This window comes from Xenopus tropicalis, chromosome 2, assembly GCF_000004195.4.
Source record: "Xenopus tropicalis strain Nigerian chromosome 2, UCB_Xtro_10.0, whole genome shotgun sequence".
Lineage (NCBI taxonomy): Eukaryota > Metazoa > Chordata > Amphibia > Anura > Pipidae > Xenopus > Xenopus tropicalis.
In genome coordinates this window covers 53457839-53729122 of record NC_030678.2, presented here as the reverse complement: position 1 = coordinate 53729122, position 271284 = coordinate 53457839, and the positions used below count along the sequence as shown (strand labels likewise).

Genomic DNA, 271284 nt, shown 5'->3' with positions numbered 1-271284 from the left:
GCTTGGCGAGATTGCCAAGCGAGCGAATCTGCACCCGATATCCCCATCTACGGGTGGGCGATATCGGGGAGCGTATAGTAAATAATTGAATTATGTTGGCGGCATAGGGCAATTGGTTTGGGGACCGCATCAACGAGCCAATGCGGTCCCTGATCCGACTGAATTTTCTAACCTGGCCGATTGATATCTGGCCAATTTCAGGACAGATATCGGTTGGCCAGGCCCCTCGTTTCTGCCCCTACACGGGCAGATAAGCTGCCGAATTGGTCCAAGGGACCGATATCGGCAGCTACAATCTGCCCGTGTATGGGGACCTTAAGCCAAGAGTGGTCTATTATCGCTCTCGACCGGAGCAGTCAACCTAGCGCTAAGTTTGGAGCAGTCCCTGACTGGGATTCAAAATAGGCCCTGGCATTTCAAGTACACAGAGGCCCAAACAGCCTCCCACCAGCCCAATAAATAGTGACTGTGTATGGCATCTTACAGCAGGCCCTCTGGCATTTACCAGAACTCACAGATTGACAGTTTGGGCTTGGTTCTGGAAAATTGTGGGCATGACTTATTGCAGGTACCCAGTAATGTAACTGGGTATGCACACAATGCCCCACTAATGTCACTGGGTGCTCATTTTACAGGTTCTTCTTTGGAGCAGAATGCTTACTTATGTCTTAATTTAGAAAAATAATCAAAATAGGGGGGTTGCAATATTGCGGCGTGGGGGGGCCTAAAATGGGTAACTCCTGGGAAAATTAAGGGAGTTGGCAGCTCTTCATGACATGAGGGTTGGTTGAATTGTTTTGGTAATGAAATGCACAGTCATGACAGGTGCAACTCAATACAAAACTCTCTGGGGCACATTTACTAATCCACGAACGTCCGAAAAGCGTCCGAATGCGTTTTTTTTCGTAATGATCGGTATTTTGAGATTTTTTCGTAAATTGTTGCGACTTTTTTGTAGCCATTACGACTTGCTCGTAAATTGTCGCAACTTTTTCGTAGCCATTACGACTTGCTCGTAAATTGTTGTGACTTTTTCGTAGCCATTACTACTTGCTCGTAAATTGTAGCGACTTTTTCTTAGCCTTCGTGCCGAGTACGAAAGTTTCGGATTCATTCAAGCTTCGTTATCGTGACTTTCCTTGGGCCAGGTTGGAGCTGCAGAGTGCCATTGAGTCCTATGGGAGGCTTCCAAAATCATGCAAAGTCGCAAAGGTTTGCCTGCCGTTTACGAGCGCTCAATACGAAAAAGTCGCAACAATATACGAGCAAGTCGTAATGGCTATGAAAAAGTCACGACAATTTACGAGCAAATCGTAATGGCTGCGAAAAAGTCGTGACAATTTACGAGCAAATCGTAATGGCTACGAAAAAGTCGCAACAATTTACGAGCAAATCGTAATGGCTACGAAAAAGTCGCGACAGTTTACAAAAAATCGCAAAATGTTTGTTTCCAATCCGATTTTTTCCCATTCGGGATTCGGATTCGTGAATTAGTAAATCAGCCCCTTTGAGTGTTTTTTTCAGGGAGCTCCATTTGTCACCTCTTGGTATGTGTCAGCCATGGAGCTTTTCTTTCAAAAACATTACTGGTAATAAAAGGTGGAAGGTACACTTGCAAATGGCAGAGTACAGCTTTTTTTCCTCTAGAATACAGTGGTGGACAAAACGCCCCATGTGCCAGTAGCCTTATATTTACTAACATAAGCTTAAACTGTTCAGAAGAAATTAAATAAAAAAGCACCAACATATTCCACAGTGCTTTACAAAAGAAGGGTGCATACAAGATCAATAGAAGGGATCAATACAAGGAATAAAGATGTCCTGGCTTATGTGAACGAGTCCTGATTGTAGCTTGAACGGGAAAAAGACACATTTACAATATTCATTTATTAGGAAGATAGATAAAATAATCTGCCATGTATGGTCATGTGACACAAGTGGTGGAGAAAAGCAGTGGTGCCATAAGTGGTACAGGTATGGGATCACTTATCTGGAAACCCGTTATCCAGAAAGTTCAGAATCATGGAAAGGCCATCTCACATAGACTCCATTATAAGCAAATAATTCTAATTTTTTAAAATGATTTTCTTTTTCTCTGTAATTAGAAACCAGTACCTTGTACTTGATCCCAACTAAGATATAATTAATAAAACATCTCCCCCTATACAGATTAAGAGGGGAACTCGTCAAGGGTGTCCTCTATCGCCATTACTTTTTGCACAATGGAACCTTTGGCACAAATGATTAGATCAAATGTAGATATCTTGGGATACACTAAAGGCACCAAAGAATACAAGATTATCTTATATGCAGATGATATATGCATGACGATATCTAACCCCCTGATGGGTCTCCCTAATCTGATCCAAATCCTAGACCAATTCCACCACATCTCAGGATTAAAGGTTAATATTTTTAAAACAGAAGCACTACCAATTAACATCCCCGCCCCACAAAAGAAACTATTAGAACTTAACTTTCCTTTCCAATGGAAACAAAAATCAGTAACATACCTTGGAGTTAATATAACTAAGACATATGAGCCGTTATATGCAGCAAAATACCCCCCTATTTTTAAACAACTACATGGGAGAATTGCTGACTGAACTAGATTACAGATCTCTCTGTTTGGACAAATAGCAACAATCCGAATGATTGTTTTACCCAAACTCCTATATTTATTTAGGGCCCTCCCTATTCCAATTTACGCCAAAGAAATTCATGCATTCCAAAGAGACACCATTAATTTCATCTGGAACAACAAAAGACACCGGATAAACAAGGATACCCTATTCAGAACCTACACCCACTTTCTCACATACTACAGAACAGCAAGACTTACCCAACTCACTCAATGGCATGCACAACCAAATACAGTCCCCTGGGTCGACTTTGAGAATGCTTCCATCTCCCCCCTACAAACATCAGCAATTTTTTGGGCAACCACACAAAGCATACAATCACATCACATATCAAATCCCATTATTGTACACCACCTAAAGCTCTGGACCCTGCTGAAACCCAAAATCTTAAAACATCAAACAAATAGCAATCTACAACCCTTGGTAGGGAACCCAGACTTTATACCTGGATTAATAGCAAAAAAATTTCTCCTGGTGGTCAAAAAATAACTTTAATACACTGGCAGACCTCATTACTCCCAGAGGACTGAAGTCTCTAGAATATCTCAAAGAAAACAATAATATTCCCTCTTCAGAATTCTATTGATACACGCAAATTCATCACTTCTACCTCTCACAAAAACCAAATCACCCAACTTCAGAGATATCTGGTTTTAAACTACGATGCAAGTCTCCCACACGTCTCTCAGGATCAATAACCCAGAGCCCCCTGATAGCTCATGTAAATACATGAGAGAATGGGATACAGATCTACACTCCTCACTTCCCTACCAAAAATAGGTAAATATATGGCAAGCTACAAAGAAAATTTCCCCAAATATAAGCATCAAAGAAACATCATACAAACTTCTTTCTAGATGGTATAAGTTTAACCCAGCTTTTTCTCCATTATGCTTTCGGGGCTGTAAAACACAAGAAAATTACTTCCACTCTTGGTGGCTTTGCCCAATATTGCTTTGAATTGGCTAGCCCCGCATTTATCTATCTCCCAACTTAAATCCCGTGTAGAATATATACAAACTATGCATTACCTTGCAGCTACCCTATCAGATTTGCCGGAACATCACCAAGAAATCTGGGAACCCTGGACTACTTTCAGAACCCAAGAACTTCGATACCAACTTATAAACAACACAAATGACTCTCCCTGACCTTCACAGGAGCGCCCCTACCTTCTCTTAGGACACTACATATGAACTACGACCACTGATATTACTCAACGACTAGCATTAGAGAGCATTGCAACCCATGTCACCAATGTTGTTACTAATCAATGTATAAATATAAAATTGATAAATAAAGAGATTATAAAAAAAAGATATAATTAATCTATATTGGAGGCAAAACCATCCTATTAGGTTTATTCAATATTTAAATGATTTTTAGCAGACTTAATTTTCAGAGATCCAAATTACAAAAAGATCCCTTATCCGGAAAACCCTAGGTCCCGAGCATTCTGCATAAGAGGTCCTGTACCTTTACATGAGAGCTGCCTGGCTGCAACTTTGAAATTATGTATACAGTATTTTCTGGCTCTTTGGCCTTTTTCTATCCATGCTTCCTTGTTTTAACAGCATGCCTTCAATTAACCCAAGCAGCCCAGAGCACAAGCTGCTCTTAAAGGGTACCTATCACAAAAAATGTGCTTCTGACACAAGAGATGTGGGCTAATAGCCTGCACTCCAGATGGAAGAAACAGTAATATTTCTTTAATCATTATCCCCCCTCCCACCCTATACACCTACTCCTGGTGCTGGCAGCCATGTTGGGACACACTGTGCATAATGAGCCACTGTCTTGGTATGCTCAATATGGCCATGACATGAGAACTGGGTGGCAGCCATACACATATTAAATAAGCTTGTATACTCAATCAATATCTGCATGTGTGTACCTGAGATGGCCGCCTGCTCCAGGAGCATGCTCCAGGAATGGAGGGAAAAAGTGTTCAGTGGGGGACTATTAAATATACGCAAACCAAGACTTTTCTGTCCAAGTTTTTTTTTTTTCTATATATATTCTTGTGAATAAAAAATGCTGGTGCAGTTTTTGCCACTTGAATTGCAAAATTGATAAATCTGCCTTTAAGTCTGAGGTGTCAATAATTTTGTTAGTGTAATTTTTTGTATGTTCTGAAAGGATAAGTTACGTTGGACTACTCTTTCTTTGCCAACTCCTCTTTGTTATCCTTATGGCCCCCTTAATATGTGACTGCGCGCTTGCCTTAAAGTGGACCTGTCACCCAGACATGAAAATCTGTATAATAAAAGTCCTGTCCAAATTAAACATGAAACCCAAATTCATTTTTATATTAACACATCCAAACCCATTATAAAGGCATTTCAAAATCACAGCTGTCAATCATATATTGCTTGCCCCACCTCTATGCCTTAGGCATAGAGGCGGGGCAGACAATAACTTTAGCTTTCCGTTCAGCACTTCCTAGATGTCACTGCACATCTCACTTCTCCCCTCCCTCCTCCTCCTCATCTAACTGTGTAGCCAGTGCATGGGCCTGGGCATCAGGTCCCCCATTCTATCACATAAACAAGATTTTGGCATGATACAAAGCTTGCCTTAATAACAGTGTCCACAAAATGGTGCCTGCCTGCTTGCTTTGATTGAGCAATTCCAAGACGGAAGGAAACAAGATTTACATTATTTATATAGCGTAAGTAAAGTTTATTTTGCTCAACTAACAATATAGAAAATAATTTGGACTTATTTCTTAGGGTGACAGGTCCGCTTTAAAGAGATACTGACACCAGAAAGTAAATCTTTTTTTACATCAATCATAACATTGTCTTTCCAAGAACTTTATAATTTTGCCATAAAAATATTTGCCTGATGCATTTTCATTACCTGTCTGATCCCCTGTGTTCCTCTATGAGGGGGCGGCCATATTTGTCCATTAGCATTAGAAGCTATAACTGACACGTTGGGAAGGGTCAGGTTGTAAAAACAGTCAGGTTCAGGAACTTCAAGTAACAATTACTTACACAACCAAACATTCAGCGAAAAACCGTCAACACGACCTATAGATAGCTTTTTATGTATATTCATATTTTGCAAAGTAGTTTTTTTGTGTCAGTATCACTTTAATGCTGTATTACAGAATCCATATATTTATGCTCTTCTTTACTCAGCAATATAAGAGGTTGCTGAACATGTTAAAAAAAGGATAGTGGAATAGACTATCTGGTCTATTTATAATACAATTTACATCCCGGTCATTACCCGTAGCAACCACCAAAGTGGAGTCTTTCCACTTGGAATCTCCAACACATTAATGCTACATACAGACTCCACCAGGAGACTCAACTCTCAACCACACAATTCAGTGGAATAACAGAAGAAGCAAAAAGAAAAAATACTGAGACCACATATAAAGCTCACCATACACAGGCCAAATTGTCTTGAAACTCAGTCACAGCTAGTTGCTGCATGTTATGATCTTTATATGTTCTGAAGTATCTGGGCAACCCTTCTTAACTAGCATCTCCTTACTGCTAAGTTTCAAACTGTCTCTGGAAGCAACATCTGCAGAAGAACCATTCAGCAGAAGCATAGTTTTTATTTTTTAATGAGTGCTCAACCATACAAGCAAAATATTAGCATATGCAATGTAATGCATTTGTGAGTAGTGTAAAGAACTATACCATTGTACCCTGCTCAGTTCTCTGAATTGTGCTTTAAACAAACAAGTCTGGATTTGCTAGATACCAGAACTGCTACCTGTCTGAATTAATAAGACCAGCTGTAAAGTTTGGACAGGGAGTAATAGTGGACTGAGAATGTTTATGGTTTGGGTCCTTGGTTACAGTAAAGCAAACCTAAATGAAACAGCATATACAGGTATAGGACCCATTATCCAGAATGCTCGGGACCAAGGGTATTCTGGATAAGGGGTCTTTCCGTAATTTGGATCTCCATACCTTAAGTCTACTAAAAAATTAATAAAACATTAATTAAACCCAATAGGGTTGTTTTGCATCCAATAAGGATTATTTATATCTTAGTTGGGATGAATTACAAGGTTCTGTTTTATTTCTACATAAAAAAAGGAAATCAGTTTTAAAATTCTGAATTATTTGCTTATAATGGAGTGTATGGGAGACGGGCTTTCCATAATTCTGAGCTTTCTGTATAACGGGTTTCCGGATAAGGGGTCCGATACCTGTATTTACATTCTTGACCATTCCTCACTTCTTTATTTGCTCTTTCCTGTTTCAGTATATAAGTACCATGCAAAAAGTAAAGTCTATGTCTATGTCTAGTGTACATGCTCAGTTAGTTATACTTTGGGGCACATTTACTAATCCACGAATCCGAATCCCGAATGGGAAAAAATCGAATTGGAAACGAACATTCTGCAACTTTTTCGTATTTTTTGTGATTTTTTCGTCACCGTCGCGACTTTTCCGTGAATTGTCGTGACTTTTTCGTATTGAACGCTCGTAAATGGTGGCAAACCTTTACGAATTTGCATGATTTTGGAAGCCTCCCATAGGACTCAATGGTACTCTGCAGCTCCAACCTGGCCCAAGGAAAGTCACAATACTGAAGCTTGTACGATTATTTCGCGACGGCGCCGAAAAAGTCGCAACAATACGTGAAAAAATCATGAAGGCGACGAAAAAGTCGCGAAAAAACGATCATAATGGAAAAAACGCATTCAGACGCTTTTCGGATGTTCGTGGATTAGTAAATGTGCCCCTATGAGTCAGCTTCCTGCTGATTTTACTCTTATACATGGAGTTTTAGCTCAGTAGTCTTGTTCATGGAGTGTAGCTTAATGATCTGTTGTATGGAATTTAGCTCAGTTGTCTGGGTCATCAAATGTAGTTCAATGGTCTGGTGAATGGAGTGCTGCTCATTATTTTGTGGTATGGAGTGCAACTTATTGGTCTGGTTGAGTGAGTGCAGCTCAGTAGTCCACTTTAGTCAGTGTAGCTCAATGGTCTGGGTCAGTGAATGTAGCTTAATGGTCAGGTTTATGGAGTGTAGCTCAGTGGTCTGTTTTATGGAGTGTAGTTTTATATTCTATTGTATGGTGTGCAGCTTCATAGACTGGCGTGTGGAGTGTAGCTCAGTGGTCTGTTTTAGGGACTGTTGCACAATGGTCTGGTTAAGCGTGTTAAGCTCAGTGATTAGCAAATGTAATTCAGTGGTCTGGTTCAGTGCATGTAGCTCAATTGTTTAGGGGATGTAGTGCAGTTCAATTGTCTGATTCAGTAAGTTTAGCTCAATGGTAATGTTCACTGACTATAGCTGAATGGCTCTGGTTCAGCTAGTGTAGCTCAGAGGTCTGGCACAGAAAAGTTTACCTCAGTGGTCTTGGCCAGTGAGTTTAGCAGTGGTCTTGGTCAACGAGTGTAACACAATGGACTCAATGAGTGTAGCTTAATGGTCTGAGTCAGGGAGTGTAGCACAATCGTCTGGTAAATGGGGTGCTGCTCAGTGATTTTGGTCTGGGTCAGTGAGATTAGCTCAGTGGTATAGTGTATGGAGTGCAACTCAGTGGCCTGGGGTGTTGAGTGCAGTTCAATGCTTTGGTTCAGTAAGTATAGCTATGTTGTCCTGTGCGTGTAGATCACTGGTCTGGATTAGCAAGTGTTGATAAATGGTCTTGGAAAGAAGAATTCGGCTCAGTCGTCTGGTTCAGATGAATTTCGCTCAATAGTTTAGGCCAGTTAGTTTAGCTCAATGATCTTGGTCAACGAGTGTAACATAATAGACTTGGTCGACGAGTGTAACATAATGGACTCGGTCAACGAGTGTAACATAATGGACTCGGTCAACGAGTGTAACATAATGGACTGTAGCTCAATGGTCTGGTTCAGTGAGTGTATCTCAGTGGTCTTCTTCAGTAGGTGTATCTTAATGGTCTGGGATAGAAAAATTTAGCTCAATGATCTGGGATAGAAGAATTTAGCTCAATGGCTCGAACAACGAGTCTAGCTTAATTGTCTGGGTTATGGAGTGTAGGTCAATGGTTTTGTTCGGTGAATATAGCTCAATGGTGAAGTTGAGCAAGAGTAGCTAAATGGTCTTGGTCAGCATGTGTAGCTCAATTGTTTAGGTCATCAAGTATGGTTCAGTTGTCTGGCGTATGGAGTGCATCTCAATGGCCTTGTTCAGTAAGTGTAGCTCAGTTGTCCGGTTTGTTGATTGTAGCTGAATGTACTGGGTCAGCGAGTTAAGCTCAGTGGTCTCGTTCAGTGAGTGTCTAGATCAGGAAGTGCAGATACGTGGCCTGGTTCAGTAACTGTAGCTCAGTGGTCTCACTCATGGAGTTTAGCTCAATCATCTGTTTCAGTGAATACAGCTCAATCGTTTGGTGTATGGAGTGCAGCTCAGTGTTCTGGGTTATGGAATGCAGCTCAATGGCCTGATTCAATGAGTGTAGCTCATTTGTCTGGTTCAGTGAATGTAGCTAAATGGTTTGGGTCAGCGAGTGTAGCTCAGTGGTCTGGTTCAATGAGGGTAGTTCAGTGGTCTGGATAAGTGAGTTTAGCTTAATGTCCTGGATCAGTGAGTGTAGCTCAGTGGTCTGTTTCAATGAGTATAAATCAATTGCCTGATTCAGTAGGTGCAGCTTGATCAGTTTGTTCAGTGAATGAATCTTATTGGTTTGGGTCAGTGAGTGTAGCTCAATGGTCTGTTTTTTTGTGTGTAGCTCAATGGTCTGGGTTAGTAAGGGTAGCTAAATGGTGTGGGTCAGCGAGTCTAGCTCAGTGGTCCTGTTCATGGAATGTTGCTCAGTGGTCTAGGGTATGGAGTGCAGCTTAATGGTCTGGTTCATTAAGAACAGTTTGATGATTTGTTTTCGTGAGTGTAGCTCAATGATCTGGGACATTGAGTGTAGCTGAACTGTCTGGTGTATAGTGTGCACTTCAATGGTCTGGGGCATGTAATGCAGCTTTGTAGTCTGGTTCAGTGAGTGTAGCTAAATGGCCTGGTGTCACGGTCGGTATCCCTAAACTCAGAACAGGCTCCAAGGGTCCGGTCTTGGCTCACTCTTCTGCCTATAACAGCCGCCTTTCACGTCGGGAGGAGCCCTTCGCTACTCGGATGCCACCAGGACTTATTGTGAGAAACCCAAGGAGAGAGTTCTGAGCAGGCACGAGAACCAATCGTATGACAGGCAGATGGGAAACACCTCGGACAGGACAGGCCGGAGTCAGCAACGGTCAGGCAGCGCAGCACAGAATCAGAATCCAAGAGAATAGTCAGGCAGGCAGAGGTCGGTTCAGGCAGCAGACAAGAAAGGTCAAAAACGGGCAAAGGTCAATTCAGGCAGCAAGCAAGAGAGGTCAGATACAGGCAAGGTCAGGAACACGGCAGAACAGCAGATAATCACACCCAGGAAGTAACCAAAGGAAAACCTACGTTGGGCAACGAATACCATTTAGTGAGCGCTTCAAATATTTGAATTTGGCGCCGAAAATGACGTCACGCGCACGCCGGCGACAAAACGCGAGTGCATCAGGAGTGCGCATGCGCATAAACGGCAGAGGGAGGCGCGCGCACACACCTAGAAGACGATGGCGGGCGTCCCCACCGCCCCACTAGACCACCAGGTATTGTTACACCTGGTTCAGTGAGTGCACCTCAAGAGTTTGGTTCAGTGAGTGTGGTTCAGTGGTCTTGGTCAGTGAGTGTAGCTTACTTTTAGTAAGTGAAGCTGATTGGTCTGGTTTATGAAGTGCAGCTCAATAGTCTGGGTAAACTAGTGTTTCTCAATGGTTTGGGTAAGCAAGTTTAGCTCAATGGTCTGGTTAAGTAATGTAGCTCAATTGTCAGAAGTGTTAAGCTCAATGGTCTAGGTCAGTGCTGTCCAACTGGCGGCCCGTGGCCCCCCACCTGTCTGGCTGCTTTGATGGCTTACCTTTGTGTAAACTTTAAATGGTATCAGTACTGAGATTAACTGCTCCCCCTGCATGGTTCTCACCTCAGATTCAGGCTGTAATCCCAATGCATTGTTTAAAAATGTAATCCACTGTGTTGTTCACTTTTTAATCTCTGCATTATTCACCCCCTGCAGTGTTCACACCTCAGGCTCAGGCTGTAATCACCCACATTGTTCCCCTGTTCAGACCTCAGACTGTAGGAGCAGTAGTAACCCACAAATAAACCCTGCACACTATAAAAAGAACATATACTGAGGTGGTACTGCAATTAAAAAGTTTTTTAATATATAGTTATTGTGCAGACTGTAGGAGCAGTGCCAGCATTGTGTCACTGTATGCTGCCTGTGTGTGCCATACACACAGGCAGCATAGGACAGGCAGAGTAAGGCATACACAGGCAGGGTAGGGAAGGCAGAGTATGGCACACACAGGCAGGGTAGGGAAGGCAGAGTATGGCACACACAGGCAGAGTATGGCACACACAGGCAGGGTAGGGAAGGCAGAGCATGGCACACACAGGCAGGGTAGGGAAGGCAGAGTATGGCACACACAGGCAGGGTAGGGAAGGCAGAGTATGGCATACACAGGCAGGGTAGTCAAGGCAGAGTATAGCACACACAGGCAGGGAAGGGAAGGCAGAGTATGGTACAGGCAGGGTATGGCACACACAGGCAGGGTAGGGATGGCAGAGTATGGCACATGAAGGGTATGGCACACACAGGCAGGGTATGGCACACACAGGCAGGGTAGGGAAGGCAGAGTATGGCAGGTTTTTGCTGTAATACAACCATTAATATGGCTATGGTCATGCGATAACATGGGTGTGGTTTCAAGTGGGTGTGGTTTTAAAAAGGGGAGTGGTCAAAACTAGCTTCCATTATCAGCCCTCCACTACAGAGGCCGGAAAAATTCCGGCCCTCGGTACCACAGAAGTTGGACAGCACTGGTCTAGGTCATTGAGTATAACTCAATAGTTTGGGTACCGAGTGTATTTCTATAGTCTGGTTCAGCGAGTGTAGCTCATTCTTCTGGGGTAGTGGGTATAGGTCATTGGTCTAGCTAATGAAGCGGATTGCACTGCTCTGTATCATAGAGTATAGCTCAGTGGTTTGGTGTATGGAGTGCTCATTGCTTTGGGGTATAGAATACAGCTCATTTGTCTCATTGGTTCATTGCGTATAGCTAAATGGTTTTGTTTATGGAGTTTATCTTAATGGTCTGATGTATGGAGTCTAGCGCAATGGTCTGGTTTAGTGAGTTTAAATCAATGGTCTGGTACAGTGATTGTCATGTGGTTTAGGTAGTGCACCTCAGTGATCTGGTTTCTGGGAGTACAGCTCAATGATCTGGTTCAGGGAGTGCAGCATAATGGTTTGGTTTAGTAAATGTAGTTTATTGGCTTAGTTCATACAGTCAAGCTCAATGGTCTGGTTCATAGTGTGTAGCTCAATGGTCTGGTTCTCTGAATAGAACAGTGGTTCTCAACCTTCCCAATGCCGCGACCCTTTAATACAGTTCCTCATGTTGTGGTGACCCCCAACCATAGAGGAGCAGTGTCTTGGTTCCTAAGACCATCAGAAATATGTGTTTTCCAATGGTCTAAGGCGACCCCTGTGAAAGGGACGTTCAACCCCAAAAGAGGTCCCAACCCACAGGTTGAGAACCACTGGAATAGAGCTCAAGGGTTTGGTTCAGTGACTGAAGTTCAATGGTCTATGTCAGCGAGTGTAGCTGGATGGTCTGGTGTATGGGGTGCAGCTCAATGTTCTGGTCTTCTTCAGTGAATTTACCTCAATAATCTGGGTCAGTGGATGTAGCTCAGTCTGCAAATGTAGGTCATTGGTGTAGTTCATGGAGTGCTGCTCAGTGGTGTTGTTCATGGATTGTAGCTCATTAGTCTTGTGTTTGAATTTGACCTTAGTGGTCTGGTATATGGAGTTTAGCTCAGTGGTCTATTTCAGTGAGTATAGCTCAGTGGTCTGGTTTAGCACGTGTAGGTCAGTGTTCTAGGTAAGCATGTGTATCTTAATGGTCTGGTGTATGGAGTATAGTTCAGTGGTCTGGTTTACGGAGTGTAACTGAATGGTCTGCTTCAGTGAGTGTAACTCAGTGGTCTGGTTTACTGAGTGTATCACAAAGGTCTGGGTCAGCAAGTTTATCTGAATAGTCTGGAGACTTTAGCTCAAAGGTCTGGTTCTGTCAGTTTAGCTTAATTATCTCAATCAGCGAGCGTAGCTGAGTGTTGCGAGTCTAGCTCAATGATATGGGTCGGTGAATGTAGCTCAATAGTCTGGGTCAGAGTTTAGTTCAGTGTTCTAAGTCAGCAGATGTAGCTCAGTGGTCTGGTTCATGGAGTGCAGCTCAGTGTTCTGGTGTATGAAGTGTACCTGAGTGATCTATTTAAAGGAGAAGGAAAGTCTAAAAACAACATGAGCTCAATAACTTAGCCTTAATACAGTCATAAACATATTTCCTGAACTCACCATTCTGTTGCTTAATCTGGCTCTGACATGGAAAAGTCTTGCCAGTAAATGCAGTACCTGGTGTGACTAGTTCCCATCCTCAGAAAGGACCGTCCCTCTAGTGGACAGGAAATAGACGGTTCATATAACAGTGAGCTAGTTCCTATCCCTAGAAAGGACCTAAATTCCTCTAGTGGTGAGCTACCAGAACAGGATAGGAATTAGTCCATTCTATACTGACAAAGCTAAATGCCATCCAGTACAAGGACCTTCAAAGTAAGGTCCCAAATAAGGATAGAATCTAGTCTATTCTAATAGAGCTGGCTATTTCCCATCCTTGTAAAGGCCCACACAATATATGAATCTTTTGGTATGTTAAATAGATAGAAACTAATTTGCAACTCACTAAATTAAATATTTTTTGAGATATTACTTAGTTATTCTTATATAAGATGTGTAAAATCCATCATCCTGTGTTCAGCTGTGTTATTGCTACTTCATATGAGGTCCAGTACAGGGATAGAAACTAGTCAATTCATATATGAACAAGCTAATTCCTATCCTGTCTAAGGACCTTCCCTAACAGTAAAGGGACCATCTGAATTAGGCAAATACCTGACAGGTCCAGTAAAGGGATAAGAACTAGTCCCTTTATATATGAACAAGCTAATTCCTATCCTGTCTAAGGACCTTCTCTAACTTAGTACAGGGACAATCTGTAATAGGCAAATACCTGACAGGTCCAGTATAGGGATAGAAACGAGTCCATTAAAGCATGAATCAGATACTGCCTTCCAGTTAAGTGACCACCTTAACCTTATTAATGCTATTTTTTACATTTAACACCAGTTAAATGTTTTCTGTGATGCAGTAAAAGCTTACTGCTGATAAGTTGCTATGGTAACTGTACCTGGGAAAACTTAATGTCTTTTTTTACATAACTATTGCATCAAAAACATAAATAAATGCTAAATATGGCATAATGAATGGTGTCTGTATAAACAATGCTATGGTAACTGTACTTGGGCAAACTTAATGTCTTTTACAGACGTATAGATTAGATACATGAATATGATACATTTATTTGTGTTCTCACAAACTAAAGCTTAAACAAGATTTCTACTTTATTTTAACAGATTAAAAAAAGTGTGGTGAAAATACTTTTTCTCTGTTTGTGAAAAATGAATTGCACACATATTACGGAACTACAGCTCTCTAGTCCTCTGAAAGTCTTTAGCCAGGACTTACAATACAATCAACTAAGGTTGTGCATAGTTTATTTCTAGCCAAGTAAATAAAGTTATGTATTCAATCCTAAAAAGTGGACAAAAAAATGTACTTCGAACAAAAAAGTAATTTTATTTTAAATTTTATTAAGACATAAAACAAGCAGGATCAGACAACAAATCTAGGACACAATAAATAAAACCAAAGCTTTTCTTTAACGACTAGAACTTCCATTCCAAAACAATAGGAAAATGCACCAAACGATAGAGACAAAAGGAGTCGGGATGTGAGGATTCCAACAGCAGCTGTAAAATAGGAGAAAAAAGAATCAATTAACACATTCTTATCTAAATAAATTGAAAAAACTGATGCCACTGAACAATTACTAAAATTAAATAGTTCTGTGAATTAAAGGAGATTTCAACCACCCTTGATATTAAGTCCCCATCTGCCCCCCCCCCCCCCTCAGTGGGGGGTCATTGTGCCTCTGAAAGTTGGTGGGTGATTCTGCCCACAGTCTTACGCCTGAATCCTCCTCCCTCCAGAAATAGTGACCGGAAAAGCAGAGTGAGTGCAGAGGAGCTCCCAGCCGCCATCTTCTTAATCTTCTTGAATGGAGTGGCGTTCTGACGCATGCGCAGTTGTAGCAAATTTCTGGGTTTAAAAAATACGCATTCGCCGAAAGAGACAGGACGTGCCGAAGAGGAGAAAGAAGACAAAAACATGGCGGCTGGGAGCACCGCTGCACTCACTCTGCTTTTCCGGTCACTGTTTCTGGAGGGAGGAGGATTCAGGCGTAAGACTGTGCAGGGGGGTGGCAGGGAGGGGGACAAACTGAGGGGGGGGCAGATGGGGACTTAACATCAAGGGGGTTGAATTCTCCTTTAAGTTATAATAAAAAGGGATGAGAAGCCATAGCCCACTACAGGAGGACAAGAGATTTCTCAAGACTGGCACAGTGACCCCCCCCCTCCCCCCACTAAGGGGCAGAATGACCCACCAACATTCAGAGGCACAATGACCCCCCCCCCCCACTTTACCCCACTGAGATTCAGTCACGGTGATCCCCCCTTACCCCACAGACATTAAGAGACACAGTGACCCCCCACTCATCCCACCGATTCAGAGGCACAGTAACCCCCCCAACTCCACAGAGGCACAGTGATACACCCACCCCATAGCCCATAGAAAAACAGAGGCACAGTGATACCCCCCCCATAGGCCAAAGAAAATCAGAGTTACAGTGATAACCCCCCCCCCCCCCCCCAGAAAATCAGACACACAGTGATTCCCCCCCCCCCCCAAGGCCCACAGAAAATCAGAGGCACAGTGATCCCCCCACCCCATAGGTCAAAAGAAAATCAGAGGCACAGAGATACCACCCCCCCAGCAAATCAGAGGCACAGTGATCCCCCCCACCAAGGCCCACAGAAAATCAGAGGCACAGTGATACCCCCCCATAGCCCAAAGAAAAACAGAGGCACAGTGATACCAACCCCTTAGGCCAAAGAAAATCAGAGGTACAGTGATACCCCCCCCCCAGAAAATCAGACGCACAGTGATCCCCCCCAAGGCCCCCAGAAAATCGGGGCACAGTGATCCCCCCTCCCAGCAAATCAGCGGCACAGTGATTCCCCCCCCCAAGGCCCACAGAAAATCAGAGGCGCAGTGATCCCCCACCCCAAAGCCCACAGAAAATCAGAGGCACAGTGATACCCCCAACTCCACAGAGGCACAGTGATACACCCACCCCATAGCCCATAGAAAAACAGAGGCACAGTGATACCCCCCCATAGGCCAAAGAAAATCAGAGTTACAGTGATAAACCCCCCCCCCCAGAAAATCAGACACACAGTGATTCCCCCCCCCCAAGGCCCACAGAAAATCAGAGGCACAGTGATCCCCCCACCCCATAGGTCAAAAGAAAATCAGAGGCACAGAGATACCACCCCTCCCAGCAAATCAGCGGCACAGTGATCCCCCACCCCAAAGCCCACAGAAAATCAGAGGCACAGTGATACCCCCCAAAAAAAATCAGAGGCACATTGATCCCCCCACCCCAAGGCCCACAGAAAATCAGAGGCACAGTGATCCCCCCACCCCAAAGCCCATAGAAAATCAGAGGCACAATGATCCCCCCACCCCAAGGCCAAAAGAAAATCCGAGGCACAGTGATCCCCCACCCCATAAGCCTAAAGGAAATCCGAGGCACAGTTATACCCCCCCAAGCAAATCATAGGCACAGTGATTCCCCCACCCCATAGACCAAGAGAAAATCCAAGGCACAGTGATACCCCCCCCCAGAAAATCCAAGGCACAGTGATCCCCCCCCCCCAGAAAATCGGAGGCACAGTGATCCCCCCCCAAAACAAAAATAAAATCTGAGGCACAGTGATGCCCCCCCCAGAAAATCCAAGGCACAGTGATTCCCCCCCCAGAAAATCAGAGGCACAGTGATCCCCCCCCAAAACCAAAAGAAAATCTGAGGCACAGTGATGCCCCCCCAGCAAATCAGAGGCACAGTGACCCCCCCATAGAGCAAAAGAAAATCCGAGGTAGTGATTCCCTCCCCCCAGCAAATCAGAGGCACAGTGACCCCACCCCCAAGCAAATCAGAGGCACAGTGATCCCCCCCCAAGCAAATCAGAGGCACAGTGATCCCCCCCCAAGCAAATCAGAGGCACAGTGATCCCCCCCCCAAGCAAATCAGAGGCACAGTGATCCCCCCCCCCCAAGCAAATCAGAGGCACAGTGATCCCCCCCCCAAGCAAATCAGAGGCACAGTGATCCCCCCCCCAAGCAAATCAGAGGCACAGTGATCCCCCCCCCCCAAGCAAATCAGAGGCACAGTGATCCCCCCCCCCAAGCAAATCAGAGGCACAGTGATCCCCCCCCCCAAGCAAATCAGAGGCACAGTGATCCCCCCCCCAAGCAAATCAGAGGCACAGTGATCCCCCCCCCAAGCAAATCAGAGGCACAGTGATCCCCCCCCCCAAGCAAATCAGAGGCACAGTGATCCCCCCCCAAGCAAATCAGAGGCACAGTGATCCCCCCCCCCAAGCAAATCAGAGGCACAGTGATCCCCCCCCAAGCAAATCAGAGGCACAGTGATCACCCCCAAAGCAAATCAGAGGCACAGTGATCCCCCCCCCCAAAGCAAATCAGAGGCACAGTGATCCCCCCACAGAAAATCAGAGGCACAGTGATCCCCCCCCCAAGCAAATCAGAGGCACAGTGATCCCCCCCCCAAAGAAAATCAGAGGCACAGTGAGATACAAATATCCAGTGACTCTGTAACTGCCCCAAAATCTAGAGTAAAGGTTACAGTCTGTACTAAACTTACATTACAAGTTTTCAGCCATTAAAAGTTGCAGTTGCAGTTGTGAAATGATCGCTGCCAGTAGAAGCCATTAACAGGTCTGCATGTTTGAATGTCCCACACAATAATGGGGCATGCCCAATGGAGAGTCACATGGTATTACCACATGACCGTGACGTCACGAAGGTCCTTTCTGGGGATAGGAAATAGCCTGCTCCTACCCTCTGCAGCTTCCTGTCTCACTGAACACAGATTGTAATTGACAAAGACATGCCCACTGCACAGCAGAATGCTCGTTTTTTTTCCTTTCAAGATCTGCAGTCCCTGAAGAAATGCGTGACCCCATTAGCCCCGCCCACTTCTTTCTATTGTCCAATCGGAGTACTCCTGTGTTTTTTCTGGTCCTGCACAGTCCCTCTGCCTCCATTTTCTGTGCTGAAATCGAGCAGGAGCAGAAAGACTTTGTGCCAACTTGAAACTGCATTACAGAGTAAGTAATATGCTATTTACTGTCTTATATTACTGCTTTGTAATTGATTTATTATGATTAGTTTCAGGCAAAATGAATAGGACTGTAATCTTTTTAACTTCTGCACAGTTCTCATTCTGCAATATTTTTTATGCTGATCACATATAGTAGTAATTCTGGCTATTAGATTAGTGCATGAGGGGGGCAATGCTCTGTGTGTAGGTCACTCTCAAGGGGCAATGTTTAGATTTTCTGGCCAAGCCTGTAGTGTATATATACTGGGCAATGTTTGTGGGCAATGCTCTGTGTGCTGATCGATCTCAGGGGCAATGTTTAGATTTTCTGGCCAAGCCTGTAGTGTGTATATACTGGGCAATGCTCTGTGTGCTGGTCATTCTTAAGCTGGCCATACACGCACCGATAATATCGTACAAAACCTCATTTCGTACGATATTCGGTGCGTGTATGGCAAGCGGCGAGTCGACCGATATCGCAGGAGGCTGCTGATATCGGTCGACTCACCGATCGGGCCAGTTAAAAGATTTTGATCGGGCGCCATAGAAGGCGGCTGACCAAAATCTCCCTTCAGCGCTGAATCTGTAGAAGGAGGAAGAAATCCTATTGTTTCTACCTCCTTATCTGCCGTTTCAGCCCTGAACGGTTTGTGGCTGATTGTACGATCTTTCGTGCAACCGATGGTCTCACAAAAGATCGCAAATCGCCACGTGTGTGGCCACCTTTAGGGGCAATGTTTAGATTTTCTGGCCAAGCCTGTAGTGTTTATATACTGGGCAGTGTTTGTGGGCAATGCTCTGTGTGCTGGTCACTCTCAGGGGCAATGTTTAGATTTTCTGGCCAAGCCTGTAGTGCAGGGATCCCCAACCTTTTATACCCATGAGCCACATTCAAATGAAAAAGTGTTGGGGAGCAACACAAGCATGGAAAAAAATTCTTAGGGTGTGCAAATAAGCTATAATTGGTTATATGGTAGAAGGCTCTGTTTGGCTTTACACTGGGTTTTTATGCAAACAAAACTTGCCTCAAAGTCAGGAATTCAAAAATAAGCCCCTGCTTTTTGGCCACTGGGAGCAACATCCAAGGGGCTGGAGAGCAACATGTTGCTCATGAGCCACTGGTTGGGGACCACTGCTGTAGTGTATATATACTGGGCAGTGTTTGTGGGCAATGCTCTGTGTGCAGGTCACTTTCAAGGGGCAATGTTTAGATTTTCTGGCCAAGCCTTTAGTGTGTATATACTGGGCAGTGTTTGTGGGCAATGCTCTGTGTGCAGGTCACTCTCAAGGGGCAATGTTTAGATTTTCTGGCCAAGCCTGTAGTGTGTATATACTGGGCAATGTTTGTGGGCAATGCTCTGTGTGCTGATCGATCTCAGGGGCAATGTTTAGATTTTCTGTCCAAGCCTGTAGTGCAGGGATCCCCAACCTTTTATACCCATGAGCCACATTCAAATGAAAAAGTGTTGGGGAGCAACACAAGCATGGAAAAAAATTCTTAGGGTGTGCAAATAAGCTATAATTGGTTATATGGTAGCAGGCTCTGTTTGGCTTTACACTGGGTTTTTATGCAAACAAAACTTGCCTCAAAGTCAGGAATTCAAAAATAAGCCCCTGCTTTTTGGCCACTGGGAGCAACATCCAAGGGGCTGGAGAGCAACATGTTGCTCATGAGCCACTGGTTGGGGACCACTGCTGTAGTGTATATATACTGGGCAATGTTTGTGGGCAATGATCTGTGTGCAGGTCACTCTCAGGGGCAATGTTTAGATTTTCTGGCCAAGCCTGTAGTTTGTATATACTGGGCAATGTTTGTGGGCACTGCTTTGTGTGCTGGTCACTCTCAGGGGCAATGTTTTGATTTTCTGGGTAATCCTGTAGTGTGTATATACTGGGCAATGTTTGTTGTCACTCTTAGGGGCAATGTTTAGATTTTTCTGGCCAAGCCTTTAGTGTGTATATACTGGGCAATGCTTTGTGTGCAGGTCTCTCTCAGGGGCAATGTTTAGATTTTATGGTCAACACATTTTTGCTATTTTTAAAAGTTTTATAAATAGCCTACCTATGATTGTGGTGTTATGCCATTTCTACACAGATAAACTACATTATCCTGTTATGATGATGAGGCAGCATAAGCAGTCAGGTTCCCTATTTGTAGTTCATTTACTTTACTTTTATAATTGTATGTAAAACACATGCTTACTTTTCAGTCAATTATTGGGGCATATAAAGTATGTGTTAGACACTTTACAATCAGCTTTATTCATTTTGAAATGGTTAACCTTCAGTTGTAGTCCACATCTTTTGAGTTTGTTTGTGTTTGAAGCACACCTCTGCTTTTGCCTAACCAAAAAGATGTGGATTGTGATTAATCATCACATTGAATCACATTGCTGTCTTATCATCATAACAGGATAATGTAGTTTATCTGTGTAGAAATGGCATAACACCACAATCATAGGTAGGCTATTTATAAAACTTTTAAAAATAGCAAAAATGTGTTGACCATAAAATCTAAACATTGCCCCTGAGAGTGACCAGCACACAGAGCATTGCCCACAAACATTGCCCAGTATATCCACACTACAGGCATGGCCAGAAAAATCTAAACATTGCCCCTAAAGGTGGCCACACACGTGGCGATCTAAGATCGTCAGACCCGCCACTAACCTTCAGGGCTGAAACGGCAGATAAGGAGGTAGAAACAATAGGATTTCTACCTCCTTCTGCCGATTCAGCCCTGACGGCAGATTTTGCTCAGGCGCCTTCTATGGTGCCCGATCAAAATCTTTTGACCTGGCCGACCGGCGAGTCGACATACCGGTCGACTCGCCGACTTCCCATACACGCACCGAATATCGTACGAAACGAGGTTTCGTATGATATTATCGGTGCGTGTATGGCCAGCTTTCATTTGGAGTTCATTTGGAAATGGTTAACCTTCAGTTGTAGTATGTATTGTCTTTACTATTCAGAAAGAGTCAATAATCCTTTTGTTGTGTTCACAAAGGCCAGACAGTCTTCAATGTGATTATTAATCACAATCTACATCTTTTTGGTTAGGAAAAAGCAGAGGTGTGCTTCAAAGACAAACAAACCAAGGGCTCTGGCACACGGGGAGATTAGTCGTAGCGGGGCGATTTCGGGAAATCGCCGAAAAAGACTTGCGAGTCTTTTTCGGCGATTTGCGCGAAATCGCGCCGCCGCGTGTGCCATCCCGCCGGCGACTTAAATGTTCGCCGGTGGGATGGCAGGGGAAGGCAACTTGGGGAGATTAGTCGCCTGCGAACAGGGAGTTTTGCCGCGGGCGACTAATCTCCCCGTGTGCCAGAGCCCTAAAAAGATGTGGACTACAACTGAAGGTTAACCATTTCAAAATGAATAAAGCTGATTGTAAAGTATCTAACACATACTTAAAAAAAAATTGAACTGAAAAGTATGCATGTGTTTTATATACAATTATAAAAGTAAAGTAACTACAAATAGGGAACCTGACTGTCTTTGGCTGACTGTGTGCTTCTATTTTCCATTTTTTACCATATTCTCGTTTCTCATACACTATTACCATAGCAACCATAACCATAATTTTATGAAAAATTGAACACCAATCAATATATAATGTAACCTATTGATAACGCTTATACTTCTATATCAGAGGTCTCTAACCTTTCTTACTTGTGAGCCACAGTCAAATGTAAAAAGACATGGAGAGCAACACAAGCATCACAAAACTTCATGAAGACTAATGGTACAGGAATTGATGAATATTGCCCAGCATTTTTCTGAAAATTAGCCCTGTGTGTGTTATTATTTTTAGATAAGGAGTCACTTATTCAAAAATAATGTGATAAATGCATCTTTATAGTAATGGTAGTACTGCAAACACCTTATTACATGATGAGCATTGTTAATAACACTTTTTACCAATTCTGTTTCAACAGATCCCTGATAAAATGCCGTATTGCATCGTGAAAGGGTGTCCTCACCGAACTGGGCAAAAACTGAAATATCCTGATGTGGTTCTACATCCATTCCCACGTGATATTCATCTAATTAAAAAATGGTTAATGCAAACCGGCCAACATAACCAAGGTATTGATACCTTATCCGAAAGGATTTTTCAAGGTACCAAAAACAATGCTTTCAGGATGTGTTCTACACATTTCACACCTGACTCTTACATGATGAGGGGTTCTAGAAGACTTCTATCACCAAAAGCGGTTCCCACCGTTTTTGCAAGTATACCAACTCCAGCTATTATTAATGTTCCATTGGAAACAACTCTGCCTTCCCAAAAAAGGAGAAGAGTCGATGACGAGGAAGCATCCACCTCCACACGACTGGTCAGAATTGTGTCACATCTTATCACTGTAGCAACACAAACTGAATCTTATACCAAGACTTGCTCAACAATGACATCAAGAAGGGTGTTTTCTCGCCAAGCAACAATGCAAACAACTGGAAATGGAGGAAAAGTAGTTTCTACACAAACGGAAGATATATATCAAGCTGATGTTATGCAAGTTAGAAAGGATCATACAGTTTGTTTTTATTCTGATTTATTATCTGCATCTCCCATTTCACCTGCCTTACAATCTCTGGAGAACCCAGAAACACCATTGAAAGGTCGGGGTTCACTCATTAAACACCCATCCTCAATATTTTCATCACCTACAGTAGCAGAACCTAGAGATACTACTTTTGAAATATCGGAACCATCATCTTCTGAAAATTCAAAAGAAGAACAAGAAACTACGGAAAGTGGGCAATCCAAGTATTTGAGAGCGAGAAAATTTATAATCTTTGAGGACAATTTAGATGCCCTACTACATCTTGTCAGATGCCAGCATGCAGTTAAACCACCATGTCAGGCACCTATAGTAGAAATTAAAAAAAGTACTGACGGAAGCTTACTCAAGGTTCAGTTGTGTTGTATAAATGGACATACTTCTTTGAAATGGTTTTCACAGCCCGTGGTGGATGAAACATCTATTGGAAATGTAGCTCTGGCTAATGCGATCATTCTCAGTGGTTCAACATATAGAAAAGTGAGAGATATGTTCACCATTCTCAATGTACCCTTTTATTCCCACACCAGCTTTTACTGCTATCAACGAAAATTTGTTTATCCAGCAATAGATATACAGTGGAAAAAAGAACAGGCTGCTATAAAGGAATCCTTATCAGGACAATCCGTCACCTTAGCAGGCGACGGACAATATGATAGTCCTAGACATGCAGCCAAATACTGTACTTATTCAATGATGGACCTCATGTCCAAAAAAATTGTCCATTTTGAAATTGACCAGGTCGGTCCTGGCAAAAATGCAAACAAACTGGAACCATTAAACTTTGAGAAAGCATTGAACTGGTTGATCCATGAAAACTTCGATGTTAAAATAGTTGCTACAGACAGGCACAGCGTGATCAAAAATATCATGTCAAGTAAATTTGAAAATATAGACCACCAATTTGATGTGTGGCATCTATGCAAGAGCATACATAAGAAATTATTGGCAGCAAGCAAAAAAAGGAATTGCAGTGACATTGCATCCTGGATCACTCCCATTACAAATCATCTGTGGTGGTCGTCTCAAACCTGCAAGCAAAATGTAAATGTTCTGATCGACAAATGGAAATCATTACTATTCCATATTGCCAACAAGCACACTTTTAAATCCCTACAATACTATCAAAAATGCCAGCATCAACGGCTGACTGCTGCACAAAAAAAACATACTAGATGGATTGGTTCAAATCATCCTGCTTACAACAGTCTCAAACTTATTGTTAATGACACTTTACGTGATATTCGTAAAATTGAGAAATTCTGTCATACCAGTGACTTAGAAAATTTCCACAGTAAAGTACTGAAATACAAGCCCAAAAGGTTAAGTTTCAAAATGGATGGGATGATTGCAAGAACAGCACTAGGGGCTTTGTCACACAACAGAAATGTCCACAGACAACAGGCTGTTGTCACATCTGCCAAAAAATCAACATTGCCTGTAGGAAAAAAAAGATTTAAAATTGTTTTTCCAAAGCAAAAAGAACAATGGGTAGCCAAACCAATGTATGAGGAAGTATTGGATGAACACCTTTTTGAGATAATGTCAGACTCAATAAAAATTTTGACTGGTGAGATCAGCCATGAATGGCTTTCTATGTCACAAAGGATGCCCAAAAATATTGCCACTTATGAAAGACCAGAAAAAACTGAAGTCATTGACCAACATTCGTCATGCTTTGCAAGACCCTGACATATGTCAAACTTAATAAAAAATAGCACAGAACTAGCAAAGTGCACAGAAATGTACTGTATTACTTTCTTTGTAATGTAAATAAGAAATAAAGTCATGAAACAAAGATTTTTAACAATTTTTTTTTTATATAACCATCATGTGTTGGTTATTACACAGTAGTCCGATACATTCAAACAACTGAAAAAACATTTTTTGCCAAAGTAAACTATTTTGTTTCAAAATAAAACTATTGACAAATGTTGAAATGGTGGTTTGCTTTTCTTTTTACAACTGTAATCAATACAATTTTACTATTTAATTTACATTGTACAGGTATGGGACCTGTTATCTAGAATGGTCGGGCTACAGAGTACGTATATTTCTGAAAATCAGAATTTTCATACCGTTATATATACTATAAAAACAGTTATTCATTTATTAACCCTTTAAGTGCCAGCCGAATTCGTCATTTCAGTTCCCCCCAGTGCCAGACGTTTTTTAAGCATTTTGTACTCATTCATTTTAACAATGTTTTTTGGTAGGAAAACCTCCATGAAACTAGGGAAATTATATATAGTTTTTTTCGTCACTAATTGGGCTTCAACATACATACCAAATTTTATAACTTTTCTGGAGATATGATGTGTATTTTGGGTGAAATATGTAAAAAAAAAAAAAAAAAAAGAAAAATTTCTGTATATTTTGAGTTTTTTTTCCATAGAAAAGTTAATTTTACACACTTTTTTTTGTTGTTTGTAAAAGCCCTGATTCTCCCAAGTCCAACGATACCAAATATGTGGTGGTACCCCACAGTTCCTGTCCAGAAGTAACCCCCAAACTAAAGCAATACTTTGTACAATATCACACCAGAACAAAGTGGAAAAGCGCTTGTAACAGTTGATGCAGCATAACTTATATGTAAATCTAAAATATCCCCTCATGTTTGCACCTAGAAACCTGAAGGTCTGTAGTTTCTAAAGATACCAATGTAGTTTTCACTCAAAAGCCAAATACCTTTTGTCAGTGCATTGTGAAATTTGGAGCTTTTTTTGACATTTTTTTTTTTTTTTCTAAAATGTAAACTTGGATGCATGATCAAATGTGGATTTGACAAAAAAAATCTCATAAAAATTTTCTAACAAAGGCAAATTTGAAAGACAAACTTCTGAATAAAACGATACCCCATATCTATGGGTGCACATAAAGACGTGGCCACCAAATGCCCCAAAACAGGGGCAATGCATAAGGGCAATTTCAGTTGAAATTTTGGGGGCTGCGCTTTATGTGCACTTACTGCAGTTTTTCAGTGTTAACCTCCCTACCTGTGAAATAACCCCCACAAACTATATATTTCTGAAATGTGGAAAACCTCCCCAAAATCTCCATGGCAACTACCAAAAACTTACTAAACATCAATCTGCTAGTTCCCCTGAATAAAACAATACCCCATATGAATGGGTGCACATAAAGACGTGGCCATTAAATGCCCCAAAACAGGGGCAATGCATAATAATGGGGCTGCAATTTATGTGCACATCTCAAAGCTTTTCAGACAAAATTGCCCCTTACCTGTGAAAAAACCCATATGAACTATACATTGATTAAAAATAGACAATTTCAGCTATTTAGAGACACTATTCTTGGTTTTCTACAGGCAAAATTGTGGATGCAGTTCCCTATACAAGCTGGACTTTAGTCTGAAAAAAAATATAAAGTTAGATTTCTCCCCAAAATCTCAATGACAACTATCAAAAACTTGCTCAATATCAATTAGCAAGTTACCCTGAATAAAATTACACCCCATATGTCTGGTTGCACATAAGTACATGGCCGCCAAACCTGAAAATGCATAATATTGGGGCTGCACTCTATGCACCCCTTTTTTTTTTTTGCTTGCTTGTTTTGACTTTGCCTGCTGATTGCTAGATTTGCAGTTGTCAGTATATTTCTGGCACAATGGCCAAACGGTTTTACAGATACATTACATTTTTTTGTGCTTGTAGTACAAATTGAATATCTACTGTATGTTCTGGTTAGGTTACACAAGTTGCAGTGGCTCTCTAAATATAAAAACTTTGTGTAATACTGGTGTGCCACTGGTGACTGCTGCACGGCACGTAAGTAAGTCGCCGGTGGGATGGCAGGTGAAGGCAACTATGGGAGATTAGTCGCCCGCGAACAGGGAGATTTGTCACGGGCGACTAATCTCCCGTGTGTCAGAGCCCTTAGAAGTTGCACTAAAGGTTAGGAATTTAGGTGCCAACAATAAAGCTTGGGGCATTAGCATCAGAGATAAAATTAAATGCACCATTACGTGCTGTGCAGCAGTCACCAGTGGCACACCAGTATTACACAAAGTTTTTATATTTAGAGAGCCACTGCAACTTGTGTAACCTAACCAGAACATACAGTAGATATTCAATTTGTACTACAAGCACAAAAAACTGTAATGTATCTGTCATGTATCTGTAAAACCGTTTGGCCATTGTGCCAGAAATATACTGACAACTGCAAATCTAGCAATCAGCAGGCAAAGTCAAAACAAGCAAGCAAAAAAAAAAAAAAAGCAAGCAAGACAACACTTGTAAAAAAAACTCACTGTAACCTTTTGATAAACTCAAGCCAGCAAGAGATGACCAGGAGTTAAGGCTCATGCCACACGTGGCGTAGGGCTGATTTTTTCGGCAAGCGGAAAAACGTTTGCCGAAAATTCCGCCCTACGCCTGCTACTTGTGCCTGCACCCGAATGAATGGAATACGCTCGGGTGCAGGCACATGTAGCCGATATACGCATGAAAACGCGAGACTTTGCATTCTCTCGCGTTTTCATGCGTATATCGGCTACATGTGCCTGCACCCGAGCGTATTCCATTCATTCGGGTGCAGACACAAGTAGCAGGCGTAGGGCTGAATTTTCGGCAAGCGTTTTTCCGCTTGCTGAAAAAATCAGCCCTATGCCATGTGTGGCATCAGCCTACCCTTGGCAATAGAAACTACCAGAACAATCTGAACTTAGCACCTCTGGACCTTTCTAGAACAACTGAAATCAAATGAAGTTAAAATGGAATAAAACCACTAAAAGCAATCAAAGAACAATAATTGCAATGAAATCGGTGGTCAGAGCCCTGGATCCACCAATGTCACTGCAAAAGCAACCTTTTTTGGGGCACTAAACACACAAAGAACAATGCAAAGATAAAACACAATAAAATCAGTAAAATCCAATAAAACCACCTAAACCAACAAAAGAACAATAATTGCAATGAAATCGGTGGTCAGAGCCCTGGATCCACCAACGTCACTGCAAAAGCAACCTATTTGGGGGCACTAAACCACAATAAAGAACAATGCAAAGATAAAACACCATAAAATCAGTAAAATCCAATAAAACCACCTAAACCAACAAAAGAACAATAATTGTAATGAAATTGGTGGCCAGAGCCCTGGATCCACCAACGTCACTGCAAAAGCAACCTTTTTTGGGGCACTAAATACACAATAAAGAACAATGCAAAGATAAAACACAATAAATTCAGTAAAATCCAATAAAATCACCCAAACCAACAGAAGAACAATTATTGCAATGAAATCAGTGGCCAGAGCCAGAGTTACAATACAATAAAATAATTAAAAAACAGAAATCAATTATGAAAATGCCAAAAAAACACTAAAATGCAACCAAATAAATCAGATAATGATAAAGCAAGATCAGAAATAAAGTTTTAGTAAAAAAAAAGACTGCCAAAGAAAGCAAAGAAAGAAAGTAAAGAAAAGAAAGAAAGAAAAAAAAAAAAAAGTGTAAGTGTATGTGTGTGCTTGGGAAAGTTGTAAATAAGTGTGTATGTGTGCAAAAGTGTAATAATGACAAAGATAGAAGAAAAAATGGAAAAAAAATTTTTTTAGACAGTTGAGATAGAAATAAGCAAAATAAACAGTGGTAGAGAGTTGTAGTTCAGCTTACACAGTGCAGGCAGGCGATCAGGGGCGACCAATCTGGCAGGAAGGCAGCAGGGGAGATCCATCAGGTCCAAAGTGCGCAGCAGGAGTGAGGAGCCGACAGTAGGCGGCGACTTTTAAAGGGACAGCAGTGGACACATCATCACCACGTGCCCACTGCTGTCATTGGCTGGGGGACCGATCGGGGGACTGGATCGGTAAGTATGTCTTTCATTGCTCGTTGCCTAGGGGGTTGTGCAGGGTTTACAAGCGCTGCACTGCTTTAAAAGCGAGCGCAGTGCTTGTAAACCCGATAGTGCTGTAGGACGTAGATTCTACGTCCTGTGGCACTTAGGTCCTTTGCTATCCAGGACGTAGAATCTATGTCCTATGGCACTAAAAGGGTTAAACATAATAGACTGGTTCTGCTTCTAATAAGGATTCATCCTAACATAGTTTTGATCAAGTGCAAGCGCCGTAGCGCAAAAGATTTTAAACATTTTTGATTATATGGATAAAATGGTGTATATTGGAGATGGTCTTTGTGAGTTTTTTGTGTTACAGCTAAGGAATCACATATCATTGCTGTTTACTCATTTTGAAAGTATTTACATACACATAATTATAACAGGTTATCAATGTAACAAAAAGTATTTATTTTTCCCGATACTTTAGCAATATCAACATAGTATTAATGCCTTTGTATAGAGGTATGGGATCCATTATCTGGAAAGCTGTTATCCGGGAAGCTCAGACGAACGCAAAGGCCATCTTCCATAGACACCATTTTATCCATATAATCAAAAATTTTAGCAATCATTTTTCGCTTCTGCTTGATCAAAACTGTGTTATGATGAATCCTTATTGGAAGCAGAACCAGTCTATTATGTTTAATAAATCTTTACCTGTTTTTATAGTGTATATAAGGTATGAAGATTCAGATTTTCAGAAATATACGTTATCAGGAAAACTGTAGCCTGAACATTCAGGATATCAGGTCCCATACCCGTAATTAAAAAAAAAAACTGTATCTCTTCAACATACACTCATGTTACTAAAAACATTAATAAAGTGCACAACTTTTATTATAAATTAACTGTAATGAAATAAACATGTAGAAAACAATTAGTCAGTGTCATAAGCCATATCTTCTGCAAAATAGTCACATGCGCTTAGAAAACCGGTATATTTTCCATTTGGATCTGGAAACTTGCTTCTTATTTCACGAACCACACAGGATGGTATTGGCTTTCTGTTGAGAAATCCTAAGAAGGTGTATATCCAAATGGTGAATGCTGTATAGGCTAATTTACGAAGCGACCTGAAAAATAAAAATCTAATTTGTTATATATGCAGTATAATACACAACAATTACATTTAGAAAGAGTATTAGGAAAATAAAGTATACACTAATTATGTAGAAAAATGCCATATCAGGGTTTTCATTACATTTTACAGGTGAAACATTTGATCCACTGAGTGCGGTGGTGGGGGGGAATGATAGATTCCTTTGTATCTTTGAGCTTTCATTTTATTATGAAAAAAGTGCCGCACTACCTCATATAACCATCACAACGTGGCTCCTTTGTGATTTTGAATCTTGACATTCTGAAACCCCAGTCGAGTCTTTCATGATTGATAACTTCAATCTCAAAATCTGGGTTGTCTGTTATGCAAAACTCATCTTCTGGTATCCTTTCATATATTTTTGGAACTTCGTAACAGCAGATACTTTCCATTCCAGTAGGCATGGGAATGCATAGGCCACACTGGCACCAATTAGTATTTTCAACTCTGGTGGGATTATTAAGAAGGCTTCCAGTTGCAGCTGTTGCTTGAGAGACATCTTCATTTTCTTCTTTTTCAGACTGCTCTTCGCTAGACTCCTGGTCTTCAACTTCCGCATTTTTTGGGTTTTTAGATTAGATCAAACATAATTAAAAGTAAGATTATTTATTAAACATATAATTTCATATAGAACTGTTTAAACCACTTACATCTCTAATAATAAGTGTGGTGTGCAAATATGGCTCCGTGACAGAAAAGCGTGCCAGTCAGTACTGCTTACGTCACCGGGGTTACGAAGAGGCGCAGGTGCATTAGAAGCAAGGTGCAGGGGGAAGTGACGTAAGCAGTTTTAAAATGTCGGCGCCAAAGAATGAAGACAGGAGATTCTTCTGCGGGATGGTGCGCCTATCCAGAGGCAGCAGGTCAGTTGGTAATGCGGCGGTTCAGGAGGGGGGCTGATGCCCTAAACAACTATATCTATATAATTTTTTCACTTTCCTTCTCCTTTAAAGGTGGCCACACACGTGGCGATCTGCGATCTGCGTGTGCCATACTTTGACTGTGTGTGCCATTCTTGGCTGGTTTGTGCCATACTTGGCCTGTGTATGCCATACTCTGCCTGCCCTACCCTGCCTGTGTGTACCATACTCTGCCTGCCCTACACTGCCTGTGTGTGCCATACTCTGCCTGCCCTATGCTGCATCTGTGTGCCATACTCTGCCTGCCCTATGCTGCCTGTGTGTGCCATACTCTGCTTGCCCTATGCTGCCTGTGTGTATGGCACACACAGGCAGCATACAGTGACACAATGCTGGCACTGCTCCTACATTCTGCACAATAACTATATATTAAAAAACTTTTTAATTGCAGTACCACCTCAGTATATGTTCTTTTTGTAGTGTGCACAGATTATTTGTGGGTTTCTACTGAAGGTCTGAGGTGTGAACAGGGGAACAATGTGGGTGATTACAGTCTGAGCCTGAGGTGTGAACACTGCAGTGGGTGAACAATGCAGAGATTAAAAGGTGTGAACAACACAGGAGATACATATTTAAACAATACAGCCTGATTACAGCCTGAATCTGAGGTGAGAACCATGCAGGGGGGGCAGTTAATCACAGTACTGATACCATTTAAATTTTACACAAGAGTAAGCCATCAAAGCAGCCAGACAGGTGGGGGGCCACACAGAGGGGGGTTGCGGGCCGCCAGTTGGACAGCACTGGTCTGGTGTATAGAGTGCAGCTCAATGGTCTACTGCATGGCGAATAACTCAATAGCATGGCTTAGGGCTGTGGTTCAGTAAGTGTTGCTCAGCGGTCTGGTCCGGTGAGTATAGCTCAATGGTCTGGTTTAGCAAGTGTAGCTCAATGCTCGGTTCAGTGTATGTTGCTCAATTGTCTAGGTTATCAAGTGTAGTTCAATTTTCTGGTGAATAAAGTGCAGCGCATATCTGCTTCAGTGAGTGCAGCTAAATGGTCTAGGGTATGTAGTGCAGCTCAATTGTCTGATTTATTGAAATTAGCTCAGTGGTCTGGTTCACTGAGTGTAGCGAAATGGTCTGGGCCATGAAGTGTAGCTCAACAGTCTGGGTCAGCGAGTCTAGGTCAATGGTATGAGTCAGTGAGTGTAGCTCAATGGTCTAGTTCAGCGAGTATACAGTGGCTTGTAAAAGTATTCGGCCCCCTTGAACTTTTCCACATTTTGTCACATTACAGCCACAAACATGAATCAATTTTATTGGAATTCCATGTGAAAGACCAATACAAAGTGGTGTACATGTGAGAAGTGGAAGGAAAATCATACATGATTCCAAACATTTTTTACAAATAAATAACTGCAAAGTGGGGTGTGCGTAATTATTCAGCCCCCTTTGGTCTGAGTGCAGTCAGTTGCCCATAGACATTCCCTGATGAGTGCTAATGACTAAATAGAGTGCACCTGTGTGTAATCTAATGTCAGTACAAATACAGCTGCTCTGTGACGGCCTCAGAGGTTGTCTAAGAGAATATTGGGAGCAACAACACCATGAAGTCCAAAGAACACACCAGACAGGTCAAGGATAAAGTTATAGAGAAATTTAAAGCAGGCTTAGGCTACAAAAAGATTTCCAAAGCCTTGAACATCCCACGGAGCACTGTTCAAGCGATCATTCAGAAATGGAAGGAGTATGGCACAACTGTAAACGTACCAAGACAAGGCCGTCCACCTAAACTCACAGGCCGAACAAGGAGAGCGCTGATCAGAAATGCAGCCAAGAGGCCCATGGTGACTCTGGACGAGCTGCAGAGATCTACAGCTCAGGTGGGGGAATCTGTCCATAGGACAACTATTAGTCGTGCACTGCACAAAGTTGGCCTTTATGGAAGAGTGGCAAGAAGAAAGCCATTGTTAACAGAAAACCATAAGAACTCCCGTTTGCAGTTTGCCACAAGCCATGTGGGGGACAAAGCAAACATGTGGAAGAAGGTGCTCTGGTCAGATGAGACCAAAATGGAACTTTTTGGCCAAAATGCAAAACGCTATGTGTGGCGGAAAACTAACACTGCACATCACTCTGAACACACCATCCCCACTGTCAAATATGGTGGTGGCAGCATCATGCTCTGGGGGTGCTTCTCTTCAGCAGGGACAGGGAAGCTGGTCAGAGTTGATGGGAAGATGGATGGAGCCAAATACAAGGCAATCTTGGAAGAAAACCTCTTGGAGTCTGCAAAAGACTTGAGACTGGGGCGGAGGTTCACCTTCCAGCAGGACAACGACCCTAAACATAAAGCCAGGGCAACAATGGAATGGTTTAAAACAAAACATATCCGTGTGTTAGAATGGCCCAGTCAAAGTCCAGATCTAAATCCAATAGAGAATCTGTGGCAAGATCTGAAAACTGCTGTTCACAAACTCTGTCCATCTAATCTGACTGAGCTGGAGCTGTTTTGCAAAGAAGAATGGGCAAGGATTTCAGTCTCTAGATGTGCAAAGCTGGTAGAGACATACCCTAAAAGACTGGCAGCTGTAATTGCAGCAAAAGGTGGTTCTACAAAGTATTGACTCAGGGGGCTGAATAATTACGCCCACTTTGCAGTTATTTATTTGTAAAAAATGTTTGGAATCATGTATGATTTTCGTTCCACTTCTCACGTGTACACCACTTTGTATTGGTCTTTCACGTGGAATTCCAATAAAATTGATTCATGTTTGTGGCTGTAATGTGACAAAATGTGGAAAAGTTCAAGGGGGCCGAATACTTTTGCAAGCCACTGTAGCTCATTGGTCTGATTCAGTGTGTTTTGCTCAATAGTCTGGATTAGCAAGTAGGGCTCAATAGTCTGGGACAGAAGAATTTAGTTCAATAGTCTGGGTTAGTTTATTTAGATCAATAGTTACAAGGGTAACTTAATTGACTCAAGCCTAGGTCAGTGGTCTGATTCAGTAGTCTAGGTCAGCTTAATGATCGATTGTAGCTCATGGAGTGTAGCTCAATGGTCTGAGTCTGTTAGTGTTGCTCAATGGTCGGGGTCTGTTAGTGTTGCTCAATGGACTTGTTTATGGAGAATATCTCAATTTTCTGGTTCATGGAGTGCAGCTAATTTGTCTGCTGGATGGAGTGAAGCTCAGTGGTCTAATGCAGTGGTTCCCAACCTTTTTTGCACCACGGACCGGTTTCAAGCAATCCAATTTTTCCAAGGACCGGGGATGGGGGGGTGCAGCGCAACTAGTGCTAGTTAAATTTTATATTATGCACTTTACTATTAATATTATTATTACATACAGCTTAATAAAGTACTTTGGTCCTTGTCGTAATCAGTAGAAATCTTCGTGGGCTTCGCATAGCTATTGTCATGGCTGTGTAACGCATCAGGGAGTTGGGATCACAAGTAATTGGGAGCAGAGGTGGCCCGGTTCAGCACAGCCCACGGCCCGGCACCAGTCCCCGGACCGGTGGTTGGGGACCCCTGGTCTAATGTATGGATTGTTGCTCACTGATATGTTTTAAGGATTGTGTCTCTATGTAGTGTAGCTTAATGGTCTGGTTTATGCTGTGTAGCTCCGTAATCCGGTTTATGGGGTGCAGCTCAATGATTTGGTTTAGTGAATTTAGCTCAATGATCTGGCACTTTGAGTGCAGTTTAAGGGTTTAGTTCAGTTAGTGTAGCTTAGTGGTCTAGATTAGCAAATGTAATTCAGTGGTCTGGTTCAGTGCATGTAGCTCAATTGTTTAGGGGATGTAGTGCAGCTTAATTGTCTGATTCAGTGAGTTTAGCTCAATGGTCATGTTCACTGAGTGTAGCTCAATGGTTTGGATCAGCAATTGTAACTTAGTGGTATGGGTCAATGAGTGTAGCTTAATTATCTGGGTTAGTGAGTTTAGCTCAGTGGTCTGTGTCAGCAGGTTTAGCTCAATGGTTTGGGTCAGTGAGTGTAGCTCAATAGTGTGGGTGATGGAATGTAGCTCAATGGCCTTGGTAAGCAAGTTTAGCTCAGTGGTCTGGGTCAACAAGTATAGCAGCTTAGTTGATAGTCAATGGTCTGGTTGATTAAGTGTAGCTCAATGTTCTAGTGTATGAAAATGAGATTAATAGTCTGGCTTAGTGAGTGTAATTCAATGGTCTTCTTTAGTGAGTGATGTTCAGTGCTGTGGGTCAGCGAGTTTACCCCAGTGTCTGGGTCGACGATTGTAGCTTAATGGTCCGGTTCAGAAAGTTTAGGTCAGTGGACTGGGTCAGCGAGTGTAACTCAATGGTGTGGTTCATGGAGTGTAGCTCAATTATCAGGTGTATGGCGTGTAGCATGTTTATCTGGGAGTGTAGCTCAGTGGTCTGGTTCATGCATTGTGGCTTAATAGTAATGGCCTGGTTTTTGGAGTGTAACTCAGTTTTGCTCAATACTATATAGCTCAGTGGTCTGGCTCATCAAGTGTAATTGGTCTGGGTCAGCGAGTGTTGCTCAATGGTCTGGGTCAGTGTAGCACAACGGTCCTAGTTAGTGATTGTAAATCAGTGGTCTGGTGAATGAAGTGTAGCTCTATGATCTAATCTATAGAGAATAGCTTAATGGTCTGGTTCAATGAGTATAGCTCAATGGTGTGGATCATTTAGTGTAGGTCAATGATCTGGATCAGCTTGTGTCTGGGTCAGTGTAGCTTATTGATCTGGTATATGAGGTGCAGCTCAGTGTTCTGATATATGGAGTTCAGCTTAGTGGTCTGGTTTAGTTAGTGCAGCTAAATATTATGGGTCATCAAGTCAAGCTCAATGTTCTGCTTCAGTAGTCTAGGTCTGTGAGTATTAACTGATCTGGTGTATGGAATGTAGCTCAATGGTCTAGTATGCAGTTTAGCTCCTTTGTCTCATTCAGTGAGTTTAGGTAAATGGTCATGTTCAGTTAGTGTCGGTGAATAGTTTGGGTCAGCAAGTGTAGCAAGTGATGCTGGTTTAAAGGCTTAATGATCAAGCAACCAGGAGTTGCTTGTAACAGGCTTATAAAGCCTGTTAATTGTCAGATTGCAAACACCTGGGCTTACTAAGGGGGGAGGAGGTGAGCATGATCGCAAATATCATGAAAATGTTTAGGAAAAAATCATATTAGTCATGATAATATCGTATTGGCGATCCGAAAGTAACAAAATTTTCGTATCCGAATGATCGTAAACGGCGGGAAAACCTTTCTGACTTTGATCCTTCAGTGCATGATTTTGGAAGCCTCCCATAGGACTCAATGGCACTCTGCAGCTCCAACCTGGCCCAAGGAAAGTCACAATACCGAAGCTTGAATGAATCCGAAACTTTCGTACTCGGCGTGACAAACCGATTTTGTCACACAAATTTTGATGCAAAGTACGAAAAAGTCGCAGAAAATACGCACAGTACGAAAAATAGTCAATGGTCAGGTTGAGTGAGTGCAGCTCAATGGCCTCAGTCAGCGAGAGTAGCACAGTGTTCTAAGATACAAGAGTTTGGCTCAATGGTCTGGTTTAGTGAGTTTAACTCAATGGTGTGGGTCATCGATTGTAGCTCAGTTCTCTGGGTCAGAGAGTGTAGCTCAATGCTCTGGGTCAGCGAGTGTATCTCGAAGGTTTGGGTCAGTTCATGTAGTTCGGTGGTCTGGTCTATTGAGAGCAGCTCTATGGTGTAGTGTATGGAGAAGAGCTCAATGGTCTGGTCTATAGAGTGTATCTTAATTGCCGTGCCGAGTTCAGTGAGTGTAGCTCAATAGTCTGGGTCAGCAAATGTAGCTCAGTGGTCCCAGTCAGTAAGTGTAGCTCAATGGACTGTTGTACGTAGTGCAGCTCAATTGCCTAGTGCATGGAGATTAGCTCAGTCGTCTAGTTTAGTGAGCGTAACCCATTGGTCTTCTTTAGAAAGTGCAGCTCAATATTCTGGGTCAGCAAGTGTAGCTCAGTGAATTGTCTGATGTATGGAGTACAGTGCAATGGTCAGTGGTCTAGGTCAATGAGTTTAGCTCAGTGGTCTGGGTCAGTGTGTGTAGCTCAATGTTGTGGGTCATGAATCTAGCTCAGTAGTCTGGTTCAGGGAGTGTTGCTCAGTGATCTGGTTCATGGAGCGTTGCTCAGTGGTCTGGTTCATGGAGCGTTGCTCAGTGGTCTGGTTCATGGAGCGTTGCTCAGTGGTCTGGTTCATGGAGCGTTGCTCAGTGGTCTGGTTCATGGAGTGTTGCTCAGTGGTCTGGTAGCTAAATGGTTTAGGTCAGCGAGTGTACCTTAGTTGTCCAGGTCAGAAAGTTTAGCTCAAAGACCTTGTGGATGGAATGCAGCTCTATGGTCTAGTGCCGTGATCCCCAACATGTTGCTCACCAACCCCTTGGATGTTGCTCCCAGTGGCCTCAAAGCAGGTGCTTGTTTTTGAATTTCTTGCTTGGAAGCAAGTGTTGATTGTATAAGACCCAGTGTAAAGCCAAACAGCGCCTTCTGTAGGCTGCCAGTCTACACAGGGGCTATCAAATAGCCAATAATAGCTCTTATTGGCACCTCCAGGAAATTTTTCCATGCTTGTGTTGCTCCATCAGGGCAGTCAGTGGTGAGCCTGGGACTGCTGCCACCTGAGACAGCAGCCCCGATGCCACCCCTCTCTCCTACTCCAAGCTTACAACTTCAAAGTCAAATGTCAAAGTGGATCCAGAACACTATTGCATTCTGGCTTACATGGTGGAGGGCCGATAATGGAAGACAGCTTTGACCATTCAGCCTTTTTTAAACCACACCCAAGAGCTTTTAAGACAGGGGTCTCAAACTCACGGCCCTCGGTACAGTATTTTGTGGCCCGCACAAACGCCTTCTCAAAAGCAATGAATGGATCGCGATTTTTATTGCGATTCAAGGGATAATGCAAGGCACAGCGGGCGGGAGCTGCTGATTGCGGAAATGACGTTATGCCATCATAACAGTTATTATGGGAAGACGTTCTGTGTGCACAATTAGCTGCTAAGGAGCTAATTGTGCACACAGAACGTCTTCCCATAATAACTGTTATGATGGCATAATGTAATTTCCACAATCAGCAGCTCCCGCCCGCCGTGCCTTGCATTATCCCTTGAAAGCCAATTTTTTTGTGAAATCCCTTATGCGGCCCAGCCTCATCCTGACTTTGCCTCCTGCGGCCCCCAGGTAAATTGAGTTTGAGCCCCCTGCTTTAAGACCATACCCACATTAATGGTGGTAGCACAGCAAAAACTCAAATGGTTGGTGTAAGTGTAACACCCTTCATTCATATGTGAAAGAATTATATTACCCATACCCATAAATCCATATGCCGCCTCCTCCTCTCCTGTAGATAGCACAGCAACCCCCAGCATATAATTACACACCTTAGGGACCATATAATGGCTATTTCCAAATGCTAACAAACTTCCAGAACCAACCCCTGCCAGGTTCACCACCCACAGGCAGCACAGGGCAAGCAAGGTATGGCTCACTCAGGCAGCATAGGGAAGGCAGAGTATGGCACACACAGGCAGCATAGGGAAAGCAGAGTATGGCACACACAGGCAGCATATGGAACAACACAGGCAGGGTAGAACATGCAGAGTACTGCCTGTGTGTGCCATACTCTCCCTGCCCTACCCTGCCTGTATGTGCCATACTCTGCCTGCCCTATGCTGCCTGCATGTGCCAAACTCTCCCTGCCCTACCCTGCCTATGTGTGCCATACTATGCCAGCCCAGTGTATGGCACACACAAGCAGCATAGGGAAGGCAGTATATACAGTGACACAATGCTGGTACTGCTCCTACAGCAGTATGTGAACAGGTGAACAATGTGGGGGGGTTACAGTTTGAGCCTGAGGTGTGAACAATACAGGGGGTGAACAATGTAGGGATTAAAAACAATGGGATTACATGTTTAAACAATACAGGGGGTTTACAACCTGTATCTGAGGTGTGACCTATGCAGGGGGGCAGTTAATCTCAGTACTTATACCATTTAAATCTTACACAAAGCTAAGCAGTCACAGCAGCCAGACAGAGGGGGGCCACGGGCCGCCAGTTGGACAGCCCTTCTTTAATGCATTTGGAGTGAGAAAAAAAAATTAATTCCAAATTTACCATTATCTAATTTTTTCACAAAACTGCTGTTAAAATTTGCCATGACATAACATTTGCCAGAAAAAAAATGCTAACTGAAAAAAAACGTGGGGCACATAAAAAAAAGTTGTGTGACAGAAGTGAGAAAATTGCATTGCTGTTGGAGTGAGAAAAAAGTTGCCTCCTGTTGCATAGCCCTGGTATAGACAGCACATATATTCAACTAGAAAGGGAAGTTTTAGAACAAACTTCATGTTGGTTTGAAAAACGTGAAGCCACTGAATGAAATCTGAACTATTGTTGGCTTGGTTATATAGTAAAAACCACTGTGCAAAGTTTGGGGACCCTGGTTTTAAGTGTCTGAATGGCAGCAATTTAAATTTCCCCACTGAAGATCAACGAGTGACATCTGATTGGCAGTTGGTGGCTCTGCCCACTTTTTCTAACCTGGAAATGCAGTTACCCAGTGACGACACACGTGGTGATTTTCGATCTTTTGTGCGACCATCGATCAGGGCTGAATCGTCAGATATGGAGGTAGACAATAGGATTTCTACCTCCTTTTGCCGATTCAGCTCTGCAGGTAGATTTTGATCAGACACCTTCAATGGCGCCCGATCAAAATCTTTTAACCCGCCCGATCAGTGAGTCAGCCACTATCCGCAGCCTTTTTGCGATATCAGTCGCCATACACGCACCAAATATCGTACAATCATCGGTGCGTGTATGGCCAGCTTAACTCTGCAAAGTTTAGGGACCCTAGGATTGATAGTTGAAGAACGGCAGCAGTTTAAATGTAAACTAATAAAAGTCAATAGGTAAATTGTGATTGGTGGGTGTGCCTACTTTTTCTAACCTTGAGTTGAAGTCACCCAGTTACAAACAGTGGGCACCCTGGCATAAATAGTGTGAGAATGGCAGCATTTTAAATTTAAACCAATAAAAATTCAATGGATGAAATCTGATTGGCTGAAAAAGCCCACTTTTCCTATTTTTGAACTGCAGTCCCCCAAAAATTGTGGGACTGACAGCATTTTACACTTCACCATTAAAAGTAAATAGGTGAAATGTGATTGGCTGTTGGTGGCTTGGCTCATTTTTTCTAACTTTGAATGGCAAATACCCAGTGACTAACTTTGGAAAAATGAACAACCTTGGAATTAATACTTAAATAATGGCATCAGTTTAAATATAACCCTGAATATGTCGTCAGCCAGTGACCGACTGGGAACCCTGACATAAATAGTATGAGAAAGGCAGCCTTTTAAATGTAAAGCAAAATAAATCAATAGGTGAAGTATGATTGGCTGTTGGTGGCTCCACCCAATTTTTAAAACCTAAAAATGCAGTCCCCTAGTGACCCTGGTGTTAATACTGTAAGAATGGCAGCAGGTTGAAGTTTGAGGACCCCCTGTGCTACAGCAAATCAGCTTTCCCTCTGCTCTGTCACTCACACATTTCTGTCACTGGTGCAGACCACAAAGCCAAAGATTGTGGGGGATGGGACGATGCTTCAATAATTGGCTATAACTTTGCAATGGTGCAAAAAAATGTTTAGAACCTATAAATTGTCAAAATGTTTTTCTAGACTTTATATCTTTAATTTTACAAAAATCTTTTTTATGATTGTTCCCCTTTAATATATTCAAATCAATCCATGTTTATGTCCAGGTTTTACATGGTTCAAGGATTCACAATAGAATTAGCCTGTGTGAAACCAGAAAAGCACAGAATATGTTTCCATAAAAGTCCTCACGACAGCACCTCACTCCAAAATGCTAATAGATAGCCGCACTTGTGCACGGAATACAAAATAAAACACAACCAGCACCAAGGGTCTTATAGTTCAAAACAATCTCAAGTGTATTGCTGGTTGTGTTTTATTATATTATATATATTTTTTTGTATTTATATATTATCTTTATAAGGAAAATGTCACGTCCAATATGCCACATTCACTTCAATTCCAATTCCCACTAAGAAGCGTTTACCTAATACCTTTTGTGAAATAGACTAATGGGCTGTGCCCCACTGGGCATTTGGATTTTTAGTAACCTGAAATCAAATCACCATACCCATAGCCTAGATTGGATATAATATATATATTATATTAACTGGTTTAGAGTGCGGACACACAGCTTGACTTTGTGTGTATATATATATATATATTATTTATATACACACAAAGTCAAGCTGTGCGTCCGCACTCTAAACCAGTTAATATAGATATAGAGAGAGATTTTTTATTTATTTTATTTTATTTATTTATTTATTTTCTTTGTGTCTCTCCATACATCACATTAATCTCAGGTTCACAGCAAAAACTGAAGAAAACAAAACTAAGTATCTTTGGAATTCAGTCATACCAAGAGAAATGTTTAACTACTGTATCAGAAATGAATACTATACTACTACTTTTAAAAATTAAATATAGCTGTATTTCTTAAGATATAGTTATATAACATTAAGATGAATCATTTACTGCTGTAAACATCAGTAAAACACTGCGTTCAGGTTCCTCAGTTTTAGTGTTTTGCAGGGTGAAAGACCTAGTACTTTGCAGTGTGATGAATGCCATTGTCTCTTACAAGGGTGCAGTTTTGCATCCAGACAGAAAAAATAATGTTTTCACTGATTGTTGCCACCAAAGATTTGGTGCTGGGCAGCATGAGTTTCTGCTTTCTGGAAGTTTGGCTTCTTTCAACAATGAGAGGCTATCATTGGGTTTTCTCAGAAAAGTTCCACTCTGATTCCCTTTTGCTTGAATGTAGAGATTCCTTACTCGTGGATAGGATTTCCCGAAGCTCCTTGTTTTCTAGCTGAACAGAAACAAAAAAGAAATGCATTTCAGAAAACGTATTCCAAACGCCGCCTCAGGAGTCCTAGCAGCCTGAGGCGGGCAAATTGTTGCCGCCCCCCTCGCGCTTGCTTGTTTCGCGTTGGGGGCGAGGGGGGTGCGCATCGCTAGTGCAGAGAGCACTAGAAGAGCCAAAATTCCGCTTTAGAAATCAGAATTTCGGCTAAGTTATCGGGAGCGCCTTTTTGTTAAAATAACAATGAAACATTTTTAGTCTTACCTCTAGCTGAGCTAGTTTCTCTTGAATATTATATGCCTTGTCTTCATCCAGCTGAATTGCATCTCTCATGATATCCCCCATTACACATATTCTATCTATCTGACATTCTAGATCCTGCAACAAAAAAGAAAACCCAAGTAATAATTTCCTAAAAAAGATACACATTATAGATACACATTATATATCTATAACAGTCTATACCTTATATAATATAAATATTTAATGTATAGATACAATACAGATATAGATAGCACTTATAGATTAATGTATGGATTATGTTAGAGATAAAATGTACAGATGATGTAAAGGTTTGATTTTTAATGATGCTGAAAATCTCAAATATTTAAATAGACTGGGAAATACATTTTTACTGTTATTGTTTCATTTTATAACTTATTTTTCTATCAAGGTGCTCTCCTATTCATATACCATTTTCAAGCAAACCACTCCCTGGTTGCTAAGGTACTTTGAACCCTAGCAACCAGATAACTGCTAAAATTCCAAACTGAAGAGTTGCTGAACAAAAAGTGAAATCATTAAAAATACACAATAAAAAAAATAAGACCAATTGCAAATTGTCTCAGAATATTACTCTGCATCCTACTAAATGTTAACACAAAGGTGACCAACCCTTTAAATGATGCATTTTGAATTTAATTTTTTTTGTGTGAAGTATTAAGAAGTCAGATGAAGTGGTGGGGAACCACAGAGAGCCTTAAACATTCCTATCTACAGCACCAATACTATCAATCTTGTCATGTCAGTAATTACAAAACTCCCTAACAATAATATGTGCACCAGTGTTGCAGTAGGGGCTGTTTCAAGAGCACGAAGGGCATTTTTTTTTAAGGAACCCTAAACTATGGCATTAAAACACCTGAAAGAGACCCCCACTGAATAACACTGGAATTGCCTGATAACCACTTGTGCAAAAAATGTTCTTGCAAGAAAACCTTAGCAACTCAAAATATAAACTGAAAATAAAGTAGTCTTATGGGCCAATGTCCTTCTACAAGCTAGAACATAATTATAAAATGTATATATTCTCAACTATACAGGGTGAGGGTGAGATAACTTACAGAAGAAAAAGTCTTATGGGCTTCTAATACTGGTTCAGTGGGAGCTGGTTTTTTATTTGCAACCAGTTGCAGCATCTGCTTTCTGTACTTGCTCATGATTAGCTCCAGTGCATACTGATGCTCTTCCAAGGACACCCATAATTCTTAAATAAAAAAAAAACAAAAAAACAATATATCAACATATTAAAGGTCATACAATTTCTTTGTATTTAAACTGTTAAAATACAATTAGAAGGATAGGTCTAATTAACAAAATAAGTATTTAGAGTACAAAATCATTTCCACTTGGAATTAGCAATACATATATGGGACCTGTTATCCAAAATGCTCAGGACCTGGGGTTTTTCAGATAAGGGATCTTTCTGTAATATGGATCACCATGCCTTATGTCTACTAAAAGAAATCCTTTAAATGTGAAATAAGCCCTATAGGATTGTTTTGCCTCCAAAAAAGATTAAAGGAGAACTAAAGCCTACCTAAAGAAGTAGGGCAGAAATGTTGCATATTATGTTTCAGGCTTCTGTACCAGCCCAAGGCAACCGCAGCCTTTTAGCAGGGAAGATCTGTGCTAACAAAATGCCCCCAGTAGCTCCCCATCTTTTCTTCCGATTCCCTGCACATGCTCTGTGCTGCTGTATATTACGGAGCTTAGGGACAGACTCAAAATATAAATAGAATATAAATGTAACAGTATAAGGCTGATTAGTAATTCATTCACATTACATGACAGATCAGGGCAATTGCATTAGAATGGAATAATCAGCCCTGTAGCATCAGTTTATATGACAGACAATCCTCATTTTCTGCTTGATATTTTGCAACGACCCCTAAGCTTAGCTGCTCAGAGCCCACTGAGCATGTGCGCTGACAGTTCTAAAAGAATCCAAGATGGGAAGCTCCTGTGACAACTGTAAAGACCTATATCATTACTACTATAGAGATGCTGAAACTTTAAGCCAGTGCAGTCAGTTTATTATACAAAATATGGCATTTCTAGCCATATTCATTTTTAGGGTTTAGTTCTCATTTGATTAAAGCTTAGCTAGGATCAAGTACAAGCTGCTGTTTTACTAGAGAAAAAGGAAAAAAAACATTGTGAATTATTTTCTGAATAACGAATCCTTGTACCTTTACTATTTTATATTAATTTGTTTTCTTTACTTTAACTAAAATATTTTACCTTTATATCTATACACTTTTGCATCAGATTAAAAAAATAAAAGAATAAAAGAAGTTATCAGTCAACTTGGTGTTACTTTAGGTTCCAAAATATGCAGGAATTTAGGTAAATTAAAAAAAAAAACCAACTTGTAACTTTATAAGTTAATAGCTTTCATTAATGATCACATTTTTTATAACAAGTTAATATATTAGGCAAACAAATCAAAGATTAATGTACATCTTCTTCTGGTGATTCTTAATAAAGGCTGTTACCTTTGTTTTCCTGTTGTAAATCTCTGATTTGTGTGTTTTCTTGGCACAGCAGTACATGTGGTTTCAATTTTGATGCATCTTTTATATCTGCCAATTCTTCTTGGTACTAAAGGAAAAAAAATGTTACCATTCTAGCAACACTAGAGATTTTATACGGAAGACATTAAAAAAATAAATAAATAACAAAAACTAAATAATAAACTTTTTTTAGATTTGTCTATATGCCAAAATGTGCCACAAAAATGTAGCTAGCTATTGAACTAAATGTGAATTCCACTGTGCACCTCTGCATGTGTATGACAGATTAACAAGTAGGAACACGTTTGAAAAGAAAAAACTGTGTGGAGTGGTAGCAGGGAGGGAGGCCAGTTGAGGGATAGGGGTTCAGGTCTCCTTTAATCTAGCAGTCATGATGTAACTAAAAATAAGTGAGAGGGAGGGAATAGACAAAGACTTAAAGAATTTATTAAAGGGGACCTTCCAAATTTATTTCTATCATGTTAGTTGAGCAAAATAAACTTTACCACTATATAAATATTGTTTCCTTCAGTCTTTGAATAACACAATTACAGTAAGTAGGCAGGTGCCATTTTGTAGACACTGTTAGTAAGGCAAGCTTTGCATTATGACAAAATCTTGTTTGTGTGATATAATGGAGGATGACATGCCCAGGCCCATGCAGTGCCTACACAATCCAAATATAGAGGAGAGCACCATAAAGCAGATTTCTGCTAAAATGCTATTTATTTCAGACCAAAAAACACAACATGTTTCGGGCAGTGTGACGCCCTTTATCAATATTTGGATTGTATTGAATGGCTCAGCGGTGTGCCTTGCGAGGATTGATGCATCAAGCCTGATCTAAGGGCTGTGCGGTTGAATACCTATTTGTTGCAGTGCCTACACAATTAGATGATGAGGAGGGAGGGGGAAAGTGAGGAGTGCAGTGACATTTAGGAAGCGCTAAATAGAAAGTTAAAGTTTTTGTCTGCCCCGTCGGTAGGGCAGGCAACATATGATTGACAGCTGGGAATTTTAAATGCTTTTATAATAGGTGTAGATATGTTAATAAGAAAGGAATTTTGGTTACATGTTTAATTTGAAAAGGAATTTTATTTTACAGCTTTTTATGTCTTGATTTTTATGTGCCACTTATTCAGTGATCACCACCACGTTACTGTACACATGTGTATGCGGGGGATAACTGCCTGTGTTTCACAAAGGCAGCAAAAGGTAGTGTGAAAAGTTTAAAACGTAACTATGTCTATTTAGATTTAAAATCTGAGCACTGCATATGGCAGACTCTAAAGGTAGCCATACACAGGCCAATTGTAGCTGCCAATATCGGTCCCTTGGACCGATTCGGCAGCTTATCAGCCTGTGTAGGGGCAGGAAACGAGGGGCATGCCCGACCGATATCTGGCCTGAAATTGGCCAGATAGCGATCGGGCAGGTTAAAAGATTTTGCTCCCTGGAGCCAAACGATCGTATTAGCCTACATTTTGCCCAATATTGCCCACCCTTAAGACGTCTTTTAGAATGACTGACCCACAACTGCGATTTATGCAAAGCAACACATTTATTTGTATAAAATAATCCCAATTTTCCAATCAACCGCATGAAGTCACAAAACTGGTAGGTTCAAAGAAGTATGTACTACTTCCAAATAAATAAATGAAAAGAAATGGTTAGATGTGGATAGTGTTTGTTTAGGTAACTGGAAGCCGTGTGGCCTTGGACAACTGTAATATAATTTGCAATTCCGTATAACAATATTTAACCATGCATACTTGCCAGTAAATGCTATAATGTAAAGTTATTGACTGCTAGCTGCATAATATGTGCATATCTAGTACATTTTTAATATTTACAAATTCCATTATTAAATAATACCCTTACCTTTTCTGGCATAGCTGTTCCAACTTCTTTCATGGCTTCAACACGCTTATGGAGGGCGCTGGACTGATCAATTAGGGATTCTGCAGCATTGTCATGATCCTTTAGTCTCTCCAGTAGAGTCTTCGCGTCTTGTAAAATCTTGTCTATTGTACATGTCATTGCTACAGAGCTAATATAGAAAACAGGCTGCTGTAACTGAGGATCTTGTGAAGTGAAATCCAATAAATGACCAGCAAACATGCATACAATTTTAAAATGTATGCTTATTTGGAGCACTGCTAATCTGACCACATTAATAGATAATATAATGTAGAACATTTATTTACATTGATTTCAACGTCCAGTATACCTCCTTGTGAACATCAGTCGAATAAATAGGGTCTGTGGTAAATATATTTTTGGGCTTTTGTTTTCATTAGGAAACGTGTATTTTTTCTTTTAATCTTTCTTGCACTAAAGGTCCCCATACACCGGCCGATTATAAGGGACCGATATCGGCAGGGACCGATATTGGCAGCTTATCGGCCCGTGTAGGGGCAGAACCTGAAATTGGCCAGATATCGATCGGGCAGGTTAGAAAATCCAGTCGGATCGGCGACCGCATCGGCTCATTGATGCCGTCCCCGAACTGACTGCCCCATTGCCGCGTGTACAATTCGATCATTTGGCCCCAGGGCCAAACGATCGAATTCGCCTACATGCCTCCCCGATATCACCCACCCGTAGGTGGGGATATCGGGTGAACATCCGCGAGCGAGCGGATCTGCCCGTGTACTGCCAGCTTAATAAGTCACATTCTACATCCTGGTTAGTCTAAGCACAATCAAAACAAATCAGCAGCCCACTTAAGCCATCTATAGAATGAGCTGCTACAAATCTAAACACCTAACAAGTTATATCTAAGGAAAAGGGATGTCTGTTTACACAGAGGGCTTCTAACTAGACTTCCCATTTGTTTTCATTGTGCTCAGACAAACCAGCTAGTAGAATTACTTTTAATGTTAGTGTTTGTCATTTATTGCAAAAAAAAAGACAACAAGCAAAAAGTACTAATTGAGCTAATGATGAAAAGGTGGTATACTGTCTGTTCCTGCAGTCCCCTGTGGGGAATCTTTCTTGCATTCTACTGTCGAGGGATGCTAAAATTCTTACTTTGGTGGAGGGGTTTTAGGGCTCATATTAAGTTCCACCGCAAAAGAGCACAGATATACGCATTACATTCTTCCCTATCCTGCTGACCACAAGCTGTGGTCCACTTGCTTTTAGGGCTTACATGTACCTGTGTGAGTACAGCAAGACAGGAAAGAAGGGAATGCATTTATCTGTGCTCCTCTGCGGTGGAACTCAGTATGGGACCTAAAACCCCACCACCAAAGTAAGATTTTTAGCATATAGTATATGATTACCAGCCCCATCAAGGCAAATTGCTTCGGATAATCTTAACCAGTTGATGCATGTCACAGAGTTGCACAACTCTCTGCTTCTGTCTGAATTCTAAAATTAAGCTTTTGGTGGAACTTTGGAGCAGGCTAAACAGAAAGAATTGGACCTCATTTCGTATGATAATATTGGTGCATGTATGGCCAGCTTAAGTAATTCATTGTTGTTTCTGCGCACTAGAACTTGTACCTATGCCAGGTACAAGCCCAATAGCTGCCACTGGAGTCTCTACTCCCAATATGAGTCTCTACTTCCAAAAAGACTTTAGTTTACTAGTGACTTCTGGCAATATGGTCACCGCAAGAGCTTCTCCTCTTAATATTTAACCTACAGTAAATTTTTTGACCCTTCTCAGAGCTCACACCTGCGCCAGGGAATAAAAAAGCAAAAATCAACACCTTTCTGGTTACATTTGGTACCTGCCACCATCAAAACCTCTAGGATCAGGTAAAATTAAAGGAGACATATCCTATAAAAATGATGAATGTACCAGGGAATTATACTCCTCTAGATATAGAAGGATTGTGCTTAAAAAGTTGTGTTTCTGACTGATTTTTTGAGAAATTCCACAAAACCCCCACTAGCCCCGCCCATCTGTGCCACTTCCTGCTGGCTGAATTCTCTGGATGAGCTGGGGAGCCGGCGGCCCTCCGTACCCTGCACTGTAGGATAGGAACCAATCAGCAGCTAGGCTGACCTGATAGGGAACTGAAGCCTGTCTGTGCTTGTGTGAGTGCAGGGCTGTGATTGGCTCTCCCCCTCCTACTGTGTATCTGGCAGGGACCGTTAGGACACGCCCACTCTCCATTTCACACTGGAGGGAGAAGTGAGAGGATCTATAGGGAGCTCCAATAAAGGGGCCATTTTTACAGAGAGAATTTATTTTTAGCACAAAGTGAAACCAGCACCGGATATTATTCATAATTGCCTACAAAATTAGCGTTGCTCCCCATTTATCCAATATGTCTCCTTTAAGTAACCTTTTTTGTTTTTTATACTCAGAGTTCTATTGTGTCTTGTAAACAAAGGCCAGATTTTTCACAGTTTAGGGACAAAACTATGGCTAATTTAGGAGAAGACAATGGTGAAATTGAGCAAAAGTCATCTTTAGTTTATGGGCTTTCTTTTGTGGAGTCATTAGAGGGTCCCAGTTTCTTTTGTGCAAACAATGAGCAGATTTTTCACTATTCAAGGATAGAACAAATGCTAATTTAGGAGAAGATGAATGAAATTGCAGTGTCAGTTCTGCAGCAGAAAGTTCTAGGGCTCCAAAAGGTGTTGGTGAAGACCGGGCTGACAGAGAAGTTGTACCAAGCCAGCTGTTACCCATGGTTACCCATAAGCCTGAAAAGGAATAAAACTTCTGGGATCAGTTAAGCCAGAAAGCATTTTTTTTCTAGGCTTCAAAAGAACAAATTAGGGTAAAACTATATTTCTTTTAACATGAAGGCAGGCCCTAGAATCTGCCGCATGTGGTACCAGCCTTAAAGGAGAAGGAAAGGTAAAAACTAAGTAAGCTTTATCAGAAAGGTCTATGTAAATACAGCCATAAACACTCAGAAAAGCTGCACTGAGTCCTCTATCAAAAGAAACACAGCATTTCTTGTCTCTTTTTTTGTAAAAGGCTTGAAAAGTAAAAATTAGGGTAAAACTATATTTCTTTTAATATGAAGGCAGGCCAAGAATCCACCCCATGTGTTACCAGCCTTAAAGGAGAAGGAAAGGTAAAAACTAAGTAATCTTTATCATAAAGTAATGCTGCACTAAGTCCTCTATCAAAAGAATAACATGACGTTCCAGTGTCTGATCTATTGGCATTAAAATGCCAAAATGACTTTCCTTCTCCTTTAAAGGAACATGAACATCAAAATGTAACACTTTTTATACATTTATAATACATTTGTACGGCAACTGTAAACAAGATATTTCTTGACAGGAATAGTCCTGTTTTGAATGATAAAGGTTATTATTTTATAGGTCTGTAGAGTCATGAATGAAATTTGAACTTTGCTTATCACCAGTTAAGTACTAATAAAAGCACTGTATCCTAAACAGCTTCTTTTTTCAGCAAATGTGGATATCTCAGCCCTACCGGAACCTGAATGACTACCTCCACTACAACCAAAACCTTATTCATAATTACATTACAACTTGTGAAGCAAAATTTAATTATCTATATATATATATCCTAGCTGTATTGTTTTGCCATAAAGCACACTGACATTGCTGTTTGAGAAGGTAAAACACTTTCCTATCTAATACCAACTAAAGTTTTGCCTTTAAATCGTCAAACTACTGCCCAGTCTCCACTAAAGGTTACTAATTTCAGACAAATAAATACAATATAATGAATGGGGCCCTTTAATGGAATGTAGAACTTGTACTTTCTCAGTGGTGTTTATCAACCAGTATTGCCACACAGCTGCTGGTAAAATAGATCAAAATAAGTACAGCCTGGAGAGAGAGACAATCAAGGAGTTATGGTTCTTAGAAGGACAACTCTACCTTTATTAAGCATGCATTACACATCACAATCCAGATGATGTCACCCTAACTCTTTAGCTGTAGAAGGCTGCCCTGCCCGCTCTGTTATTGGTCACTGTGCCCTCAAGCCCCGCCCTGTCACTACCATTGCCCGCCTGGAAGTCAATAAAACGACGCTGGTTTGGTTGAGAGTTCACAAACATCACCATTGTTTGAGATATAAAATCTGAGACCTTGGTCTTTGTCTAAGCAAGCACAGGTACACGCAAGCAGGGCTGGAAGCTAAAAAGGATAAATTGAAAAAAAGTGTGCGTTAATATAAGGCAAAAGTCCGCTTGTTACTGGAAGGATAAGTATTACTATATGGATTTTAACAACCTAAGGCAAAAACAGAAGACGAATTCAACCTGCCAACCTGGAAATTGTCCAGGTGATAAAAAAACAACCCTTAACCCGCCAAAGCACAAAACCCACTACCAGAGTCTGTCAGTAACAAATACATTGTGTTAACTCAAAATTGCGGAGGCAAAATCTGAAAACACAGATAAACTCACCCAATTGCGCCGCCATACGCAGCACGCACTTTACGTAAGAACCAAACATGGCTCTATCGCGAGAACTTGTAATCCTGGATGGGGAAGCGGTTCTGCGCATGTGCGGATCCGGCTTCTCCGGTTTGCTATGCGCATGCGTTACAAGCTAATGCGAATGATGGTGCCTGAATTTTGCAATTTGGAAATAGTAGAAACATGTTATAAAGGGCTTTAAAACGGCTAGACCTATATATTATTGTTTCTGGAATCAGTGTGGTTTTAGGCCTATGTTACTTGGGGGCTTGCATTTATGGAGTTAATGTAGCGTTGAAAGTGCTTCTGTCTGCCTATACTTGCTGGTGATAAAGAATGGAATTGCCAGCCCCATGAGGAGAATGCTGCTGAGGGAAGGGAGACCTGTGCCGCGCCACCAAAATCTAGTAACTCCCGAACAAATAGGGGGGGTTGACAGCTCTGTATGTATACTGTATATCGATTAAAATATAGGAAAGAGGGTATTTTCAGAAAAGGTGGCAACCGTGATGGTAATCAAGGTCTCATAAGGACCAGAGAGGTTTATTATCACTTTTGACCAGAGCTGTCAACCTAGAAATGGCTGTTTGGAGCAGAGCCAGACTGGGATTCAAAGTAAGTCTCAGCAATTCAAGTACACAGGGGCCCAAATAGCATTTTACAGCAGCCCCTCTGATATTTGCCAGAATCAGCAGATTCAGTCTGGGTCTGGATCAAGGGGGAAATTCCAGAAAATTGTGGGCATGGCTTATTGCAGGTACACGGTCATGTCACTGGGTATGCGCACAATGCCCCACAGCTGTCAATAGGTGCTTATTGTATATGTTAACGTTCTTTTTTGGAGCAGAATGCTCACTGCACAGTTTTAATAAACAAAATAAGGGGACTGCCATATTGTGGCGGAAGGGTGCTTAAACGGTTAACTCCTGTGAAACTTAACGGAGTTCGCAGCTCTTCGTGTTACTAGTGTTTGAGTTTTTTTTCAGGTAGCTCAATTTGTCACCTATTGGTACGCATCAGTCACGGAGCTTTCCTTTTAAAATACATTACTGGTAATGACAGATGGAAGGTACACTTTCAAATGGCAGACTGCAGCTTTTTTCCTTTAAAATGCAGTGGTGGACAAAACGCCCCATGTGCATAAGCTTAAACTGTTCTGAAGAAATGGAATGATAAAGCACCAACATATTCCACAGTGCTATACAATAGAAGGGTGAATACATGAAACATACCAATATTGATCAATACAGGGGATAAAGATGTCATGGCTTATGTTAATGAGTCCTGCTTTTAGCTTGGTCAGGGACAAAAAAACAAAAACCTTTACAATATTCATTTATTAGAAAGATAGAGAAACTAATCTGCCATGTATGGCCATCTGACAAGTGAAGTAGTTTATGAGAGCTGCCTGACTGACACTTTGAATGTATGTATATAGTATTCTCTGGCTCTTTTTTTTAAATATTCTTGGAAATAAAAAATGCTGGTACAATTTTTGCCACTTGGATTTGAAAATTGATTAACCTGCCTTTAAATTTGGGGTGTCAATAATTTTGTTGGTGGAATTTTTTTTATGGTCTGAAAGGAATTGTTAAGTTGGACTACTCCAGTTATCCTTATGCCCCCTTAATATGTGACTGCACGCTTGCCTTAATACTGTATTACAGAATCAATATATTTATGATTGCTTTTCATTACTCAACAATATTAGAGGCTGCTGAACATGTGAAAAAGAGGATAGTGTAATGGACCACAGATAGAACTCCCTGTACACAGGCCAAATTGTCACAGCTAAGTTAATAGCTTATCAGCTCATGTACAGGCCAAAGTTACGGCCTTCCCAACCAGGTATCAAATGAGCTGGCAAAAAAAAAATCCATATTGTGATGCTGTCCACTCCTGATGGTTCTACATTTACTGTATTTCTAATGTGATTTAAAAGTTGTCCTGGGGGTCAAATTATTGAATCAACCTGAGGGATCCACAGCTTGCACTGTTATTTAAAAAAAAATGATTAAAGCTGGCCATACAATAAATTATTCTTTCTTGTCACTCAGTATGTGGCCAAAATAGTGGCTATGATTAGGGCACAGAAATTTATCAGGCAAGGTCCACATTGTGCCATGAATGGCTGTAGCCTTATGCCTTTATGCAGTCATGCAAATAACATCCTTGTATTTCACAACAGTTGCTGCATGAGTATTTTGATCTTTACATGGTCACAAGTATTCAGGAAAGCCTTCTTAAGTAGCATTTCCTTACTGCTAAGTTCTAAATTGACACTGCAGAAGAACAAGTAATCAGAAACATAGTTTGTTTTTTTTGTTTTCTGCGTATACTTGTAGCGCTTTATCAATAAATGTATACATACATACATGTCAAGTCAGGCCACTGGTGAGTGATCAGCAGGTTGGAGCCTATGTGCTGAGTAACCTGGGGAACTCCCTTTAATGGCTTGATAGTGAGTGAAAGGCATAGTGAGCTTAAAAAATTGATTTAATGAGCAAATAACGGAAGTAACAAAACAGACGGCAATACAGAACAAAAACCAGAGTTCAAATACAGGCCTGTGGTCAAGCAAAGAAAAACAGAGCCCACCAGGAATCATGGAGTAACAGGCTAAATCAGGCTCAGGAGCAACGATGATCAAGCAACTGGGAGTTGCAAGGAGCAGGTTTATAAAGGCCCCTGATTGCTAGACCAACAACACATGCGATTAACAAGATGGGTGGAGACAAGAGGGAAGCAGGTAGAGATGCTTGATGTACATCAGGGCAACTGACCAAACACTACTCAAAGAAAATCTATGCATAATGGGCATCAAACTGTTCAGTAGATGCCTGGTGTTCATATTTAGAATGTTTTATGTTTATATGTTACGAAATGTGGTATGATGGGGTAAAATGCAAACTTTGTGCACATAATGCACATACCGGATGATTATATTACAGCAGCCAGTGTTTCAGGAATGAAAAATCATTTGCAGTAGTTTCATTTTGGTGCTTTTGTACGCCACATAGTTTGCTACATCTGTGCATATTGGGCATCAAACTGTTCAGTAGGCCCCTGACATTCATATTTTCATATTTAGAATTTTTATATTGATTTGTTATGAAATGTGGGTAATCTAATGGGGCAAAATGCAAACTTTGTGACAATGTTTTAGAAATTTCATAAAAACTGTTATGTTTAGCATACCTATGTAGTTTTCAGTAGAAAGATGTATTTACCCATTTTTGGTATGGTAGTTTGCAGTAGAAATATGTATTTACCAATTTTTGGTACGGTAGTTTGCAGTAGAAAGATGTATTTACCCATTTTTGTTTTGTCTGAATGTGTACTTTCAGAAAAGATATGGTTTTCTAGGGTCTCTGTACTGTTTGTGGGGTCTTATGGCACATAATAAGCATACCAGGTGCTTATATTGCTGTGGCCAGAGCATCAGACGTGAAAATTCATATGCACTATTTCCCACTTTTACCACATATATTTCTAATACCAAAAAATATACTGCCTCATTTATATGCCATAAAATATGCATGCACTTACTGCCTTTTGGGGTCTCTAAATTCCAGATACTTAGGTAATCCTACACACAATGGGCATCAAACTGTTCAGTGGTTTCATATTTAGGATGTTTTTTTCTTGATACCTAATGCTATGTAGGAGATAAGGTGCTTGAAAGTGGAAGATTTAAGGCAATTTTCATACATTTTGGGAATGTATTGTGTCTCCATAGTTGAAATAGGAAGACATAAGTGCCGCTATGTGATTTAATGATTTTTTTTAAATGTCAGGTGCAGCCAATCCCCAGAGACCTCCAAGCAGAGGTTCCTTACACTTTAATCGCAAAGTCCATACACTTTAATCGCTTACCTTGTACCCCGGGCTGGTGCCCCTGTTAGGAGAAAACCACACCAGCCCGGGGTAGCTGGAGCGAGCGCTTCCTTCTTCTGTCTGTGTCAAAATCCCTGGGCCCGAAAGAACAAGGAAGCGGAAACGCTCGCAGGTACCCGGGGCTGGTGCGGTTTTCTCCTAACAGGGGCACCAGCCCAAGGTAAAAGGTAAGTGATTAAAGTCACTTGGGGTGCCTAACATTTTGGCACCCCCAAGTGACTTAGCCTTTCCTTCTCCTTTAATCTGTGAGGTTCCCGTAAACATATTAGTGCTAACATATTTTGCAGTGCTGTATATGTATTTTTTCTTTCTGTTTCCTGCACAAGATTGACAAATTACAATTTCCATCCTTTCAAGTACAATGTATTATCATTGTTTGGTAAGAACCTTGAACAAAATAATTTTGGGACTTAGTTCTTTTTATAAATATATTTTCAGTCTAAAAACATATACAGAGTTGGTCAGTTGTTCCTAAATATAACATCATAAAACTGACAGGTTGAATGCAGACCACACCATAGGGTTAGGATTTTCGGTCATGGCTTCTTACAGTAACCAGTGTTGCATATAATGAACATTTAATAACACAGCATTTAATTAATCTTGTATCTATGGAAACACAGTTTTCAGAACTTCTGCCAATAGCTGATGGACTTGGTAATACTTTGTATGCATTCAGGCTCAAGATATCTGGACATGTATTGAACAGTAGGTAACTAGGCTTATACAGTATTTGTGTATCCTTGACCTAAGGTGATCGCAGCTTATCTGAGTAAACCACCCTACATGATAAGGTTTAGAAAGTGATCTGTTGATCCATACTCTTATCTGCAATGTGTCTGCTTTATAGTAAATAATTTGCACTTTGGCTCATGTGGCCTCTTGACTTCCACTTTGTGTCACTGGTTTGCTTAGCAAATTAAGATCATTCATTTTACTTTTTTGTTTTGTTTTTTAAAAAAGCACTAAAGCAAAGTTGATCGTTTTAATACAGTAACAAAACCTTTTTGTTTTGCTCACTTTGATAATATATTTGAATGTGATTTCTTAGAAATAAGTTAGCATCTTACAGTCATGAATGTACAGTAAAATTATAACACTGAATACTGGGCTGGTCCATGTCCTTACAACTTTAAAATTATACAACTCTAAAAACCTGTGAGAAAGGAATGGTATGCCAAGCAGCATCTCACTGGAAATGCCTCCTACATATTCACATTAACCCATGGCAGCTGGCAAAGCAGCACTTGAAAACCACACACAACCCTTTTACCTGTACTTGTTAATATATGCACAAGAATGTACTGGATTTACAGCCATCACCTTTTGCTGCTTGACAAAATTTTCCTTCAACACCTGGGGACCAGAAGCATGCAGAGTTGAAGCCTTCCAGAAGGGTTCCCATGAAATGTCTGGTTAGAAAATCAGAATAATTCATTCATTAGTCCTCTTTTTTCTTAACACAGTACTTTTTATCTTGAGACTGAAGAGCCTTCATACATGGACAACTGTTATCCTCATGTGTTTCCTAACATATCTCTGTAGGTTTGCCATACAAAGCTGAGGAATTCCTATTCATGGAGGCTTAACAAAATCAATTAAGGTGTGCTACACGGTGGACAACCGGCTAATTGTAGCTGAACCCTTTGCCCGGGTAAAACAGTATGAAAGGTGAAAAATGAAAAAACAACAGCACTCCGGTTGTGTTAAAAAAAAAAGTGACTTTTACTCAAGTGCACAAGGCAACGTTTCGGGCTTCAACCCAGCCCTTTATCAAGCCTGGCAGGGGCAGGGCTGGGTTGAGGCCCGAAACATTGCCTTGTGCACTTGAGTAAAAGTCACTTTTTTTCAATACAACCGGAGTGCTGCTGTTTTTTCATTTTTCACCTTTTATTCATGGAGACTTGGCACCTTCATCATTGCTGAGCTAATAACAGTGGGGATCAAATGGGAAATAACTTTCATATGACTGTTGGGATATGCATATATAATGTGGTCTAATGAGGTGCCACCTCAAATCATCATGTGCCAATTTAGGAATATATATGTTGCAGTGTCAGCACTCAGCACATCATGTAGAGTAAGGGCACTCGGAGCAGATTGTCAGCCTGCTGAGAAGCGCAGGCTGACAATCTACTCCTATGTTTAAAAAGTCTTTTAGTTGTGCCTGCACCCGGAAGCATTGAATCCAACCCGGGTGCCGGCACACGCAGCCAATATCCACTAACAAATGCGAGACTTAGCATTTGTTGGAGAATGTTGGCTGCATGTGCCTGCACCCGGGCGGACTCAATGCTTCCGGGTGCAGGCACAATCAAAAGACTATTTTAGAGACAGGGGTAGATTGTCAGCCTGCACAACTAAGCGCAGGAAAACTTCAAAGCAGAGTTTCATACAGTGTGAAAAAAAGAGAAAACCAATTAAATGAAAACTTTCTAAACATTTTTTTTCTACATTTTATTACAAAGCTATTACTCAGTGTGAGGAGAGGAACACAAATTATAGTGCAATTGATCTAGCCATTGGCCAAGTAATTTAATGCAATAAGTGCAGAGTCCAACAAAAGAGCACAGATTACAGTCCAAAACACTCTAAACTGGGCATTTAAGAGATGAAAAATATGTTAACATAGCTTATCTACAGTAAAATATTCTAATCCTATTCTGTCACGTGCTGCAGGGGCAGTCACATGAAGAATGAAAGAGTCTTTCATTAGTAAACTGACATTTTGTGCTGTAGCTGTTTCTTCCAGATATACCTCTTTATATGACTATGTCTCTTCCTGTAGTTGTGTATGATCCCCCAGGTACATTAATACATATTATTTGTGTAGTGTAGGATCCCCAAGGTACATATTATTTGTGTAGTGTAGGATCCCCCAGATACATCCTAAATTAATATGTTATTCAACTAATGATTTTAAAAGAATGCAACATGTACACTAGTAAATGATCCATAATGAGTAAAAGGATGGTAAGATGAATGAATAGCTTAATGCACAAATTCATTAATCATGTTAATTAACCAAGTCTGCCAAACCAGGAAGATACACCAATGACACAGCACAGTTTTTGTTTATGTATCTGGGCAATATATTCTTCTTTTTACATAAACTTCCACTGGACAAAGGCCAGAGACAGAGGGAGAGAGAAAGAAAAAGAGAGAAAGAATAAAGAATGCACTCCTACTTCTCAGCCCCATTATAGCATCCTTTAAATTCATCTGTGTAGTAACAGATTATTAGCGTCTACCATTCAGATGATGGTAAGTAATTGCCAAAAAATGAACTGAAATCTACTGGAAATATATTTAATATTTCATATCTTACCCATATGATAGCACAACAATATGAAAACATTTATGGTCAGGATTGAAGAGAAAAAGTATTTTGTAATTGCACTTTTTGTATATCATAATTTTACATTTGGTTTCATGGTTTCTCCCTGTTTACCACATGGTTTCCATTATATGGGATCTCTTATCCCAAAACCCGATATCCAAAAATCTCCAAATTAAAAGGAGGTCCTTTCCCATAGAATTTATTTTAAGTAAATAATTCTAGTTTTTTAAAATTCACTGTAATAATAAAACAGTAAGCAAATATCTAATAGCCAGACCACTACTTCCTCTTCTCTAACCTGTTACCGGTCAGTAACCAATCAGTGACTTGAGGGAGGGGGCATATGGGACATATTTCGACAAAATGTCGAAATGCAGAATTTTGCTGCAAATCCATGCCTGCTTAAAAAAGAACATTGTGCACAACACCTAGCTTAATTACAGAATCCATGTGTTTACCCCATTCTATGTGTAAATAAATAAACAATGTCAGAAAGTATTGTTAAACAGATATTACAATCACAAATGATAGAAGAACAGAGCCGCAAATCCAACTATGATTGTTTGATATTTATTGAGTGCAACATTTTCAAAAAACGTTGGCATCAAAAGCTTTCAAGTTCATGTAGAAGTCAAGGATTAAGGCAAAATTTAAGAGATTTTTTTACATTTGAATTTTCAAATCTTTCAAAATTTTTTGACAATTTGTAGACCTTTTGGCAGTAATCAGTAGAACACATATTTGATGCATTCGAGTTGTATTCATGGTTTTATTCAATACAGTTTGTTATATTTACATTTTTTAATAAATAATTAAACATTCATGTTTTGGAAAATGTATTTGAGTTTATTTGAATTGAAACAAAAAGTTTGCATTTTTTTCACAATTTGAGAAAAAATGCAGTGTAAAAACGCAAATGTGAATATATTTGAGAATATTCTTAAAGAGGAACAATCATGACAAAAGTTTTTATAATATTGAAAATATAAAGTCTAGACAAACATTTTGACAGTTTATAGCTTAAAAAAATTTTGCACAGTTAAAAAGTTATAGCTGATTATTGAAGCAGCCTCCAATCCTCCTCCCTCCAGAATCTCTGGCTCCCTGGTCTGCGTCAGTGATGCAGAAATGTGTGAGTGACAGAGCTGAGTGAAAGCTGATTTGCTGTGGCATTTCATGAGGTCACACCCCTTAATAGCAAACAAGTGCAAAGGGGAAGTTAAGGAATGGAGCCGGACTGGGTGCTGATGAAGCTGCATTTGTGCATATAACAGTAAAGCAGTTTATTCTTGGTCTTCTTTTTTATCCACATATACAAAGCAATTTAGGCTCTTTTGCATGTGAGTTTTGTGCTGCTCACAAGAAGGCTTAGATTAGCTGCCAGTCACCCTCCTGCAATTTACACATGCAGATACAAATCTTAATTCAATAGCCAAATACAGGTGTAACAAAATAAAATAGACTTCCTCCATACCAGTGACAGTGACACACCAACTGCAGCAATATTACAGACTTCTGCACAAGCAACTGTGTGTGTACAGGCACATAGACTCCTGTATGTTGGATTCACAGACACCTCTCTATGTCTCTCAGTCTGAGCTCTCCTGTAGACCAACTAGCCAGGCTTTCAGGCTTCTTGATTAGTCTAATCAGGCCCACCTGGTCAGTCTGTAGCATTTACTCTGCTCTTGTCCATGTACTCTTAAGAAATAGCCATATATTCTGCTATCGATGAGCTTGCATACATATAAAGAGTGACTACAATGTTATTGCACAAACAGTAGCGCAAGTTACTGTTCCTACAACATTTATTTATAATTTATACAAAGGGCAAATTGTAGTTTTATGGGAATGTGCAAGTAGGTGCCCAAAAGTTATTGTTTAACTACAATTCCCACATGACCTGCCAGCTCACTTGGCATGTATGCTTCAAATTGCTGGGCCTTTGTGCTAAATAACTTGATTGCTGCTGCTCAAAAAAAAAAACAAGTGATATGTGGCTTCTCTCATGTTTTTCTCATAAATAACCAAGAAATAATGTTCTATGTGTGTTTTGGTGACTCAGGTGAGGGAAAGTGTCAGACAATGTAAGAGGAAATTGGGTTAAATTTTTAGACCTACTTCAAAATCTTTTCCAGGTTTTCTATCAGATAGGAAAGATTGGCAGGTGGGGGTTAAACTAAAGATGTCACTCAAGAATGGTTGAACCACTCCCACTCTGCTCAGAACACAAGCTGCCTGTCACAACTGAGGCAAGTTAAGCAGATTCCAATTCATGATAGTTCCCCTTTAAGAACAATGAATAGCTGGTATTTATTAAAGAAAGAATCTGCAAAAAGTTACCAGAAAAAAACTCGGCAAGTAAAAGCTGTCATTCTGTGGCTACTAAAGCAAATAAAGTGCTGTCTTGTATAAAAAAGGGCATTGACTCAAGGGATGAGAACATAATTTTGCCCCTTTATAGGTCCCTGGTAAGGCCTCACCTTGAGTATGCGGTGCAGTTTTGGGCTCCAGTCCTTAAGAAGGATATTAATGAGCTGGAGAAAGTGCAGAGATGTGCAACTAAACTGGTTAAGGGGATGGAAGATTTAAACTATGAGGTTAGACTGTCGAGGTTGAGGTTGTTTTCTCTGGAAAAGAGGCGCTTGCGAGGGGACATGATTACTCTGTACAAGTACATTAGAGGGGATTATAGGCAGTTGGGGGATGTTCTTTTTTCCCATAAAAACAATCAACGCACCAGAGGTCACCCCTATAGATTAGAGGAACGGAGCTTCCATTTGAAGCAGCGTAGGTGGTTTTTCACGGTGAGGGCAGTGAGGTTGTGGAATGCCCTTCCTAGTGATGTGGTAATGGCAGATTCTGTTAATGCCTTTAAGAGGGGCCTGGATGAGTTCTTGATCAATCAGAATATCCAAGGCTATTGTGATACTAATATCTACAGTTAGTACTAGTGGTTGTATTTATAGTTTATGTATGTGAGTGTATAGATTGGTAGGTGTGGGTTGTGTGTGCTGGGTTTACTTGGATGGGTTGAACTTGATGGACACTGGTCTTTTTTCAACCCTATGTAACTATGTAACTATGTAAGATTCAATAGAAGTCAATGAGAATTGTCTCTAACTAATTTATTTATTTTCCCAGTTTTTTACCCTCATTGAAAATGAATCGAACAACATGATTCTTGCCAGCATGCGCCAGGGAATATTCTGTTGCGTTCCTCTCTTTAATAAGCTAACATTTCGTGGGTATTTTTTTCACATCCACATTTTTTCACAAACTCAAATTTTCAGAAATCTGCCCCTAAATTTCATTAAGTCAAATTTGATTCAAATAGATTGATTTGTTTTTAATTATGAAAGTTGACATGATGCTAGCAATTTTCTTACTTTCCCAAGTGCCCTCAGCACATTTTTGATGCAAGAAACTTCAAAGTGTAGGTGCAGCTCACTTCAAGGAAAAGCACAAGTTGGCTACTGCAATTGCAGGCATAAAAAGCCCCAAGGGTGTGATTTTGGTCTCCAATCTGAATAAAAAAATGATTCAGACACATACAACAAGATTAATCAAGGAAATTACACATTACTTGACTGAAAGCAAAGGTTTGAGATGTTTGACTTGTTAACCTTGAAAAAGCTGGCCATATGCAGGGCAACTCATACAGTATTCTCATTGATCTGCCTTTATGCTGAATGGACAGATACCATATGAAGGGCTGTACCATGTATGTACTTTTGCATTGTTCTGTCAGATGACATTTTCCATACAACCATAATCCTTGATTCACAAGGAAAAACCTTAACAACAATCAACTGGCCATACTGTTTTTTTCATAAAGAAAGAGAGCAACTTTCCAATATACATTCATTAAACATTTAAATGGCTTTTAATTTATTTGTAAATGTAGTTGCTATTGCAAGTAGTATCTGTTTATTCCTTTATTCTTTCTAGAGTCATATCTCGTCTTGGTCAGTAAGCTTACAACAATGCATCAGGAGTCAGAGGCAGGAATGCAGAATATAAAGAGACTGACAGACACTGTTAACCCTTTTTTCAAGAAACATTGAAAATAAGTAATTAATGCATACTGTAAAATTGTTTAGAATTACATTTTCATTATACAAAAAACAGCATTTTGGTGGAGGACCCCTTTAAAGACTTGCATCATACACTTGAAGAGGACAAATGTACTTGTATCTGAAGGTCCTGCAACCCACAGTCATGGGACCAATCAGTGACTGGCTGCAGGTAGAGTTTAACAATTTGATCAGCTACCATGGGTTACTGCCTATGGCCAAAGTTGTCCAGTGTTGACATGGAGTCTTAAGACAGCTGTCCTTGATGTTATATAATAAAATGTTTTTGCACAAGTCTATGAACCAATAGCAATAAATTAAAGGTTTAATTTTAAACAGCTAATCCATAAATGCTACCTGCTGATTTTGTGGGCTACTATATCAATGGCAAACATTGCATCTTTTATCATATTACCTTCACACTGCATACTATAGGACCATAATCCATCTGTATATTTCAATTTCCTTTACTCCTGTCCAATTAAAATGCCAAAGATGTATGGTCACTATGAAATGAACATCACAGTGCTCAGAAGTGTTATGGCTAGTGAAGATCTCTAAAATAAAAGGCCTGGTTAGTTCTTTTATATTCTTGTATAATTCTATTAAAACTGCCAGAAACATTGCAGTGGATCTCAATTGTCCAGTAGCTTGTTAAAACCTGTCCCTGTGTTTAACATTCATTTGTCAAGGACTCTTATTAATGAGCCAACGGGGTGGTTTATGTTTCATTAATGAGACACGATAAGAGCTAATTATGGAGATGGAATAAACAAAACTTGCTGGGATCAAGCAGGGATGGGACGGTTCTTGAGAAATAAACCATCTGCTTCTTAAATGATTTCCTTTAACTGTTTGAAAACCAAAGTTTCTTTTAGCCCTTTGACCCTCAAAAATCCCAGGAAATGTTTTTTATCAATAAAGAAAACATCCACATAATCTATTTTTCTGACACACTTTCTTTCCTTAAAAACCATTTTTAACAGTCAATGACAATGGCAGTACTAATGTAGATTCCTTGCATTAATTAAATTAAACAGAAACATTTCTGTGACCAGGGAAATATAATAGTTCCCTAATGGTGACCTTGTGTTGTACAATTGCCTGGCAATGATCCAGGTAATGATGGAATGATGTAATTTTGGTGAATTACCAAAGCCAAGCAAGAGGAAACACGGAGTGGAAATTGTGGATTATTGATTTACATGGGTTGGGGATGCTTTGGAATGGGTTGGGTGGGCTGACTGGGCTGATTATAATTGTGTGCAGGGTACTAAATAGATAATTATTTGTTACTGGACAATAAAAAAAAATTGAATGCTCTTTGCTAAAAACAGCAACCCAAATTATAGTGGGTGTATATTTTATTTTAAAAATGGGTTTTCTTGTAGTATTTGAGACATAAGTGATTTGTCTGAGTGCATTGTTAACCTAATTTTTTTCTTCCTTGATGCAAAAAGCATAATCTATTGCTATTAATCAGTTGCCTCCAGCAAATTGCTGAGTTATGTTGGAATGAGCCGGTTACGATAGGTCAAATCCGTCATGGACTGACAGCATGAATTTGCTATTTGTAGCTAAAAAAGAAAATTGAAGGTGAACTAAACCCTAAAAATGAATATGGCTAGAAACGCCATATTTTATATACTAAACTGACTGCACTAGCCAAAGGCAAGTAGTATATATATAGATCTATAGTACTAATGATATAGATTACATTTGTCACAGGAGCTTCTCATCTTGGGTTCTGTTGGAACTGCCCGGGACAGTGCACATGCTCAGTGGGCTCTGAGTAACTGTTGAAAAGGGGTTGTTGCAAATTATCAAGCTGAAAATGAGGCAGCCTGTCATATAAACTAAATTATTAAATTCTGATGCTAATTGCACTGGTTTCAGAGCTGACATGTTATGTAAATCCCAATGAATTACTAATCAGCCTTATACTTTTAAATTGATATACTATATATTCAGTATATTGTGTGTTGGTTCCTAAGCTCAGTAACTGACAGCAGCTCAGAAAAAAAGACGGGGAGCTACTGGGGGCATATTTGAAAGCATAGATCATACCTGCTGAAGGATTATGGTTGCTTAGGGCTGGAACAGAAGCCACATAATGTACAACATTTCTAGCCTACTTGTTTAGTTAAGCTTTAATTCTCCTTTAAGATCTGAAACCCACAAATTAATATTAGAAGAACTATAAAAAAAATTTAAGAAAACAGATTTATTAAAGCTTTGCAAATTGTTGATGAAATGACAGTCACCAGTTAGTTATTAGATATAAATTTAAGTGTTAGATATGCCTTCAATGAATATTTATTTTTAACAAAAAATATTAGCCAATCCATTAAACTGTGATTGGCTGAGAGCAAAGTTGTGATTTAACCCTTACCTTTAAACTTCGGTTGCAGTCAGTTCCCGCCAGCCAACTTCAAAATATTCTTTACTTTAATTTTCATTCCATGCCTATTGTTTTGGAGAGAAATCAGTAAGTCCGATTTTTTTTGTGGTCACACAAGTATACGTACAGTAATTGCATGAAAAAATGGCATTTATTAAAATAAAATTATACAGTAACAGTATTAGTGTGCACCAAACTCCTCCATACGTCATGTTCCCACCTATAATTTGTTGGGTTGGGTAGAGAAGATATTCTGCAACAGTGAATTCCTTATGCTAGAGTCCTGTGCGGAACCAGTTTTTAAGACATGACCTTGATCCGCAATCTGAATTTTTCACTCATTTGACCTACAACCTGAACCAACATGCAACTGCCTTATCTGTAACCCTATCCATGAACCCACTGACCACCATTAAATAGGAGGTGCTGTTGCTGCACATTAGAAGTGACATCATCAGAATTGGGCGGGGTAGAGAAAACATTTAAAAAAAGGAGTAAAATACAGATAGTATAGGTAATACAAGATAAATATGGATAAAACCTACAACCTGACCTGTGATATCCAGACCTACAGCCCACTGACCCGCATTTACACCCGCTTCTCAAAAAACCTACCTGCAACCCGCAGGGTTTCATGTTCTTAAAATTCCACAGTTATGTTACGTGGTTATTTGGCCTCTGATCTTCCTGTTCTCCTTCATGTCCAAGGTACTTCTGTGTTCCATGTGGTTACATGGTGAGAGTTCAAGTGGTACAGCAAGAAGGTAATAGTGTGCCAAGGGGATAAAATGAAAATTGGTAAGGGGTGGAGGCTCCTTATTTTAAATGTTTTTTATTTTGACATTGGTTTTCTCAGTACAATAGCTGAATGCTATTTGCTGAATGTACACATGTGTGTACGTAGAAACATAAATTTAGTGGCATAAAGTTATATAAGTAGTATTAAACTATTGCAAAATATCTTCTCAGAACATTGGTGGGGGCAGAAGTATGGGGCACACTAATATTGTGATTGTATTGTTTGGCATTTTTTGTGATACTGGTCTCACAACATTTTGGTGCTGCTTAGAGACAAATCAGTAGGGTAAAAGTGCCATTCATAAGCTCATTAAAGTCACTTGTGTCCAAAGCTGCTCTTTGCACTTCTGTATAGTTGCAGAGTACCTATGCCTAAAGAATTGTTTGCTGATGTAATTTTGAAATGGTGACATGCTGACAATTAAATTTTGTCTTTGAAATGGCTCCCTATTCATGTCGAAGTACATAGGCTGCAACTGTGTCAGGTGCATCTCCCCCTCACAACTGCAATTATTCTGAAATTGTGGGGAAAACACCACATTGTAGGTTAAAACATGGTACCTAAAATAGCACTTTGCACTTGTGGTCGGAAGTGATCCCTCTAGTTTTTCGTGCATGTGTTGGGGGATACAATAAATGCATTAAATGGGCAGATTTGTACTACTGAGGAATAAGCAATGAAGGTAGAATGTGCTTTCATATCTGTGAAATTATCTATGATATTTTATGATGGTAAAGATATTATTTTTATTATTTTTGCAGTACAGGTGTGGTATCCTAAGAGAGAACCCCAGACCAGACCAGAGCATTTTGAATAACAGGCCCCATACCTGTATTTCATAAGGGATACTAACAATGTTGTTGACATATCTTGAAATTGTCTCTATCAGGAATTATCCTGATATTTTCTTTGAAGTTATTTTTTTTTCCAGTTTGAAAAGCTTTGCAATATTTTCAAAGTAATGGATATAAAGTACATGTAACTTTTAACCTTTACCCTCTAGCACTCACTTTGGTGTGCTGTTTCATGTTTATGCTATGATTTTTGTAAAATAGCAGATTTTAGTATCCCCCTTAAGCTGCCTCCTTCTGGTTCTGAAGAGTGATCTGTTACTCTGGCATTTCTCCTTTCTAAAATATGCCTTCCTACATACTGCAATTTGTTCTGTAACATTTTTGTCATATTTCCCTTGTACTGTCCTCTAAGAAGTACATATTATCAACAAATATATAATTCATATATAAAATGCATGTACCCCTATGGGAACAAGCTTAGAGTTTTACCAGGAGTTTCAATATTTTTAACTGCATGGAAATATACTTGCATTCTTTAAAAACATACCGTCATCAGTTTTTTATCCTCCTATTTAATTTGTTTTCAAAGGCTCATTTACTCCACCTCCCCAACCAAACACACACACATTTTTTGCTGAAAAATAATACAGGGAAACATTCAAATAGTCAAATGTGTAGTGTCATCTATACATTAAGGTAGAAGGAGGTGGTAAAGGGTAGGCCACCGTGTAAGCTAATATATTTACAGCTATAGTCATTATATGCAAATAGTTGTTTGAAAAGCACATCAGCCATCTTGATTTAAGAGTGATCAACACACCATGTTGCCTATACTTAAAGGAAACACTACAAGGTCCTGCATAGTGGCATGCTCCTTAGAGGCTGAGATAGGAAAATTCCAAATGCCCATGTTCCCCATTCTCTTTAGTTTTATTAGGGTTTGTCCACATTACAACTGTGAAACTATAAATACTAGAAACCCTTCCTACTAAAGAACATCACTGCTTTTTCTAAAAATCTTTTTAAGCGTTGGCTGATTTTTATTCTGTGTGTTTAAAGTACATATAGATCAGGGTTAGACCATCCTAAAAACTGCTAAGAATCCAAAACTATATCAAGCTTGGTAAAAGCAGATGAAAAGGCCTGATATGTACCCAACTTTCAATAAAAAGCAAAGATTTGGAAGGTGCGCAAGAAAGGCCAAACACAGAGCAGACTGCTAGAACAGACCTAAAGAGACCTGCCATAAAGTAAACACTTCAGGTTAGATAGCGTAAGCCATGTGAGCATAGGGGAGCCATATAGGAAACCAATATTGATTGGTTTCCTATATGGCTCCCCTATGCTGAGGGTCTGGGGCATGAGCACCCGGACCAAACCTCTAAACGGGTAAACTTGATCTCTACTACTAAACCTTAGATTTATACCTTCTCTGGCAGGCACTCCGGAGGTCCATAAAAGTAGAGTAGTAGCTCAAAATTGCAGTAAAATCATAAGTACTTTATTTTAATACATATACAAGCTTCTCTATAGCATGTATGTGTATTAAAATAAAGTACTTATGATTTTACTTCAATTTTGAGCTTCTACTCTACTTTTATGGACCCCCCGAGTGCCTGCCTTTCCTATTGATTGGTTTCACATCATGTTAAACCCCATATAGTGGTACGGGTATTGGATCTGTTATCTGGAAACCCATTATCCAGAAAATTATGTAAAATTTTGTAAAATTATTTCCTTTTTCTCTGTATTAATAAAATGGTACCTTGTAATTGATCCCAACTAAGATATAATTAATCCTTATTGGAAACAAAACAATTCTGTTGGGTTTAATTAATGTTTAAATGATTTCTTAGTAGACTTAAAGGAACAGTAACACCAAAAAATGAAAGTGTATAAAAGTAATTATAAAATAATGTACTGTTGCCCTGCATTGCTACAACTGGTGTGTTTGCCTCAGAAGACTACTATAGTTTATATAAGTAAGCTGCTGTGTAGCCATGGGGGCAGCGATTCAAAGGAGAAAAGGCACAGGTTACTTAGCAGATAACAGACAAACCTCAATTATATGGGGCTTATGTACTAGTTATCTGCTATGTAACCTGTGCCTTTTCTCCTTTTTTCCAGCTTGAATGGCGCCCCCATGGCTACACAGCAGCTTATTTATACAGTAGCTTTTCTGTAGCAAAAACACCAGTTATTTGCAGAGCAACAGCACATTATATTTTAATTACTTTAAAACACTTTCATTTTTTGATGTTACTGTTCCTTTAAGGTGAAGGCGAAAATACAGAAAGACCCCTTATCCGGAAAACCCCAGGTCCCGACCATTCTGGATAGCATGTCCCATACCCGTACTAACAATTTTTTTTTGTACGCTAGCACCTCCCTGAGTAGTAGTTTTTCAGTGGCTCCTGGCCAAGAGATTGGTTACACAGGGCTTCTTTGTCTCCCACCATCAGCTTTTGTATGTTTGTAGCAAACTTGGCCAGATCAGTCGCACTTCCATTGTACTTCCAGAAAACCAGTGTTTTTGGCTTTGCAGTCTCTATACTTTAAAATCAAATGGTGGGGGAGGATTAAGCCTTGTGATACCAATCCCTTGGTCAGAAGACATGTATCCCAAATCTGAATCCTAATCAGCATATGTAAACTAGGCTATGGAAGGGGAAAGGGAACCGGCAAAGAATTTCAACTTCCCTGTCTATGTGACAAAAAGTCACATGATTTTAAGGATTTGAATTTGGTTCGACCAGGAGCGTGGATTTGGCCAAATCCTCCTGAAAAGGACGAATCTTGGATAAATCCTGAACCGAATCCTGGATTCAGTGCATTATGCACACTTGCATATATACCAAGTTACTAGTGAAACAGAGGAACAGGTAATGTCTTTTGTATGTTTATAGTTACATTGGCCAGAGTCGCACTTCTGTTGTATTTATATATTTCTACTTAGCCTTGAAATGCTCCCACCACTCCCCCCTTGAGAAATTCAAGATTCTTGCATAAAATCAGGGCAGGTGACAAATATCAGAAATAAATAGTCATGGGTCAAAACCAGAGCCTCAGTCACTTACCGTATATACTCGAGTATAAGCCGAGTTTTTCAGCACACAAAATGTGCTGAAAAAAGCGACCTCGGCTTATACTCGAGTACTCAACAAATACAGACCCCTCCAAGTGATTGCCGCTGCCCCCGCCAACAAGACAGGCTACCCGCACCAGCTCTAAAGCCCCCCACGCGCATCAGGGAAGTTAAAGACAGAGTCGCATGTTACCGGCACTCACGTTCGTCAGTCTTAAGGAGAAGGAAAGTGAAAGGTATACTTGTTTAAAGCATCAGCCCCCCTCCTGAACCGCCGCATTAAGAACTCACTAGTTGCTGCTGGTTCGGTGCACCATCTATCTCCTGTGTTCAATCTTTGGTGCCACCGCCATGTCACTTCCTCCTTGCGCCTGCTCCTAATGCGCATGCGCTGGCTTCGTGACTTTGGTGACGTAAGCGCTACGGGCGCGCTTATCTGTTACTGCCCTGCACATGCAGATTGCTGACGGAGAAGGTGAGGTTCACTTTGTTTATTTCATATTGGCCATAGCACTTTGCCCATAGCACTTTGCCCATAGCAAAAATAGACATTTCCATTTCCACCTTAAGAGGACACTTCTGCCAGCAGAACTTGTTACAAGGCATTATTTATGAAATTATATGTTTAATAAATAATATTTATCTTAATTCTATTTTATACTGGTTTTGTGGCTGGGGATGTGGGACTGTGGGATGGCTGGTGTATGTGGGATACACAGGAGCATTCCGATTGGACAATAGAATGAAGTGGGCTTCTTGTCCTTTAAATACCGGCACTCGCGTTCGCCAGTCCGTGAGTGGAACCGCTGTGTATCTTTCTGTAATGTTTTTTTGACGCTCTTTTCCACTTACAGAGCTAGTTAAACTGTTTTTCTTTGAAATAAATATGTAAAAACTCCACTGATGCCTCAATTAATGTGATTTTATTGGTATTTATTTTGATTATTGAAACTTAGCAGTGGCGGCTGCATTTCCCTAGGCTTATACTCGAGTCAATAAGATTTTCCAGTTTTCTTAGGTAAAATTTGGTACCTCGGCTTATATTCGGGTCGGCTTATACTCGAGTATATACGGTAAATAAGAACTTTAATAATAAACTTTAATAAAAGCTTAGGCAGACGATGCAACAATACAAATTGCAGCATTAGCAACACTGAAGGGAAGTGTGCCAGTGGTGGTTAGAATTGTTATGCCCAGTGTGCCTCTGTAGTTGTACTGAAGGGTGCAGATTTGGACTTGGGTACTGGAGCAACAGGACAGCAGAGAAAGTGCCAGACCAAGACCCTGGCAAAAACCAAGTGGCACAGAAACACTTTAATTGTTAAAAAAAAAAATGGTTATAATGAAAAGAGAAACACTGTTATTTAATATTTTGACTGTATACTGCATACATTTATTCTATCTTGAAAGAAATCAGTACTTGTTATACTTGTTTTTACAAAAAAATATACATACAAAAATAAAAAAAAACATACAAAATATGATCAATTGGTTTAACTGCTGGAACCATTTGTCATGGTAACTAGGCCTTTGGGTTTTACAAATTATATAATGTTATCAATATAAGATTCCTTTTTGATTATAAAGGCTTGCAAGGACCTATCCGTTTAACCACAGCAAAGGCACCACTGTTTATTTTAGTTGTGTTGGAATACATGTTCCTCACTCAATGGAATTTGAGGCATATTGGCAGAAAAAGGCAACTTGTATTTGTGTTAGGACATTTTAACTAGCAGCAAAAAATGATAAGGCAGTGATTAAATATTTCACAAACTGGATGCTCTGCAAGTGGTTTTCAATTAACTCTTTTGTTTCCACAAGCGGCCGTGGTTTATTGTGTGGTTTAAACTTTTGCAATAAATGGGTAAAAGAGCATAAGTATTTCTTCATTCTAAGCTAAAGGACTATGGGAATGTGTGACGTTTGGGTTCCAGTAGCCTCTGTCCCCAACGAACCACTTATTATTTGATTTATGTCCCTTTCTCTGCCCTTGCAGTGACCCTGAGGGAGGGCTGTGTGGGAAGTTGGTGTGTGAGATTATAGAGAGGGCTGATGAAGCCGTGGGCTCTGCAGAGCGTCTGGAGCCTGAGTATATGTAGGGAGCCTGATAAATAGCCACGCGGAAGACATCAAGCTTAATTAAGCTTCACAAATTTACAGTGGTGACTGCATCTGGAGAGATCCGCATTTGTTGGTTTATGTAAGTTAATTGCCTAATTTGTTCCATTTTTTAGTGTAAACTTTTTAAACTCTGTTTCACAGTTAATAGTTTTTATCCATTATTATAATTGTCTGTTATTATAGCTGTAGTTTAATAATACTAAGCATTGTTTTAAATATAAATATTGCATAGGTCAAATTTGGTTTGTAATCTGTATGCATTTATTGGGAACTAGATATCTAAAATCAATTAAAACTCCTTTAAACATTAGCAAAAACCAAATAACATTTCTTTTTATTAACATAAACTGGATTTACTTTACATCGATCTCAAAATATTGTCATACTTTTATAGAACTGTTTAACGGACGCTATATCTGTGTATATTTTATAATCATTATATAATTCTGTTTACTCATTGTATAGTTGCATTGTTTATTTGCTCCAACTTAAAACTACTTAAGAACATTTTAACTATTGAAAAAATGCCAGTATTGATATACCAACCAAATTAATTTATTTTATTATAATTTTTTTAAATTTAGGCTTTATTTATTTAGATATATAACTATATATAATAATTATTTCAAATATATAAACTATTGCTGTATGAAAAATAGTTTACTCTTATGCTTTCTGGTTAACAAGTTCTGGATAACAGATCTCATCTCTGTATATTTAATTTGTGTGCTTTTTATGCAAAATAGCCTTAAATATGGGAGTATTTGATAAAGTTGTTTATTGTATTTGGAAATTAAATATTTATTAAAGTTTGATAACAGGTATATAGTACTAGAAACCTAATCATTTAGGCTTGCGCATTGGAAACCATGTGATAAAAATGGACCCAGAGGTTTCCTACCCTTTGTTTATTCCAATGTAAAGTTTCTCAAAAGAATAAATATAGATTCCTTAGGGTGTTATTATACATTTTGTATTGGATATCAAGAAACCAATAAGATTTATTTTAGTAAATGAATTACTTGATAGCAAAATGTATAGTTTGCTATCTCTTGCTGTTTTAAACAGAATATGTCATATTAAAATTAAATGTCAGTGTATAATAGATAGAATGATTAAGGATCTGCAAATGTTTTGAATTTTTTAAAGGTCTCAAACCCATAACAGCTGTAATGTTTTTTACTGCAGCTTCATGTGTGGAATAGTATATACAAAGTCCTACCAGTCTATTAACCACTCATAGTACTATATAAGCATGTTGTAGCCAGTATAATATCTGTCAGAATCAGTAGTCCATTATTTGAGGCAACAAATATACCATAAAGATTTCTTTTTTTTGGTGTAAACTAGATTATTTTACTTCTGAGGAATTTTATTGTATTTTAGAGGTACTTTTCTTGAAAAAATAATAATGTAAAACCACACATATGAACTAAATATTACTGAATATGTATCAAAATAATATCCATCTATGACAAGGGTCCCCAACCTTTCTTACTCGTGAGCCACAGTCAAATGTAAAAAGACTTGGAGAGCAACACAAGCATCATAAAAGTTCATGGAGGAGCCAAGTAAGGGCTGTTATATTATATATATATTATAATAAGATTGGCTATTAGGCAGCCTCTATGCACACTATCAGCTTACAGGGGGCTTTATTTGGTAGGAAATCTTTATTCAACCAAATTCAGCCAAGTCAGGAATTCAAAAATTACTACCTGGTTTGGGGGCACTGAGAGCAACATCCAAGGGGTTGGGGAGCAACATGTTGCCCCCGAACCACTGGTTGGGGATCACTGATCTATGGTATGGTTCCATAAAGGTGTAATTTCCTTCCTCTAAATAGAGGTCAAGGAAGTAGGCATATACTTATTATTGCTTAATTAAGTGATGTATGGCAACAATTGCATACTCTGTAATGTATCTATATATCTATAGTTTTTATTAGCAGGAGTATATTATTCAGGGGAATTATCTCAAACCTGGTAATCTAATTATCTACCTCACAAGGACCAAACATGGAGTAGGTTTAATTTCCCTGTTTGCTCAGTGTAGTTCAAGAAATAAGGAAAACCACAGATTTTACATTATTAAAATAATATGCAAAATGTTCAGCACAAGCTCAATTCAATGAACTCATGTTTAACAGTTTGGTATACTGCCCCTTTATTATGCTAAAGTAAGTTTTTTAGACAAGCAATGTTATAGTTTTTTATGTCCAACTGCAGATTCTTATTGTGCCTGTGCTACACCTTATGACAACAATATGTAATACAGTATGAAAGTAATCAGCAACGTGCTTTATTTTAAAAAAAACTGGCATTTGTGCAGTGTATTTAAACACACATATTAAATACAATACACAATAAAACAGATGTTTACTAAATATTGCAAGTTGTTGAATAATTCCTTGTTGCATTTGTTACCCCAAACTGGTTGGCTTGAAAAAAACTGATGGCCACATTAATAAGGAAAATGAATAGTTTTATATACAAAGCAACAAAGATAAATACATATTTAAAACAAATATTCAAATAATTTGAAGACATATTTGTGTCCCCATCACCATTTTGTAGCATAGTTGGCAAGTAAAGCCAGTGCAGCTGCTGCAGTGCATTACTGAAAGAAATGGTGCATATTCATATAATGACCCCTGTTAAATGGAGTGGTCATGTGGCATGCCCAATTGCCCATTATTCAGTATGTCTACATGCAACTTCACATTGCACAGGTACATTAACTAAGGCCATGTTCCCATGTTGGCCATGTTGGTTGGTGCAGCATTATGGTGAAGACACGTGAAGCTATTAAGTAGCAGCTACTTGTCACAGCTAATAAAAGCAAGAAAATACTCTTCCAAAGACAATACTGAGAATTGCCTCTGCTAAAACACACATAGAGACAATTATCAGTAAATGATCAGCATTTTCTATTTTTGTAACTGTGACAAATAGCTGCTACTAGTAGCTCCGTGTGTCTTCACCCTTAACCTTCTTCCATCCAGCCGTAGGTATGGATGTGTTAATGCTGTGTTGTTCTCTGTGTGAATGTATCTGGCAGCTATTCTAAAACTGTTGTTTACATTAGCATCAGCATTTTTATCTGCAATAACTTTTTAATTCTTTTTCTTTCTTACTGCCCTTTTTGTCTTTCTTGATATTTTTTTAATAAAAAGCTGTTAGTTTATCAGCTTTGCAAAAGACATGTTTTTCTTTTGTTGTCCAATGTAGAGCTGGGTTATAAGATTCTGTTTGTTTGCTTCTGTTTTGTTTGTTTTTTTTATTTAAGAGGAGATGGGCTGCCAAGTAGAATTAATGCATTTAAAGTTCTGAAAATTGCACACAAGACACTGCATTAGTAGATGATAAAAAAAAATATAATTTTCACATTCACTCTATATTCTGCAAGCAATGCTGTTTAAGTTCATAATACCAACTTCTTATATGAAATTTGCCAGCCACATTAAGGTATTTCTGTCTTCTTCCATATGGCAACTCCTGTTATGCTGCAATAACAGGAGTTGCCATACTGTTTCTATTTAATTCATGCAAGCTATATGCAAAACTATAGAAGAATTATATACTCTTTTCGAGTCACACATCTCAAAAAAGACTAATTTCTAAAACAACTAACCATTAGGATCAGGACTTGTGAACCCTAAAGAATGTTATCCACGCATGCAATTTGTATGCCTCTGTGGGAAGTGATAAAATGAATATGTTTTCCTGTTAAATATTTAGTAATCTATAAGCAATCTCATTTTCAGCTTCCTGGACTAAGTCTAGAAGTTGACAAACATTGTGAACTTATGAGTCCTATTTCCTGTTAGGGAAAAAGGACCCTATAAAATCAAATGTTAGTGTCTAGAATGCAAAACAGAATTCATCCAGAGGCCAGAGAATTCATAGAGGAAATCACAAGTTGGGATCAAAGAATTTAGAAGATACAGGTGCGCGACCAATGCTTGGGATCTGGGGTTTTCCGGATAAGGGGGTCTTTCTGTAATTTGAATCTCTATAACTAAAGTCTACAAAAAAAAATAATTGTTTTGCATATAATAAGCATTAATTGTATCTTAGTTGGGATGAAGTACAAGGTACTGTTTTTTAAGAAATATGAATAATTTGATTAAAATCGAGTCAATGAAAGATGGCCTTCCAATAGTTTGGAGCTTTCTAGATAACTGGTTTCCGGATAACCATGCTATACGTGTATCAACAATACTAGGGAACCAGAGATAATAATAAAGGTAACTTCGGGGGTTATAAGACTCTTTATACATAACATCCATGTTAACAACTAAACTGCATTTATTGACACACAATAAAAAAATGATTATTAAAAAAAAAAAAGATCTGTGGTTCTATATAGTATGAGGACAAATTACAGGTAGATCCGTTATCCAGAAAGTTCCAAATCGCAGGAAGACCATCTCCCATAGACTTTATTTTTAACAAATCATTCTCATTTTTAAAAATGATTTCCCTTTTCTCTATAATAAACAATACCTTGTATTTAATCCTAACTTAGATAATAATTTAGGTAAAAGTAATCTGGAGTCGAAACAATCCAGTTGGGTTTATTTAATGTTTCAATTGATTGTTTAGTAGACAAAGTATGCAGATCCAAATTCTGGAAAGACCCCCAGAAAACCCCAGATCCTGAACAATCTGGATAACTGATCCCCTACCTGGAATTCCATACACAGTATTATTGAAGAAATGCTGCATGTGCCAAAATATGGCAGTGGTTATTGAATGTACAGAGCATCACCTCTTTATATTTGCCTTTGTAAATATGTAATCTTGCATTAGCAATATGACAGTTGACTTATTTCAGTATCTCACATGCAGATATACAATTTTGATAAACTGCATATGAACACCAGTTTTAATCTTTAAAATGCACCAATCAGATGATTGCTTTCAGTGTTCAACCTGCAGCTGCCAGGAAAAATCTAACCACTGATTTGTTGCTATGGGTTACTGCCCAGGTGCAAATTTGCCCAGCGTTGATAAATGCACTAATTATAGCAACTTTTCAACTGGTCTTTCTATACTTTCTATAGTTTATAAATTATTTGCCATTAAGGGGGTAGCTCACCTAAAAATTAACTAAAGTTATTGTTGTGACCAGGCAGTGGTTTATTATTTATTTACTAAAGAAAGTTGCAAGAAGAAGACTCTTTGGAATTCTCGCTTGCCTTTCATTTCATTCATTTTATTGCCGGCGGAAAGCCATTTTGGGGGAGACTAATTTCCCCGTGGGACAATAGCTCGGTGTAAATAATACTAATGAGTTAACTTTAAGGGGCTCATTTAACCATCGATTTTTAATTTCAAACTTCAAAAAATGCTATGACTTTTTCAAGACTTACTCGCGTCTAAACGGCTAAAAATCTGAAAAAAATCTAAACCTTGCAGAGTTCAAGCGGTAGTCAATGGTAGAGGTCCTTTCCCTTTTCTTTGAAGTTCTTTAGAGGTTTTGCTGGGTTTTGTCCAAAAATCATGCCTTTTTTGAATTGTCGCAGCAACAATTCGATAAAGTCTGGATTTTCGCAGTGAAAATTCGAGTTTTTTTACGACTTTTCTCAGAGCTACTTTTTCTTACAACTTTTTTTTAATAAATATCCACAGAGCATTAGAGATTAGTCTCCCGAAATAGCTTTCCACCGGCAATAAAATGAATTTCTGGTGAAAAGGCAATTGAGAATTTGAAAAAGGGGAGTTTTTTATGGCTTTTCTAGGAGCGACATTTTCTTGCAACCTTTTTTAGTAAATATCAGACATGCGGGAAAATGAATTTAGTTGAATTTGAAAATAAAAAAAATAGAAATTATAGAGTCTTAGTAAGCCACATAACTTAGATTTTCCCAGTTGTTTGGTAATACTGAATGTGATAATTGCTGTGTATACTACATACACATTCCTCCCCAGAGCAGGGAATTTCCTGATAACCACAAGGCTTGAAGTTTAATGTTTCCAGTCCTGTTTGCATGCATTGCTTTATTGTTACTGAGAATAACCTGGGCAGAATCCATCATATAACTAATTGTCAAAGTAGAATATTTTCAAAAGCTTGAATTAATGAAAAATAACATAATAGCTAGCATATTATTATAATATATAGAATTGTAGCATACCTTTCAGTGACACATATTCCACTTAAAAGTATACAGATTATTCTGATTAATAAAGTATATATATTTATTGGAAAAGATATAAAAAATAGCAGCAGATCAGATAAAGATATTTGACTATTAGAATTTTCCACTTGTCTCTAAATAAGTAGACTTTGTACTTGCCAAACTGATGAGTGAGATAACGTTAGTGTGATTCACTAACTTGCTTATATTTCAAACAAATATTTGCTGTGGAAGATAACAAAAAGCCAAAAATACATCACTTCTCCTCTTTCCCTCCACATATTCCCTAACATTACTTTGCTTTGTAGAACTGTAAACACTTCACAGTACAAAGTACTAGGCATCTGTTCTTAGTGGTAGGATTTTTAGTGGACACTACAAACTGGTTGAAACTTTTTCAAAAATAGAAGATGTTCGGTATTCTGGAAAATATGTAGATAGAGCCTGTTAGGAAAGAGTACACCGGGGCAATGCAAGAAGGTTGCAGCCCACAAATCTGAAAAAAGATAAATGAGGTTATATAATAAAAGGTGCAGGTTTCCTACTGGTCTAACACCTATAGCTGTGAATCAACAGCTAACATTTACTGGTCACCTGTTGTAAAGCCAATATCTTATTGTTGGTGTAAGTTACTGCACCTGGGCCAACTAGCCCCTATATGTAATAAAAAGCACTAAAGTTTGCCTTAGTGCAGTAGCCCATAGCAACCATTAAGATTGGTTGGAAATTGGATGCTGTGGGTTATTGCACTTTGGCAAACTCTGTGCCTTTTATTACTTAACCCCATTAATGCCTTTTATATCAAATAAATCTAGTTATGGTTTTGCTAGAACTCCAAGAACCACCTGCTTTTCACTGTTAGCTGCATGCTGGGAATCTTTTGCAAAGCCACATTTCAGACAAGTATCATTGACTTTCCAAAAGGCAGGAAGGGTTACTGCAGAATCTTGCATTTTAGTGCACAACAGCTGATCTTATCATTGAAGGAGAAGGAAAGTCAATTTGACATTTTACTGCCAATAGATTTGTGACATTAGTGCCACCTAGAACACTATAGGGTTGATTCACTAAAGGTCGATAAGAGTTATCGCATGCTTTTTGCGTTAAAATTGACGTGAAAAGAAACTCGCGATTCGCTAAAGTATTATCGCATACGTTAAGTCGCATATCGTGTGTTAAATAGCGCACAACCAAATGCGTTAATTTTAACGGATTGCGTTAATTCTCGTGCAGAAATAATACTAACGCATGATTCACAAACACTTAGAAAAGTACAGTTCATGAGCTTTTGGCAATAAAATATGGAGTTTGCAGTGTGATTTATTCAAGTCTATGTTGGCCCTAGAGTGACGCAGCCTCCAGTTTGCAGGGAAATGGTCATTTTCAGAACAGTAGTTTTCCGATAGTAATGGTGTGTATAGCTAATATGGCGTGCGTTTTTTTGCACGCGGCAACAGTTTGTGCGTGCTGTGTTAATTAGCGCGCATTACGTCAAATACCGCACGAAAATAGTCTTCGCGACTTAAATAACGCAAACAGCATCGCGTCTAAATTAACGCAAGTATCCTTTTAGTGAATCATGCGTTAAGACGTGAAAAATAAGACGCAATAAAATTTTTAACGCACGCTATAAATAGCGCTCATTTTAACGCACCTTAGTGAATCAACCCTTATATGTATTCTGCAAAAAGAATTACCATACCTGAGTAAACAGCTAAGAAGTTTTCTCTGTTTGCTTAAGATAGCAGCTGCCATGTTAAGTGGCTTCCTGCCTGCAGCTATAGCCGTTATAGCTGAGATCACACATTCCTAAGGGAGGGGGGAGGGAGTTCTTAGTATTCAGGTGGGAGGGGGGAGCAGGAGAGGAGAGAGAACTGTGCAGACTCTGGCCAAAATGTTTCTGAGAGAGGAAGTCAGACACTGGAACATCATGGTTACAAAAAAACGAGACAAGAAATCCTGTGTTTCTTTTGATAGAGTATTACCGTAAGTGCTTATGTCTGTATTTACATAGACCTTTCTGATAAAGCTTACTTAGTTTTTTCCTTTCTTTCTCCTTTAAGGTGCAGATTTATCAAAATGTGAGTTTAGAGCTTGATACATAAAAACTCACTAACATTCTATTCATTGCTATGGGATTTTTAGAGGCATATTTATCAAGTGGTGAGTTCTAACTCACCCATTCATAAATAAGCTTCTAGAAATTCCATAGGAATGAATGGAATGTTAGTGAGTTTTTATGTATCAAGCTCTAAACTCACATTTTGGTAAATCTGCACCAAATGTTGAAGGGCCCATTATCAGAATGACCCAAGTTATATTGGTTTCCCATTTTGAATAATCAAAATAAAGATGCTTTTTAATATGTAAATGTGTCAATGGCACAGTTTATTGAAATAATCAGATTTGCAAATAATATCATTAAAGTTGTCATCAAATTGTATGTATGTATGTATGCATATTTTTATTTATAAAGCGCTACTTATGTACGCAGCGCTGTACAGTAGAATACATTAATACAAACAGGGGGTTAATAAGATAATAGATAAATACAAAGTATAACAATAAATACAAATAAATACAAGATACAGTTGCAATAAGTTATGAGTCAAAGAACAAGAGGATGGAGGTCCCTGCCCTGTAGAGCTTACAATCTATATGGGAGGGTAACTTACAGATACAAATAGGCAAATATATGTGCTGTAGGTCACAGTGGGTGACACTACAATATAAGTGCTATTTTCCAGATCAGGTGCTGGGCGAGTGCTCCAAAAGGTAGTCTTTTAGTTTGGTTTTAAAAAGACTGGGGGAGGATTCTCTCCGGAGGAAATCAGGGAGAGCATTCCAAATGTAGGGGGCAGCAAGGCAGAAAGGTTTAAGGTGGGAAACCGCAGTAGTAGTGGGGGGCGCAACCAAACGATTGCTCTGCGAGGAACGAAGGAGTCGGCCAGAAACGTACGGAGACACAAGAGAAGAGATGTAGTGAGGAGCAGACGAATGGAGGGCTTTGAAGGTTAAGAGAAGGAGTTATTGCAATAAAAGCATGAGAAACCACGAGTCAGTCAATAGAGATATATAGTAGATTGTTGTGGCACATGAGGGACTTTGATCCCCCTCACAAGCCGTGTAAATAAACATTTTGTTGCTTTACCTGCTTTACTCTCTCTACCATTTTTGCTTGAAGGCAATATGAGAGCTTTGCCTCAGATGACCCTTTGCTAGGGGTGGCAACTTCTTTTAGCTTGAAATTCTGCTCTTTTAGTGTACAGCATATAACTCATGGAACGCCAAGTGACTTCTAATATCTTATTTTATACCTGGGTTTATGTTATTTTTTACACAAGTTGCAGTGAACCATTTGCCATAAATGATATTACCAAGCAATGTTTTAAGGATATATTTGACAGTGATAGCCTCTAGGGGTCATTTACGCTACACTGGCACATGTGCTGGAGTGCTAAGCACTTTGCCGAGCTTTGCTCCTCGTGCTGGACTGATAATCCAGAGCACAGCCTAATGCTGCACCCTAACTTGTGTGAATGATGGGCAAATTAGGGGTTGGGTGTTAGGACACCCAAGTGTCCCCCCCCTTAAAAAAATACCATGCTTCTCATCTCTGTTACCTTTCTTATCTACAATTAACATTTGCATATGGTAGGTTGGATTACAGCTAGATGGCAACCCTGGGCACTAATCAAAGTTTAAATAGATGAAAAAAAAGGAATCCCCCCAAATAAGAAAGTATTAAAACGAACATATGTGAATCTTGGCCAATATGCCAAGTGTGTAATGAGCTTGTTTTTCCAGGGAAGAAACTGTAACAAAAATGCTTCAGTTTAATATACATCATAGTTAATTAGAATCATTGGGTGTGTGGCTTTTATGAGCAGCGTACTACTACTTCAGAGATAAAAATCTGTGAACCAGTACACAACAGTGTTTATTTTTGTTCTTCAATGACTTGGCAAAGTTTCACAAGCTATTTCATGTTATGAAAAATGATGGCAATCCTCTTAGTAATGCACAGATTCTTGGTTAGTGATACATAAACAAGCTGCTCATACAGGAAAAATTCAGAATGCACACAGGCAGGAGCTGGAACCCAGATGCTTGTTATTTAGGGGCAGATTTACTAAAACTGCAACATTTCTTATATTTTTATTTTTAAAAATTTGACAAAACTCATTTCCATGAATGTCTAACATTTACAAAAAAAAATCTGAACTGAAAAGGTCACGCAAGTTTAAAAGAACAATCATTTCCATATATATATATATATATATATATATATATATATATATATATATGTATATTCCAGTTTGGCAACGTTCTTTAATAGGATAGTTAACATAATATAAACTATCTGTTGGTTAAGTATTTATTATGGGGTTATTGTTTTCCTTTAAGCCACATACGGATTTAGAGTCCCTTATCTGGAATTCCATTATCTAGGGAGATCCAAATTACAGAAGGGTCATCTCTCACAGAGATAATTTTAAGCAAATAATTCTAATTTTGTTATAGAAATTGAAAACTTGGTTTTTAGGGTTTAATTGACTTGCATCTGCCATTCTTGGACTGACCACTGATTTCCCCTCCACTAATTTATATAGAAAACAAGTGTGCAAGCTACTGTAAGAACAATGAAACCAGTACTCAATCCAATAATGCAATATATTTTGTTTTAACCCTTTTTAGTCTCAGACAATTTTGTAGTTTATTTGTATTAAATGCAAGCCAACTAACCATAAAAACTAATGCTGTATTTAATAGATTAAATTTACTGCACCAGGCTAACATTTCAGCATCTCTAAAACATCAATTATAAATTTGCTTTAACTTTTATGTATACAGTATAATGTTAGTTGCACCCTATCATCTTAAGAGTATCATGTTTGGCTCTTTATTTAGGCATGGTGGACCCAGGTCCAGTTGTGTGCAAAGTGCAAACTGTGCAAAATTGAGGCAAACGTACTAGTAATGTTACTTGCAACCTGTGCTTGGTATTAATACAATTATTCAGTCTGCTTTAATGAAGTACAGGGTGCAGAGATGAAAGCGAGACCTCAAATTTATACCTGTTTTGAGGGAATGCTTTTCCATGGCCCCCATCAGAAAGCTGCTTAGGGCTGTGACACACAGGGAGATTCTATGTATGGCATCCCACCAGCGATTTACATTGTAGCTGGTGGGATGGCATTTCGGGGAGATTAGTCACCCGCAACAAGGGAGATTTGTCGCGGGTGACTAATCTCCCCGAAATGCCATCCCACCGGCTACAATGTAAATTGCTCGTGGGATGCCATACACAGTACCGCGATTTACCGAAGACGCAAAGGTTTCCTCTCAAGGCAACTCTTGTGACTTCGGCAAATCATGGTGCCGCGTATGCCATCCTAATGTCTAATCTCCCTGAAATTCCATCCCACCGGCTAGAATGTAAATCGCCGGTGGGATGGAATTTCAGGGAGATTAGTCACCCACGACAAGGAAGATTTGTCGCACGGCGACTAATCTCCCCGTGTGTCATAGCCCTCAAGGGTGAAGACACATGGAGCTACTAGTAGCAGCTACTTGTCACGGCTACAGAAACAGACAATGCTGATCATTTACTGATAATTGTCTCTACGTGTGTTTTAGCGGAGGCATAAGTAGCTCCATGTGTCTTCGCCCTAAAATGAGTAAATGTTTATCTCCACTTTTTCCTTACACAATTTCTTCTTTCCTGCACCAATTCCCTCAGTTTCATGACTAATGGCTTGCTTGTTTGTTGTGGGATTTTTACTATTTAAATATTATTCAGTACTGTATATGAAGTTTCATATTTTTAAAACATATATTGGTCAGGAGACTGGAGGTTAGGCCACTTACGTGTACATCCCAGTGTAATACTGTTTTAATTTTCACATAAAATATTACAACTGCCTAAAATGGTTTTAAAAAGTCCACCAAAATGATGATGACCTTGTGAAAAATGCTGTGTTCATAACCACGTAAAAAGTAATTTTTCATTCCATAAATTAGTGGCACAGTAAAAGCACTGTATAACTTGGGAGCAGAGGCCAGCAGGCTAAGATTTTGGTTTTACGTATTCATTTTATTTCTCCTGTATAGTTTCTGTATTTAAAATGTATATGTATTTAAGCCAGAAATAGATATGTTACTATTACTATTACTACTATTGCTGCTACTGTACTAAAATAAAATTACAAAGATATTTTGGTTAGGAATAGTTTTCATAATTCCAGTTTGGATTTTAGCTAACAAAATATGGATTACTTCTGGATAAAAGAACTTTCTGTTTGAGTGTATGCTTCAATGAGTAAAATGTGTATATTAAACTTAAAAATAAAGTGTTATTTATCAGTTAAGAAAGCACACAAAATAATAATGGTTTAGTCTTTTGAAATCTGGCTTTGTAAGAGTTAAACTACTAATATACAGTGAACTTCATCATGACAAATCATAGCATTTTTGTGACTGGGGAGTTTCCTTAGTTTTTGATAAATCTAGGCCAGAGTTCTCACCCCAGTGGGAAAAAACGCATACCAATAATCACTCATGAATCTCAGTTTTAATCTGCCAGCTTCTATTTGGCTGAAAGTCTAAACAGCATTAAGTGAATTTAGTAAATCAGCACTAAAATTCTACTACTGGATTTATGACTTCCTCATTCCTGTGGTGAACAGCCTGCGACCTAGAGAGAGAGATATGAAGTTTGTGGACACAACTGATGATTTGGGAGTTTGAGGCAATAAACCTACAGTTTTTATTTTGTGGCAGGGTAACAATTATTTGATTGGGCTATTTGGCACATATACAATGATGAAAACATTAACGGGTTCTCATGCCCAAAACTGTTTCAAAGCAACTTTCCAGTATACATTAATGAATCATGATCAATGATTCTAAGTCTTTTTTCTAAAGTAATCTTTATTTAAAGCCATATCTGTCTTCATTTACACAGACCTGGAGGAGCACTGACATTTACTATATTGTTTTAAGAGTCAGAGCTAAAGAAATAAGTTATGCAGTTACTGCTTTAAACTGCAATTATGTTTATAAATAACACACAGATTTTTTTAATACATATTTTGAATGTACATTTTTTTAACAGCAGTATTTCACTTGTAAAAAATTATATTCATTTGTAACTCAAAATATTGCATAGGCATATACTTAATAAAAGCTATTATTTATGCTTGTTTGGGTTACTTTATTTATAGATGCCTCCAACCAACCCATGTGAAATAAGAAATGTAGTTTGTTTTTAAGAATCAAATCAAAATCAACATTTTCTTCTTCTCTTAGAATGTAAAAAGTGTGTATTAGCCCATTTAATAAGTTATATAGCTCTTCCTATGCCAAATATGATTTATAATACAATATATATGGTTAAAAGTATAGCCTCATGGTAGAGTAGCTCGTGACTCATTGAGCTGTTGGACAACTGTGGGCAATATTGGCTACAAAGGCTGAACCACATGTTTAATGACTGTGAAGCAGTTCTGCAATAAATTACAATGTTTTGGTTTACTGTAAATGTGTGTTCAACTGTTCAACAATTTTAAAGACTTGAACTTTATTAAACTGAGAGATCCAGTAATGTACCACCCACTTACAAATATCTGGCAAAAAGATTGTTAAAGGAGATATATTGTGTGAAACACAAGAATGTGCCAGTGCATTATACTCCTCTAAATACATAAGAAGGAATGTGCTGTCGCTGTAGTTAATTTCATCAGAAGGTAGTTAACCATCTGGTATGTTTTTTTGACAAAAGATGTCAATACGCGTACCGATACTAACCAGTTTTGACTATTTGTATCTGTATGGTGCCTGACTAATATCCATGCACAAGTACTATAGACAGAAGCAGGTTAGAAAACTTTATCTGACAGCAGATGAGGAAGTGAAGATAAGCTGCAGCTCCTTTTCTCTTTCTGCTGTTACAATCATCTGTGCACTTTGAACGAATAGGAAGGTGATCACATTGTGTGTGGCCCCCTTCATACGCTGCCTGCTCAGCCTATTTACTAATCGGGTGGAGAGGGTACCTGGTCAGGCGATTTATGGTAGCCTTAAGGGCTGAAAGCAGAGAACATAAAAATGATGTTATGCTTTATTACAAACAATATAAGAGAAACTGATTATTCTTAGACATACAAGTATTGTTTACAGATGTGAAATACGACATCTGATCTGAAATAATTTTCTTTGAGGAAGACCATTTGCAGTGCTTTATTTACAGCTTGCTGCATATCAGTAATGTCACTTAAATTCATATGACTACATTAAGGATCCTGTACATTCTCTTGTTTTCATTTCCCACCATGGGAAAATATATATTCTCCTTTAAGTCTGGATTAAATGTATAAAACAAATATATATACACTGAATGGCCTGTTCTTCCCACGTAACTGACTGCTCATCATATATGCAGAGAGAGCTACAGTTCACAGCTGGAGCTCACTGTAAAGGAATAATTGCTAGCAACCCTGTTATATAGTCATTTTTACAAGAGCTTCTAGTGAATGAATGATTCATAATAGGGACCAGGCCTGTAATGGCAATCTGTGGTTCTGGGAAATGTCAGAGAGTCTGTTATAAGATGCCATAGACAGTCCACTATTTATTGGGCTGCTGAGGGGCTATTTGGGACGCTGTGTACTTGGAATGCCAGGGCCTATATTTACTCCCAGACCAGCCCTGAAAGTAACTACTGAGCCCATATATTATGGTTAAGTTGTGCCCATATATTATGGTTTTTATATGGTTTTAAAGCAACAGTGAACTAATGACTATTCTACCCTACATTTAAAGTCTTACATTTTAGTTGGGAACTATGGAATTTTAACTGTTGACTCCCTAGTACACAGTCCCTCCTGCACCCAGTAATCGCTTCTCAGTAGCGCTTCCATTAATAACACAATATTCACATTTTCCCATACAATAATGGCAAAAACTTCTTAAAAATCTTACTTATTTTCCATAAATATATACTATATATTAGGTCAGTGCTGTCCAACTTCTGTGGTACCGAGGGCCGGAATTTTTCCGACCTACATGGTGGAGGGCCGATAATGGAAGCCAGTTTTGACCACTCCCCTTTTTTAACTACACACGCTTGAAACCACACCCATGTTATCACATGACCATACCCATATTAATGGTGGTAGTAGAGCAAAAACCTGCCATACCCTGCCTTCCCTACCCAGCCAGTGTGTGTCATACTCTGCCTGCCCTATGCTGCCTGTGTGCCGTAATATGCCTACCCTACCCTGCCTGTGTGTGTGCTATACTCTGCCTGCCCTACCCTGCCTGTGTGTGCCATACTCTGCCTGCCCTACCCTGCCTGTGTGTGCCATACTCTGCCTACCCTACCCTGCCTGTGTGTGCCATACTCTGCCTACCCTACCCAGCCTGTGTGTGCCATACTCTGCCTGCCCTACCCTGCCTGTGTGTGCCATACTCTGCCTACCCTACCCTGCCTGTGTGTGCCATACTCTGCCCTCTCTGCCTGTCCTATGCTGTCTGTGTGTGCCATAAAGAATCATTTTTAATTTGAGAAGGCACAGTGCTCCGTCTTATCTTTTTCTGCTGTGTGTGCCATACTCTGCCTGCCCTACCCTGCCTGTGTGTGCTATACTCTGCCTGACCTGTATGGCACACACAGGCAGCATACAGTGACACAATGCTGGCACAATAACTATATATAAAAAAAAAATTTTGCAGCACCAACAGTCTGTGGTGTGGTCTGAGGTGTGAACAGGTGAAAAAAAAAGGAACAGTAACACCAAAAAATTATAGAGTTTTAAAGTAAATAAAATATAATATACTAATGCCCTGCACTGGTAAAAGTTGTGCGTTTGCTACAGTAACTCTACTATAGTTTATATATAATAAGCTGCTGTATAGCCATGGGGCAGCCATTCAAGCTGGAAAAAAGGAGAAAAGGCACAAGTTACATAGCAGATAACAGATAAACTCTGTATAATACAATAGTGTTTTATCTGTTATCTGCTAAGTGCCTGTGCCTTTTCTCCTTTGAATGGCTGCCCCCATGGCTACACAGCTGCATTCTTTATATAAACCATAGTAATGTTTCTGAGACAAACCAGTTGTACCAGTGCAGAGCAGCAGTACATTATATTGGAATTTCTTTTATACACTTGAATTTTTCAGTGTTACTGTTCCTTTAAATCTGAACAATGCAGGGGGTGAACAATGTAGAGATTAAAAGGTGTGATTACATGTTTAAACAATACAGAGGGATTACAGCCTAAATCTGAGGTGTGAACCATGCAGGGGGCCATTTAATCCCAGTACTAATACAATTTAAAGATAACACAAAGGTAAGCCATCAAAGCAGCCAGACAGATGGGGGGCCACACAGAGGGGGGTCGCGGGCTGCCAGTTGGACAGCACTGTATTAGATGATCATCTGCATACTGTGCATAGACACATGCAAAGTAGGGATGGACTGAATCATCCACAAAGAATTTGGTGAATCCAAAACCTCATGCAAAATTTCCCCAAAAACTGTGTGTGAAAAAAATAGCACCTTCCTTTGCCACATGGTCTACAGTACAGTATGTGATTTTAGGAATATGGCCTGGCACTTGGATTCAAGTACATTTGGGTAAAGAAATCTTGGATTTGGCCAGACTCAAATCTAATAAAGGGTTCAGTGCATCCATAATAGAAAAATCCAAATGTGAAGTTATCACCTCCTCCCAGTGAGTTAAAGTAGCAGGCAGACAGTTCTCTTTACATATAATAAATCATTTACAAAGGTGATCTTTTGATCAGCTTTGTGTATGGTAAAGAGAAAAACAAAAAAAGCAATGAATGCAAAAGAAACAAACATAAGACTTTAACACAGAGAATAAAAAAAAAACATGTAAAAACACATGCCACCCTAGGCATGCCAGGTCAAAAAAAGTTATCCCTTTTTCTCAAACTGGTGCACCAAAGAATCTCAAAACCCAAGGCTGCGTATGTCTCACAGTTTCTGCACCATTTTAGACATGAATACATGATGCAGTGCATTATTTATTGTACTATCCCCTCCCTTAGGAACAGTCAGAGTTTGCTTGAAAGTACCTTGATGATGCATTTAAAGTAAGCTACCAGTGTCTATGTAGCCAATGTTGTACATTATCGCGTGATTCCTATATTTCGCATATTTTCAGGTGTTTCTCCCACAGGCAGCAAAGTGACCCTTTAGCAGCTGAATTGTTTCATGAGTCAGAGCCAGTTGAGTAGAGAATGTAAACATTAAAAAGCACATTAACAGATAACTTCAAAACCACAAAAAAATTAAAAGTACAGGTATGGGTTCTCTTATCCAGAAACCCCACTATTCAGAAAGTTACAAATTACAGGAAGGCCAATCCCTTCATAACCATTTTAAGCAACGAATTCAGTTTTTTTAATTTATTTGCTTTGTCTGTTTAGTAATAAAACAAAAAATGATTACAAATATCCCGCATAAATCTATACTGTTGGGTTTATTTATGTTTTAATTTTTTTAGTAGATTTAAGACATGGACATGCAAATAACAGAAAATCCCCAGTAACCTCAGGTCCCAAGCATTCCAGATAATATGTAGATCCCATACCTATTCATGAACTGTTTAAGTGAATTACAATATATAATACATATGGTTAGTTACAATCAATGTCACCACTACTTGACATTTTAATATTTTGTACAGTTAATAAATATGTATTTTGAGTTCAGAAGGAACATGAATATTTGCATTAAATCTGACAAAATGGCTAAAGCCCTCATCATGAGACATTGGCAAATATCCACAAGGCACAGGCTTCTTATGTACAACCAGAAAAGACCACAGGAAGAGTACTTAAAAAAACAATTCTTAAAAACAATTAAATTAGCCTGTTATTTAATGTAGCATACAGAGCTAGCTAATGTAAACAACCAATTGGCCTTTACTTTGTACTTACTGAATAAGAGGAAGAAGGAAGATTACAACATTACTTTATCGGGCTACACTGACTTAAGAATGGACCCCCCACATCTCATACAGGCCCCCTATTCATCTTATTTAACCTTTTATAACTTCTTAACTCTATCTGCTATCAGTAGATTCACATTTCGTGACATAACTCACAGACCCGAGGGACTTATGGCAGCAATGCTGTTTTTTAAAAAAACATCATAACCGCAGCTTCACCCGGTTTCAATATCCCTTAGGGATAATCTAATTAAGGGAGATTAAACAGTCCGTTAGTGGGAGGCTTGAAGAATTCATTAACAGGTCATCTCACTATTGAAGATGTTCCTGGGTAGCAAAACATTCCTTGTTGTTCTGAAAAAGTTTTGAGGTCAGTTATAAAAGAAAGACAAACAGTCTCAGATTAACATATGATGCATTTTATGTTGTAATTAAACTGGAATAATTAAAATAAATGGGTCAGTGTTCATTTATCTAGTTGGAACTGTCAATTTCAAGAATATTTCTCATAGATATCCAGAAGATGAGTTTCATGTAAACATTCTCAAGGGCTTTAGATATGTATGCTTACATACATAAACAACAAAAAGAGATAAGGGCCATTTGGACTACCTTTCACTCCAAAAATGTGCACTAACCCCTTGTTTTCCAGGACAGGCAACACTTTTATATGAAATTGGAATATTTTGGGGGATTGGCTTTTAAAATTAAGTGTGATTTGGTGAAGAGTTTCATTTTTTTCATGCTTCCTCTAGTGTGTCTTTAAAAATTGTGTGCCATATGTGTACATCATATTTTTTGCTACAACCAAGACTTTATTTATCATACTTAAAAACACTTACTGCACGAGCTAATGTAACAATTAGTATTGTTGTTTGATCGCATACAAAAAATGTTTACAAATGCTGCAATATGATCTTGTCTGAGCATGCATAAGTGCACAGCTTAGGAGGAGTATACCTGTATTAAGCTGATGGAGAAAATATTTAACGAACATTATTCATGTGCCTAATTAATATAAGTGTGCTGTAGTAACCCAATAGTGGTTATTTAAAATTGTACAGGAGTTTGCAGCACAAAGGGATAATTGGCAAATAAAACTACTAAGTATTAAGAAATGTATCAGGTGGGAGGTAGTTGACAACTGTGAAATAATTGGACATTATTCTCCAGCTAATCATGGTGTACAACAGAAATCCATGTTGATATTCATAAGTTTATATGCGATATTAGATGGAGTCACATTGTCCTTTTTAGACTCTGTAGTTCAAAATTCATATTGCTATTAATCATTCAAACATCATTTCAGAATTCATCTCATAGTTAACATTCTTTGGTTATGTTTGTAGCACGTAGTAAGAGATTAAGTAGCAGAAATGATTACAACTTCCTTTGTGTCTTTGTTTCTGAACAGAAGCAGAATTCTCAATCTCCTTGGCTTATGCACAAAATTTTAAATTTGGCCCACAATCTGGGAGATAGTCATTAACTTCTGATAATTGCTTAACTATTTCTTTTATTAAATAAACAACAGTCGCTCCCACAGTGAGACAGCAGAAATGATTAAGTTGATTTGTGATATGCTTAAACGGTATTACTAGTTCTATGTTTTAGTTCTCACAATTATCGATGCTCTCGTTTGAAGCTATTTTCTCTTTCTCCCTACACAAAATATATCTAATATAGTGTCACATATTTTGGCTATTTTAAAGATATTTTTGTCATTCTCTATACTACAGCATTGAATGGGTCTATCTAGCTATTGGTGTACAATGATCACATATTAACTAACACAATAAAAGCCCTAAGGACCCAGATGTGAAATTTGCCCTGCACCTGCCTACTGACCATATGATTGCCCACCCGTCAATACTCACCACACTTACCAATACTTACAGCTGGACCCATGGCTGAGTGAACCTTGGTGCTGTCTTACCCTCAACCGTCCCTTAGTTCCACCACTGCACATATTTCTTTCCTTAGTTTTTTTTTATCTTTCTGGTATCTTTTTGCTAAAACAAAACTTTCAGACTTGTTCCTGCTAAATGCTTTAGCTAAAGATATGCATTACTGGGCACTTTATGCTGACCTCCCTCCCTCCCGACCATATCCTCTCCTTGTAATGGGCATACAGTAAATAAGTAGGGGTAATTTAATGCATGTTTAAAATGCACAAAATTGAAAATCCAAACCAGGAAACATTTGATATATCAATACAGGTATCGGACCCCTTATCCGGAAACCCGTTATCCAGAAAGCTCCGAATTACGGAAAGCTCGTCTCCCATAGACTCCATTATAAGCAAATAATTCATAATTTTAAAACTGATTTCCTTTTTTTATGTAGTAATAAAACAGTACCTTGTAATTGATCCCAACTAAGATATAAATAATCCTTATTGGATGCAAAACAATCCTATTGGGTTTAATTAATGTTTTATTAATTTTTTAGTAGACTTAAGGTATGGAGATCCAAATTATGGAAAGACCCCTTATCTGGAATACCCTTGGTCCCGAGCATTCTGGATAATGGGTCCTATACCTGTATTTGTAAAATATGTATATTTATAAGTTTGTTTTATAGAATCAGCTAGATGGGATCTGGATAACTCAGAACTAGGTGTTTATAAAATTGAATGTGAATGATGAATGTGAATGGTGTAGATTTGACAAAGATCTGTGCTTAACTTGCCTGTCCGTATGTGTATTGTTCTGTGGATTTTGCACTCTTGTATTTTCTTTCAGAATAAATTAATGGTAAGGTACAAATCGTAATCAATGAAAATTATTTTTATCTTCAGATTAAATAAGTCAGAAGCTTCTATTTTATTCTATCTTTAGCTTCAGTTTTGCTAACAAATTCTCTACCCCAGTTCAGCTTAGTGTGGGGGTGCCTCAGGGCTCTGTACTTGGTCCTTTGCCGTTTTTTCCCTGTACACTCTCTCTTTAGGAGACCTTTTCTCTTCATCTGGTCTTAAATATCAATTACTGTATATGCAGAAGACATCCAGATATATTTAGACACCCCTGCACTAACCATTGATGTTTAAACCCAGATTGCTACCTCCTGGCCATCTCCTCTTGGATGAACCTACGCCACCTCAAATTAACCTAGCTAAAACAGAGCTCATGGTCTTCCCGCCCAAACCTGGCCCTCCTCCTCCTTTTAGCATTACTATTGATGGCATGACCATTAACCCTGTTAATTCAGCACGATGCCTGGGGGTTATCTTTGACCAGTCCCTCTCCTTCTCTAACCATATTACTAACACGGCCAAAACCTGCTGCTTTTTTCTCCTCAATATTGCCAAGATACACCCCTTTTTTCACAAGTAACTGCTAAAACACTAATCCATGTCCATATCCTTAAACTCTTCTTGCATGGATCTCCCACTCTTTCCTAAGAGGGAACCTGTTCAGTCACAAGTAATCTCTCTCTAGCATGGCTGCCTATTAAGCAAAGAATAGCATACAAAGCCCTTCACTCCTGCTCCTCGCTATTTTACTTCACTGGTCTCCCTGCACGTTCCTGGTTGTCTGCTCCACTCTTCTCAGAGCCTCCATATTTTTACACTATCCACACCGACTGCTCTCTCTCGTCTTAAACCTTTTTTATCTTGCTGCTCCTTACCTCTGGAACTCTATCCCTGAATTCCTCTGTAAGGAACACTCACTCTCTTTAAGAAAAACCTCAGATGCTACCTTGTAGAGAACTAAAACATTATTTTGTCTAATCCTGCGCTTAAGGGCAAAAACTCATACCTGGTGCACTCTTACCTTCCAATTTGTGCCTGTATGTTAACCAGCCACTTTTTGTAAGCACTGTTGGGCAGGGGCCTCTTTCCTATTGTGTCTTACACCACTTGGCACTAAGATGAGCAAAATAATTTGGCAAGCATGGATTCAGGGCAAATTTCCTTGTTTCGCCAGTGGCGGATTTTTTTGCGAAACAGGCGACGAAATTTGCAGCATGACAAATAATTTTCGTCCACGTCGTTTTTATTTTGCTGTGTGACATTTTCGCAGTTTCGTGAATCTGTTCACAGATAAATAAATGAGCAAAAGGGGCATTTGCCCAGGGCCCACCATGATAGGGGGCCCAGCAGCACAGTTTCATCTGGCATAGCTTTGGCAGAAGCATCCTGCAGACCCCTCATTGTAATCAACTGAAAGAGCTCTACAGTATGGTTCTTTTAATGTATTTGCCTTTTTTTCTTATGACATCTGCTCCTAGGGCTGCGGGTAGCGCGGGGGAGGGGTGTGTGTGCTGCGAGTGGGGGTGTTGGGTAGCGGGGGTGTTGGGTGGCGGGGTAGCATTATTTTAAAAAATAAAGTTGGCGATTTGCTACAGGCAAGGGGGCTCTACAATATATTAAGGGCTATAGTAGAAGCCTTTCCTTGCTCTTTAAGGGTAGTTATATCACAGATTTCTATTCATTTAGCTGAATCTGCTCCTATCTATAACTGCTAGAGTGATCTATAACAAAGAATAAAATAACTAGGCCTACATTTGCCTAGGCTCGAATCTTCTTCCCCTTGTCCACCTGGAAAAGAGAATTCATGTGTGCTTCAGCTTACATACTTGAGAACAGTGACACCCTCTGACCAGACTTTGACTGCCAGGAGCATACTTTAACACAGGAACTTATGTCCCTTCTATACTAAGGACCCTCATAGATTTTATCAGGAGGAATAGTTTCCACATAATCGCATTGTTAGGCAATGGCACAGGATTTTCAGGAGATCTGACACTCTGGGTAGTGTAGATTTAATTGCCCTTATCCTTAAAGTTATTTGTAAATTGCTACTTTTTGTAACTGGCTGTTTACATGCTTTGCTGTTATAGCTTTGACTCCTGAAAGCTAGCTAATTAAAAGTTCTGTTTTCAGGATTGTTTTCAGATTTAAAGCCAACATACAGAAAGGGATAAACACTGCTTTTAATTGCAATTAAATTTACATATAACTTCTAAAGTGTAAACCCCCAGTGCACTGACTGTTAACCATGACTGATCAAGTGAATTGTTCTGCTAAATTTACCTGCACCCTATCACAGTTGTCTGTGGTCTTCTGGTTTCAGCAAGGAGTGCACAGTGTAAACATGTTTGGAGGGGAGAGTATGTACTTATTGAAATCAATATGTACATACTGGGGTGAATTATGTATAATCTGTGTTGCAGAAAAGTGCCAGTGCTATATAAATAACAGTAAATAAATAAATAAATGTTACTGATACAATATGATTGTGGGCCTTGTGTGCCTAAGTGAGAAAAGCCCGAAAATCAGTGCATTGAGAAATGCCACATGTAGCGAGGCAAAAATGTTTTGACCATGCCCCCACACACCCATAAATACCACTCCACAGGTTATGTAAAGTTTGAACATATTTGTAGGGGTTTTGGGGTCTTGTTTATGTGTTATTAGTTTTTCTAATGAAGGTGAAATTGCCCTTTAAAATGCAAGACTCCATTCCCCCAAGAGACCTGTTTATCTTATTAGTTATAACTGTATCTAAGTGCAGGCATTGAGTATTCTTGGCTCTCTGCCAAAAGCCTACTTATCTAATTACGTTTGAGAAATTTTGTATCTTTTTTGGCGTTCAGTGCAGGAGATCAAAGGGAGATCAGGGACTGCAGTCTGAGCTGTTAAAATTGAGACTGTCCCTCGAAAATTGGGACAGTTGAGAGCTATGCCCACCACAAACTGGCACCTGATAATTCATATGAAGACTGTACACACAGTAGTTGAATTCTTGTATGTGGGCAAATTACAAAGACAGCCTTTCATTTTACACCTGGTCAATTCAACTACACAACTCTTTGTTCCTCCCTTCACATTCTATGTCTTACATTAATATGTATAATAGGGATACAAGAATTGTGTTAAACAGTATATGGCTTCTGGTGTGTGCTTTTGTATGTAGTTTTGGTGTCCACAGTAGTCCCAATCATGACTGAATGAAGAACATTCTAATTATGACATTCCTTTGTATTCTAAACCTGTATATTTTTGCTGTGGGTTATTTCGCAGTTGTCTGATTGTTTTCTTTAAGTTGTTACAAAATGTTAATGTGTGGCCAGTCTAACAATATTTGCATCAAAATCTACCGGCACACTGACCATATTACTTTTTGCAGTTTCTTTAAAGAAGATTGAGAAGAGTTGGGGTTAATGAGACAGTGGGAAGACCTGGATCAGACCATGGCAAACAGCTATGTAACAGTTTCTGATGCATACTGTCTTGCTGAGCCATTGTCCTACTACGGTGAGTAATTTCTATTTCAGATAACCTTTTTCTCCTACTCACTGTAACTGGAGGAGTCATGATCAGGACTTTTTTTTACTGTTGAGTGCTATTCTGATATCTACTGGGAGCTGCTATCTTGTTACTTTCCCATTGTTCTGCTAAATTGGCTGTTGGGGGGTAAAGGTTATATCACTCCAACTTGCAGCTTAGCAGTAAAGTGTGACTGACGTTTATCAGAGCCACACGTCACATGGCTGTGGCACCCTGGGAAATGAAGAATATGGCTAGCCTCATGGGAAATTTTAAAATTAATCATAAAAACATATGTTTGTGCTTTTTAAAAAATGTATTTTAATGTAGAATTCAGCTGGAGAAGCTCTATTAACTGATGCGTTTTGAAAAATACATGTTTCCCATGACAGTAGTCCTTTAAAGTGATAATTTTTTTTACACCTGCTGTTGTGTTTTAATTTGTATCAGCTTTAAATTCCTTATAAACTAAATCTGCAAAGTTTTTTCGCTTAATAATTATGGTAGCAAGAATTATAGACCCACGGAGCAGCCATGTTTGTGAATAAATATGCCCAATCATAAACCTGCAACACCCCTTCTGCTTTCAGCCGGTGTGTGACAAGCTCAGCTGCGTTGTCTATGTGTAATGGGGAGGGGGGAGGGAGAGCCCTTAGAAGCAGGCAGGCACGGAAAGCTTAAGCTGGCCTGCTATTTAATTCTTCGTGGGAAGAGCAGAGGGGGGGGGGGGCAAAGCCCTTTGAAGTAGGCAGGCAACAGAAAGATCAAGCCTGCCTGCTATCTAGTTCACAACGCCATGCGATGCTATGCGAGGGAGGAGGAGCTCCTTGAAGCAAACGGCAAGCTGAATCCTCCCAGTTTATGACGTAGTGACAGATTGAGAAGCTGCAGTCGGGCTGCCAGACAGTCGGGTTCAGGATCTTCAGTAGGATTTATGTAAAGAAACAGGACTTTTAGAAAAAACAGTCAACATGACCTATAGGTAGGTTTAGAAGTATGTTCATATTTTTATAAGAAATTTTTTGGTGTCAGTATCACTTTAAGGCCTGAGTATGTTCTTTAAAAGCTAGTTGCTAATTTTAGTGAAACTTCTGTTTCTACTCTAGCCTCAGGATTACATTTATAAGGGAATGTGTGCACAGAAAAGCCTTTGCAGTTATGAATACAGTATGTGCATGTAAGTCTTAACTGCCCTGCAATTTTTTTTTTGTAGACATCTGTTGACACACAAGTAACATATGCCTTTGCATTCCTGTAATACTGTATTACTACAAACTTATATATGTGCAAATTTTCCATGTAAGGCAGGGATCCCCAACCTTTTATACCCGTGAGCCACATTTAAATGGAAAAAGTGTTGGGGAGCAACACAAGCATCAAAAAGGTTCATGAAGGTAGCAATAAGAGCTCCAATTGGCTACTTAATAGCCCCTATGTTTGGCATTATTCTTGGTTTTTATGCAACCAAAACTTGTCTCCTTACCAGAAATTCAAAACTAAGCATCTGCTTTGAGGCCACTGGGAGCAATATCCAAGGGGTTGGGGAGCAACATGTTGCTCGCGAGCCACTGGTTGGGGAACACTGATGTAAGGGGACAAATTTCCCTGTAAGTTATCGTTTTAAACTGCAATAAAATATTTGTGAGGCAGTTGTCTATTTTATCATTACAATCTGTTTCTGACCACTAGATGGCAGTTCTATCTACGAATACACACAAATAAGGTTAAAGGAGCACTATGCCTCCTTTTTTTTAAAACATAATCTTAATAAACAAGGCTGTACCCAATAGGATTGCAGCTTCCTTAGGCAAATGGCAAATGCGAAGTAGGAGTTCTATACTGCACATGTACCAAAGGACAAGTTACCACACTGCATTAATCTTCGGCGATACATGGGGAAACGGAGAATTTTTTTTCAAAGTGTTTCCTTTCGTACGGCTGCCGCCCTAGGCACAGGCCCACTGTGACCTTTTAATATTCTTGTCAATGCAATCTACTGCTTGGTTAATAGTCTACATGTCAACTTAGCTGCAAAATCTAAAAGTAAAATTCAAAAACAATAATGAAATACAATAAACTGGTCTGGTGTAGGATCTGCAGTATTAATAGCGGCATTTGCACATAATTCAACAGGTGCCTAGTCAGAATTACCATCTACGAAACATAAATACAGGGGTGCTGCTACCATGAATTCAAATTGGAATTTTGGGTCTTCTAGTGCAGAGAGCACAATAGCAATCTCTGCACTAGCAATACGGCACGCCCTTTGACCCTCCCCTAAGCTCCTGAAGGTAAAGCACGGGGAGTGGGAGAAGGCATAGAAAAGGCTGCCTCAGGATGGCATGGGGCCAAGAAATGCCCCTGGGTAGATGCAAAATACAGGGCACCTTTGAGTTCATGCTCCATTTTTAGCAAAGCAGAACTGACATATGGTACTATAGGCAAGTGCAACAAGTCTCAAGCACTTCATTGAATGGCATTTTGACATGATTTTTTTTTTTTTGCCTAATACTGTGCCTTGATGGCAAAAGAGAGGCAAGTTAGGCAGAGATGAGTGGAAATGGAAACAAATCTCAATTTAAAAGAACAAGTTCCAGCCTTTGTCTGATAGCAGAGGCACAATGCTTTAATGGTTTGGAAAAAAGTTAGGGTCACTTTACTAAAGAAAAGCATAATTACCTCTTTATAAAAGTTACACATCCACTTGAATATGGGATACAGTTTTGGGTACATGTCCACAGTATAAATTTTATAGAGCTCCTTAAAATGAAATTATTACAAACAGTCTCCAGAGGTTTCTGTATATGCAATATATGTATACAAATGAGCAAATTGTATATGCTCATTATATACAATAATATATATTCAAATACCTAATATGGTTATTAGTCACATTTAGGGGCTGATTTACTAAGACACGATTTCGAATCCGAATTGGAAAAATTGCGATTGGAAACGAACATTTTGCGACTTTTTTCGTATTTTTTGCGATTTTTTCGGCGTCTTTACGATTTTTGCGTAAAAACGCAAGTTTTTCGGCGTCATTACGAAAGTTGCGCAAAGTCGCGATTTTTTCATAGCGTTAACACTTGCGTGCAAAGTCGCGCCTTTTTCGTAGCGTTGAAACTTAAAAGGCGCGACGTTTCGCGCAAGTTTTAACGCTACGAAAAAATCGCGACTTTGCGCAACTTTCGTAATGACGCCGAAAAACTCGCGTTTTTACGCAAAAATCGTAAAGACGCCGAAAAAATCGCAAAAAATACGAAAAAGTCGCAAAATTACCGATCATTAAGAAAAAAACGCAATTGGACGCATTCGGCCCATTCGTGGGTTAGTAAATGTGCCCCTTAGGGTCCAATATTATGGTAATTATATGAACATCCTGACCATAGGAGACCATAAAGAAATTAAAGTACATAAGTAAGTAATAAGTAAACCATAGCAACCAATATTATCTTTGGTTTTAAACAGGTGACCAGTAAATGCTAACTGCTCATTGGTTGCTATGAGTTCCTGCATTGTGGGCAAATTTAATGTTGTTTATTACATAGCCCCATAAGTGTTAGATGCAATACAGTGAAGATGAAGCAATTATAGTGCAAAGCTATTAAATTAAAGAGGCCCAATTATGAATTTTTAACACTCTGAGCTCTGACACAAGTTATCGGGTTAAACCAGCAAGTCTTTATTTGAATATAGCTAAAATACAAGCTTGATGCATTTTCTCATTTTCATTGGGTCTGCAAAATCTCTGTAAACAAACTCAAATTGAAAAAAGCTTATATTTTTGAATTGGACAACTCTGATTGACTGCTTTTAGATGCCAAAGTCTTACATTAGTGTTTTTTACATTTGTTGCGCTTAATGAATATTGAACATTCAAAATTTGTAAACCATAATATGAATGTATGGGTTTTAGCACAAAACAATTTGAATTCGAACATTGATAAAACAACCCCAAATGTCATAATGTAATCAAAAGGCATACATACAAAAATTTCAAGACAAAAAGCAATACTTGTCCCTTTTACAATGTTCTTAGTAATGTGCGTAAACTAATATGCATTTCAAGCTAAAAATGCATATTTTAAAGACATTTTAAAATAAAGCAGGCTCTTGTGTTCTGGTAAATATCATGCTTGGACATAAAGTTCACAGTGTAGGAAAACATTTTTAACTTAAATTGTTGAAATGCTTTTCTTCACAGTCATTATAGCAGCAACTGTGGTAACACACTATGCAAGTGCAGTGAGCAAAGTGCAATTTTGAGTGTAATTGCTATGTTGTTTTCCCACAATACAACTTTTTTTTCTCAGAATTCTAGCATTGTGCTGTGCTGCATCTGATGCCGTTATGTCCAGTACGCCCAAAGGAATGCAACTACAGGCACATTTTGTTGCAAATCCAACACAATTACACAGAAATCTATCTGACTCAATTTGCAGTGTTTGCCGTGTGACATCTTTCACATCTGATCCTTTAGATGTAAGATTGTTGCATCTATTCATTTTGAGAGTAAAAGGAAACCCTGGATGTACAGCCTGGTCAGGTGGTGGATATGGCTCCAGGGTTCTCCTCTGTGAATAGGCACAGCAGAGCTCATTTTGGAATAGAAGACAGTAAGGACTGAGTGGCGCCATGTGCAACTAAACAGACATGTATCAAGCACATTTTGATCCATGTGCTTTTATAAATGGAGTTTAAAGTGGAACTCACTGCAGGGAAAAGTGTGAGACCACAATTGCACTTGCAGTAAACAAGCACATCTAAGTGGTAAATTGTTACCAGCATTAATTAGATTGTCACATGTTTTAATAAAACTGTAACTGTTATTATTTTGCTTATTCACTCTATGTGGATATGGCTATTATAAGTATGCAAAGGACTGTTCTCCTCGTGTATGGGTCTGCAAAGAACCAATTCAAGTAAATGTAAATTCCAATACAGAACTCAGTACTAATTTCAGTATTGTTATGTGATAAAATAAACCACAAACAGAAGACCACATATTTGTAGATTTGTGTTTTGTATTTCATGTCACTATTTGTCTTCAGCTTATCTCTTTTTTTCTCTGAATTCTAGATGTTCTGCCAGACCACATTAATTATCAACTGCCAGATTCTGAGTTCCAGACAGCTTCTTGCTGTCAGTATACAAATATGGCATATTCCCCTGGATTGCAATCACCATCATCACAGTGCCACTACACCTCATATGGCCTGGAAGCTGCTTATGGGGATGGCCAGTATCTTCTAAGCACCTGTGAACTGAGTAAACAAACCACATTAATGACACACGGTGTGGATGAAGTGTACCCTACCATGAAAAGGCCTAGGGTTAGCCATGCCAGTATTAGAATGAAAGGCCATGAAGAACTTTGTGTGGTGTGTGGAGACAAGGCATCTGGGTATCACTACAATGCACTTACATGTGAAGGCTGCAAAGGTAAGAAAGTGGCAAGTAAAAGAAAATTTGCATATTTAAAATGTTATATAAAAACTGCATATGAAACACAAAATTAGTTCAAGCTATAGACACCCCCTGCACAATATGCTAAGAATGATCAATGATTTTTTAATTCTGGGGAAAAATATTGATGATTAGAATAGCACAGCCTGTAGAGCAGGGTGTAAAGTGCAACACATTCTGCTTTGTGCCTGTGTTTTTGCACCCTGTACCGCCATTAGTAAATAAACACATCAATAAATTGGTACTCCATAGATTTTTTTCATTTTGCTTCATCGTATAATCATATAATCATAATCAGGCTGTGACACCTGCCTGTGACCATTGATGCAGAATTTAACTGGTGACACTAGTTTGTTGCCATTTATAAGCACTAAATGTTAAGGTGGTCATACACAGGCAGATACAGTATTAAGTACCTGCCTGTGTATGGGTCCCTCTGAAAGGCCTAGCTGACTGATATCTGGCAGGTTTAATTTTCCTATTGTATTAAGGACCATATCTGCAGGTTGATCTGGTCCTCATATAAGCCCCATATTGCACACCTCAAGGTGAAGGATATTCAAGTGTACATCTATCTTTAGTCAGAACAGGCAACAGATTGCCCAGTAACATTATAACAGAGGTCAGTCTATTATATGGAACCTTACCCAAACCCCATATGAATTAGCTTGCTTATCACTAGAGTATAACACTAGACTATATAAGCCCAACAAATAATTCCAAATCCTTTTCTATTATGTTAGTTGAGCAAAATAAACTTTAAGTACACAATATAAAATATTTAAATCTTGTTTTCGTCAGTCTGGAAATTTACAATTAGAGCACGCAAGCTGGTGCTGTTTTGAGGACATTATAAATAAGGCAAGTTCTTTGTTACCCCAAAATCTTGTTTATTTGCCCGAATAAAAACCTAATGCCCATATGCATGCACAGGCTACACAATTATAGGCGATGAGGAGGGAGAGGGAATGGGAGGAGTGCAGTTTTGGAAGTAGTGAATGGTCTTGCCTCTATACCTAAGGCATAGAGGTGGGGCAGGCAATATATCATTGACAGCTCAGATTTTTAAATACAGTTATCATTATTTTGGTGTTTATTTGAAAAAGACTTTAATTATACAGCTTTTTATGTGTAGGTGACAGATTACCTTTAATGTTCTACATTGCTTTTCACATAACTGATTTTCATTTTTGGTTGTATTTAATTCCAGGTTTCTTTCGTCGTAGCATAACAAAGAATGCAGTGTATAGATGCAAGAATGGTGGTCACTGTGAGATGGACATGTACATGCGCAGGAAGTGTCAGGAATGCCGTCTAAAGAAGTGCAAAGCTGTAGGCATGCTTGCTGAATGTAAGTCATGTGTCATTAGTTAACTGTAGAGGATGCTCATTTCTCAAACTCCTCACATGGTGCATCCTGAAAAGATATCTCACTTAGTTACAACTGATGCAAAATTGCTTATATTGTAGGAATGCTGATGAAAAGCTATAACTTCATTCACTCCAAACTCACTTTGCCACAGGGTCTAAGGACAGGGATCTTCAGAAGTGTAATGGTAACAGCTATTACCACCCATTTCTGCATTTAATAGTTATATTATGTTTGTGGATATTTGCTTCCTTCTTCAGTGGAATGGATTAAAATCACCAGTGTATTGTTTGCTAGATTTATATAAACTAGAACTTTCCACAACAAAAAAAGTAACACATCTAAACAGTGTCACTTTTTTATTTATTATGCTTGAAAAAGAATTCCTGCCAGCCACAAGGGGCCCCGAATGGCCAGTATCCCCACCATCATATTTTTTTTTTTATCTATATGGCGAGTACAGAACAAAGAAATCATACTGCCATATTTGTGATTCCATTTTAACCACTATGAAGAAAGCATTTTCTTGACACATGCAGAGCTATGGTGGATAAGAGAAAAAATGTATGTATGAAAATATTAATTTATATATCGCTACTTATGTACGCAGCTCTGTACAGCAGAACAATAAATTAATAAATAAACAGGGGGGTCATAAAAATAAAAGAGAAATACAAAGTACAATAATGAATGCACAGAGCCAAGTAACAAAGAAACAAGAGGATAGAATTCCCTGCCCCATGGAGCTTACAATCTTAATGGGAGAGTAACTTGAAATTACATTCTGGCTACTGTTTTAATCAGGGCCGGAACTAGGGGAGGCAGAAGAGGCACCGGCCTGGGGCTTAACGATTGGTGGGCGCCAGGCAGGAGCGTCTCCCAACCCCTAAAGATTTTTTGCCATAATGAAGCACTCATTTGAAAGATGGGCTATTTTCAATGACCTTAAGGGCTGTGACACACGGGGAGATTAGTTTCCACGCGTCTACATGGCACCACATATGCCATCCCACCGGCAATTTACATTCTCGCCGGTGGGATGGCATTTCGGGGAGATAAGTTACCCACGAAACGGGAGATTTGTCGTCCGGCCACTAATCTCCCCGTGTACCAGAGCCCTTAAACAAACAAATCCCTGCTTTGTCTAAGCAGCAGCCTTTGTGCAGCATTATCAGAGTCTTCTAAGTGGGATGATAATAGTTTTAACAGCTCCTCTGAAGTTCTTTGGGACTGGAAGTAATATAGTGAAACCAGCATCATACTCTTTAGTGCCAGAAATAAGAGACACCATAGATATTTCTTTATTAAAACAATACAAAAAAAATATGTTCAGCACAAGCCCTATGCATTAAGCAGTTGTGCTACAGTTGAAGGGAAGAAAATTGTAAACAGCACACATTTATAGAAGACCCTGCCACGGAAAAAGTCCTGTTGGTAATCCAATGTGGACCAGAGTCCAAGTAACCCTCACCTCAGAAAAAATCATTTTTCCAGGGTAAGAGAAGGCTAAAGTTCAAAAAAAGTTTTTTTAAGAAATAACACTTTGCCCATGAACTTGAGTTTGTAAATGAGCCATGTAGACAAAAAAGAAGGCTCATTTAAAAATGCACGCTCTAGATTGAACATAATACTGAGCATGCATAAACACTATCCACAAATCTACTTGTGGAGCCTGCTCTGATAGATTGCATGCAAATGCAGAGAGCAACTGCCACCCTGGACCTGGCAGCAATTTCAGGGATCCCCTAGCAGGTGGCATCCATTGGCAGTACTGACTTATTGACGCTGTTCACCTTTGAATCCTACTCTACTCTCCCACCATTCACTCCAGAGACTCATTTATCTGGCTTTTCCTAAGCTGTTACTACTTGCTGCAAAGCCAGGCATTTTTTCCTGGTACTAATTGTATACAAAACCATACTGGTGGAAAATATACCAAACAGTAATCATATTTACTGCATCTCTCACAATATATATATATATATATATATATATGTATATATATATATATATGTATATATATACAAACATAACCTGAAATATTATATAAACAGCCTACCTCATTGAATATACCTTGCATTAAATATTATTCCCGGTTAAAGGTAAATACCATAATTGTTGCAATTTCCCCTTCATAATTGGTAATGTGTGTGGGGGTTTTATCCATCCAAAAGTTTTTCCTCAAAATTCCCATAACTTTTTGTATCTCCAGGTTTGCTCACTGAAGTTCAGTGCAAATCAAAGAGGCTTCGAAAAAACTGCAAGCAAAATAATTCTATGTTATCTAATGTAAAAGTAGAAGATGAAGGAAGTGATAGCAGGCATGTGTCATCCACTACAAAACCAACCAAAGTAAGTATCAGCACAATACATGTTAAATAAAAGCAAAACATATTTTTCTATGTCCTGTAGAGGTGAAGGATTTTTGGCTAATTCTGATATAAGCAGTCTGTCATTAAATATACACTGTTAAACTCATTTACAGCTTTCATCCCAACCGGAACTCACAGCTGAAGAATGTAAACTTATTGATCACATAGTTACAGCACATCAAAAATGTGGCATTCCACTAGATGATTTGAAAATATTTGTAAGTATGCAATATGAAAACTATTTATAAGTTATAATTTTATGAAATTTTGATAACTGTATAATTCTGATGACAATAAAAATTTTAAAGTTGTTTGTCAGAGCTAAAACAACAACATAGTAGGGAATGAAAGAAACAAAACAAAGATTCACAACACAAGAACACAAGACAACAGCAACACCTGGTTTATATTTTTGTGGCCACAGTTGAATATGCCAATTACCTTTTCAGTTCTGTTTGGTATTCGTCTAGAAATTATGGATTTAGTGCATCTCAAAATGTTGTTGTTTTTATTTTGTTCAGCTAGAAGAGTCTGCTGACCCAGAGGAAATATTTTACCACTTTTCAGAAGCAGCTGTGCTCCATGTACAAGCTTTTGTAGAATTCACCAAAAGACTTCCCGGTTTGTATTTTTGTATGCAATAGCGTCTCCATAGCAATTAAAACTATAATGAATACAACAGCCCACTGTGCATACTGACACAATTAGATTTCTACTCTGAGATCCATTTGATTAGAATGGTGCTCAGCCACATGCATGTGGTTCTATAAACAAACTTACTAGCATAATTGTAATACAAATGATGATAAACAACAGAGTTTATTTTCAAGGACCACAGGCACCACCGATATCAGAAACTGCACTGACACTAGGGCACAACTAAGCCTCCCAGGTCAGGTCCCAATCACCAGAATTTGTCTCAAACTCATATACAGTACTCCTCTACTGCACAAAAATGGGATTTACATCCCAATCACATATAACCTACAGGCAATCAAATGTATTCCTTAATTGCAATTTAGCACAATTTGTCCATATATGGTCCAAAATTCCTCCTTTTAGCATGTAGGGGTACATACTATAACATTGCCCTAAATTCTGGCAGTAGAAGTGTGAACAGCAAAAAAGTTTATGTAAAACCTTCTGGTTAATTCTGTACTTGTAAATACAAGTCATAAAGGCAGGAACACTGCAGCTGGTGGAGTAATAATTTTTTCAGGAATCGCCCTATTTTGGACCCTCTTCATCCCAAAATTGACAGTAATAGCCTGTCTCCCTGTCAGTGACATAAAAAAAAATCACATTTTGCAATGAAATGTTATTCATTATAACATTTATATTGCAGCAGAAGTTTTATTACATACACTGCACCCAGTGCAAACTATAACATTTGCACTGGTGAATGGTGTTGCTAATGCTAAATTAAATTCATAAAAAAAAAAGTTGGAACAATTTTTCACATTGTGCGTGTGACTTTTTGTCTATAACTAAGAATAAAGTTTGTTTAAATTGATAATATATTTTCTCTTGCAGGTTTTGAAATGTTAGATCATGAGGATCAGATTGCTCTTTTGAAAGGGTCTACTGTTGAAGCAATGTTGTTACGTTCAGCACAGATCTACAATCTGCCTGTCATGGGATGCTCATTACAAACTACTGAAGGTTTGCCATTTCTATTACACCTAACTAACATTTTTCCCTACTTTCATTAACACACTAAATTTATGAAAATAAATTTATCAGTGCTGTCCAACTGGCAGCCTGCAGCCCCCCACTTACTCTGACTTACTCTGCCTACCCTATACTGCCTGTGTGTGACATACTCAGCCTACCCTACTATGCCTGTGTGTGCCAAACTCTACACGCCCTATGCTGCTTGTATGTCCCATACTCTGACTGCCATATGCTGCCTGTGTGTGCCATACTCTGCCTGCCCTATACTGCCTGTGTGTGACATACTCTGTGCTGCACCATTGTCCAAGACACGGCATAAATTTAGTATCAAGTACTTATAGCATGTACTAATGCCATCCAGCATAGGGGAAATATGAAGTAGAGGTAGAAGTTAGTTGTCAATTCATATATGCTGAGATGTCCTTTTCAAATGAGGTATTATAAATGTAATGGATTTATTTGTTCTGCTTCAGTTAATTATCTAGTTAATTCTATTAAAGGGCAAATATGCAGCTATGTGCATCCTTTGCAGATATATAGGATTTATACTAAATGTATTTTCTGTATATTGCAAGATAAAATTAAAAAAAAAAATCAAATTTTAACAATCCTTTTACGCATGTGTTTTTACAGTAACTCATTATTTAGGTCCCAATAGGATTCAAGATGATATCTCCCATTGTGCCCAAGCCTTAGTGGGCTCTATAATTCACCCAGTAAGGTAACCGAAATTCCTTGTTATGTGGTTTTCCTACATTTGCCTTGGCCATTGCAGGAGGTACTCTTGTCCAATAAGAGCCAGTTATGTTTTGAACCATTATCATAAAAGCAATTAACACTCAAGGACCCTCAACAACCCCCTAGAGTTCTAAATATTGATTTTTAAATACCCAAATGGAACGGTGAACAGTAAAAACCTCTGCAAGTGTGTTAGGGCAAACTGGTAAACAATGAAAAACGTGGCACACTTTATGCTAAGAATATGTACTGAGGAAATTACAGGTTACAGCACTATAAATATGAACTGTATTAACTCTAAAAAGATGTAGAGGATATGTTGAGTATGTTTTCTCTATATCTTTGATCCATCAAAAACAGAGTTGTAATTTGGCCAGTATTTTATTGATCGATCTGGTAAAAATTACACTTAAATTCAGTGTAATTAAATGGATTTATACACATTTTTCATCCATATTTGACTCCTAGAATCTTATTCCCTGAGGATCAATTTTATTTTTACCCCCAAATGCCTTAAAAATTTGGGCTGCTGTGCTCTTTCATAAAGGAAAGTTGACAGCTATGTAAGTTCCAGAGCTCGTTATTGAGTTGGGCATAGAAGTTAGGTTGTACTGGAATTAAAAACTGCATTTATATTAATGGCTCATAATCCAGGATCCCGTTCTCAGCCTGAAAACTATAGGCCTGTTAGTCTGACATCTGTATTAGGAAAGATTTCGGAAGGGGTAATAAGGGATAGGGTACTTGAATACATTGCAGTTCACAATACTATAAGTTTATGCCAGCATGGTTTATGCGTAACAGATCTTGCCAGACTAATTTAGTCGCCTTTTATGAGGAGGTGAGTAGGAACCTGGATGCTGGAATGGCAGTTGATGTCATCTACTTGGACTTTGCTAAAGTGTTTGATACAGTACCTCACAGAAGGTTAATGATCTTGAGGAATATTGGCCTTGAACATAATTTTTGTAATTGGATAGAGAACTGGCTGAAGGATAGATTACAAAGGTGGTAAATGGAACATTTTCTAATTGGACCAGTGTTGTTAGTGGAGTACTGCAAGGTTCAGTCCTTGGTCCTTTGCTTTTTAACTTGTTTATTAATGACCTGGAGGTGGGCATAGAGAGTACTGTTTCTATTTTTGCTGACGACACTAAATTATGCAAAACTATAAGTTCCATGCAGGATGCTGCCGCTTTGCAAAGCGATTTGACAAAATTGGAAAATTGTGCAGCAAACTGGAAAATGAGGTTCAATGTGGACAAGTGCAAAGTTATGCATTTTGGTAGAAATAATATAAACGCGAACTATCTACTGAATGGTAATGTGTTGGGGGTTTCCTTAATGGAGAAGGATCTAGGAATTTTTGTAGATAACAAATTGTCTAATTCCAGGCAGTGTCATTCTGTGGCTACTAAAGCAAATAAAGTGCTGTCTTGTATAAAAAAGGGCATTGACTCAAGGGATGAGAACATAATTTTGCCCCTTTATAGGTCCCTGGTAAGGCCTCACCTTGAGTATGCAGTGCAGTTTTGGGCTCCAGTCCTTAAGAAGGATATTAATGAGCTGGAGAGAGTGCAGAGCCGTGCAACTAAACTGGTAAGTGGGATGGAAGATTTAAGCTGTGAGGTTAGATTGTCACAGTTGGGGTTGTTTTCTCTGGAAAAGAGGTGCTTGTGAGGGGACATGATTACTCTGTACAAGTACATTAGAGGGGATTATAGGCAGATAGGGGGTGTTCTTTTTTCCCATAAAAATGATCAACGCACCAGAGGCCACCCCTTTAGATTAGAGGAACGGAGCTTCCATTTGAAGCAGCATAGGTGGTTTTTCACGGTGAGGGCAGTGAGGTTGTGGAATGCCCTTCCTAGTGATGTTGTAATGGCAGATTCTGTTAATGCCTTCAAGAGGGGCCTGGATGAGTTCTTGAACAAGCATAGAATCCATGTGAGTGTATAGATTGGTAAGTATAGGTTGTGTGTGCTGGGTTTACTTGGAAGGGTTGAACTTGATGGAATCTGGTCTTTTTTCAACCCTATGTAACCCTATGTAACTAAAGTTTGCTTCGTCAATCTAACATAATGTCTTGCTGCAAACAACTGAGCATAATGTTTGGAAGTTAGGCATTCTGAATAACTGGTGGAGTTAGCATGTTAGATTAGGTTAAATTGTCAGTGGTTTTATCACAACATTGTTTTCAGTCTAAAGGAGATGTACAGTATGCTATCCATTTGTACAAAATTATATTTCAATAGATTACACATCACTGCTTGTTCAGGCTAACATGTGCTAACATCAACTGACAAAATAGTACGTACAATTGAACATAATCCATATAATTTCCAAATAAATAAAGCTGTGCAACTAGGCATTTTTACAGTGCACATTGGAAAATTTAGATTACAGAAACTGTTATATAGATAAACATACTAATGCAAATGTCAACATCTAAAGCAAAATCATTTTTACCATTTTGCAGGACTTGCAAGATACCCAAACCACTCTGTAGACTTTTCTCAGATTCAAGAGTTTGACAGATGCCCTTTGTACTCACTGGAAGCACATTCACACCAGGATGTCTCAACTTCAACTGCAGGTTTGCCATAGCAATCTAAGTCCTTACAAAGCTGGACAAACAATGAATATTTGTAATATTATCTACATTACATTTTTAAAATAATAAATTATGCAGATATTTATCATTTGTAAAAAAAATTATGATTCTGAACTGTTAATAAATATTTGTAACTGCTTACAATATATGGGGTTGAACAATTTCCATTTGGCATAGGTTTACCAATTAGTTTATGTTAGATTATGTTTCATAAAGTATTATACAGTCGCATAATGATAATTAGCCTTGCCCCCCTGCAAAAAAAGAAGAAGACTGTCCAAGCCCCCACTCACTGACTCCCCTCCCACAGGGGTGGGGTTCGTTGTATGGTCGTTATGCAACTGAAGATTTGTACATAGTTACATAGTGTTGAAAAAAGTCCAGAGTCTATCAAGTTCAACCCTTCCAAGTAAACCCAGCATGCAGAAACCTATTATGACCTATCTATACACTCACATATATAAACCATATCTACCAACATCAATACTAACTGTAGATTTTAATATCACAATAGCCTTGGATATTATGCTTGTTCAAGAACTCAGCCAAGCCCCTCTTAAAAGCATTAACCAAATCTGCCATCAAAACATCACTAGCAAGGACATTCCACAACCTCACTGCCCTCACTGTAAAAAACCACCTACGCTGCTTCAAATGAAAGGTCTGTTGCTCTAATCTCCGTCTTTTAAACATGCAAAAGATAGCATTCAAACACATTAACTCAAAGGAAAACATCTGCTTTAAAGAAGAAGGAAAGTAATTTTAGCATTTTACTGCCAATAGTGCCACCTAGAACAATATATTTAGTCTTCAGAAAACATTACCATACCTGAGTAAACAGCTTCAGAAGCTTTCTCCATTTGCTTAAGATAGCAGCTGCCATTTTAAGTAGCTTCCTGCCTGCAGTCTAGCCGTTATAGTTTAGATCACACATTACTAAGGGAGGGAGTAGGGAGTTCTAAGCATTCTCGTGAGAGGGGGGAGCAGGAGAGGGGAGAGAGGAGAGAACTGTGCAGACTCTGGCCACTGGAATTAAGAATGTTTCTGAGAGAGGAAGTCAGACAAACATCATGTTTACAAAAAAAGAAACAAGAAATCCTGTGTTTCTTTTAATCCGAATGTACATAAAAATATAAACAGAAATAAATACAGCAGTCACACAGATATGTTGAAAAGTGGGGACCAGCCCCTGTGTGTTTACTGTGTCAAAAAACAAAAACAAAGCACACAACCTCCCTATATCCATGGGCTGGCTCTTTACTGTTTTATGAATACCTGTGGTAGTGCTGCCCAGTTATACAGCTATAACACCAGTAACTATCTAAGGAAATTGCATGAGCTTTGCTTCCAGTAGCAAAATATTATAAAGCAAATTCACCTAACAGAGGACAATAAGAGAAGAAGGTTCTACTTTGTATGGCAAATAGTCAAAAATACTTCTCTGTCAGTCACAGAAATCTGCCTATGCACATACAACTTTAAAACTAGAAAATAATGTAAGACATAATGCATATTATAATAATGAAGGTATGGCATCCGTTATCTGGAAACCTTTTATCCAGAAATGTCAGAATCACGGGAAGGCCATCTCCCACAGAATGCATTTGAGTCAAATAATTCAAGTTTGAAAAACTGATTCCCTTTTTCTCTGTAATAAAACACAGAGAGATTTTAGGGCTGTTTACTCAGGTATGGTAAAGCATTCTACAGAATACATATTGCATTCTACCTTGCCTTATTGTTGTTAATCTATTAAGAAGAAACTGCATCAGTAGTTTTCCTTCTCATTTAAGGCTTGATATGCAGGATAGGTCTTATATATTGTTTTAACTCTTTCCATTGTTGTTTTAATAGTTGATTTCAAGGATTTAAAAACTTTAGTGATGCAGATTTGAGGGTAGTCCTAAGTATACTTTTACTATGTCTTTAAAATTTTTATAAAACATTTTTCATTTTTTTCATTTGTTATAGATTTAACAGAAGAGTTTATTACCCCGCTTTTCAAGTTTTTCAGAAGCATGGGATCCCTTAATGTGACTGAAGCAGAGTATGCTTTACTTTCAGCAGTAACAGTTTTCTTTTCAGGTACAGTTATCCTTTACCTGTATTTTTGTTTTTTTTGCAATGTATGAATAAATTAGTGCATATACATAGCTGCTGCATCCATTTGTCAAAAGTACCATTATGTATCAGTAGCCAATGCTTTTATTTGTCTTTGAAACACTGTAGAACCTGCATATCACCATCAGTTGTGGAGACTATGCAAAATACTTAAGTGGAACTCCAAAGGGGACAGACCCTTAATAATATTGACCTATTCATTGCATTCAGCTTTTCCCCAGTAGGGATGAAGTCTACAAGATGAGATTTTTTTTATAAGCATCTCTACTTTGCACTTGACTTATCATTGACTGGGGTATAACTACTGTATATACATATAGCTATATAACATAATAATAATTATGCATTAATATATAGCAGTTGGACTATTTTTTGGGAGGCTACATCTCCCTAAATTTTCTTCAGTCTCTGCCTGTGCAAATAGGGATATAAGATAGACCTCCCTGAATCCTATCTAGTAAACACCATCCACTTCAAAGACTGATGGTGAGGTTATGGATGGAATACTATATACAAATGTTTTTTTCTCTAACAGGGTACAAACCTGTTCTTGATTTGATTGTACATTTATTTTCATGTAAGGATGATAGGTTGTGGCAGAAATAACTCAGAAAGCAATGACCTATGGCACATTATGCATTTTCAATGCAACAGTTCTCACTAACGTCACAACCAATGTCAAAACAGTTTATGTGCTATAGCCCTAACAATGATAAAACAACTTTTTAAAAAGCAGCACCCCAGTGAAATGAAAAGCTGTGAGACTTGCTGATCTGAGACTTGAGACTTTTTCTGCTGTTATGTGCTGTTATGTTATGGTAAATGAAAAGGAAATGGCATGAAAATGAAATACTATGCAAGTCGACACAGGGGTACACTCTGCTGCCCCTATTTATCTCCTAACTTGTCCATCATTCAGACATACAGTAGATATTATGCAGTGCCAGCCAACTGGCATAGGCTGCTCAACTAACCACCTTTTCCATTGCAGAAGGTAAGGATATGGCTGCCATGCACCCAAAAGCACTGCAAGACAAGTACTCAGAGAATGAGAAATAAGAGGCACAATTTGGGTCACTTCATAAATAACTACTCTCGTTGCTAGAGTTACTGACCATTGCAACTGATTTTTTAAACAACTTTAACAGTGTTATAATGCAGGTTTTTTTAAGCTTTAACATCTCCATAACTTTTATAAGTTATTTTACTCTCTTACTTACACTGCACATTTATGTTTTTTTTAACGTAACTTTTTTTTAACATAAAGTTTAATTTAAATTAACTTAAATTCTCAAATTTCAGATCGTCCGCTATTACAAAACAAGCCACATGTAGAGAAGTTGCAAGAACCACTCTTAGGAATTTTACACAAATACTCAAAGCTCTACCATCCAGAGGATCCTCAGCATTTTGCCCGACTGATTGGACGTCTGACAGAGCTCAGAACGCTTAATCACAACCATTCAGAAGTACTTATATCGTGGAAAGCAAGAGACACAAAGCTTACCCCCTTGCTGTATGGGTTCTGGAATTTACAATGAATGTAGGACAACGAAAGTTTGCTACAGCAAGCATAAAATATGGAACATTTGTGCCTCTTCTGATGTTCTGCTCTCGGTCTTGGCAAAGTCCTAATTACATTCATGTTCATGCAAATAAAGTAACAATACTTTTTATATATGGTAAAATCTTTTATACCTTCAAAAATCTGAACTGAAAACAAATTGCTAGCAAACTCATTACAACAAAACAAGCAAACATTCTTCATATTACTGAACACTTGTCGGGTAGAAAAATAAAATATAGGAACTGCAATAACTTTAAGAAATCAGATGATCAGTTATTTAAATGTTGTGTTGTCTTATAATAGTTTAAATATGAGGTTTCTGGGGTTAGTTAGATGAATTTAAACATATGGCAGCAAAATTATGCAGCAGCGTTTCTTGTGTGGAATAGATAGTGCCTTGGAGTCTTGGCTGGTGGGGAGCTGACTACTGCAACTCTGATTCAATGGTACATGTAGTCAAAACTATTAGTACAGGGAATAGTAAAGGGCAGACATATACTGCTTTCAATAGCAACCATATCTACAAATAAGTTCAAATCTTAACAATCTCTAAATAGGAGAACCTGATCTGAAGTGCCCATTCCCTGGCAGTTGCCAGCACCCCCACCCCCTATGTCACACACTTCGTCTATCAACAAAGACCCCTCACCCAACAGCATTGCATACCCATCCATCACCCTCTTCCTTTGGGATAAGAAAAAAAAGACACATGGCAGCAAGGCTCAAGGCTGGGCCCACCAAGATTTTAGCTGGCATACTGGTGGACCAGTCAGACCCTAGAGCTGTCAACCCCCCTATTTTTTCAGGAGTTACCTGATTTTGGTGGCTCTTCCCTGGTCTCCCTTCCCTCAACAGCATTCTCACATTCTTTTCTGAAATCCCAGTGAATTACAGGCGTGCATGCACAGTAGCATTCTGTGATGTCATTCAACAGGGGCAAATTAATGCATAGGTATACCTAGACTATAGCCTAGGGGCCAATCTAGTTTTTTTTAGTATTATGTCTCCATTTTGGGTCTGGTCGGGTGCACCTGGGAGAAGAAGGCAGGCAAGGCGTGTGCGTGCACCTGAATGTGTGCAGGCACACATGCTCTTTACACCAGGTCAGGTTCGGTGTGAGCAAGTGATGTCAATGGAGTGTGCCAAACCTGACCCAGCATAGAGATCTGGGGAGCACGACAAAACAGAAATAATATTTGAAAAAATGGGCCCCTGACCACACTGGACCCCTAGGCATGCAAGTGACGCATGTCTTGCCTGTTTTCTACTCCTACCTTGCCTGCTTACTGTGCTGTATGTCTATAAGGGGGGCCTGTGGATAGTGTAGCCTAGGGTCCTAAAATCTCATTAATTCGCCACTGCATTCAAAGCGTTTGCACATGCGCAGGTAGAAATTTTCGGCTCTAGCAGCAATTTCGCACATGTGCGTGATGTCACTTTCGGAAGCATGCATAAAGTTTGTGACGCCACTATTCCCCCTCAAAACTACATGTCTATGTTGTCAGGTCTGAGACCCTGGGTAGTCAGCAGGATGGGGGTCACCTACTTGCTGCCCCTACTCATAAATACAGGACTTCCAAACACCAAAAACACTCTATTTAACACAGTTCTTTGTGCTACAGACATGCAGGGTGCAAATGTGCAAAAGAAAATTAATTTTGATTCAGTTTTTTTGTATTTTTCTTTCTTGGCCTGAATTTTATGACTTATGTACACACAAGGTGTATTTTACTCTGAAATTTTTCAGCTAGTGGAGAAACACACCAACATGTCTGTACTTCTTGTTATTGCTTTTGATTTAAAATTCACAGGGGAATGCTTCTGCTTCAGACCTGGATCTGTGGCAAGGCCATAAAGGCATAGGGCAGCAAAAATTTAGGGGAGGCATGTCGCCCAGCTGCACCTGAACTTTGTTCACATACAGAGCACTGGGGTCTAGGCGCGGTGAAGTTTTCTGCGTTCTGTCCCCAGTGCTCCGTGTGTGAGCTAAAAGGATGCGCTTGAGCGTGATCCTGGGGAGGGAGGGGGGAGCAGGGAGGGGGTGGGAGCCAGGGGTGGTCTCTGGGCACCGTGTTTAGAAAACTGGCGTTGTACCCCTTATAGGTCTAGCAGGTACATTTAAATAAAAATAGCTTACTTTAAAGTGATGAACTAATGCTATTCTATTGTATAGCACTACCGAGTATGTTAAAGCTTTATAAATGTAGCGATAGCTAGTTAACATTATTTGTGTAAGGATTTTTTTTTATTAGACCTTTAACACAACAATATGACATATAATGTAACAAGGCAAATGTTTTAACATGCATGAGATAAATATTACAGGGGGTGATTTATTATACTGTAGTTCTGTAAATTGTATTGTTTACTTTAACTTCCCCAAACTGTAATATTTGTTCAAATTTGCATAAATCCTTCCTACTTACAAGGGTATTGCGTCAGTGTGCAAGGCTACTGAGCTGCACTAAGTACTGTAACCAGGGCCAGACTGGCAATCCTCACTACATACAAGCAATATGCCACATGAATCAAGGATACTGAGCTGTACTGATTGATGTAACAAGCAATCTGTGGATTCTGGCAAATGCCAGAGGGGCTGCTGTAAGATGCCATAGACAGTAACTATTTATTGGGTTGGAGGGGGGGGGGGCTGTTTGGGTCGTTATGTACTTGATGTTCCAGGCCTATTTTAAAGAGGACCTGTCACCCAGACATAAAAAGCTGTATAATAAAAGTCCTTTTCAAATTAAACATGAAACCCAAATTCATTTTTATATTAACACATCGAAACCCATTATAAAGGCATTTATAAATCCCATCTGTCAATCATATATTGCTTGCCCCGCCTCTATGCCTTAGGCATAGAGGCGGGGCAGACAATAACTTTAGCTTTCCGTTCAGCACTACCTAGATGTCACTGCACTGCTCACTTTTCCCCTCCCTCCTCATCATCTAATTGTGTAGCCAGTGCAAGGGCATGGGCATCTGGTCCCCCATTCTGGCACATAAACAAGATTTTGGCATGATACACAGCTTGCCTTAATAACAGTGCCTACAAAATGGTGCCTGCCTGCTTGCTTTGATTGAGTAATTCCAAGACGGAAGGAAACAAGACTTATATTATTTATATAGAGTAAGTAAAATTTATTTTGCTCAACTAACATTATAGAAAATAATTTGGAGTTATTTTTTAGGGTGACAGGTCCCCTTTAAATCCCGGGCCAGGCCTGGCTGTAACCCTATACAGTAGATGACTTTTGACTACTCACTGCAGCTAAACACATTCTGATGATGTGACAAATGTATCAACTTTAATAAATATGTAAATGCCTAATTAAAAATCCAAAACTGATAAAGACAAATAAACCCCTTTATGGACACACCTTGTTTTTCCCAACTGTTTTACCCAACCAGTAGGGTTGTAAAATGTAAAATGTTACTTTTATTTCATTAGTTGAAATTTTCCAATAATAAAAAATGTTTTTTAAAAAAAAACTTAACTACATTGCTAGTGTCCTGACAACATTTTGATAAACGGCTTGCGAAACGTGTATTAATCTTTGTGCAAATACCTGGCTGGTTAGGGTAATGGAAATCACCAAGAAATGAATGTTAGGCGTTAATAAGAGAACAATACAGAACAAAAGTTTGTTCAACTGGGCTGTAGTCCCTGGGGAGCTGCTGGTTTCTGACTACTGGGGTCCAAAAATGAGAAGGCACTCAAGTAGCTAGATCAGTGCTGTCCAACTGGTGACCCCCCTCTGTGTGGCCCCCCACCTGTCTGGCTGCTTTGATGGCTTACCTTTGTGTAAGCTTTAAATAGTATCAGTACTGAGATTAACTGGCCCCCTGCATGGTTCTCACCTCAGATTCAGGCTGTAAACCCCTGTATTGTTTAAACATGTAATCCCCTGTGTTTTTCACACCTTTTAGTTTCTGCATTGTTCACCCCCTGCAGTGTTCACACCTCAGGCTCAGGCTGTAATCACCCACATTGTTCACCTGTTCACACCTATTGTATGTAGTGCCTGTACTATGCTGCCTGTGTATATGTCACACACAGACAGCATAGGGTAGGCATAGTATGGCACATAGGCAGCATAGGGTAGGGAGGGTATGGAACACACAGGCAGCATAGGGTACGCAGAGTATGGCACACATAGGCAGCTAAGGGCAGGCAGAGTATGGCACACACAGGTAGGGCAGGCAGAGTGTGGCACACACAGGCAGCTAAAGGCAGGCAGAGTATGGCACACACAGGCAGCATAGGGTACGCAGAGTATGGCACACATAGGCAGCTAAGGGCAGGCAGAGTATGGCACACACAGGTAGGGCAGGCAGAGTGTGGCACACACAGGCAGCTAAAGGCAGGCAGAGTATGGCACACACAGGCAGCATAGGGCAGGCAGAGTATGGCACACACAGGCAGCATAGGGCAGGCATAGTATGGCACACACAGGCAGCATAGGGCAGGCAGAGTTTGGCACACATAGGCAGCATAAGGGAGGCAGAGTGCTGCCTGTGTGTGCCATACTCTGCCTGCCCTATGTTGCCTGTGAGAGGTGAACCTGGCAGGGGTTTGTTCTGGGAGTTTGTTAGTAGTTTGAAACAGCCATTAAATGGTCCCTAAGGTATGTATGTATAACTTTATTTATAAAGCGCCACAAGGGTACGCAGCGCTGTACAGTCTTACAGAATACAAAATTACACACAGGGAGGACAAGTGATATAATAAATAAATAAAATAAATACATATATGTATATATATATAAGTGCCATGTGGTATGAGACACAGTAGGAAGGAGGTCCCTGCCCCGTAGAGCTTACAATCTAAGTGAAGGTGTGTAATTATGTTGCAGAGGCTTGCTGTGCTACCAGCAGGGGATGAGCAGGCATATGGATTTTAGGGTGTCTTAATATGACATAATATAATTCTTTCATATATGAATAACTGTTGATATCCCCGCAGTGAGGACCAAGCATTTGGGTTTTTGCTGCACTACTACCATTGTGATAAAATGGGTGTGGTTTGAAGTGGGTGTCGTTCAAAAAAGGGGAGTGGTCAAAACTGGCTTTCATTAGCGACCCTCCACCATAAATGCTAGAGAAATTCTGGCCCTCGGCACCACAGAAGTTGGACAGCACTGAGCTAGATTATTCTGCCTAGTTATCAAAACCCTCTTGACCAATGGTAGGAGAGAGCAGTCTATCCGTATAAATGTCCTGTTCATACCACCAGAAATATGGATTGTGATGGGTTATATTGTTTTAAATTATCCTTTGTGGTTCCAGTTTTTTAATTATTTTCTGAGCCAAACTATTAAGGTCCCCATACACGGGCCGATTGTTGCTGCCGATATCGGCCCCTTGGACTGATTCGGCAGCTTATCTGCCCGTGTAGGGGCAGGAACGAGGGGCATGCCGACTGATATCTGGCCTGAAATTGGGCAGATATCGATTAGGCAGGTTAAAAGATTCAGTCGGATCAGGGACCGCATCGGCTCGTTGATGCGGTCCCCGAACCAATTGCCCCATTGCTGCCATTATATAACACGTCTTGCTTTACCCAATTAAAGGTGCCCATACACGCGAAGGTGAGGTCGCCAAGCGAGCGGATCTTCTCCAAATATCCCCACCTACAGCTGGGCAATATCGGGGAAAATGTAGGCTAATTTGATCGCTTGGCGACCTCACCTTCACGTGTATGGGCACCTTTAATTGGGTAAAGCAAGACGTGTAGTAATTATCTGACCACGTTTTTTTTCCAACAATTTGACCAGATTAACAGCTTTGTTTTTTTTTTTATGATTTGGTGTGCAACTGCAAAAATTTGTCCTTAAAAAATTCTGTCAGAAAAAGATGTTAGGAAACATAAATCAGGAAAATATCGAATTTACCAGTGTAACATTTGATAAATCAGCCCTACAGTCTTCATTTTACCTGATTGATCTAACGCAGTAACAAACCTATCTATTCATTGAGCCAGCACCTTTAATAATAGCAAGTTTAAAATTGTCATTCCGCAAATGATTTAAATTACTGTACTGATGAATCATTATCAAATACCGACAGTTTAGAAAATGCAAACAATGGAGCAAAAGTTTATTCCAAATTGGATATCTTGTTAATTCAAATACGCATTGCATGACCAATATCTGTGTTTGAAACGCCAATTGGCTATCCGCGCATAATCTGATTGGCTATCCGCGCATCATGTGATCGAGTCAACATTTGTGGCGTAGTAATATTCAGTAAAATAGGAGGCAAGGGGAGGTGTAAGTAGCTTTCTGGGACTGCGGGCTGTGTTGTATAATGGAAAGTGAGAAGCTGGACTCTCGGGCTGTATGCATTTACTGGAATTATCTGGGCTCCCTACTGAGAGTGAGCTGCAGACGTTGGAAGGGAGGGCGCGAATTAGGGTGACTGCATGCAGACACCCTCTGAAGTCTGCAGCCTACTGACAACAAGCCAGATATTTCAAGCAAGTGCAGCCGAGGGAGTGCTAAAACCCAGAACCTGTCTGCTAGGGACAGCTGTCCCCTTGCCTCACGTAATGGCTGCCCTACCAATTACAGTCCAACCTGTATTTCTATCTAAAGTACAGTTGCATGCTATGGTAAACTGAAAGGCATCATTGATAGACTATAGTTAAGCACTGCCCATATTTTTTATAAAAAGTTGTATTGGAGATAGTATAATGCTTGCTTGATTCCACCAAAGGATACTATTTGAAATAAACTATTCCCAAGTATGTGAAAGTGGTCTTTGAGCCCTCAAAATGTGAGGGAAAAATAGCAGTAAGCCTTCAGGTGTTTTACAACTGTGGCTCAGCATTTGGAGGGCCTCAACTTGGCTATGTCGCCTTTAAGCCACTGTTGCCTGTTTCCAGAGTAGGATACTGTGAATTCTTATACTGCTTAGGGACAGATTTATCAAAATGTGAGTTAAGCTCTTAATACATAAAAACTCATCCCAATTTCTATTTATCCCTATGGGATTTTTATAAGTGTATTTATCATTGAGTGAAAAAATACATTTTTAAAAATCCCATAGGGATAAATAAAACTTGGCTGAGTTTTCATGTATTAAGTGCTAAACTCACATTTGATTTGATAAATCTGTCCCTATGAGTACTGTTAAAATAGAGATTTGTTGGCTGCAGTAAACCTATGGGTAAGCCAGCTAAATTACATGTATTGTACTTTCAGCGATCTGAAGTTTAGGCAAGGGGCAGGCATTTTCAGATTAGTCACCTGCAGTAGCACAGATTTACCACAGGCAAAATCTAGTGTGCCAGTTACAGTACCCTTAGAGTGGGTGAACTAAGACAGACTGGTGGGGTGGGGGGTAGGAATGACTTTACACTGGACTTCTGTTTGTTTTTGTGTTAATAGTGAATTGAGTGTCACACTGTGCAGATTTACCAAGACAAAATACTCAGCGGCAGATTTATTAAAATGCGAGTTTGGAGCTTAATACATAAAAACGTACCCACGTTCTATTCATTTCTATGGGATTTTTATAAGCATATTTATCAAATGGTGAGTTCTAACTTTCACCTATTGATAAATACACTTTTAAAAATCCCATAGGAATTAATAGAAAGTGGGTGAGTTGTTATGTATTGAGCTCCAAACTCACATTTTGATAAATCTGCCCCTCAGTGTACTATTGGTTTAAGTTGTGACTTAGCTCTTTAACCACTCATATTACAATGTACATCTCAAAAGCCGGTATAAATTACACTGTGAAGTCTAACAAGACTGAAATCGAGTTTTATGCCTTTGAAATTATGACTTTATTCACCTATTAAAATAATCTTATGAGAGTTAGAGTAACGAATGGTGTATGCATCAGACAGACTAATTACATTTGATTTAGTTGTGTATTGATTTCACTTAAGCACATCGCACAAGAGAGAGGTAGTGGTGGGAAATTAGTGACATTTTTAGCACCTGCAGGACATTAGACATAAATTATTGTTCTATTTTTTTCTTCATAAAGCACATCTGATTATAGGTACAGTATATGCAAGTCTGTATTTCTGGATGTTGTTTTGTGTGGGTCACTATTGTATTAGTATCTGTGTGTTTGTAATTTTGTGCGGCTGCTGTCGTAATAATGACACAAAACATGTTATTTTTGAGCTCTGGAGGCTCACTTTAAAGGAGAAGGAAAGGCTAAGTCACTGGGAGGGGTGTCAAAATGTTGTTACCCCGGTGAATAAAGTCACTGGGGGGGTGCCTAACATTTTGGCACCCCCCCAGTGATTTAGCCTTTCCTTCTCCTTTAGGAGACAAGTTTAAGTTAAAACTGCCATTACAATATCACTAGGAAGGGCATTCCACAACCTCACTGCCCTCACTGTGAAAAACCACCCACGCTGCTTCAAATAAAAAGTTTTGTTCCTTTAAGCTAAAGGGGTGGCCTCTAGTGCGCTGGTAATTTTTATGTAATTTTTAAAAAAGAACACCCCCTCTCTGTCTATAATCATGTCCCCTTGCAAGTGCCTTATTTCCAGAGAGAAAAAACCCTCCTTGACAGTCTAACCTCATAGTTTGAATATTCCATCCCCTTTACCAGTTTAGTTGAACATCTCTGCACTCTCATCTGCTCCTTAATATATTTGTTAAGCACTGAAACTGCACTGCATACTCAAGGTTTGGCCTTACCAGAGATCTATAAAGGGGCAAAATTATGTTTTCATTCCTTGAGTCAATGCCCTTTTTGTACAAGGCAGCACTTGCTTGCTTGCTTTAGTAGCCACAGGATGACACTGCCTGGAATTAGACAACTTGTTATCTACAAAAATCCCCAGAACCTTCTCAAGGATCTCCTCAAAACACTACCATTTAGTGTATAACTTGAATTTATATTATTTCTACAGAAGTGCATAACTTTGCACTATTCAACATTGAACCTCATTTTCCATTTTGCTGCCCAGTTTTCCAATTTTGGAAAGTGGCAGCATCCTGTATCCTAAGTAAAATTTAATAACGTCAGCAAAAATAGAAACAGTACCTTATATGTCCACCTCCAGGTCATTAATAAACAAGTTAAAAAGCAAAGGACCTGTGGTACTCCACTAACAACAGTAGCCCAGTAAGGAAATTTTCCACCACTCTGCAATCTATCCTTCAGCCAGTTTGCTATCCAAGTACAAATATTATGTTCTAGGCCAGTATTCTTTTATCATTAACTTTCTGTGCATACTGTATCAAATGCTTTAGCAAAGTCCAAGTAGATGGCATCCACTACTATTCCAGTGTCGAGGTTCCTGCTCACTTCATCATAAAAGGCAATTAGGTATTCATGGATCCTATACCTTATTATCCTTTAATAAAACTTTACTACCACTGATGCCAGACTAACAGGCTGAGAACAGGATCCCATTTTGAATAGCAGCACATTAGCAATTCATCAGTCCCTTGACACCATGCCAGATCTCAATGAATCTTGAAAAATTAGGTGAAAAGGTTTGGCAATCACAGAGCTAATACCCTGGGATGAATACCAACAGGTCCTGGTTCTTTGTTTACCTTTAGGTGTTCAACTCTCTTTTGAATTTCCTCCTGAGTGACCCATGCATCAGTAGTTATATTACTAGAATTGGTCGATTAAAATGGAAGCCTTGATTAGCTGGCTCCTCAGACTGAATAAGAGTTCAGAATTTCTTCTTTTTTCCTGTTCTCGTGCGAAGTAATTTTTTGACACATGACATTTTTTTGACACGGGTGACAATTTTTTGTCGCACGGTGAATTTTTACATGACGAATTTTGTTGCCCATTTCGCTAATCCATGCCTGGCAAATTATTTGGCCCATTACTACTATTTGTATATTTAAAAAATAATTTTGGATTCCTTTTACTCCTAGCTGCAATACCCATCTCTATTTTAGCTTGCCTGATAGCTTTTTTGCATGCTTTATTTGCTTCCTTGTACATGATGAAAGTTTCAGCTGTCCCAGCTAACTTGAATGCTTTAAAAGCAGATGATAATTTTTTACACTAATGCTTACATTTACACTTACAAAAATTTTTTGGGAAGAACTAGGGGGGGGTTAACACACAGGGTTTCAAGTCTGTACATGCACTCATACATACACAGATTTGTGGGGTTTTTTTTGCATCTTGTGTTATTTTTGCCTGTTTTATTACTGTTGTGAATAGCATATTTGCTAACTGTGCAGTAACTTTTGTGCGTTATTTTGTTGATTCCATTATTAGTCATTGCATATTCAGTTCTAGGTTTGATTGCTTGTTTCTGTCTATAAAACATATCTGTCCAAGCAAAACTATTCAAACTGCGATGCTAACAGCAGATTACACTAGGTGATTTGTTTTTTTTGCTTTTATTGTGTCTTTTATTTTTCTCCATTACTTGTTTTTTCTCATGAACATTTTGTGTGCTATATTTTTATTTTGATCCCTCTGCACTTCACATAAGTTTGGTCCATCTATGCATATTAATCATTGAACTGTTCAATAGACCCATAACATCAATATTTACAATGTTTTATGGTGATACAGTACAAAATGTGGGGCATATAATTTGGTAAAATATAATCTTTGAGACGATTTTTAGAAACTGCTACGTTTAGCATAGCTTTGCAGTTTTGTAGTTTGCAGCAGAAATATGTATTTACCCATTTTAGATTCAACAGAATGTGTACTTTCAAAAAATATATGATTTTGTAGGGTCTCCCTACTGTTAGGATGTCTTATTGTGCATAATACATAGACCAGGTGCTTAAATTGCAGTAGCCAGAGTATTAGCTGTGAATATGCATGTGCATATTTTCATTTCTGTGTCTGTTCTTCAGATAGTTTAGTAAATTCATACCCATTTTGGAATCGTTCAATGGTGTACTTTTCAAAACTATATGGTTTTGGAATGTAAATGTATGTTTTGTGGCTTTACCCCACATAAAATGCAGTGAATGTGTTGGTTTCAGTAGCAGAAGTGACCTTTCAGGACAATATGTATGTTTTATGAACTTCATTTTGGGATCTCTAGATGCCATGTAAAATGTATTGTTACTTAATGATATATGGGAGATAGGATGCTGGAAAGTGGAAGCTTTGAGGTGATTTTCAGGTATTTCATCAAAACTTCTAATTAAAAAAAAATATATCATATTCGTGGAGGTAAACTTATTTGTGGCTTTATCCCACATAAAATGCAGTAAAATTGTTTATTTTTCAGTAGCTGACGTGACCTCCATTACAATTTGTATGCACTAACTTAATTGTGGGGTCTCTACATGCCCTAGAATTCATATTTAGAATGTATTTTCTTGGTTTTGGTATAATATGTACTTTTCAAAATTATATGGTTTCCTGGGGCAAACATTGTTTCAGGATTTTTTGTTTTTTGGAAAAAGTGTGCCATTTTCTGCTGTACTGCTTAGAAAATTCAGATATGTACTGCAGGAAGTTTTAGCTCTATAGATGTCATAAATCTCCCTAAAATATATACAAATCTAGTATGGGCACAAATACTATACAAATCTATTATTGGCACGTTTGAGAGACATGAGGCTTCCCAAATCAGCTGGATTTTTGTGCATAACATAAAATATTTTTCTGTTATAAATCCCTGTGTGAAGAAAAATGGCAGTTTTTAATATTTGTTGGGATTTAGAGCACTAAATATCTTTCTAGAAATGGAAAGCTCAGTGTATAGGTTTTTTTAGGTAAACTGAAAGTGTAAGAGCAAATGAAATGTGACACAGACAAATTTGTGGACTTAGTTACACTATTACATACTAAGAAGTGCAACTTGCAAATGGCCAAATAATGCCCAAAATATAGAATACATTAATTCAAAAGGTGTAATGACAGGTAACAATACATTAACAAAATTTAAAGGGGTCTAAGAGGGTCTAAATTATTATTAGCAACAAGGCAATAGATTGAATGAAATTGAAATATGAAAAGAGACTGAATAGAAAAGTAACTAACAATAAAAATGAAACCTCACATAGCAATAGTTTTTTGGCTGCCAGGGTCAGTTACCCCCATTTGAAGCTGCAAAGTGCCCATTCTATAACATACTAAAAGTTAACTTAAAGGACAAGGAAAGGCTAAGTCACTTGGGGGTGCCAAAATGTTTGGCACCCCCAAGTGACTTTAATCGCTTACCTTGTACCCCGGGCTGGTGCCCCTGTTAGGAGAAAACAGCACCAGCCCGGGGTACCTGTAGCAAGCGCTTCCTCCTTCGTTCTGCCACAAATTCCCGGGACAGTCGCGAATTTATAGTTTAAGTTCGGCTTTTTCATACTACTGTGCATGCGCGCGCGTGCGAAGCCGGAAGGAGGAAGCGCTGCATCTACCCAGCGCTGGTGCTGTTCTCTCCTAACAGGGGCACCAGATCAGATATTCTGACCACTAATTACACTGTTGTGTGACTTATTTTGTTGTGTCACTGATTTGTACAATTTTTGTGGTTTTATTGCATTTTTATCCCTGTATTAGTATTTCTGATCTGTTTTTGGCATAGCTTTGCCTTGTCATAAAATGTCATAAATGTCATAAAAACCACTAACTTAAGGAAAGTTTTGCAGATTGGTACTTTGGAGTACAAAGAAATGTGTACCCATTATAGATTTGGGGGAATGTGTACTTTCCAAAAATATATGGCTTTTCTGGGGTGAGTGTACTTTTTTGTGGCATTATCCTACAAAAATGTAAATGTGTTGATTTTGCAGGAGCTGAAATGACAGATCATATGGGGGTATGTTCCCATTGGGGCCCCTATATGCCACATATTTAGGTAAACCTATACATATTAGGCATCAAACTGTTCAGTGGACCCCCGGCGTTCAAATTTATGGTGTTTTTCTTGGTATCTTATGCTATGTGGGAGATAAGATGCTGCAAATTGGAAGCTTTGAGGGGATTTTTTGAAATGTCATCAAAATTGCTAACTTTAGAAATGCTGAAATGTGGCTTGGTACTTTGGAGTAGAAAGACACGGGTACCCATTTTAGATTCGAGGGAATGTGTACTTTCCAAAAATATATGACTTTCTGGAGTGAACGTACTTTATACTAGCTTTATTCCACTTATAATGATGTAAATGTATTGATTTTGCTGGAGCTGAAATGACACAAATGAATAGAATAGAACATATCTTTATTGACATTGTCACATAGTAAACAACGAGATTTGAAACAAGCAACAACTCAAAGCAGTGGCATAGTTACACATTTAAAGCCATAATTGCTCTTGGATAGAAGCTGTCTCTCAGACGATTAGTTCTTGCTTTCATTGCTCTATATCTCTTCCCCGATGGCAAGAGCTGGAAGAGACAGTGGCCAGGATGAGTCGGGTCTTGTACAATGCCCAGAGCTTTTTTCCTGCAACGGGAGATATAGATGTGTTCCAGGGTTGGGAGGGGACAATCAATTATTTTCTCTGCTGACCTGACAACCCTCTGTAGTGCCTTAACCTCTTTGGAGGTACAGGCACTGAACCACACACATAGTCCGTAGGTAAGTATGCTTTCGATGGAACAATGATAAAAGGCAAGAAGCAGATTTTTAGGTAGATGGTTTTTCCTCAGAACTCTCAGAAAGTACAGTCTTTGCTGCGCTTTCTTTAACAGCCGCTTAGTGTTTACTCTCCACGTCAGATCATCCTCCAACTCCATTCCTAGGAATTGAAACCCTCTCCACCTGCATTCTATCAATGATGAGTGGTTCCACGTCGCTCTTTTTTTTCCTAAAATCAATGACCAGTTCCTTGGTTTTTGCAATGTTCAGGAGCAGGTTATTGTCTTTACACCACTCTGACAGCCGTTCCACTTCATCCCTGTATTCCATCTCACTCTCTTTTCCAGAGATAAGTCCAATCACCGTAGTATCATCCACAAACTTAATGATTTTATTTCCAGAGTGTTTAGGAACACAATCATATGTGTATAAGGTATATAATAGCGGACTTAATACACAACCCTGGGGTGAGCCGGTACTTAAACATAGAGCGTTTCAAATGTGTGAGCCCAGTCTGACCCTCTGAGAGCGACCGGACAAAAAGTCCAAGATCCAGCTACAGGTAAGGGATGGAAGACCCAAAACTGCCAATTTGGACACTAATTGGTGTGGAAGTATGGTATTCAACGCTGAGCTAAAATCCACAAAAAGCAGCCTCGCATAACTCCCTTGTTGCTCCAGATGAGTCAAGGTAGCATGAAGAGCTTTAGCCACGGCATCCTCAGTAGATCTCTTTGCCTTGTAAGCAAATTGGAATGGATCTAAATCTACTGGCAGGCACGCAATGATGTGATTCCGCATCAGTTGCTCAAAACACTTCATGATAACAGATGTAAGTGCCACTGGGCAAAAATCATTCAAGCTCTTTGTACCAGATTTTTTTGGCACCGGAACAATGATGGAAGCCTTGAGACAAGATGGAACAAAAGCCTGGGAGAGGGACTGATTAAAAATCTCTGTAAGTACTCCGGCCAGTTGCTCTGCACATACCTTCAACACCCGTCCAGCCACGCCATCGGGTCCAGCGGCCTTCCATGGGTTAACCTTCCTCAGTACCTGCCTCATATCCACCTCCCCCACCGTAAACACCTCTTCATTATAACTGGGTGACTGCAATATTCCATCTGTTTGTGGCACCTCGAAACGGGCAAAAAAGATTTTTAACTCTTCTGCTAAAGAAGCGTCTCCCTCAGTGATCCCAGTATTATTGGATTTATAGCCGGTGAGATGCTGAACGCCCTTCCACACCTGTCTGGTGTTATTGCTCCTCAGATGCTCCTCTATCCTCTTCCTATAGGCTGCTTTTGCTTCCCGGATGCCTCTTTTCAGGTTGCCTCTCGACACGCTATAAAGCACCTTGTCCCCACTTCTGAAAGCAACGTTCCTGTCTTTTAGTAGTTTCTGTACTTCCCTCGTCATCCAGGGTTTCCTATTTGGATAAATCTTCATCGTTCTATCCTTGGTGACATTATCCGTACAGAACCTAATGTAATCCAGAACTGTTGAGGTATAGGACTCCAGATCCTGTTGTTTAAAGATCTCCCAATTTGTTCTCTCAAAACAGTCTTGCAATTGTAGAGAGGCATCCGCAGGCCATGTAGTAACAGTCCTGGTCGTAATAGGAACTTGTCTCCTGAGAGAAGTATACGCAGGTATCAAAAACAGCGACACATGATCCGATTGACCGAGATGAGCTAGAGGTTTGGCCCTATAGGCTTGTTTGATGTTCGTGTATAGTTTATCCAAAGTTCTCTCTCCTCTAGTCGCGCACTTAATATGTTGTTAAAATTTAGGTAAGACATCTTCAAGATCTGCATGATTGAAATCCCCAGAGATGATATGAACAGCCTCAGGATACTTGCTCTGTTTGCTGCTAATGCTTTCATACAAAAGCCCTAGAGCCAAACTAGCGTTCACGTCCGTCGGAATATACACAGCTGCTAGCAGTATAGCATTGAATTCACGCGGGAGGTAAAAAGGTCTGCACCAAATAGTCATAAATTCCATATCCTGAGAACAGTGACTAACAACAACTTTTGTACACCAGCTGCTATTTACATAGATGCACAACCCCCCTCTTCGCTTCTTACCAGAGTTTTCTGACCTGTCCTGCCGATACGCTGTATAGCCTGCCAATTCGATAGCCGAATCAGGAATGCAAGGGTTTAACCACGTCTCTGTAATCAGCAGAATGCAGCAGTCCCTCAAGATCTTATCTGTTGCAATTTGCAGTTTCCACTCATCCAATTTATTTGCCAAGGACCTAGCATTAGAAAGAAAGATGCTAGGTAGCGGCGATCTATACAGCAGTCGCTTAAGTCTCGCCATCACGCCCCCCCGACACCCTCTCCTCCGCTTCCGTCCACACCGCCGGCATCTCCGTAGAACTGGAAGTGTAGTTGAACCCAGTATCCCTACACTAGCTTCAGGTGTATTATGTGCGCATGTAAGCTCTGCGCTGTTTTTGTTGTTGCCGCACATCCCCTTAAGACCGGAAGTGTAGTTGTACCCGGTGTCCCATGAAAGATCATATGGGGGTATGTTCACATTGGGGCCCCTACATGCCACATGCTTAGATAAACCTATACACATTGGGCATCAAACTGTTCAGTGGACCCCTGGCGTTCATATTTAGGGTGTTTTATTTGGTTACTTTATGAGCTGTAGGAGATAAGATACTATAGACTGGAAGCTTTGAAGCGATTTAAAAATTTCACAAATTTTGATAAAAACCAATAACTTTAGGAAAGCATTGCATCTTGATAGTTTAGAGTAGACAGACAATTGTGCCTATTCAGGATTCCCCAGAATCTGTTCTTTCGAAAAATGTACAAGGGATAAACCTTCTGTTAGTGGAATTTTGGCCTTGAAATCTAAAGTATGCAGCTTTTTGAAGCAGTGCTTTCGAAATTTGGTAGTGTACTGCTGGGAGTTTTTGACCTATACAAGTGAGAAATCTCCATAAAACTATGAATATTTGATATTGGCACATTCAGGAGACATGGGACTTTCCAAATCAGTTGTAGTTTCGTGCATAAAATAATTTTTGTTTCTGGTATGTGTGTTTATATTATGGATTAATTTTTTTTTTTGAATTTTTAGACACTTAGAAGCCCATATCTTGTTACAGAATTGGAATTACACAAAAATTCTACAATATTTTGAAAGCATAGGTTGTCCTGAAAAAAACCATATATTGTTTTCCTGGGTAAACTAAAAGTTCCCCTGAGGAAAGGCCCCTAAAGTGAAACAGTGCAAAATGTTCAAAAACTGTCTGGCAATACAAGTTCCGCTTTGACCAAAATGACTGGTAGTAAAAAGGTTAAAATGACTTTAAAAAAGGGTGATATCATTTAAATTAAATTAACGGGGCACATAATACAAATTAAAAAAATTATATCCAGGATACTTGGATATCCGCTTTTAGAACAGGAGACACTGATTTATGCTATTATTTTTAGTTTATAGGCATAAGAAAATGTAAAAGGAGAAACCATTTACGATGTTCTCAGTATCAAGACTTAATTACAGCCAGGTATCTGCAGTTAAACCACAGTCTGTTGCTGAACCATCTTCATTTTTTCAGGTAATACTTTTATGTTTTATTTATTTGAAAGTTTTCATATGAACTATAATGTTTACTATAATTCCAGTTAAAAGAGACATATACAATAATTTTTCACTTTATCTTAAAAAGCAGCTAAAACAGTAAAATTTAATACAATAAAGTTTATTTTCTACCTACTCTTTAAGAAGGCTGTTAAATCCTTGCTGAAACGCTGAAGCCCCTCCCATCCACAGGACTTCCGGCCAGAAGAAAGTCTCTGTCTTCAGCTAGGGCCGCCGGCCCTAGCTTCTTTCCCATTGAAATGCTGCAGCCACTGAGAGAGGAGTGGGCGTGAGACGTGGGCGGGGACTTTGGTGACGCCATTTCCCCGCCCACGTCAGTCACGCTGGGGTCCTGCTGTCTTGTGCTGCTCCTGGCCCGCCCAGCCCTCCTGAAAAGCTGTTCACTTCGCTGGCAGCGTCTGTGACACGATCCTGCTAAGTAAGCATCTTGAATCTCTTTATTGAAAAATAATATTTTGCCAAATAAAAAAAAAACGTTCTTCATACTAAAGGAGTCAAATCTGTTTATTCTATAGACTGTACCTAATGAAAAGAAATGTGTTTTTTTTACATGCAACTCCCTGCAACTTTGACACCTCAACTGGCTGTTTTTTGGTATTTTCTCCTGCAACAACTCCCTGCACCCAATCCTACAGTGTCCCTGCCCATCCGTATTATGTGCTGCAATCGCTATGAGGGTTTTTTACATGCAACTCCCTGCAACTTGTACTTTGACACCTAAACTGGCTTTTTTTTTCCATTTTCTCCTGCAACAACTCCCTGCAACTTGTACTTTGACATAGAGCTGGGCGGTATGACCAAAAATTTATATCACGGTATTTTTCAAAATTATATCGGTATCACGGTATTTGACGGTATATAAATAAAAAATAAATAATAAATATTGGTGGCCCCCACCCCCCCCAACAACCCCAACAAAAACCCCAGCCCCCCCCCAACAACACCAACCCCAGCCACAACCCCCCCAGCCAGCCCCCCCAACCCCAGCCACAACCCCCCCAGCCAGCCCCCCCAACCCCAGCCACAACTCCCCCAACCACAACCCCCCAGCAGAACTTACCCAAGTTGTGGTTCCTCCAGCTCCAGCGATGCGTCCTAGCGACGTCGCATGCGCGCCGACGTCACGTACGCACGGGCGCAACCCGGATGTGATTGGAGAAAAACAGCAGGAGGCGCGCATACCGATATAGCGGTATGTTTAAAACTCATACCGCTTTTTTTTTTAAAAAACGGTATACCAGTTAAACCGGTATACCGCCCAGCACTACTTTGACACCTAAACTGGCTTTTTTTTGTATTTTCTCCTGCAACAACTCCCTGCAACTTGTACTTTGACACCTAAACTGGCTTTTTTTTGGTATTTTCTCCTGCAACAACTCCCTGCAACTTGTACTTTGACACCTAAACTGGCTTTTTTTGCATTTTCTCCTGCAACAACTCCCTGCAACTTGTACTTTGACACCTAAACTGGCTTTTTTTTGCATTTTCTCCTGCAACAACTCCCTGCAACTTGTACTTTGACACCTAAACTGGCTTTTTTTTTGGTATTTTCTCCTGCAACAACTCCCTGCAACTTGTACTTTGACACCTAAACTGGCTTTTTTTGCATTTTCTCCTGCAACAACTCCCTGCAACTTGTACTTTGACACCTAAACTGGCTTTTTTTTTGCATTTTCTCCTGCAACAACTCCCTGCAACGTTTACTTTGACACCTAAACTGGCTTTTTTTTTGGTATTTTCTCCTGCAACAACTCCCTGCAACTTGTACTTTGACACCTAAACTGGCCTTTTTTTGCATTTTCTCCTGCAACAACTCCCTGCAACTTGTACTTTGACACCTAAACTGGCTTTTTTTTGTATTTTCTCCTGCAACAACTCCCTGCAACTTGTACTTTGACACCTAAACTGGCTTTTTTTTTGCATTTTCTCCTGCAACAACTCCCTGCAACTTGTACTTTGGCCCCCATAAACTGGCTTTTTTTTTTGCATTTTCTCCTGCAACAACTCCCTGCAACTTGTACTTTGACACTTAAACTGGCTCTTTTTTTGCATTTTCTCCTGCAACAACTCCCTGCAACTTGTACTTTGACACTTAAACTGGCTTTTTTTTGCATTTTCTCCTGCAACAACTCCCTGCAACTTGTACTTTGACACTTAAACTGGCTTTTTTTTTGCATTTTCTCCTGCAACAACTCCCTGCAACTTGTACTTTGACACGTAAACTGGCTTTTTTCTTTGCATTTTCTCCTGCAACAACTCCCTGCAACTTGTACTTTGACACCTAAACTGGCTTTTTTTTGGTATTTTCTCCTGCAACAACTCCCTGCAACTTGTACTTTGACACCTAAACTGGCTTTTTTTGCATTTTCTCCTGCAACAACTCCCTGCAACTTGTACTTTGACACCTAAACTGGCTTTTTTTTGCATTTTCTCCTGCAACAACTCCCTGCAACTTGTACTTTGACACTTAAACTGGCTTTTTTTTGCATTTTCTCCTGCAACAACTCCCTGCAACTTGTACTTTGACACCTAAACTGGCTTTTTTTGCATTTTCTCCTGCAACTTGTACTTTGACACCTAAACTGGCTTTTTTTTGTATTTTCTCCTGCAACAACTCCCTGCAATTTGTAAAGATCAGGCAGCAGCACAGGACAGCTATGTGCAGACTGGTAACAGATACACAGGCGGGGGGGGAGGGGTTTTCCCTGCTACAGCAGAGTTCAGCCTGTCAGTCAGTGCTGTGACCATTTCCTTTGGGAGAATGAAGAGACACTCCCATCTCTCATTTCAGTTTAGCTTCAGAGGAGTGAAGATCTCTCTCTGATATAAAAACGATTTTAGCAGGTAAAATGCATTCAAATCGTTTTTTTTTCTGCAAAATTACATAGATTGAAGAAAGATGAATCATATAACTGAATATGAAGGTGATATGAAATGTCTCCTTTAAGTTCAAATGTCTGTGAATTCAGACTGAATTTTGATTAATTAGCCCACATCTACATGTGCAAATAATGTAAGTAAGGAAATAAGTGGAAAAGAAATAGTGCAATATATCTAATATATTGCAGGGGAACAGAAAACAAATCACTATGTCTCTATATTAGCTTTTAAGCAGTCAGAATGAGTGCCTCAAACTTCCAAGTCAAATGTTTGAAAACAAAATTACAGTAAAAACAAGTATGGTACAGCATGCACAGTGCAAATACCGCCTTAGTGCACCTATACAGAATAATAAGTTTGTAAAACTGTAAAAAAAAAAAAAAGACAAACTTCTGTTGGTACCACACCTAAATGTAAAGGATAGTTGGTTATATTCTCACTTGGGGGGCATATTAAAACTGCCCCAACTAGCCCAATAGATAGTAACTGTCTATGGCATGATAAAGTAGCCCTCTGACATATGCCACAGATTGTCAGTCTGGGCCTGACTAAGATCCCCAACTTTGTCCCTTATTTAGACAGCCTAAGGCAAAAGTCAAGGGAGTTTTGATATATACTAAACTGTTACATAGGCTAAACACATAAGGGGCACAGAACCAGGGCTGTGGAGTCGGTAGATAAATTCACCGACTCCTCAGTTTCTGAAACTTCCGACTCCTCTGTTTTTAATATGCTAATGTATTTTATACATTCATACAGTCAATGAAAAGCATGCTTCGTGGTCACTCAACGTGTTCGTTTATGCACTGTGTGCATTGGGCTTTATTCTTATAGCAGAGAAGTAATTAATTATGACTGTTTGTGAATTGGGACATTTAAACTTTATTTTTTTTTTTTCATTTTTTTCCGACTCCGACTCCAGGTACCCAAAATTGCCTCCGACTCCTCGACTCTGACTCCGACTCCACAGCCCTGCACAGAACAAATAATGACCAGGTTTAATCATCCTTCTCTCTGCCCTGCAGTTTAGCAGTTTTCATGCCCTGATGTAAACACTGTCCACAAGTATATATTTGTCTGTTGTATTTTTAACCTACAGGATTGCTTTGCACATCTTATGTTATCTGTGTAGTCTATATATATATATATATATATATATATATATATATATATTGCCCTTCACTGTTTGTTCTCCCTTGAGAAAGGTCATGTAATGTGACCGAAACGCTGGGAAACTAAAATAAAGTCTTTTTGATTTTTTACATAAAGTCCTGCGAGTGCGATACTTTTTCCTTATTTCCTAATGATTCTGTATTTCTGACATACAAAAAAAGCATCTGTTATGCTCAAGAACCTTATCTAAGAGTCTTGTTATAAAAGATAAGGTTAATCCATCAACATGATTTATGTTCCCAACATTTAAATTGATTTGATGGTATAGCCGGCAGCAAACCTGGAGGCTGAATCAGCTGTATAATATTACTATTTGTATCTTGGGGCATCAACTTCTGTCACATACAGCTTACTGTACTGCAGCAAAATGTGTAATAAAACATAACCAGAGCAAGAACAAAGCAACTGCAATATGAACCAGCAGGATTATAATCACTTGGTGGTTTTAGGCATGGCCTGGTGATTAAAATCTCTTACTTGATAATCTGGCCTTCTGCTATGCTTCGCTGAAATGTACACCGCCTGGGGTAGTACTGCAGACGATCCATGACATCATTGTCTGCTTCTTTGAAATGGTCTTCTATCGTTCCAGTCGTGGGTGCATATTCACAGTGAGTCAAAACTTAACTTAGATGCAGAAAGCTGTCCTTTAAACACGGGCACATGTGCGCTGGCCCAGGGCCAAAGAGAAGAAATGTTAAGATGAAGATTGCAATGTGGTGTTCCCACAGAAGTACACTGTACTGGTGCAGTTTTCAGCTTACTGGAGCACCAGCCCAGGGTATCGGGTAAGCAATTATAATCACTTAAGCTTATGGCAACCCCTACTAATAACTTGTAGACGTCATGGCACCAGTATATAATTTCTTACTCCTCTTTACCAGGGCTGTGGAGTCGGAGTTTTTAGCATATTAAAAACATAGGAGTCGGAGTCGGAAGTATCAGAAACTGAGGGCTGCGGAGTCGGAGAATTTATCTACCGACTCCACAGCCCTGCTCTTTACAATCATGCACAAGTGTGCCTACTGATGTAGCGGGACCCTGGAGCTACCATGACCATCAAGCTGGTATTAATTCCATGATTCCCTCTACAGGCTGCAAGTAGTAATAGGTGCTGCACACTTGCACCAAGTGAATTACGTGCAAACTTATAACGGCAAATGACAAAAATTACCCAACCCCATTCTGACAAACTTTGGGCAACACTGTTAAAACACAGCACTTGCTTTCTTGAATGAACCCCTATATTTATGAAAATGTACAAAATGGTAACTAAAACTTTTTTTAATCTTGCTTTAAAGTTTGGAAAACAAATGTATGAATTTTCTTTTTCATTCTTCAGGGTTGCAAGTCATCTGTAGGAACTGGAAGTTTAGGAAATGCCATAAAAAACAAAAATGCAGGTTAGATTCAATGCATGTCCTTAATTGCATGTTTTATATTATGCATTCCTGTAATCATATTTCATATTTTAATTTGCATTCTTTTCAGATATTTTTCAAAATGTAACTCCTATATTTCAGAAAGAGGTAAGGTTTTATTACAAAATTATTAATACACAGAAAATTAAAGCTGTCAGACACTCCTACGCCACAGCAAAGCACTTTTTAAAAAGTCTGCAGATGATTTCATGTAACGTCTTCCGTTGTAATTCCAAGTAAAGTTTTTCGGACCCTGTCAGTTGGCTTTGGAAAAGGCACTGAAATGTTCTGAAAGCTTTCTGTGATTATCATCTTAGTAAGCCAATAAAGGTATCACCTTTACACCACATTTGTTATGAAGTTTTACCCTATAACATCTAACATAAATCCTATGTTCTGTATGATGCCTTTGTTTACGTTTAGAAATAATACTAATGCATGATTCACAAACACATATGAAGCGTTAAACGTGTAAAATGTAGTGATAATTACTGTGAAACTTAACGCCTCCCAGGAGTAGGTGTTACTGAACACAATTGCAGCTGGTGATTGTGTTGACAAGATGGAGTTTGCAGTCAGATTTTTTTAAGTATGTGATCTTCCTAGAGTGATGCATGTTTGTGCATTCAGGGAAATGGTAATTTTCAGAACAGTAGTTTTCAGAAACTAACTGCTACGTCCGTAATAGCATGCACTATATAAAATATCGCGGAAAATCGATCATCGCCAAATAAATAACGCAAAGAACTTCGCTTCTTAATTATGACAAGTGTCCTTTCAGTGAATCGATCGTTAAGTCACAAAAAATAAGAAGTGATAATATTTTTAATGCATGCTATAAATATCACTCATTTTATTAACCTTTAGTGAATCGGCCCCTTTGTGTATTAAATCATAAAATCGATTCTACAGTCTGTGTCACACTTAGGAACAGATTTATTATTTGTCTCAGTTATTTGATCTCAATCTCTTATGCGTTTTTTTGCTAATTATTTCACTAGCAATTTTTTCTGAAAGTAAAAATCTCTGTATGTGAAAAAAAGCTTAGGAAAAGATGATTTTTATTACACAGTGGTGAATGCTCCACTTTTCTCTGCCTGCTCCCATCCAGTACATCATGTAGCTACATTGACAGGCACATTGATGACCTGTGTGCAGCTACACTATACAGATTTTGGCCAGAAAATGTGAAAAGATACATTTTTGTGCCCAAATCTGTGCCCTTAGCCTAATACATTGTGGGCTTCTTAACTTATTAGCATCCTCATTGTCTAAGCTTTTAAAGGAGAAAGAAAGGTAAAAACTAAGGAAGCTTTATCAGAATGGTCTATGTAATACAGCCATAAGCACTCACAGAAATGCTGCACTGACTTCTCTGTCAAAAGATTTCTTTTGTCTTTAATTCATGTGCCAGAGACACGCAGCTCTCAGCTCTCTCCCCTCTCCTGCTTTCGCCTCCCTCAAGAATGCTAAGAACTCAGGAAGCTGACTCATAGGGGCTGATTTACTAACCCACGAATCCGACCCGAATTGGAAAAGTTCCGACTTGAAAACGAACATTTTGCGACTTTTTCGTATGTTTTGCGATTTTTTTGGATTCTGTACGAATTTTTCGTTACCAATACGATTTTTGCGTAAAAACGCGAGTTTTTCGTATCCATTACGAAAGTTGCGTAAAAAGTTGCGCATTTTTCGTAGCGTTAAAACTTACGCGAAAAGTTGCGCATTTTTCGTAGCGTTAAAACTTACGCGAAAAGTTGCGCATTTTTCGCGTAAGTTTTAACGCTACGCAAAATGCGCAACTTTTTACGCAACTTTCGTAATGGATAGGAAAACTCGCGTTTTTACGCAAAAATCGTATTGGATCCGAAAAATTCGTAAAGAATCCGAAAAAATCGCAAAACATACGAAAAAATCGCAAAGTACCGATCATTACGAAAAAAACGCAATCGGACTCCATTCGACCCGTTCGTGGGTAAGTAAATCAGCCCCATAGTCTTACAAACTGAGCATGTACACTTGGTCTCGGTCTCGGTGCAGGAGTAAGGCATTATGGGAATTCTTTTTACATAGCTCAGCGTTTTTTCTTCCTATTTGGCTTCTGATCATCTGAACAGGTTAAATATGAGGAGACTTAAGGGCACTATTGAGACAACTGAAGGTATGCCAGCAGTTTGAGATTAATGAGATTAACTCTTTATTAGCCTTTCCTTCTCCTTTAAGAACTGATCATACAGTAGGTAGAAACATTTAATTAAGATAGTTTTAGAATCATACAATATGTTTTTTGGGCATTTTTAATCGTTATCCACTTTAAAATATGTATATTTAGAATACAGAATCAGCCAGTCATCTATATTCTAAACTGTACAAAGAAGCAGAAAAGATAAAAAAATGGAAAGTCTCGACTGATTTTGACATACACCTAAAGGAGAAACAGTTATCAGAGTACAGAAGAACAACTGAAGCTCAACGGAAAGCCATCCAAGAATTGCAAGTATGTAAAATGTCTTGTAAGTATGCACAGCATGCATAAGTAAAAATATAAGTATGTGGGATGTAGAGACCCAGAAATGCTCCTGCAAACAAAACATCCCACCTATGTTTTTTCATCATAAAAGTATCCAAAACGGAAAACTCAAAAAACATATGGTTGAAAAGTACAAAAGTTTTACTAAAGTTAGCTGTTTTTTATGATATTTCTAAAAATTGTGTCAGCGCTTGCAAATTACAGGATCCTGTCTCCCACATCTCATTGGTTATTAAGATAACACATTCTAATTTAACAGTTTAACATCATTGTGCATAGGATTTCCAAAGTATGTGACATGTAGAGACCCCAAAATGCTTCAAACTGCCTGCATTTTGTGTTTGGTAAAAGTTGGAATAACTAGATTTAACCCAGAAAGCCATATATATTTGGAGTTTACACATTCTAGCAAATCCAAGACTGGTAATTATTTATTTATTTACTCCAAACAGCAAAACTTTTCTATGAGATTCTGGAAACCAGCATTTGAATAATCATTTTACATTCACAGTTGCCCCATATACAGTAAGGAACATAAGTATTTGAACACCCTGCGATTTTGCAAGTTCTCCCACTTAGAAACCATGGAGGGGTCTGAAATTCACATTGTAGGTACATACCCACTGTGAGAGACAGCATTTAAAGGACATGTCAACCCCAAACCAAACATTTTATCAGTGAAAAGCCTCACAGCATTCTTTAAATACCTGCCACTCCGGTCCCTGAAAAGCAAACAGTGAAGCTGCAGCGATCCCTTGATGTTTCTCCCTCTGCACAGCATCGAATCGCAGGGTGTTCAAATACTTATGTTTTTCACTGTATGTGTGTATGATATGCAAACCTAACATGTTTGCTTTTATGTATTATAGCTGGAAAATGAAAAACTAAGCTTGAGACTAGAGGATGAATATAATGAAAATCAAGGTCTGTTAAACCAGTAAGTAATTCATATAAAATATACATTAAGTGGCAAACTTCGATGTGTACAGTAGTTCTTACAAAAGGACTAAGATGTAGTCTTAGGAATGACTTGTTTTTCTTCATATTCATAATTTTGTGCATTGAAGAGATGGATGATATTAGTAAACATTTGCACTGAATCAGACCTAAGGTTTATAGGGGTTGTTAACTTCTGAGAAAGTAATATTTTGAGCCAATTTGCAAATGGACTTCATTTTTTAATATTTGTAGTTTTTTAATTATTTCACTTTTTGTTTAGCAGCACTCCAGTTTAAAGTTTCAGCAGCTATCTGGTTGCTAGGGTCTAAATTGCTTTGGCAATAGGAGAGGACCTGTATAGAAACAAAAGTTATTTATAAAAAGTAAGAATAACAATAAAACTGTAACCTCACAGAGCAATTGTTTTTTGGCTGCTGGAGTCGGTGACCCCCATTTGAAAATCATCAAGACAAGAAAGCAAATAATTTGATAACTACAAAAAATAAACAAAGAAGGCCATTTGTTATAGCTTGTTTCCTTCATATTTTATTTCATATTATCCTTCCTTTATGAAGAAATAGAATAAAGGCTTATGTTACCTTTTACAGGCTTCATGTTACCTTTTCTTAGAATGATCTCCCTCTGTCAAGATGGTTAAAATCTGTGCAGTTCCGCTTGAATGGGGATGGCATAACTTACTTAAATTTTGCCTAAAGTGTGCACTGAACCCAAAATGAAAATAGTGCATATGGAATTCTCGCCAACTCAGCTTTTTCACACAGAGCACCCTGACAGTGTATTATGTGCCGTAACACCCCCTAACTATACAGAGACCCCCAGAAAACCATATATTTTTGGAAAGTACACATTCTGACAAATCTTACATGAGTAAAGAGTCCTTTCTACACCAAAGTACCAATCTGCAAAGCTTTCCTAAAGTTAGTGGTTTTTATGACATTTCAGAAAATCGCATAAAAATGTTGCAGTTTGCCGCATTTATCTCACACAATTGCTTGCATACAAAGGCAAATCACCCTAAATAGGAACACCTAAGGTCTACTGAACAGTTTGATGCCCAATATGCATAGATATACCAAAGTCTGTGGTATGTACTGACCCCAAAATGAAAATAGTGCATATGGATTTCTCGCCTGCCAATTCAGCTTTTGCACACAGAGCCCCCTGACAGCGTATATAATTTCACCCAATTATCAAAACATTGAAGTTCTCTTGCAAAAGCGAACACAGCTAGATTAACTCTTACACCTTCGTAAAAATGGTGTTTTCGTATCAAACAGTACACACAAGCCATCATCTACTAAGCACACAATGCGCCAACTGCACACTGATGGTATGAATACAAAACACATCTGGCTTTTGCTTTCTCTGTGTACAGATGTCAATTTGAGGTCATACTTTTGTCATAGTGTCATGTAAACATACAAGGATCCAAACTTCAAGTATTGGTGTTTATTCACACTCATCAAAACCAAGACAAAGTCAGAACACAAAATAGTAATTTCACAAAAAAAAAGGAAAAAAAAAGACAATCAGCCTACATCATGTCGTCTTTCTGGGTTCGTCCACAAAATTTCGTCCACAAAATTTCGTCCACATCGCATGCGATATCCTCCAGTCCAAGGCACCGGGGAAAATATCTCCTTGAATGCCGTATCCAGGCCTGACATGATGCCTGGTCAATATCTCCACATGCCTCCTCCATTGCCTGTAAAAGGGCTACCTGTGCCAGGCAGAGAAGAACTCCTCGATGGGATTTAAGAATGAAGAGTATGGAGGGAGGTTGAGTGCCATGAAGGATGGGTGGTCTGTAAACCAGTTGCGGACCAAAGCAGCCCTATGGAAACTAACATTGTCCCATATGATGACATATCGGGTGTGCTCTGGTCTCTGAACAGTGAGCATGTCATGTAAGGTGTCCAGGAATGCAATAATGTGTGCAGTGTTGTATGGGCCTATGGTTGCATGATGGTGAACAACACCATTTTGGCTTATAGCTGCACACATGGTTATGTTACCACCACATTGTCCTGGGACATGATGATGGCACGGTGTCCAATAATGTTCCTGCCACGTCTCCTGGTTTTACTGAGGTTAAAACTGGCCTCATCTACAAAAAGTAGCTCATGTCCCATGGCATCTGCTTCTAGTTCCATCACTCTCTGGACAAGACAAAACAAATGCAACACATCAGGCCCATGCACAGCACTACAGTATGCACTTCCAAATTCAGAACCAATGACACTATAGCTTACCTGCACATAGTCATATCGCAGTTGCTTTACACGTTCTGTGTTTCTCTCGAAAGGAACTCTGTAAATTTCCTTCATTCTTATTCTGTGGCACGCAAGTACACGACTTAGTACAGAAATGCTTGCACTGTGTATATTTTGAAAGATGGTGTCATTATCAGTTATGCGCTGCTGTATTTCGCGCAGTCTTATTGCATTATTGGCAATCACCATGTTCACTATATGGGTCTCTTGCTCTGGAGTGAACATTCTTCCTCTGCCCCCAACATCTGGACGTCTAGCAATTCTGTAAAGTAACAATTTCAGTATTTTTGCATGTATGGTACTGTTGTGTTTCTCATTAGAGTATGGCAGTGCTACAGAGTACTTACCGATTCTCATTTCGAAATGTCCTAATGATGCTTGCCACAGTGTAGCGGCTCAAATTAGTCTGAACCCGTTGGCCAGCTTCCCTCAGGGTCATCCCATGGTTGATGACATGGTCCACTATTGTAGCTCTGATGTCATCAGTTATTTTATTTCTTACTCTTCTTACCCTTCCTCTTCGTCCCTCCTCGTCCTCTTCTTGCTCCTCCTTGTCCTCTTCCTCTAACTTCCTCTAACCCTCTCGCTTCTTCACCTCCACGTCCTCTCCCTCGGCCTCCTCGGCCTCCTCTGATTCTCACTCTTCTCACTCTTACTGCTCCTTCCATTGTACTCCACATAGACAGCTTACCTGTGGCTTATTTAGAGTGCTTAGGCTGATTGCAAAGTGAACTAATTATCTAAAACAGTTTTCACATGTGAAAGTGTGCCAGACAGTTGGCAAAATAGTGTTAATGATAGCCATACATGTGTATAATTTTGCTAGGAGTGTGTTGGAAATTTGGTAATTGAGTGTAAGCAGTGAGTTGTGTTTAAAGTTCTGCAAAAAGACTGTTGTGCAGTGAATTGTGCCTACAGTTTTGCAAAGTGTGTGTTACAAACTTGCAAACTGAGTGCAAAGCAGTGTTTGTGCTTTTAGTTTTGCAAACTCAGTGAGTGTTTTTGCTATAAGTATTAATATTTTTAGAAATTGTGCTGTAAGAATCACAGTTAGGGTTTAAGCCATCAGAAAAAACTGTAAAACAACGTAGTACCTACGTTGTTGGCAGGGAAAGGGTTAAAGATAATAAGGCAAATCATTTGAAAACTGCAAAAAATATACAATGAGTTTGTTTCCTTCATATTTGATTACATATTATCCTTCCTTTATGAGGAAACAGAATAAAAGCATATGTTACCTTTAGCAGCAATACATTTTCTAAGAATAATCTCCTTCTGTCAAGATTTTATAGTGTTTCCTTCTATTACATTTTGATATAATTTATCTGCTGTCAGCTACAGTAAGTCTTTAGTAGGTCTAGGTCTTCAGCTGTCTTTAACTTCTAATGAAAAAATCATGAGCATGTAACTTGTCACTGAATGACTTAAAGTAGGCCTATCCCCTAATCCCCCCATTTTGTCAGGACAGTATATGTAAATCTAAATAATTTAAAAACAAAATATATTTGTATTAAAATAGAGAACTATATTATAATTGGATTTGTATCGCCAAATTTTAATACAATCCCAATATTGCGTGAGTACATGGATACCAAATTCCCAACTGCAGAACACTGAATTTCTCAACACACCACACTACAAAATTTTAGGGTAAATGTCTTTCTTTTACAAATTTGTTACAAAATGTATGAAAATGTACTTAAAACTTGAAATTGATACTATCATATCTCATGTTTTTGGACGTCGACAAGCATCATAAATGTTTGTATGTAAATATCATGGGTCTTCAGAATAGTCTGATAACTAATATGCATAGAAATAACCAGCTTGCATGTAAAGACCCCTAAATTCAAATAACGTGAACTTTTAATGTTGATACATTGGCAAACAAATGTTGTTTGTCATCAGAGCCCCTTAACCTTTTTAGTGCCATAGGACGTAGATTCTACGTCCTAGGTACCAAGGGACCAAAGTGCCATAGAACGTAGAATCTACGTCCTACAGCACTAACGGGTTTACAAGCGCTGCGCTCGCTTTTAAAGCAGCGCAGCGCTTGTAAAGCCTGCACAACCCCCTAGGCAACGAGCAAGTAAGGTCATACTTACCGATCCGGGTCCCCCAGCGCCGCCGATCCGGGTCCTCAGCCAATGACAGCAGTGGACACGCATTGATGACGTGTCCACTGCTGTCCCTTTAATTGTCGCCGCCCCCGCCGTCGCCTCTTCACTCTGCTGCCACGTGAGACTGCTGGAGCCCCCCTGCTGCCTTCCTGCCTTCCTTTCAATCTCAACTGTCTAAAATTTTTTTTTTTTTCCATTTCTTCTTCTATCTTTGTCATTATTACACTTTTGTACACATACACACTTATTTACAACTTTCCCAAGCACACACAGACACTTACACACACACTTACACTCACATTTTAGTGTTTTTTTTGCATTTTCATAATTGATTTCTGTTTTTGAATTATTCTATTGCACTATAACTTTTGTATTGCTATTGGGTGCTGAATTTGCAGTGACATTGGTGGATCCAGGGCTCTGACCACCGATTTCATTGCAATAATTGTTCTTCTGTTGGTTTGAGCGGTTTTTATTTGAATTTACTGATTTTATGGTGTTTTATCTTTGCATTGTTCTTTATTGTGTATTTAGTGCCCCAAAAAGGTTGCTTTTGCAGTGACATTGGTGGATCCAGGGCTCTGACCACCGATTTCATTGCAATTATTGTTCTTTGATTGCTTTTAGTGGTTTTATTCCATTTTAACTTCATTTGATTTCAGTTGTTCTAGAAAGGTCCAGAGGTGCTAAGATTGTTCTGGTAGTTTCTATTGCCAAGGGTTAGGCTGATGCCACACATGGCGTAGGGCTGATTTTTTCAGCAAGTGGAAAAACGCTTGCCGAAAATTCAGCCCTACGCCTGCTACTTGTGCCTGCACCCGAATGAATGGAATACGCTCGGGTGCAGGCACATGTAGCCGATATACGCATGAAAACGCGAGACTTTGCATTCTCACGCGTTTTCATGCGTATATCGGCTACATGAGCCTGCACCCGAGCGTATTCCATTCATTCGGGTGCAGGCAAAAAAAAAAGGGGTGCATAGAGTGCAGCCCCAATATTATGCATTTTCAGGTTTGGCGGCCATGTACTTATGTGCACCCATACATATGGGGTATCGTTTTATTCAGGGGAACTTGCAGATTTATGGTTAGTAAGTTTTTGGTAGTTGCCATGGAGATTTTGGGGAGAAATCTAGGTTTGTATCTGGTTTTTCCTTGATTTCTGACCAAAGCGTGACTTCTGCAAGGGACTGCGGCCACAATTTTCCATGTAGAAAGAGAAGAGTGGTGTCTTTGAATAGCTGAAGCTGTGCACTTTTCATAAATATATAGTTTGCGGGGGTTATTTCACAGGTAGGGGGGTGTTTAGACTAAATAACTGCAGGTAGAGCACATAGAGCACAGACCCCCCTTATGCATTGCCCCTGTTTGGGGGCATTTGGTGGCCACGTTTTTATGTGCACCCATACATATGGGGTATCGTTTTATTCAGGGGAACTTGCAAATTGAGGTTTAGTAAGTTTTTGGTAGTTGCCATGGAGATTTTGGGGAGAAATCTAGGTTTTTTATCTGGTTTTTCCTTGATTTCTGACCAAAATCTAGGTTTGTATCTGGTTTTTCCTTGATTTCTGACCAAAGCGCTGACTTCTGCAAGGGACTGCGGCCACAATTTTCCATGTAGAAAGAGAAGAGTGGTGTCTCTGAATAGCTGAAGGTGTGCACTTTTCGTAAATATATAGATTGTGGGGGTTATTTCACAGGTAGGGGGGGTTAACACTGAAAAACTGCAGGTAGTGCACATAGAGCGCAGCCCCCAAAATTTCAACTGAAATTGCCCTTATGCATTGCCCCTGTTTTGGGGCATTTGGTGGCCACGTCTTTATGTGCACCCATACATATGGGGTATCGTTTTATTCAGGGGAACTTGCAAATTGAGGTTTAGTAAGTTTTTGGTAGTTGCCATGGAGATTTTGGGGAGAAATCTAGGTTTTTTATCTGGTTTTTCCTTGATTTCTGACCAATGCGCTGACTTCTGCAAGGGACTGCGGCCACAATTTTCCATGTAGAAAGAGAAGAGTGGTGTCTCTGAATAGCTGAAGGTGTGCACTTTTCGTAAATATATGATTGTGGGGGTTATTTCACAGGTAGGGGGGTTAACACTGAAAAACTGCAGGTAGAGCAAAGCCCCCCCTTATGCATTGCCCCTGTTTGGGGGCATTTGGTGGCCACGTCTTTATGTGCACCCATACATATGGGGTATCGTTTTATTCAGGGGAACTTGCAAATTGAGGTTTAGTAAGTTTTTGGTAGTTGCCATGGAGATTTTGGGGAGAAATCTAGGTTTTTTTTATCTGGTTTTTCCTTGATTTCTGACCAAAATCTAGGTTTGTATCTGGTTTTTCCTTGATTTCTGACCAAAGCGCTGACTTCTGCAAGGGACTGCGGCCACAATTTTCCATGTAGAAAGAGAAGAGTGGTGTCTCTGAATAGCTGAAGGTGTGCACTTTTTGGAAATATATAGTTTGTGGGGGTTATTTCACAGGTATGGGGGTGTTTAGACTAAATAACTGCAGGTAGAGCAAAGCCCCCCGTTATGCATTGCCCCTGTTAGGGGGCATTTGGTGGCCACGTCTTTATGTGCACCCATACATATGGGGTATCGTTTTATTCAGGGGAACTTGCAAATTGAGGTTTAGTAAGTTTTTGGTAGTTGCCATGGAGATTTTGGGGAGAAATCTAGGTTTTTTTATCTGGTTTTTCCTTGATTTCTGACCAAAATCTAGGTTTGTATCTGGTTTTTCCTTGATTTCTGACCAAAGCGCTGACTTCTGCAAGGGACTGCGGCCACAATTTTCCATGTAGAAAGAGAAGAGTGGTGTCTCTGAATAGCTGAAGGTGTGCACTTTTCGTAAATATATAGATTGTGGGGGTTATTTCACAGGTAGGGGGGGTTAACACTGAAAAACTGCAGGTAGTGCACATAGAGCGCAGCCCCCAAAATTTCAACTGAAATTGCCCTTATGCATTGCCCCTGTTTTGGGGCATTTGGTGGCCACGTCTTTATGTGCACCCATACATATGGGGTATCGTTTTATTCAGGGGAACTTGCAGATTAATGGTTAGTAAGTTTTTGGTAGTTGCCATGGAGATTTTGGGGAGAAATCTAGGTTTGTATCTGGTTTTTCCTTGATTTCTGACCAAAGCGCTGATTTCTGCAAGGGACTGTGGCCACAATTTTCCATGTAGAAAGAGAAGAGTGGTGTCTCTGAATAGCTGAAGGTGTGCACTTTTTGGAAATATATAGTTTGTGGGGGTTATTTCACAGGTATGGGGGTGTTTAGACTAAATAACTGCAGGTAGAGCACAGCCCCCCCCTTATGCATTGCCCCTGTTTGGGGGCATTTGGTGGACACGTCTTTATGTGCACCCATACATATGGGGTATCGTTTTATTCAGGGGAACTTGCAAATTGAGGTTTAGTAAGTTTTTGGTAGTTGCCATGGAGATTTTGGGGAGATATCTAGGTTTTTTATCTGGTTTTTCCTTGATTTCTGACCAAAATCTAGGTTTGTATCTGGTTTTTCCTTAATTTCTGACCAAAGCACTGACTTCTGCAAGGGACTGCGGCCACAATTTTCCATGTAGAAAGAGAAGAGTGGTGTCTCTGAATAGCTGAAGGTGTGCACTTTTTGGAAATATATAGTTTGCGGGGGTTATTTTACAGGTAGGGGGGGTTAACACTGAAAAACTGCAGGAAGTGCACATAGAGCGCAGCCCCCAAAATTTCAACTGAAATTGCCCTTATGCATTGCCCCTGTTTTGGGGCATTTGGTGGCCACGTCTTTATGTGTACCCATACATATGGGGTATCGTTTTATTCAGGGGAACTTGCAGATTGATGTTTAGTAAGTTTTTGATAGTTGCCATGGAGATTTTGGGGAGAAATCTAGGTTTGTGTCTGTTTTTTCCTTGATTTCTGACCAATGCGCTGACTTCTGCAAGGGACTGCGGCCACAATTTTCCATGTAGAAAGAGGAGAGTGGTGTCTCTGAATAGCTGAAGGTGTGCACTTTTCAGAAATATATAGTTTGTGGGGGTTATTTTACAGGTAGGGGGGGTTAACACTGAAAAACTGCAGGAAGTGCACATAGAGCGCAGCCCCCAAAATTTCAACTGAAATTGCCCTTATGCATTGCCCCTGTTTTGGGGCATTTGGTGGCCACGTCTTTATGTGTACCCATACATATGGGGTATCGTTTTATTCAGGGGAACTTGCAGATTGATGTTTAGTAAGTTTTTGGTAGTTGCCATGGAGATTTTGGGGAGAAATCTAGGTTTGTATCTGGTTTTTCCTTGATTTCTGACCAATGCGCTGACTTCTGCAAGGGACTGCGGCCACAATTTTCCATGTAGAAAGAGGAGAGTGGTGTCTCTGAATAGCTGAAGGTGTACACTTTTCAGAAATATATAGTTTGTGGGGGTTATTTTACAGGTAGGGGGGGTTAACACTGAAAAACTGCAGGAAGTGCACATAGAGCGCAGCCCCCAAAATTTCAACTGAAATTGCCCTTATGCATTGCCCCTGTTTTGGGGCATTTGGTGGCCACGTCTTTATGTGTACCCATACATATGGGGTATCGTTTTATTCAGGGGAACTTGCAGATTGATGTTTAGTAAGTTTTTGGTAGTTGCCATGGAGATTTTGGGGAGAAATCTAGGTTTGTGTCTGTTATTTCCTTGATTTCTGACCTATGCGCTGACTTCTGCAAGGGACTGCGGCCGCAATTTTCCATGTAGAAAGAGGAGAGTGGTGTCTCTGAATAGCTGAAGGTTTGCACTTTTCAGAAATATATAGTTTGTGGGGGTTATTTTACAGGTAGGGGGGGTTAACACTGAAAACCTGCAGGAAGTGCACATAGAGCGCAGCCCCCAAAATATCAACTGAAATTGCCCTTATGCATTGCCCCTGTTTTGGGGCATTTGGTGGCCACGTCTTTATGTGCACCCATACATATGGGGTATTGTTTTATTCAGGGGAACTTGCAGATTGATGTTTAGTAAGTTTTTGGTAGTTGCCATGGAGATTTTGGGGAGAAATCTAGGTTTTTTTATCAGTTTTTTCCTCGATTTCTGACCAAAGCGCTGACTTCTGCAAGGGACTGCGGCCACAATTTTCTATGTAGAAAGAGAAGAGTGGTGTCTCTGAATAGCTGAAGGTGTGCACTTTTCAGAAATATATAGTTTGTGGGGGTTATTTCACAAGTAGGGGGGGTTAACACTGAAAAACTGCAGGTAGTGCACATAGAGCACAGCACCCACATTTTTAGCTGTAATTGCCCTTGTGCATTGCCCCTGCTTTGGAGTGTTTGGTGCCCATGTCTTTATGTGCACCCATACATATGGGGCATCATTTTATTCAGTAGAAATTTGTCTTTCAAATTTGCCTTTGTTAGAAAATTTTTATGAGATTTTTTTTTGTCAAATCCACATTTGATCATGCGTCCAAGTTTATGTTTTAGAAAAAAAAAAATGTCAAAAAAACTTCCAAATTTCACAATGCACTGACAAATGGTATTTGGCTTTTGAGTGAAAACTACATTGCACCTAGAAACCTGAAGGTCTGTAGTTTCTAAAGATACCAAACATGAGGGGATATTTTAGATTTACATATAAGTTATGCTGCATCAACTGTTACAAGCGCTTTTCCGCTTTGTTCTGGTGTGATATTGTACAAAGTATTTCTTTAGTTTGGGGGTTACTTCTGGACAGGAACTGTGGGGTACCACCACATATTTGGTATCGTTGGACTTGGGAGTATCAGGGCTTTTACAAACAACAAAAAAAAGTGTGTAAAATTAACTTTTCTATGGAAAAAAAACTCAAAATATACAGAAATTTTTCATAATTTTATTTTTTTTTTACATAATTCACCCAAAATACACATCATATCTCCAGAAAAGTTATAAAATTTGGTATGTATGTCGAAGCCCAATTAGTGACGAAAAAACGATATATAATTTCCCTAGTTTCATGGAGGTTTTCCTACCAAAAAACATTGTTAAAGCGAATGAGTACAAAATGCTTAAAAAACGTCTGGCACTGGGGGGAACCGAAATGACGAATTCGGCTGGCACTTAAAGGGTTCAAAGTAAACCCAAATTTTTCCTAGAAACTGTTCTCGTGGAAGAATGCAGTAGGGGTATATATTTGAATATATGAAAATACCAAACCAGAAATTAGTGCTTTTAACTAAGAAAAAAATTGGTACAGGTATGGGACTTGGGCTTTGGATCACAATAATGCTAGTCTTTTAGAAAACATGTAAATAATAAACCAGTAAGATTGTTTTGCAACCAGTATGGATTAATGCAGCTTACTTATAATCAAGTACTTGGTATTGTTTTGTTAAAAGCGTATGGGAGATTGCATTCCTCTGAATCTGAGGATTTTGGATCTTTGGTTTCCGGATAAAGGATCACATACCTGCACTTCAAAGCACAGCATGTCCTACATATTCTTGGGTACAAAGAAATATCTTGTTAAATATTAATGTCATTAATATTGTCCCACAAATAACTGCAATAAATAAAAGGATTTTGTGATACTCACACAAAGGCTCAAAATTGCTTATGTCTTTCTTACACCAATCAATTACTAGTCACAATTTAAAAATGACAGATATCAAATCAAGGAAATAAGTAAAATAAAATAAAATAGCTGATTATACCATGTAATTTGTTTTTATTGGTTGTTTTTGCATGTGATCTTGTATGTGTACACCCATTTATTGTACAGAGCTGCAGAATATGTTGGTGCTTTATATAGATATACAATCAGTATATATTCGTGTATAATAATCAATCATCCTGCTGCGAAATGACAAATATTTTTTACTTTTAATATTTCTCTTTTTAGGAGCAATGCTACAAGGCATGTTTGTGATCTACTAAGAGATACATGCACTCGAGCTGTAGAAAAAGCAAACTTGTGTAAATATAATATTCTAAAAATTGGATGGATATGATTAAATGGATATGTGAATGTAATTGCATAAATTTTCTGCATTCCAGTCAGCATATGTTCTGATTTCAGTTCAAAAGGAAGCTTGTAAATAATAACAGGGCAACTTAAAGGAAAAAAAAACGCCCATTTTCAGGTTCTCTACTTAAAAATAAACAATCTCAATTATATTTTCGTTAAAAATGACTTTTGAATTATTAATTCCCCTTTCTACAAACTCTTACTACCGTGCAAGTAAATCTTTAGATACCCATCAACAGCACTGCATTGAAATGATCAGCAGTGCAGTGTACGGGTTGCTTCATGTGTTTTCTTTCCTCAAGAAGGGTGAGGGCACACTGGGTACGGTCTGCTTTTCTCCACCTGCATTTTGTATGCAGGTGGAGAGTAGTGGATCCACTTCTGGGTCTAGATGCACTGACAGGCACAGTGCACAGTTACATAGAGGGGAGATTGGCCTGAAGAATGTGAAAGACTGTATTTTTGGGCCTACCTCCACTCTGTGTAGCTGATGTTGTGACTGTCAGTGAACCCTCACCCTAAGGCTAACAGTCCCACACTGCTTTCCTGCCGTCGTGAACTTGGAGCAGTGCTGATCGGCTGGCAGCCATTGCATGCTGTAGTCAGAGTGAATGGAGGAGTAGGGGTAATTGTACTGCAAAAGATATCAATCTTTATAAAAACAGTAGAGATTTTAATATTTTTATACATTTTTCTATAGCCATTAAGAGTGTTACATTAAGGGGCTGATTTACTAATCCACAAATCCGAATGGGAAAAATTCGGATTGGAAAACGAACATTTTGCGACTTTTTCGTAGCCGTTACGACTTGCGCGAATTGTCGCGACTTTTTCATAGCCATTATGACTTTCGTGAATTGTCACGACTTTTTCATAGCCATTACAAATTTCGTGAATTGTCTCGACTTTTTCATAGCCATTACAAATTTCGTGAATTGTCGCGACTTTTTCATAGCCATTATGACTTTCATGAATTGTCCGACTTTTTCATAGCCATTACGACTTTCGCGAATTGTCGCGACTTTTTCGTATTGAGCACTCGAAAAAGTCGCAAAATACTGATCATTACGAAAAAAACGCATTCGGACGCTTTTCGGACGTTCGTGGATTAGTAAATGTGCCCCTAAGTATTCTGACAGTAATAAAATGCTTTACATTCCTGTTAAGTCTTTTCTTGAGGAGGAAAGAAATCATTTTCTTACTTAACTTTTTCCCCTAAACCTAATGTCTACTTTTTTTATTAAAGGAGAATGCAAGTCAAAATTTAAAAAGCATACTGCCCAATAGTCCTCCTATTGTTTAGTAAAAACGCCACACTTTTGGCTCGCCTAATCAAATATTTACTCAGTCACCCTTACTTCACATTTTCTAGAACAGGTAGCCATCTCTAAAAAGGTATTCTCCCTTCCTTTCCCTCCTTGCTTCATACTGCACATGTGTTTCATTCCCTCCCCCCGTCCCCCCTGGCAGATCCGCTTCTGATTGGCTGGTGGGCATGTGTAGCTCAGAACAGGAGACAGGATCAAGTTACACACATGCTCAGAGAATAGGAAGGCTGCTGCTGGCACCTACAGGAAGGACAGAGAGATTTCAGTGATGTCACTGTAGTCTTCACACTGCTGTAGGCTGCCAGCACCATATCTCAGAGAAGCAAGCAGGGTACTTAAAAAGAATGCCTTTATACTTACTTTTAATTTATATTAACCTTTCATTGTCCTTTAAGCAGAAAACAGTAAAGATGTTTTAATGAAACTACAATGATTGTATAGAGATGTTTTTACTGAGTGGAAAACCTGAAAATGGGCGTTTATTTTTGATGCAATACACTTAACACACAGAGCAGATGGGTGCGAATCTGCTACTACTGACTGTTTTCCTGCCTACATTTCTAAGCAGCCTACTATGACTGCTCCAAAATGGTAGTGCGGCTGAGGCCTTTCCTATCACATGTACTATGGCGTAGCCTTTAAGCAGTGTGCAGACTTCACAGTTCAGAACAAATAGCTCCATTATAAAACCATATCAGAGCACAGATCTTGTCAAATACAGCAGAACTTGGATGGTTGGTCCAAAACACATACATATCATAAAACCATGTTATGGATGTGCAGTTTTGTAGGTATTCACTTGCAGTTGGTCCCCCATTTCTTGTGAATGGGAATAAAACTTATGCCACATTGAGCTGTATAACTTTCACATACTGACCAGATTTATTATTAAACAGCAGCTTTAGGTTTGTTTAAAATATCATAAAAGCAATAAGTGACTACTTAATATAGCATAGAAGCAAGGTTTCTGTTTATCAGCATGATTGTAAAACTTCATAACAGAAACATTCCACATGTGGAAAAAATCCCATCTATTTAAAGTCAAGCCTGTAGCTTGATAACACCTTGGTGGAAAAAAGGGTCAAGAGGTTTTAAGTCCAGCGTCAGTGCAGAAAATACAAATTTTAGACACATAGGGGCTGATTTATTAAAACTCGAGGTGGCACTTTCTTGATTCAAGAAAAAGTATTTTCTAAAAACTGCAAAAAGTTGGCAGTAAAAACTTGGCAAGTAAAGGCTGGCGAGTATAGAAATCAATGGGAATCTTCTATAACAACATTATTAATTCATTTATATTCCCAGTTTATTAAAACATTTGAGTCTTCCAGCCTCATTGAAAATTAAAAGGGAAGTCCGACTACGAAACCGAAATTTTTTAAAGAGCCATCACGTGTGCAGTGTAGTCTGGGATTTGGAGAATGCCAGCTGAAGGCAGGCTGAGGACAGTTGACTACTGTTTTCATTTATTTATTTTATTTTAGACTCAAATTAGTCAGCGAGATCAGCAGGAGAACTGGGCTAGGCTTAGGTAACTGTTTCAAACCATATTATTATGAATCATATTAATATTATTAATCATGAAAAAGCTGCATATTTTTTAACTAAGCGGGAGGCAAACTCAAAAAGGGAGCCTCCCACATGAATCTTCTATGTTGACATGTTTGGACAGAGTCTAATGATTTATATAATAGAGCATGCATACATTAAATATGATTTGTCATGTATTTTCTTACTTTGTTTATAGTATATGTTTGTAATGTTCTTGTTTGCTACCACCAGATGAGAATGAAAGAGAAAATACCATGGGGCTATATGGAGATCTTAGTATTATTATAGAGGCAAGTAACTTATTCTGAATTTATTGTGTTGTTAAACACCAGCCGGTGAGGGGGAGATTTAGCAACGTTCGAGTTTGATTTTTTCTCACGATTCAAGATTTTATGTGCTTAAAAACTTGAATTTGAGTTATGGCTCAAAAACTCAAATGTCTGGTATTTATTAAGTGCAAAAAACTTGAAAAGTCGAATGTAAAAATTCACCATCTAAAAGCTTTCAAGTTTCTATAGAAGCCAATGGGAGTTGTCCTAGGCAAAGTGAAACCATATTTTGTAACTCAGTTTTTCAAGTTTGATAAATAAACTCTTAAAGGACATGTAAAGCCTACAATGTTTATCAGTTGGGCATGTCTCCCCCACCCAAATGGCATCATTTGTACTGCATATATCCCCTCCGCTTGCCAACACCATCACATTTTCCTAAAGCAAATAGCAGTTTTCACCCAGTGGCCATTTTTCCCTGTTACATAATCAGATACATTTAAATCTGTAAACAGCATACACACACAAAGACCCTTATTCAGCATACATTTCATCAAGACTACAGGCTCACACAGGCAGAACTGTCTTTGGTAACAATTCTGCTTTGTTTGAGCTTAGCTCAGGAGAGGAGGTTAGGAGAAAAAAATTTAAGCAGACAGCTAGAGCTGAGTTTCTATGGGAACCAACAATGCCATCTCTTCACTGGTTGCTAGACTGGAGGGAGTGTTTAGTAATCTAAACTTAGAACAACTGAGCATGCTCGCAAGCCAGAAGTCAAAGCAAATTCCTGAGAGAGGGGGCAGAGTGGGTCACAGGAGGAGAAAGAAATCTAAGTGATTAAGGAGATGTTGCAGCCTTACTATTAACCTCTGGACAACCAGTGTGGCGGGTACTGAAAGATTTCAAAGAGGCTGTTCACTGACAATTTTTGTGTGTGAGGTTTACATGTCCTTTAACTGTCAAGCTTATTTAGAGTTAGTGACGTAGGCTTCACTAGACACGTGTGAGAGAAATGTTTAGCCTTTACTGTAGATAATGAATTTTCATAATAGTTAAATGGTACATATAGCTCATTTTTTCATTTTTATCAATTGAATTTTTTAGCACTAAAAATTGTATATTTAGACAAGTACTCTGTAGTTTATCAAGTGTAAAAAACACAACAAACTTCAATACAAAACCTCAGAAACATCCATCTAAAAGCCGCCGAGGTCATGTCGAAGTCAACGTGAGCTGTGTGGAGTAATCAGTGAGAAGGATACAGACGTTTCGGGAACCTCTCATTCCCTTTTTCAATGCTACATTGAAAAAGGAATGAGAGGTTCCCGAAACGTCTATTCTTCTCACTGATTACTCCAATAAACGTGCATGGAGTCAGTTTTTTGCATTCCTTTTTTGTATTTTGCATTTATTGTTATATGTATTTGTTCCGCATTTTTATTCGTTCACACGTTTTTATTTAGATTTTTTAATAAATGAGTAGACAGAAAACAAGAATGCGTTCAGAAAAAGCCTCATATTTCTGGCATAGATTTGTCCACACACTATCATAAAAGGATAATAAATGCTTGAGTTTTGGTTTTAAGTACTGATGTTTGATCCAACATTTCCTAATGGGTGATGTCACCTTATGTTACAGATTAAGTAAATATTCCCGTAAAAGTAATCCTTAAAAGTTATAAGAAGCTGTTCATTAATATTTGATCAATTGTAACTAGGTCTCCTATTACTGAATCTTTTTTCACTGCAGCGAATGGTAACAGCTTTTGAAGAACTTTGTGTACAAGCTGAGAAGTCAAGAAATGAACTGCATATTCAAAGTAAGAATAATCTAAAAATCCGTGAAAGAAATATGTAATATAACATATTGTATGAATGTAATTACTGATGATATAGATACTTCTAACAACCTATTAAAAATATTTTTCTCTTTAATTTTTTTTTGGATTTCGTTCTTTTGTTTACAGTGCTTGTAAAGTCTACAGCTTTCTGCATATAAAATGGTATATGCTAAGAATATATACATTGAAGATGAGATCTTTACATTGTACAGTGTTGTACATTGTACTGATTACTACTACTAAGTCAAGATTACAGCCATTGTTAAACTTCACCTCCTACCATCCACTCAGAGCCAAGATTGCCTGTTTTTGCTACACTTTAGAACAGTTTCAGGCAGAGAAATCCACATATGGAGAATTAAGCTTTAGAAAGTTTTACTGCTGAATGCAGCAGCTAAGAGCTTATTGTATTCCCGTTATATATTTATATATAGTGATCAAATCTTACCATTAGGGGCTGATTTACTAATCCACGAATCCGAATCCCGAATGGGAAAAAATCGGATTGGAAACGAACATTTTGCGACTTTTTCGTATTTTTGGCGATTTTTTCGTAGCCGTTATGACTTGCACGAATTGTCGCGCCTTTTTCATAGCCATTATGACTTTTGTGAATTGTCGCGACTTTTGCATAGCCATTATGACTTTCGCGAAATGTCGCGACTTTTTCATAGCCATTATGACTTTCGTGAATTGTCGCGACTTTTTCGTATTGATCGCTCGAAAAATTCGCGACAATTTGCGAAAAAGTCGCAAAATACCGATCATTACGAAAAAAACGCATTCGGACGCTTTTCGGACGTTCGTGGATTAGTAAATGTGCCCCTTACTCTTAGGGGCTGATTTACTTACCCACGAACGGGTCGAATGGAGTCCGATTGCGTTTTTTTCGTAATGATCGGTACTTTGCGATTTTTTCGTATGTTTTGCGATTTTTTCGGATTCTTTACGAATTTTTCGGATCCAATGCGATTTTTGCGTAAAAACGCGAGTTTTCCTATCCATTACGAAAGTTGCGTAAAAAGTTGCGCATTTTGCGTAGCGTTAAAACTTACGCGAAAAGTTGCGCATTTTTCGCGTAAGTTTTAACGCTACGCAAAATGCGCAACTTTTTACGCAACTTTCGTAATGGATACGAAAAACTCGCGTTTTTACGCAAAAATCGTATTGGATCCGAAAAATTCGTACAGAATCCGAAAAAATCGCAAAACATACGAAAAAGTCGCAAAATATTCGTTTTCAAGTCGGAACTTTTCCAATTCGGGTCGGATTCGTGGGTTAGTAAATCAGCCCCTTATTGTCCACTGTTACTTGACCAGCCTATCTTCATAACTGAGCTATAGTTATGGGATCTAGTTTCTGGAATGCTTGGGAACTGGGGTTTTCCAGATAAGGATTTTTTTGTACTTTGTATCACCATGCCTTAATTCTACCAAAAACATTTACATTTTAAATAAACTCAATAGGGTTGTTTTGCCACAATTATGAATGTATGAAGCTTAGTTACTAGCAAGTAAAAAAGTATAGTTTTATTATTACAGAGAAAAAAGAAATGATTAAAAAAACTTGAATTATTGCATAAAATGGCCTTCGTGTCATTTGGCGCTCTTTAGATATTGAGTTTTTGGATACTGAGAATTTTTTATCAGCCTATTCATTTTTATTTGGACTTTTCCTGTTTTAGTAAAAAAAAATTTATTAATACTGGAGATCGAAACTGGACTACATACTTTAAACAGGACCTTAACAGTAATCTTTTTTATTTATTTTTTGTCTTTATGACTTAAAATAAAAAGTATAAAATGAAAGCATTTTTAAAAAAAAAAAAAATATGCAGTCCAGTTTGGGTCTCCAGTATTTATTGTCCTGTATAAAAAGGAGTATAGATTCATGGGAGTAGACTGTGAGAGTGCTTTCTAAAGGGGAAGCATTATCCTCCCCTTCCATGAATCTGTACTCTTTTTAGACTGCACATCATGCTTATGCTCCTTGTTGCTGCTTGCTAGCATTAAAGGAGACTTATTGGATAAATGGGAAAAACCCTAATTTTATTGGCAATTCTGAATAATATACGGTGCTGGTTTCACTTTGTGCTAAAAATTAATCCTATCTGTAAAAATGTCCCCTTTATTGGAGCTCCCTATAGATCCTATCACTTCTTTGTCAGAGTTTGAAATGAGGGGTGAGCGTGTCCTAACGGTCCCTGCCAGAAGCACAGTAGGAGGGGGAGAGCCAATCACAGCCCTGCACTCACACAAGCAAAGACAGGCTTCAGTTCCCTATCAGGTCAGCCTAGCTGCTGATTGTTTCCTATCGGCTTTAACCAATATTGGTGGGCTTGTCCTCGCCATATATGCTCCGTTTATCGTATGAAACTTTGTTTAACCCTTTAAGTGCCAGCAGAATTTCACATTTATGTTCCCCTCAGTGCCAGACGTTTTGTAAATATTCTGTGCTCTCTCAATTTAGGGGCTTTTACTGGGGTAAGGGGTAAGTTTAGGTAGGCAAACTATATATTGTTTTTTTCAGGAGAACCTGAGCTTTCCTGCCTGAGTTTTTGTGTATTTCCACTTCTGGAACAAGATTTAGAGCTTGAAATACAAAAAAAAAAGAAAAATTGCTATTTTTCATGATATAGGGATTTATACCAGAAACAGATTTTATTTTATGGACAAAAATTCAACTGATTTGGAAAGCATAATTTCTCCCGAACGTGCCAATACCTGATGGTAGATTCTACGTCCTGTGGCACTTAAAGGGTTAATAAACTGTAATTGTAAATTTGTATGAAAACTAATGTTGTTTATTTTTAAAAAGGGTTTGTTCACTTAAAAATGTACTTTTAGTATGATGCCCTAGCAACCATACAGTGATTTGAATGATAAACGGTAATATGACCGTATAAAAGATAAATAATAAAAAGAACCACTAACAATAAATTTGTGTCTCAAGAGCAATAGTTTTCGGCTGCTGGGGTTAGTGATTTGGAGGCAGAAAAAAGGCAAATAATAAAACTATAAGAAATTAAAAATGAAGACCAATTAAAAAGTTACTAAGAATCTCCATTCTATAACATACTAAAAGGTGAACCACCCCTGTAAGCAGAAATAAATTTCCTACTAGTGGTGTACACTCCAATAAATAGGAAATTGGTAACAATGTTTTGGAACAGAAACATTAAAATAAATGTATAAATCATTATTTTATAACTTCAGAATCATTAATAATTCTGTGTCCCCACTAGTATAATTTTCCTAATGTAACTGATACGTGTCTTTTTTGTATAGTAAGGCAAGAACATGAAAAAGAAGAGCTTTTGGATGCAGAATACAATGTGAAACTCAATGAAAGTAAACAGCAGGTTTGTTTTACACATTATTTTAAAGGTCTTTTAAATTATTATTAAATTATTTTATTGATACTAAAATAAAGTTATATTTTTAATAATAGATAAAACACTTACAGACTTTCATTTATGAGGTTAATTTATGAATGTAAGCAGCTCTACTATTTTCTCAAACAATGCTGTGTTTGTCCTTCTTATAATACAGGTATGGGATCCCAAAACCGGAAACCCGTTATCCAGAAAGTTCCAAATTACTGAAAGGCCATCCCCCATAGACTCCATTATAAGAAAATAATTCTAATTTTTATAAATGATCTTGATACTTGATCCCAACTAAGATATAGTTAATCCTTATTGCAGGCAAAACTATCCTATTGGGTTTAAATTATGTTTAAATGATTTTTTAGTAGACATAAGGCACGGAGATCCAAATTACGGAAAGATCCCTTATCCGGAAAGCCCCGGGTCCCGAGCATTGTGGATAACAGGTCCTATACCTGTATAAAAAAATAAATCATGTGCATTCCTAAGGTTAACATTTTTCGGTAGTAAAGGACTGTTATACTGGAGTGTTACCTGATGAACAGAGAGTTCCCCTAAAGTTTATATGTTTTTTTTTTGTTTTTTTTTAAACTGACAATTTTTATTGGTTATAGGGCTCTGGTACACGGGGAGATTAGTCGCCCGCGAGCAGGGAGTTTTGCCGCGAGCGACTAATCTCCCCGTGTACCAGAGCCCTTATTAGTCATGGTGCATTACAACAATGGTAGACTGCTCATTGCAGTAGTCTGCGTTATGAGGATTGTCATTAGGTGACATCATGAATAGCAATACAGTTATGAAAAGAAAAGAAAATTGTGGGGAGGAGAGAAAAAAAAGGGATGGTCTGTGTGCTCCCATAGAGATCACATATGAAGAAGTATGGGAGTAAAATATATATTTATAGATACCAGTTGCCAGTACCAGCTCATTTTCTTAAGCATAAACATTTGATTGCATCTCTCCGTTTTTTGGTTATAGAGGCTGTGCCCCTTCTGAGAAGAGGGGGCAACAGACTTCTATATTTACAAAAACGAGAAAAGTTTTGGATACATACTTTACAAACGCTTGAGCCACGAGGGATGAACTGTGAATATGATCTGACTGGATTTATTTAAGGATGTTCTGGTCTTGGGGATGGAAATTCACAAAAGTACTTGGAGATTATGGGGCCGATTCACTAAAGGCAGAAAAAACAAGTGTTATTTATAGCATGCGTTAACAATATTATCACTTTTTATATTTGGAGAATTAACGATCGATTCACAAAAAAGACACTTGTCTGAATGAAGAAGTGATTTTATTGTCGTTATTTATGTTGCGATGACAAATTTTTAAGCAATATTTTAAACCATGCAATAAATGTATGCGTTATTTCATAGCACGTGGTATTAGCTCACACTATTACGCACGTAACCGTTACTTTCTGAAAACTACCATTCTGAAAATTACCATTTCCCTGAAAACTGGAGGATGCATCACTCTAGGTCGAACACATACTTGATTCTCTTTAGATTCTAGAAAAAATCCAACTGCAATCTCCATCTTGTCAACACAGACAATCGCCAGTTGCAGTAATTATCGCCACATTTTATGATTTTAACGCTTAAAATATGTCTGTGAATTATGCGTTAGTATTATTTCTATTAGATAATTATCGCAATGCGATGGAAATAACGCTTTGTGATAATTGTGATTTTTGCGCATACGTTATGAGTAGTAACACATGCGAAATTACTTTGATGAATCGGTACTTCATTAATGAACACTTTTTAAGGGACAATGAAAGGTTAATATAAATTAAAAGTAAGTCTAAAGGCATTCTTTTTAAGTACTTACTGCATATCTAAATTCCCAGATCACTGCTTGCTTCTCTGAGATATGGTGCTGGCAGCCTACAGCAGTGTGAAGACTACAGTGACATCACTGAAATCTCTCTATCCTTCCTGTAGGCTGCCAGAGGCAGCCTTCCTATTCTCTGAGCATGTGTGTAACTTGATCCTGTCTGCTGTTCTGAGCTACACATGCCGACCAGCCAATCAGAAGCGGATCTGGCAGAGGGGAGGGGGGGGGACGGAATGAAACACATGTGCAGTATGAAGCAAGGAGGGAAAGGAAGGGAGAATACCCTTTTAGAGATGGCTGCCTGTTCTAGAAAATGTGAAGTAAGTGTGACTGAGTAAATATTTGATTAGGTGAGCCAAAAGTGTGGCATTGTTACTAAACAATAGGAGGACTATTGGGCAGTATGCTTTTTAAATTTTGACTTGCATTCTCCTTTAACGCATAAAACTAAACGTTAAGCGTGAATCGGCCCCTATATGTTTTGTGAAAATTGAGAGCATAAGGGGTTAATGTAAGGTATCCAATTAAGGGGTGGGAGAGGGGTGGGGTAAGACCTTTAAAAGGTATTGCATGATATTGTATGAACCTGTACCAACGGGCTAAGTCCCATTGCACCCAGGAATACAGCAGTGCAACTTATCTTTGGTGAATATATTTATAAACACCTACATTTTTCAGGGGTATAGTTTTCCTTTAAAGAACTCTTAACCTAAGCAGTGTATACAGTATATACCTGTTATCCAGGATATATCCCTTCAGGCCTGTACACAGCCTACTTCCAAACAAGCACAAATAATAAAATCCAAGAAACTATTTTTCAAAGTAAGTTCTGCCTGTCTCAGCCTACATTCTTCATTGCATGAAGTTTACAGCGTACATGTGCTGTTTGCAGATGTAAATGTCAATGAAAATGGCAGAGGGAAAACTGCTATTTGTTTAAGGAAAAGGTGATGTACCGTGTTAGCCAGTCAAAAATGTTTACAGGGTAACCCTTTTGAAATAAAAAATAACAAAAGTGGTATAAAGGTGATACCTTTATTGGCTAACTAAGATAACCATAGCAAGCTTTCAGAACATTTTAGTTCCTTTTTCAAGCTGATTACTTGAAAAAGGAACTAAAATGTTCTGAAAGCTTGCTATGGTTATCTTAGTTAGCCAATAAAGGTATCACCTTTATGCCACTTTTGTTATTTTTATTTCAAAAGGGTTACCCTGTAAACATTTAAGGAAAATGTGATGGTGCTGGTGAACGTAGGGGATATATGCAATATAAATTGTGTGGTTTGGTAGGGGAATATGTGCCCAACTTATGGAAAATGTACGGTGTACATGTCCTTTTTTCATTTTTGCAAACCCAGAAATTAGCTGTTTTACATCAGAAAAGTTGTGGTGTAAATTGCAATTTTTGATAAGTTTATATTTTCTTTTAAACTGCCTAATTGCATTCTTTAACACTATTATTCTACAAAAAACCATTAACAAGCATTTATGTCAATGGGAAAAATTCAGGTGGTACACAAAGTACATTCTGGCATTAAAAACGTCTTAAAGATAGCGATAAAGAAACAACACTGAATGAATAACATTTTTACTCAGCATTTTCATGTGCTTTGTATGCCATATTTTTATCCAACCACCTAAAATCAGTACACAACTTGATACATATGTTTTTTGTTTTTATACAGAGCCTGGTGATTAGAAGCAGATATTGTGATTGAGCTCTAGTATTTTTTACACAACATTATAAATAGGTTCCTTAGACTTATTGAAGGAGCTCTTGGAAAGCTCTTGGAAAAATTATTTCACAAATAAATAAATAATATCTCAAAAAGGATTATGAAAACTATAAAATGTGTTATTGATTTTGACATATAAAACAAATAAAGCAATGTGGCTAGAGATATATCCTATCACACAGATAGGATATTAGGCAGCCACTCCTTGATTTGTATTTTGCACAACAGCTCTTTGCTCACCACTGTTCACCACTGGCGTTCGAGGAGAGCCCAGCTGCAGATACTCAGTTTGTCTTTTACTGAAATGAAATCCCTAGTGATTTATGCATAGTCACAAAATATAATGCATACAAATTCAAATGTTTTGTGCTTTATGTAAGTACTTTTTGTAACATTGAAATGTTTTGTGCTTTATGTATGTACTTTTTGTTACATAACACACACACAATTGACAAAAAAACACAGGAAATTTACAATTGCACCCTTTTGATTTTATTTGCAGTCACCTTGACCCACCAGTGCACTTGAGTGTCACTGTAGAGCAGTGATCCCCAACCAGTGGCTCGTGAGCAACATGTTGCTCCCCAACCCCTTTGTTTGTTGCTCTCAGTGCCCCCAAACCAGGCAGTTATTTTTATTGGTGAATAAAAACAAGATTTCCTACCAAATAAAGCCCCCTGTAAGCTGATAGTGTGCATAGAGGCTGCCTAATAGCCAATCTTAGCCCTTATTTGGAACCTCCATGAACTTTTATGGTGCTTGTGTTGCTCCCCAAGTCTTTTTACAGTTGACTGTGGCTCACGAGTAAAAAAAGGTTGGGGATCCCTTGCTGTAGAGCATGCAGTCTGGGTTTTAGAATGACAATTGCCAGACCATGGGGCTCATTTGTAAACACTGGGCAAATCTACACAAGGGCAGAAGCCCAGAGCAACTAATCAGTAACTGGCAGATGCAGGTTGAAACATGAAAGCAAACATTGCCAGGGGTTACAGCCCACGTGCAAATTTGCTCACGTTTTAGAAATGAGACCCTGTGAGAGCTCCACCAGGTCCAAACAGTTGCCATTATATTATTAGTCCCTATTATAGCATAGATGTATATAAGCACAGTAGCTGGGTTTCTTATCTTTATTGTCCTGCCATATGCATCATCAGGTCCTGCTTTAACCAAAAGACTACATCTTCTTTATTGCCTTAGATTTCAGAACTTAAGCAAGAGAAAGAAGAAAAGGATATTGAAATGTCAGACTTAAAGGTCCAGCTGCTTGAATCTTCAAAGAGAATCGGGGAATTAGAAGACACATCAAGTAGGCAAAATACAACTCCTATTTGTGTTGCTATGATGTTGCTCTGACATAGGACTGCATGTTCTGTTGCCAAAGTTTATATGCAAGTTTGTTTTCTTTTATATCCTTGGTTTACTCCTCAGCCTGGGTCATATGATGCCATCTGAAAACTTCAGAAAATTGGGGTTTGTAAAACATAGCAGTAGCTAAGTGCAATAACTCTGTGAAATATTGCTCCTGTTCCTGAAAAATTTGGATTTGTTTCCATTCACGTAGTGAATCTGCTCTTGGATGTAGAGAACCAGGAATAAGATAACTGAGTAGTCATAAGGTCTGTGAGAATGTGGATTTCAGAAATGTTCTTTTTAAAGACATCAGTAAAATCTCTGTAATATTCATATAGGAGTTGAAAGATAGAATCAAGAAGAGGAGGCAGAAACTGTAATAACTGGAGTTAAGGTACAATGAGAGAGACAAAAAGAATATATCAGATCTGGTTCAGAAGTCCTATGGCTAATACACATTCTTATGTATCTAATTGCTTGTGGGTATTCTGCTGCTGTAAAGGGTTACAGGGTTATCTAACCCTGTAATTTCTGTTATTTCCAGTGTCACCATATTGTAAAATTTAAAAAATTGCAAGAAATCCATAGTTGGCTGGCTATTGCTGATACGCAAATAACTACAGGATAAATGTTCTTACTTTTTTAACTTATAGATTAATTTTAACAGTTTATTTAACAATGCTTTTTATCTTTGTTTTATTTTGCCAAAGGGAATTATCAAATTGAACTTGATAAATCAAACAGTAAATCACAGAAGTTACAAGATCTCCTGGAAGAAGCTAAAGGGTCCTTAGGGAATATCAAGGTGATGTGTCATTTTTGCTTAATCATAGTATATGTTTTATCTTAATTTTTAATATTTTTTGAACATAATATAAACACATGTTTGATTTTTGGGACACAGTAGATTTAAAGGTCTACTGTAACTATATATTTTTTAAATTTGTTGGGAATATAAAGAATTAGCAATGCTATATTTTATATAAATTACCTGCCGAAGGTTCACCAGAGATTGTCCAAAGCAATTCTGCATCTTCTGATCTTGTTACCTATAGAGATTGTCCAAAGCAATTTTGCATCTTCTGATCTTGTTATAAGTGTGTGACACTAAACATATACAGTGTGCTCTAGAAAGCTGCTGAAAAGTTAAGCTTAGAGGGTCATCAAAATATTAGCAGAAAGTGATGTTACACCTGTTACAGAAAAAAAGTTAATGCCATCGGACTGAATATTAATAAATTCTGCGCCCATTTACTAAGTGCCTCTTAAGTACTAAGCCCTGGTGTAAGTGGGTTTCACCAACAGCCCCAGAACTTTCTTTTTCACACTGTTCCAGTGTTAATATGGTATAACCAAGGGTGAAACAAAAATGTAGTCGAGCACAGGCTACAGATCAGGCTGGCCGGAAGTATTGAGGTAGGGAACAGAGAAGAGTAAATACCAGAGGTAACACGTGCTAGAACAGGCTTAAATAGGATCACAGAGCAATAGTTTTTTAGCTGGCGGGGTCAGTTACCTTCATTTGAAAGATAAAAAAGATGTAGAAAAGTAAGGAAAAATGTTCATGTTCAACTAATGTTTAACTATAAAAAATAATCTGGAGAATCACATTTATTGGCTCTGTTTTTCCTCAAATGATGAATAACCTGATTAACTTGAAAAACATGCTTAGCAACTAAAGAGATGAAAATCAGGCTATCATCAAGATCCATCATGGACCACCACACAGGACTGGAGAAGGTCTCAAAATGTCATTGATAAAGTTCTGAAAATCTGCAGCAATGTTACACAAACCACAGGGCATTACAAGATGTATGCAATGCCCAGCCTTTCTTAAATATTAAATGCCATCTTCTATTCATCACCCTGCCAGATATGGAAAATCTTTCAGCCTGTTAAAAAGTTCAGGCATAAAAGAGAAAATTATTCTTACTGGTGATGTTATTCAGGTCTGAATAATTAATGCAAGGTCTTAAATATGCAATTAGTAATAACATATAGAAAAAAGGGGGATGATGCATAATGACAATAATGCAAAATTATTTTTGGGAGATTTGTGGCCAACGGGTGTAACATCACCCTTAAGTGGATTGGAAGCAGTATGGGCAGTTTTGTCCATTTCTCTATGGATGTTTTCTCTACAAGTATGTGCTAGTAGCCCAAAGCAGAACAGTGGTAGCAGCAAAGAAACATAGAACTCCTGTCAGTTCAAGCAGCTGAATCCTTTAGGAGAGGAAACACACACACAGTGTGCAAAGTGCAAAAAAAGGGAACAATCGCTGCAGAGACCTATGGCTCCCTACTAATACCCCACTTACTGTGTTAAGGTCCCCATACACAGGCCGATTATAGCTGCCGATATCAGTCCCTTGGACCGATTCGGCAGCTAATTGGCCCGTGTATGGGCAGAATGGAGCGGCCTGGCCGACCGATATCTGGCCTGAAATTGGCCAGATATCGATAGGCCAGGTTAGAAAATCCAGTCGGATCGGGGTCCGCATCGGCTCGTTGATGCGGTCCCCGAACCGACTGCTCCATGGCCGCAAATGTAATCCGATCGTTTGGCCCCAGGGCCAAACGATCGGATTATTTTTTTTTAAAGGTACTTATTACCCAATATCGCCCACCCGTAGGTGGGGTTATCGGGTGAAGATCCGCTCGCTTGGCGACATCGCCAAGTGAGCGGATCTTATAGTGTATGGCCAGCTTTAGTCAGTAGCCACAAAAAAGCACTGGCACTCAAAGCTGCAAAAAAGGGACAGCTTTAGTCAGTAGGGCAGGGGTGTCGAACTCAATCAGAGAAGGGGCCAAAATCTAAAATCCAGCCTAAATCGCGAGCCGAATGGTTTACTGAACCCCCATACAAAGTACCCCCAATTGCCCCCATAAACAGTGCCCCCAAAAATAAGTACCCCCAATTGCCTCATCATACACAGTACCCCCCCATAGACAGTAGCCCCCACACACAGTGCCCCCAATTGCCTCATACACAGTAACCCTCCATAGACAGTAGCCCCCACACACAGTGCCCCCAATTGCCCCCATAGAAAGTACCCCAAATTGCCCCCATAAACAGTGCCCCCAAAAATAAGTACCCCCAATTGCCTCATCATACACACCCCCAAAAATAAGTACCCCCAATTGCCTCATCATACACAGTACCCCCCATAGACAGTAGCCCCCACACACAGTGCCCCCAATTGCCTCATACACAGTACCCCCCCATAGACAGTAGCCCCCACACACAGTGCCCCCAATTGCCTCTTACACAGTACCCCTCCATAGACAGTAGCCCCCATAAACAGTGCCCCCAATTGCCCCCATAAACAGTACCCTCCATAGACAGTAGCCCCCACACAAAGTGCCCCCAATTGCCTCATACACAGTACCCCCCATAGACAGTAGCCCCCACACACAGTGCCCCCAATTGCCTCATACACAGTACCCCCATAGACAGTAGCCCCCACACACAGTGCCCCCAATTGCCTCATACACAGTACCCCCCATAGACAGTAGCCCCCACACACAGTGCCCCCATACAAAGTACCCCCAATTGCCCCTATAAACAGTGCACCCAAAAATAAGTACCCCCAATTGCCTCATCATACACAGTACCCCCCATAGACAGTAGCCAGCCCGCACACACAGAGCCCCCACAGAAAGTACCCCCAACAGACCAGTGATGTCGGCGGCTCCTTCTCTCTTATGCTGCGGCAACAGGCACTACTATAAGGTTGCGCCTCGTCGCTGACGTGTGACGTCATACGCACGAGTGCAACCTTATAAAACGGCCTGTTGCTGTGGCATAAGAGAGAAGGAGCCGCTGGCGCTGACGAAGTATGTTGGTATGTTTTTGCGCAGAGTGCGTGCAGTGATGACAGCGCGGTGCAGGCCACATTGCAAGGCCTGGCGGGCCGGATTTGGCCCGCGGGCCTTGTGTTTGTCATGTATGCAGTAGGGTATTAGTGAAAGGTAGGAGGCGACAATTAGGTTTACACCCTCCCACTCCAAACTTGCCCACCATTCAAACATGCAAAAAGGCCGCATCAAGGTCATGCCATTACTGTCAGCTCTAAGGCAAGTGGTAAGGACAAGGCTGGGGTGCAGCTTTTGTGACTGTTCTTGCTCTTGCATCAAGGGGTTTTCTAAATTACCCCTGTTACCGTGTTACCCATTCATTGTTCTGTTGATAGGCTGCTGGGGGGGGGGGGGGGTGGTAAAAGTTCTTTGACATCTATCCAAAGGCATTAACTTGAGATGAAAAAAAAATGTTGCCTCCTTATAAATCCCTGGTATGACCTTTAGAATGCAGTATACTGGAACGGAATAACAAAACTAATATCTTAGCTATTTTTCCTGATTGCTTTCATGTGAATGCATAATTGGTTTTTTTTAGGATATCCAGACAACAACTCAAAATGAATTACAAAATGCACAAAATTTACTCATCTGTACAAACAATGAAATAAAGTCAAAAATCCATGAACTAGAAGCAGTCAAAGTACAGCATGCACTGCAATTATCAGATCTTCAGCATAATATTAACATGTTAAAAGAAACCCTAACAACAGAGCAAAAAAGGTAATATAATTTTATTTTTACTACTAGTTAATTTCCATTTCATAATTTGACTGATCTTTTCAAGTACTACAGAAACTTGTTTACTTGAATAATACTGACTTTTTTAAGCTAGAATAAAAATATATAATATATTATTGCATGTTGTAAACAGTGTAAGCAAATATTATATATAAAAAAGGGTGCATGCACAGTTCTGCATGGAACCCCATTATCCAGAAAGCTCCAAATTATGAGAAGGCAATTTTCCATAGACTCCACTGTAATCAAATAATTACACTTTTTAAAAATATTTCCTTTTTATCTGTAATAATAAAACAGTACCTAATGCTTGATCCCAACTAAGATATAATTAATCCTTATAATTAATCCTTTTTGGAGGCAAAACACTGGGTTTAAATAACGTTTAAATGATTTTATTGTAAACATAGGAGCATATTTATTATGCAGTGTAAAAAAGCTTTGGTGTATAAAGACGGTACGATTTTTATCCAATTTTTACTTACAGTGACTTCCGGAAACAACAGCGTCACATTTGGTGTTTGGATGGCATCAAATAAAAGACACCTTGATAAATTTGCAATTTAATTTACACAGCTTGTACAGCTTGTTTTTTCCGCTAATTTAGTTTTACACAGTATAATAAATAGGCCCTGTAATGTATGGAGGTCAAGTATAAAAAGACCCTTTATCCAGAAAAAGTCCTGAGCATTCTGGACAAAAGGTCCCATACCATTACAAACCAAGATTCTCTCCCTTTATGAACAACAACATAATCAGTATGATGAATATATACTGTTTCTTCTCCACTGCCATGTTGCTACAGGGGGTAATTGATCAAAAAAGTACTGGGCAATTTTATGGTGCTTGCTGTTCACATTTTACATAACAGTAACAGTATGTATGCAGTGCAAACCCTTACATTTAATGATCCAAAAACACAGCATTTCATTTTTACAACATTCATTTTTACTCATCTATAACTACTAAAAGTTAACTTAAAAGTGAACATACCCTATATTACTGAGGTTTTCTATTTATGTTACAAATGATCTGGTAATATTTGGTATTGGTTTTTCATACATTTTGGTATTACAGTTTTTGCACTTTGTCAGCTTGGCATTTGGCATTTTTTGTTTACTGTGACAGCTAGCACATAATTTATGCCACTGGTGTGTATGTAGGTTAACAAATAAAAGAGGGGGTGTTGTTTTATATAAGGACCCACAGTGCCATATTTACTTACATCTTTTATTTTATCTTTAAGGATTTGTATTTTTATGTGGCGTGCTAAACATTTTAACTTTCCCCAGGTTTATAGAGAGGGAAAATTCCTTACAAAATATTATGTTGAAGGACCAAGAAACCACCCTGGTACCTGGTAAATATTAATAAAATTTATAAAAAGATTTTATATATTTTATTTGCTCTTCATAAGTGTGGTTGCTGTGCTGCAAAAAAGTGGAGATGTACAATTTAGGTTACTGCTAGGCTGGAAGGATAGGGGTGTTGAAGAGGTAGCTCTTTTTTAGAGTTACTGAGAAACTTCAAACTTTAATTATTACTAAGCCAGGTTGTTAGGGAAAGTATATATTTAAAAAATTCTACTGTCTAAGTTAAAAATAGTCAAGGTCACATCTGTAGAAATAGGTCAAATCAACTGGACTTGCAGTATTTTTCTTAAAGACGTTTCACCAGTCACCAGACTGGCTTTGTCAAGTCAGAATCTAGTTTGTCCCATTGATTTGACTTATTACTACAGATATACCATGACCTGGATGAATGAGAACCTTTACAGTCAAGGTTACAGTTCTTTATAGCAAAAAACTAAAATCACTTTAGAAACTTGAAATAAACAAAACTACTCATAGAGTAAATTAAGCCAATTGTGTAATTTGGCAATCTAACACCTAAACAATCTGACTGCATCTGATTTAGGTTGCAGGGATAATTGGTAGGAGTATCAAGTAAGAGGTGATTTGATGCCCAAAAAGACACTTAAATATTTAGACTTTAAACTCTAGTGACCAGGCAGATCTTTCAGCTGCATTTTACACAAGGTTCATTTGAAATCAACACTTTAAACCATTAATTTTGTTGCTATGTATATTTTAATAGGCAACGTAAAATATGAACGAAATAGCATAAACAATTCTTGGTCTTTAGTACTGTTGAGCAAATCAGTCCCGTTTCGCTTTGGCGAAAAATTAACGAAACTACAGGAAATTTGGCTAAACCGCGGAAAATCTGTACAAATCGTTTGTCACGCAACATTTTTGTAGCGTGTCTTTTTTTATGCAACCATGCCTATTTTGCCATGACCAAGCCTATTTTTATGCAACAGAGCCTATTTTTACGCGACCGCACCTAATTTGACACAACTGCAACGTTTTTTGACACACACCTATGCTAAACAATTCGCCAGTGGTAAAATGCAGAAATTCACTGCAAATCTATGCCTGCCTAAAAAATTTGCTCATTACTACTCTGGACAGATATTTGTTAAATTGACCTAGTTGGGGCATATTGATTTGTGCCTATATTTTTTGCTGTTGTTTTTTCTTAATTACAGTTTATATTTTTATATGTTATGTCCCCATAATCCATGAAAAGGTTACAGATATTTGAAAACAAAAAACTGCTTTATATTTGAAAAACAGCCATATAGGGATAATTTAAAGTATGGGACCTGTTATACAAAATGCTCAGGACTTGGGGTTTTTACGGATAATGGGGTCTTTCTGTAATTTGGTTCTTCATACTGGAGGCAGATTTACTAAAACTCTTTGTTGTTTTTTTAAATTTGAATAAACTTGTTTCCACTGCGACTTTCTTAAATTGGTTCTCAAAAAACCAGCATCAATAATCCGAAACCTCTAAAGTTTAAAAGCAAAGGAAGAATCTTCCAGGGAAGGGACATCTGCTGTTGACCTCTTGATCTCGGGGTGGCAAATTGTCAATTTTGATTTGTAGCCATTTGAAAACATAGTAAATCTCTGAAAAGTCTCACATTTTTTTCTGCAACTACTAGTGCTAGAGATCCGAATCAGAAAAAAAATGTAGGGCCACATTCATTAAATCACGAGTTCGAATCCCAAAATTGGTAAAATTTGGATTGGATACAATGATTTCTGATGATCGCAAATATCACGAAAATGCTTACGTAAAAATCGGAATAGTCACGATAATATTGTATTGGTGCTCCGAAAGTCACGAAATTTGCGTAGCGAACGATTGTAAACAGCAGGAAAACCTTTCCGACTTTGATCCTTCTATGCATGATTTTGGAAGCCTCCCATAGGAATCAATGGCACTCTGCAGCTCCAACCTGGCCCAAGGAAAGTCTTCCATAGGGCTCAATGGCACTCTGCAGCTCCAACCTGGCCCAAGGAAAGTCACGATAACGAAGCTTGAATGAATCCAAAACTTTCGTACTTGGCGCGACAATATGATTTTGTCACACAAGGTCGCAAGGTACGAAATTGTTGTGCAAGGTACGAAATTGTTATGCAAGGTATGAAATTGTCGCAGAAAATACGCTCAGAGCGTTCGTACATTAATAAATGTCCCCCCTAGAGTTAGTAATGGCCCCCCAAGTCTACTAAAAATAATTTAAACATTAAATAAACTCAGTAGGATTGTTTTCCCACCAATAAGGATAAAGTATTTATTATTTTATTACTTAATTTGTATTTATTTTGTATTTAGGATTAATCTGTTATTACACAAAAAAACTAAATACTTTATAAATATTTTAATTATTTGATTAAATGGACTATCGGAAATGGCCTTTCCTGTAGATTGGCGCTTTCTGGATAACGGGATTCTAGATAACAGATCCCATACCTGTACAGGTATCGGACCCCTTATCCGGAAACCCGTTATCCAGAAAGCTCCGAATTACGGAATGCCCGTCTCCCATAAACTCCATTTTAATCAAATAATTCAGAATTTTAAAACTGATTTCCTTTTTCTATGTAGAAATAAAACAGAACCTTGTAATTGATTCCAACTAAGATATAATTAATCCTTATTGGATGCAAAACAATCCTATTGGGTTTAATTAATGTTTTATTGATTTTTTATTAGACTTAAGGTATTGAGATCCAAATTACGGAAAGACCCCTTATCCGGAATACCCTTGGTCCCGAGCATTCTGGATAATGGGTCCTATACCTGTATATGGAGATACATGAGCACACGTGAAATTCATTTCTGTTTTTGTTTCCTAGAAGAAAGTGTCAAAATAAAAGAGGGTACTGTAGAGCTCCATAACATGGTGGTAAGTTGTTAAAAAATGCAACCACAAATGTCGGTGGCCAGTTAATAAAATTTCTGAGGAAATGAAACAAATGATTAAATAAATTCTGGATTATAATATAGCATATGCATATTAAGCACATTGTTTCTAAAGCTGTTGTATTACTTAATTTGGAGAGAGGTATGTTTTCATGATTACGTAATACAGCTATTATGTACACAGCATTTCCTGTGGTCAGCAGTACTTTTTTGGCAGTTTGCCAAACTTAAAGAAGTTACTTTTATCTCATTGTATTACATTTTTTGTTAGTGTTGCATGTATGATGAGGTTCATAATACATTGCACAATAATATAAAATAATTCATATATAGAAATGTTCCTTTCCCAGCTTCCCCTTCATCCCACTGCCAAGCTCCCTCTCGCAAGAGCTATTCTGTTCAGAAATCTCCTTGTGTGCTAACCTGATGTAAATCTACAGAGCTGCGGGGTGAGTTTAACAGCGCCATCTGTCTATCTTCTAAACCGCTTCTCGCACTTGTCGGAATGGATCTTGCCAGAGCATGCACAGTTGAAACTGATTTGGGATGTTGATTCAACAGCGCATACTCTTTCAAGATCCATGTTGGCGCTCTAAGAGAAGAGGCTCGGAAGACAGTGGAAGATGGCGAATTTATGGCAGGGAGACTCCTAGAAAGAATAAATGCTGCAGGGAGGGTGCTTGGAGGGGAGGGTTAGGATTTAATTCTAATTTAAGTAGCAGCACTTCAGTAGCAGCACTTCTGTAAAAAAAACTATATATTATCACTTTGAAGTCACATACTGTCCAAAGTCCAAAGCATTTTTTTTTAGTCACCAAGCCTATTTATGAGCTCCACAGACTCCTTTTCCCTGACATATTAATTTCATTATAGTATGACTTTTTAACAGGAAATATGTGATATTAGTGGCCTACTACTTGGAAAAGCTTGATAACTTTGATCGAGAAAATGTTAGCATGACAGGTTTTTTCTGTATTACTTATTAAGAATGCTAATTTATTTATAGGATCAAATCAACAGACAGACACTGGAGTGCATCAGTGTTAAGTCCCTGATTGAAGAGTTAATTGATATTCAAAAACATCTTCAGAACTTACTGAAAATCAGAGAGGTACCTAGGTTTTATGTACATTTTAATTATGTAGAATTTCCTATAATATTGAAAATTAGTACATACCTTAAAGGGGAACTCAAAGTTGAAAATTAAATATAAGCTTCCTCTAATAAAAACTTTCTAAACATAAGCAATGAAAATTCTGTACAGTTTCTGAAATAATCCGGTTTTTCTTCACTATCCCCTGTCAGCATTCATTCTCTTTTTATGCTGGAGTCCAGTGTCAGACTGGGGTGTTGAGGGCCCACCAGGGCTCTGACCTCAAGGTCCTCACTTACAAATTCAAGGGCAGCTTGCAGCTGTGATAGAGGGGCCGATTCACTAAAGGTTGCTAACGCTTAACGCATAGTTTTATGCGTTAAAAAGTGTTCGATAATTAAGTGCAGATTCATCAAAGTAATTTCGCAAGCGTTACTACTCATATCGCATGTGCAAAAATCCTGATTATCGCAAAGCAATATTTCCATCGCATTGAGATAATTATCGAATAGAAATAATACTAAAGCATAATTCACAGACATATTTGAAGCATTAAAAGCATAAAATGTGGCGATAATTACTGTGAAACTAAACGCCTCCCAGGAGTAGGCGTTACTAAACAAAATTGCAGCTGGTGATTGTCTGTGGTGACAAGATGGAGTTTGCAGTCGGATTTTTTCAAGTATGTGATCGTCCTAGAGTGATGCATCCTCCAGTTTTCAGGGAAATGGTAGTTTTCAGAACAGTAGTTTTCAGAAAAAAACTGCAAAGTGCGTAATAGCGTGCGCTAATATCACACGCTACAAAATAACGCATAGATATATTGCATGATTTAAAATATAGCTTAAAAATATGTAATTGCAACATAAATAACGACAATAACATTGCTTCTTAATTCAGACAAGTGTCCTTTTAGTGAATCGATCGTTAACTCGCAAAATATACTCACCTCAAAGGTTTATTAGGAACACCTGTTCAATTTCTCATTAATGCAATTATCTAATCAACCAATCACATGGCAGTTGCTTCAATGCATTTAGGGGTGTGGTCCTGGTCAAGACAATCTCCTGAACTGCAAACTGAATTTCAGAATGGGAAAGAAAGGTGATTTAAGCAATTTTGAGCATGGCATGGTTCCAGACGGGCCGGTCTGAGTATTTCACAATCTGCTCAGTTACTGGGATTTTCACGCGCAACCATTTCTAGGGATTACAAAGAATGGTGTGAAAAGGGAAAAACATCCAGTTTGCGGCAGTCCTGTGGGCGAAAATGCCTTGTTGATGCTAGAGGTCAGAGAAGGGTATTAGTATGGTGTTCCTAATAATCCTTTAGGTGAGTGTATAAGAAGTGATAATATTTTTAACCCATGCTATAAATATCACTCGTTTTTTCAGCCTTTAGTGAATCGGCCCCATAGTGAGATTTAGCGGGAAGCTTCCGCAGTGCCACATATTTGGATGCCATATTTAAATTAATTAATTTAATGTATAATTGAGGTAATTTGTTTGCTAATAATTTATTTACCTGAGAAGGAGCTTCAGAAATCTAACGAGAGAGGTAAATGATAATTTTTATTTTCACTAGTCTACCTTCTCCATGTTGTTTTTTAACAGAAACTATACTTTTTTTTTTTTAGAAAGAAGTTACTGATTTAAAAAAAGACCATAACATATTATCTGAAGATAGAGAATGTTTTTCCAAAAGGATTTTAGAATTAGAGGCAGAGATTGACAAAAAAGAGTGAGTATGTTATAAAAGAAACTTCAGTGGTGCAATTTGAAGCAGAAATAAAATCTTCAAATTATCTATACTAAATTATTCTGTTCATTTCATGGATGCATGCATGTGCTTTGGTTTTTTTTTCATTCTCTAAGGCAAAATGGGCACCCCAGATGTAAAAAAATCTTTACCAAAACCTAAGAAATTAAAGTGTTTGTAATTGTACAGGTATAAGGGCCTGTTATGCAGAGTGCTTGGCCTTTTTATCAACAATCTGATATTAGTGGTTTTAGATTTTTTTTTAACCACAAATAAACTCATTTCCACTAAAATCACGAATGTCTAGTTATTTATTACATTTATAGTCATAGTATTTATTTATTAAAAGAGCCAAATTCAAAAAAACACAAACAAATTAAAGGATATTTAAAGTCTATTTCACTGGGGGGTGCCAAAATGTTAGGCAAAACTCTACTGCTAATGCGCAGAAAGTCAAGTGCCAAGAAATAAGAAAGTAAGGTAAGGAGATGCCGGCATGGCGCTCAGATGTTTTTTTCCCAAAGGCTGGTGTGATTTTCTTCTAACCGGAGCACCAACCTGTGCGAGGGCAGTTGCATTAATTTTTGACGCATTTCGCCCACATTTGCATCAGACACTCCCAATGAGTCCACAATGATGCTAGAAGAATAGGGAAAAAACCCACTGCATTGTGTTTAATAAACATGCCAGTCGTGTCAAAATTGCACTGAGCCCACTTCATTGTGGTAGTAAATGACCCCTATAATTTTACCTTAAATCACCCTTTTTGTTTCTTTTAGATTAAAACATGCCGATCTCCTGAAAGACTACAAAACACTTTTGTCAGAAAAAGAGAAAATTGTGAGAGAAAATGATGTTATAGCTAGAGAATTACAAAGTGCTCAAAGAGAACTCCAGGTGTGTGTGATATTGGTTTTTTTTTTATGTCCGAAAACTGAAATGGAAAAATATTAAGTTTAGCTATATTTAAATTAACATGCCTTCTTAGATCAGCACCTAAATATTTTTCTTAAAACATTGCTTTAGTAATTCTAAAAGGGAACACTTAAGTATTTTACAAGTTCTATGTAATTATATATTATGAATTTTATATATGCATGTAAACTTGGATATGGTGGAATGCCAGTGTTCAGAATTAAACAAATAAATAGTGCTTAACTAAATCTAATCAAAACCCTTATGGGTAATGAAATAAAAAACAATTATGGTAGATGTTTGCTTACCAGCTGAAGACTCAATGCTACCTGCAAATTTTTGCTGTGGGTTACTAGACAAGTAGCAAACTAAGACCATTTGTTACACTCTTGAAGTCATAAGGTTTTAACCCTTTAAGCACCACTTTTGATATATCATGTAGCTAATGGGTGATGTGCACTTCAATGGCAGCTCTAATGACCAGTGAAGTTTATGTAAAACTGTGTATTCCTAGTCAACTAATCATATCTACAAATTGCAGCTACTGTGATAGGATAGTCAGGAAATTCTATCCCCCAAATATAATAAAAGGCACCAAGTTTGCCCAGGAGCAGTAACCTATAGCAACCAATAATATGTTTGGTTTTCAACCGGTAACCAGTACATACTACCTGCGAATTGGTTGCTGTGGGTTACTGCTCCCGGGCAAATTTAGTGCCTTTAATTATAAGGCTCACATCGTCAGAGCTATCACTGTATAAAAACTTTAAGATTTGTCCTAATTTAAAGGTGGAAGTGGGAGGTTAAAGGAGAAGAAAAGGTAAAAACTAAGTAAGCTTTATCAGAAAGATCTATGTAAATACAGCCATAAGCACTCACTGAAACGCTGCACTGACTTCTCTGAAAAAAGATTAGTTGTGTCTGTAATTCCTGTGCCACAGACACACAGCTTTCTGTTCTCTGCTATTTCCTGCTCCTCCCTCCCTCAAGAATGCTAAGAACTCACTCGTCCCCCCTTAGGAATGTGGATCTGAGCCAATCAGCAGAAAGCTGACTCTTAGGGGCTGATTTACTAAGACACGATTTCGAATCCGAAAAATTCCGATTGGAAACGAACATTTTGCGACTTTTTCGTATTTTTTGCGATTTTTTCGGCGTCTTTACGATTTTTGCGTAAAAACGCGAGTTTTTTGTAGCCATTACGAAAGTTGCGATTTTTTCGTAGCGTTAAAACTTGCGCAAAACGTCGCACCTTTTAAGTTTTAACGCTACGAAAAAATCGTGACTTTGCACAACTTTCGTAATGGCTACGAAAAACTTGCGTTTTTACGCAAAAATCGCAAAGACGCCGAAAAACTCGCGTTTTTACGCAAAAATCGTAAAGACGCCGAAAAAATCGCAAAATTACCGATCATTACGAAAAAAACGCAATCGGACGCATTCGGCCCGTTCATGGGTTAGTAAATGTGCCCCATAGTCTTACTAATTGAGCATGTTTAGTTTGGTCTCGGTGGCTGTGCAGGAGTAAGGCATTATGGGAACTTTCTTTACACAGCTCAGCATTTTTTCTTTCTGTTTGGCTTCAGATCTTCTGAACAGGTGAAATTTGGGGAGACTTAAAGTGATACTGACATGAAAAAACTACTTTTCAAAATATGAATATACATAAAAAGCTACCTATAGGTCATGTTGACAGTTTTTCGCTGACAGGTTTGGTTTTGTAAGTAATTGTTACTTGAAGTGCCTAAACCTGACTGTTTTGCTAACCTGACTGTCCCTTCTCAGCCTGTCAGTTATAGCTTCTAATGCTAACAGACAAATATGGCTGCCCCCTCATAGAGGAACAAGGGGGATCAGACAGGTTATGTAAATGCCTCAGGCAAATATTTTTATGGCAAAATTATAAAGTTCTTGCAAAGACAATGTTATGATTTACTTTCTGGTGTCAGTATCACTTTAAGGGCAATATTGAGACAACTGAAAGTATGCCGGCAGCTTGAGATTAACTCTTTACTAGCCTTTCCTTCTCCTTTAAAGTATTTTCCTGGGAGTTCAGTAAGGAGATGTCATGTTTGTAGTCTTTAAATGATAAGGCAACCTGTGCTCTGCATCCTTGGATCCCACCTTTTGAAAGAGGTGGATGGAACGCAAAGCCTAGGCGGAGTAGGTGAAGATAATGTAAGGATAGTTTTGTATTAGTTTAGAGTAGGATGAGGGTAGCTAGTGAGCAGACTGATGCACTGATATGGAAACCAATTAGTAATTCTGGGTACCACCTGGCATAGTAGGAACTCAGATGTACAGACCTAGGATTAAAGTTTATCAAACAGAGGTCCCAGTTGGAGGGTCTGTACTCGGAACTGGTTACTTTAGAGTAAGCCTAGTCCAACGTCTGTCATTGGTACTAGATTTGAGTAAGCCCTGCTGAAAGCTATATTTGTAAGTAACTGCTAAATAATCATTTTGTATAATCTGTGACTGTCCTACAATGGATTGTTCTACATTCCTGGAAATAAAAAGTTACCAGTTGTTTAAAAAACCACTGGCAACCAAAAGATGTATTAACCCTTTTAGAGTTATAGTTTTACAACACCACCAAGTCCACTAGGAACCACCCTGAGATGGTTGTAGAGAGTTGCTACAGCACACAAGCACCCCCATTTAACTATAGGCTTACAACACCTTTAGAGTAAATGTCCTTTCTTCTAATCTTAGCAGATGCTTTTACAGCCTTGAAGGATCTACTCATGAATACAGCAACTCATGAATGGTTGCTGTCATGCCAGGCACCATATGGCCTCTAGCCCCATCTGGTCTCCTGCAGAGACCCTTAATTAAATATGCACCCAGGGCCTGCTGGAAGGTGACAACTTCAGCAGAGGGAGCAGACTATCCGTATCCAGCCATTTGGAGGGCGGGAAACCTGGGGCTATTGCTTTCTTTGATCTGTGATCAAAGAGGTCAGCTGGCCTAGAGCAGCAGAGGGGGTGCAGCTATCATAAAGTATGGATTATAGAAATGGATCCATATCTCCGCTGCTTTAAGGTCCACATCCTCATAAATCACATAGGATTTATGAGGAGGCCCCAGGCTTCCCAATGATACCAAACAGGGACTGCCTATACCCATCCGTGAGGAGGGATGGGTTCTGGGGGACTGGGACATGAGACACCCCCCATGTTTGGTATCATTTTGATCGCCCCCATATGGATTAAGACAAGCCCCTATTGTCATAATAATACTGGGTACTGGCAAGTACCAATATTATATGACCAGAAACGGGCAGGAGAAGTACAGCTCTATAGGGGAGGTCCTGTGACGCACCCCTGGGCACTCCCTTCTCATGAATACAGTAATGAGGGAGGGTCCCAGCAGTAGGATAAAAAAGGGCACAGACCCAGGTGCCAGTTAACTCATATTTTGGGGCATCCATGTTCTTTTTGGATTGTGAGTTCACTGTTCCTAACTCCGGCCTCAGGAGGGCACAAGAATATTCGGTAACGTACGTAGGATTTCTCTGTGTTTTTATCCCCTTTTATTTGACTGTTTTGTATATGTCTCTTTTGTAACATCCTTTTAATGCACTGTTTACCCTTGTAATATTAAATATAAAATGTAATAAGTTCTGTCCTTTGGCTCTATATCAATTCCCACGTATCTTGTATGACTGCTCAGGCCTAGATATATATATATATATATTTATATATGTGTGTGTGTGTATATGTATATGGAGAATGCACCATTCGTCCAGTGTACATAATACTTTAGCCAGTTCTCTAACTTGAGAAACTCCGTTTCATCTGAGGAAAGTAGCAGGCACAAATCTCTAACCATTTGATTTCTTACAATTTCAGGTTGGTAAACATTATGAAGAACAAGAAAAAAAGAAAAATGAAAATATGGAGCAAATTAATATTCAATTAAGGTAAGTAAAATATATTTACAGCTAAAGTTGTTTGTTATTTATTTTCCAATAAAGGGCTTCTTAAAGGACATGCCAACCCCAAAAGTAAGTTTTTGCCTAATAAAAGAAAACATAATTCTTAGCAACTTTCCAGTATGAATTTATTATAAATGTTCAGTGCTTTAAAATTTATTTGTAAATGTAATGACTATTGAAAGCAGCATTTGCATAACTCCTGGTTGTTTCTTTTTTAACAACCTTGCAAATTTCAGTCTCTTCCAGCAAGGCAGGTCTGTCTATGAGCTGGCTTGTTTTACATTTCAGATGCCAGAGCCACCAGGGCAGAGAATAGAAAAGGACAGACAAACATTGCTTTTAATATCAGTTATATCTACAAATAACTAAAAAAACCATTACAAATTTGTAATGAATGAATATTTTAAAGTTGCATAGAATTTTTTCTTTTATTAAGCAAAAAATGATTCCGTGTTGACTTGTCCTTCAACACGTTGTAGTTTTTTTTTTTAAAAAAGGAATACACTTCAAGTTAGGGATGCTGTAATTTCCAGCACGCTAATGTGTTCTGCATCATAGGCATAGAACATTCAGTGCCCAGGAAGTAACATTTGTTTTAAACAGGTGAAAATAAAAGTGTTGCATATTATGTCCTGGGTACCAACTGTCCATAAATTGTTACAGGAATACAGCAATATTATGGCTTTGTATACTGTTTAATAAATGAATGTATATAGTTCAGTATATATGAACAGCCTTTAAGGGTTTTAAGTAATTTAGCTTTCAATGGGTGAAAGTTAGAGCTTGCCATTTGATAAGGCTTAATAAAATGTAATTATAGGCTGATCCTCCCCTTCTGTAGCCCATTTTTTAAGGCAGAGGCCAACGTTTAAGGCACACAAACAACACTATCAGCCAAGCAGACTTTTTAGGAAAAATTATGGACTGGCTAAACTGAATTGGCTTGTTTGGTCCACCTTTATTATTGCATTTCCTTGTACTTTAAGTATGTATGCTCATTTTATGAACCCATTTTTAACCGAGTAGACTAACTGCTTTTGATTTTACTTTCAGGAATGAAATAACATTATTAAATGAGCAACTGGAACTGAAAAATGAAGAGATTAAAAATCAAACCAATATGTGTAGTATGGAGGTAATTGTCTAAAAAATGACTTACCCTTTCTTGTGTTGCATGCAGATGTATCTTATTATTTTATTTTTATTAGTTATTGCACGTGATTTAAGCACCAGATGGGTCAGATTATTAACGTTTGTATATGTTTCCCCAAATCATACTTTGTAGCGCTAATGAGGATTTCAAAATTTTTTCATGCTTTTTTTCATTTGTGAGTTTTTTCATGGAAGAAAAATCCATGAAAATTACACAAATTTGAATTTTGATAAATCTGCCTCTAATTATTCGGGTGCTTTGATTCTGTGTCCTAAAATCTGCCTTGAGCCATGAGTTATTCCTTACAGAACATGGGGTTAATAGAAGCAGGTGGGAGGTTTCGCTGCTTGTGGAATTACACTGATGAAGAATCCATCATGTGTAGCATTAGATGTAGAATACACAACTCAAGTTTTGGGGATAGCGGATTGAAGGGATACTCTCAGGGAAATACCTTCTGATTTCTGAATACATAAATTAGCTATGCCACTAATGTTAATAAACAGAGCCTGTTCTGATTGTGCTTTGATAACCAACAACAAATAGATTATAAGATTTATTACTCCACTTGACACATATCCTGGATGATTTAGAGACTCAGAATCAACCTAAACAGTAAAGCTGGACATAAACTAATCAATCTGCTCTCTGCCCAATCTAGAGTAAAACATCCTGTTACTTAAATGTTGGGTTGCCACCTTTTTTGCAGTCTAATACTGTACTGCAGGTAATGGTCCATTGTGTCATTGGGGGGTGTTGATGCCACATGGTAGACAAATAGGTGGACAGAGGCAGAAAGAGAAAGGTTCATTGCGGAGAGCAGGAACTGAGAGCTTAAAGGAGAAAGAAAGGTAACATTTAAGTAAGGTTCCCTGTCAAAAGATTTGTTATGTCTGTTTTCCTCTGCCAGAGACACGCAGCTCTCTGCTCTCTCCTGCTCCCCCCTCCCTCAAGAATGCTAAGAACTCACTCCCCCCTTAGGAATGTGAATCTGAGCCAATCAGCAGGAAGCTGACTCAGTCTTACACACTGAGCATGTACTGGGTCTGGGACTGAGCATGTACTGGTCTGGGTCTCTGTGCAGGAGTGAGGCATTATGGGAACTTTCTTTACACAGCTCATTTTTTCTTCCTGTTTGGCTTCTGATCATCTGAACAGGAGAAATATGGGGAGACTTAAGGGCACTATTGAGACAACTGAAGGTATGCCTGCAGTTTGAGATTAACTCTTTATTAGCCTTTCCTTCTCCTTTAAGTGATTAAGGGATTCACATTGTACTTGCTGGTAAATTTGTTACCAGTTAAGCCTGTCAAATACTGCCCAGGTGGCAACCTTGACCACTTGGTCCAGTTAGGTGCACATTTCTGTTTGACTCTTTGAAAACCAGTCCCTTATTCTGAAGAAATAGACTTCTGCCCTACTTATATATTGGTGAGGTTGAACATTTTTTACTGCATCTAATAATATTTTAAATATTTATAAAGAAAGCACAAGTTAGAAGCAAATGTATACATGGGGCACAGAGGGAGATAGCTTTCAAGGCGGCAGAGGAAGGGTTTAGAGGGGCAATTGGTGGACAGATACGGCAAGGACAAACAGTGAGGGGGAATGATCCACACAATACACAGGGTACTAATTAAGGGTGTACACAGTTTTAGGAACCAAGTTAAATGGAACAAATCTACAAATTACACATTATGGAAGAAGAACAGACATTGATGGGGAGGCAAATAACATACAAAAGCATAGGGAAAAAATAAAGCTGTGTACAAAGCACACAGAATAAAGTACATAAAGGATATACAAGGGGTACAAAATGGGAAAAAAGTTCTGTACAAGAGGAGCAAGAAGGGGGTAAAGATGGCATTGAAGCAAAACTTGTAGGGTTACATAGTGTGAATAAATGGGTATTTATATGGGAATTAAAATTGGATTTTAAGAGGCACAAGGTAGGAGGGTAGGGTACATAGGGCACAGGGTAAGCAAAAAGTTACAATATGCACAAGTAGGGAAACAAAAGACAGTGGCAGAGCAGGTAGTACTGCAAGTTGTGGACTAAAAGTTTACAGGGTGCACAAAGAATGTTAGTGATTTTTACCCACTTTTTGCCCACTTGAAGTTGCCCTGTTTGCTAAGAGGGGCTAAATAGAACAAGTGCAAGAAACATTCAGCTTCCACTAAAAATTTGTTTAAAGAGAGTTAGGGGCCCATTTATGATTGCCTGAGCTTTTGTGTTGAGGCAATCATAGAGGAAACCCCTCGTGAGTTTTACTCCAAGCTGGCCAGGAGCCCCATGGGGCTACCAAATTGCCAATCACAGACCTTTTTGACATCCCTAAAGAACTGCTTTAATGTTGTGTGGCTCAACCAAGACTTTTTACATCTGAGTGTGGCTCACAAGTAAAAAAAGGTTGGAGATCCCTGCTTTAGACAAACTAGCAGCTAGGAAGGTTTTATTTATACATAAATGTGTTAAGGTGATTTTCAGATATTTCATTAAAACTACAAATGTAGGTAAGTTTTGCAGTAGTTTGAAGCACAAAAGCATGTTTACTGTTTACTGTATTAGGCTGAAAGTGTATATTTAAAATTATTTATTTTTCGGGGGTAAATGTGTTTTGTTGCTTTACGCCGCATGACATGTAATAAATGTGTTGTTTGTGCAGTAGCTGAGTGACCTCAGTGATAGTTTGTATTCATTATTGTGATTGCATTTTGACCACTAGGTGTCAGTATTTCTAACACCACTTAAAATATACTAGCATTTGCTTGTTATAATCATATTTTTAAATTCCACAGTGAAGTATCTTCTCAGACAAAAACAAAGCCACAAAATTATAGTGCAGTGATAGCTTTTCTATGTTTAAAGTTCATTCTAGTGTATGGTCCCAAAACAAACAAAGTAATAAGTGTACAGTGGTGTGAAAAACTATTTGCCCCCTTCCTGATTTCTTATTCTTTTGCATGTTTGTCACACAAAATGTTTCTGATCATCAAACACATTTAACTATTAGTCAAAGATAACACAAGTAAACACAAAATGCAGTTTTTAAATGAGGGTTTTTATTATTTAGGGAGAAAAAAAATCCAAACCTACATGGCCCTGTGTGAAAAAGTAATTGCCCCCTGAACCTAATAACTGGTTGGGCCACCCTTAGCAGCAATAACTGCAATCAAGCGTTTGCGATAACTTGCAAAGAGTCTTTAACAGCGCTCTGGAGGAATTTTGGCCCACTCATCTTTGCAGAATTGTTGCAATTCAGCTTTATTTGAGGGTTTTCTAGCATGAACCGCCTTTTTAAGGTCATGCCACAACATCTCAATAGGATTCAGGTCAGGACTTTGACTAGGCCACTCCAAAGTCTTCATTTTGTTTTTCTTCAGCCATTGAGAGGTGGATTTGCTGGTGTGTTTTGGGTCATTGTCCTGCTGCAGCACCCAATATCGCTTCAGCTTGAGTTGTCGAACAGATGGCCGGACATTCTCCTTCAGGATTTTTTGGTAGACAGTAGAATTCATGGTTCCATCTATCACAGCAGGCCTTCCAGGTCCTGAAGCAGCAAAATAACCCCAGACCATCACACTACCACCACCATATTTTACTGTTGGTATGATGTTCTTTTTCTGAAATGCTGTGTTACTTTTACGCCAGATGTAACGGGACACGCACCTTCCAAAAAGTTCAACTTTTTTCTCGTCGGTCCACAAGGTATTTTCCCAAAAGTCTTGGCAATCATTGAGATGTTTTTTTAGCAAAATTGAGACGAGCCATAATGTTCTTTTTGCTTAAAAGTGGTTTGCGCCTTGGAAATCTGCCATGCAGGCCGTTTTTGCCCAGTCTCTTTCTTATGGTGGAGTCGTGAACACGGACCTTAATTGAGGCAAGTGAGGCCTGCAGTTCTTTAGATGTTGTCCTGGGGTCTTTTGTGGCCTCTCGGATGAGTTGTCTCTGCGCTCTTGGGGTAATTTTGGTCGGCCGGCCACTCCTGGGAAGGTTCACCACTGTTCCATGTTTTTGCCATTTGTGGATAATGGCTCTCACTGTGGTTCGCTGGAGTCCCAAAGCTTTAGAAATGGCTTTATAACCTTTACCAGACTAATAGATCTCAATTACTTTTGTTCTCATTTGTTCCTGAATTTCTTTGGATCTTGGCATGATGTCTAGCTTTTGAGGTGCTTTTGGTCTACTTCTCTGTGTCAGGTAGCTCCTATTTAAGTGATTTCTTGATTGAAACAGGTGTGGCAGTAATCAGGCCTGGGGGTGACTACAGAAATTGATATTGAAATTGAATATTGAAATTGATAAACCACAGTTAAGTTATTTTTTAACAAGGGGGGCAATCACTTTTTCACACAGGGCCATGTAGATTTGGAGTTTTTTTTCTCCCTTAATAACGTAAACCTTCATTTAAAAACTGCATTTTGTGTTCAATTATGTTATCTTTGACTAACAGTTAACGGTTTTTGATGAGCAGAAACATTTAAGTGTGACAAACATGCAAAAGAATAAGAAATCAGGAAGGGGGCAAATAGTTTTTCACACCACTGTAGGAGATTGTAGATATAATTCACCCTGTAGAGTGAAAACAAGGGTCATGTTATGTCTGTGCCCAATGATGTGCAACTGGTTGCTGGGAAATGTCCTGCTTTTTATCTTTACTTTTAGTTGGCCTATCTGGGTCTAAGGCTGCCCTTATACTGGCCCTATGCATACCCACTCTTTCTTTTAATTGCCTGTTGGTTTTACCACAATACAGATATCCACATGGGCACTTAATGGCATACACTACCATGCTTGTGTACCTAATATTAAAGTATTGCATGTCACACATCCTGTACACGTTCAAATCCGATGTTTTTATGTACTTATCCATTGGGTCACTAGGGCTCAGATTTTCATTGAGGTTCTTACCTCTTGTATTACTAAATTTAGGTTTTAAGGACTTACCAAAAGGCAATGTATTATCTGTGGCAATCACTGGCCAATTATTCAATACGCTACTGTGTAAAAAATGACTATAGGGACTATATTGGCTCATGTAGTAAACATCATGGTCACTATGCTGACGCTCTTTACTTTCCCCACTTATTACTTCTTCTCTATTCAGTTCCAGGGCCCATTCCAATGTATTTTAATAAGTCTCTCTGAATACCCCCTCTCTATAAATTTCCTGCACATCACTTTTAAATCTCCCTTCTATCCGGATCACTAACAATTCTCACAACTCTAAACATTTGTGATTTAGGTAAAGAGTCAAGGTAATGTTTTAGATGGTTACTGGTATAGTGTAGAATAGTATTCCTGTCGTTGGGCTTTACATAGATGGAGGTCTGCAGTGTATCTCCTCATGTCCAAATATTCAATTGAATCAGGATCTCATTTAAGTTCCTGTGACAAACGTTAATCACAATATAAAAGCTTTAGTACCGTGTTAGCCAGTGTCAAAAATAATTATAAAAAAAATACACAAATATAAGAATATTGTAGAAATGATACCTATATTGGCTAACAATAAAAATACATTGCAAGCATTCAGAGCTCTAAGGCCCCCTTGTCAAACGTTGTAACTCATGCCTGGTGTCTGTCCATTTAAAAAATACATTGTCGATATATCTACAATTAAATGCTCGAAAGTTTCTAGAATTATTCCAAGGTTTTCTTACAACAGAGTGTTGCCTCAATATTAATACTAAGAGGCAGGGATCCCTCCCACCTCTACCACTTTCTATAGAAAGTAGGGATGCACCGAATCCACTTTTTTGGATTGTGCTGAACCCCCGAATCCACCCTGAAGGATTCTGCCGAATCACGAACCGAATCCGAATCCTGTTGAATCCTACTGAATCCTATTGAGTAGATAGTAAAACATTTACTAAAGCTACAGAAAACATTGGAAACATATGTAGAGCAGGGCTAGGGTATAACAGAAAGCAAGCCTTTGCCTACAGCTTGTTTAATTATTGTAATATATGGTAAAAGCTTTTTAGTTGCCAAAAAAATAAAAATGAATGTGACTAACTGTAACTGAAATTGATTGTAATTTTTTATTGTGCTATACTTTAAAAAATAAAAAAGAGGGATGTTTAATGTGTTACTGCTATTGATTGAGGAGTTGTAGAAGACATTTTGAATTGACATATTGAATTGAAAAATTCCAGAATTCACACAGACTGTACATGCCATACTGAGTTGGAGATTAGACTGTTGAAGACTGATCTAATAAAGGCATCAAGCATAATGAAATACTAGTAATACTATACTAGTAGTAGTCACTTAGTACAAGAAAAGATTTGCCATTATGTGCACATCAACATCATCATCATTTATACATTAAAAGCAGTAAAACTGTCAAAAGGGTTAATTGCATTGCATTTTTGCATAGCTTGAATATGTGGAATTCCTCCTGGTAGTGGCAAGTTGGCAACTTGAACTAATGATAACTAACTTAAACTTAATGACACTCATCAGAAAGAGACAGACAACATGCAGCAGTCACTTTTGCACAGTCACATAGTAGTAGTCTATGTCATAAACTTAAACTAAAAATAATCATGTTCACCATCACTAATACCAATTAACAATTCACCAGTGTAACAATTCACATATATACAAGTACAGCAACACCTTTGAGGCACTGATTAAGTTAAAAGAAAGTAAAAAAATCAAATACATACTTGCAGAGATTATACTGTACTATATTGTACTGACCTATCCTATACACTCACATACATAAATCATATATACAAACATTAATACTAACTGTAGATATTAGTATCACAATAGCCTTGGATTCAGCTGTGCGCCCGTGGCTGCCCATGGTGGCAGGGCCGCCATCAGAAATCACGGGGCCCCTCACAACAAAATTTTCTGGGTCCCCCTCCCCCAGGGCCCCTCCCATCAGTACAGGACACAAAGACATAAAAAGTATTAGGGTCCCCCTACCACAGTGCCCCCTAATGCTATGCTGGCCAGGGCCTCCCTAATGCTATGCTGGCCAGGGCCCCCCTAATGCTATGCTGGCCACGGCCCCCCATACAGAGTGCCCCCAATTGCCCTATAGACAGTACCCCCCCATAGAAAGTGCCCCCAATTGCCCCATAGACAGTAACCCCCATACACAGTGCCCCCATAGACAGTACCCCCCAAAGACCTTGCCCCACATAGAAAGTGGCTCCATACACAGTGCCCCAATTGCCCCCATAGACAGTTCCCACAATTGCCCCATAGACAGTACCCCCATACACAGTGCCCCCATAGACAGCCCCCCCCACACACAGTGCCCCCAATTGCCCTTAGAGACAGTGCCTCCAATAGAAAGTGCCCCAATAGCCCCATAGACAGTGCCCCCAATAGCCCCATATACAGTACCCCCATACACAGTGCCCCCATAGAAAGTCCCCCCACACACAGTGCCCCCAATAGAAAGTGCCCCCATACACAGTGCTCCAATTGCCCCATAGACAGTCCCCCCACACACAGTGCCCCCAATTGCCCTTAGAGACATTGCCCCCATAGAGAGTCCCCCCCCCATAGAAAGTACCCCCAACAGACCAAGTCATCGTCGGTGGCTCCTTCTCTCTTATAAAAGGGCCTGTCGCCACCGCATAAGAGAGAGGGAGCTGCCAATGATGACTTGGTCTATTGGGGGTACTTTCTATGGGTGGGTACTCTCTATGGGGGCATGGCTTGGTCTATTGGGGGTACTTTCTATGGGGGTACTCTCTATGGGAGCAATTGGGGGCACTTTCTATTGGGGGCACTATCTCTAAGGGCAATTAAAGAAGATGGCGGCCTTGCATGGTGACGCGGAAGGACAGCTCCGTGACCACACTCCTTCCTCCACACGGGACTGTGAAAGGTAAGGGGGCTTAGGTGCTTTACCCGCCCAGCAGCAGTTCTAACCCCGGCCCCCACTCACATGCTCACCTGAAGCAGCAGCCATGTTGTGGATTCGAATTCGGTTTGGCTCAGAGCAAGGATTCGGCCGAAACCGAATACCTTCGGAGATTCGGTGCATCCCTAATAGAAAGGTGCAAAATTAAAATTATACAGAATTTATTTAGTATTGATATAACATCACGTTAAAATCAATTTAAAACTGGGCTGGCTAGCATATCATCATTCACAACCACATACAATCACATTAATATATTGTCTTACTTTAGACCATAAGTTAATTAAAAATCCAAAAAATCCCAACAAAACAAAAAATCAAAATTCGAAAAACTGAAAAAACAAAGTCACTAAAATTGGTTATTCCTCCTAAAGGAGAGAGGTGTTTTATTTTCTATGCAGGTCCCACTTTAATTAAGTTTCCACCACCGCAAAGCAAAACTACTTCCAGCATACACCAGCGACACAAGCATTACCGTGACATTTTATAAATACAACAATGATTGAGTTTAATTTGAATGTAAATCAGCCCTTAATGTGTAGGAAGACAAACTAAAACTGGTAATATAATTGATATGGATATTATGCAAAAGAGTATGGTTGGTATATTTAAAAGAAAACATGACTTTGACCCAGTGAACCCCAATGCCTAAATTATAAGGATAATGTCCCTTTAGGATGAACAACAGCTTTAAATCAGCTATAACAACTCAGTTGTACTTTCCCATTTTAGATCATTGCTTTAAGGAAAGAAGATGAAAAGAGAAACAAGTCAATTCAGGATTTGGTGATGGAAGTATATATTTCTTTTATTAATAAAATATATTTACAATTATAATGCTGCATCACACGTGATTGTTATAGTTACATCCTTAAACTGGGGACATAAAGGTGCAGGTGGACATAACAGATGAGAAAACAAAAATGACTGATACTGTTCCAAAAGCAGAATTCTAGTGGTTTTGCTGGCTAGGTTCCCAAATGTCATTGGCATTAGACTCTTTTTAGGTTACTAGGAATCCATGAGGAAAGGCACACTGCACAGCATCTGCTGGGGTCCCAGGAGGACAGGGTAACAAAAAGTAATATTCTCACCTGCACTGTGCACTGTGGTTCAAATATAAATACATTTTAAATATTTATCCCTTCCATTTTTGCCAGTATTTTTCTCAAAATGCTTACATTGCTGCAAGCATAGACGGAAGTATAGTACAAATTATTTCTAATAATTTATTTGCGGCTACTGAATGTGGAAACTTTAAAGATCCTACAGGGTCTGTTTCTGTGTTCCTCAAAGTCATTGATTAATAGGGTAATATAAAAAAAAAGTTTATTTAAAGTTTAAAGTATACTACAACTCTAATCACCTATAGCAAGTAGCAGTAACTTGTCACCTGGTTAATAGCAAATATCTTATTGGTTGCTATAGGTTCCTGCACCTGGGCAAGTATTATTTAATATGTTATACATTGCCTAATTTATGGCTAATAAATCTTCATTTTTTATCTTTTATAGTTTTTGAATTATTTGCCTTCTTCTTTTGCCTCTTTCCAGCTTTCACTGACCCAGAGGCCAAAAACTATTGCTCTGTGAGGCTACAATTTTATTGTTCATTTTTATTACTTATCTCTCTATTCAGCCCCTCTACTATTCATTCAGTCACTCTCTCAAATCACTCCCTGGTTACTAAGGTAAATTGGACCATAGCAACCAGATAACTGCTGAAAAACTGGGGAGCTGCAAAACAAAAAGTAAAAAAATTTAAAAAATGACAATAATAAAAAATGAAGACCAATTGCAAATTGTTTCAGAATAGCACTTTCTACATCATACTAAAAATTAAATTACAGGTGAACAACCCCTTTACTGCTTTTATTCACAAGATGCTAAAAGACATTCAGCTGGCCTTAAACTACAAAGCATTATGAGACTGACCTTTGTAGCAAATCTAGCGATATAAGGGGATAAAATTAATCTGGTGAATGCTGCCTTAGGAAATGTGAGGAACAGTGCTTTCACTTAAGGGCCCATTTACTAAGCATCAGATTTTTTTTTCTTTTCTCAATTCGGATTTTTAGCGCTAAAAAAATGCTGCAACTTTTTTAAGATTTACTATGTGTCTAAATGGATAAAAATCTGAATCCAATAATTTGCCAGGCTAAACTTGGCGAGTTTATGTAGAAGTCAATGGCAGAGATCCCTTCCTTTTTCTTAAAGATCCTTCTTTAGTCACAAAACTGTTTTTTTGTGCGATAACTGAAAAAGTCCAGTTTGCAGCAACTTTTCCTATTGTATTTTTTTAGTAAATGTTAGACATTTGAGGAAATGAGTTTAGTCGAGTTTGAAAATTAAATAAAATAAGAAATTATAGAGTTTTAGTAAATGTGCCCCCATAATATTTAGCAGCAATTTGATAAATCCCTAACCCTTACATGTTACCTCAAACATGACCTCCTATTTTTCCCATGCCTTTCATGTTCCTTGCTTTCACGCTATTTATTTATAAAAAGGATAACTCAACTCTTTAAAGCAATTCTGTTAATAAGTAGACACTGTGCAGCCACATACTGTATGCAGTTATATTTATTTTGTGGTTGTACTTAAAATATTAGATTAACAAAACAAAATCATTTTTTTTTTTTTTAGAATAAATCTCTGCAAAAGAAATTAGTTAGAGAAAGCAAGATAAGTAAAACTCTGAAAACAGAGGTTAGTAAAAACATAATTACTATTTTGCTGTTTTTTTACTGGTTTCAGCACTAAACCATGGTCTAAGTAAGGATCAAGTAAGGATTGAGTGTAAGGTACTGTTTTATTGCTAAAGAGAAAAAATATTTTTAAAAATTAGTTATTTGCTTAAAATTTTAAAATAAATCCATTGGAAAAGTACCCCCAGTTGCCTTAGTTATATTCCCTCAGCTTTTGTCAGCTAGGTTGGCTGCCTTGCAAACTGGTACAAAGGCTTTAATGTGATGTATCTCCTCAGCCAAAGTAAGGGCACCACCAAAATGTTGTTTGCACATTCCCACATTTGATAACAACACACAGTCTAAAATGTTGTCAACCTAGCTGGCATAAATATACTTGGAATATAACTAAGGCAACTGGGGGCAATGCTTTTTACTGATCAAACTATATTTCTTAATGAATTGTTGGAGCTTACATTTCAATATCTTTCATTACCCTCTATTTCAGTATTTTTTTTTATTTGAAACCTATATTTTTAATTAGGAAAGTTTTAACTAAAGGTGAAGCAAGGCACACACGTTTTAGTATATATGTAATATATTATGGCGAATATATGAATGTATTTTTGTATAACTATTTTACTCTTTAAATTAAGAGTTAGATTAATAAAAATAAAATAATTTTTTTTATTACCACATCCTTACCCATTATAAAAGCATTTAAAAATCCCAGCTGTCAATCATATATTGCCTGCCCCGCCTCTATGCCTCAGGCAATTTCAATTCAGAACTTATTAGATGTTGCTGCCCTCCTCACATTCCCCCTCCCTCCGCATCATGTAATTTTGTAACCAGTGCATGGACATGGGCATCAGGTCCCCCCATACTTGCACATAAAGAAGATTTTGGCAGGATGCAATGCCTGCTTTGATAACAGTGTCCACAAAATGGTGCCAGCCTGCTTGCTGCAATTGTGAATTCCAAGGCTGAAGAAAATAAGATTAAAATAATTTATATAGTGTAAGTATTTGTAAGTTTATTTTGCTTCACAAACACAATAGAAAACAATTTGGAACTATTTCTTAAGGTGACAGGTCCGCTTTAAGGCCACATGAACCTAATAATCATATACAATGTTGGACTGGGATGCCTACCAGAAAACCCTGAACCATGGGCCCACTCTCAGAACCTTAATTCCTACTCTGCTCCCTCAAATTTTTATTATTCTAGTCTTTTCTATGCTCTATTCTTCCATCTATTAATTGTCTTTGTTTCCATACAGAAATAGGGAATGACTATGAAGTAGGCAAAATAGTTAGCAATAGAAGCAAGAGTTCCCCCTGACACCAGGGCTCACCAGGATTTTTCCTGGTATACTGGTGGCCAGTCCGACACTGGACACTACAATACATGTAACTGTGGCCAGATTGCATTTATTTGCTTTTTTGGCCAGTGGAACTTATCCATTTGTTTGTCAACTTACCAGCTATTATCAGTAGAAATTGCAAGTCCCTGTCAGTTTGGTTAGCCAATGCTCCTCAAACACACCCCAGGGTTTTATGAGAGCACAGAGAAATCTGCTAAACATGAGCCAAGATAATCTTAAAGGCTTGAACAGATTAGTTGCAAGGTCAAAATAAGCGAAACTCAAAAAAATCATTTTAGCGCAACAAAACATGAATTGTGGGAAAAAAAGAACAAAATACAAACATTAGTAAATGCCCCCTTAGTCTTCATGGGCCTTAAGCATCAATGTAAGACTTTGTAATTTGGATATCTATGCATGATACTACTTAATACTACTTAAAAGCACAATGTGAAAACGCAGTTGCACAAAAATGGACATAGTTATTGCTGAATTAATGCCATTTATTAAAGGTACTTGCATCCAAACATGCTCCTTGTATTTCTGAATAGTTATATGCCTTTATGGAGGTTATTTAGTACTGCAATCACAGTTGCTTAAAAATAGACAGTCATTGACTAATTGATGCCATTCATTAAAGATACTTCCGCATAGTTGTGCTTGATACCAGCGAGTCCATTCTGCACTTGTTTAGAATCACACACAAGTGTACCTATTAATGCAGAGAAACTCCCGAGCTACTGCCACAGAAGCTTTGCCCATGGTTACCACAGTGGGCCATGTCAATAGTCACAGTTTACTTGTGCCTATAGAATCTCAATCGATTTATCAAAATGTGTACATACAATTTTTTTCATTGTGGGTTAAGAAAATTGTGAATTTATTTTAAAATTGCACTTTGCATACTGAACTTGCTTGCATAAATGACCCTATATATCTGTTTATATTGAAAGATTTGTTAACCCTGGGATATAAAAACTGAACAGTTTTTTAATCCATAGGTGAACGAGTTACATGAGCAGCTCAATGAAACAAGAATGCGTAATGAAGAGATTATCTCCAGTAAGCAAAATGAGATCGAGGACGCAAACCAAAGACAACAAATTCTTTCTAATGAGGTATTAACTGGTATAAGTACTGCAGTGATATGTTTCTTTACAATTAAATCATATACTGACAATTTTCTGTTATTGTTTTACTTTTTTTCTTATTCTGTTTGACAATGTCTAATAATTACATAAAGGTATAGGATCAATTATAAAGAAACCCCTTCTCCAAAAATCTCCAAACTGCATACATTTCTATTGTGTCCTATTTAAACAAGCAGTTAATTTTTGACTGCTTTTTTCTGTAGTAAAAAGACAGTGCCAGTATTTGATGGTATTTAAGATATATACATATAAATACATGGCAAGAATATGGTGTTCCACATTATGAAAATATCCCTTATCTAGAAAACCTCTAGCCTGTATATTTAATATGTTGTGTCCTGATTTAGTGTAAATATTTTTCTCACTGCATGAATTTTAGATATCAAATTTAAAAAACCTTCTGATGGCTGTGAACAATTAGCACTGTCAAATAACTTATTACAAGTTGCCTACATTTTCTACTTTTTTTGAGTCCTCTGTAGTTTTTTATTTTTTCTTCCTGGAGTCAGGCTGCTGCCAGAGGGGGCAGGGGTTTAGGAAAGAGACTTTTGGGGTATGTAGTATTCTATACAGGTATGGGACCCGTTATCCAGAATGCTCGGGACCTGGGGTTTTCCGGATAAGGTGTCTTTCCATAATTTGGATCTCCTACCTTAAGTCTAGTATAAAATTATTTAAACAGTAATTAAACCCAATAGGATTGTTTTGCCTCCAATAAGGTTTAATTATATCTTAGTTGGAATCAAGTACATGGTAAAGTTTTATTATTACAGAGAAAAAGGAAGCCATTTTTAAAAATGTGAATTATTTGATTGTCATGGAGTCTATGGGAGATGGCCTTTCCAGAATTCAGAACTTTCTAGATAATGGGTTTCCAGATAAGGGGTCCGATACCTGTATATTCATATGCACCTTTGATAGTGGACAGGGCTGAGAGAGCAATAACATAATTGGTAATGAAAATATTTTTCTTGCTGAAAAACCTTATTATGATTAATATAACTCTTTTACTGATCCAGTGTAACCTTACATATACATGTTTTGTAGTGTCATCTTTTGATAGATTTACAGGTAGGTGTTGATAAGTAGAGATTTTCAAGTTTTTTAGAGCAGGATGCTCATTCCTGATTGTGCCATAGTAGACCAGACATTCAGATGTCTTACCCAGTTTGATTTATTTTTTTAGATTGATAATTTAAAGATAGCAGCTGAAGAGTCATTGAAATTACAACAGGATACCGATATTCGTTGTCAGCACAAGATTGCTGAAATAGTGGCATTGATGGAAAAACATAAGGTGCTATAATTTTCATTTAAGCTGAAATATGTAATCCAAATAAATTGCCATGTATAATCTGCCAAATTTCTATACAAGTCAGAATTGTTTCAAGTGGGAATTGTTTCAAGCAACTATATTTTTTTAAATTTTTTCTCATTTAGTAACAGTAAAAATTTTCATCTTCTTTGGAAACAAATAGAACTATGTAATTTTTGTTTGTTAGCAACTTTTTTTTCTTAAATATGCTAGTGCTCAAGAATATAAAATCCACTAGCTGAAAAGAGTTGGCACACGTTTTGTGTTATTCGGCATTAAAAATGGATAAATCAGTCTCTAAGGTTATATTTATAAACAGAAAAGCTTACCTAAAGCATATTTATGGCTCAGCTACTTATGTGATTGCAAATTAAAAGGAAGAATGTGTGTAAAACAGCACTTGCTACTACTGCTGAATAGGATGAAAGTCCTTGGCTCACAAATGCATGGGGGAGCTGTTATTTAAACTTGTATCACTTCTGGGGCATCCTTCATGTGTTGTACCTAAACATGCAACATGCAATAAATCACACTTTTGGTTTGTACCAATTTTTGTGTCTACAAAAATGAATCAGCAACAGTTCTCCACAGAGAACTGTTTGCTGCTAACATCTGTTATACACACAGCAATTTCTCGGGTGGTTTAATTGGCAATGTGACTGATAACTCTTAAAGAAGATACAGCTTTAAAATCTAGCCACTATATCCAATAAGAATGGCAAGTATACCAACAAAGTACAAAAAAGTAAATGATCCTTTTAATGGCTGCAGAGTGGATATTTTGAGAGGATGCAGTATTATATTTTGTCCAAATACAAATTGGTAATTCTCACCTATAACGACCGATTGTTGTAGCGTGCTGACTGCCCACTGCCGAGGGCCAATTATAACTTTGCAATACAACATGCTGCAGCACTCCAAATAAAGTAAAAAGGGTGTTTATTGTGCCACAGAACAGGCAACGTTTCGGGCTCTAGCCCAAGGCTCAAGAAAGGGCTGGAGCCCGAAATGTTGCCTGTCCTGTTGGCACAATTAACATCCTTTTCACTTTATTCAGAGTGCTGCAGCATGTTGTATTGCACAGTCTTATATTTTGAATATGAAAATGTAAGAAATATTTCTTCAAGAGTATTATTATGTTATTTTATATGTTTATCTTAGCACCAGTATAATATAACAGTTGAAGAAAAGGACAGTAAATTAAATCAGTTTGGAATAAGAGAACAAGAATTCATGTCTACAAAGACTTATCTGGTAAGAAATACATAATATCAATGTGGTTAAACAGTTTGACTAAACTTGGGGAACCATCATGTGATCCGATTGCATAAGAGACAGTCTGATAGGATAGACAATCTCATCCTTTATAGGTTAAATTTGTGCCTAACAATATGAGAAATATGTTTTATTTTGTGAAGTCTGTTTTACCCAGTTTCATTGTGACCTAAATGTTCTATGCTCCCTGTCTGTTACTGCTCCTACATCAAACATAACCTCAACCAAGGTATCCTAATAATTAAATAACCACACTGAACACAGAATCTTGTGGGAAATATAAGGGACCAGAGGTCACAGCTTTATTAAGGAACATTTAGTAGTTGCTTTATCAAAGTCCAAATTTCGGACTTAAAGTGATACTGACATGAAAAAACTACTTTTCAAAATATGAATGTACGGTAAATAAAAAGTTACCTATAGGTCATGTTCATCTTTTTTCACCAATAGGGCTGCTTTTGTAAGTTATCGTTACTTGAAGTTCTTAAACCTGACTGTTTTTCAAACCTGACTGTCCCATCTCAGCCTGTCAGTTACAGCTTCTAATGCTAACAGACTCAAATATGGCAGCCCCCTCATAGAGGAACAATGGGGATCAGGATGTTCAAGCATTGGGCAAATACTTTTATGGCAAAATTATAAAGCTCATGCAAAGACAGTGTAATGGTATATTTTGAAAAAGTTTAATTTCAGGTGTCTGTATCTCTTTAAGAAAAAATTGTATCGAATACGTAATAACAAAAACACAGAAAATAGACACAGTTCTAAAACTTAGAAGAAATATGAATTTTTAGTATTCGGACACAGTCATGCATTGATAAATGGGCCCCTTAGAGTAAGTACCCTCCACCAAATGCCCAGTTAACACACATGCCCAGAGCCCCTTACTCTGCTCTCCATGGTTTCTCTCTTCTCCTCACGCCCCATGGTGGTACCATACCACAGGTTTCAGCGCAAGCCTAACCGTACAATCACAGCCTACTAACCTGGGCATAGCCCCCACCCTCTGGCACTTTTTCTTTACTGCCACATTCTGCCATTAAGAAAGAGGGGACTACTAAAGCAAACATCCTTCTCTATGCTCCTATTTAAACCTCTTTTTCCCCATTTATATGCAATTTGCAAATAGCCATAAAGTGGTAGCTGAGCCTCTGGATCCAAAAACTTCTCAGTTGCCATCCTGTAGGTTGACATTACATATATCTAAGCCAATCTTTGACAGACAATGTTTGAGTGCCCAATTTATTACCAAAACCAACCCCAAAACACTGAAAAGTACCAGAATTGAAATCAGGATAATGCTCTACTCTCCTAATGCATTAAAATTGGGCCTTTTCCTGACCCTCCCCTGCCAGTAACTATATTTTTTTGTACCACCTCTCAAGGGCAGTTAGTAACATGAGCTTTTCTAACATTACCCTATTACACTACCTGGTCAGGTTTTTACCATCTGCAGACTGCCCAACTTTGCCTTCTTTGATAGAAGTAGCAATTCACCTATACTAAAGGCCCCTTTATGTGCTAATGTAAAAAACTGCCCTTAATCATTTTTCCTCATGTTAATTATTTATAATATTCCTATAGTTGGAACAATGTGATCCAAACACTTAGGGGCCGATTCACTAAAGGTCGATAAAACGAGCGCTATTTATAGCACACGTTGAAAATTTTATCGCTTCTTATTTTTTGCGACTTAACGCTTGATTCACTAAAAGGACTGGCATCATAATTAAGACTCGATGTTCTTTGCGTTATTTAACTCGCACTGAGCGTTTTTCTTGCGTTATTTTCCGCCACGTGCGTTATTTCTCGCTGTGTGCAATATATTTTGCCATGTGCTATATTAGCACTCGATTTTACGCACGTAACCATTTCGGGAAACTACTGTTCTGAAAATTTCCCTGAAAACTGGAGGATGCATCGCTCTGGGGCCAACACATACTTGAAAAAATCCCACTGCAAAGTCCATGTTGTGTTGCCAAAAGCTCATGAACCACAATTTTCTTTAAGTACCACCTACCCCAAGTAGGTGTTAATATTCGCACAGAATAATGCGATATGTAGCGTGTTTAACACTTCATATGTGTTTGTGAATTATGCGTTAGTACTATAGTACTATTTCTATTCGCTAATTAACGCAATGTGAGGTAAATAACGCAGTGCGTTTTTTTGCGCGTGCGATATGTGTCTTAACGCATGCAAAATTAGTTTGATAAATCGGGACTTAATTATCGCATGCTTTTTAACACAAAAAAGCATGCGATAAGCGTTATCGCCCTTTATTGAATCGGCCCCTAAATCTGTTATCGTCTCTTTCTTATCCTTTGTTGGACCCACCAACCTACTCCAGCCATTCATGATTTGCTTTGCTAAAAACTGTTGCTTGGGTTTGTGATACCATGTAACTTTGTGCAAAATGAAATACCAGCTAACCACTTATTTGTTAGTATTTTTATAGAGACTTTCCTTTCTTCAAATTAAACTGTACTAACCATGTCGTTGCATCCCTTTTATTAAATCATTTGGGCCCAAACTCTTAAATTTGCCATGCAATTAAGTTAAATCCTGCCACTCATCCAGCCATTTCTGGGCACACAGTTTCCCCTAATATTATGCACAAATTTAAAAAAATTAAAGTTAAATTTATGTTGTGCTGAGGCTTTTTGCTTTCACTAACAACCCTTCCAGATTAACATAGTACCCAGGGGTTCCTGTAACTCAGTTAATATTACGTTCTCTTTGGCAACTGCATCCCTAACTTATGACCTTGCCACTAAAAAAGAAGGGAACTTCTAACTAACTGCAATATTTTTTTTTTCTAATTTTTTGTTTAATTACCCCAGGATTTTCATATGCTGACTACAATGTATCTATTATTATTATTAAATTATCTATCTTAATTTGATTCTGTACGTTTTCAGTATTACTCTGAAAGGATTTACCTGTGTAGACTTCCTATTGTCTTTGAATAATCCACACTTTGGGATGATTGCCCATACAAGCATACAATTTGTACCCCTTTCACATTTGATCTTATTAAAAACCCAAACTCATGACCTCATTACCTTCTAATTTCCCCTAACTCTCTGCCATGCTAAAACCATGCATTCCACCATATGTAGTAATTGTGTCATACACCATAGATATGCGCTTGACTATATTAATAAATTGCTGGGATGTTTAAACAAATAACATCTTAGATATTTTATAAACTCTTTTTAAACCATTCTGGCATTATCTTGTCCCTACCTGTAACATATATATTTATATATTTTTTACTTCCATATCCCCCATTTTAATTGCTTTGCTTTTAAGCACTCTTAAATATTTAATGTGTCTTATAAATCAAATCTCCTTTATACTCACTATCTGAATCAAAATAATTTGTATCAGAATCAGAAACCTTTATCTTACCATACTCACCCTTCTCCTTTGTGAATTCTGATGTCCCTTTCGGTATACCACCATCTTTTGCTGCATCAGAAGCTGATGTCCCTTGCAGAACTGACTTGATCCATTTCTCCTGCTGATCAATTTGTGCTGTTCTGGTATTTTAACTTGAAACTTAAGTTCTTCAGTACCAACATTTTTTTTGCAGCACCCTTACAGCTGTATCCCGTTGAACTTACTTTTGTCTTTGTCTGGCATATTGACAACGGCACATCCCAGTATTTCCTAAGACAATCCACTGCACACCTCTGCTGCCTTCTGTCCATCTTATTGGGAGTACAAATGTAGCTGAGATTTGGAGCTGGGACCTCCAGATTACTGGTTGACCTTCCCTAACACCTGGGCCAGGAAAGCAGAAGTTCAAATGTAGCTCTGAACCTAAAACGCAAAAGCAAAGAGTTATCTGGTCCCCTTCCCTCCCATCCTCACCTTTTAAGCCCCTGATAGCCCTCCCCTTTCTCACCTGTCTTGGGTGAGTGTGGGGGCAGCTTACTGGAGCATTCATTGCCCCTACCCACTGACAGTCAGTACCATTTAGTTACCAAGAACAATAGGCCCCATGGGCCTCCATTTTAAGAATTGCAGCCTTCTTTTTACACTGAACTGTTTCTTTAATGGGGGAAGAGACTGCAATAAAATGTATTTATAATATTTATTAAGCCCAAAAACCTTGAAAACTTGAATATAACTATTCTGCATCTAAAAGCTGCTGAATTCAGTGAAAGGGAATTGTATTAGAAAAATGTAAGCTATTTTTCAATCCAGGTTTTTGAGATCTTCGAATTTGGCATACTCATGGAAAGTGATAGGTAAAAAGTGATTTTACTACCTCAAAGTTATTTTTTCACATTTTTACACAATTATTTTTTGATGTTTAACGTTTTCTAATAAATAGACAACTAGAAAAAAACCTGAAAATGTGAATTTTTTTTTTATAAAACTGCAACTAGACTTCAAGTTATTATTTGACATACTAATATGTCATGCACATATAAAAATATTGTATAAGTAAAAGTCAAGTTTTTCATTGCAGAGCTTATCTAAACAAAGCTTTACTTGAAAAGCTTTACAGTTACAAAGAAATTTGTCATCTATTCAAATTACATTAATATGCAAGTCAAATTTTAATATCAGCTTAGATATGCTGGTGGCTTGAGGAAATATATTTCAGTGGACCAGAAGCCTTGCTATACTGTTTGATGAAAGAAATTAAATGTTGGTGTTTCCCTGTAAATTTTGCGATTACTTCTTTAGTTATTTTAAAGGAGGTGTTCACCTTTAAATCAACTTTTAGTATGCTAATGACAGTTGTAACCTAATCAACTTTATAGCTGGTCTTACTAATTTATTTAGCAATTTTAAAATTATATGGAAACCTTAAATTTTTGTGGTCTGACCAAAATATAAAGAATAATGCATTTCCCCTATTTTCCCCTAGATTTTACACCAAGTTTCTCTGGTCCCCTGAAAAATGGTTCTATAGTATTTGCATTTTAGTTTGCCTCTTTCCAGCTTCTTGCCACTGACCTGGCAACTCATAAACACATTGGCTGTGAGGCTCAAGTTGTAATGCAGATCTTGTTTTTTATTGTTTAGCTTTCAATTTAGGCCATATCCTATTCATATTCTAGGATAGTTAAGCAGTCAGGGAGCAATTACATTTTTAAGCCAAACCGTTGCAGAACAAAAAAAAATAATTATTGAAAGCAATGTTGAAAGTAGAAATCACAATTAATTGCAAGTTGGTTTTGAGTATTGCTGGCTTCATGTTACTTTTTAAGTGAAATACCCCTTAAAATTTTAATATTTATTATCTATTAAACATTTTTTTTATAATGTTGTGGCCACTGTGAGTAGCTAACAACCCATTCCATTCTGTCAATAAAAAGATACATCTAAATACTTTTTGACATTTATGGCTAAATGAAAAGTTATTATTGAATTAGGAAACAAACAAATGAATGGGAATCAGAAGGGCACATCGGGGTCTTCTGGTAACTGAGGCTGCAGACCTAATGCTGCCCCATCTCTCCCCACTTACCTTCAGCACATGAATGGTGACTGTGGGTTAGCCAAATTCATTAGCAGAGTACATTGTTAAAAAAGGTTAAGCATAGTGTTTGCTTAAAATGAATCTGTTAATAAGGCCTCAGAATGCAGTTGCAGTTTTCCACAGTTGGTGTGCAAAAATATACCATTTTTTTAACTTACTTGTGTACAAAGTTGCTCCTTCCACATTGTTGCATTTACTACTTCCATCCTACCTCCTATTGGGAATCACAAGCAGTGCTCCTGTTAATGAATGAAAACTGCTGGAGATACCAGCACACTCAAACTGGCTTCAGGGTTCCCACAGTGGTCAACTGACAGTAAACTTTCAACTAAGGAATCAAGTGGCAAAGTAATTTTGTGGCCGTAATTATACTGAAAAACACTACACTGCATTGCACTTTGTCCACTGCACTATTAAATAAGCCATATACTGTAACCCATGGTAACCACAAATTAATGACTGATTGGTTGCTATGGGTTACTGCCCAGGGGCAAATTTGCCCAGTCTTTATAAATGAGGCCCACTGTGTTAAGTTCAGTCTCTTTGTTGGTTTGTCTTTAGGAAACTGTTCTATCTAATACAAAGGATGAAGTAATTTATCTTAAAGAACAACTTAAGCAACAAATAGAAGACAAGGTAAGCATTTACTTCTTTTAAGCATACTTTTAACTGTATTAATGGGGCAAACATCTTGTATAGCTGGCTGATTGGCTGATGGTAAAGCATTTGGAAATTGTATTGTGTAAAATTATGTTTGGAAAAGCTGAATGGGAAAAAGAAAGAGGAAAGATGAAAGAAATTAAATGTTGGTCTCTTGTCTGTTTTTAGAATATTTCCCTGTTAATTTTGCGACTGCTGAAGTCTTTGGGTTCCAGCAATCATAAAGCACACCCCAAGTGTGCATGGGGTTTTGGGGGAAAAATCCTTGTTAGCTGAGGTATTTTTCCGAGAAAGATTTCTTAAATAAGAAAAAGTTTTTAAAAAGCCTGTTTGGGGAAAAAAGCTCCAACTAACAAGGTTTTATTCACGTTAGATTTGCATTGATTGTTGCTACTGATTGTTGCTACTGTGTGTATGAGTGCAGCAGATTTCCACACGAAAATGCATACTCATGCATTTTGTGGCCAAATTTGTAGTATGTGTATGCATCCAGGCTGATGCAGTGCCTGAGAGTGCAGACACAGAAGCAGCCAGAGCCTTGTGTAGCACTGGCCTAAAAGGCTTTTTTTTTTTCTCTGCCGGCCTATCAGCCAGGGGGGAGAATTCCCTATACAGGCATGCGCAAAATTTAGGAGGATATAACAAAGCTGTGGAGCACACACAAAATTTTGTATGCATGTACATATTTGTGCATAATTCAGATTACACACACACAGTGTTTGTGCAAATGCCACCTAGAAGTAATTAGGAGGCATCTCTAATTAATAACCAGCTGTTGATGCAGAGGGAGCACACTGCAAGCTCTGTCACCTCTCTAAACTGGGTGTTAGGCTAATGTCAGACCAGGCGTATGGTATATTTTTCAGCAAGCTGAAAAATGCTTTTTGCCAAAAACAGTGGAAGCTGAGTAATTTTGTTACAAAGGATTTGCTCGTTTTTGTACTTATTCTAGGATTCCCATCAGTCCTCATTTTAGGACCTTTGTCACCGGGACAATGTATCTGCCATCTGCTGCTATAGGCACAAGAATATCTCTGTTTTTTGGCTTTTGCTTCCCACAATTCTGCAGTAGGGGAGCTTTTTTGCATTAAGAGATACAGCAAAGTGACAGCAGTGATAATAGTAGCCAGAAACTATAACACACTAACATATGTATTTTCTGTTTTTAACAGACCTTGACCTTAAGTGGGTGTGGTTAAGGTGTAGTGGTCAAAAAGTACCAAGGTGCGCTTCACACACTGGACTTTATAGGTGTCCACAGATTTCATTTAGAAAATCTGGTAACCAAAAGTTATTTATATGGTGCTATTATTTTTCAGTTTACAATTGGTCTATGTGTGGGATTTGACTTCTGTTGTAGTAATATGTTTGTAAATTTCAGACACTTATTGCACAAGAAACCAAGTTTTCCATGAGAAAAGAAATGAAGAACAAGGTAGGTATGGGACTGAAAGGTCTTACTGAAGCAGCTGCAAACATTACTCTCTGGTAATGTATGTCTATCTCTTATCTCTTGTTAGAAAGTGCAGGCTTCTTTAATGGACACTCCACACCAAAAAGCCCAAAGAATAGATTTACAGTCACATATGATTCCTTTTGATGAGGAAAAACAGCCATTCAGCAAGGATGCAAAAATAAGGACACTAGCGAGGAATTATATGCAACCATCTCAACAGGTTTAAAATGTTGTATCTGTACTGTGATTTGTTTCGTAATTCTGTATTGTTGTTTTTTAAATATTTATGTTGTGTGTATATGTGTGTTTCTCATATTTTGTATACATAGAATACAAAAGCTTATGGGGCTGATTTACTAACCCACGAATCCGACCCGAATTGGAAAAGTTCCGACTTGAAAACGAACATTTTGCGACTTTTTCGTATGTTTAGCGATTTTTTCGGATTCTTTACGAATTTTTCGTTACCAATACGATTTTTGCGTAAAAACGCGAGTTTTTCGTATCCATTACGAAAGTTGCGTAAAATCTGGCGATTTTTCGTAGCGTTAAAACTTGCGCAACAAGTTGCGCTTTTTTCGTAGCGTTAAAACTTACGCGAAACTTTGCACCTTTTAAGTTTTAACGCTACGAAAAATGCGCAACTTTTCGCGTAAGTTTTAACGCTACGAAAAATGCGCAACTTTTTACGCAACTTTCGTAATGGATACGAAAAACTCGCGTTTTTACGCAAAAATCGTATTGGTAACGAAAAATTCGTAAAGAATCCGAAAAAATCGCAAAACATACGAAAAAATCGCAAAATACCGATCATTACGAAAAAAACGCAATCGGACTCATTTCGACCCGTTCGTGGGTAAGTAAATCAGCCCCTATGCCTCAACAGAGATCCAAGACTACTTCGCTAAAACCTCAGTAAACATTTCCTGCTAATTAGCAGGGCAAACAGACGGCTCAGCAAGCAAACTTGTGTCAGATTCTTTAGGGCGAAGACACACGGGCCGATTAGTCACCGTGGCTTTTCAAAAAGTCGCACCGACTAATCACCCCGTGTGTATTCGCCCTTATGTTGGTGGCCTACAAGGGGGCTTGAACAGATAGAATAGGCAAGACTGGTACTGGGTACTGTACGTTCTCCACTGCCATAGATCAATTGAAGCAAACTGGAACAACAAAGATTTTGTTTTTAAATTAAAATGCAACATAGGGCTCAGCTTGATAAAGGGCCAGGTGTGGCATGAAACCTTGCTGTAATGCCTTAAGGATGCGAATAAAGCATTTTAATTTAAAAGAAAATCTGTGCTGTTTTGGTTTGCTTCAGCTAGGTTTAAGTAGGACAGGCTTCACCCTCACAGAGACAGAGGAACCAAACTGAATGGACATGATATCAATGTGCAAGGTTTTAATAAAGGCAAATAACAAACAGGAATAGGTGCAGAACCATATATAAACAAAATATACAGGCCAGAAATAGTAGAAACCAGCAGGCAGAATCATAGTCCAGAAGTCAGGCCAAGGTCAAACCGGAAATCCATAGAACAGGACAAGGAGGGGCCAGGAGCGAAAGGAACAAGGCTGGGGTCACGGAACAGGAACACAGGGACAGAGCCTCAGAAGGCAGCAAACAAGGACCAGAACAGGATAACCGAGGAGAGATCACAGAATGAAGCTCAATGACCAGGCACCAAGCATTGGTTGGGGACAGGCTTTTAACGGGTCATGATTACAGGATGGAAAACACAGAAGGATAATGAGGTGGGTGGAGGAAAGGGAGGAGACAGAATAAACACAAGCGAGTGACAGGAGAATTGGTTAGCCCTAAGTGCCTCCAGTGGCTCAGGAGGCAAATGCATACCACCAGAAACATGCAAGCCAGTGTTCAAGTCCTAGCTGATCCTAACACCTGAATCTTTTAGCATCGGCATCTCTAATCCTGAATTTAGCTTATCTGTCTTCCTTCTTCTGCTCATTTCTAAATATTAAATATCAAGGGAAAATGACATAATACTTAATGGGATTTTTCTTTCCTAGCCATCCTCCATGTCAGCTATGTATGGATTAGCTCCTCCCCTTTGACCCCAGACAGAAGACCCTCCTCTATCAAAAACTTTAAAGCCTCCCCACTCCTGTACACAGGTGTCTGCGTTGCAAGCTACCAGGTTCCTTTATCATATTGCACAAGTAAGAGGCCCTCTGTCAGGAAACCCATAAAACCTGACTCCCCCTAAAGTCCACCTTCTCAGCGAGGCCCAGAGATGGATCCTTTTTAAAAAATGGTCTCACTGCCTGAGGTACAAGGTAGGAGACAAAAAAAACACCTGTGTAAGGTAGTGGGAGGAATTTCAAGTTTTTGATAGGGGAGGGTATTTTGTCTGGGGTCAAAGGGGAGGAGCAGTGGTGTAACTATCTATACAACAGACCACAGGTCGTGGAGGGGCCCAGGCAACAGGGGGGGCCTGGACCGCCCTTTTTACCTTTAAAACAGAGGTGCGGTCAGGGAGATGCAGTGCAAGAGGGCCAGGAGGAGGAGGTGTGGGAGGAGGGCCTGTTCGCACCGGACCCCTCAGAAGATTTTTTTTGCAGGGGGGCCTGGCAAGACCAAAGTACACCGCTGGGGAGGAGCTAACCACTTGTAGCTGACATGGAGATTGCTAGGGAAAAACATTTTCTACCCTCACCACCTCTGGATCTGTGTTAACTAACATGAGGTTCTAAACCACCGTAGTCTGGTAGCTGTGTAGGGACAAATACAAAATGTCAAGCAAAGGCAAGTACATCAAGAAACTGCAAGGGAACACCACTAGAATTTACATTTTATTGTACAGTGAAATATGCAAAAAATGTCATTATATAATGTTTTGTACAGAAACTTGTCACCCTAGATTAAAAGTTTGCTAACAATGTGTCCAGTGGGTGTGGCCTGTGGCCTGGGTCCTGAAAGTATGCCTTCTTAAAAAAAAGAATTTTTTATTTTATTCTTATATTTAGAACTATACTGGAAGGTCTTCACTGAGCATAAAGGAGCCATGTGAAAATAAGAAAACACCTTTGGTTGACTCAACAAAGAAAAAAAGAAAAGCTACTTTAGCATATGACTTTTATTGTGACAGTTCAGGAAGCACAGATATTCTGGTAAAAATATATTCCTGTCATTAGAAAATATCATATTGTAAAATTTTACTTTTTTGAGAGAATTGATGAAGGATGGGTTACTATCTAAAAGAGCAAATGTGGAAGGAAATTTTTATGCAACATTTTTACATCTATTTATATGCCAATATGTATTGCACAGCTTTATAACTACATGTGCTTTTACTAGGTGTACTCCATGGGGTTACAGAATACATGATTTTGTATTCTATTACCACACTTTTATACAGTTTGGTAAATTTGCCCCAGCACTTTTCAATAAAAATTGATTTTTTATTAAATGCCCTATTGGTTGAAGATCATCCACTGGGCTTTTGATGAGGAGAAAGTTTAATCAGTGCTTTTTTGCGTAACTTTTCACCCAGAATGCTAGTACAGATATGGAATCCCTTATCCAGCGATCCGTTATCTAGAAAGCTGCAAATTATAGGATGTCTAAATCCTTTACTGTAAAGTCCATTGACTGAAATCCTAGCACATTCCAAGACCCTAACCAGAAGATCAATATACATTTTCCATTTTGTTCATATATTTAGAACTATACTGGACTGTCTCCTTCACTGAGCACAAAGAAGCAACATGAAAATAAGAAAACACCTTTGGTTGACTCAACAAAAGAGAAAAGAAAAGCTGCTATAGCATATCACTTTCATTCTGACAGTTCAGAGCGTGCAGATATTCTGGTAAAAAAAAATCTTGTAATAGAAAAATATTGTATGTGAATTTACAAGGGATAGGTTACTGAAAGAAAAAAAAGATGAAAGAAGAAGATTTCATTTGAAAATGCACTTTATTTTTACACTACAATTTTATACCAATACTTGCTAACATTTTTACACAGCATAACTACATGTGATTTTACTAGGTGTACCAGTGTACCGTGGCTTACAGTGGTGATGTTTGTTGTATTCTTATACCACAATATCTACAAAGATTTGTACATTTCCCCCAATGTTTTCCTTCCAGAATTGAATTTTTATTGAATACCCTATTGGTTAAAGATTATCTACTAGGCTTTCATCAATGCTTATTTGCAGTTTGTTATTCCACCCGCAATAGGACAAGTAGGGGATCCATTATACGGAAACCCGTTATTCAGAATGCTCCAAATTAATTCAAAAATTATTTAAATGTTTTCTTTTTTCTCTGTAACAATAAAACAGTTCCTTGTACTTGATCCCAACTAAGATATAATTTATCCTTATTGGAGCCAAAACAATACAATTGGGTTTATTTAATATTTCAATTATTTTTTAGTAGACTTAAGGTATTAAGATCCAAATTATGGAAAGATTCCTTATCTGGAATACCCCAGGTCCTGAGAATTCTGGATAGCAGGTCTCATACCTGTACAGAGTATGGGATCTCTTATTCAGAAAACCATTATCCAGAAAGATGTAAATTATTATGTACCTAGGTACTTCTACTGCAATGTAACAAATTATACAATAATGAAAAAGAAAAATTGTTCTTAATAATATATAAGGGCAATCAGCAAGCCACCATGCCACTTACTTTGTCACTCCTTTTTGAATGAGTTGCCAGAGGTAATGAAATAGCTCTCCTAGAATATCTTTTTAGAGGGCCATCTAATAGGAGGCTAACTGGATGAATATAATTTAAAAGTTTTATTTCTCTTCTTTTGCTCTAATCAGAAAACTGAAAGTTCAGACAGGTCTGACCCAGCTGAGAGAAAGGAAAGGCATATCAATTAAAATGTTAAGACTTTGCTGTTGCTTTTCCTGCTTTCAGTGTGTCTGACATTACAGATAGATATCTGGTGGATAATGTACTCCCTGCTGTAATTTAAGACATTAGAAGTGACCTTGGAGTTATGTCACCACATACATTTTTGCACAGTGCTGTAGGCAGAGTCTATTTATAGAGGTCACATAACTGATGCGACTACTAATATCTACATATATTTAAGCAGGGTATACATTATACAGTCTGCCCGGGTCAAAACCTCCTGCTCAGTTTCCCAAATTAGTTTGTTTAAAACAAAAAAATTTCCCTTTAAATTTCCTTTAATTTTCTCTTTATAATATAAAGATTTCTGCCAATGTTAGAAAGCATGAAAAAATGTACACTGCCATTCAGGTCAATGACAAGGAGTACATTTAATGCAATTTGGCTATTTTGTAAACATCTGTAAATGTTTTCTTTGAGTCGCGGTTTTAGAATCATTCACATTAATTCCAAATAAATGAGAACAAATAGTCATGTAGAAAGTTCATATCATTGCATTCTGTGTTTAGCAAAAGAAATGCCACTTTCTAAAGAGGCCTTATGTCTTGGGTCTTAAGAACTGTGCTTAATGCAGGCATAGGCAGAAATTACTAGCCTTCATAGTAGGGAACCGAATTCATTATTTTTGGGCTGATTCCTTTGTGAAAGATTTGGCTGAATGTCGAACTTTATCTGAATCCTAATTTGCATATGGATTAAATACATAATAAAAACATGTTTAAGAAATGTTTTACTTCAGTGTTAATGTAACCAAAAGTCACGTAACTTTAAGGATTTGGATTCAGTTCGAGTAGACACTTGAATTCCGCTGAATCGGAATCCTGCTGGAAAAGGCAGAATTTTCGCCGAATCACAAACCTAATCCTGGATTCGGTGCCTCACTACTTCCTAGTTAATTATATATACTCAATATATTTTGCTTTACTTGGTGTGATTTTATGTGAGTGCCTACTGGCCATCTTTCATTAAGCCATTTGGTCAGGTATTATTCAATTTGGCTACATATATCAAAAGTCAGTTATCACTTTAATCTGATTAAGTCAGGCCAGTCACAATTTATACACAGAATTTTGTTTGCATGTGTATACCCCTTGTTTTATGTGCTAGTATTTTATTTACTGTTGCAGCAGCTGTATGGGCAATTGCTAAGCTTGCTAGCAGCTGTAAGTACAAAAAACAAGGCATTTTTGTAATTGAGCCTTATAATCTTTTATATTTTAGGAAATATGTGAAGATGAAGAAGAATTAAAGAAGTTATTCCAAATGTACCCCAGAACCACCAAAGTCACTCGAAAGGTCTATATTTTTAAGTAACATACTAAAAAAAAAGACATTTAGGGCAGCTTTATCAAAATGTGAGATTAGAGCTCACCTACACGTGCCTGTACCCGAGCGTATTCCATTCATTCCGTTGCAGGCACAGGTAGGAGGGTATGGCGCATATTTTTGGCAAGCGTTTTTCATCTTGCTGAAAATATACGCCATACGCCTGGTGTGGCAACAGCCTTAGACAATGAAGTAACATGAATTTACAAAGAAAGTTAAGACATTAACAACCCTAAGGGAGATATTTTTCCCCAATGTTCATCTCCTACTCCCATATGGGAGTGGGTTAATTCCCCAAGGAAGTCTCACCTGGGGAATAATTAGCAGGAAGATCTGCCTGCAGCCAGAGAGAGTGAATGGTTAAGACTGACTGAAAACTGAAACCGGTGTGGGAGGGTCGGTGCCTGTGTGGAACAGCTTGGAGTGCTGCTGGTTTGTCTCCTCCTTTTTTAGGAGTTTGTTTGGAATTCATTCCCAGAATTCCTTTTGTGTATTTGTGTCTCCACAACCTTAATGATTTGTTTTTGTTTTCTCCCAAACAAAAAGGACTCTCTGAAGGTACAGTGACTTGTGGAGTGGAGTTGTATTTTTGGGTTTAGCTGGGAATCCCAATAGGGTACCGGTAGCAGAGAGGGAAAGCACCCTGTGTATTAGTTAGAGCCCAAGTGTGGCAAGGGTTTTGTTTTATTTTGTTGATACTCCTGTCTGACAACTGAGTCTAATCAAGAAGTACAGGCGTCCTGTTGGTCTATGTCTGTAGTGTAGCGAAAAGAGACATTCATACAGAATTAGCCAAAAAATCCAGGTAAACCTCAGTTTCTCACCATGGAGTTAACAGATGTGTGTAGTGCTGAATTCTTGATGCAGAGAGCTGGATCATTTCCAAATTCCATTTCTGGTCATTCTGGTGCTGCAGGCAAATTTATGGACTTGAAATATGGTAGGCACATGTAGCCGATATCCACATAAAAACGCGAGAAAATGCTAAGTCTTCATTCAGCTACACGTGCCTGCACCCTAGCGCATTCCATTCATTTGGGTGCAGGCACAGGTAGGAGTGTATGGCGTGTATTCTCGGCAAGCATTTATCGGCTTTGTTTGGCATGAGCCTTAGGTACCGCCATAGGTTTAATATATAGTTGAATACAGCCTGCAGAACTCTTCTGGATACCTAATGACTTTTTGCCATTAAAATTAAGTTTTCCTTTGTTTATCCCATTAGGAGACTACTGGAGCAATATTCAAATCTCCTGGTCCAGTCCTCAAAACTGCTGCTATGAAAAAGATGAGAGAAGCTGGTTGGACTGCTGTGACTAAAGTGAACAAAAGAAAAAAAATGAAAGCAGCAGAAAAGTTATTCTGCTGAGATAGTTAAATGTAAACCTTTCTTTTTACATGTCTACACTGTAAGGTACAGCTACTACAAATACCTCTTCAATACCAAAGGATATGTAAAACTTAAAAACAAATTAAAGTAAAATTGCACAGATTACTCTTCTAAGCACTTTTTAACTTTACATTCATTATTTTTTCTTATACCCTTTCAAGATATTAGACATTTTAGACAATGTAAAACTGCTAATAAAGTGAATTTTGTAACAACAGCACCATCTGTTGGTCATTTTGACTGGCTGTCAGGATAAAACATTAGGCTATCAGACCAGACGCATGGCGTATATTTTCGGCAAGCTGAAAAATGCTTGCTGAAAATACCGCCATACGCCTCCTACTTGTGCCTGTACCTGAATGAGATACGCTCGGGTGCAGACACATGTAGACGATATCTGCATAAAAACGTGAGAGCAAATGCAAATTCTCACGTTTTTATGCGTATTTTGGCTACATGTGCCTGCACCCGAGCGTATCTCATTTATTCGAGTGCAGGCACAGGTAGGAGTGTATGGCGCATATTTTCGGCAAGCGATTTCCTCTTGACGAAAATATACGCCATACACCATGTGTGGCCTCAGCCTTAACTGAGAAAAGTAAGGTGTTGTGATGTTGCTTTATTAAGTGAGATTAGTGTGATGTTAGTATTACTAGTTAGTATTACGCAGAGCAACAGCATAATGTTAATAGCAAAACTGCTTAGAAGACTGCTCTGAACAATTGTATGTTTATTTGTTTTTAGGGTTTACATACTGATAATGCAACGTTGCTGTATAACTCTTCAAACGGATGGTAAGGGCTGTGGCACACGTAGAGATTAGTCGCCCGCGACAAATCTCCCTTGTTGTGGGCGACTAATCTCCCTGAAATGTCATCCCACCGTTGAGAAATAAAATCGCCAGTGGGATGGCATATGCGGCGCCGCGATTTCCCCAAAATCGCAGAAGTTTCCTCTCAAGGCAACAAGGCCGCGTATGCCATCCCACCGGCGATTTACATTCTCGCCGGTGGGATGGCATTTTGGGGAGATTAGTCTCCCGCGACAAGGGAGATTAGACGCGGGCGACTAATTTCTCCCTGAGCCAACGCCCTAAAACTTTGCTTCTCTCAAAGCGATTCTGACATGGTGTAAACATTTTTTTTTCTGGCCATGTTATATACTTACATGATACCTTCTGAAACGCTGTAAAAAAAATTCCCACGGTCCAGCTGCTCCTCCGTCGGCACCTTCTGAATGTGAGTCCCACGACGCCGCCATGTTCTTTCTTCCCTTCCGGCTTGCTGGAACGCCGCCCCTACAATAAAAAAAAACGCTCACCTTTCAACCAATCGGCGACGGTCCAGCGTTGCCCTCTCTAGCTTCAGTGCGCGATGACGTCATCGGATACGTCATCGCGCACGCCGGCGCTTAGCAACAAGTGCACCGATGCTTCTAGGCTATTCCTAAGCCTGTTTGACTGCGGGAGGGAGGGAGGGAGAGAGAGAGACAGAGCAGCACACAATCAGGACGGTAGAATAAGATAAGTCAGAGGCAGTATACTCACAGGCAGTCAGCACTCGGCAGTCTCCAGTCTCCAGTCTTGAGAGAAGACACCAAGATCACGGCAGGGTCACATGATTGATGACGCTTCTCAAAGTAAGGGAAAAGGAAAGGAGGAGGATCTTTGTGAGACTGACGTCAGCCTTGCTCCTGCTTTGACTGACAGGCTTAACAGAGACAGTCGGGTTTGGCTCACAGTCGGGTCCTGGATCTTAAGAAGCGTTTATTAAGAAAACAAGCGCTTTCCATAGAAAATGGTCAACATGTGTAATAGGTCATTTTGGAGGTAGAATCATATAATTAAATGTTTTATTTTACTGTCAGTATCCCTTTAAATTGTACAAAACTGATAACGTGGTGGGCAGGTGAATTACATTGAGGAAACAATATTGCAGCACCTCTCCCAACTGTGCATCCAAAATACTGTTTCCTAATAATATCTGGGTTTTTTTCTTCTTGTGCAAGAGAGGAACTTAATACATTACCCTATACTGCCACTCTAAAGGCCAAGGGCACATACTTAATGATCAAACCACCTGCTCCTGGAACAGAAAGCTTCCCATTGGCATCCAAGTTTTCACTGTGTCTGTGATTATTTCCCAGAAACATGGTTTTATGGGGTTATGCACCTGTGCCATAAACCCAATTTACTATGCTTATTTAGAACATAAGTGGACACTGCCCCTTTAATACCCAATTAATATAGATTGGGCACTATTAAATGTGTAAATTTGCAGCACAAGCAGTTTTCACATTCATTTTATTCTCGTTTTTTTACACAAACTTTATTTTACTTTATTAAACTATATATTTTACAGGTGATTTAAGGCCTCATTTACATTAAGTATGGGTGATAGCGCAAAGTGCAAAAAATAGCCAGAAACTGCAGCGGTCATTGTTCTTTTCACTTTGCCCAGCACCCATAGCCACAGATCTTTCCACAGAATGGATCACACACCTGGGCTTCTCCCTTCAATGCTGTACTGCCTGTATTGTATTCAGACTGGGTGCTCCAGTGATAGCTGTCTATTTTTCCAGAGTAGAGCAAATCAGTACTCTTTGTAATGTGCATTCATCATTTTTTCCATGCTGTTTTATAAAATTAGCCGCTTCTTTCAAAAGTTGGTTAAACAAGAGGAGCTGTGATCCACTGGCTTTTAGGCTGATGCCACACCAGGCGTAGGGCTGATTTTTTCGGCAAGCGTTTTTCCGCTTGTCGAAAAAATCAGCCCTACGCCTGGTGTGGCATCAGCCTTAACCATTGGGTATAAAAGTAAATTATTTTTTCCTAAAAATGATAAAAAAAAATATAGAATACAGAAAAACATTTTTCAGTCTTTTAGCAAAACCAGAACACTACTTTCAGGCTATGCATCACCTATAATTAAAAAAGGTTGCCGTTTTGATCTTAATCGCAGTGCATTTTACAGTTTCGGAAATGTTATTGTGCTAAAATGTTAACTAATTCTTGTTTAACCTATGCAATAGTATCAAATAAAAGTTTTGTTCAGTAAGTTAGTTTTTGCATGTTTTTTAAATGCCCAGGTCAAAATAATGATTATTGGGCAAAAACTTAATTTTGGTTATTGTTTATCATTTTGCGTAATTGCATATTATACAGAAAGATATCAGTGCTTGTGTTACCAGTAATTGTCTATGCTGAACCCTTTTTTTTGCATGAGCTAATTCAATTGAGCTTATGTAGAAACGGTTCATAAACACTATAACACAGCCACAAGAGGCTGATGAAATTGATTGATTGATTACGGCTGTTTGTGTAATGCTGTGGTGATATATATTCACAGTAATGTGTGAGTTTGTGCCCTTGTTAGGCAACAGCAGACCTTAGCCCGTCTTATTGTGGGAAAATGGAATGCTCTGTGAATGTAGCGCTGGTTCCTCCTCTCAGTATTTGACTGTGCTCACAAATATCCTTACTGAACGATAACAGTACACCAATGAATCCACAGCAGTTGCACTTTGTTTAACAATCTGTAAAGGAATCAGTACAGATAGGCAAAATTCCCCACATTACAAATTTATCAGCTATGTAGTTGCCCCTAAACTTGTAAAACCCTTTAATTTTGTCCCTGGCCCCCCTACTTAAAGGGGAACAATCATGAAAGATATTTTTATAAAATTGAAAATAAAGTCTAGAAAAACATTTTGACAATTTATAGCTTTTAAAAATGTTGCACCGTTACAAAGTTATAGCTGATTATTTAAGCAGCCTCCCATCCTACTCCCTCCAGAATCTCTGGCTCCCTGGTCTGCGTCAGTGACACAGAATTGTATGAGTGACAGAGCAGAGTGAAAGCTGATTTGCTGTGGCATTTCATGAGGTCACACCCCTTAACAGCAAACAAGTGCAAAGGGAAAGTAAAGGAATGGAGCCGGACTGGGAGCTGATGAAGCTGTGTTTGTACATATAACAGTAGCTTATTATTTATATCCACATATACACAGCACTCTTCATATACACAGGCTCTTTTGCATTTGGGTTTTTTGCTGCTCACAAGCAGGCTTAGCTCAGCTGCCAGTCACCCTCCTGCAATTTACACATGCAGATACAAATCTTACTTCAGTAGCCAAATACAGGTGTAACAAAAGAGGGTATAAAAGAGATTTCCTTCATACCAGTGACACATCAATTGCAGCAATATAGAATAAAGTAATGTAAGGGTGAATTGGGTTTAAGCTTTAGACCTTCTTCAAAGTCTTTTCCAAGTTTCAGGACAGGAAAGATGGGCAGGTGGGGGTTAACCTTTAGATATCAGTCAAAAATGGTTGGACCACTCCCACTCCTCTCTGCTCAGAACACAAGCTGCCTGTCACAACTGAGACCCATTCATGATAGTTCCACTTTAAGTTAGTGGGTTTAATAACTATTACATATTTTGGAAAAGCTGGCAGCAAACCTAGCACTCAGACAGCAACTGTCAGCCATGTCACCCCTTGCTTTGGATCCCCAACCTTGGCCAGAAAATGTCTTTGGTGAAAATAACTTTGTACTTTGTAACAATTCTTTGATATGTTTAGAAATTACATCAGAAATGTTTAATATGCAGAGCTTCAACTGTTGTTTAACTACAACTCCCACGTCAGGCTGTAGGCCTGTAGGTCACAGGTTGTATCAACCTTTAATTTGGACTGGATTTTCAAGTTTTCAATTTGGGTGCCCATCTTTTCTCCCACTGACTCCAGTGTCAGTGTCTCCAACCCTATATACAGTGGCTTGCAAAAGTATTCGGCCCCCTTGAACTTTTCCACATTTTGTCACATTACAGCCACAAACATGAATCAATTTTATTGGAATTCCACGTGAAAGACCAATACAAAGTGGTGTACACGTGAGAAGTGGAACAAAAATCATACATGATTCCAAACATTTTTTACAAATAAATAACTGCAAAGTGGGGTGTGCGTAATTATTCAGCCCCCTCAGTCAATACTTTGTAGAACCACCTTTTGCTGCATTTACAGCTGCCAGGCTTTTAGGGTATGTCTCTACCAGCTTTGCACATCTAGAGACTGAAATCCTTGCCCATTCTTCTTTGCAAAACAGCTCCAGCTCAGTCAGATTAGATGGACAGCGTTTGTGAACAGCAGTTTTCAGATCTTGCCACAGATTCTCTATTGGATTTAGATCTGGACTTTGACTGGGCCATTCTAACACATGGATATGTTTTGTTTTAAACCATTCCATTGTTGCCCTGGCTTTATGTTTAGGGTCGTTGTCCTGCTGGAAGGTGAACCTCCGCCCCAGTCTCAAGTCTTTTGCAGACTCCAAGAGGTTTTCTTCCAAGATTGCCCTGTATTTGGCTCCATCCATCTTCCCATCAACTCTGACCAGCTTCCCTGTCCCTGCTGAAGAGAAGCACCCCCAAAGCATGATGCTGCCACCACCATATTTGACAGTGGGGATGGTGTGTTCAGAGTGATGTGCAGTGTTAGTTTTCCGCCACACATAGCGTTTTGCATTTTGGCCAAAAAGTTCCATTTTGGTCTCATCTGACCAGAGCACCTTCTTCCACATGTTTGCTGTGTCCCCCACATGGCTTGTGGCAAACTGCAAACGGGACTTCTTATGGTTTTCTGTTAACAATGGCTTTCTTCTTGCCACTCTTCCATAAAGGCCAACTTTGTGCAGTGCACGACTAATAGTTGTCCTATGGACAGATTCCCCCACCTGAGCTGTAGATCTCTGCAGCTCGTCCAGAGTCACCATGGGCCTCTTGGCTGCATTCCTGATCAGCGCTCTCCTTGTTCGGCCTGTGAGTTTAGGTGGACGGCCTTGTCTTGGTAGGTTTACAGTTGTGCCATACTCCTTCCATTTCTGAATGATCGCTTGAACAGTGCTCCGTGGGATGTTCAAGGCTTTGGAAATCTTTTTGTAGCCTAAGCCTGCTTTAAATTTCTCAATAACTTTATCCCTGACCTGTCTGGTGTGTTGTTTGGACTTCATGGTGTTGTTGCTCCCAATATTCTCTTAGACAACCTCTGAGGCCGTCACAGAGCAGCTGTATTTGTACTGACATTAGATTACATACAGGAGCACTCTGTTTAGTCATTAGCACTCATCAGGCAATGTCTATGGGCAACTGACTGCACTCAGACCAAAGGGGGCTGAATAATTACGCACACCCCACTTTGCGGTTATTTATTTGTAAAAAATGTTTGGAATCATGTATGATTTTCATTCCACTTCTCACGTGTACACCACTTTGTATTGGTCTTTCAAGTGGAATTCCAATAAAATTGATTCATGTTTGTGGCTGTAATGTGACAAAATGTGGAAAAGTTCAAGGGGGCCGAATACTTTTGCAAGCCACTGTAGTAGCTATAATACCAGTTAGCAGCCCAGTGAGAGAATTATGATTTCATGTACCGCAATCTCAGTGCCCTAAAAGAAAATTTATATAAACTGGAACAGCGCTGTATATAAAATTCTGCCTACATATGGTGCAGCATTTATGATCCTGCTGCTGGAAAACCAAAGGTGTTAAAAAAAAAAGTACTACTCACCCTGTAGTTCTGCACAGCCATAGAGGAGCGGCTGCCCATGCTGCCCTGAGCTGCACCGTGACACATCTTTGCAAACTGCAATTGAAAATCTTTCATATATTTTATATTTTTTTATACAGAGCTTTTTTCCTAAAGCCAGAATATGCACTAGGGCTGCCTTTTACATGCCTGCTACTGTACAGGGAATTCTCTGCCCTTCAAAAGTGGAAGCAGTCTTCCCAGCACAATCACACTGGAGCGCCCTCTTGTGAATCTGCCAGAATTCAGCACTACCAGTGTGCACTGAGGGGAAGGTGGGCCTTCCAGCTGGCACACTCATGGTGGGTATGGCAAAAAATGTTAGAGAATAACAGAGAATAATGCCCAAAACTTCAACTGGATCATCTAGTACGCTGGCATTCCTATAAATATTTCCCATTTGTCCCTTCAATAGTGAAGAATTGCTAAACATATTTAGAAAGTTATGCACAGACAGACCTCAGCAGTTATTATGTAAGGCTACAAAGAGCTTATAGCAGCTAATTACACTTCCATTTCCTTTACTAACAGTATACTTCACATATGAGCTAGACAAGTGCAAGCTGGCCCCACCTAGAATTCAAAATAGGCTTGAGAAATTTAATACACAGGGGTCCCAAAGGTCCACAGGCCCAATAAACAGTGTCTGTGGCATCTTACAGCAGCCCTTTTGGCATTTAATGTAAAGATTGCCATATATATGTGTGCTCTAGGATCCCCATGCTGAGTAAAGATAGACTGATAGAAAGAAAAAGATCTAGCAGAACCCAGCAGCCTCAGTATAACTCACACACACCGCGCCATAGTGCCATTACTTCCAGGAGCACTGTGACTGAGCCACTGGAAGTTGATGTCAGGCCAAGCCCCCACTCTACCAATTTGTTTGGAAGTCCTGGAGGAGGGAAGTCAGATGAATAGGACAAAACGATTACAGAGTTCATATTTCTGACAACAGAAAGGGGAAAGTGTTTGGTCACACACCACAACTGGCTGTGGCTGGTACTTTACCACTAGGCCAGTGGGCAGCCCCAAACAAAGCATCTTACAGCAGCATTTGATAGAATATTCCAATTGTCATTTTATGCCAGAATGAGGGCTGGAGATTCTGGAAAAAAACTCTATTTACTTTAAGGTTTTCTGAGAAAAGTTCAAATTTTTTTTATGTTTTGTTTTTTTCAAGATTTACATATGTATTTTTTTTTGTCAGTATACAATTGTTTTGTTTTTTTCTTGAACATTTTGAGATAATGCCGTGCATTTTCTCAAAATAATTATTTAAAAGCCATAAATGTTTCAGATTTATAAAACTTTATGTGTCTTTTGTGCTATGTCCTATGGAGGCTTAAAATAGTAGAGGACACACATGTACACAGGTAATAGTAAACATAATATTTCATTTAATGGTTATTTCAAAAACAAACTCACAACTGGGCCAAGAAGAACTCAAAAATTCAGGAAAGCAAACTTTAGCACCCTAAGATCATTAATTTAAAGGTTTTTTAGTTGATGACATCCAACATTGTATTAAAACATTATTGTTCTAAATGTGTCCCCTTATGAAAGATATGCTAAAACATTAAGGAGCACCTAAAAGTGAGATGGGAAAGATGCTTATTTTATAACCTATAAAGTGAAGAACTGATTGGTTTATATGTAAAGAATAATCACCAACATTAATAGTAAAAAGATGTGGATTTAGACTGCATTCCATTCAAGCAGAGACATTGTTTAGTTACAGAAGAGTCTGCATGATGAAATCAGCATGGTTTTATGAAGAACAGATTGTGCAACACAATCTGTGATGAAGTAAGCAGAAGCTTAGTAAGGCTGTAGTAGAGGTTGCAGTAGATTTTGCCAAAGTTTTTAATACAGTGTAGCATACTAAGGTATGTTTGTCTTGGTAATGCTGTTGTACATGGATAGTAACTGGTTAAAAGATCATGTACAGAGGCTATGTCAATGGTATATTCTACTTGGAGTAGGGTTCTCATTGGGGTGCTAAATAGTTTTGTGTTGGGTCCACATTTATTTATTCTGTTCTACATTACAAAATATGTTGTTCACATTTCAAGTTTATATCTGTTGATCTATCAACTACAAATAAATCATCTCTTTGCAATAATCATTTTATTTTATATAAGAAAAGTTTTCGAATAAATGGCATTGACCCCAGTTTATCTTCATGAGTAACGTACTGATTTCTGCACAGGTTATCTGTTATTTACTATGTAAACATGAGCCTTTTTGCACTAGTCAGCTTGACTTGATGCCCCCATATCTACGTTATTTATACACAGCACAGGGTAACTTTATATCATGTCTAGTAGTAGAGTGTTGTGCCATATAAGCTATAGTTTAAAAAAGAAAAATGTTTTTTTTTTTTTTTACTTTTTGGTGTCATTGATCCTTTAATGTTTTGTGGGCGGGCATTGTAAGCAGCTAATTTGAAATTGCTGATGATATAAAACTGTGCAGGCAAATTCATTCTGTCAAGGATATGTCACCATTTTTCCATCTAAAAATCTGGCAAATAAGATTCTATGTTGATAAATGTTAGAGTCTGCATTTGTGAGTATGCAGTATAGATTCACAGGAGAAGAGGACAGGGTCAAATTGAGCCTGGATGAGACATTGGGAAAAACACTCAGTGGGCCCCACCGGCCCAGACCCGCTCTTTTGGAGTTCTCCCCTGACCTCCCCTTGATCGCAACTACAATGGAGTAGTATAAGGTATGCCGGGGGGCTGCAGTTTGTGGTGTCAGCTCATAACTGGGGTGGGGGCTGGCACTGTGTTTATATGTAATGAAACATTTCTTACAGCTCTGAATGGTGCTGTATGTATTATTTAAAATACCATTTAATGAGATGCATTATATACAGCATACAATATATGCAACATATAAATATATATATATATACAGTGCAATGTATATATATATATATATATATATATTAGGGATGCACCAAATTGGTTTGGGATTCAGCCAAGATCCAGCAGGATTCGGATCTGGCTGAATCCACGTGCCTGGCCAAACTGAATCCTTAAAATCGCATGACTTTTTGTCACATAAACACAGAAGTTAAAAACAACAGCACATGGCTCTGTTTAACCCCCCTTTTTTGCACCAAATTTTAACTTAATTTGATGCATCCATTATATATATATATATATACTGTATATGTTCAAAGCAAAATGAATTCCCATTTACTCGATCTAAAAACTAGGCTTATGCTTTACATAAAATGGAGGCCCAAGTACTACTAACATCTGAAATAAATGCATATATTAACTAAGCTCATAATTTTTAAAAAGTGTAATTTTTACATCTAAAATTGACTTATACCCATAGTTTCTGTTTTTTAGGGCTTTTTGGGGGTATGCTTTGAATAAGTATTATTTTTCTTCACTTAAACACAATAGACTAGATGAGGTTATGTTTAGAACCCATTGCAGATAGGTATTTCAATAAACTGTTAACATCAATGTGTTCCGCAGCTGCTTCACTTAATCTTTACTTGATGATTGAATCTGACCTTAAACTATATGCATAGTTATCAGGGGCCAGTGATTATAGTCGTGGATAGCATCAACCTTTAGCAAAGGATAACAGTTGCTCTATAGTCTCAATAGTGTTACAGTATAGTGTCTTTATGCCTACTTTGTGTGAAACACACTACATATTTTGGCAAAATCATATATCCATGGGCCAATTGGTCACATATCATGAAGGTAATGTAAGTTTATAGCGACCTGAACAACACGGGTAAGTAAGTATCTGCTCATTTTTAGCACCAAAAAATATGCTCTGATAGGGCTTCTGATTAAATAAACTTTTATTTTCTAAATTTAATATTTAATCAGAATCCACCAGACCAAAATAGATCCAGCAACTAAGGCTGATGCCACACCAGGCGTAGGGCTGATTTTTTCGGCAAGCGGAAAAACGCTTGCCGAAAATTCAGCCCTACGCCTGCTACTTGTGCCTGCACCCGAATGAATGGGATACGCTCGGGTGCAGGCACATGTAGCCGATATACGCACGAAAACGCGTGAGAATGCAAAGTCTCGCGTTTTCGTGCGTATATCGGCTACATGTGCCTGCACCCGAGCGTATCCCATTCATTCGGGTGCAGGCACAAGTAGCAGGCGTAGGGCTGAATTTTCGGCAAGCGTTTTTCCGCTTGCCGAAAAAATCAGCCCTACGCCTGGTGTGGCATCAGCCTTATATCACGTGTGTTTCCAGCACTTGTGGATCAAATTACCTGTACAGCAGACACTAAATACTCATGTAATGAATGAACTTTGTACACACTGTATAAACAGCAAATGACACATACACTTTGTATGCTTTCAGCTGTTCTGGCCTATGAAGCAATGAGTGGTATCTATCTGCAATATGTATACTTTTATCCACTCTGTGTTCTACTTTACCAACACAAACCTAGTACTATAAATAGCCTATGCCATTATTTTGACTTTGCTATGCCTTTCTTTTGCAATGTTTATTCGTTTAACTGTGACATGTTCAGTAGTGTTTTCTGTTTCCCAAATATAAATTAAATAGTGGCACACGTGAAGCACACTCTAGAAGGGACATTTATTAATCCACAAACGCTCCGAGCGTATTTTGCGCGACAATTTCGTAGCTTGCACAAAAATTTCGTACCTTGCGACAAAATTGTATTGTTGCGCCAAGTACGAAAGTTTCGGATTCATTCAAGCTTCGGTATCGTGACTTTCCTTGAGCCAGGTTGGAGCTGCAGAGTGCCATTGAGCCCTATGTGAGACTTTCCTTGGGCCAGGTTGGAGCTGCAGAGTGCCATTGAGCCCTATGGGAGACTTTCCTTGGGCCAGGTTGGAGCTGCAGAGTGCCATTGAGCCCTATGTGAGACTTTCCTTGGGCCAGGTTGGAGCTGCAGAGTGCCATTGAGCCCTATGGGAGACTTTCCTTGGGCCGGGTTGGAGCTGCAGATTGCCATTGAGCCCTATGGGAGACTTTCCTTGGGCCAGGTTGGAGCTGCAAAGTGCCATTGAGCCCTATGGGAGGCTTCCAAAATCATGCACAGAAGGATCAAAGTCAGAAAGGTTTTCCCGCTGGTTACAATTGTTCGGTACGAAAATTTCGGATCGCCACTATGATATTATCGTGACTAATACGATTTTTTCGTAAGCATTTTTGTGATATTTGCGATCATTACAAATTGTCGTATTCAATCCGAATTTTTCCCATTCAGGATTCAAATTAATCAACTGGAAGTACTTTACAATATAACAATAGTAATTTCCATTGGAACATATGATCCTAAGCTGATATATTTTTGTGATGGTTTATTCCGTCCCAGGGATATTGGTTCAGGATGGTGCCCTTGACTATCACATCTGCTTCAGAAAGCACAGGCTATTGTATTCAAGTTCACCTGCCTGAATCTAGTTCACACATTTCCATGATGATTATTTCTCTTTTGAGATCTTTGCCCTTGGTCTGCTGGTACCTTAAAAAATAGCATTGTGTAACCAGTGAACTAAATATCAGTATTTCAGAAACATGTTGCATCTAATAGCTTAAATCAGTGCTGTCCAACTGGCGGCCCGCGGGCCGCATGCGGCCCTCGACCCCCCTCTGTGTGGCCCCCCACCTGTCTGGCTGCTTTGATGGCTTACCTTTGTGTAAGCTTTAAATGGTATCAGTACTGTGATTAACTGCCCCCCCTGCATGGTTCACACCTCAGATTCAGGCTGTAATCCCCCTGTATTGTTTAAAAATGTAATCCCCTGTGTTGTTCACACCTTTTAATCCCTGCATTGTTCATCCCCTGCAGTGTTCACACCTCAGGCTCAGGCTGTAATCACCCACATTGTTCCCCTGTTCACACCTCAGACTGTAGGAACAGTAGAAACCCACAAATAAACCCTGCACACTACAAAAAGAACATATACTGAGGTGATACTGCAATAAAAAAGTTTTTTAATATATATTTATTGTGCAGACTGTAGGAGCAGTGCCAGCATTGTGTCACTATAGGCTGCCTGTGTGTACCATACATAGGGCAGGCAGAGTATGGCACACACAGGCAACATAGGACAGGCAGAGTATGGAACACACAGGCAGGGTAGGGCAGGCAGAGTATGGCACACACAGACAGCATAGGGCAGGCAGAGTATGGCACACACAGGCAGGGTAGGGCAGGCAGAGTATGGCACACACACAGGCAGCATAGGGCAGGCAGAGTATGGCACACACAGGCAGGGTAGGGAAGGCAGAGTATGGTAGGTTTTTGCTGTACTACAACCATTAATATGGGTATGGTCATGTGATAACAGGGGTTTGGTTTCAAGTGGGTGTAGTTTAAAAGGGGGAGTGGTCAAAACTGGCTTAAATTATCGGCCCTCCACCACGTAGGCCGGAAAAATTCCGGCCCTCGGTACCCCAGAAGTTGGACAGCACTGGCTTAAATGATCTATATATCTTGTCAGATGAAATGTACTGTATTAGCCCTTAGTTAGATTCAAATAGGTTAGCTAATGTTTACCACTGGTGACTAGGTTGGCATATAACTGTAAGATAGCTATCCTAAGGGGCACATTTACTAACCCACGAACGGGCCGAATGCGTCCGATTGCGTTTTTTTCGTAATGATCGGTATTTTGCGATTTTTTCGGAAATTATCGCAACTTTTTAGTTACCAATACGATTTTTGCAAAAAAACGCGAGTTTTTCGTAGCCATTCTGAAAGTTGCGCCAAATCTGGCGATTTTTTCGTAGCGTTAAAACTTGCGCAAAAAGTCGCGATTTTTTCGTAGAGTTAAAACTTGCGCAAAACGTCGCGCCTTTTAAGTTTTAACGCTACGAAAAAGGCGCGACTTTTCGCGCAAGTTTTAACGCTACGAAAAAAATCGCCAGATTTTGCGCAACTTTCGGAATGGCTACGAAAAACTTGCGTTTTTTTGCGCAAGTCGTAATGGCTACAAAAAACTCGCGTTTTTTCTCGCAAATCGTATTGGTAACGAAAAAGTTGCGATAATTTCCGAAAAGTCGGAAAGACGCCGAAAAAATCGCAAAAAATACGAAAAAGTCGCAAAACGTTCGTTTTCCAATCGGAATTTTTCCAATTCGGATTCAAATTCGTGTCTTAGTAAATCAGCCCCTAAGAGTCCAGCTGTAAGGGCTCTGGCACACGGGGGAGATTAGTCGCCCGCGACAAAACTCCCTGTTCGCGGGCGACTAATCTCCCCGAGTTGCCTACCCCTGCCATCCCACCGGCGAACATGTAAGTTGCTGGCGGGATGGCACATGCGGGCATTTGCGCGAAATCGCGCCGCCGCGTCTGCCATCCCGCCGGCGACTTACATGTTCGCTGGTGGGATGGCAGGGGTAGGCTACTCGGGGAGATTAGTCGCCCGCGAACAGGGAGTTTTGTCGCGGGCGACTAATCTCCCCCGTGTGCCAGAGCCCTTAGAGTTAATTTCAGAGTGTGGTTGCAAAAGCAGTTTTGATTGTTAGATACCATTTGTTTAGTCACCCCAAAATGTGTTTCTTTTATCCAAGCAACATTGGGTTTCTGCTTACTTACAATCCTTAATCTTATAGATTGCTTAAAGAACAAATTCTGGATGTTGAGTGATTAATACTTAAAATCAGGGCCAATTATTAACCCATCTGACCCTGATCTACTCTTCCAACCTCAAAGGCATTCCAGTCAATAGGATTAAAATGTGGATAGGCCTGCTTAGTGTGTTTAAACATCATCCTCTGAATGTGGTTTTTACACAAAAGCTATGAAATAAAACAGGATCAATGAGTCTCATATAGCTGGATGGCAAGACATGGGGAGGAAAAGAATAGTAGTCTAAGGGCGAAGACACACGCAACGATTAGTAGCCGTGTCTTTTTAAAAGGTTGTGCCGACTAATCCATGTGGCAAAAAACGGTTGCGACTTATACAGTAATCTATGGCGGGAAAGTTGCTGCACCCAACTTTTTAAAATGTTGCTGCAACTAATTGCCCCAAGTGTCTTCTCCCTAAGATTCCTTGCACCCTAAGACTTCCTTGTGAGGCAACTTCAGGTGACCGAAGCAACACATATACCATCCCACCGGTTATTTACATTCTTGCTGGTGGGATGACATGTCGAGGAGATAGTCGCCCATAATAGTGAAGATTTATTATGTGGGCGACTAATCTCCCTGTGTGCTGCTGCCCTAACAAAACCGCAATCCCCTTGGAGGGAAAACAGATTCAAGATTAAGAGATCAACAGAGCAAAATTAGATTAAAAATTGAAAAAGGCTAAACCATCGCCAATTCCCCAACGGAGCTTGGTGTTCTTAAAAACAATGTGAACCCACTGCCCTGGCGCCCATTGGTTGCATGAAAGATCATTCGTTCCCTCCATTGAGGTTTAGGGCTGAATCGATATGGAGGTAGAAACAATAGGGATTCTACCTCCACCTGACGATTCAGCCCTAAAAGCTGATTTTGCTCAGGCACCTTCAACGGCACCCAATCAAAATCTTTTGACCTGTCCTATTGACGAGACAGCTGATATCCAAAGTTTTTGCGATAACGGTCATCTCGTCGATCTGCCATACATACCAAATATGTGAAAAATGTATGGTCAGTTTAAGTAATTTGAATTTGATCCTCAAGGAGACTGGGAGCCAGTGAAGATATATGTATAGGGGAGTGACAGATGTGAAATGGTGAGATAGATGAATAAGTCTAGCAGCTGCATTTAGCACAGATTGGAGTGGTGAAAGACAATGTGTTGGAATACCTGCAAAGAGCAAGTTACAGTAGTCAAGACAGGAAATCATAAGAGACTGGATGATTGTTTTAAGTGTGTCTAAACTGACTGTAATCTGGACTTTCTAAACACTTTCTTATACACCACAACACTGTTATGAAACCAATAGCTATATTACCTGCAAGGGGCAATTACTGCACCATTGCAGCTGACCGAAACGTAACGTTGGCTGTTCATGTATTTTTCAATATATAATTAATTGTTTGTAATAGATCCGGTGTTGCTGGTCTTTCTTTCTATATATATAGAAAGAAAGACCAGCAACAGTGGATCTGACCTGGAGGCAGTGGATCTGACCTTGAGGTCAGATCCACTGGTGGGCCCAGTGGTCACCATTCCAACACTGCCTGGTCTATACAACCCATAAATATACTTGATATTGTCACTTTTGGGAGACATGTGTCTTTCCATGGTTTTGCACACCACAAAAATACACTTACAATATATTCCTACACATTACAGAAAATATGTAATTTTTCCATTGTTTAGGTTAAAATGTGTTTAGTGCTATTCAGCCCTATTTTTTTTTTAACCATAGAGTTTTATTGAGATACAGATTACAGAAAGAGTTTTCAATCAGGACATCAATATTTAGCCCTATTTAACGCATGCTAATAAACCCTATATCAGGGGTCGGGAACCTTTTTGGCTGAGAGAGCCATAAACACCACATATTTTAAAATGTAATTCTGTTAGAGCCATACAATATGTTTGCCCGCGGATGCTGCGGGGCAAGGTAGGGTGGGTCCCAAATGCAAATGCGATGCGGAGGAGGGCGTGGCCTGCGCTCGGTGGATAGAAGACGTGTCCTAAGGCTTAGAACATGTCTTCTATCCGCCATGCGCAGGCCACACCCCCTGTTATTTTTTTTATTAAAGATTTGGCAGCGAGCCAGATGCAGCCATCAGAAGAGCCACATCTGGCTCCCGAGCCATAGGTTCCCTTCCCCTGCCCTATAATAGTGACATGAACCCCCACCCTACAAAATATTCAACAGGACATGACCCTTGCAATGTCTAAGCATATTTAAAAAAAATTACCAGTACCATTACCAACCTCAGTATCCTCATCAGCCACCGGTGGTAAAACTTTCATGTAGAAATCTGATATCTCTGTCTAGACTCAAGAATTACTTAGCCTTTCTCCAAGTCCAGACCTGTTTTCACTCTCACTGAAAGAAATATGTTGGCAGATTTCTTTCGTCTGCGTAAAGTACCTCACTACCTTTCTGTAGATGCAATAATCCCATAGAAACCAGCAATTAGCACTTTTTCGGCACCATTGCTCAGAAAAAGTACATGCTACTAGTAGCTCCATGTGTCTTCACTCTAAGGGGCACATTTACCAATCCACGAACGTCCGAAAATCGTCCGAATGCGTTTTTTCTGTAACGATCGGTATTTTTGCGTGATTTTTTCGACGCTGTCACGCCTGTATCGTATTTTGTACAACTTTTTCGTCACAGCTGCGATTTTTTCGTATTGAGCAATTGTTAACGGCGGAAAAACCAATCCGATTTTTACGTGACGGCGACGAAAAAGTCGCGACAATTCGCGAAAAAGTCACGACAGCAACGAAAAAAACGCAAAAATACCGATCGATACGGAAAAAACGCTTTCGGCGCTTTTTGGACGTTCGTGGATTAGTAAATGTGCCCCTTAGAGTGAAGACACATGGAGCTACTAGTAGCATGTACTTTTTCTGAGCTACTAAACTCTAGAAAATCCCCTGCCATAGACAGTACTAAGAATTGCCTCTGCTAAAACACATGTAGAGACAATAATCAGTAAATGAAAAACATTGTCTATTTTAGTAGCCACTACAAGTAACAGCTACTAGTAGCTCTATGTGTCTTCACTCTTAAGCTGGCCATACACGCACCGATACTATCGTATGAAACCTCGTTTCATACGATATTCGGTGCGTGTATGGCATGTCGGAAACATCGTCAGATCGCCACGTGTATGGCCAGCTTTAGGGCAGTGGCAGACTGGGAGTTTGCGGCAATGAAGATGTGTCGCAGTATGACTAATCTCCCCGTCTGCCACTCCCCTTATAGTATAGAAAAAAAACATAGAATTCACCAGGCAAGGCTAATTAGATTTGCATTACATAGCAGCACCAGTGCATTCCTCATCACTGTGTAGCATAATCTTCTATAACAAATGTAGAGCAACTTCCTGCTAATGTTGTGCAGATTTTTAATGACCCCTAACAGCAGTCCAGAGCACAGCCTGTGCTACTCTGTATGCCATTTTCCAGTCTTAGCTGGCCACAGCTTTCCTTTTTTCCAGCTCAGAGGCTCCTAATGTGTTTTAATCTCCAAAAGGCCAGCATGGGGCTTGGCCCAATATCAATAGATATCAGTTGTAAACAGCCACTACTGGTTTGCCACAAGCATAGATGCAAAGGAACCAAAAATGACATCAAAGCTGTTTACAGAATAAAAAACGTTTTATTTGTTTAATGTTGATACCTATACAAGTCTACAGGGCAGACAGAAAGGAATTAATTCTTCTGTTGCCTAGTGGTAAAATAAATAAAAGCACAATTAAAGTGCTCATAGGTATATAACCTAAGGTTTGTACTTATAAGCATGCAGTCAGGTCCAGACTGGGACTCAAAATAGGCCCTGGCATTTTTCACACACAGAGGTCTAAACCGCCCTTCGCCATTCCCAAAGTTTATTGGTAAATAAATACCCTTGATGATTGTGCTTACAGAATGCATGTGCTCATGCTCACATTGTTAACAGCAGAAACATGACACTTTTCACCTATCTAAATCTTACTGTGTGATTAGGCATAACATGCAATATTTTGCCATCACAGCAGAGAGATGTTTCATAGAAGCTTGTAAAACTACAGCCTTCTATTATATTGTGTAGACTATTCTCTTCTCATAGGTATGTCAAACTCGAAAAACACGAAGGGCCAACTTAAGTGGAGATACAGGAGAAACTAGGTGAAAAAATACATCAGCTTAAAGCTGTAGAGGTCATGTAGAAGTCAATGGCAGCTGTGCTTTTTTGATTGGCTGTTATTTTTTGCTTTGTGGTTTTAGAGGTTTCCTGGTCATTTTAACACTTTCATTTGTGCAGCAAAATGAAAAATTCCTGTATTTTTGTTTTTTTCCCACATTTTTTGTTTTGTGCTCATTTTTTTATTTGTTAAAGAAGGCTATTTTAATAAATCACTTGTCAATCTTGGATTTAGAGAAAATGAGTTTAGTCGTAGTTTTAAAAACCTCTAAAACCACAGAAATCCAAGGGGCACATTTACTAATGCACGAACTGGCCGAATGCGTCCGAATGCGTTTTTTTTCGTATTGATCGGTATTTTGCGATTTTTTGGAAAATTGTCGCGACTTTTTCGTAGCCGTTACAACTGTTTCGCAAAATGTCGCGACTTTTTTGTAGCGTTACGACTTGCGCGAAAAGTCGTGACTTTTTCGCAGCTTTCGCGCCGAGTACGAAAGATTCGGATTCATTCAAGCTTCAGTATGGTGACTTTTCTTGGGCCAGGTTGGAGCTGCAGAGTGCCATTGAGTCCTATGGGAGGCTTCCAAAATCGAGTCTGAAAGTTTTGCCCGTAGTTTACGAGCGCTCAATACGAAAAAAGTCGCGACAAGATACGAGCATATCGTAACGGCTACGAAAAAGTCACGACTTTTCGCGCAAATCGTAATGGTTCCGAAAAAGTCACAACAATTTACGAAAAGTCGTAACGGCGACGGAAAAATCGCAAAAATACGAAAAAGTCGCAAAATGTTCGTTTTCCAATCGGAATTTTTCTAATTCGGATTCGTGTCTTAGTAAATCAGCCCCCAAGTGTTGATAAGTCTGCCCCTTAGACTCTATAATGCAGTCACTTTGGTCGTTTTATACAGGAATGGGATTTCTTATCTGGAATTCTTGAGGCCTTGGGTTTTCTGCATAAGTGGTCTTTTCTGAAATTGAATTACCATACCATCTGTACCTAAGGGAAGTCTCTAAAATGTTTATAATAACCCAGTACACAGAACAAGGCACAGGCCCGGATTTGTGGTGAGGCCACAAAGGCACAAAGGCCTAGGCCAGCATAAATTTAGGGGCAGCATACAGTGCAATGGGGACCTCTCCCCACTGCTTCGTATGTGGGGGGGGGGGTGTTTGCACATGCCGTGGTGGGGGGGGACCCAATAGCCTATTTAAAAATCTGAGCTGTCGATCAAATATTGCCTGTCCCACCTGTATGCCTTTTGTATAGCCTGTGCATGGGCATGGGTTTAAGCTCCTCCATTATGGTGCATACACAAGATTTTGTGGTGATACGAAATTTTCCTTAATAACAGTGTCCACAAAATAGCACCTGCCTGCTTGTTGTGATTGTGAATTCAATGAAAACAATTTTAATAATTTAGTGTTTGTAAAAAATGTTTTACTTAAAGGACAAGTCAACTCAAAATGTAATTTTTTGCCTAATAAAACAAAACATAATTCAAATATAATTTGTATATATTCATTACAAATTTGCAATGGTTTTTGAATTATATGTATATATATTATTGCTATTAGATAAAGTGGTTTCCTGTCCTTTTCTATTCTCTGCCCTGGTGGCTCTGGCATATGAATCAATGTAACACAAGGCAGCAGACTGACAGACCTTTCTTGCTAAAGAAGACTGGCCTTTGCAACATTGTTTAAATAGTAACAACCAGGAGTTCAGCAAATGCTGCTTATAATAGCCATTACATTTACACATAACTTTTAAAGCACTAAAAGCATATTGGAAAGATGCTTAAACTTATGTTTTCTTTTTTAGGCAAAAAATTATATATTGAGTTGACTTGTTGCTTGACAACAAGATAGGAAAGGATTTGAGATTATGTGTTAGGATGAAAGGTCCCCTCTAATTATACCTTAGTTGGGATCAGATGCAAAGTACTGTTTTATTATGACAGAGAAAAAGGACATTTTATAAAAATGTTATTCAATGGGTTTCCAGGTAACGGATTCCATACCTTTGTAACTTAAGGGGCACCTGTTGGGACCAAATTGTTGAGGAAAAATGTTTTTTTTTGGTTTTTTTAAACTGACATCTACCTATACAATGCCACCTGCAATGCTCCCAATGCGGGCAGCCATGTTTCCTCACACATGTTTAATGGCAGAGCCTAACAGCTGGCTCATTTTGTGCGTGAATATGATGTCACATGCATGCCCATAGTTGGAATAATCTGGGACACTAAGTTCAATTTGCAAGCTTGTGTCTCAGAATGGCTCCCTACACCACTGAATTTTGGTTATCCTTATGTCAAGCCAACTTCCATCTCCTATATGACAAATGGCCAGGTATTAAAGAACTAGAAAAGACTATTTCAGTGAATCGCCCAGCATGAAGGGGGGGGGGGGGGGGAGGTGGGTACCCTCAATGAAATACATTTTTTCTGTTCTTAAATACTTGGTCAGTTGTCCCACAGAGGATCTTAATAGGATTGAAGTAGTTGGCTGAAAGGTTGGAGTTAAATGACATGCCCCCAAAGTAATGACTGCTCTGACGTAAAGTCTGCCTTGAGGTAAACACTGTTCTTAAGTATTATGCATTTTAGAGAAAACAATTATGGAAAACAAGTTTTTCTGCACCATATACATCACTAATATTAAAGGAACAGTAACACCAAAAAATGAAAGAGCTTTCAAGTAATAAAAATATAATGCACTGTTGCCCTGCACTGGTAAAACTGGTGTGTTTGCTACAGTAACACTACTATAATTTATATAATAAGCTGCTGTGTAGCCACGGGGGCAGCCATTTAAGCTGGAAAAAAGGAGAAAAGGCACAGGTTACATAGCAGATAACAGATAAGCTCTGTAGAATACAATAGTGTTTTATCTGTTATCTGCTATGTGCCTATGCCTTTTTTCCTTTGAATGGCTGCCTCCATGGCTACATAGCAGCTTATTTATATAAATTATAGTAGACTTTCTGAAGTAAACACACAACTTTTACCAGTGCAGGGCAGCAGCACATTATATTTTAGTTACTTTTATACACTTTCATTTTTTGGTGTTACTGTTCCTTTAAAATAAGGTTTAAAGAGTGCATCAATATGCTGCAACAGTTCTGCAGGTTGCAGAACTGTCTCTATTAAAAAAAAAAAATAAAAAAAAAATATATATATATATATTTATATAGTTACACTCTCCTTGTATTGAGTATGGAGCGTTTTCTAGGATAATTTAGACAAGATTAAATTCTTTAAAGGGGTTGTTCACCTTTAAATTAACCTATTGTGTGATGTAGAGAGTAATATTCTATGACAATCTGCAACAGATCTTAATTTTTTAGTACTTATGCTTTTTTTAATTATTTCACTTTTTGTTCAGCAACTCCCCAGCTTGAATTTTCAGCAGTTATCTGGTTGCTAAAGTTTAAATCACCTTAGCAACCAGGAAGTGGTTTGAATGAGAGACTGGAATATGAATAGGACAGAACCTGAACAGAACGATAAGTAATAAAAAGAAACAACAATAAAATTTAGCCTCACTCAGCAATAGTTTTTGGCTGCTGGGGTCAGTGACCCCCCCAATTGAAAGTTGGAGTCAGAAGAAGAAGCGAAATATAAAACCATAATAAATAAATAATAAAAAAAACAATTGAACAGTTACTTAGAACAGGCCATTCTATAACATACTAACATTGTACTTAAAATGAATAAGTCCTTTCAGGGCAATGAGAATCTTCATGAATATTTTTTACACATTCCAAACAGCCAGTGTCTAAAGGCTTAATATATTCTTCCATTGGCTCCAGTGCAAATCTTCTTCTTGTCAATTTTCTCCTAAAATGCAGTAGGGCACATTTGCAATTGCTATTGAATTGCTATTTTTTTTTGAAAGCCCCAGGGTCAGCTAATCCTAGGCATGTACACTATTAGTACTGAATTCATGCTTTAACGCAGGATGGGGTGCTTAACAGCCCCATTACCCTTGGGTAGTAAGCTAAGGTAACAATGTAAGAAAACTACTGATTCTGCTGGTCTGCAATAAAGATAGAACTGTCAAACAATGATAAAGAGGGCAATAAACTTGCGAACAAAGAAACACGTATTAACTATAAAAACAAGGGGATGTTTGTAGTCTAACAATATAAGTTTACAGCATTCCAAAGGCCAGTGATGCCAAACAGAAACACAATAAAAGTCCACCTTTAATGTCAGGCAATGCTCCCCCAAACAGGCTCCTCTGCTGACTGAAAGTGGCTGTACATGTCACAGTCCTGCCAACACTACTAATGTAGTTGCACTAAAACATCAGACCAAAATGTCTTACCCAAGTATACAAATGCCAATTTAGCTGCAAGAGCCCCCGTATCCACCATCACCCGAATTTATTTAATAGCTTGTTTAAAAAGAATACATGTTTCCTGGCACACATACAGGCAATTGTTGCCTAGTCTGGTCTTAAGTGGCCAAGCGGGACATAGGCGCATTCATGTTTAGATTGCAATGCAGTTAATGTGTAACAGATTGCCAGTATACCTCCTAAAAGGAGTAACATTTGACAGCTGAAACATTGTCTCTGTTAGTATTACCTAAATTGATGCTGGAAATTGTCACTGTAACTTTACCAGTGGCAGGATAAAATCATTTGTACTGCATTATGTCACAATCAAATTGGTGAGTTACCCACAGCAAAGAATTTATGATCATAGAAATCCCCCACCAAATACAAATCTGAAGGATTTTTTTATAGAGGGATTTATTATTACTAAGGAAAAGTCTAAACACGGTGCTAACATTTATTACATTGCATTAATTTTCATCTATAAAATGATCTTTAGCCATAGTTTTTGGACCGTGCAAGTCTACAACTTTTTTTTGCTGCCCACCTTTCTGCTGGGCATCCATAGGCCCTGTGTATGATCCTGGCCCCAGTGGGCGAGGTTGCCAAACAAGTGGATCTGTCAATGTTTTTCTTACACAGCTTTATAATTATGCCCCTAAGGGTTTGTAGGTCATAAGAGACAAAAGCAAATATTCACCTTAGGCTAACTGCATAGTCAGAAGTAGGCTTTTACTAATGTCATTCAGTTCAACAAGGGTCACATGACTTGGAATGTCTTCTACATAACCTTGAGAATCTGACCCTAAACTGGGGTTTCATGGGAACAGTAACCAATTATATTAATGTGTTGTTTATTATTGTATTGTATTATTATAATAACTTCTGTAATAGAAGTGATTATACAATTACACTCAGATATAATTTTAACCTCTCACGCTCTTTTTAAAGCTAGATGCTAAATTTAGCCAGCTTTTGGACCAGAGGTAACGGTTTGGGCATACAGTACATCTCAAACTCAATGGGCTCCAGATATTTAGGCTCATACTGACAAGCATTTGGTTCTATGCTCCCCTGTGGTGCATTCTCCTGCATTTCATTGAAGGGGAGCGCATGAACAAATGCACCCTATTCTTTTTTATGGGGCTGTACTTACACAGGCAAATGTAAGCACCAAATGCAGATGAAATACAACATACTGCATTCCACCTGCGTTCGGCACTTACCTTTGTAAGTACAGCCACATTCAGAAGAATGGAATGCGTTATTATCTGCGCTCCCCTGCTGTGAAATGCAGAAGAACACCACTGCAGGGGAGCACAGAGCCAAACACTTGTCAGTACCAGCCCTAATAGAGAGCCAGTTGGTTAAAAAAAGTTTGGTTTTCACCACAAAATTAAAAAAAAATGAAAATCTAAACAAAATCCTATATGCAAAAGATTGAGGGGTATGGGTGGATTTAAGAAAACTGCCACAGCCAAGTATTTTTGGAGGATGAGAGACTGATGCAATTGTAGCAGTTTATTCACAGTAGATAAGTGACAAAACACTCCACATTGGCCCTCCACCTGCAAGTCAAGTGACCAAGGTTGGAGTGGAGCGTGAGAGGCCCCGGGGCTGCTTTCCCAGGACCCTCTGACCCACTCACCCACCTGGGGACTGCATAAACGAGCCAATGCGATTCCCAATCTGACAAGAAATCAAACCTGCCCGATAGAGATCTGGCCAATTTCAGGCCAGATGTCGGTCGGGTAGGCTCATCGTTAGTGCCCATACATGGGCTGATAAGCTGCCGAATCGGTCTAAGGGACAGATAGAAGCTAGAATCGGGCCGTGTTTGACCACCTTTACAGTTCAGCCTGTTAAAACAAAATTAACACAATTCAGGCTACATTCCATAGTGTAGCGACACATGTACGGCCAGGGCCGCCATCAGGGGGGCACAGGGGGTACGATCGTCCCGGGCCCGGGCGTTTTTAGCTTTAAAGGGGGCCCGGCCGCGCTAGAGTTTCCGGGCCCCCTTTCATCAAGCCCGGGCCAGGTCCAATCTTTACTTGCGTCTTCCTCTATGTCCTGCGGCTCTCTGCCGCATCCTTGCTTTTATAAGGTTGCACCCGTGCGTACTGACATCACGAGAGCTGGAAGCCGCTGGGGGGAAATGGAAGGTGCTTAGGGGCCCTGGGGGAAGCTGAAAGGTACTTGGGGGGTCCTGAGGGAAGCTGAAGGATACTTGGGGGGGCCTTGGGGGAAGCTGAAGGATACTTGGGGGGGGCCCTGGGGGAAGCTGAAAGATAGTTGGGGGGTCCTGAGGGAAGCTGAAGGATACTTGGGGGGGCCCTGGGGGAAGCTGAAAGATACTTGGGGGGGTCCTGAGGGAAGCTGAAGGATACTTGGGGGGGCCCTGGGGGAAGCTGAAGGATGCTTGGGGGGGGGGGCCTGGGGGAAGCTAAAGGATGCTTGGGGGGGCCCTGGGGGAAGCTGAAGCTGTGGGAGGAGGGGGGGCCCAGAAATTTTTTTTGTGAGGGGTCCCGTGATTTCTGATGGCGGCCCTGTGTACGGCTCATAATATTGCAAGCTAGTAAGCCATTAAACGTACTCTACAAACGCCATCTGGTTAAAGGAACTGCAGCCAGTGGCCTAACTAGATGTTACTGAGCCCCACAGAAAATTCAATTTAGTTCCCCCAAAACATTGGTAGGTTAACATATTTTATTAATATAAATTTAAATTGTTCGCTATTTAGGGCTTTACTGAGCCCCCTATACTCCTGGGCTCCAACATGCGATCACAGGGATACCCTACACTCCTATGAAAGCCCCGCCAATCTATATTTTTACAGGAAAGACCCAGCACCCACTCCTGCGAGTTGGTAAAGTAAAATATCATAACCCCCATAGGGGCCTCTTACTCTCCCGCCCCGCCCCCCTTCAGACCCTGACAGAACAAGCTAAAGGAATGCAAAAGCCTTGGGCTGTACAAGGCGGCTCCACCCCACGTTTAACGCGTCCATCAGCAAACCCGCAACACGATTGGTTCAGTAGAACTCGTTCGCTTCGTTGCCAGTCCCGCCCACATTCTGTGCTACTGTGGAACTTTCCAGCTTGGCTTCTTTCTCCGCCAGCTGCCGGCCAGAGAGGTGTCGCACGTCCATCTCTAGTCTGTCCTTGTCGGTCATCTGTCTGTCCTACTACACGCGATAGTCTCTCACAGAGTAAGTGTTACATAGTATTGCAGACAGCTCGATTTTGTATGGGAGATTCCCATAGCGGTAAATGTGAGTACAAGTGGGGCTGCCGGTTGCGTTAGTTACAGTTCTGTATATGGACATAGGGATTCCGTGGTTGTCTGTTAACATTTGCTTAAAGTGGACTGAAACTGAAGGCGAAATTAACTTTAAAATTACATTTTAAAATTAGGTTAACAGTACTGTGTTCATTTGTTTATTCTTTTTTGTGTATTTTTTTTTTTTTTTTTTTTTTACATTGCTTTGCTTCTTTGGGCTTGGAATGTAAAGTGCTGTTTGGTTGTTAGGGCTTAATTACCCTATCAACCAGGCAGCAGTTTAGAAGTCAGAATGGATGAATATAGGAGAGAGCAGGGAAACAAATATAAAAATAACAGCATAATGCAACCCGCATGATTGCTAGGGTCAGTAACTAATAACCAGATAGCATATATTCAGTTATAGGTTGGAAATAGGCAGAATAATAAGGCTAATAATTCAAAAACCACAAAAAATATAAATACCAGTTGGAAACTTGCTAAGAAAAGGTCCGTCTGCACCAGGGTAAAGGTGTTGATTAAAGTGAAGGGACCCTAGCGCCAATGACTGTTCCTACTGGGGCTGTAGCTGCCAGTCTGCATGGAGGGGGCGGGATGCTGTGACTGCAGGGGCTTTAGGGATCATTCACACAATGAATAGTGACAGTTCAGGATCTCACAGAAGACTGCCCTTGATAGTGGTGTTCTGATGGTTTGTATTATTCCCAAATTATTGTTATTTGTAGTATTTTTAGCACAGTTACACTGTACACAATTTTTTCCCCCACCAGAGGTGCGGGCTAATAGAGGACTTAAGGTGGCCATACACAGGTGATTACAGCTGTTGATATCGTTCCCTTGGACCGATTTGGCAGCTTATCAACCAGTGTAGGGGCAGGAACGAGGGGCATGCCCGACCCTGGGCCAAATGATCGAATTAGCCTACATTTTCCTGATATCACCCACCTGTAGGGGGGGATATCTTTACGTGTATGGCCACCTTTACTCCGGATGGGGGAAACAATGGTGTTTTTTGTTTGTTTGTTTTAAAAAAAAAAAAAAAAAAAACCACCAGTACTAGGCAACCTGCACTGTAAGGGAACTCCTGGTGTGGGCAGCCATGTTGTGTAGTGAGCATGCACTATTATGTGCATGCCTCTGACATAGGTGCCGTGGATGTGCCTCACAAGCTTGCCTCGTACACTCATGCACATAATCAGTGAGTTGTGGCACTCACTCATTATGCACATATGTGTGCCCCAACATGGCTACCCACACCGTGAGCTCCTTAGCACTGGGAGCAAAGAGAGAGCATTTCATTCTCTGACAATGTGTCTGGCTGCCATGGTGTATCAGCAGATTACATGACCAGTATTCATAGCACATTGATATCATTCAGGATTGGCGGGCAACCATACCAGTACCAATATAAAAAACTTTGTTTCCTACAATGCTGTTAGCACCGTATATCAGTTCCAAGATTTAAAATATTTTTTTAACTTTGTTAGGAGCAGGAGATATTTAAATTTTGGACCTTATTTTTAGGGAATTCTAAGGGCAATGGCTGATGTGTTGTTTTGCCGCCATGTTAAATTGCGGGCAACAAAATGTCCAAAACAAAATATCCTCAAAGTAACATGCCTCAGGTAAATTATTCTAATCGAGTAATTACGTGCCAGCCTTTTAGTTATGTCAGTTAGGTTTTACCCATATAGGTTTGTAGGTGGCCAATCAGTCAAAGCAGCTGTATGAAATTGGATTTACTGCAGATCTTATACAATAAAGAAACTAGCACAGTGTGGTTTGATTAATGTGGCCATACACAAAATAATTAATATCTTTCCTATGACCAATGTCCCATTTTCTATAGCACTTACTGTAATTTGGATGTGCTTTATAGATTAACAGATGATTATGCTCTTATAAAAGCAGGACTAAGGCAGGTTTTAGACAACATGAGTTCATTTCTGTCATTCCATCTTGTCAATCAGCTGATTAGAAGGAGCTACAAATATATTTTTAGTTAATGGAAAAGGAAAGGCATTTGGGCATTTTACTGCCAATAGATTCGCCACATTAGTGCCACCTAGAGCACTATATTTATTCTGCAGAAGGCTTTATCATACCTGAGTAAAAAGTCCTAGAAGTCCCTCCTGTTTGTTTAAGACAGCAGCTGCCATTTTAGCTTGGTCTGAGTAGCTTCCCTGCTGCAGCTCGAGCTGTTGGTAGCATAGATCACACTTTCTGTTGGGAGTGAATTCTTATGAATTCTTGAGGGAGGGGGAGCAGGAGAAGGGAAAGAGCAAAGACTCTTCTGGAATGAAGGATTTTTCTAAGAGAAGTCAGATACAAAGTACATGTATATTTCGCTTCCCTCCCTTCTGTCTTCTTGCTTTTTGTTTTCTCTTAAGGTATTCCCCCCTCCATCTTGTTTTTTTTTTTTTGTTATTGTTAAATATTAAATGCAAAATATAAACTTAAAAAAATGTACATGTATATACAAAAGGAGACAAGAAATTCTGTGTTTCTTTTGATAGAGGACTCAGTGCAGCATTACTGTAAGTGCTTATGGCTGTATTTACATAGACCTTTCTGATAAAGCTTACTTGGTTTTTACCTTTCCTTACTTGTATTTTAACACATTTTTGTTTTTATCTGCAGATTGAGATACACCCTTTGAACTCAGCATTAAAGTTAACACTCTGGTAAGGATGATGCCTTCAATTATACTTTATTCTACTATAAGTAGGAACTATAGGTTCTGAACTAGGTTCTGAAGAAAATGAATAACAATTAATTTATTTCTTAAGAATTAACCTATACAGGAATGATTGAATGGCACATACTATTAGGAGAATATATTTTTCTTTACATATTTATTTTTATATCTTTATAAAGACTAAAGTATTGATTTTTTTTAAATTAAATTTGTATAGAGATTGTTCAGTGTTATAATCTACAGACTTCATATGGAAGTTTTACAGCCTTTACAAGGAACTGTGATGAAATCAATGAGATTTTTCTGTACATGCTTGTGAATTAGAGATAACAATTTTCTCAGAAAGTGTCAGCCTTACGTCAGCTCTCTACAATCATGGTTAATAGGATAGAACATTTAGAAAGTGCATTTTAGTTGCACATATTAATGCACCACTATCTGTAACTTATCGGAATTTTTTTGGAAGGTAAAATGTAAGAATTCTTGGTGTTTAATTTAACTATAGGATGCTCACTTCAAATAATGTTACTTTGGCATAAAGGCACATTTTTAACTGAATTGTTAACATCCAAAGAGGTAGGGCTTTTAGAACAGGTCTAAGGGCAGCCACCCCACAAAAAAAGGACACCCATCTGTTTATATCCGGCATGGTTGGGATGTAGTCAAATAATTTAATTTCACTCTCACGTTGGACATGGGTTGAGCTGTTCATTCGTGACCCAATGCACCTCCTAAGTTCCCCTTGGCTGAGGGTTTCTGGACATTTTATTAAACATTTTATTAATTAATTTTCCAGTTTCAGCCATTAGCAAATATTGCAGCTTGTATTGTTGGCTTTAGTATTGGATCTTAAAAATGAGTTTAAGGGGCACATTTACTAATCCACGAACATCCGAAAGTGTCCGAATGCGTTTTTTATCGCAATGATCGGTATTTTTTGTCGCCATCACAATTTTTTCGTATTTTGCGCGACTTTTTCATCACTGTTACGACTTTATCGTATATTTTCCGCTACTTTTTCGTCGCCGTCGCGAAAAATTCAGATTGTTTTTCCGCCGTTTACAATTGCTCAATACGAAAAAATCGCGACGGCAAAATCACGCAACATACGATAAAGTCGTGACGGTGACGAAAAAGTTGCGCAAAATACCAAAAAATCACGATGCGAAAGACAATTTTTCTGTGGTAAAAAAACTTCTCTGACTGCTGGCCAGTTGTCCCTTTTACATATGGGCAGCCTATTAGCCCAAAAAGCTTTGAAAAAAATCACCAGTACTGGAGATAAGCGTTTTCTATTAAAAAGAAGGCATAGGCACCTGGCTGAAAAATGGAATGGCACCATCAGAATGAAGATTTTTTTTTTTTATGCTATCTTTGTGGTCGGCTATTGTGCATATGAATGGAAGGTCTCTACAGTAACAGTTTGATTTTCTGAAAGAAATGAAAAAGGAGGGAGAGTAATATTTGAGCATGATATTGTTTTAAATTCATGAAGGAGGAAGGACACATTTTGAAAATGGGGTTAAAAAGAAATGAAGGGTGATGTAAGTGGCATTGTAACTTGGGCAATATGTATAGGTGGTGATTCAAGTTGCTTTTTTTAATACAAGGCTTAGTTTAAGTGCTTGATTCTTGTGGTGTGACAGTGAGCTGTATGTGGTATTTGAGTCAGTTGATCCAGCAAGAGAATGCCAGTGGTTTATTTATAGACTTTACACCAGATGTACTTAAAATGAGCTCTTCCTTTTCCTTACACAGTCGGGAGTTGTGCAGCAAGAGGCAAAGCAACTGTGACCAAAAGTTCTTTTTTTTTTTGTCCTGTAAACTTGAAGATGGCCGAGAAGCAGATTAGGTAATTTATTTCACTGTTTTTTTCATTTAGATTTTTACTTGAATTTCAAGAACCTACTTTCCTTGATTGTGGTTAACTTTTATTTTTATTTCAGTTTGCCTGCCAAGCTCATCAATGGTGGTGTTGCTGGAATCATTGGAGTGACCTGTGTATTTCCAATTGACCTTGCCAAAACACGGCTGCAGAATCAGCGAAATGGACAGCAGATCTATAAAAGCATGTAAGTGTATTATGTGCATTATTAACAGACTACAATAGCATGTTTTTTTATAAGGCACTGTTCTGAGAAAAACGTAATCCCTAAATCTTATTAAAACAAAGGTTATTCTCTGCTGTTTTAGGTGGGATTGTTTGAGGAAAACACTACGCTCTGATGGTTATTTTGGCATGTATAGAGGTATGTTACCTACTCCACTGTCCGTTTTCGGTACATATAATGCCAATAAAAGAAGATCTTAACTCCTGGTATATCTAAGTATTTCTTAAAGGAACAGTAACACCAAAAAATGAAAGTGTATAAAAATAATTAATATATTATATACTATTGCCCTGCACTGGTAAAAGTTGTGTGTTTTCTTCATAAACACTACTGCCGTTTATATAAATACCCTGCTGTGTAGCCATGGGGGCAGCCATTTAAATTGAAAAAAGGAGAAAAGGCACAGGTTACTAAGCAGATAAGTAGCAGATTCCCATTGTATTCTACACAGTTTATCTGGTATCTTCTTATGTAACCTGTGCCTTTTCTCCTTTTTTCAATTTAAATGGCTGCCCCCATGGCTACACAGCAGCTATTTCTATTAACTATAGTAGTCTTTCTGAAGCAAACACGCAACTTTTACCAGTGCAGGGCAACAGTACATTATATTTTAATTATTTTAAAACATTTTTATTTTTTAGTGTTACTGTTCCTTTAATCAGTTTAGCCAGTTTGGATCACACTTCCTCAGGTATAGTTGGGTATATTAGACCTTAAATAAGCTTATTTCTTCTTTGAAACATGATGTATGCATTAAATTGCTGCATAGAGCTATTATTTGAAGTTGGCATTGCCCATTGAACTTCATAACATAAAAAGTTTTAAAGGGATACTATAATGCGAAAACATGTTTTTTTTTTTTCAAAATGCATCTGTTAATTGAGCTTTTCCAGCAGAATCCTGCATTGAAATCTGTTTTTCAAAAACACAAACGGATTTTTTTATATTTAATTTTGAAATTTCGCATGGGGCTAGCCATAGTCTTTATTTCCCAGGGTGCCACAGCCTTGTTAACTGTGCTCTGATAAACTTCTTTCACACTTTACTGCTGAGCTGCAAGTTGGAGTGATATCGCCCCCCCCCTGCAGCCGATCAGCAGAACAATGGGAAGGGAGCAAGATAGCAGCTCCCAGTAGATATCAGAATAGCAGTCAACGGTAAGAAATCCAAGTCCGGCTTGGGACTCCTCGAGCTACATGAGAGTAGTAGAAAAAATATGTTACCTGTAGTGATGGCTCTTTCTGAAATGTCAGACTCAGGCACAATGCACTGAGAAGACTGCCTACACACCAATATAATAGGTAGAAAAAATATATATATTTGTTGGTTCAAGAATAAAATTTTAAATGGTAGAATAAATTATTTACTATGTAAACAATGTAATTTAGAAATAAAAAGAACACCATTAAAATCATGACAGAATCCCTTTAAGCTAGATGCTGGGGTTGTCCCAAGTATTCTTGAATTGTGTTACAGCTAAAAATGCTTTTTACAAAGAAAGAAGCCATATAATTTCAGCATATAGAAATAAGATGAACTATTACCATGGTTCTGTTAAAAATATGCACTTATTTTCAAAAATGAGATCTATGATTTTAAATGTGAAACTATTCTTAATAATTTTCTTATACACAATGCTGCCTTTTGCTTTTTTTAAACAAGTCTTCTTCTAGCATTTGCTCTTAGTGAATTTTCTAATATGCTAGACTGTTTGCAAAGGATGTTGTTTGTTGCATCTGTGTTTTTCATATTGCAGACCTTACGCCGTGGATTTTGAGGGCTAGCCGATGTGGCGAAGCCAGGATGGATCATTAAAATGGTTCTTACAGTACTACTTACAATTGTAATTAGGCAAAAAGTTTTTCCCCCTTCATGTTTTACTTTTTGTTTAAATGTTTGTCTTCTTTTTGTTTCCCCTTATAATAAGGCTAGGGTTTTTATGTCCTTTTTTTCTTGTTTTTCTCCTATTTGACATTTCCAAGACATTTTATTGCAAAAACCATCAAGGAGTACTTGTACTGTGGCTGAATGTGTTAAAAAGAAACAAATTAAAAATAGTCCCTCCAAAAGATGAAAAACTATAACCAAGGTGCTTGAATATTTTCTTTTATTTTCAAAACTTCAGCTGATACTTGAATTATCTTTTAATACAGGCATTATTTATTTATTTTTTTTACTTTAACCTTGTATGTGCCATTATATAAGCAAAATTCCATTGTGCCAGTGCTGTGGATTCTACATTTCTGTGTTTCCATATGCTTGCTGGTAACATGAGGAATGGCAAAAGAGCTTAGGGCCAGAACTAGGGGTAGGCAGAAGAGGCATGTGCTGGGGGGGGGGGCTACACCTAGATTGACTTTTAGTAACAAGCAGGAGGATGGGTTGGCGGCTGCTGATGTCACTCAGTACACCGCCTTTTCGTTTTCTTACTGGAGGGTGCATTTATTGCTGGGGCTTAAACTGAGTGCTTGTTTTAGTTGTCCTGGCACTGAAAGACCCTGGCTCTTGTTTGTAAATTTGCAAGGTAGTTATTTCTTAGTGTATAATATTATATACTGTGCCTATAAAGTCAACTGAAAAGGTGACATATACCGAATTTAAGTATTGGGATTGGATCCATTCAGATCCATTATGTTCTGATAAACTGAATCAAACACTTGTTATCAGGAAAATAAGACAACTATCAGGAAAATAAGACAACTTACAATGAACATTTTGTTCATAAAAGCCAGCACGATGATTTGAATTCCTCCTAAAATTATTTTTGCCTCAAGCTCAAAAATTTTGAATTTGCTGCATCTCTACTATGCACTTATTGAGCACTCTTTAGCTATACTTTTTAAAACATTAGCTGCAGAAGCAAAAACCTCTTGGCCAATGTGTTAATTTATGTGGGCTGGACCAGGCACAGTTACTCTAATGCAGTAATGCAGAATCCAAAACCACTAATGGTACAGTGGCCTTTGGGGCCACGTTTTCTGCAAATATGGTGGTGTGCTTGTTGGCCAAAAATAACTTGAGCTAAGCATCTTTTAAGCCATGGTGAGTATTGTTGTTATATATTGAATTGTTTAATCACAATCATATGGCTGCTGTATATGCCAGGAGGAAAAACAGTCCAAAGCTGCCCCCTGTAACTTGCTAGAAGTGCCCAGTCCTTTAATTTACTGATAAAAAGATTTCCTATTTTTAAAACTATAAATAAAAAGTAACATATATTAGAAAGTGATTTATTTAAAAAAAAAAAAAAAAGTATCAAAACAGTATGTTTTCTCTCGGCCGTTTCAATTTATTTCAATCGATTTTCTCTTAGCCTTTTCAGTTGTCTCTGTCTTAATGAGACCTTTAAAATCTGAAAATGAGATTTAAACCTCCTGCATAGAGATTTAGCCCTGAGGTTCCAGCCCTTTAGCAATCCCAATGCAATGCTGGAACTGTCAGAAAAGAAAGGTGGGGATGAAAGGTTCTTTTTAAATACTGAAGATACTCTTTAAGAGTTTCGGTATAGATATAGGTTATTCTGTACTGGCAGATACTTATTTTATATATATATATATATAAATTACCGTTTATTTTTTATAGTGGGATATATTGCAGTGCTGTACATAAAATAAGTTTAGCCCTAAATGATGCTTTCAGACCTATTTCCCTTCCCCATAGTTCCTAAAAAAACATCCTAATACCATAATGCCTAAGGTATTTAAGTTTGACCACCTATGGTGTAGTTCCTATGACAAACAATTGCAGTTTGATAGCATCTTATTTTATGTTTACTAGAGATGTTAAAAACAGTTGCATTGGCACTTTCACACCATGAGACCAGCTTTAATAAAACATCCAGGAATAGTCCTAGAAAATTCATTGGTCAGCTTAACTGCTGCTAGTAAGAGACTGATTGAGAAACCTCTTTCACAAACTCATAACTGAGATCATAGCGGGCCTCAGTAGCAACTGGGAATAAACAGTGTCATTGATAGCTGTTTTGTGTGCTGGTCAATATTATGAAACTGTATATGCTAGGCTTTAACTACAACTGTCATGGTGTTTGTCAGCTCCATGTAAAAGAACACTGGTGTGATGTGGAAGATACTATTAAAAAAATAAACCTGAATAACCAGCAATGCTTTATAACTGGAGATAAAAATACAATACATTCTCTTGAAGTATTTATATCCTTGTTTTGCAAAAAAATGTCTTGGGATGTAAAGTGCAAATGGAAGAAAATACATATGCATGACATTCTCTTTTGTTTTTATCCACCATCATCTTCATTTCTCTAAAACTGTCCTGTCTCTAACGTTCCCTTTTAACATTTCACTTTAATTTGCTTTGCTATTTATCACACCTATGGCATTAGCCGCTTTTAAAACCTAGCAAACTTCTATTTTCTGAACATATTTAACGTGATACCAGTGACAGTAATCATTTACCATATGGTTAAAGGTTTTTAATTTGCACTGGATTTTAGAGAAAGGTAGGTTAAGGTAATACTGCTTAACAAACTGACATCAAACATAAGTACTTTTTATACAAAGTAAAAATTTTACAATTTGACAAAAGTAATTAAATAAGTACATATAAACAATGGCAATTTGCATTTTCATAACGAATTCCATCCAGAGAGTAACTTGTTTTAATACGATGTCTGTCAATTAATTTGGCTCATTAGTCCAGTTAGTGTATGGGTGAGGTGTTAGTGTGTTTGATAAATGTGCATTTCTGTAATGCACTAAAACATCCTGAGCTATTTTTCTGCTTCCTTTCTCATAATCTTTATCTGTTTTTGTGTACCGATAAAGCTATTGTGTTAAAATATAAGTGTGATCATTAGAAATTACCAGCATCAGACATATTTTAATGCATACATCAGTTACGCACACAATTGTGGTAAGCTGTTGGCTTTTATTTGCAGGTGCAGCAGTAAATCTCACTCTTGTAACCCCTGAAAAGGCAATTAAACTGGCCGCTAATGACTATTTCAGATATCATCTGTCGAAAACTGGGTAAGTAGTTGTAGGCAAGTCCATGGGGGGGGGGGGTTACTAAGTGGGTGTGCTGTAATTTGCTGCCAATATACAGTAATGTTCAGTATTTGCGGGCTTTCTCCCAGCATTCAACTGCTTTTGTCACTACATAGATCAGTTTTGCAGCTACCAGTAAAAAGAAATGCGATTCATTCTTCTGTACAGAAAGGTATAACAGTTTGGAAATGAAATACCGTTGCACTAGTCATAAGTCAAGTTTCATTTAATTTTGTATTTGTTTTCATAACATATTATGAAGGAAAGCCTACAGCTTTTTGTGTCAGCTCCCACTAAATAACATGAGGTGCATGGTGTGCCCTCTTGCATCATTGCCAAATGGAAGTAAGAAGATGCCATGGCTTTATACTCAAGTTACTTCTATAGCAGATAGATATCATATGAGCTAGACTTGCACTTTTCCAGCACTATGGGAAATTGGACTCTGTCTCCATCTGTTCTCTCTCTTTAGGTTTTGGATTCTGAAGGTAAAAATAGCAACAATCAGATTTATCAGATCATACCTTATAGAGAGAAGTAAATATACAAATGTTAACATGCAGTCTTCTTATTATTGTTTATTTTATGTTTATTTTGTTTAGCTCTCCTTTGACTCTGTCCAAAGAAATGCTGGCAGGATGTGGTGCCGGAGTATGTCAGGTTATTATCACTACACCAATGGAGATGTTAAAAATACAGCTACAAGATGCTGGAAGACTAGGTAACTGCATTATATTTTAACTTTAAATACCCAACTAACAGTATGTTCATGGTTTGTGATATATACATTACTTAGTTTTCAGGAGTGAAAATAAATACATAAAAAAGTATGTATGATAGCATATATTACACAATGCATTCTCACATATGAGTGTAGCTCATAGTAACTGAATCATTTTACTTACTCCATCTGAACTGTTATGTCTTTCAGTAACTTTAGTAAATATACAATATACAATAAAATATGGCATATATATCTATATTCAGTTTTGGTGGACCTTTAATTTAATTTATTTATTTTTTGATAATCCCTCTTCTTCTAAAGCTATCCTTTCTGACATCAGTTGGCAGGTCAGAGACAAACTACTTTGACTAGTTTAGTCATATTTAATATTCTTTTTTGTTTAGAGTTACAAGACAAACATTTTGAGTGAATGAATCTAGTTCTACTGATCATCAGCCAACTTAAAGTGCATCTAAATTGCACAATAAAACCTTAATATAGCAGAAGGTATAAAAATATTTTTAAATATTCTATATAATGTCATTCTTTACCTTTCTGTTTAGCTGCCCAGAAGACTGTAAAAGGGATACAATGCATGCCACCTGGCACTAAGCACTTAAATACAATTCCTGTACTGACCAGGGCCTATAATGTTGGACCCACATCTGCTGCTCGCAAAGTATCTGCTACACAAATTGCTTCGGAGCTACTTCGTACAGAAGGTATAAAAGGCCTGTACAAAGGGCTAGGAGCCACCCTTTTGAGGTAATAACATATAGCTTAAAGACTTTTTGTTTTCATACTTAGATTACCTGAGATGATTTTGGAATACATGGCTAATTAATGTTTCAAAGGAATATGGAAATATTGCTTCTCAAAGCAATTTTTAACTGATGCAATTTTATAGTACTTTTATACAGGCTAAGTACAGGCTTGTTCTAAAGAGATAATATAACTACAGCAGGATAATGGGGGGTAGGGGGGGGGTTTAGAAAGAATATAATGTAGTCTTATGCAGGGCAGTATGCCATGTTTGGCAACATTACTTCCAATCTCAGGCCTTATGTCGACAATTGTTGAGTAGGAGCTTATAGGGCAAGTTAGTACCCATTGAAACTATGTAGAGCATGACAAAAGAGAAAAATAATGAGTGCGTTCACCTTGTAATAAAACTTGCTTGGGTTGGAGGTCCATGAGAATCGTGGTACATTTTGGACAGGGTGACAGATGCTAAGAAATGGTCCTGAACTGGACTTTTAAGGAGGTAGTTGTGCTGTACCCTCAGTAATTGTCTGCAGTACAATATTAAAATGCAACTGTAACACTGGTATTAGCATTGAGCATAAACAACTTGAAAACCTTTAACCAATGCACTTATTTATTCAAAGGGATGTACCATTCTCTGTCATCTACTTTCCATTATTCGCTAATCTCAACAAGCTGGGCAAGGCTTCTTCTGATGACAAGGCTCCATTCCTTTATTCATTTACTGCAGGCTGCATAGCTGGATCCACTGCTGCTGTGGCTGTCAGTCCTTGCGATGGTAAGCTATGCTTCTTTTATGTTACATGGCTCTCTTATAGCTGAAAAGCCACATATGTATAGACATTGACATCTCTGTGTGTGAAGTTAGTTTATTAGTAAACCCTAGTTGCCTTTTTGAGAATTCTACTAATGGTTAGACTTGCCTTCTGCAGATATGCAGTGGGTCAGCTTCCCAAACCATAACCTATAAATATTTAATAGATTCTGACATGAAACTAACTGCTGAGAATATATTGTCAAACTGGATTGGTGCAGAAGATCCAGACATAGAGCCAGCCCTCTAAGCATTCTTATCATTTTCATCTAAAATAGACTGTAATACTGTGGAGTGTATAGCCTCCTTAAACATTTTTTAAAACAGTGCCACATATTTGTAATTCCCACAGTTTTGTCACACAAGTGAATAGCTCCATGGGCAGGGGACAAAATTAATAGCTCACATTGATTTCTATGGCAGTTAGCTGCTCATGGAGCTATTAATTGTGTGGGTGAATTGCTGTGGTTAGATACCTATGCTATTTTCAAGGCAAGCTGACCTCCCTTTGAACAGCCAAAGTATATTTTTAACTCAGAATAAAGAGGAGGGGAAGGAGGATTATATACGGTACATGTAGTTTTTGTTAAATGCAGGCTAAATTGTAAAGCACTTATGTTAAAAAGGGATAGTATCCTTTTATAAATATTGCTCATCCCAGTAAATGGGACTCACAAATTATACTTATGCTTAGCAGTTAATGTAGATGCATACCTCAATTGATCGAAACAGCTGCATTCTAAATTAGTAATGTAATGTAAGGACTGTGTAACTGGCAGCTGTAACTCCAAATCTTATGACTTACGTACGTGTCTTATGGCAGCTCCTACAGGCTTACAGAAAGTGGGGCACCATTTTGAATATGTAATAGTTAGGAGGCTATGTTTTTAAAAAATACAATTTTTTTTCTTTCAACCACAGTGATAGGTTTCAGTCCCCAAACCCAGTTCATAAGTTTGTGGAGTAACTGGCCTTTGTAATCCTTGCACAGATGACAAACTGTGTCTGATAATTTATGATTTTTCTTTGTAGTAATAAAGACACGCCTTCAGTCTTTAAGCAAGGGAGCAAATGAAGAGACCTACAGTGGAATTGTGAATTGTGCCAGGTATGTAAAACCAGTTATTTCAAAATAGTCCTGCACTCAACTGCATCGGGCTAAGGTTAGTGGGGTAGCTGCCCATAGGCCCATAGTTGTCCTTTATGTGGCTTGCAGGAAGACAAGCCTTGCAGATAATCCCCTCATATAAGTTGTTTTAGGTCTTTTTTTTTTATAATGAAGCCACCTGATGTGACTTAATCATCCCATTTACTGAAACATCTGACTTTAGTGATTAAGTCACATATAAGTGTGAGAGGCCCTGTCTTATGTAAATGACAGAAATCTGGATCTATACTATCCACGTCTCATTTAACAACAAAGATTTGTGGATGTCTGTCATGGTTCAAATAAAGGAGATTTCTGATAACCTCCAAAGATCAATTATTAGAGCTCACTGGGCTAGAAAAATAATTTGGATTCCACCAGTCAGGCAGAGTGTGTAGAAATGGCAATTCAACAACATTGTTACCCTCCAGAAGAGTGGTCTACCAACAAAGGCTACGTGGATCATGGTCCACCTGGATTTATGTTCTGTAGATGGATGGCACCAAAACAGAACTTCCAAATTTAAAGACCATAAACTTACAGGTCTATCTACCAAAAAAGGTAAAAGCAGAAAAGAGTAAATGTTTTAAAATTACAAAAATATTGTTGTGAAAGGACCTAAAAACGGGCAGTGCATGCGAAGAAGCCCACCAACATTACTGAGTTAAAGCTGTTAAAGCCGATTTGCAGGTACCAGAAACATTGTTTCCAGTTACTGAAAGCAAAGTTAAAACTTTAGATCATTTCTTCAAAAATTGTAAATGAACAGGTTAGGTTTATTTATTTATGTGTTTATGTGATTATGATGCAGTGTGGGTGCAGGATAAAAGTGTCAGTTACCAATATAATTATGGTACATCACACAGACTGCTATAATTTCATATATATTTATTTTTACAGGAAAATCTGGATGAAGGAGGGTCCATCTGCTTTTTTTAAAGGCGCAGGATGCCGAGCACTAGTCATTGCACCTCTGTTTGGTATAGCTCAGGTTGTGTATTTTTTGGGTGTTGGAGAAACTGTACTTGAGATGGCTCAATTCAACCGCTTGATGGCCTAAGCATTCCACAAGAGTAAACTGCAAGACTGCAATTAGAGTGAAACAGGCTGCAACCTTATAACATCCTCTCTAAATTCAGCTTTTAGATCCCCTCACCATTGTGTGTAATACCTCCTGAGTTGGCAAGCTCAAAAGTTTCCAAAGGCACTGAAGGGTGTACAGGTGATTTTTGTTGTTTTTCCTCACCAGCCCTCCCCCTTCTTTAGCACTTATAACGACTGAATGTACTACTCACTTGTGGATACAATGGAAAAAGAGCACTATTTGTCTACACTGGTAAAACAAAAAATGGTTACTTAAATATCATCTATGTATTTCACAACAAATGTAAGCATTCCTGCTAAGTTATTGCTGTTAAATAAAGCCGGGAATGCAACGCACACTTATTTTCACTGCACACCTATAAAAAAAAAAAAGCATATAAAGTCCAAAGGGGTTATTTATTCACGGGGGCCAAGTTTTTTTTCTGTTTGAAATATTCAGTGGTGCAGACTGAAGTAAAAACTTGAATATCTCTCTGTGCAGCTACAATTTTTATTTTTTTCCACATCAAATCTTTATGATGGGTTCAATTGTTTTAAAGAAAACACTGTAAATATTTTTATGTTTTAGGAGAGTAACTCTCCATTTACATGTTAAAGTTCAGCGCCATTGGTCTGCTGAATATTATTAATTAATATTTTAAGCATTTTTAGATGCTTAAATCTTAAGCTACTTAAGGAAACCTATTGTTTTCCTTGGTAGGTAAGCAGCAGAATAAGGATCAATAGCATTTTAGTATAATATTTATACAGATGCTTTTATTAGGCTGGACGTGCCTCTTTTTGGGAGAAGTGTTCTGTTTGTCACCTATTGGTTCGTGTTCATCACTTTTAGTTGCTACAGTATCTACATTTTGGCACTGAAAGTGTTAATGTGCCAGCCTGATTTGATGGTCCATTCTCTTATAGGGGGATTTAGTTATAATTCATATGTTTTATATATATATTCTTTCTAGAACTGATGTGTAGGTGCTGATGCTGTAAATAATTGCATTTTTACCCTTTGAAAAGTAACCCACATATGTTAACTATAGTTAAAGTCATACTTAAATGTATAAAATCTTTCCACATTTTGCAGCCCCTGCCACAGTTTATCTGCAGGATTAAAGGAGTTTCTGCAACTTTGAATATGCCATAAACTGAATAATGAGTCAGTGTTTCAGCTTAAGTGCATCTTATACCCCATAGTTACTAATTATTCAAGACTGACATTTCATTCTACATAAATGTGGTTATGGTTTTCTTGTGTTCAGATGTGTTGTTTACATTGCCTATTTGTACTTCTTGTTATTATAAAACTCCATACCTAAAGGCATTCTTGGGTACAGCAGCTTTGGAGTTTAGATTCTGTTCAATCAGCCATATTGGGTTGCCACTTGGCCAGTAAAAAAATGATGCTTGATCCCAATGTTATTAATAGGGAAGAAAGATTAGTATATAGAAAAGGTGGCAATCCTAGTGGCATAGCATGAAAGATATAGATTCATTGAGCATTACGGCTTTGTCAAGACCAATTCTGTTGGCACAACCTAGGAGTGGTAAAACATTCATGGTAGGACAGTCTGTGGCTCTTGGCCACTAATCAAATGCCACAGCTGTCACTTTGAAACTGTAGAACGTTCTGCTGCTGGCTGTGAAGTTCAAATGCTATAGTAAGGATTGAGATAGGTTTCACAAGGGTTCAGCTAAGTTTCAAAATCAAGTTGTTAGGAAATGGGAATTGGCACTCGAAATGGTGGTGGTATTTTCAAAAATGTTAGCAAGATGAGAAATTGATGTATGTTTGGTGAGGAAGTAGTTACTTGGTGCTAAAGGTTCTTATCTGTTTGTTGAACCAAATGCTCCAAATAATAGTATAAACATTGCAGTCCAAGGAAGGAAATTGGTGATAAAGGCAACTGTTTGGTGGGACTTCATTCCCTGGCAAAGGATTAGCTAAGAAGCTTTTTTTAGCTGCTGCAGTAGTTTAAATGAAGCGCCTCCCACAAGTGACAAGCACTTGATACTGACCAAATTCTCATGTATACAATAGCAGTGGAATACACTAAATAGCAGTGTTGCTCACATATTTGGCTTCTGACAAGAATATAAGACAAACACTTTTGTACTTTTATACACTTTGAAGCTTGTACTGTTTCAAGAGAGTATTGTTTACCCCTCAAATAGAGGAAGCCCTACTGAGATTTAAACTGAAATACTACATCCTAAAAAGGCATAAGGTATCTTTAGTATGACTCCAAATATGACTAAAGGTATCTTGCTCAATGAGCAGGGCAAATAGACACCATGCCCCAGAAAGCATACATTTTTAGAGCAGTTCAGTCCAACTTTTTCCATGTGTTTTGTTACAGTAAGCTGCTTGCAGGTTACATTCTGTCTAGAATGGTATGATATGAAGAATGTTGTGTGTGCAATGCAATATTTGGTGCCCAGTTTTTAGAAGCACTGCATTAAGTGCCCAGGAGGGTGCATCCAGGCAAGCAGACAGTTATGCCTAAGCATAACAACTACGGTAATGGGAATTGTTCATTGTACAGATTGGGTGCTACAAAGTTACATAGTCAAGTTGGGTTGAAAAAAGACCAAAGTTCATCAAGTCCAACCCCTTCGGTGAACATATATACACACACTTGTTGTGTTGGTATCACAACTTACAAGGAAGCTTGCTTATGGAGCCATATCCGGCCCAGGGCTTTGAGGTTGGACAGTCGTGCTTTAAATAATTGCTTGTACTTTTCTGGATCTTATGCGGCCACCAGCATTTATAACTAAGGTTTGTGAAATATACAAGGATATTGGACAAGTGAGTTGTTAGATTGTTATAACACATCAGTATTTTCTGAGAAGCTTGCAGCTTATGTAAATGTAAACATGTTTTTTGGTATATTTAAAGGGTAAGTATGCCTATATATAAGTAGTTATTAGAGGGTTTTGTATTGTGCTCCCCACTGCTCCGGGTCCATGTTGCACAGGTGTGTGCCTGGCATATGGGTGAGGGGTAGGTGGTGGTGAAGGGGGTATGAGATGGTTTGTAGCAGTGGGGGCCTGAGGTGAGCCAAAGGGTCTCCAGTCTGTCATAGTCACCATTTTTGGACAGTGTTTTATTCAGCCATCAGTATTTAGACTCCCAAACATCAATTTGTTGGTTGCACTATCTTGCTCTGGAGAACTAGTTATTACGACTGAACAAACCTCTTTCAAATAGCTTAATTTGCCAATACAGCGCAGTGTTTTTATCTGGGTAAACTCTTAAACTCTTTTTCCTATAAAGAGATTTATTTTCACTTTAGAAGAAGACATTGCTTTTCACTGAATATTCCTTCCTTGCAGTGAGAGGATAGTTTCTATGCAGGGATTATTTGGGAAATAGAGTAAGCCCTGTCCCATGCAATGTCTTGTCATGCTTTTATCTTTTATAAATGGAAAAGTAACTTTCTGTATATGGCATATTGGACAAATTATCAGCTCATTATTTGCCACAAATACCTTTTTTTTTCTTGTTTAAAAAAGCAATGCTTGTAAATAGTTTATGACCATTTATTTGGAAACTATTTCTTAAACCTTAATATATTTAAGGTTTTTTGTTTATATTTGCTTTGCATATTAGATAAACAATTTATTACACGCCTGTGGCATAAATGTACATGTAGTAAATGCTGAATTGTGATTCTCCTGTACTTTCTAGCAATATTTACTGAATAAATATACATTGGTTTTGAAAGATCATTTTGTATGCGTTTCTTGTTTGTCATTCTTATGTTCCTAAATGCCATCTGCTCCATGGGTTTTAACCTGGACAGTTAGTGATAATATAGTGGGTGTTAGTGCTAAAAGTTTGCAGAATGACTCTTTCCTGAAACTGTGAACCACCACGCTATCACCAAACATTAGTGTCCTGTGAGCACTGTAATAGTAAGTGGGACCAGTGAGTTACATGCTTAAATTGGGTTGAAAAATATACCCAAACTCACCAAGGATATGGGGGTAGATTCCTGATGTAATTATATTAGTTGGGAATTCACAAAAGTGGAGATAGCCCTTTTTTGGAGTAAAAATGGTGGAAAAATGGTGGAAAAATGGTGGAAAAACTGGTGGAAAACACTTTCTCCACATTCACAAACAGAAATCCGCCTAAATTCTGACTTAACCACCTCTTTTCATTTTTTGGTGAAAGAAAGAAAGAAATTTTTCGTTTAGACCAGTGGTCTCAAACATTTTTTGCACCATGGACCAGTTTCAAGCAAGACTTCTGAGGACCAGGGGTGGTGGATATAGACCTCAGCTTGTTTCCCTGCAACTAGATGCGCCCAGCCCCCTTGCTCTTTTTACTCCCACCTAAGTGGTGACATCCCCTGACGCTAAATATGGAGCTTTAAGTACTTTGGTCCTTTTCACCATCAGAAAGCTCCCTGGGCTTCGCATAGCAGTTGTCACAAAGTTGAGATCACAGGTAATTGGGACCAGAGGTTGCCCAGTTTAGCCCGGCCCGGCCGGTGGTTGGGGACCCCTGATTTCGATGACATTTATACAACGTTTAAACAACATTTTTTCCACACCATTTTCAAAATGGAGTAAAGCTCAGTGTAACTTTGTCAGATCAATTTTAAGATCTTCTGTTTTGCTTTGTTTCACCCAGTCTCCAAATCACACCTCTACTGTTACTGTTGCTAAATGCTTTTCGCTTTGAGTTGTCCTTTTTGCTTCTGTAAATTTCGTTGTTCACGTGACAATGACAATAAAGATATTCTATTCTAGGGGGGTCCATTGGGGGATCATTAACATAATAAAGGGGATCGTTTAGTTTAAATGATATTGTATATATAAAAAGTTTTTACCTCACATTTGCATTGTTATGTTAGTTTTAGCTTAATGAATGAGACAATAATAACATTTTCAGTGAATATATTGTATACATTTTTATTTAAAGGAAAAGTAAAGCCTGCCAGGTAAATTTTTTAGCAGCAGTGCCCCCTCTTTAATTATTTCACTGACACTTGCCCCAACTTATCTGTGCCCCCATAGCATGTCCTGAACTACAGAGCTGCTTAACAGCATTGGCCCCCACCTTTTGCTGTGCCCTTCCTGATCCCAGCAGCCATCTTGGTGATCAGCAAGCAGCACATGCACACTGGGATATTGGGGTACAGGGTTGGACTGGCACTGGATAAAGACCCGGTGGGCCCTAGTCCTGTTGAACCTCTTTTCACCGGGCATGTTGATTTGTGGGCCGGATTGCTTTTGACCAGTAATTAGTGATGAGTGAATTTTTTCGCCAGGCATGGATTCGCAGCGAATTTCCACATTTCGCCGTTGGTGAATTGTTTTGCAAAACTTCCATGAAAATTTGCCACAGAAAAATTTGTCACGCAGTCAAAAAAGGGCGCGGTCGCTTAAAAAAAAAGGTGCGGTTGTGACAGAAAAGACACAGGCGGCAAAAATTTTTTATTGCTGTTTCGAAAATTTTATGGCAAAGCGAAACGGGACAGATTCGCTCATCACTACCAGTAATGAGTAGGGGCTAGAGAAGAAGGTATTTAGATACTTAAATCTTGTTACAGAAGTGGAATTACACAGAAATATAGAAACCATTAAAAAAAGAGAAAAAATTCTATTTTTCATGATATAGGGATTTATACCAGAAACATATTTTATTTTATGTACAGAAATTCAACTGATTTGGAAAGCCTCATGTCTCCTGAATGTGCCAATACCTGATAAATATATAGTTTTATGGAGATTTCTGACTTTTATAGATCAAAAACTCCCAGCAGTAAATTACCAAATTTTCAAAGCATTACAGCAGAATACGGCATACTTACAGTGGTGTGAAAAACTATTTGCCCCCTTCCTGATTTCTTATTCTTTTGCATGTTTGTCACACTTAAATGTTTCTGCTCATCAAAAACAGTTAACTATTAGTCAAAGATAACATAATTGAACACAAAATGCAGTTTTTAAATGAAGGTTTACGTTATTAAGGGAGAAAAAAAACTCCAAATCTACATGGCCCTGTGTGAAAAAGAGATTGCCCCCCTTGTTAAAAAATAACTTAACTGTGGTTTATCAATTTCAATATCAATTTCTGTAGTCACCCCCAGGCCTGATTACTGCCACACCTGTTTCAATCAAGAAATCACTTAAATAGGAGCTACCTGACACAGAGAAGTAGACCAAAAGCACCTCAAAAGTTAGACATCATGCCAAGATCCAAAGAAATTCAGGAACAAATGAGAACAAAAGTAATTGAGATCTATCAGTCTGGTAAAGGTTATAAAGCCATTTCTAAAGCTTTGGGACTCCAGCGAACCACAGTGAGAGCTATTATCCACAAATGGCAAAAACATGGAACAGTGGGGAACCTTCCCAGGAGTGGGCAGCCGACCAAAATTACCCCAAGAGCGCAGAGACAACTCATCCGAGAGGCCACAAAAGACCCCAGGACAACATCTAAAGAACTGCAGGCCTCACTTGCCTCAATTAAGGTCAGTGTTCACGACTCCACCATAAGAAAGAGACTGGGCAAAAACGGCCTGCATGGCAGATTTCCAAGGCGCAAACCACTTTTAAGCAAAAAGAACATTATGGCTCGTCTCAATTTTGCTAAAAAACATCTCAATGATTGCCAAGATCAATATCTTGTGGACAGACGAGACAAAAGTTGAACTTTTTGAAAGGTGCGTGTCCCGTTACATATGGCGTAAAAGTAACACAGCATTTCAGAAAAAGAACATCATACCAACAGTAAAATATGGTGGTGGTAGTGTGATGGTCTGGGGTTGTTTTGCTGCTTCAGGACCTGGAAGGCTTGCTGTGATAGATGGAACCATGAATTCTACTGTCTACCAAAAAATCCTGAAGGAGAATGTCCGGCCATCTGTTCATCAACTCAAGCTGAAGCGATCTTGGGTGCTGCAGCAGGACAATGACCCAAAACAAACCAGCAAATCCACCTCTGAATGGCTGAAGAAAAACAAAATGAAGACTTTGGAGTGGCCTAGTCAAAGTCCTGACCTGAATCCTATTGAGATGTTGTGGCATGACCTTAAAAAGGCGGTTCATGCTAGAAAACCCTCAAATAAAGCTGAATTACAACAATTCTGCAAAGATGAGTGGGCCAAAATTCCTCCAGAGTGCTGTAAAAGACTCGTTGCAAGTTATCGCAAACGCTTGATTGCAGTTATTGCTGCTAAGGGTGGCCCAACCAGTAATTAGGTTCAGGGGGCAATTACTTTTTCACACAGGGCCATGTAGGTTTGGATTTTTTTTCTCCCTAAATAATAAAAACCCTCATTTAAAAACTGCATTTTGTGTTTACTTGTGTTATCTTTGACTAATAGTTAAATGTGTTTGATGATCAGAAACATTTTGTGTGACAAACATGCAAAAGAATAAGAAATCAGGAAGGGGGCAAATAGTTTTTCACACCACTGTAAGCCAAAAATCCTGGAACATTAGGTTTACCCCAGGAAACCACAGTTGAGTATTTTGGCTTGGGCAAATAAGTTTTACAGACAAAGTCAAGCGAACAACTATGCATAACTGAAAATGCAATAAAATACCTAAAAATGCACCAAAATACAAAAAAGGTATTGCGCAGTGCGATTTGCGAATACACTATACACAATGGCAATAAAACATTTTTTTCAGGCAAGAATAAAAACAATGCGATTTAAAAAAAAAAAAAAAATACAGAAAATTGCGTAAGTGTGTACACTTGGCAAAATGCGTGTTGTGTGTGTGCAAGTAAGTGTTAGTGCTGTAAGTGCTGTGAATGTGTGAAACCCCCCCAAAATGTATGTGTGTGTGTGTAAGTGTGAGTATAAGCGTGTACTAGTGTAATAAGTGTGTGATTGTGTGTGTGTGTCTGACACTTACCTGGGGTCAAGAAGCTGGAGATTAGTGACACTTTAAGGGTTAAAGGAAAAGTGAAATCACTGGGGGTGACATATTTTAGGCATCCCCAGTGAATATAATTTCTTACCTGATATTCTGCAACAGCCCAGGGTACTTATATGTGAGCAGCACACTTCTTCTGCTTCTTCATCCATCAATGGTCCCGGCCAGCAGGACCAGTAGAGTCCTGGGAAGCAGGAAGAAGATTTCACCATGGTGCTCCTACAGAAGTTCCACAGGTCGGTCCGGTCTGATTTTCTGCTAACAGGAGCCAGGGGTCTTTGGAAGCAGCTGGTGTGCAGGATTTTGGGCCCCTTCATGGTCAGAGGTAGGCCTATGTAGAAACTTTGCCTTCCTTGAGCTGTTTTCAATAGTTATAGCAGTTGCAGTGTGGGGCCACAAGATGGATAACAAAAAAAAAATCTGTTTTTGGTCTGACAACCTCAGTGTCGTTTTTGCTATAAACAAATGAATGTCATGTTTTCCCACTGTACTGGCCCTGTTACATCATTTAATGCTGCAGTGCCTAGAGTTTAGGCACATGTATACCTGGTTTTAGCAATGCTGCAGTGGAACACTTCCCAAGTGTACCCATTGGGAGTTGAGTGTCTGGCCTTTGCCTTTTAAGGACAATTATTGATCACCCCTGTGACATGGAAAGGGCATGGTAAAGCTTTGGGAGAGTGGCTTAATTAATTAATCAGGTTTGGGCCTTTAATTCAAGTTTCTTGGTTTTAGAGACTTGACTAAACATTTTGCAATACTATAAGCTGGAAAAGGAGGGGGTGTGCATTGATAGCATAGACCGGTCACTTTCATTTTATTGCAGTGTATTATGTCATGTTTACAGGAGGTTTGTATAACGCCTTTTGAGATCGCTCTTTATGGTGCGGCCTTTGGATTGGCCTTTTTTGACATCCCAGTTTAACACGGTATTTAACAAATGCCTTATTTACCTTTATTGAAACTGTAAGTTATTTGATACTTATTCCTTCTGGATTGGTGCTGTAAAGGAAGCATGTGTTCCGGGTTTAAGTAACCAGGCTGTGAAACATTTAGGGAGGTAAATGACTAAAGCTGGCCACACACGTGGCGATTTACGATCTTTGGTCGCATGAAAGATCGTTCCAACCCTCCACTGACGTTCAGTGCTGAATTGTCAGATATGGAAGTAGAAACAATAGGATTTCCACCTCCTTCTGCCGATTCAGCCCTGAACATAGATTTTGTTCGAGCACCTTCGATGGCGCCCGATCAAAATCTTCTAACCCGCCCGATCAGCAAGTCGACCAATATCAGCAGCCTCCTGCCCAGCCTCCTCGCCGAGTTGGCATACACGCACCGAATATCGTACGAAACGAGGTTTTGTACAATATTATCGGTGTGTGTATGGCCAGCTTAACTGCTTTGTCTCTTACATTTGCCCAACTCTCATTGTTCACTAGTTGTTTTCTTTGTTTTAGGTTTCTCGCTGCCAGTTGTATGCCTGGTTGGGCACTCATATTATTCAGGCTGCCAAGTAAGCTGAAATTTGTCCAGGAGGCAGGAATGTTGGCTTCCATGGCGCAACTTGCCATTGGAAGGGGACGTGGTTTGAGGTGGCCAAGGGTGTGTGTGGAGCCAGGTATTAAGCTGCCTGTAGACTCTTGAATGTATGGGTTCCCCATTTTTTTACAAAATAAAGGTTGGGTTGTAGTTAGGCAACTTCATTTAGAAGGTAATAATGCTAGGTTGTTGGGAGCAGGTTGGGTTCATTTAAACAATATTGGTACGGATATTTTTTTGTCCAGCATTTAGAATGGAGTTGAGAGAGCATACACAAACTTCTTGTTGGGATTTGCACTTTGTCAGGATATAAATGTTTGGGGAACAATGAGGTTGTTACATGCCCATTGATCTATACAGTGGCTGGCATACGGGCTTATATAGTCACATGATTGTTATGTTCCAGTAACAAAGCTTTGTATTTCATTGCTAAAGAAAAAAATAAAGCTCTGGCCGACTCTCACCCAATAATACATGGTCTGTGTTTTGTTATAGTTTTGGTCAAAAATAAATGTTGAAGGGAAGGGGGTGGGAACCATCTCCACAGTCTCATTAGCAGTATTAGGCTATACACACTCTAGTGCCAACAAATAACCTTTATTTTTTCCTAAATATTTTACAGAGGAATTCTGCATGCTATAAGTGGAGACAAAAGCTTTAGGTCGTTCTCTTGTTTAGTGGAGGGATACATTTCAGGGAAGATAAAATACTAATTTATGCCTAGAGATATACTTTCCATGCTGAGCAGTAGGTTAAGTAATTAGATCATGTATATTAGCATAAATAGTATAAAGTAAGAGATACAAGGAAATACAGATTATATTATTTGGGTGTTACAGAACTTCTTGTATTTAGACATTTCAGCAATGACATATATTTGATATTGCAAACCCTTGTCAATGCCATTTATCATCTGCAGATACAAATACAATAATGAATTGTAAATCCTCCAGCCATTTTTATTCCTAGGAACAGTGATAAAAGCAGAACTCTTTAGGGCTTATTTACATCCGCAAGTGCAGTTGCAGTCCCTGCAGTCAGTTGTGTGCTACACCACTTTCATTAAAAGCACTTGCATCAAAATGTGCTCCTTGCACTTCCTTACAGTTGCGCTCACTGCTGCCCAGTCCTTCCTGCCTTCCATTCCAAATCAAGCGCTGCTGTGTCTATTGATGCAGGGGGAAACCCGAAGCTACCACCACTTCCTGACCAGGAGGTAACTCCAAGGTGCCCTTTGTGCCTAGCATCAATAGGCGCAGCACACTCTTGCCTAAAGAATTAGACATAGATGTCACTCTCACACTAAACATCGAAAATGACAGCATCTGAATTTCTGCACAGTTGCCTCCTATTCCCTATGAAATGTGCATGCAGTTGTGACCACAATTGCAGTTGGCATGGCGCAATTGGATTTGCACTATGCTCATTGCACTTGGAGCATTAGCCTAATAACTGCCGCTTTTAGAGCAAATAGGGATTGTAAACACTACCAATCAAAACTGGGAAACTCTACCGGTTAATTGCTATTAGTTACTCCAGTCACCTACAGCTCACTGTAGTGTATGTTTTTCATAAGAGATCTGTACTGGTAGAGTTCTGTTAGAAAAAAAAAGTTATATTTTGGAAGCAGTTAATTAAAGAATTTTGAAAATTTGATGTGTAATTTTTTGTATTTGTCTAAAACCTTTGTAGTATTGCATAATGCTAAGCTTGCGATAGGATAAAATTTGAGGCCTACTAAAAATATTTCAATATTTGGCTTCATTTATTAAAGAACAGCCAATAACAGGTTGTGCCCAGAGAAATTTTTTGTGCAGTCTAGAATGGAGTAAGAGTTATGCCTTACTATGCAGTGCTGCATAACAGAGGGAATGGTAGGTGGGCACGTGCCAGGGAGCACTGGGGACTGCAAGGCACTGGGCAGCCCTGCAGTTAGTGTGGCGGATATTAAGTACAGAGCTCTCTCTGTGGCAATGGTAAATGACCCCTTTTTTTATCGAAGCTGTTCTGAAAGTCATGGAAATTAAATCTTGTTTGATATTATCCAAGGGGTCATTTATCACCACAAGCTCAGTAAAGGTACTTGAGTGAAAATGCACTTGCACTGTTATATAGCTGCACTCACTTTCTCTGCCTTCCTGTTCCAATGTTATCACTGCTGCACCTAGTGATGTTGGGTCCCACTGGCTCTGATTTCTAAATGCAATTGTATTCATTTTAATGCCACTACTGCATCAGGCCCAGCTCTCCCTGGCGAGCACAATGATTATGGAATTCTTGGGGGGAAGCCATGCTGATCGTGCTCATAATTGCACCCCCTCTTATGGTCTCTTTAAAAAGTTGTGCATTAGAGACTGTGACTGCATTATTGTGAATTCTTTTACTTTATACATGCTTTTATGGTCATAGAAACAAGCATTTGTTTAGTTGTCATCAATGTCAATTAAGATCATTTTTTGTTTTTTCTGAAAGATGCAATGATCTCAAAACACTTTTAGGAGGCACATTTAGATACATTGAATTCACTGTACATTTTTGTGTGGCTCAACCAGTCGTATTTACAGATATTTTGCATTTTACTTTTGTTTTAAAAGACCATATAAAAGATTAATAGGACAGGATTTGACTAATACATACAATTAAAGATAAGCATAACAATAAATATGTAGGCACACAGTCTTTCTGCTTTAAATCTCTGATCTTGTCTGTATCTTGTGCAATGTTTGTGCACACTGCATTAGTGGCGTTACTACAGAGGAAGGGGTCAGGGGGCCTGCACTACAGGGTCTGCTTTCTCAATAGTTTTAGGAACCTGTAGCATCTGGGCACCCTCCCCACCAGCAGCCAGACAGACAGGCAGGCAGACAGCCATGGGGGGGCAAAGGGTTCTTACTGCTGTGCACGCCAAAGCCCTTCACAGCTTAGTCACACCACTGAGCCTTGTATCAGATAAAAAATTTGATGAAGGTGCAAAGTCCCTGATTTTAAGGCACCCAAAACCTTGCACCCACTGGCACTCCTTAGCTTGCATGTCTGCATGATACACAATCTGGGGGAGTTCTAGGGGACACCCATTCTGGATGCAGCACTACCAGAAGCAGTCAATGTTGCATTTAGAATGAAGCAAAACCCTGCACTCCATTCTGAGAGCACTAAGAGCTGCTCTTCAGGGCACAACCTGTAGGCCAAGGTACATAGTGAATAAAACAAGACATTTGCCACCCTTTTTAGCTCTTTTCACCTTGTCTAAGGCTTCTTAAATTCATTTTTTTTATTTCCATTAGATAAGTAGGTTCACAGGTTTGCAGATATCAATATTTGCCATTAACTGCCCTGGCCACCTAAGTCATTCTTTGGTATATGGAAACCCTTTACTTGTCAATCTTGGGAACTGATTCATTAATTTTATTCTATGTTAATGTTAGTGTGCCCTGGATACTGGATAAGAATGAAAAACAGAGAGTTCTATTATCAGTACAACTGTGTTTCTAATCTAATTATTATCATGAAACTCATTTTTACTAAATGTAGTTTGAAAAGCCAAGATATTGAGGCTCAAATGGTTTTGTACAGTAATTGGTTTTGATGGTATCTTGGACGCAGTCAGTGTAGCCAGTGTTGCATTTATCACACTCACAGCTAATGGCTACTGGGTAGGAAAAGAGCGGATTCACGTGCATTGGGCAGCCAGGAATGGTCACTGTCCTGTGGATATATTGTTTGTATGAACAGACTTTCTGAGACATTAACATTTTAGGCAGTCCTTCCTTCAGGTTGGGATCCTAGGAATGAAATAAAAAAGCACAACATTACTGTTTGGGGTAATAAATGGAAAGGAAAGGGACCCATAAACCCATAAAGGGACCTATGACATAGATTTTAATTGCTGCTTAAATTGTCCTATTTCACTTGTTTTGGGAGAATTTATATTATTATTTTATATGATTTAACAGGCAAGTTAAAGTGCACCTAAAACTTTCCCAGCTGGGTTTCTGCAAATGTTACTAGAGCAACAAATCTGTACATTATCCATATTAAGGTTTAACGCATGTTGGAAGTTAGAGTGAAAAAAGTTAAAGTAATATCAAAGATGGATTCTGTGACCACTGAAGTCATACAGACAAAGACAAGAGGTCCCCTGCACTTATCCTTCATCAATACATTAAGGAAACATATATTATGGTCCTCTGTTATAGCTCCCATGATTCCAGATTGAAAATGAGTGAGTGCAGAGGACCTCTAGTCCCTGAGAAAACTGTATAAAGAAGCAGTAGAATTCTTAAAGTGGGCCCAGCGCCGGATTTCAAATTCTGCCGCCCCTAGGCCGCCCCTCCCCATTCATGCCCCCTGCGCATGCGCGACCAAACCCCACCCCCCGTGACGCGCCGTGTCGACGCAAGAGCGCATGCGCAGGCATTTAACTCCCATACGGAGCAGTGGGGAGAAATCCCCATTGCTCCGTATGGGAGCAAAATGTCAAAGTTTCGTTGCGGTGGGGCGGCATGCCGCCCCTAAATTTATGCCGCCCTAGGCCCGGGCCTTTGTGGCCTCGCCACAAATCCGGGCCTGAGTGGGCCTGTCACCCAGGCATAAAAAGCTGTATAAATTCAAATTAAATATGAACCCCAAACTCATTTTTTTATTAACACATCCATACCCATATTATTAAAAGCATTTAAAAATCCCAGCTGTCAATCATATATTGTCTGCCCCGCCTCTATGCCTTAGGCATAGAGGTGGGGCTGGCAGTTACTTTCACTTTCAATTCAGAACTTCTTAGATGCTGCTGCTCTCCTCACATTCCCCCTCCCTCCTCACCATCTAATTGTGTAACCAGTGCCTGGACATGGGCATCAGGTCCCCCCATACTGGCACAGAAACAAGCTGTTGGCAGAATGCAAAGTTTGCCTTGGTAACAGTGTCCACAAAATGGTGCCTGCCTGCCTGCTTGCTGCAACTGTGAATGCCAAGGCTGAAGAAAATAAGATTCAAATAATTAATATGGTGTAAGTGAAGTTTATTTTGCTTGACAAATACAATTGAAAACAGTCTGGAATTATTTCTTAGGGTGACAGGTCCCCTTTAATGAATGAGATGAAAGTGAGCGTAGGAAGAGATTGGGGATGACTGTGACGTAGTTGGCCAGCTTAAATATATTGTAATACATTGGATCTTTCTGCACAAAATGCATCCGTGTCTGGCATATAATGATATGGGTGAGTGCAGAGAATTTCTTATCTTTAACTTTTGCTTGTGCTACTTTTTTACCCCAGTTCATAGTTTCCAAACTGTGGGGCTGACTAAAGTAACTGAAGGGGAGCCCACTGTGAAGGCCATTTAGGATGACATTTTTGGTGACTGTAAACTGTTCTCTTGGTTACTCCTGGCACTACAGCAGGGTGATTCAAGACAAGTGTTCTGAGCAAGGCAGCATGAAGCCAAGAAATTTAAAAACCTCTAACATAATTTCTATCAAGGTCATTCTGTTTGGCCACACCCTTCCTTATTACCCCCCATAGCCTCCTTTTATGTTATAATACCTTTACAAACAGCTAGCAGGGGCGCGGTCTAGTTGTCCAGTAGCACCATGAGGGGGTGGATAGCTGAAAACATACATAACTGTAGCAAAGATACTTTCCTGTGTTTTCCTACAGCCTGTGGAATAACTATGAACACATTGCTAACAAATTTTTGAATGCCACAATATACACTTTGATCTATTCTAATTTATGCATTCATTTTGCATCAATAGTTAAGATTAAAGACATAGAAAAATGACCTGGATATTGATATGAATTCCAACTATATTTAAATTAACCACAAAATATACCTTTGTCATACAGAATCCTGAGCAAATAGTGGTATTAATGGCAAGGCAGTAAGCACACTCTTTCTTCTCCACATACATGGTATATTCAGTTAGCAAACAGAGTGAGAAAGCCTGGCCAACGGCAATGCAGAAAAGCAAGGGTGCAACAAAAATAGCTCCCATTCTGAAAAACAACAAAAATAAAGTCAATAAAGAATCTGTAGTGGCAGATTCCAAAAGTGAATAGTAATGAAATGTTATGTTAAAATTAATTGACACATTCTGCATACATAGGGAACATATATCTTAGTTTCTTAATAGATACAGTATGTGCATTTGTTACTTCTAGGTTCAAACTGAGTCAAACTGTCTCTTAGGTAAAATCTTCTCTATTGTTTTATTTAGCTGCAACCATAAACCTCAATGTACAGGTATGGGACCCATTATCCAGAATGCTTAGGACCTGGTGTTTTCCAGATAAGGGGTCTTTCTGTAATTCGGATCTGCTGATAAAATTATTTTAAACAGTAATTAAACCCAGTAGGATTGTTTTGGCTCCAATAAGGATTAATTATATCTTAGTTGGGATCAAGTACAAGGTACTGTTTTATTATTACAGAGAAAAAGGAATTCATTTTTAAAAATTATTTGATTAAAATGGAGTCTATGGGAGATGGCCTTTCCGTAATTAGGAACTTTCTGGATAATGGGTTTCTGGATAAGGGGTCCAATACCTGTACTAAATGGTGCTTCATGCATACATTACTGTACTGCCTTCCATGAAAATATGAAAAAGTAATTATTTTACTTAATGTGTATGCATGCAAAAATATGTAAATGTGTAAAATGTGATTTTTATATTGTTGGTGCTTATTATTTCAGCCAGTATGTACAACTGAGATATGAATACAAGTCATTGTGTCTTTTTTTCTAATTATATAATACATGCATTTTCTGTACATACCACTAGGGGGCAGATATACAGGCCATTATAGTAGACAGCAGGAAAGAGAGCCTTATGCTTTTGGAATTTGGATTTATAAAGCAAAACAATGAAGTTCTGGGTATTATCAACGCTACACTTTATTATCTGAGGTAAAATGTGTTTAGAATGATAGGGCATCGCACTTGATGGGTGCAATCACAAGACCATGGAATATGTACTGTTTGTTAAAGATGAAGTGGACGTGCAGACTACAGCAAGGTACGGTAGCCTGAGAGTGTGGAAGGAAGGACAGCTGCACAGCAATATGGTTTTGTGAAGCCTAAAAAAGAAAAGTAAAAAAGACAGCAAAAATAAAAAGTAACCATGAACCCTACAGAACAGTATTCGATGGTCAGACAACCGATTATGCAAAGGTTAGGGTTAGAAAAGCAGAAAAACCAATACTTTAAATCAGTCAGTCAGTTGGTTAACCTTTTTTGATCAGGGTATTCACGGACAAAATCATATAGATATAGATCTTTCTCTATGGTTCTTTACTTCTCACAGAGAAGTCTCAAGCCTCAATCTTGTATTCAGGGTAAGAAACACTATATGGAAGAAATGTTTGCTGTTTGCTTTTCACCTGTATCTGTTACACTACTGCTAACTTCATATTGGACTGAAGTAATGACATCTTTTGTAATGATCATTTATGTCACGGAGACGTCACTAACAGAGACGCGCCTGACACCGGGACGGGGTACAAGGGGGTTACACTCACCTTTCACCCAGGTTAGACTAACATCAAGCACCCCCAAACAAACCACTGCCCCAAATAACTATTCGCTGCCACCATCTATCATTAACAGGCGATAGAAACCCAATTACTGAAATATATCGCACACAAACTTTCTTACTGCTGTGAGGGATACTTCTACTACTTCCACACACACACCAACAGCCACGGTTAATTTACATATACACTGTCCTACTGACAGTCCACTAACTAATAGCATGCACACAACCAAACAATTAGTACACTTCTAGGCCTGAGCAGTCATACAAGGTACATGGGAATTGATATAGAGCCGAAGGACATAACTTATTAAATTTTATTAAATATTACAACAGTAAACAGTGCATTAAAAGAATATTACAAAAGAGACATGTACAAACAGTAAAAATAAAAGGGAATAAAAACACAGAGAAATCCTAAGTATGTTACCGAATATCCTGTGCCCTCTGAGGCAAGAGGTTGAAAGTCCTGAGCCCATCCCCCAACATTATATGCATAAGTTGCGGCCTCCAGAATGAGCTAAAGAATACTTGGGCAGGCGTGCTTTTATTCCCCACTGGGCTCCTCCCTCATTACCGTATGCATGAGGAGGGAGTGCCCAGGAACTGGTCACATGGCCCCTTTGGGTGGTCCCCACCCACCCTCTTTAGAGAGCTGTACTTCTCATGCCAGTTTCTTTTCATATAATATTGGTACTTGCCAGTATTCAATATTATTATGAAAGTATGGAATTGTTTTAACCTATATATGGGCGATCAAAATGATACCAAACATGAGGGGGGTCTCATGTCCCAGTCCCCCAGAACCCATTCCTGCTCAGAGAGGGGTATAGGCTGCCCCTGTTTCGTATCATTGTGAAGCCTGCGGCTTCCTCATAAATCCTATGTGATTTATGAGGATGTGGACCCTAAAGCAGCGGAGATATGGATCCATTTCTATAATCCATATTTTCTGATAGCTGCACCCCCCTGCTGTTCTTGGGTCCACACTTTGCCTCTCTTTGATCAACAGATCAAAGACCCCAGCTTCCTGCCCTAACGGGCTGGTCCCGCATTGTCTGATGAAGTTGTTTATGTTGTCACCTTCCACAGTCCTGGTTGTGTCTTTAGGGGATATTTGTGAATTACCCCCTACTGGGAAGGGTTTC

The 271284-nt window shown here is 38.8% G+C and overlaps 6 protein-coding genes and 1 long non-coding RNA gene across 17 annotated transcripts; 4 read left to right on the top strand and 3 right to left on the bottom strand.

Moving 5' to 3' along the window:
• Positions 1-14370: 14370 nt before the first annotated feature.
• On the bottom strand, positions 14371-17799 carry LOC116408817. Its single transcript, XR_004221276.1, has 2 exons — positions 17588-17799; positions 14371-14549 (listed from the first exon to the last, which is right to left on the bottom strand). It is a non-coding gene; the product is annotated as an uncharacterized LOC116408817 (long non-coding RNA).
• A 111-nt stretch (positions 17800-17910) lies between these two features.
• LOC116408816 lies at positions 17911-24554 on the top strand. The gene is made up of 2 exons (XM_031896795.1): positions 17911-18053; positions 21988-24554. Exon 2 carries the CDS (start codon positions 22000-22002, stop codon positions 24304-24306), a length of 2307 nt encoding a protein of 768 aa, XP_031752655.1. The 5' UTR covers positions 17911-18053; positions 21988-21999; the 3' UTR covers positions 24307-24554.
• A 16242-nt stretch (positions 24555-40796) lies between these two features.
• Positions 40797-50531, bottom strand: sike1 (suppressor of IKBKE 1). 3 transcript variants are annotated; one of them, NM_001011474.1, is given in 6 exon segments: positions 40797-41369; positions 41628-41741; positions 42707-42849; positions 44141-44246; positions 46040-46208; positions 50518-50531. In NM_001011474.1, coding segments are annotated over 5 exon segments (624 nt in total). In that variant the 5' UTR covers positions 46199-46208; positions 50518-50531; the 3' UTR covers positions 40797-41267.
• Positions 50532-70838: 20307 nt separating this feature from the next.
• On the top strand, positions 70839-113582 carry nr1h5 (nuclear receptor subfamily 1, group H, member 5). Of its 3 annotated transcripts, XM_012952882.2 has the most exons (12): positions 70839-71121; positions 87952-87957; positions 95305-95433; positions 100528-100890; positions 102125-102265; positions 104496-104635; positions 104769-104873; positions 105177-105276; positions 106189-106317; positions 109547-109663; positions 111653-111766; positions 113105-113582. In XM_012952882.2, the coding sequence occupies exons 3-12, from the start codon at positions 95340-95342 to the stop codon at positions 113341-113343; spliced, it is 1542 nt and encodes a 513-aa protein (XP_012808336.1). In that variant the 5' UTR covers positions 70839-71121; positions 87952-87957; positions 95305-95339; the 3' UTR covers positions 113344-113582. The 3 variants fall into 3 exon arrangements, with proteins under 3 accessions (XP_012808336.1, XP_012808313.1, NP_001107159.1); XM_012952859.2 differs by lacking the exon at positions 87952-87957 and having other exon boundaries at positions 95306-95433; NM_001113687.1 differs by lacking the exons at positions 70839-71121; positions 87952-87957 and having other exon boundaries at positions 95314-95433; positions 113105-113478.
• Positions 113583-119572: 5990 nt separating this feature from the next.
• Positions 119573-215538, top strand: sycp1 (synaptonemal complex protein 1). Of its 6 annotated transcripts, none has more exons than XM_031896790.1 (32): positions 119573-119644; positions 130327-130451; positions 135891-135951; positions 136040-136077; positions 138302-138466; positions 139369-139436; positions 150710-150783; positions 153943-154001; positions 155731-155800; positions 159109-159182; positions 163985-164093; positions 164848-164942; positions 168534-168718; positions 170029-170096; positions 172951-172997; positions 174021-174125; positions 175744-175847; positions 176645-176762; positions 180635-180705; positions 181774-181855; positions 190501-190563; positions 192414-192476; positions 194822-194938; positions 196158-196268; positions 197448-197540; positions 203626-203700; positions 205106-205159; positions 205245-205400; positions 208169-208312; positions 208867-209013; positions 211301-211375; positions 212628-215538. In XM_031896790.1, exons 2-32 carry the CDS (start codon positions 130368-130370, stop codon positions 212769-212771), a joined length of 2919 nt encoding a protein of 972 aa, XP_031752650.1. In that variant the 5' UTR covers positions 119573-119644; positions 130327-130367; the 3' UTR covers positions 212772-215538. The 6 variants fall into 6 exon arrangements, with proteins under 6 accessions (XP_031752650.1, XP_031752649.1, XP_031752651.1 ...); XM_031896789.1 differs by having other exon boundaries at positions 172948-172997; XM_031896791.1 differs by lacking the exon at positions 190501-190563 and having other exon boundaries at positions 172948-172997.
• Positions 215539-238627: 23089 nt separating this feature from the next.
• slc25a22l (solute carrier family 25 (mitochondrial carrier: glutamate), member 22 like) lies at positions 238628-256895 on the top strand. Of its 2 annotated transcripts, NM_001005430.1 has the most exons (11): positions 238628-238717; positions 241429-241472; positions 243245-243338; positions 243433-243558; positions 243680-243735; positions 248510-248600; positions 249221-249339; positions 249906-250107; positions 250731-250885; positions 251954-252029; positions 252969-253544. In NM_001005430.1, exons 3-11 carry the CDS (start codon positions 243319-243321, stop codon positions 253126-253128), a joined length of 1005 nt encoding a protein of 334 aa, NP_001005430.1. In that variant the 5' UTR covers positions 238628-238717; positions 241429-241472; positions 243245-243318; the 3' UTR covers positions 253129-253544. The 2 variants fall into 2 exon arrangements, with proteins under 2 accessions (NP_001005430.1, XP_012814290.1); XM_012958836.3 differs by lacking the exons at positions 238628-238717; positions 241429-241472; positions 243245-243338 and having other exon boundaries at positions 243524-243558; positions 245354-248600; positions 252969-256895.
• A 6293-nt stretch (positions 256896-263188) lies between these two features.
• On the bottom strand, positions 263189-270603 carry tshb (thyroid stimulating hormone beta). The gene is made up of 3 exons (XM_004910716.4): positions 270567-270603; positions 268438-268600; positions 263189-266389 (listed from the first exon to the last, which is right to left on the bottom strand). The coding sequence occupies exons 2-3, from the start codon at positions 268597-268599 to the stop codon at positions 266129-266131; spliced, it is 423 nt and encodes a 140-aa protein (XP_004910773.3). The 5' UTR covers position 268600; positions 270567-270603; the 3' UTR covers positions 263189-266128.
• Positions 270604-271284: the final 681 nt, after the last annotated feature.

Excerpts from the sequence above, each read along its gene's own strand:
- LOC116408816 (XM_031896795.1), top strand. The coding sequence starts at position 22,000 with ATGCCGTATTGCATCGTGAAAGGGTGTCCTCACCGAACTGGGCAAAAA.
- sike1 (XM_012961449.3), bottom strand. The coding sequence starts at position 46,357 with ATGTTCTACATTATATTATCTATTAATGTGGTCAGATTAGCAGTGCTC. Across the intron at positions 44,247-46,039 it reads GAACAGCTATGCCAGAAAAG|TACCAAGAAGAATTGGCAGA; the intron begins GTAAGGGTATTA and ends TTTTTCCTTTAG. Across the intron at positions 41,742-42,706 it reads CCCATAAGACTTTTTCTTCT|GATCTAGAATGTCAGATAGA; the intron begins GTAAGTTATCTC and ends TTTTTGTTGCAG.
- nr1h5 (XM_012952859.2), top strand. The coding sequence starts at position 95,340 with ATGAGACAGTGGGAAGACCTGGATCAGACCATGGCAAACAGCTATGTA. Across the intron at positions 95,434-100,527 it reads TGAGCCATTGTCCTACTACG|ATGTTCTGCCAGACCACATT; the intron begins GTGAGTAATTTC and ends TCTGAATTCTAG. Across the intron at positions 104,636-104,768 it reads CCACTACAAAACCAACCAAA|CTTTCATCCCAACCGGAACT; the intron begins GTAAGTATCAGC and ends ACTCATTTACAG.
- sycp1 (XM_031896789.1), top strand. The coding sequence starts at position 130,368 with ATGTTCTCAGTATCAAGACTTAATTACAGCCAGGTATCTGCAGTTAAA. Across the intron at positions 135,952-136,039 it reads CATAAAAAACAAAAATGCAG|ATATTTTTCAAAATGTAACT; the intron begins GTTAGATTCAAT and ends CATTCTTTTCAG. Across the intron at positions 205,401-208,168 it reads ATATGCAACCATCTCAACAG|AACTATACTGGAAGGTCTTC; the intron begins GTTTAAAATGTT and ends TCTTATATTTAG.
- slc25a22l (NM_001005430.1), top strand. The coding sequence starts at position 243,319 with ATGGCCGAGAAGCAGATTAG. Across the intron at positions 243,339-243,432 it reads ATGGCCGAGAAGCAGATTAG|TTTGCCTGCCAAGCTCATCA; the intron begins GTAATTTATTTC and ends TTTTTATTTCAG. Across the intron at positions 252,030-252,968 it reads GGAATTGTGAATTGTGCCAG|GAAAATCTGGATGAAGGAGG; the intron begins GTATGTAAAACC and ends TTATTTTTACAG.
- tshb (XM_004910716.4), bottom strand. The coding sequence starts at position 268,599 with ATGGGAGCTATTTTTGTTGCACCCTTGCTTTTCTGCATTGCCGTTGGC. Across the intron at positions 266,390-268,437 it reads CAGGATTCTGTATGACAAAG|GATCCCAACCTGAAGGAAGG; the intron begins GTATATTTTGTG and ends TTTCATTCCTAG.